This window comes from Sprattus sprattus (assembly GCF_963457725.1).
Source record: "Sprattus sprattus genome assembly, chromosome: 5".
Lineage (NCBI taxonomy): Eukaryota > Metazoa > Chordata > Actinopteri > Clupeiformes > Clupeidae > Sprattus > Sprattus sprattus.
In genome coordinates this window covers 36517570-36805927 of record NC_137924.1, presented here as the reverse complement: position 1 = coordinate 36805927, position 288358 = coordinate 36517570, and the positions used below count along the sequence as shown (strand labels likewise).

The 288358-nt window shown below is 41.8% G+C and overlaps 11 protein-coding genes across 12 annotated transcripts in view; 8 read left to right on the top strand and 3 right to left on the bottom strand.

Moving 5' to 3' along the window:
• The window catches only part of usp12b (ubiquitin specific peptidase 12b), a 17520-nt gene extending 9949 nt beyond the window's left edge, over positions 1-7571 (bottom strand). The window contains exons 1-6 of the mRNA XM_080838311.1: positions 7438-7571; positions 3120-3200; positions 1864-2077; positions 1369-1628; positions 1138-1214; positions 888-971 (exon numbers count right to left, since the gene is read on the bottom strand). Coding sequence (XP_080694437.1) covers positions 888-971; positions 1138-1214; positions 1369-1628; positions 1864-2077; positions 3120-3200; positions 7438-7485 — 764 coding nt within the window. The 5' untranslated portion in view covers positions 7486-7571. The remainder of the gene's footprint in view (positions 1-887; positions 972-1137; positions 1215-1368; positions 1629-1863; positions 2078-3119; positions 3201-7437) is intronic.
• Positions 7572-8264: 693 nt separating this feature from the next.
• Positions 8265-11086, top strand: rasl11a (RAS-like, family 11, member A; the record flags this gene model as incomplete). Its single annotated transcript, XM_080838312.1, has 4 exons — positions 8265-8635; positions 9390-9446; positions 9579-9661; positions 10616-11086. The coding sequence occupies exons 1-4, from the start codon at positions 8485-8487 to the stop codon at positions 11084-11086; spliced, it is 762 nt and encodes a 253-aa protein (XP_080694438.1). The 5' UTR covers positions 8265-8484.
• A 7089-nt stretch (positions 11087-18175) lies between these two features.
• gc2 (guanylyl cyclase 2) lies at positions 18176-30077 on the top strand (the record flags this gene model as incomplete). Its single annotated transcript, XM_080839806.1, has 18 exons — positions 18176-18944; positions 20638-20939; positions 21073-21427; positions 21560-21644; positions 22207-22303; positions 22714-22839; positions 22961-23041; positions 23181-23357; positions 24017-24173; positions 24336-24485; positions 24786-24934; positions 25055-25218; positions 25383-25575; positions 26100-26274; positions 26474-26572; positions 27121-27215; positions 27855-27934; positions 29951-30077. 18 exons carry the CDS (start codon positions 18176-18178, stop codon positions 30069-30071), a joined length of 3375 nt encoding a protein of 1124 aa, XP_080695932.1. The 3' UTR covers positions 30072-30077.
• Positions 30078-60727: 30650 nt separating this feature from the next.
• irs4b (insulin receptor substrate 4b) lies at positions 60728-85014 on the top strand. The gene is made up of 2 exons (XM_080839115.1): positions 60728-64490; positions 81941-85014. Exons 1-2 carry the CDS (start codon positions 60989-60991, stop codon positions 81943-81945), a joined length of 3507 nt encoding a protein of 1168 aa, XP_080695241.1. The 5' UTR covers positions 60728-60988; the 3' UTR covers positions 81946-85014.
• Positions 85015-87893: 2879 nt separating this feature from the next.
• On the bottom strand, positions 87894-127518 carry col4a5 (collagen, type IV, alpha 5 (Alport syndrome)). The gene is made up of 50 exons (XM_080838939.1): positions 127352-127518; positions 112371-112427; positions 110179-110268; positions 109992-110036; positions 109849-109893; positions 109638-109700; positions 108471-108524; positions 108352-108378; positions 107997-108077; positions 107734-107796; positions 107396-107431; positions 107233-107274; positions 107055-107147; positions 105604-105657; positions 105357-105413; positions 105211-105255; positions 105018-105071; positions 104289-104330; positions 103900-103993; positions 103712-103747; positions 103159-103410; positions 102978-103067; positions 102722-102792; positions 102372-102563; positions 102051-102219; positions 100965-101057; positions 100766-100870; positions 100539-100636; positions 100266-100416; positions 100017-100130; positions 99659-99826; positions 99466-99555; positions 99235-99381; positions 98996-99094; positions 98808-98897; positions 98567-98706; positions 97901-98027; positions 97071-97250; positions 96863-96913; positions 95690-95875; positions 92990-93123; positions 92733-92805; positions 92270-92341; positions 92054-92182; positions 91773-91871; positions 91326-91538; positions 90910-91087; positions 89989-90103; positions 89648-89820; positions 87894-89309 (listed from the first exon to the last, which is right to left on the bottom strand). Exons 1-50 carry the CDS (start codon positions 127436-127438, stop codon positions 89228-89230), a joined length of 5046 nt encoding a protein of 1681 aa, XP_080695065.1. The 5' UTR covers positions 127439-127518; the 3' UTR covers positions 87894-89227.
• Positions 127519-128631: 1113 nt separating this feature from the next.
• col4a6 (collagen, type IV, alpha 6) lies at positions 128632-218113 on the top strand. The gene is made up of 46 exons (XM_080839805.1): positions 128632-128666; positions 128830-128956; positions 129121-129166; positions 171943-172023; positions 184616-184750; positions 184846-184890; positions 185200-185316; positions 186669-186737; positions 187126-187158; positions 187253-187315; positions 187543-187578; positions 187822-187863; positions 190009-190092; positions 192588-192641; positions 192743-192805; positions 193589-193633; positions 194847-194900; positions 194989-195055; positions 195325-195435; positions 195534-195683; positions 198195-198290; positions 198412-198569; positions 198702-198884; positions 199054-199237; positions 201262-201333; positions 201438-201545; positions 201652-201870; positions 202042-202203; positions 204814-204984; positions 205123-205266; positions 205590-205712; positions 208075-208256; positions 210069-210132; positions 210334-210408; positions 210644-210751; positions 210921-211028; positions 211129-211200; positions 211291-211410; positions 211644-211760; positions 212556-212717; positions 212848-212946; positions 214842-214991; positions 215227-215343; positions 215456-215647; positions 215790-216076; positions 216196-218113. The coding sequence occupies exons 2-46, from the start codon at positions 128946-128948 to the stop codon at positions 216454-216456; spliced, it is 5040 nt and encodes a 1679-aa protein (XP_080695931.1). The 5' UTR covers positions 128632-128666; positions 128830-128945; the 3' UTR covers positions 216457-218113.
• A 3979-nt stretch (positions 218114-222092) lies between these two features.
• Positions 222093-225476, top strand: ankrd46b (ankyrin repeat domain 46b). 2 transcript variants are annotated; one of them, XM_080839929.1, is made up of 4 exons: positions 222093-222224; positions 223480-223822; positions 223943-224101; positions 224512-225476. In XM_080839929.1, the coding sequence occupies exons 2-4, from the start codon at positions 223512-223514 to the stop codon at positions 224726-224728; spliced, it is 687 nt and encodes a 228-aa protein (XP_080696055.1). In that variant the 5' UTR covers positions 222093-222224; positions 223480-223511; the 3' UTR covers positions 224729-225476. The 2 variants fall into 2 exon arrangements, with proteins under 2 accessions (XP_080696055.1, XP_080696056.1); XM_080839930.1 differs by having other exon boundaries at positions 222123-222141.
• A 4629-nt stretch (positions 225477-230105) lies between these two features.
• Positions 230106-234524, top strand: LOC308366169 (zinc-binding protein A33-like; the record flags this gene model as incomplete). The annotated part of the gene is made up of 5 exons (XM_080839804.1): positions 230106-230657; positions 230747-230842; positions 231152-231385; positions 231485-231632; positions 233965-234524. 5 exons carry the CDS (start codon positions 230106-230108, stop codon positions 234522-234524), a joined length of 1590 nt encoding a protein of 529 aa, XP_080695930.1.
• Positions 234525-240760: 6236 nt separating this feature from the next.
• Positions 240761-243464, top strand: LOC308365166 (uncharacterized protein). The gene is made up of 5 exons (XM_080838511.1): positions 240761-240859; positions 241550-241631; positions 242280-242426; positions 242574-242691; positions 243036-243464. The coding sequence occupies exons 2-5, from the start codon at positions 241563-241565 to the stop codon at positions 243134-243136; spliced, it is 435 nt and encodes a 144-aa protein (XP_080694637.1). The 5' UTR covers positions 240761-240859; positions 241550-241562; the 3' UTR covers positions 243137-243464.
• Positions 243465-247143: 3679 nt separating this feature from the next.
• On the top strand, positions 247144-248409 carry LOC308366168 (P2Y purinoceptor 3; the record flags this gene model as incomplete). Its single annotated transcript, XM_080839803.1, has 1 exon — positions 247144-248409. One exon carries the CDS (start codon positions 247144-247146, stop codon positions 248407-248409), a length of 1266 nt encoding a protein of 421 aa, XP_080695929.1.
• A 22718-nt stretch (positions 248410-271127) lies between these two features.
• On the bottom strand, positions 271128-275916 carry LOC308365252 (BPTF-associated chromatin complex component 1). The gene is made up of 5 exons (XM_080838629.1): positions 275603-275916; positions 275130-275224; positions 274563-274774; positions 272692-272793; positions 271128-271706 (listed from the first exon to the last, which is right to left on the bottom strand). The coding sequence occupies exons 1-5, from the start codon at positions 275621-275623 to the stop codon at positions 271642-271644; spliced, it is 495 nt and encodes a 164-aa protein (XP_080694755.1). The 5' UTR covers positions 275624-275916; the 3' UTR covers positions 271128-271641.
• Between the last annotated feature and the right edge of the window lie 12442 nt (positions 275917-288358).

The window sequence follows — 288358 nt, the reverse complement described above, 5'->3', positions numbered from 1 at the left end:
TGGGCCCAACATAACTTACAGCGAGATTTGCGCGTATTTCGTGGACTCCATAGCAACAGACGGGAAAGCCATGGACAATCTGAAAGCCTCCGAGGATTATCAAAATATTCATATTGTTTATAGTATAGCGTATTTTTACGGTACATTTCTGCACTTATTTGACTTACAACTTGGCAAACTCATTTCATAAGCATGGTTGAAATGTAACTGTGATTACAGCACTTATTCATGGCATATGCAAAACGCATGAATTTTAGTCTATACAACTCTCTCTCTGAATTCATAGTTGGCGAGATATTTCTATTTTATCGTTTGCGTTTGGATTACTATTCCCTGTCTGTTAGATGACTGTACAACTCTAGACATTACTTTGAAACTTAATATAAAGAAGCTTATATAAACAAATAGATAAAATCAATCACTGTCTTAAGATTACCTGAGCAAAAGTCTGTATCTGTTCACCAAGAAGAACTTGAATGCGGATCTCCTTATCGTATCCAACGCTATTCTGAATTTTGAGTGAAGGCAGGATAGTTTTAATACTGCTAATATTGCTTGTGACGTCATTTGTGACGTCATTTCGGTGCTACGGGAAACGTGTTGGAACCCAATGCATGGCAAACGGTAAAATACAAATATCTTGCGAACTATGATTTCAAAAATCTTCAAAATCACGGATGCACAGGTTCATGACATGCGTAAGCTACATGCGAAATCTCATAACTAACGTAACTACCGTCAGTGAGATACGCCCTAGACAGACTGACACCCACACTGGATTTATAGATAGATATAGAAGAATATAATACCAGCTAGATAACTAGCTATCATTTCATGCAAATGGAAAGCTCTCCAATAGAAAAAGCAAACGCTAAAGCTAAACGTACCTTTTCTGTGCCTCCTGTTTGCTCCGACACTGCTCACAGTAGTACTTATACTCACTACATAAGGTCTCTGTGTTGCTGAAGCCCCTGGACAAACACAAACACAATTTTGTATTTAATTGTAAATGTATGCAAGTCTGGCAAGCTGTTGGCTAGCGAGCAAAATTAGCTCACTCTCTGCTCCATGTATCAAGTGAGAACATTATCTAAAAAGCCTATAGGTTTGGGGAGTGAGTCTCATCTCCCATCTCACCTGAGACAATGGGTGATGGACGTATTCTGCTCAACATCCACCGACAAGTCGAGAAAGTCCTCATCTTTACTGCTCACCTGGGGAAAGAAGACAGAGGATCTCTAACAACCTCTTAGAAGAGTCTCCAGAAGTAGTTCCTGGGACTGACAAGCGCTACACAGTCGAACCTAAGAGTTCTTTAGTGTACTAACTGCTACACACTGGAACCTAAGAGATCTTCAGTGTACTTACTGCTTCACAGTTGAGGCAGCGAGTCTCATTGGTCAGTGTGCCCTGGAAGATCTCATGGACCCAGGTCTGCTGAGTCTTCTCCTCTGCATCGCCCTCTCCTGTGCTGCTGCTGCTTCCTCCACCTCCTCCTCCATTCTGCACCACTTTACCATTCTGCTGCCGCTCCTGGCTCTTCTCCTCCTGCAGGAGGTCAGCAATGGTATTGAGCAAGTAGTTGAGAAACTCATGAGCGTCCTGCTGCATGTAGTTGTCGAATAGTTCTAGAAGAATAAAGGAATTATAGACAGGAAAGGGTAAAGAGAGAGAGAGAAAGAACATTTGCCAAATGAACAACCGTGTATAATTATACTCTTAACTTCCACATTTTTTTTTTAAAACTGTGATTAATGGTTGGTATAAACTTCTGCAACAACCTGCAATGTGACAGATTAGCTGCTTCTGCCCCCTACACAAGTTCTCTCCTCCATCAAGTGCTGAAGGTCTGCTTCTACTCACCGTTTTCCTTCCTCAGTCTTGAGATGAACTTCTTAGGCGGGATGACTCCCACCTTTTTTTTCTGGGTGGCGATACTGTTGAAGAGGTCAGACAGGCACGTAAGCAAGCTTTCCTTCTTGCGCGGCTGGACCTTGTAGGCCAGGACTTTCTCCCGAAAAGGCCGGCAGAAGTACAAGGCCTGTAGTACTGAATTACAGTAGCAGGTGTTCCCAAACTGGTGGGAAAGGAAAGAAATCAATCATTCAAGTTCATGACTGATAAAAAGATCAGTATTCACTCCTGTTGGCCCTTCCACAAAACATCAAGAGCTAAAACATTAAACGGGTTAAATGTAAAGTTTGATATTCTAATTACTAGGCAGTGTGTAACCAGCATGTCACTGTAGATGCTAGAGGTGGGGTTAGTCAGAAATACTTTTTATACATTCTTATACAGGGACACCAGATAAATATGAGGGGTCGTCAGATGATTAATGGGAGATGATAGAAATACATTATTTTGGGGGTTCAGCAGCACACTCTTTATCTTGCTGTAAGTGATATCCTTTGGATTTTTGCCTTTACCATGCCTTACCACACAGACAGATAATGTTTCCAAAAGCTGAAAATGCAAAATACAATAATAATAATAATAATAATAATGATGATACCAATATCATTGGTTGTACAATGACTATTTTACTTCTCAACATCGGTCCAAACAATGTGAAGGCACCACACTTCCTAAAGATATTTATTTGTTATTAATTAGAATTAACTACAATAGTTTGTCTATCCGAGACTCAAAGACAAAATACAACAACACACAAGGACCCCAAGCCAATTTAGTATCAACAAAGAGCTTAAAGGCAAGTCCCACCACTTGGCAGCCATCTTGGCAATGCCTTTGGCAGCTTTTTCAGGCAAACAAGATCATCTCAATGGGGGGAGATTCATAACTCCTCATAGGATGGTCAAACAGACATTAAAAGTAAATCACATGAATCTGTGTTTCCCAAACTGATCAAATAAGAATGTAGCCTACTCTTCATGTTGACTGTCTCACTGTGCATGCAACAAATTTCAGCTATTACTACTGCAACAGTGGAAATAAACAGAACCTGAAGGGGAGGCGAAACGTCAGTTATGCCGTTTCCAAAAATGTGATTGGTTCTTCATAATACAGGGCAGACCAGTTATAAATTTGCCATGTTTAGCATCTTTAACTCAGATCAATGATGGCTCAGTACAAAAGGAGGAACAAATCTCCAGACTTACATTGACCAGCCCGAAGTAGTGTTCATTGACGGGAAACTGTTCCGGTCCAATCTCCTTCTCCAAAGCAGAGGCATTGGCGCCCTATGGAGGAAAAGACATACATTTCAAATCAGACAATCCCACTAAGGCCAGTGTTACACTACATGTACCTCCGCCAGTATGACACGGGTGTATACAGCCGCGGAAAAAATTAAGAGACCACTTCAAAATTATCAGTTTCTCTGGTTTTACTATTTATTGGTATGTGTTAAAGTAAAATGTACATTTTTGTTTTATTCTATAACCTACTGGCAACATTCCTACCAAATTTCAAATAAAAATATTGTCATTTAGATCATTTATTTGCAGAAAAATGACAATTGGTCAAAATAGCAAAAAAGATGCAGTGTCTTCAGATCTCGAATAATGCAAAGAAAACAAGCTCATATTCATTTTTAAACTACACAATACTAATGCTTTAACTTAGGAAGAGTTCAGAAATCAATATTTGGTGGAATAACCTTGATTTAAAATCACAACTTTCATGTGTCTTGGCATGCTCTCCACCAGTCTTTCACATTGCCGTTGGGTGACTTTATGCTACTCCTGGCGCAAGAATTCATGCAGCTCGGCTTCTTTTCATGGCTTGTGACCATCTATCTTCCTCTTGATCACATTTCAGAGGTTTTTTATGGGATTCAGGTCTCGAAATTGGGCTGGCCATGACAGGGTCCTGATCTGGTGGTACTCCATCCACACCTTTACTGGCCTGGCTGTGTGGCATGGAGCATTGCCCTGCTGGAAAAAACACTTCTCAGAGTTGGGGAACATTGTCAGAGCAAAAGGAAGCAAGTTTTTCTTCCGGGACAACGTTGTACTTTGCCTGGCTGAGGTTTGTAAAAGACCATAAGGATTGAAAAAAGCGGACTGGAGGGTCTTCTAGTTCGTCTTCTCTGATGAGTCCAATTTTCAGCTTTGCCCAACACATGGTCGTCTGATGGTTAGACGGAGACCTGGAGAGGCCTACAAGCCAGAGAGTCTTGCACCTACTGTGAAATCGGACTCATCAGAGAAGACGAACTTAGAAGAACCTCCAGTCCACTTTTTCAATCCTTATGGTCTTTTACAAACCTCAGCCAGGCAAAGTACAACGTTGTCCCGGAAGAAAAACTTGCTTCCTTTTGCTCTGACAATGTTCCCCAACTCTGAGAAGTGTTTTTTCCAGCAGGGCAATGCTCCATGTCACACAGCCAGGCCAGTAAAGGTGTGGATGGAGTATCACCAGATCAGGACCCTGTCATGGCCAGCCCAATTTCAAGACCTGAATCCCATAAAAAAAACTCTGAAATGTGATCAAGAGGAAGATGGATGGTCACAAGCCATGAAAAGAAGCCGAGCTGCTTGAATTCTTGCGCCAGGAGTAGCATAAAGTCACCCAACGGCAATGTGAAAGACTGGTGGAGAGCATGCCAAGACACATGAAAGTTGTGATTTTAAATCAAGGTTATTCCACCAAATATTGATTTCTGAACTCTTCCTAAGTTAAAGCATTAGTAGTATTGTGTAGTTTAAAAATGAATATGAGCTTGTTTTCTTTGCATTATTCGAGATCTGAAGACACTTCATCTTTTTTGCTATTTTGACCAATTGTCATTTTTCTGCAAATAAATGATCTAAATGACAATATTTTTATTTGAAATTTGGTAGGAATGTTGCCAGTAGGTTATAGAATAAAACAAAAATGTACATTTTACTTTAACACATACCAATAAATAGTAAAACCAGAGAAACTGATAATTTTGAAGTGGTCTCTTAATTTTTTCCGCGGCTGTATGTGTGGATGTCCAGGTACCGTCCAATTTCCTGCAACCGTGCACGTGGCCACTATGCTACAAGGGCACCTAGAAAGGAGACATTCTAAACATGGAAAGGCTGACCATGGCTTAATGTTCCCACACAGCAATCAATGATGACCACACATATTTTTTGCTCATGTCTTGTCATAAACACATACATTGAAATCCTATGGGTATGGATGTGATCCTCTCCATTGATGCCCATTATGGGAAAGGCTTCTATGGCTTAAGCCATGTTAAGCCTTTACACATTAAGCGTTTAAGAACGCCCCCTAGAAAGCAGACTCCAAGCAGACTATAGAAAGCATAAAAAGAACAACTATGGTGGTGACAGCTGTCTAATAGACTATAATAAAAGCCTAACCCATATCTCATTTTTCACTACAGTTTCTGTTCTTCTGATTATCCTGCAAGTTTAAATAACCTTTAAAAATATGAATGAGCAGTGACAATAAGTTGGTGTTGCACTGGCACCATGGTGCTACATAATATGACTGACAAGCACAAAGGGGGGGGGGGGGGGGGGGTCAGTCAATGTGATGCAGGGGGATTGTTTGTGAGGCCCACTGCCATGGGGAAAAAAACTTAAATGTAGTGGAGTAAAAAATTAAAATAGTAGTAAAATGGAAATACACAAGTACTTCAGTACAAGTAAATAAGTGTGTTACCCTTCACAATCAATATAACAGTAGCCCACATGTGAGAGCCAAACCCATTTTCGAAAGGCGACCTAAGGAGGTCGGTCGGTGTTGTTGATATGAGGAGTGCCCATGTAAAATTGGAAGCGTGATTCCTTCGGCTGTTAGATGGCACAGAAAATCATGTGAGGTGGGGCTGTGCATTCGTGGAGTTAACTTGCTTACAATCAAGCCAAAAAGTGTCTTCCTAAACAAAATAAACAAAAACGCGAGAGTGGTGGTTTCGAAATTTCAATAACTTGTTTACACGTTAATGTTACGTGTTAAAGACATCTCACAGTTCACGTGGTGACAACTGACAAAATATTTTGTTGTCTGAAAAATAGCCAACATTTTGTCTGTCCATTTCTGGTGCATAAACGTATGATTGGTATGGATGGCTGACTAGCTACGTAGCCAACTCACGCAATGGTTAACGCTGATTTAAAGCAATAACGTACTCACTGTTGCATGTATTGATGCATTGCATTATAATGTTATGTTAGGCGCATAGAAACAAGGCTGGTGTACACACACAACATTTGTAAACATTATGCGTTAGCAAGCTAGCTAGGTCACATGAGTGAAAAGCTTGTGTCTTCTAACAAGACGCTGAGGTCAGCGTAACTCGGATTTATCTTAAGGTTAAATGATGCCAAGGGTGAAGTAATTAAGTCATATTTTATAAACATGGTTGCTACGTGGGAAAGCACCACATCACATCTGGTCCTTGCACTTTAACTAATTTAAATCAAGCGAGACCGGAGCTAAAATCGCGCAGCGGCATCTCGCTAGCGTTTGGATGTCTGGCTAGCCGGCTACTAATATATGCTAGACTACGTGATGTTAGCTATGGTTAGCTGAGTGACTAGCCTTATGCTAAAAATATCAAAACATTTTTTTTTAACTTAACCTTTCAAAAAACAACTTTAACGTTACGGATGCGCGGTAACGTATACATAGGATGAACATAATTTCGCCGAAAGTTCGCTCACATGTTAACATTAATCTTAATGTCACATGATGGAAAGGTAGGAGTTAGCCAGCTAGGTAGCTAACAGTGAAGGTTGCTAGTAGGAGAAGGTAGTCACAATAATCGGGGCATTTTAGTAAGTAGCTAACTTCTCCTAATTAATAATGGTGGCAATAACGTTAGCTAGCTAAGTGTCAGTGTGTTCCAACTGGGGACAGCGTATTACTCCCTGTTGCAAAGTAATATATTGCTAGCTAGGACAGTTCTATCAGAATAATGTAGATGCTTAGGTAGCTAGCTAGCCAGCTCGCTTACTTTGATCCGCCTATAAAGTTAACATAAATATCACTGGTTGGTTGTCTTGTACTTTGCAAATAACTTTACTTAACGTTACATCTTTAAAGTCAGTACCCTAACTTATGTATGGCAAGTTACATTTAAAATCGAGCAACATCATATGGAACACGGGGAAAACATTCTTAAACTTTCTATACAACAATACCATGCATCTTTATGTTTAGATGTTAGGCAGTCCAGGTAGCTAACGTTAGCTGCAACTTTACCATGAGCGCAGTGGACCGGACGCCACCCCTTCAGCCGGGAAGTTTTGAACATTCTAATGAAATAATGCGTTCATGCACTACAATGTGAGATTGTATAAATGCCATGTTGTATTCGATGGACCCTGATATTCGTTAGAACTTTAGTTCTACAACATTTTAAACATACCGGTGGGATGGTACCTGCTGAAGGGTTAAACCAACATTACCCTGCCTAGCTTGCAAGCTAGCAATTGCAAAACAGCGCACATTAAAAATGAAACCACAACTTACCATCGTACAAATCGAGGCGATCTTTCGGACTGTCATCAGTATTTCCATCCGTCTTCCGCCATATTGGACCGAACCCCAATTTAAAACAGTGACAGCCGCTACGGCTGAAGTTCCTCGGAAACCTTACGCACGTCCAGACCGAAAACGAAATGAGGGAGTGTCGCTGCTGAGCTTGATTCCGAAGCAACATAGCTAGCTAGTTAGCTAGGTTTCCCATAGGCCGTTCTCTCGTCGCGCTCGGCCATTTCCGTTAAATCGAGTGGAGCATGCGCAACGTATCTAAACTTGACATATGCATAGACATGTATAGATGTCTACTTATACATGTCTATGGACATATGTGCCCTATAGCCTACTAGGTTTGTATTGGAACCAAAAGTCTCTATAAATTGTTGTCAGTGCATTAAGAAGATGTAGCGTAATCGCAGAAAACATAAAGGTATAAGCTAAAACTAAACCCACATCATTACTCACAGAACAAAAACAGTGGTATGCCCTGAAACGTTGCCTCTATCATATAAAAATGTTCTGTGGAAATGATGCAGACACCTAAAGATAGGCTATCCGACGTTTAGGTTACCATAAACAGGTCAACCCGATGGACCTACACTTGGGTGACTTGTCACTATGTAGCATCGTCTGGGACGGAGTCGTCAGCCGTATCTCCTGCTAAGTTCACGCCCCCATCCTATCTCGGGCGCTTCTCTCCCTGACTAAGTTTATAAGTAGCTACTGACTAAGTATTAGTTGTAAGATGCATAGTCTCCTTTATTCAGTAGGATTCATCAACAGCCGCAAATCTGCCGAGACATATTATGTAAAAGTAATGGAGGAAATACAGCCTAGTCTACGATCGAACTGAGGCGAGTTCCCAAGGAAGCGTATTTTTAGTGGTAAGTAGTTCTGAAGAAGGCTAGGCTGCAACGGAGAAGCCCGTTTTCGGAACACTGTGATGAGTGCGACAGAGAGGACCTCCGGAATTTCAACTTAACGGAATTTTTGGAAGAGAAATTCAGTTACGACAGTAAAAAGGTTTACATATGCTAAATGCGCCTTCCTGTAGACAATACTAGAACAATGAGCAGTGGTTCTAGCAACTTTCTGCTAGTTCCAATACCGGAGTATCCCGTTCTGGACTGTGATCCTAACAAAAACGTCAAGATTGTCGTGCTTGGCGCAAGTAATGTGGGAAAAACAGGTAAACCTATCATATTATTTGAAGAAACTTTTCGTGATCATTTCCAATTTGTAAATATATTTCTTATCTTTCCGCTGGTGCAAATATTTCTGAATTGGCATAGCTAATGTCAGTGTAACTCAGATCACATCAGTGTCTGTTTAAGGCCTGGTTATAGCTTTCTCACTTTAAAGCTGTTAGTTGAAAATGTAGGATATTTGAAAATAAAATAAATTAGGTAATTTTCGTATTCAATATTATATATAACATTAATATAATACATACAAGTCGTATGTTTATTCAGGTAAACAAATATTAATTCTTATCTTTCTTTTGCAAAAATAAATACATATGCTTAATATTTGTCCATTGTATAAATACATTAAAATTGTGGATCTGGATAAGCAATCTCACCAGAGGGCGATATTTGCACATTCCCAGAAACAAGCCGGTCCTCCTGCCTATTGGATAAGTCTGGAACCTCTCTCTAACTCTCTCTCTCTCTCTCTCTCTCTCTCTCTCTCTCTCTCTCTCTCTCACACACACACACACACACACACACACACCCACACACACACACACACACACACTCACACACACACACACACACACATCCACACTCTCTCTCTTTCTCTGTGTGTCTGGTGTGTATTTAAACACACCACAGACAGAGGATAGTTTTCATAAATTATCTTTGTAAGGCAGTTGCTACGCAAGAAAAAAAAATATGTTTTACAGGTTCTTACTGGCGTGCTTTCTTTTCTCTAAACTACAGCTTTAATTGTAAGATTTCTAACCAAACGGTTCATCGGAGATTATGAGGCAAACACAGGTAAGGTGCATTTCACTCTAAATGCATTTTAAAACTTTACTTCTTATTTCACTCTTTAATGTATTCACTATTATTCATTTCAAGGATTATTTTTAGTGTCTCAACTGATGTTAACTCCAAGTTTTATCCCAGGAGCCCTCTATTCACGAAAAATCACCTTGGATGGGGAGCAGGTGTCTCTACAAGTGCAAGACAATCCATGTGTATCTCTCCAGGTGAGAGCCTACATTATCCAGATGTTTTATGTCATTTATGGGTTTGCTCCTGGGTATTTTTTCTGTTGAAGTCTCTCATGTTAGACTGGGCCTATTGTTATTATGTTAGTTTAATCAATAGGCATGAACCTCAGGGATTTCACCATTTAAGTTTGGCTCATATCAATTCAGTGCTTTGACTAGCACAACAGAAACAGCAAAGTCTCCCTTATTTTCATAACCGTACAAAATAGTAGAGACAATAGAAACCTGGTCAACTTTATTTTCATTCCCACATTGCAGTAATTCCTGCAGCACAAGATAAAATCATAGACCACGAACTTGTAGCTTTAAAGCATTGTTTTGTTCATGAGAGAATCTCTCTCTCTCTCTCTCTCTCTCTCTGAAAGTATATCTTGTAAGAATATGAAGACTGTGTACAATTCCTAAGAATATGCTCAGCATTCTTGAAGAGGGTCAAGTTACAGCATGGGACAATGCCTAAATATATGAAACTCTCAACGGTTTTCGTGGCTTCGCCGTTGAGCATAACAGGTTGTGTCGAAAAGCCTGTAAAGAGAACAAAAATGCTTTGCGTTGTAGCATTAATCTCTAATTATGGTAACTGCTTTGACAACACGTTTGTAAAAAAAAACTGTTTATTTGAACCTCTTCAATTCTCTTAATAGTCAACATTTAGGGTAAAGCCATTTCATGAACATAATTTTACACAGTTAACAATGTTGCTCCTGAATCATAATGGCATTTGTGTACTGTGGAATTAAATGAGAGGAACAGCCTTGCACAACCCTCGTAACTGATCAGACATACATCGGGGCTGTAAGCTTTCTTTGGTTGGGGCTGTATAATCTCTAACTATAACATCAATTATCTCACTCTCTCTCTCCCTCTCTCTCTCTCTCTCTCCCTCTCTTTCTGGCGCTATCTCTCTCTTACACACCTGCTGTAAAAAAGGACGAGGCAGAAGGTCTGTACTGCCAGGAACAGATTAATCGCTCCATCTACTGGGCTGATGGCTATGTTCTAGCGTTCTCCATCACAGACCTTAGTAGCTACCGCACTATACAGCCACTCTACCAGCATGTCCGTCGCATCCACCCCAGTGGGAACATCCCTGTGATCCTGGTGGGCAATAAGAGTGACCTCCTGCGGGCCCGCCAGGTGCCCACTCATGAGGGGGAGGCACTCGCTGCTGAGCTGGGTGGGACATACTTTGAGACCTCAGCACGAGAGAACCACGAAGGCGTCCACTCTGCATTTCTGCACTTGTGCCAGGACGTCATCCGCGCCCTTGGAGGTAGTAATGGAGAGAAGAGAAGAGGGGGGCTTCACCTGGCCAGGCCCAAGTCTCCTAACATGCAAGAGCTTAAGAGGAGGTTCCGGCAAGTTCTGTCATCCAAGGTGAAGTCAGCCACTACACTATAAAAAAAATAGTGCACCTTAAAGACTTGGAAAATTTTCCATCATCAGAATATAGCTCAGCCGTTATTGTCATTGCAATACAAATAAGGACCTTTTTTTAGACATAACAAGTGGGATTGACTGGTCAAGAATTATTTTGGTTTCTCTAACATTTTGTTAATATTTTTGTATTCATTTTTGTAAGCATGATCTACGTATCATATCACATTCCAGTAATGTAATAATTCAATGAGGTCATTTCTGAGAGAGAGTGTGGCAGGGTGGGGTACTAGTTATTGGTGAAAACGTTTCCATCTTACCATTCATGACAAATCTGTTGCAATCTCCTGAACAATAAACAATCTAAATCTTTTAGAAATAATCAAAGCACATAGTAACAAAAAGTCACCCATCTTAGTGGATTCTGTTCCCATGTTGGCCACTGTGTCTAATGAATTTAGAGCAGACATCCGGAAGCTTTAGCCACCCCCCTCTTCCTCCCTTAATGACCCTCAGCATGTCCATGATGTTCTTGGTCCATGCTTTACAGACTTTTTTTTAAATGTGCTGGGGCAAAGGCTCTTGATGGCTGTTTCTCATGACCTCTGACCTTATCATGCGACCTCTGAGTTTTTAGGGAGCTCTGCATTCTCTCAGTTTCCCTCAGCCTTTCCTTCCCCATCTCAAGGAGTTGTGGCCAGAGTCCCTGATAAGGCCACATTCCACTGTGGCTCACCAGCATGCCTTCCTCGTTGACCATTTGCTTGTTCACTCTCCCACATTCTAGTGTGATCATCTCTCTAATAATATGAACACAATAACTCACAATTGATGTTGAAAGTTTTATAAAACCCTTACTAAGAAAAGATAAAAGCAGTTCAGCCCAGCACAAATTAAACAAAAATGGTGTCCGTTCCTGTCTAAATTCCACTTTCCACATTCTATTTGTCAACATCAATGTCAGAAGAAGAATTCTTGAATATTGTTCTGTGACCTTAGATGAAATGTAAAGCAACAGTTATGTTCTTTGAGAGTCGGAATCAGGCGGCTGTTGTAGAGTCGTGTCCCCCCCCCATTTTGTCCCTGTTCAGATATACAACAGCTGGGGTACAGAGACACGGCACCAGATGCATTCAGGCACATTTACACATACAAAACACTTCTGTGAACTGGGGCATAGTTATGATAGCTAAAGACAAATACACTCAGATGCAAACATACAAATACACATATGGCTGACCCGTGCCCCTAGTCAGGATCATGTTAAGCATTACCAAAAAGAATCCATTGGTCCTTCTAAGTCAGATTAACCTTGTCCGGCTGTCTTCCACTCTCTCTCTCTCTCTCTCTCTCTCTCTCTCTCTCTCTCTGGCTGTTTGTGTGTATTTGCTCATATCTGTGTAGTGTGTTGGCCATCCTTGTTCTTGATTTACTTATCACTAACATTAATCTGCTCTGCTAATGTAAGGGAATAACTGATTTCCTGTAGTGTCATATACCAGGGTGGGATTCATGAAAGACAACTGAAAAAAAAAAAAAAATTCTGTCAGAAGGGGCATATTAGTTCACTCTTGGGAAATATGGCAAAGCATCTCATCAGTTAATCATTTGTTGCAAAGGCTGTTCAAAATCAGAAGGAATGCATGAAGAACACAAATTTAGGAAGAAAGAAAACGGCTCCCTCTGTTCAGACCATGTCTGTTCTTCGTAGTGCTGGTCCATTATCAGGAGATGCAGGAAGTCCAGTCTAGTCCTCTGAGGGTCTGAGTGGAAGTAAAGGTCCCAAAGGAAAGAGGGAGAGGGAGAAATACAGAGGGAGGGGGAGAAAAGGAAGGAGGGAGAAGTACAGAGGGAGGGAGGGGGAGAAAAGGAAAGAAATGAAGTGGATGGCTAATGGCCTGAGGACCATCATTATCGTTTCAGACCATGTGCAAGGTCTGTTGGTGCCCAAACTCGCATAGCCACATCTGCAGAGGATCTGAAGTCTATCGTCATCTCCATAAAAGTCTCAGCACTGAGTTAAGAAGTTGTAGGATTTGAACAGTGACATTCGTGTCATCCTACATCAGACACACGTAAACAGAGACCAAAAAGTATTATACATTTTTTATAGCGAAGTTATACCCGAGTTATACAGTATATACTGTTAGGTCAGAATAATGACCACGTCTCTGGTCATTTCTTTTCTTGGTCTCTGACCTCATTGTATGTGTATTTCTGTGGGTTTTAACCCAGCATTCAAAATCATTTATCTTCCTTCATCTGCAACAAGTAAAATATCAGTTTTGGCTAAAGCCATCTCTATTTTAAGATAAGGTGAAACCACACAGTATTTGCAGTTCTTGATCCGTGGTAATCTTTTCTTTGGCCATAAATACAAATACTTGATTCCTGACTATTTTGATTATAGGTAATAGAGGAAAATAAAACCCTCAAATGTCAGTGATGTCAAATGCGTAATGTGTTTTTGTTGGAATAAAGTTTTGCAGTGCTGCCAAAATAATGTTTACTTTTTTGTCATGGCAATCTCCATCCTTTTACTCACCCCTTCTTTCTCTCCCACATGAAAGAATGTTTGGAAAAGAGAAAGTTTGGAAATGTCTATTTCGTACTGTTGTTGTAGCATGTTTAGAAAATAGTGGGTTCTGTCAGGAACATGTGATGGAAAAATATGTTCAATCTAAGAATATGAAATCTTTTTTTCATAATAAGTGTTGAGGCGTTTGAAATACAGTTTCCCAAGGCTCACCGTGAAGAATAGGTGTTTGTTTCTTTTTTATAACATAGGTTTACAGTGGTGCTTTTAATAGGCATAGTTTGGCTGTTATATGTATGGTCTTCATGACCACTCTATAGACTACCATGCTGGGAAATTTCAAGTGAGATGGTTCACAAGAACACTGTGCAGTATGACGTGTAAAGAATGAGTTAGTTTACTTTGCAGCTTTTAATGAGGCAAACCCTCAGCATTGCATCATGGTCCAGATATTACTGCAGCCAAATAAAAACGCTATCTTTCAAACAGCAATTGTTTTTGGTAGAAGAAAGGACATTTTCATTTCAGTGTTACAACAAGTAAAGGTTTGACACCAGTAGTTAGTTTTTCCAGTCACTTCCACTGTTACTTTGTCTATATAAGCCTAATGTAATTTACAGAAGAAGACAAGACCATCTTCAAACACTTTTTTTTAATATAAATGTAGCTAACAGACAATGATTAATGTTGGATGAGTTATATATTTTGTTATATATGTTCATAGGGCACAAAAACCATGACCATTAGACGTATTAGTCTTATTATCAGACCAGTAGTCTTATTATTACAACCCTATAAATATACTTTATAAATTTTCCCTCTATATTACAAATAATTCCTAATGGAACAAATGCCTAATCCCAACTAGACGAGCTGGTCTGAATTACACATAATGTGCATTGTATGTGATAACATAAACATTAATTATACAATAGTATAATAAAGGATACAGTAATAGTATTCAATAGAGTACAATTCTACAAAGTAAAACAGAGTAGTTCATCACAGATGGTCAAAAGATAGATTTTCAAAACAGACAGAAAACAACTTTAAACAAATGCTGAAATTAAATTATATTGTTACTTTAAATACAATGTTTCCAATGTTATTTTCCTTAAAGTCAAAGAAGCAGCAGATTACTTATTCTGCCTTGGAAACACAAACCTCTTTGGTTGTGTAACCAAGGTGAAGTAGTTTGGCTAAATAGGGAGGGGTTTGTCATTCGTAAACATCTTCAGAACACAGCTGAGAAATGCAGCTGTCTTCCAAGGAGATTTGAGAAGCCACATCTGGTATATCACAGTCTTAGTTTGCCCACAGCTCCTTTATCGGCTGCCCCCTTCCCTCCATCAAGGACCTTCACAGCTCCATATCCCGCAGGAAAGCAGTGAAGATCACAGCAGACCCCTCACATCCTGCCAACTGCCTCTCTAACCGTCTCCCCTCTGGACGGCGATATAAGGCCATCACGACAAAAACATCACGTCACCTCAACAGTTTTTCCCCCAAGCAATAGCCCTCATAAACAGCTCTTGCACATGAGCTTTATGGCACCTCACAGCACTTTATTTATTTAACTGTATTTAATATTTCTATTGTTGCACTACCTCCATTCCTATTTATGATCATACTGGTACTTTCTTAAATTGTTGTTTTGTCTTGTTCCTTTGTTCTGTCGGAGAAAACCAATCCAAATTCCTAGTACCTGTGTACATGGCGAAATAAAGACATTTTATTGAATTGAATTGAATTAACACGTTGCCTCGCTTTATTGAAAAATAGTGTACCTGTTCCTGTCTACCTGCCATCGCTAGCAATTTTCCCTGAACGTGTCATTCAATCCCTAAACAAAAAAACAATATGGCAGAATGGTTACAAGGAGCAGGTGATTGATACTTCTAATTCTTGATTGGAATGCATTGTCTGATTTACATATTGATAAGCTACAAAAAAGATATGATAATATCTAACTGTTTGGTCTATTTCTGGATAATGCTACCCTGTTTGGGCATAATTGTAGACTACTGGGTTCTCCCAGGTGGCTATTTTAGGATGGTTGGTAGCCTGTCATTGCCGGTAAATGTTGGTCTTCATCAGATGGTATTTGTGTTGCATCCTTAATGGGATTACTACTAAACCATTAGTCAGATAAACTGCAGCAATATGAGCCTCAGGCAAGTGTTTGGGACATTGGTCCACTTTGTTAAAAAACAGCTGGCAACAAGTCTCAATAAGTCTCTGAGTACATTTGTGTTGGCACAGGACGACCCCAAAAAACCAGGGGACAGTATCATCTCCGTCACAGACAATAAAAGTGTTGAGGCCAACTTTACCCCCCTCCTCTATTTCTCCCTTTCTCCCTCTCCTTCTCTCGCTCATATTTCCATTCACGGCTGTCATTGCTTTAGTGCCATGTCTCTAAATTTGGACCACATGTCCCCTTACTCAACTACACTGGCTCCTCTCCACATTAACAGAATATCACCACTTCTTGGCTAAATGCTTTCATGCACCGCTTGCTCAAAATAGACCAGCAGAGAAGGCATGTCAGCCTCAAAGTCTTTCTTCTTTCATGTCCAAGTGTTCTGTTTAGTGACTTGCTATAGCATCAGAAAACTATTCCCAAACCCTGCACTTGTGGACCCCAACAAGGCAAGAGAGAGTGACAAATCAAATGGGACAAATTAAGTAGACACTCAAGTTAATTCAAACTTGCCAAGAATGATGTCTTTATCTTTAATTGTGATATTTGTTTCCAAAGATTGTGCAAGTGTTACAGAGTGAAGTGACAGTGTTAGCTGAGAATGTGGAAAGAGGCTTTGGAATCAGAACTGGACGCGTTCCACACCTAATGGACACATTGCAACTTTCTCACTAACGGGGGGTGGGGGCTGGAAAAACTCAATGGATGTCAAATACTGCCCTCTAGCCTGATGAAGAGTTACTGCATATTCTCTATTTTGATGTTGCCTGACTCTGTGTTAGCTAATTATTAGTTGCATGTCTAGTACATCAATCAATCTATATGAAGGGTATGTGGGCATATGCAGGTTTGTTCTAAATGAACATGACTCAAACACACATTCAATTCTATTTAACGAAATTTAAGAGGAAAATATTTTAACAAAGAAAGCTATCCCCTAAATATTTTCCTTGATCCTTATATGTGGTAGCTTGCACTAATAAATTGTTAAGAGCTAGCCACTGGATTTAATCTAATCTGCAGGTCACTCAACCTAGGTCAGTAGTGCTGTCATGCACAGAGGATATGGCATGAAGAGGATTAGGAGCACAGTGCAATGCACAGTGCTATGAGGAGTCTCTGCCTGGGCCTGGGTCCACAGCACTCACCAGAATTACTAGAGCAGCCTGACCTGGGGTGGACTTTTTTCTTTTTTCTTAGCCAGAACATTCACCTGAGTTTGCCTGTGTCACCATTTGCGTGCCTGAAGTAAAGGATGTTGAAGTTGTGATGGCAGTGGACTTCTGAGATTGAAGTTGATTATTCTAGATGCATTCTGTAGGTAGTGGACTTCTGAGATTGAAGTTGATTGTTCTGTATGCATTCTGGCCAAAGGTGCTATATAAATACAATTAGTTAATATTATTTTTATTATCATTTTTATCATATAATTATTATTGTTATTATTTCGAGACTGAAGGGACAAACTATCATCACCTTTTCAAATGGCATCCTTGAACCGTAAGTACTTTTAAATTATGATTTCATAATTTATTATTAGTGTGTTGTATATTATATATAATAGATTGCATTGAATTAAATTGATTATTATCAATTGAAAGTATTGCATTGTCATGACCACATAATTAGTGCAAGACTACGGATTCATCTGAACTGTACTGTGTACTGTTAACTAAAGCTGCGACTCACTAAATATGAATTATCAAACATTTGTAGTAATACAATTGATTCAGCTCTAAAAATGCTCTCTTACTAACAGTGTACCAAATGAGGAGGACATATAGTGTAACTGCTTTGATAGATGCCAAAGTGTTTCTTGCATGTTTCTTTTGCAAGTATTTGTACTGGTTTCAAACCAACAAGTATTCAACAGATCAGGACTGTTGTGAGGTTAAAACAGGCGTCATGCTGATGTTTTAATAAACATTCCTCTTAAATGTTATCTCTTATACGCATGAGCCTAGCGAGGATTATATAAACTCTTCAAGCTGCAAAGACATATTTAGATAATCCTATTTCAGTTTTCTTTGTAGTTGCAGTTTGTCTTGGGTCCTCAACAAACACTTCACCTTGAGTTTATCTTTTTGCTAAATGTGTGGTGTGTTATTTGATACTGTATTGTCATATATTATGACACTGTGATGAGAGTCACAACAGCTATTTAGCCTAGCAACAGCTCCCTCTCAAATACATCCGTGCCTCACACTAACATGAAACATTCTTTATTCATACAGAATATTTGTCACCCAGATAAACTGCTGAAGCTTCTTAACTCACTATATTTTCCCCTTTGGTCTTTTTTAAGCAGAGCTTTCATCAATGGGACTTTGAGAAGGCGGTCCACGGCCTTGTGCTCTGAAGTTGTATCCTTGAGATGCCCCACCGGCTCTGTGCCTTCCACAGCATTCCACAGAAATGGCCTCAAAGACAACGCCTGACACCTGATCACCTGCTCCCACGCTCCCGTCCTCACCTTGAGTGTAAGCCTTGGCTAGCGTGGTTACTGTGGTTACCGTGGCTTCTGCTCATCCTGGTTAGTCTCCTCCCGTCTAAGTCTCACGCTGCCGTCTTCACAGTTGGAGTAGTGGGGCCTTGGAATTGTGACCCTATATATGCCAAGGCCATGCCCGCTGCTGCAGCCCAGCTCGCTGTCAATAGGATCAATAGAGACCCCTCGCTCTCCAAGATCGACACCTTTGACTATGTCATCCTGGAGGAGGACTGTGAGACATCCCAGGCCCTGGGGCGTTTCCTGCACTATAACACACGCGCCGCAGCCTTCATCGGCCCCACCAACCCAGGCTACTGGGATGCTGCCGCCCTGCTGGGCACGAGCTGGGGCAGGCCAGTGTTCTCTTGGGCTTGTGTGGGGAGTGAACTGGATGAGCTCGGCAGGCATCCCAACTTCGCCTGCACCATGCCACTGCCCACACTAGTGCTGTTGAGTGTCATGCGCCACTTTCGCTGGGCGCGGGTTGGCATCATCTCGTCTGCAGAGGATATCTGGGTAGAGACAGCCAGTAAATTAGCTAATGCCTTGCGCGGACATGGCTTGCCAGTGGGTATCGTTGCATCTGTGGGTAATGACCCTGCCAGCATGCGCAGGACCCTGGCAAAGGTCAAGAACATGGAGGATCTGCGGAGTAAGTCCTGAAGTGCAAACTGCACAATGAAGTTGGATATCTGGATGGTTGGATGGGATTGAAATGACAGTGCTTGCACGTCAAAGAACTGTTTTGTTATCATGTCACTTTGTATACTTCGTAAAAGTTTTTACCATAAAAACATTTTTTTTATAGATAATTTCAGTTACTTTTTCATGTATCTAACGTAGAACTATGCTGTGGCAATGCTATTTTTACTGCTTGGCAAGCTGGGGTATTTCCAAGATTCCACTGTATGCTAATCTAAATGACTTACTTGTCTTTTTCTCAGACATAGTGATGGTTGCATATTTAGCTGACTGAGGGCCTGATTTACTAACAGGATTGCGCCAATTTCTGGCGTAAAATAGCGGTCGTAAACATAAAACGGTATTTACTAAGGGGCCGCAGCGCATATTAACACCTGTGGGTCTGAACAGGGGAGGAAACGTGGAGGTGGGTGGTAACGTAGGCGTGAGGCGCAATTTACATGGGCGGAGACAAGGTAAGTGCGCCTAATGATGTCATGCGTGGTATTTACTAAACTGCCTATCGAGCGCACGTCTCCAATTTGTAGTTTAATTCTCCGCCTCATAAAAGCACGTCTTAACCAGGAAGCGCATTTCGACTGAGTCTGAATACGTTGATATGGCAGCAGTAATAAGAGCAAGGCGAAGACATAGACAGAGGCAGCGCACAGAAATATTTTTTTCAACTTGTATAACACTTTTTCAATTAAGCGAACCAGAAATCATTAGACGGTACAGGTTAACCAGCCACGCAATACTTCAATTACTGGACCAGATCAGAGACGACATCTAACCCTCCAACCGGAGATCACATTCCATTCAATCAGTTGGTAAACATTGCAAATATTGGCACCGGATCATTTCAAACAGTTATAGTATCAGCAGTTCATATATCTCAGCCTTCACAAATATTCACACAGGTACTCGAAGCATTGCTATGGCGCACTGGTCAATACATTTCTCCACTGCCACAGCTGAAATTATAGAGATCAAACAGGACTTTTTTTGAAATCGCAAACTTTCCGAACGTAATATGAACCATTGATTGCACCCACGTCCATATATATTGTAGTGAACCCATGTCCTTGTAGAAATAATGAATCTCGCCATGTACACATCTATATTGTTATAATAGACAATTTATGCATTAATGCCACCAATAGCATATTCTTTATAATCGTGTTCTTTTAAACATCTTGCTGTAGTCGATGGCGGGCAGAACAACAATATAGCAGCACATTGAATCAGGTTCAGTGATTGAGCGAACGTGAACCAATATATAACCAATTCGCTGAAGCTTCATTTTCTCTTCCTAAATACATACCACGGAAAATGCGGAAAAACACCGTGCGTTAATGTGCGAACGCAGTTTAAGCAGCGGTCGCAATGTTAGTAAATCAGGCCCTATATAGGGCGGAGTAAACACAGTTTGCCCAGCGCAGATCTGGTTTGATAAATACCAAGTAAAATGCAAAAAAAACACCGTGCGTTCATTTGCGAACGCAGATTAAGAAGCGCTCGCATATTAGTAAATCAGGCCCTGAGTGTCTGTCTGTGGTGTGATGTGTGTGTGTGTGTGTTCATGTCCCCTACAGTGGTGGTGCTCTGACTGAGTGTCTGTCTGTGGTGTGATGTGTGTGTGTGTATGTACATGTCCCCTACAGTGGTGGTGCTCTGCATGCATTCTGTGCTGATTGGTGGCCAGGTCCAGAAGCTGGTACTGGAGATGGCTCATGACATGCGTCTGACAGAAGGCTCCCTGATGTTTGTGCCCTATGACACGTTGCTCTACAGCCTACCCTACATGGACGTGCCTCATCCTGCGCTGCACAACAACAGTAAACTGCTGCTGGCCTATGATGCAGTTCTGACAATCACTGTGCAGACCCAGCAGCGCTCCTTTTATCAAGCCTATCAGCAGGCCATGGATTCTGGGGAGCTTCCCTACACCAACAAGCCTCAGCAGGTGACTGGTTAGGAGGAGGGAGGGCAAAGGCATGACAGTGTGTGAACTGTATGGATGGGTCTGCATGAGCGGTAATGTTTTGGGAGTGTATATGCAAATGCACTGAGCATGGTCTGTTGCTCTATCTCCTCAGGTCTCTCCACTCTTTGGTACCATCTACAACTCCATCCTGTACCTGGCCCATACCATGCAGCACATGAGGTCCTCACAAAAGTGGATGTACGGGGGGAACCTGGCCCACCATGCTCACAGCCTGTCTTTCCAAGGCTTCAGCCACCCGGTCCAGAGTAGTGCCTCAGGCTCGAGCCTGCTGCATTTTGTGATTTTGGACACAGATGGACTGTCCGGGGAGCTGCGGCCCACTCACAGGGTGGAGATGGAGTCAGACATGGTGAGGTATCTGGGCAACCCTATTCACTTCCCCAATGGAGTGGCCCCTAAGACAGACTCCACCTGCTGGTTTACCCATGGCATCATTTGCTCAGGAGGTTAGGCCAAAATTCAGGGTCCTGCATACAATCATAGAAAACCAGGAGTGTGTAGATAAGTAGAACAGGGATAATATTTGTTTTCCAGGGAATTTCAGTAACATTAAAATGATGATTTTTTTTTGTTGCAAGGTGTGGATCCTTTGTCTGCAGTCATCCTGGCAGTGTTACTTTCTCTGCTATTCTTTTGTTTTGTCGGGATCTTCTACTATATAAGGTATACTTTTGCATACATGTAGTGTATGGATCTACTACTGTATAAGGTATACTATTGCATACATGTAGTGTATAGATCTACTACTGTATGGTATACTATTTGTGTTATATATGGATCTTTCACTATAAAAGGTGTACAATTGCATACATGCACTGTATTGATCTACTATAAGGTATACTATTGCATACATGTAGTGTATAGATCTACTACTGTATGGTATACTATTTGTGTTATATATGGATCTTTTACTATATAAGGTGTACTATTGCATACATGCACTGTATTGATCTACTATAAGGTATACTATTTGTGTTATATATGGATCTTTTACTATATAAGGTGTACTGTTGCATGCATGCAGTGTATGGAATTCCAAAATGATCAATACGACAAAGAAGGCCTTCAATCTCCAATACAAATGAAATATGAATTAATTCAATTCTGTAGAAAGTTATATACTAATTCCTTTTTTTGTTGTTAAGATGAGCATCTTCAACAGCACAGATACTGTCATCATAAACTAATAAGTGTTCATTTGTGCACCTTGACGTTGGCTTCATAGGAGAAGGATTACTCAAATCAGTTTGGTCAGAGGACCCAATAAGCTCTTGCTGACCCTGGCTGATGTCACATTTATGAACCCATCTCTGAGCAGCAAGGTGAGGTTTTTGAAGCCAACAGAATAAGACAAATGAAAAAGTTTTTTTTTTTTCATGTGACCAAAAAGAGATCAAGACTTGTCTTGGGGGATCAACTCAGCACAACATTGAAGTCTAATAGTTTATTTATGAATACTAGCAGATGGTACAGTCTAACATTCCTGATCATTTGTTGCTTTTAGCTATGTTATTTGCCACCCTGGTTTTAATGCCCCCAGTTATTTAACTGTGTGAGCATTTGATAGAGCTGGATATTATGGCAAGTTAAATTTTTCCAGACTGAATACATCTAGAAGTTTTCCAAATACAAAGCGTCATAATATCACATCAGAATAAGCCTATAAAAAATCTGAGTAAATGTGACTATGAAATAGTCTTGTGACTAACTTGTATTTGTGACTTGATTTCAGAAACTCAGTCTGTTTGACAGTAGGATCAGTGTCATGAGGAAGAGCAGTTCATCCCGAAGCGTAAAGTCACCCATCTCCAGCCAATCACCTGCCACGTTAGAGAACTCCAATGTGGCCCTCCATGAGGTGAGACAGGGGTCATTATCCCTCACTCATCTGCAAGATCTTACTGCAATATCTGATCTAAAATGCAGTAACGGAGTATAGTGCCTATTCAATTAGTTATTTACGTCACCATAATTTACAGGGCGACATGGCATGGTTGAAAAGACTGCCACATGGACATTTTCAGACCATTAATCCCAGTACCAGCGATGTGTTTGAGATGGTAAGTTTGTTTTACAGCCTTACGTTTTACAGGAATGCTTTCCTTTGTATCGTTGGGTTAATTTGAAGTCCAAGGGCAACCATTGAGTTCTTGGCACCGATGTTTTACAAACTGCCTAATGTTCTTCTTTCTTCTCCAGATGAAGGACATGAGGCATGAAAATCTCAATTCTTTTCTGGGCTTCTTTCATGACTGTGGAGTCTTTGCCATCATGACAGAGTTCTGTTCCCGTGGCAGTCTTGAAGACCTGCTGATGAATGAGGATGTTTCACTTGACTGGATGTTCAAATCTTCTCTGATTCTAGACATCATAAAGGTGATCATTCATTAAAAGATGTGTTGGGGACAGAGTGGGCCTGAAACCCATCAGTAGGATGAACTGAATATCCATTCTGAGGGACCCACAACACCATCTTCTAATCCAGGGGTTTAAAGCAGCATAACGGATTAATTGCTAATCGCTAACGAGCTGCTAGCGGAGGAAACTATCGAAGCCTCTTGAAATGTGCTCACTCTGACACTATGACAAACTAGTTAGTCAACAACTGTCCTAACACAGTCAAACATCAAGCAAGTGCAACACAAGACAAAGCAAGATGGCAAATAAGCTACTTACTACTTCGTCATACAGTAGAAACTGGGCGGCTTCAGGCTAACCCACCTAACCCAGTATTATGCCTACTGGCCCTGGAAATGGCACGGAGGCGATTCTTCATATTACAAGTCATTGTAGCGGCACAATTTTTTTAAACTGTTATTTTAAGGTAAAACTGCTTATCCTAACCCTAATCCTGAAGTACAATTACTGCACAATGCCACTTTAACGTTTAAATGGTCATCGAAACAGTAGTAGTAGTAGTAGTCTGAGTCATTTCATGTGGATTTCATCCATGTGGATTTCATCCAACAGCTTGACATGCTCAGACAACTTCATTCAAAACCTATCAAATGCCGTTTCCTTTTGCTATGTAACAGGGCATGAAGTACCTACACCACAAGAAGGTTTGCCACGGTCGTCTGAAGTCCAGGAACTGTGTTGTCGATGGACGCTTTGTACTTAAAATCACAGACTACAGCTACAATGAGGTGCTGGAGGCCCAGAGGTTCCCATATGAAGAACCGCCTGCTGAGGGTAAGGATGTGTACATTATGTGTATGTCTGAGTGTGTAGGACAGGTTTAATGCATATGGTCAAGTTTAACCATGGCCGTGTGTAAGTTTCTGACAACTGTTGTGTGTGTGCATTTTTATCTGTACGTGCTGTATATGCTGTATGTTTTTAATTTGCATGCAGACCTTCTCTGGACGGCCCCTGAGATCCTAAGGGGCCCATTTCCAGGACTCTATGGCAGTTTCCCTGGTGATGTGTACAGCTTTGGCATCATAATGCAGGAACTAGTGATGTGTGGGCTGCCATTCTGCATGTTAGAGATATCTGCTGAAGGTATGTGTACGTGTGCGTGTGCGTATGCGTATGCGTGTGTGTATGCGTGTGTGTGTGTTCGTGTGTGTGTGCGTGTGTGTGTGTATGTGTATGTTTGTGTGTGTGTGTTTTGTATGTTTGTGTACAATGACAATGCAGTAGACTTTCAATAAACCCAATGTTTGTGAGCATGTGCGTGTGCAAACAACAACATAAACACTACTGCTAACTACGTTAACAACTTACAATCACGTTTAACCTGTGGTTAACCTGTGTGCTGATTTATCAAGTAATTATCTGTGGGTTGTCTGCCTTTTGCAGATATTATTCAGAGGATCCGGAAACCTCCGCCACTGTGTCGACCCGTGGTGCCACTTCGTCATGCCCCCGTGGAGTGCATCCAGTTAATGACACAGTGCTGGTCTGAGCAGCCTGATACACGGCCAACCTTCGAGCAGATTTTTGATCAGGTAAAAACTACTTACTTACTATTATTTTACTATTTTATTTACTATTTATTTACTGTTTGCTTTATCTATTAATAATGCCTTCACTCTCTCTTTATGTCTGTGTTGTCCATACATGTAAAGTTTAAGAAGATAAACAAAGGAACAAAGACAAATATAATCGACTCTATGTTGAGGATGTTGGAGCAGTATTCCTCTAACCTGGAAGATCTGATTAGAGAAAGGACAGGGGAGTTGGAGGTTGAAAGACAGAGGACAGAGAAGCTTCTCACACAGATGCTTCCTCCGTGAGTTTCAAACGTAAACATGTACACACTCAACCCTTAAGTACACCCCCGCCCCCACACACACACACACACAGATAATGACAAGTTGAAATATGACATGAAATGTTCAAATTCACCCCCCAAAATAACATGTGTCGTCTTACACTTAACATGTCTCTGTGCAGGTCAGTAGCAGAGGTCCTTAAGCTGGGTTGTACTGTGTCACCAGAGCACTTTGAGAGTGTGTCCCTGTACTTCAGTGACATTGTGGGGTTCACCTCCATCTCAGCCAACAGTGAGCCCATTGAGGTGGTGGACGTACTCAACGACCTCTACTCTCTGTTTGATGCTATCATTGGCGATCACGACGTCTATAAGGCAATACTTTCCTCTGGTTTCTGAAAAATATAATTGATCATTTCAAGCATATCATAAGGCCTATGACACCATCAATAACACAATTGAGTGGTAACACAATCCTGACATGTTAAAGCTTCTGAGAGTAGAGAATTTGTCCTTCATGGGCACTTTCAGGCCTTTGTTTCCCATGTGGAAATGGCAAGGCATGCTACACAGTAGGCAACATTCGAAACAAAGATGAACTATAAAAACATGTTCATTACTATCTTTTTCTGAGTGCAAGTAATTATGCCGTGGCATACATACTGTACAGGGTCTATATGTAAAGTGGGAGCAGAAATATTATGCATTCTATTCACAACACATAGAACAGTTTACAAAGTATACTGTATATATATAAAATACAATACATAAACAGAGCAACTTGTAGATCGTCTATGTATTTCTGAATACGGCTATGGTGGTAACTTTTAAGCTCCTCAATGTTATGTTAATTACTCAGTTCCTTGCTGCCAATCTCTCTGTCCATCTGCCTGGCTTAGGTGGAGACCATTGGAGATGCCTACATGGTGTCATCAGGTGTCCCAGTGCCAAATGGCAACCGACATGCCGCTGAGATTGCCAATATGGCACTGGACATCCTGAGTGCAATGGGCACCTTCAAGATGAGGCATATGCCAGATGTCCCTGTGAGGATGCGCATCGGCTTGCACACAGGTCCGCCTCATGAAACCATGCATACCACTACACTGACCACTAACCCAAGGAGGGACAGATAGAACTATGTGTACCAGTGCACTGACCACTAACCAATACTCTGTTACCACATGTATGTGTGTGTGTGTGTGTATATGTGTGTGTGTGTGTGTGTGTGTGTGTGCATGTGTGCGTGCATGTGTGTGTGCTCCCCCCATAGGTCCATGTGTGGCTGGGGTGGTGGGCTTGACGATGCCGAGGTACTGTCTGTTTGGAGACACGGTCACTACCGCCTCAAGAATGGAGGCAACTGGAATGCGTTAGTAGTACATCATAATACATCAGTTTCTGATTGGACAACATGAGTAGCACGTCATAATACATCAGTTTCTGATTGGACAACACGAGTCAGGAAAATGCAATCCATCAATTTTCCTAGTTCGAGTATATTAGTGTTTTGGGTATGATGTGGGGACTGGTAAAACACATGGAACCAAGTAGCTTAAGGGACAAGATATCATCCTGATCTATCATCCTGAAAGGATTTATTTTCCAGGAATGACCACAAGACTATACATGACCATGTTTATTACACAATTACTTGGCAAAAATCACACACAAGACATCATACAGAATATAATTTTTAGTAACGTTATTGGTTAAAAAAATTACCTTTAAAATATGTTTGTGTAAAAATACTGAAAACAACCCTTAAAAACATGATCCACTATCACACAGAATATTTTTAGTAACTTTATTGGTGATTGTTGAGTTCTTTAACTCCTATAGAACCAGGAAGGATTGAAGGCAGAGTGTCTGTATTGAATCAGAAGAATCGACAGGTGTACATGAAACTTATTTTTGCAGCCTACCGAATCCACGTGCACAGCAGTACAGTTGACATCCTCCTGGGTTTAAAGGAAGGCTACAGGGTGCAGCTGAGAGGAAGGACAGAACTAAAGGTGAGTTTGGGCTATTAGGGCAAGAGTTAATCTTTTGTAGAAATAAAAATGACGGATTCCTTCTAAAATATTCCAAAAGTAGGTGTATAATTGTCAGGTCCTGTTGGTGGCTTGATCGCATGGCCACATTAGACACATTGAATGGGTTATACTCTCAATAATACTGGCATAATCAAAACACAATGGCATAGTATTGGAAATTTTATGTGCTGCAGTGTTTGTTATCCTGTGTGTATGAAATGTGCAGTGTCTCACTTAACTTAACTTAATTTATACCACAGTGGAACATAACCCAAATTTAACGTATCTCAAACATTCTCACACATTTCCAAAATAATTTGAAACTTCAAAAATGATGTATAGATGGTTTACACAATTGCATTAACTGAATACACATTTCTTCATCTGAAAATGTGCTCTTTGTAAGCCACCAGTCCCGTTCTCAGAATGTTTTGAATGATTGAACAACCCTTAATCTTAATGAACTGAACACTTCTTATGAAGAGTAAAAAGAGGTCTGTGCAATCACAGCAGCAGAAGCAGGACACTTTCATTCTTCCACCTAGGCATTCTTCACCACGATATTTGATGAAGTCAGGCCTACCACACATCTCCCCTGAAACTGTTCCTTCTCTGCAGAGCAAGATTCTGGAAAAGACATACTGGTTGATTGGAAAGGATGGCTTCACCAAACCCCTCCCTGGAACAGCAGAACTGGGGTAAGTTCCCTACTAGCCTAAAAACTCTTTGGCTTGCTGACACATAAATCTTTCAATGTTCCACTTAATCAGAGTCCAAATCTATCCAGATTACGGGTACTTTCTAATGTTGCCACCTCTATGTTCCACTGGGTTTGTTCTCGTTTGGATCTTTGACTTTGATTTCATGACTTTATTGACTTTTTCATGTGAACTGGCCAAACTTTGAAGTAGTATTTGTAAATGGCCATATGTACATAGCAAACTAGATATTTATATGTACATTTATCTGCTTGTCATATGATGAGAAGATATTATTGTGCTTTTGTATCTGTTTTTATTAGGGCTGGGCAAGTTAACGCGTTAATCTCGCGTTTATTCATCAATTATTTAACGCCGACAATTTTTTTATCGCGCGTTAACACAGGTTTTATTATTTTGCTCAAAGGCTTTTATTTAGTAAAAGTCTGCCGCAAAACCGGAAACGGATAAACCATAGATATATATATATAAAGATGTCTTGTCGCGTTGCCGGCCAGCGGAGTTGAGCGCCCGCACTTTGCGGCCAGCTCGCTCACGTAACACTAGCCCTGTGTACATGTGTCTTTTTTGTAAGCCACTCTGACGTAATCGTCTTCGCGAGTAGGTGTGAAAATTTGGCAGCTTTTAAAAGCAAGATATCTGCTGTCGTTTTATGGCTGATATGATGAGCACTTGTCAGTATTAGGGTTGTCACAAACACTTAACAAATGGCATTCATATTAGTATTAGACCTCCAGCAAGATATTAATGAAAACTACATGGTGACATGGTGATTTACGAGCTATAAATGGCTTAAACTCGATATAGGTGGGTTAAATTGACACATGTATCCGTGCCTACTGTAGTGGTACATGTACTTTTTAAATGACGATAACTTGCTCAATTTTCAACCGATTTTTAAACGGTTTGGTTTGTTATAAACGAGATGTAGTTATGACACTGCTAACTTATGAACAATTATAATTATAACCATGGGTTTTCATATGAAAATAGAACAGATAGGTGCAATAAATACACACATGCACAAGGTATTTATGTAATTTATGTTTAATCAATATACTCAGCATACAGAATGGCACTGGCAACATGAGATATATGTATACTTTTAAAATAGGAATATTACATACATATTCAATAATTTGAATTATAACATGTTTGGTTTAAACAAGTAATAACTCTGTAATAGTAACTGCTACTAGATACAAATGTTGATGTTAAGTGTTTGCACAACAAATGCAATGGCACTTTAGTTCATATGGCAGTACATTTAAAATAACAGTGTCAAGTTCTAGGAATTGAAAAACTGCACTGAAAGTGTTTTCTGGTTTCTCACTCTAACAGGGACATTTGGTAGGCTACTGAATATAGACTGGTTATGCTGCTCCCTGATGAAAGTAAAATGTTTCTGCTGTTACCTCATAAATTGCCTGTTTCAGTGATATGATTGTGGCTCAGGGTTTTGTGGCCAGTTTTTTTTTCTTTTTCATAACGAACAGGATAACATTAATGTCCTAGCAGTGGCAATGAGCTTTAAATTTGTATTTGCTTTGATAACATTGTTTAAATTGAGATTTACACTGAATATTTTATTTACCTGCTGATGTTAAAAGTGCTTGCACAACAAATGTTATGGCACTTTCGTTCATATGGCTGAACATTTAAAATAAAAGTGCGCTGTACACTACTTTTGAATTCATTGTCGGATTTTACATATACAAATGCGATTAATCTTGATTAATCAGGGAAATCATGCGATTAATCGCGATTAAAATGTTTAATCGTTGCCCAGCCCTAGTTATTATGTATTTCTGTGTATGGGTTGTGCAGCACTAATAAGAGATTGTAGCATCCAAAAACCTGAAAGAACTGAGAACTGAACTCATATGCATTGGCGGGATGTTGTGGATTCTTGTGTGATGTATGAACTAACTACAGGCATGAAACTTGATGACTGTAACAGCTTTGCCCTATTTTTTATTTTTTTTCTCCCCACAGACCTGCGAATAAGGATTTGAAGATCCTTCTCCATAAAGCAGTAAGAAAGATCTCCACTGTGCGTCAGGTGGCTCAGCTTGGCATGGTGGATGAAGGCAATGTCATGATGCACCATCACTGACCCCAACCTCTGACCTTTCACCTCTACGAAGAGACAATGACTGGAATGTTAAGTTGGAACACAGGCCTGGCATTCCATGAAAACACTTAAGAACAAGTCCACACAGAATCTACGGTTGCTTGTTTCATTTGCGTGCTCTAGGAGAAATGGGAGGAAAAGCCATTTGGCATAGCATACAAATCTTTTGTGAGATATGCTGGGATACAATAAGAAGAACTCTTAAATGACATGGACAACGTGCATATCAATTATGATGAACTTCTCTCTTTAGGACAGCTGACTGTCCAGTGCAAGGAGATTAGTGGGTTTCAAATATGAGCTACCTTTGGAGGCGCAGTCACGTGGGCAACTATAATTACCCTGGGATTTCATTACTCAGCAGGGGATGGATCAGATGTATCAGGAGGACCAGAGAGAGAGAGAGAAAGAGAGAGTGAGTGAGTGAGTGAGTGAGTGAGTGAGTGAAAGAGAGCGAGAGAGAGAAAGAGTGAGTGAGAGAGAGAGAGAGAAAATGAGTGAGTGAAAGAAAGAGAGAGAGAGAGAATGAGTGAGCGAGAGAAAGAGAGAGAGAGAGAGAGAAAGAGAGAGAGACCAAAGTTTTATTGGTGTCCATAATGCAAGCAGAACTGCTGTGATCTTGATAACTGTTCTACATTTGACCTTTGTGTCATTATTACCTAAAACAGTGCCGTTTAACATAATTCCTGGTGTATGAAGATCCAGTAAGCATTGACTCAGTTCAAAGCCAATCCTCAAAGTGAGTGTCATTGTTAATGCTCTGAATCGTTCTCTCACACGCTACACAGAGTCTACACAGAGGAGTAGATGAAGACACTGGGAGTCCTCTTGTCTGATGAGGACTGAGGCACTACACCAGAAACTAGTGATTTGTGCAGTGCCTAAGTGATTCTGTTTGGGACTAGTTTGCAATCATGTTTGCATACTGGTTTTCAAAAACATTGTTTGACTGACTTACTGCCTTCAATGGCACCAAGTATGGTCACTGTTGATATTATTGTTACATTCCTCACATTTGTTTTTCAAATACTTAGGGTATGATTTTAATCCTTGATTTTCCCTGTAAATTGTATTAGTATTTTTATTTTGAGTGTTATTTTCAATGGTGCAGATTAAATGTACGCTTACCAACAAAATGGGTAAGGATGGCCAGGGTCAAATGTTAAAACAGAAACAAATTACTTTCATAGTCCAACAGAGCTTGGATGAGCAATATGGTGGTGCAACTTACCAAAATGTTTGCTGCAGTCCATTTCTTGACATATTAATATTAACAACATAATCACTTTACTTGATTAAATAGATTTTTTAAATGTAGAAAAATCTTGATACCCATTTTGGAAACCAAATATTGCTACCTATTTAACATAGTTAACATGTTTTTGTGTCAATAAACTGTAAATATCACTGTTTTTTGTTTTTACATTCATGTAAATAGCGAAAGCCAAATTAAGGATTTACAGTTTATATTTTACAACACCATTTCAGGCAATAAATACTGCCCTCTCGTGGTAGGTAAAAGATGATGCAGCAGATGGTGACCTCAATGTCCTGTGGATAATCTGCTACTGGGAGTCCATAAGAAGGACATGACAGCCCAAGGAGATCACTATTAACCTGATTACTGAATGGTCTAAAACCTACGTGCTAAAACAAAGAGGTTCATATTTTAACTCCTGTGAACATTTCAGTAGACCACCAGTCTATTATAACAGTTGGTCAGGCAAGGCCTCACAAATGAGTACCTCTACACAACACAAATTTCAAGCAAGGTTTGCATGTTGCTGCTTCTCATGGTCGGCCTAGCGTGAAAGAAGCACACAACCTCTGATAGTTGAAGTAAATACAGATTATTACAGAATAACTATTTTGAGAAACCACTACATACGTCCTTATGTTGGTGATATACACAGAATACATACACTCCAGTGGCCCTGAATATCAGTGCAACTCTTAAAGGCACCCAGTGCAACTTTCGAGACATTCAAGGAGCAAAGATGAGACGTCGTTGTGTGGTGAGAACTGATAGAAAATCGATAACAACAACAATCGCCGCCATTTTCTTTATTTATTGGTGCGCAATTCATAAAGCAGGATTCCAGTCAATAGAAAAATGGCCTCTCCCCACCGGCGATTGTTGTTGTTTACGATTTTCTATCAGTTCTCACCACACAACGACATCTCATCTTTGCTCTTTGAATGTCGATATGTAATGGTATGGAGTTATTGAAACTTACTACGTGTAAAAAAGACTAGAAATTTAATGTTTATTTTTCATTGAATGTTTATATAAAGTTGCACTGGGTGCCTTTAACCATACTCTTGGACATGAACTCTGACCCATCCAGCCATATGTTAGATTCTGGTGTATTTCTCATGTACAGATCTCTAGTGTAGGTGCCTCCATCACTTTCAGGCCCTCCTGAGGGACCATGTAGGCCCAGATCCCAGTAAGGTTAACAGGTCACCATATGATGCCCGTTGGAGACAGCTCCACTATGTCTGCTTAGGCCCCTCTGTGTGTGTGCTGGGTAGCATTCCTCAAAGGCGCCCATTCTATCAGACCCAAGGGCAAGGGCATCGATGAGCTCATGAGACTGTTTACGTGTTCATATGTGTGTGTATAATCCTTTGGTAGAGATGTTATACATTCTATTTGGCTTACGTAATTATGCTGGTTAAATTGGGCTGCGCGCTAGACTCAGGTCGATCAGAGCAAGAATCACGAGAGACGGACACCATCTCCTCTCCAGGACGGATCCACGCGGCTGCGTGTGCCCAAAAAGACTCTGTTCCATTTTGAACTTTGAATACTTAGGCACAGAAAAGTACTTAGTGATATTTCTTGTCTGCTACAATAAATATCACTGGCTCTGATCCGAACCGCTTCAGCTTCCTTGATTGAGACAACCTACAACCGACTAGACCATCTTTGTGATTAAGTGTAGTACCCTAAATATAGAAAAGAATCTTACAGTGGTGCCGAAACCAGGCTTCTACTGGACGCGACGTGACCTGTGAACCTGCCTGACCCGAGGACGGCATTCCTGAGTAGGCCCAGGCCAGACGGACGGACGATCGCTCCAACGCCGACACCACGGAGGACTCTGCCGTGCCCGACTGCTGACTGCCAAGGCGTGGCCCCTGGGAACAAGGTGACGTTCACTGACCTCACTTTGCTCCATTACGAAGTTAAAGAACTAGTTTAAATTCAGTCTGTTTGGCCTTTTCTTTTTTTAGACTGCTATTCAGTTAAAACAAAAAAAGAGTGGGAATGTTGTACCATCAAGGATCTGTTATTTTTTAAGTTAACCTGTATCAGTGATTCAAGTACTGGGGTCTCTAATACATGCTGTGTTTGTTATAAATGTTTGTTTGATTTAGCTATTTGGTTGTGTGCACACAGGGGCGGCCCTAGCACATTTGGCGCTCTAGGCGAGCTTCACTCCTGGCGCCCCCCCCCACGAAAACGGAAAACTTTCAAACGCTATTTTGCCTTGTAAGACTGCAATTATTTCACATAAACACAACAACGATCGCAGCAAATAGACTGTGTTACCGTCACGCACCTGTATAAACTACATGCAATAAGAACAGTAAGGAACAGGTACATCGTTAGTTCATCATCACACATAGAAAATGATGCGCCCGCCGCAAGGCATTATGGGGCGACTATGCCGGCACGTTACAGTATGTATTCTCATTATTTGTTAAATTTAGCTTTGTGGCGAAATTTACTTTTTCGCTTCAATGTCATTAAAAGAATAAGTTAATTTGCGCTTAGGCCTACGTGACATTGTTGGAGGAAGTTTGTTTTGTAATTAGTTGCAGCAGACGAGGCGCTGTTGAGCGGCTGTTCCCATAAATCCATGTTAATGTTCGTCATTCACAATAATGTTTGTTAACCCCCTGAAGAAGTTGTATTATTTTTTTCCCACGTGTTGTCTATCTGCTCATTATACACTGTTCTGATCTCTGAAATACTGTGTTCATTAGTGTTTTCATGATAACATATTGTAGCAACCCTTAATGTGTATTGTACATCATAAGTACATATGCCTGCACCTCGCGAGGTTACAACATCATTAATTTCACCTGTCTTTACAACGGTAGAGAGAGCAATTTGGTGTGTTCTGTAATCCGGCCCGTCTAATCATGCACGCCGTTCTGTCAATACCAATGAAGAACATACCCCTCCGTTTTTGATTTTTGGCTCATATACCCTACTGTTAGATTTAGTTCTTAATGTCAAAATATTGGTTTGAGATATAGAAGGGGCGCCAATGTATGCGAAAATTATTATTGTGTTTTTTTTTTCTTCTTTTGGGCGCATTATTTGGCGCTCCCCCTCTAGATGGCGCTCTAGGCGGCCGCCTAACCCGCCTGTCGGAAAGGCCGCCCCTGTGTGCACACTAACTCTATCAGTCTCGCCGTATTCTGTAGAGGGGTTGGACGTCAGGCTCAGAGTTTTACTTCGAAAACCGATATATGATTTGTTCTTGTGTTTAGACTACAGCGGTTGCTTACGTGTCCTGAACTAAACTAGGCCTGGTTGGGTGAAGGCTGTTTCTATGATTAGCTGGTTCTAAGACTGGAAACCGTTTGTGACAATTGTGTTCTGAAGGCTTGGATAAGATTCATGTAATCGAGGTACGGATTGGATCTGTACGGGGGTGTCAGGTAACTCTGCCCGGGGGGTTAAAGAAACATTATTGTTCACAGCTGCGCTACTCTGTCCTCTTCCAAGACGGGGAAGGAGGGCGAGGGTGGGGGCTGGTGAAGATAAGGGTAACGCCGCAGCGGAGAAATAAGCCTTTGTACTGAGACTGAAACAGGGAGCTTGGCTAATTTTGACCAGTCTAATCAGAGGTGGAGTATCACGCTTTGCGGACAATTGGTTTTATTGGTTAGGCAATAGCCGTGGAGAGTAGAAGGAAGTTCTGCTCTTTTGCTGATACAACAGCCGCGCTCTGGGTTAGCAAGAAGATCTTAATTAGTGCTGTGCGGTAGGTTACTGAGGATTGAATTCCTCACAGGCACACGACCCCTTTTTTTTCTCCTAAGACAGAGAGGGAGAAGTGGGAAAGGGCGGTGTGTGTGTGTGTGTGGGTGCGCGGGCTCAAGGCCCAACTGTCGAAAGACATAGATAAGGGTGGAATTTTTCACTCGCAGTGTGTGAGACACAGAGAACACACATTGGGGTTAAAATACTGCTACTGAACTTGGAAGGTTCATTTTGATTTGTTTTATAGTGTATGAAAGACACATTTTGGTAAAAATTACAGCTAAAACAAAGTTGAATTGAATTTGATTTGTAGGGTGTGGCTATAAGAACACTTTGAAAATGGTAACGGCTGCTGAACCCACGGAAGTGGATGAAAGCACTGAAACCTTAACAATGATTGAAGAAGGGGATTTTTTGTTTGAAGACATCTTGAGTGGTATGGATGGCTATCAGATTAATGAAGCACTCGTAGCATGGGCTGAAAAGAAGGATAAATTCTCTGACACCAGTCATGACTGTTGGCCAAAACGCAAACTTAAAAAGGTGTATAAGGCGGTTACAGGGAGAATTAGTGGAGCTACAAAAAAGACGTGCTTCTGGCTCAAACACCAAGCAGGCAATGCAGGTTCGAAGAGCTGCGGGGCAGGGTCCTTCAAGGGGGAGGAACCAACAGCAAGGGGCCAACCCACAAGGCAGTACCCAGATCTCCCAGCCCCTCCCGATTACGAAATAGGGACAGCGCCATCTGGTGGCCAGGGGTTGGAATGGTACTTCGACGCAACGAGAGCGACATGGTGCTCACACGCGGTGCTGATGGACCTTACGGTGCCGCCTCACGTAAGCATGTTTGAAACAGATGACGGCTATGCAGGAGCAATCCACGGGCCCTACCAAGCAATGCACCCGATGCAGTCACCTATGAATGTGGGTCCCCACCTGCCTCCACTGCCACTCACACCTCAACATTGCTACCTGTCACCCCAACCCCAATCAGCCCCTCCTCCGCTTCAGCCACAGGCCAATCACCAACCACTGCATTCAGGATATGCAGGGAAATTTGATTTGGACACACTCCCCTCATCCAAAGAGACACTTCTGAAGGCCTTGTACTTGCTACAAGACCACCCCGTCTGGGCCAAGGAAAAAACTGACTGCGGCCTATTGGAAATGGAACCTGTGATGTTGACTGGAGAAGTTTCTGTGGACTACTACCCTGCCAAATTGGACACAACTGCACTGGGCTTTGGCCCATGCCTGAGAGCGGTACAAGCCGTGTACCTCGCCAACCAACTTGTGACCAATCTTGTGCTTGATCAGAAGATCATCATCCGTTGCCCACACTCTGTGAATGCTCTGCTGGCTGGCAGGAAAGTACCATGCGTCTCAGATAGCCGCTGGGGAAACTGGCAAGCCATTCTGGAAGCACCCAACATCTCTCTACAAAAAGCCTCTGTCTCAAATCTCTCAACCATGATTGCCCCCACGGACGCCACGAACGAAGAAGATGACCATGTGTGTGAAGACTTGATCACTTTGATGGACCAGGAACATTTTGTGAAAGAAGATCCTCTCCACAACCCCATGCTTGTCTTGTACACTGACGGATCTTCACTGGTGGAGGATGGCATCCGTGGAGCAGGATGGGCTGTTACAACGGAACACAAAGTCTTGGAAACAGGATCTATGGATCCTGGAACATCAGCACAGCAAGCAGAATTGAAAGCATTAACCCAAGCACTCAAATTGGCTGAAGGAAAGTGTGCCACAGCAGTAGCAGATATCTTGGACGCAATGCTACTTCCCAAAGAACTGGCGGTGGTCAAGGTGAAAGCTCACACGAACTTGGACACCCCAGAAGCCCGTGGTAACACGCTAGCTGATGATGCATCCAGAAGAGCAGCAAGACAAAAAGAGAGGGGGAAAAATGGAAATGTTGAAATGAAAACTGACCTCGGAACGGAAAACGACTACGCAAAATGCCTACGATTGAAAAAGGAATCTGGAAACGAAGAATGGTGGAAGGAAAGACTGGCAAAGATGCATCAAGAAGGAACACCTTGGGTGGACACGCTCCCCATTGTGCTGAGTAGCATGAGAGCTACGCACAACAAAGATGTGGGCCTGTCCCCTTACGAGGTGGTGTTTGGCTGGTTCTTCAGCTTCCCAGGCTCAATTGACCTGCGCACAGCCGATGTGCACCTCACCTCAGACGCATTGATGAACTACTGCATCAAGCTCTCAGAGACCCTCCAGCTGACGTCCAACCAAGTCAAAGAGGCTTGGGTTGAGCCGCCAGAGGGAGGATACTCTCTGGTGCCTGGACAGTGGGTCATGATTCACAAACCACAAAGAGTTCCGCTAGAAGCCAAATACGAAGGGCCGTATCAGATACTGTTAGTTACTCCACCTGCCATTAGGGTTGCTAACAAAACAAAGTGGATACATGCAAGCCACTGTAAATGAGTTGACGCGCCAACTGACTGAGATTGACTTTCACTGGACTGGCAAAATTTCACGTCTGTGTTACAGAGTAGGTGAGAAGAGGGAGGTAAGAGTGCGGGAAGACTTTAATTTCTCCTGTGGATTTTTTATTTTAACAGAGGGCTTAGTTGGAAAGGTGACAAAAGGAAGATTAGGGAATTAAAGTGCAGGTTTCTCCTCTGTCCTCTCGAACCAGTCCAGGTGAGATGTTGGTATAGGTTTTTGGTGGTACAACTTCCTAGATTAGAATCACACTTGCTTATTGCTATAAATGTGTTTACTGTAATCAAGATGAATGTTTAGCTGCTAAGCATTAAAGCATGCCATAACTGTGTTAGATTAACAAATTGTTTGAAGGCTTGCAATTGCCTTCCCCCCAACTGATACTGCTCTTGTTCTTTAAATCCTATGTACCCCGTGGCTGGAAACCTGGAGATCGTCATCACGACCGAGATCCTGAGATAGCTTGGCTATCTGCACCATCTGAACTGTGTTGCCATCTTCTGAACTTTCCAGACCACAAACTGTTATCCTCTTCAACAGCCGTCCCAGGAGAAGACTCTTGAAACGACTGTTCCCCAAATGAAATGTCATGTGTCGTATACCCTGTTGATATGTTGTGTTGCCATTAAGGCAAAAGGTTTACGGGACTTTTAATTTGACAAGCTGTCCCGGGAGTTTTGGGATAATAAACGGTTTCCTGGAGAGTAAAAGAAAACAGACAATGAATGCACGTCAAACCCTTCGGTTTAGCACTTAGAGGCAATGTCGTGAGTACAATTATATTGTAATGTTAATGCATATGTTAAAGTTAAAATACTGTTTAGAAAGGAAATACTTCACCCTAGTTACGTTTTATTTACATATATTTACAGGATAATCCATTACGAAATGTATGCTTTAATAGTCCAACTTATTCCTTTGTTACAGTTTTCACTCTGTCATGCAAGATGATGTTCAGTGCACAGTAAACAGCAAGTAAACTCTCACTACGACTACGTCATTTTTGCATCAGAGTTTAGCTAGTTGTATAGCTATAGTTGCTACACTTTAGTGAGGACAACACAGTGAAAAGACAGAGAAGTTAGTGTTAAACTTCGTGGCAAGATGGACACAAAAAGTGCTAAGGCTTCTGTAGCGAGTGGAAGGAGTTCTCGTTTATCTGCATCATCAAACAGTGCACTTATCCATGCACGTGCAAAAGCAGCAGCTGCTAAAGTAAGAGCTACATATGCAGACAAAGAGGCTAAAGCTAAAATGGACAAAGCAGCTATAGAAGCTGAATCACAGTTGGAGAGAGTAAGAAGAGAGACTGAGCTTGAAACACTCGCCATGTGCCGTGAAGCAGCAGCTGCTGAAGCAGAAGTAGCCGTTTGGGAATAAGCGCACACAATGGAGAGATGTATTCTGTTGGATGAAACTGGCCCATCGGAAGAAGATAAATTAGAGCGGACAAGCGAATACATCCAAGCTCATTTTCCCCCAACTAGCTCCCCAGAGCAAGCAGCTACGAAGGCTAGCCCTCAGACATTTAAACCTGCTACAGCTGCCACTCTCTGTTTCAGTCCAAACAACCCATTTTCTTCATACCGGCAGGTTCCTGTTTCTTCACATGAGCCACCACAGGCTTATAACACTGGTAATGTGGACTTAGTAGTAGATGGCCCAGACTATGCTTATGTTCCACCAGTAGTCAAACTGTCAGACATATTTGACATAGAGGATGCTCAGGTAAATTCAAAAACATTTCACACTGACTTGAGTGTTTCTGCTCCGCACTTTTTCCCTCAGCTGAAAACTGACCAAAGTGTGCGCACAACTGAACATCTCGCGCAATATTTAGCTCGACGTGACCTGGTGAGTGCCAGCTTGTATGAGTTTGATGATCAACCTGCAAACTATCATGCCTGGCAGTCTTCATATAAAAATGTTATGCAGCACCAGAGGTAGTTGAAAAGGCCCTCTTCACTCGACTCGACAAATTCCCTAGGTTTTCGGCGAAAGAAAATCTGAAACTAAGGGAGCTAACAGATCTGCTGATGGAAGTGCAGTGTGCTAAGGAAGACGGCTACCTTCCCGGTTTGTCCTACCTGGATACTGCACGCGGCATTGAACCTATAGTAACCAAGCTGCCTTATGGTCTTCAGGAAAAATGGATCTCTGCGGGTTCAAGGCACAAAGAAGGAAATGGAGGACGGTTTCCACCATTTGAGTTCTTTACTAGGTTCATGTGCTATGAGGGAAAGAAAAGGAATGATCCCAGCTTTGCCTTTCTAAATGCTAGTGGGCCACCTTTGAAGGCTGAAAGTTCCCATTTTCAAAGCACCAAGAACCCCATTGCAGTTCATAAGACCAATGTCTCCCCAGAAGAGTCAAGCACTTCCACTGATCCAAATAAGAATTGCCCAATACACGCAAAGCCACACCCACTGAACAAATGCAAAGCCTTCAGAGCCAAAGATCTTCAAGACAGGAAAGACTTTCTGAAAGAGAGAGGATTCTGCTTTAAGTGCTGTGGCTCAAATAGTCATATGGCGAGGGACTGCACTGCATCAGTGAAATGTTCTGAGTGTGATAGCACAAAACATGTCTCAGCTATGCATCCGGGCCCTGCACCACAAAACACGGCTCCTGCACCCTCATCACAGAATGGTGGGGAGGGAGAAGAGGATGAAGACAGCACGGAAGTCGTCAACTCACATTGCACTGAAGTATGTGGTGCAGGACAAGTGGGCCGGTCATGTTCCAAGATATGCCTAGGAAAGGTGTATCACAAGAGCTGTCCAGATAAAGCCATCAAGGCATACATCGTTTTAGATGACCAAAGCAACCGGTCATTGGCGAGGTCCAGTTTCTTTGACCTGTTCAACGTTCAGTGTGAGTCATATCCTTACCTACTAAGAACATGTTCCGGCACAGTAGAAACGTTTGGCAGAAGGGCTGAAGATTTCATGGTCGAAGCACTCAATGGGAAGGTTACAATCCCTCTCCCCCCACTTATTGAATGTAACGACTTACCTGACAACCGGGCTGAAATCCCCACACCGATCGCTGCTCTTCATCAACCTCACCTCGTCAAAGTAGCAGAACACATCCCGGAGTTGGACCCCACTGCTGAGATCCTCCTGCTGCTTGGTAGAGACATAATTAGAGCGCACAAGGTAAGGGAGCAAATTAACGGCCCTCTCAACGCCCCCTTCGCTCAACGCCTTGACCTAGGATGGGTGTTGGTTGGAGAGGTCTGCCTAGGGAATGCACACAAACCAAATGTCAGCACTTACAGGACAACGGTGTTTGATTGTCGTCGGCCTTCGCTCCTCCAACCGTGCACAAGCTTTTTGCATGTCAGAGAAGAGCATCATGGCAAAGAGCCTAGGAACAGTGTCTTAGGGCCCAGCAGGGCTAAAGAAGATCAGCTGGGTCAAAATACATTTGATTGCACCGAACAAGACAACAAGCTGGCACCTTCAGTTGAAGATGAGACCTTCTTGAGAATAATGGACAAAGAAGTCTACAGAAATGATTCACACAGTTGGGTCGCTCCGTTACCGTTCAGGCAACCTAGACAACGGTTGCCTAACAACCGTGATCAAGCACTTAAACGGTTCAAATCACTGGAACGCAACCTGAGGAGGAGGCCAGAGATAGAACATCAATATGTGGCATTCATGGGTAAGCTGCTGGAAAATGACCATGCTGAGGTGGCGCCAGGACTAAGGGAAGCCGAAGAGTGCTGGTACTTACCAAGCTTTGCCGTATTTCACCCACAAAAACCTGGTCAAATCAGGGTGGTGTTTGATTCGAGTGCCCAACACTCCGGAATCTCCTTGAATGATGTGCTCTTGACTGGCCCTGATCTTAACAACTCCCTTCCGGGAGTACTCATGCGGTTCCGAAAGGAAAAGGTTGCTGTCATGGCAGATATACAGCAGATGTTTTACTGCTTCCTCGTAGAAGAAAAGCACCGGAATTATCTGAGATTTTTATGGTTTAAGGACAATGATGTGACGAAGGAAGTCATAAACTACAGGATGAAGGTCCATGTTTTTGGAAATAGCCCATCTCCAGCAGTGGCTATCTACGGGCTTAGAAGAGCCATCAGAGAGGGTGTGCAAAGACATGGAGCAGACACTGTCACCTTCGTCGAGCGCCACTTTTATGTTGATGATGGTCTTTGTTCTGTCCCAACTGATGCTGAAGCCATTGACTTGCTGCGTAGGACTCAGGCTTCACTTGCTGGGTCCAACCTCAGGCTCCACAAGTTTGCATCAAACAGCCAGGATGTCTTGACGGCCTTCCCAAGTGAGGACTGTGTGGCAGCTGGGAAGGAAGTAGACCTCATTGGAGATGAGTCTCCAACTCAACGCAGCTTAGGCCTCCTGTGGGAGATAGCGAGGGACACATTCACTTTCTCTGCGTCAACTGACATTAAGCCGTTCACCCGCCGTGGCGTTCTCTCCATGGTGAACAGTGTTTTTGACCCCTTGGGTTTTTTGGTTCCGGTCACGATCCAAGGAAGAGCCCTTCTCAGAGAGCTGAATTCTGAGACATCAGAGTGGGACACCCCATTACCTGAAGATAAGTTAGGCAAGTGGGAGGCTTGGCGAAACTCCCTTCAAGAGTTGAAGCATTTCCATATACTAAGGATGTACACAGGCATCTCTCTAATCAAGGCCGAACGAGTAGAACTCTGTGTGTTCTGTGATGCTTCTACTAAGGCCATTGGTGCTGTAGCCTATTTGAAGACCATCCAAGAAGACATTGTCGACATTGGATTTGTCATGGGGAAGTCTAAACTTGCTCCTCAATCTGAGCCAACCATACCGAGACTCGAGCTATGTGCAGCGGTTTTGGCTGTGGAAATGGCTGAACTGATTCAGGATGAACTGGACTTGAAGCTAGATTCCACTAAGTTCTACACGGATAGCAAAGTGGTCCTTGGATATATTAACAAACAATCCAGACGGTTTTATGTGTCCACAATCGAGGTAGTATCCGCCAGACCACTAATCCTGAACAATGGCACTACGTACGCACAGAGGAGAATCCGGCTGATCTTGCATCGAGGTCTGTTCCAGTATCACGCCTCACACAAACGATGTGGTTCAGCGGACCTACCTTTTTGCGTAAGCTCTCTATTCAACCTGAACCTATTCAGTCATTCAGCTTAGTCTCACCAGAAGTAGATGCGGAGATTCGTCCAGATGTGAAGTGCTATGTCACCCAGCTACATGGAAAAGGTCTCAGCATAGAGCGTTTTGAGAGGTTCTCCAATTTTGGCACACTCCAGCGAGCTGTGGCACTCTTAATTCATGTTGCGAGATCTTACAAGTCTTCTAACATCATGGAAAAGTGTAAGGGTTGGCATACATGTGAGATGCCTCTCTCTCCGGATGAGCTTTACCAAGCAAGAGAAGCCATCATCAGAGCTGTGCAGAGGAAAGCATTTGAGAAAGAGTTTGAAGCTCTAGAAAGGGACAAGCCAGCTCCTCTAAACAGCTGTTTACACCCCCTCAACCCTATCTTGCGGAACGACCTCATCTGCCTCGGAGGCCGCCTGAAAAACGCAGACGTGGAGATTGAGCAAAAGAACCCTGTGATTCTCCCAAAAGGAAACCATGTGTCCTTGCTGCTCATCAGACACCATCATGCCCAAGTAAAACACCAGGGCCGCCTTCTAACTGAGGGCGCTGTGAGAGCTGCAGGACTCTGGATCTTGGGAGGTAAAGGGCTCATCAACTCAACTCTTCACAAATGCGTGACTTGCCGCAGGCTCAGAGGACGGATGCAGGAGCAACAAATGGCAGATCTGCCACCAGAGCGTCTCAAGGCCTGCCCTCCCTTCACGTATGTGGGGCTAGATGTCTTCGGACCATGGCACATCACTACCAGACGAACAAGAGGGGCGCAGTCTGAGAGCAAGCGGTGGGCCATATTGTTCTGTTGTATGAGCTCTAGGGCAGTTCACATCGAGGTGATTGCCTCAATGGACACTTCAAGCTGCATCAACGCCTTGAGGCGCTTCTTTGCCATAAGAGGACCAGCCAAACAACTAAGGTCAGATTGTGGTACAAATTTCATTGGGGCCTGCAGAGAACTCAGGATGAGCGCAGACCAACCAGACACCACTGTGCAGAGGTACTTACACCAACAAGGATGTTCCTGGGTGTTTAACCCACCTCATGCTTCACATATGGGTGGTTCATGGGAGCGCCTCATTGGAGTAGCCCGAAGGATCCTGGATTCAATGCTTCTTGAACATGGCACTCACCTGACCCATGAAGTCTTGTGCACATTAATGGCAGAAGTGAAAGCAATTATGAATGCTAGACCACTAGTTCCAGTTTCAAATGACCCTGAGGATCCATTCATTCTCACAGCATCGATGCTATTAACTGAGTTGGCGTCCCGCCTCCTCCAGGAGACTTCACAGACAGAGACCTCCTCACCAAGCAGTGGAGACAAGTGCAAGCCTTGTCGAACATGTTCTGGACCCGTTGGAGACAAGTGTACTTGTCAACTTTGCACAGCCGGAAGAAATGGACTCAGTCCCACCAAAATCTACAGGAAGGAGACGTCGTCCTTCTCAAAGACAGCCAAGCTGTCCGCAACAACTGGCCTTTGGCGGTAATCACAAAAGCTATTCCTGGAGAAGATGGAAAAGTCCGTAAGGTTGAATTGAAGACCACAGATCAAGGACATCCAAAAAACTACCTTAGACCAGTGACAGAACTTGTTTTGCTTCTAAAGAAAGATTGATGTATAAGTTTAGCTTATTAATAATTTGTTTGTATAATGACCTCACAGAGGACAGGCGGGGAGTGTGTTGCCATTAAGGCAAAAGGTTTACGGGACTTTTAATTTGACGAGCTGTCCCGGGAGTTTTGGGATAATAAACGGTTTCCTGGAGAGTAAAAGAAAACAGACAATGAATGCACGTCAAACCCTTCGGTTTAGCACTTAGAGGCAATGTCGTGAGTACAATTATATTGTAATGTTAATGCATATGTTAAAGTTAAAATACTGTTTAGAAAGGAAATACTTCACCCTAGTTACGTTTTATTTACATATATTTACAGGATAATCCATTACGAAATGTATGCTTTAATAGTCCAACTTATTCCTTTGTTACAGTTTTCACTCTGTCATGCAAGATGATGTTCAGTGCACAGTAAACAGCAAGTAAACTCTCACTACGACTACGTCATTTTTGCATCAGAGTTTAGCTAGTTGTATAGCTATAGTTGCTACACTTTAGTGAGGACAACACATATGTTATTTGTGTACAGAAGGAAATTGTGACATTGACAGCCATTATGAGGTCCACAGAGATAACACCTTCTTGCAGGCTGCGCACGATTTGGCCAAAGCTTAAGGAGCGCAAGCTTGTTAGGTTTGTGGGTTAATGCAAACCTCCTAACAGGTACCACCTTACCTTGCTGTCCCCTTCACGATCCCTACATACACTCCCTTTTACTTTACCTTCCCTTCCCCTCTCTCACCAACTTTAATTAGGGTTTCTCCCGAGTGACCCACTGAACCTACCCTGGGTTTCCCAGTGTATGACAAAGTATCCTTGTTTTATTATTTTCTGTCCTTTATTTTCCGATCCCTCACCCTCCTTCCCCTTTTTGTTTTCTTCCATATCATAATAAAATACAGTCAGAGCAATGTAAGATGTTTATTGTTTAGGGTTTCCAGAAATACACTGTTGTTGTTGATGTTTTAAACTATGTTTAAGAATGATCAAGAGGGAGGAATGTTAGATTCTGGTGTATTTCTCATGTACAGATCTCTAGTGTAGGTGCCTCCATCACTTTCAGGCCCTCCTGAGGGACAATGTAGGCCCAGATCCCAGTAAGGTTAACAGGTCACCATATGATGCCCGTTGGAGACAGCTCCACTATGTCTGCTTAGGCCCCTCTGTGTGTGTGCTGGGTAGCATTCCTCAAAGGCGCCCATTCTGTCAGACCCAAGGGCAAGGGCATCGATGAGCTCATGAGACTGTTTACGTGTTCATATGTGTGTGTGTAATCCTTTGGTAGAGATGTTATACATTCTATTTGGCTTACGTAATTATGCTGGTTAAATTGGGCTGCGCGCTAGACTCAGGTCGATCAGAGCAAGAATCACGAGAGACGGACACCATCTCCTCTCCAGGACGGATCCACGCGGCTGCGTGTGCCCAAAAAGACTCTGTTCCATTTTGAACTTAGAAATACTTAGGCACAGAAAAGTACTTAGTGATATTTCTTGTCTGCTACAATAAATATCTCTGGCTCTGATCCGAACCGCTTCAGCTTCCTTGATTGAGACAACCTACAACCGACTAGACCATTTTGTGATTAAGTGTAGTACCCTAAATATAGAAAAGAATCTTACACTACTGGACTCTGAGATGCCTGTGGACCAGGCCACAGAGGGTCCAGATTAATTACCAAACCTCACCTTCCCTCCTACCCACAGAACAGAATCATCTCAGGGTTGCATTTTCTCCCCTTGGCGCTTCTCACTGTACACCACCCACTTCAATTCCGTGAAAATAATACAATTCCAATGAAACCCGGTGTAACAGGCCATAGTATACCCCCAGCCCGGACTATACCTGGGGTTAAAGGGGCCTAGGCTAGATTATACCCCGGGTCTTGGCCAATTCATACCCCCTCGGGCCAGATTATACCCCCATGATATCAGTAGTGTTGAGTGATATACACAAGAATTTCTTAATTTTTCAACATTTTATTGGGAGTTCAGCTTTGTCAGGTAAGTTAAGTGAGAAAGCTAACTGACTTAAATCTTAAAACTCTTAAACATAGACTTTTATAACTTCAACCAGAAAAACTGAAAAAAAAATTAGACTACCACAAAGATCAAAGATTACTACGTCCTGAAACTTCAACTTCTAAGACTAGCAAGTCCTCGCAACAATATAAATATTCAAAGTTAAACACTGAAAACAACATCAAAACATCCACATACAACTAAGATTACTTCAACACTTCACATAACGACATCACATAACATAATCATTGACAGTTACTAGCTTATTTGCCATAGCATAAATTACAGGGTTGTGCGCACATTTAATAGTCATGTATGGTGCGGCAGCACGGACAGTCAAACACAGAAAAAACTTAATTGAATCTTTATATACTCACCCAGTGTAAAGCGAGCAAAGAAAATCATCTCCGACCCCTCACATGCTAATCACCCCCTCCAGCTCCTTCCCTCAAGGAGGCGCTACAGGCTACTGGCCACTAAAAGCTTCACAAACAGCCTTTTCCCAAACGCTTCTAGGACTCTGAGCTCCTCCCTCTAGTCCCCTCCTCGCATACTACTGGCATGCATACCATTCCCTACAGTATGTCTGTCTATCCATCCATCCATCCATCCATCCATCCATCCATCCATCCATCCATCCATCTATCTCTCTCTCTCTCTCTCTCTCTCTCTCTCTCTCTCTCTATCTATTTATCTATCTCTCTATCTATTTATCTATCTCTCTCTCTCTCTCTCTCTCTCTCTATCTATCTATCTATCTATTGTCAGTATTTGTTTAATGAGAACTCTTTAAAGAAACATACTTTTAAATTGTGCAAGCAAGAGGCTTTGACATGGGCACTAAAATGGGGCTCTTCTATGTAAGGTGCAGTGTGTGGTGTGAAAGTCTTATGTATCTTATATCATCATTATCCTCATGTATCTTATAAAGTCATTTATTCTTATCATTCTAATAATATATATATATATTATTTACATTCATGTGTCTCATAATTAGAAGTAGGGTTAAACAGAATTCTCTGCTCGGTATGAGTCCCCCCATTCTGGAGCTCTGTGGATGGCATTGGAATGTGCCAGCCACCTGCAAGGTCAGAAACAGTCTCTCACAGCTAGAATAACTAACTAACTGCTCACTGCTAAATGACTATATGTAGAATTAGAGATAGAATATGAATAAGTCTAACATGTTCTCCAACATGTATGTGCTCTATTTTAAGACGGGTGGAAATGTGTCCTCTGATCTTGTGTCTGACGACTGTTTAGTGCTTGAGTGTCTGCCTACAGGGTCGAGCAGCGATTGTTTTCTTGTTTACGCCTTTCCAAATATATGTTTGTCATTCTTTTACATATTTGCGAAGATATGTTATGCTCTTACGTCTTTTGCAGTCTGTCTCCTGGTGTGAAATATTTACTCGCTTAAGATGCCTACTTAAGGATACTTAAACTCAGACTTTCTCTGATCTAATCAGAGAAGCTGGTGAATCTTTAAGTGAAGCCATGCTCTCTCTCTTGGTACGCACCGATGTAAAGAATCAAGCCTGGTTTCCTGATTGATCAACAATTGCTCAACTGAGTCTCTATCATCTGTGTTTTAACAGTTTAGGAATACACACATCATGTGTTCTTCTGCAGATACACTGATGATGTCTTTTGCCTTGCTACATTTTCACCAGAGGAACTGATGAAAGCGGATAATTTAGCTCTTGGTATTTCAGTGTTACACCCAGCCTTAGAGTATACCTGCGCTATGTTCCATTTTCCCTACCTACCGTACCTACCGTACCTATACTTATACGCAGTACACAGTACACACTCACTAGGTACGCAGATTCTCAGCAGGTGAGTGCTGTTCCAAATCTAATACTCCGTGGTGCACTTACCGGAAATTACGATCGAGCGTTCGTCTTTTTCGAGCTGAGCGGCTCTGCCTGGGTCCGCCTCTTCCGCTACGTTGACAAGATGGCGGCCGTTGAGTGTGGAAAGTGTACCCTGGTTCCACACTCAGCGTTTTGACCGTTATGAGTACAGATACGGGTCCTTTGGGTATACTTCTTTTCGACGCGGAAATGGGAAATCGGAAAACGGAACACCCTACATACTCACACTAAGGATGGTAGGTACGGAGGGTATGGACAACGGAACAGAGCGCTGGACTTTTGCATACTCTGATGGTACCATATGATTCTTAGATATCAAAACTGTGTATAAATATATAACTATGTAGTTCTGTGTTCCCGGTTGGAAAAAGCAAAAAAAGGTTTTCACAGCACCAAACAACACCAGTTAGCACACTGGTCAGTGTTTATTGGTGTGTTTTACATGCATTTTAGGTAGTTAACTTGCTAGTTTTAGACCAACAATCCTTACTGCTACTCCTGCAAAAAAATTGTAAAAAATATAAAATAGACAATATTTCCTCAAATTATTCAGGTATCAAGCTCCCTCCCCACATAGTCTATTTGATTGGTGATTATACAGTGCCTTGCATAAGTATTCACCCCCTTGGATGTTTTCCCTTTATTGCTTTTATAGATCAATCATGGTCAATATAAGTTGACTTTTTTGAAAAAATAAATGAAAAAAGCCCTATTTAATGTCAAAGTTAAAACAGAGTTCTACACAGTAATGTCAATTAAATAAAAAAATGTACCAGTAATGTAAAATAATTGATTGCATAAATATTCACCCCATTTAAAGTGACTGACCTCATTCAACAGAGGTCCAGCCAATTGGTGCTACTAGTCTCACAATTAGTGAAATGGGGATCAATGTGAAGTGAAAGTGTTTCAAGTGACTGTAGTATAACGACACCTGTGTCTGGAAGGTCCATTCACTGGTTAATCAGTATTCCTGGCTACCGTTACACCATGAAGACAAAAGAACACTCCAAGCAATTCAGAAAAAGGTTATTGAAAAGTATAAGTCAGGGGAAGGATACAAAAAAAATGTCCGAGGCACTAAAAATCCTCTGGAGTTCTGTTAAATTCATCATCAAGAAATGGAAGGAATATGGCACATGTGTAAATCTGCGTAGAACAGGTCGTCCTCACAAACTGAGTGACCGTGCAAGAAGGAGACTAGTGAGAGAGGCCACCAAGACACCTATGACTACTCTGAAGGAGTTATAAGCTTTAGCAGCTGAGATGGGAGAGACTCTGCATGTCACTTAATGTCACGCAATCACTTTTTTTTTTATTCAATTGACATTACTGTGTAGAAATCTGTTTCACTTTGACATTTAAGAGGTTTTTTTTTCTTTTTTGTTTGTCAAAAAAGCTAACTTATATTGACCATGATTGATTTATAAAAGCAAAAAGAGGGTAAAACATCCAAGGGGGTGAATACTTACACTGTAAATGCTCCCTGTCTGGCTATAGTGATGGAGCCACAGTGATGAAACAAGTGTCTACTGAGCCCTTACAGCAGTGGGGTTTGATCTAGAATCTTACAAACACCAAAAACAGCCCAGTTGGCAGTTGGAGATTGGACGTAATTCACAAAAGAAGACTGTTTTACAGCACTGCATAGCACCAAGAAAACATTTGATATGTAAACATGGAAAACAACCCTTGGGTATAGAACTCAACATGCAACAATGTGTGGGGTCCACATAGAACCAGTATAAAACATTTTGATCAACATGACTTAAGCAACTGATAATGTAAGAAACAATTGTAAATAATCACTTGCAGGAATGGACAAACAAGTAGTTGAACAAGTAGTTTCAAGAATTCCAATTTTGATCTGAGAAATGTACCAAAACAACTGAAAAAAAAACTGTTAGCTAAAGTTTTGACTACATTCTTTGGATCATTTGGAGATGTTAGATATGCTTATACTTTGCTACATTTGCTCAAATCTCTTAAAGTTCCATTACGCTTGCTTAACTAAATGGTTAACTTTGGCCAATCAAAATTCAGCAGCTAATACATTCTTGTGTGAATGGCCAATCTTACTTGAATTTCGTAGGCTCATTAATAATGGCATGTAGAAAACTATTCACGCAATTTCAAACAAATCATTCATGAGATGTCGCTACAACAGGTTACACCATGTTTTCCTCTGTTCCTCTGACATGATTTGGTCTCTCTTTAAAATTAATTTTGATTTTTAAATCCTTGTGGAAAATTTACTAAAATCTTTCAATCTTTCGGGGCAGTTTGCACATTGTGCTAGGATCCTGATGAATCTTTCCTATTTAGTGCTGTTTCAGTAAATTCCTGTGATGTGTTGATTGTAATGATTGGTAGGGTCTGAGATGTATGGGAGCCAAAATGTGGGAAACAGGGGCTAGCCAGAACATTATCTCTGGGGGGGCCGGCTCTGGCCATTCTTTTATTTGGGGTGGCACTTGATTGTCAAAAACTACTATTTTACAACTCACACGCTGCATCACTCAGAGCTGCAGTTTTCAAACGGCTCATCTAGCCATAAACAATGGATTGAACCTTCTTATGGACACTAATGATGTTTTATTGATAATCCCATGTTATTGGAGTGGGTGCTTTGATAATGTGCAAGTGCGATTTGTCATGATTATGGGAGTTGGTTCGGTACCTTAACATGAGACGGAGATGTTTTTAGTGATGTGACAGACACGATATGAATTGTCATTTTAGGCGATAATTTATTAAGGGTAAACTGTAGCATTTTAAGTGCAATATTCCATTAATTTGCAATAATATATAATATATAAAGAGAAAGAAAAGCAAAAACATAACATCACACACACACATGTCCCATAATACATAAAGAAAAATAAATATCAACAATATGTACAATGTACATTGAACAGTATCACTACAAACAGTGAAAAATATCACTAGCTTACTATATCAAACAGATTGTGGTGCTGAATGAAAACAGAGCACTGACAAACCAGGGGCCGTATTCACAAAGCCTTTTATCTTACCACTAGGAGTGCTCCTAACTCGCGCTAAAACCTTTTACGTAGGAGTAATTTCTTAAAAGTGATTCACAACGGCTCTGAGACCTACTCATACTAAGGATAATACCAACTCCTAAGCTTAAGATAAAACCACCGTTGCTATGGATGACGTCGACTCTCATGCACGAGTTTAGAAGGGGTGAGGACGGTGATTGGTTGTTGACAGGCTCTCTCATTAAAAACTCATTCGTGACGTCCCTCTAACAATCCCACTATATCAACTGAAAATAAGAGAATAACCTAGGCTTCACATTAAGTCATACTAAATAGTTATGGACAGTGCAGTTAGCAGAATGCACACGCATGATGACAAGTTTGTGCATCCAACGGGAATGACACTTTGCACGTTAAGAGAAATAAAAAACGATCAATATAAAATATGGCAATTGCATGTAATCAAGGCAGTAATAACTAAAGCACCCAGCAAACTGTAAGGCTATTATATTTCCAGCCCTTGACCACTTCAAATATCAGCACACACGGCCCTTCAAGCGAAACGAACGTGAAACGTATAGCGAAAGCCTACTGGTCCCAGGACCAATAGCCACCGTCACCCCAGCGGCATCCAGCTGGTAAGTTCTTAAAAAACTGCTGCAGACCGCTCTCCGTTGAAATGCACGAGTCGAAAACGTCCTCATATTTTGATGGGGCAATTATTGTAATGTGTGGACATTCCTGCGATCGCCATGGAATTTACTTTGATCTTGTGTAATTGGCCATTGTCCAAAGGGCAAAGGCAACTGGATAAACTGTTGGATGATGTGGGGTCTACAGTGCGTTGATAGTTTGATGAATTAAACGGCTGACTGATTCCCAGTGTCGTCATTTGCGTTTTCCGCGAAGCCAAATAGGCTATATTTATGTTTCCAAACATTTCACTTCGGGACACATCGTTGTTTAAAGGCGTCATTGCATCCCGCGCTAATTCTACGACAATATTAATACCTTCACGGTTTAAGCAATGTCTTTTATCAATTCCAAGTCGGCTGCAGCCATCTTACGATTTTTTGTGAATAGGTCTTAGTGACTTAGGAGTCCTCATGAGGAGTTTTAAGCTGTCCTAGACTTAGGTGCTACTTTTAGGGATAAAATATTTTGTGAATTGCTCTTAGTAAAAAAAATTAGGAGTCCTACATTTAAGACTGACACGCCCATTATTTTTAGGAGTTTCTCCTAAATTCGCCACTTATGACCTACTTTTAGCCCTAAGATTCTTTGTGAATACGGCCCCAGGTCTATAAGGGGCACTCTCTGTTTGCTTGTGTGTGTGTGATTGAGTGAGTGAGTGAGTGAATGAATGAGTGAGTGTAGATCCATGCCAATTATTTTGCAATTGTCTTTTGTGTTTGTTAGAGGTCGGGTCTTCACTTGTGAAGTATCCTAACCAGGGGTGGACTGCCTACCACTCACCCTTGAAGCTCCTGTTTCGTTCTCCCTGGAGTGTCTTGGGGAAATTTAGTTGAGGTTGTGCTGGAGCTTTACCCCTGGACTTGGAAATGTCTGTAAAACACCAAAGAATCCTATTAGTATAAGCTTTTAACATAAGTGCTATCCACTTCCAATTACATGTTGTTCTTTTACTGTTTTTTTTTAATTAAAAGACTAAACATGCAATCATTAACATTTACAGATTGAATAAATATATGTTTATTATATGGCTAGCCTTAAAATTATTTTAGTTTGCCATAACCCGACCAACCCTGTCCCATTCTTCAGCTACTGATAACCACTCACCTGGTGACCTCAGACTTGTTTATCATTCAGTTCTCCTGCTCTGTCTCTGACAACTAAAATTTAAATTTGACTTAATATTTATAAAGTCGCTGGCAACCGTGTTATAAAAGCAATAAGGTACTCGAGTCAGTACGGTATCGTCAATAATGTACTTGTTCGAGGGTTTGCCACAACTCCCTCGAACAAGTAGCCTGGATACCAGCCTGAACTCCGCCCACAAAATTTTTGGTCTGGGAGATTCAGTCTGGAGTCGAGCTAGTTGGGAAGGATTCAAGCCCACCGAAAAGTGATCTGACCAATAAAATTGTAAGGGCGGGCTTTATACGTTGATGGACAGATATAGATAGAATAGATACATCGGACAAAGATGGCGCCGTCTCGGGAGCTTAGTGGGACATATTTTATATGATTTAAGCTATCTACACAACTTTTTTTATGTCTACATCAGTCGTTCTCAAAGTGTGGTCCGCGGACCACTGGTGGTCCGCCAGTGCCCCGTAATGGTCCGCGACGTCCAAAAGCAAATTATTGTAACATTTCTAACATACAACTCAGAACGAAGAGAACACAGACAGTAGCCTAATCTAATAAAGAGTTGCCTAATCTATTAACAAGGTCATGGATTGGTGGCTTAAGACATCGACTATGATAAGAAAATGAATTGAGAAAGTCTGACACATACAAGGAGAAGGTGAAACGACGAGATGGTTCAGCCTTATTTGGCATTATCCCGCGGCGGAGCTGCATTCAAACAGCGTTTTTTTCTCCCACTGCAGAGACAACAAGATGATCACTATATTCTGTGTTGTGTGACGTTGGATAATAACAGCTCTTATTTCCGAAATGTTGTCTACTAGGATGCATGTATTAATTCCAGTGGGCTAGCCTGGTACTGAATTACTGCGGTCGGCCGCATCTTTGTATTTTGTGATACATTGGCCTGTCTGAGTGTGTGATTGAAGTATGAGGCTGTGAGCGAACTATAGTTTGTAACATAACCAAGTAACGCATGGAGCAGGGTTCCAGATGCTTTGCCTTGCGCATTGTCATAGTGGGACATATTTTATATGATTTAAGCTATCTACACAACTTTTTTTATGTCTACATTGACTCGGTTAGTTGTGTATACGCAAAACGAGTGTTGCCAAAGATTGTAGGTCTTAACTGAAGCACTCTAGACCATTATTGATCGGTTATGCTAACGCGTAGACAAAAAAAACATTGAAACAAATGGTAGCTTCTAGCCTTGAGTGCTAATTAAGTAACGTGAGCAGGCATATCTCAACAGATATTGACAGCGCATTCATTTTGAAAGAGGAACAGAGAAACGCGATCAAGGCATTTGTCGATTGAAAAGATGTTTTTGCCGTCCTTCCTACGGGATCAGGTAAAAGTTTAATCTATCAGATGGTAATAATACTACGTTGCTCTGATTGGTTCTAGGTATCCAATTCAGCAAAGAGGAATTTTCTTTCCTGGTTCGTTGAAACACGCCCCATAATCACAGCCCAATGGTTCGGTCTCAGACTCATATTCTGACTAGAATTATGAGTATGACATCGTCAGGCTATCGAACAAGTACATTATTGACGATACCGTACTGCCTCTCGAACCTTATTGCTTAAGTATTTAAGGTGAATGTATAAAGAATGACATATGATACAGTATTTTAGCATTTCATATGTTTTATCTGTAAATCCCTCCATTGTCTTTGTAATGCAATTCATTGTGCTGACAGAAAACACATCTCAGCATATCAGGTGATGCACAAATATTGCCTCATTTGACCACTGGGGAGCACTGTTATAAGGTTTTTTTGTTATATAAAAAAGTTATAAAAATGCTCCCGTTATAAAAAAAAGAACCAACCCATATGAAATATTCACTCCATTTTCTGAGAGAAAGATTATATCTCAGCACCTCTTGATGATATCAAAGTTGGGATATGGACTCAGGATTGACAACTGGTGTGCTGTGAAAGCTTTTATTACATTTGAATGGGGTGGACCATAGAACTACCCAGTGAATAGCCTGGATGACTATTAGGAGCGACAGGTGTGTCGTGAAATATGACTTTACATGATCATATGCCATCAAAATGAATTTGAAGATGATACCAAATGTGGAAAGGAAAATATTCCAAGCTCCCCCACAGGAAACGTGATAACTTGCCTTTGCTGTCATCAATGCGACTCCACCTGGAAACACTCCAATGACCAATGAAGTTAGTCAAGATTGTTCCATTTGACCTCATTAAAAAACAACTTTCACTGTTCCAGTAATCCTCAAAAATAACAATGGTTGTCCTTTTTTTTTTTTTTTTTTTCCATTTTTCCATTCACATACAAACACAAGGGTGAAAAAGCTATTGTTATAACATAATAACTTATTTGTATTGTCCATGTTAATCGAATAATTACTTTGGTTTTACAGTTTTGTAATTGAAACATTCTGTAATAGGCCTCATTTATCAATACTTCCATGTCAGAGTTATAAACTTGATAGGTGCCACAATTTACATTAAGCACAAAATATGAATGCCAAATGTTTCGTGACTCATTCTGATATATTCTTACATAGAAATGAGTTGGAATGTAGAGTTTAAAAAGCTCTCCATACAAATGTTTATGTATTTCACTTGATAAATTAGACTTATTGTTTTACAGTTTTTCTCCATTGCTTTGGATCATTTCACGAAACAGAAATTACATTCTCAAAACAACACGTGCAAACCTCCAAACCACTTGGCACTTGTTCACAACAGATTGGAATTTCTCATTCCTTTAATCAAATTGCGATTACAATAGTACATTCTTGTAAATGACAAGTACACTTGCCTAGAGTTTGCACATATTTCAAATGATTTAGCACATCTTTGAAATGGTTAGGTTCAGTTGCCTTCAGTTAGCCGAATTACCAATTGAATATATCTTGCTGGTCAAAACTGACTGTTGCTTCTCAGTCAAGTCGTCGTTCTCTGCAAAACATGTTGGCGTAATTTCCTTGTGTACATCATCACCTGCACAATAGAAATTCTTCAGGCACATAATACCATGAAAAACATCATGGTACTGTAATATGGATCTTTTGGATCATCAGCTTAATTTTCAGGTGCAACTACAACTTTACAAGGGGGAGATTCACACATCCGATCACCGATCACACAGTAAGTTTAGTAAGCTGACTGGTTCTATCCAGGAGTATAAATGCTTCCATCAAATATCTAGAGCTTGACCACGTTCAGTACAATTTATGAACATGGAAGCACCTGACCAGGGAAACAACCAATGACAACTGCCTGCTCGAGGAAGAGGAGGAAGAAGAAGAGGAAGAGGAGCAAGAGTGGATGTCCCAGGCCAGTGCGGGGGCAACATCACCATGTGTGCTACCATTTCAGAGAATGGTGTAGTCACTCACATTCCCAGTCTTGGCCCATACAACACCCAGAAGCTCCTGGTGTTATTGGACCGCCTGCACTCTGATCTTATCCCTCTACATGAGGGATGTTTGGTAGGGCCTCACTTGCCTACATTTGTCATTGTGTGGGACAATGTTAGCTTCCACTGAGGCCCGCACATCAGGGCGTGGTTCGCTGCCCATCCAAGGATGCTGATGGTGCTCTAATCACCTTACTCCCCATACTTCAATCTTATCGAGGAGTTTTTTTCTGCATGGAGGTCGAGGGTCTACGAGCATCGGGCTCTAAACCAGAGGTCCCTTCTCAGTGTAAGGGATGGTTGCGTCATGCACGCCAATTCTTCCCCCGTTGCATAGCAAGGGAGAACATCAGATGTGATGTTGATAAAAATATGTGGCCAGACAGACATGAGCGCGAGGATGAGTAGGAGAGTGAGGACGAAAACTCAACTCCAGCTTTGCTTTACTTTCCTACTGTATGTGTTGTTATAAGGGTGTAGGCTATACATAATTTTAGTTTTGATGTGCTTATTGTTTGACAGTATATTGTGCTGTACACATTTTCTGTTTCTGTTTGGCAATTACTGTAACAATTTCCATGGCAGTATGAGTGCAATACAGTATGTGATGTGAAACCTTGGCTTCTATTGAACTCATCGTTTTTCTGTTTGATACACATAGTCTGGAAAGAAAACATCTACAGTAACCATTCAGTGCCAAAGGACTAAGCCCAGATTGAAAAATGCACATGAGGGATATTTCTATGGTCCACTGCCATACTGACAAAACATCTAAATGTTTTGACCTGCAGTGTTACAGTTTTTATCCATTGCTTTGGGCAACTTCACGAAACAGAAATTACATTCTCAAAACAACACGTGCAAGCCTCCAAACCACTGGGCACTGGTTCACGACAGATTGGTATTTCTCATTCCTTTAATCAAATTGCAATTGTTTTAGAAACTCCTTGCAAATGACAAGTACAATTGCCTACAGTTTGCACACATTTCAAATGATTTAGCACATCTGTGCAAATAATTAGGTACAATTGCCTTCAGTTAGCCCAATTACCAATTGAATACATCTTGTTGGTCTAAACTGACTGTTGCTTCTCAGTCAAGTGGTTGTTCTCTGCAAAACATGTTGGCATAATTTCATTGAGTACATCATCACCTGCAAAATAGTTCACTCTACTGTCAAAATCTTTCAGGCACATAATACCATAAAAACATCATAGTATATCCTGTAATATGGATCTCTTGGATCATCAGCTTCATTTTCAGGTGCAACTAGAACTTTACTACTGTAATCAAGGGGGAGATTCACACATCCGATCACTAATCACACAGTAAGTTTAGTTAGCTTGACCAAGTTCAGTACAATTTATGAACATGGAAGCTCCTGGCCAGGGAAACAACCAAGGGCAACTGCCTGTTAGAGGAAGAGGAGGAAGAAAAAGAGGAGCAACGGCGGTTGTCCCAGGCCAGCGCGGGGGCAACATCACCATGTGTGATGCCATTTTAGAGAATAGTGTAGTCACCCACATTCCCAGTCTTGGCACATACAAATACCCATAAGCTCCAGGTTGTGTTGTTATTGTAGGCTTATTTGCTTATTGTATGACACTTATTGTTGGGCAATTTCACGAAACCGAAATTACATTCTCAAAGCTCTTAGTGCATTTGGCAAAATAGCCTATATGGTTCAGCACAACTACATAGATCACCTTCAAAAGGTCATATCTGACCCAAAACAGTTAAGTCAAGCTTCAAAACCAAATCATTTTCTCATAAAAATAGTCAGTGCCCCCAAAATGAAAAGTTCCTTCCCGAAAAGAAAAGGACATTCTCCAAGCTTTAAATATATTTGCCAAAATAACCTAGATGGTTTATCAAAACACTATGGCACACCTGCAAAAGGTCATATCTCTCCCAAAACAGACAACTCATCAATTAAAACTCATTCCTTTTCTCATACTAATAGTCAGTGCCCCCAAAATGAAAAGTCCCTTTGGCATTGTTTAAGCACTGCAGGTCAAAACGTTTAGATGTTTTGTCAGTATGCAGTGGACCATAGAAATATCCCTCATGTTCACATTTCAATCTTGGCTCAGTCCTTTGACACTGAATGGTTACTGCAGTAGATGTTTTCTTTTCAGAATACTTTGTGTATCAAACAGAAAAAAGAATAATTCAAGCATAGCCTACAAGGTAGCACTCACTGCACTCATACTGCCATGGAAATTGTTACAGTTATTGCCATACATCGTAGTTACAGTAACAGAAAATGCATACAGCACAATATACTGTCATACAATAAGCACATCAAAACTAAAATTATGAATAGCCTAAACTAACATCAGAACCTGGAGCTTCTGGGTATTGTATGGGCCAAGACTGGGAATGTGGGAGACTACACTATTCTCTAAAATGGCATCACACATGGTGATGTTGCCCCCGCGCTGGCCTGGGACATCCGCCGTTGCTCCTCTTTTTCTTCCTCCTCTTCCTCTAACAGGCAGTTGCCCTTGGTTGTTTCCCTGGCCAGGTGCTTCCATGTTCATGAATACTGAACTTGGTCAAGCTCTAGATATTTGATGGAAGCATGTATACTCCTGGATAGGACCTGTCAGCTAACTAAACTTACTGTGTGATTGGTGATCGGATGAGTGAATCACCCCCTTGATTAGTTACTGTAAGTTCTATTTGCACCTGAAAATTACTGTAAACTGATGATCCAAGAGATCCATATTTACCGGATATACCATGATGTTTTTCATGGTATTATGTGCCTGAAAGATTTTGACAGTAGAGTGAACTATTTTGCAGGTGATGATGAACTCAAGGAAATGATGCCAACATGTTTTGCAGAGAACAACCACTTGACTGAGAAGCAACAGTCAGTTTAGACCAGCAAGATGTATTCAATTGGTAATTGGGCTAACTGAAGGCAATTGTACCTAACCATTTGCACAGATGTGCTAAATCATTTGAAATGTGTGCAAACTGTAGGCAATTGTACGTGTCATTTGCAAGGAGTTTCTAAAACAATTGCAATTTGATTAAAGGAATGAGAAATGCCAATCTGTTGTGAACCTGTGCCCAGTGGTTTGGAGGTTTGCACGTGCTGTTTTGAGAATGTAATTTCTGTTTCGTGAAATTGCCTAAAGCAATGGATAAAAACTGTAAGTTAACTGTTTTGGGTGAGACATGACCTTTTGAATCTGTGAAATCCTGTGATCTATGTAGTTGTGCTGAACCATAGGCTATTTTGCCAAATGCACTAAGATTTTTGAGAATGACATTTCTGTTTCGCAGAAAGCAATGGAGAAAAACTGTAAATAATTTCAAATAATCTCAAGGCCCCCCCATGTCGCTCTCTGGGGCCTCCTTCTGACCCCCACCCCCCCTGTTGAGAACCAGTGACCTATAAATAGCAAAGGCCTACCTGAAAAGCTTATGCTCTGGTGGGGGATAAGTGATTAAACCCAGATAACTTTTTTTCAGAAGAAAGTCGTACAAACCTGTCCACACTCAGGTTACCACAGTCACCCCAGTTTCGTTTTTATCTCTTAATTACATACGAATCTCTCGTCCTCCGTGATTTCCACATGCAAATCTTCTTTTGGGACGCACAACTCAAACTGTCAGTTTGATGCGTTTAGAGCAATGGCTTGTTGTCACCTATCAGTACTGCGTACTGCAAGGCCTCCCAAGGGGATTAGCAGGGAGACCCACTGGTTAATGTGGGTTGCCAAAAAGTGCGTAGCAATTAATTGCCAGACAGAAAAATCAATAATTATTGTACGACCAAGGCAGAACCAGCAAACGAACTGGAACTGCAATGCTGCAAACTCTGAAATAGAATTCCTCTCTTGGCAGAAATACGCTCTACATTCATGGAAGCGTCTCTTCCAAACGCATGATTGGCCAATACTATTGTCAGTTAAAACAACAGTTGTCCACTGAATGGTACGTAGCTCAATAACGCCTACTTCATGCCGTCTCTTCATTGGGGAAAATACTGTCAATCAGTACTTACACGCTGTTGCCCTCGTCTCAGTGAAACTCCTTGCATTATAATTGGTGGTTTAAATTGACGTAAATGAAAATGTTCTATGTCCATTGGCTCATGATCGCAGAAACGCCTACGAATATCAAACACTGACAAATCGAAACATTCGGTTATCACATCATCCCGCCTACTGATCGATGACGCACAAGTCACGTGTTGTTTGTGCTCTCGTACGTAGAGATGTGTACAGACTGGAGCGAGAAACATACTGATAGCCAGCCTGAAGGATCTAGCTACCGATAATAGAAACGGGTAAATGTGGTCATGTTGCAGTTGCTGGGCTTGAATTCGTGGATTATTGGCAGCACACCTATTTTTCCTGAAGCGGCCTAAAGGAGCCTATTATTGGAAAGACCGAAACGCGCCACGCCGCTTGAGACATGGTGTCCCCAGACAAGAATGGGGTCTAACGTTAGATCCTTAAGGCTAAGGTAAAGTGACCTTTAATTGTGGTACCTAATGGCAAATTTCACAAATTACCATGACAGCAAAGCCGCTATGTTGATGCTGGAGACACAGCAGAGGGTTTTGGGGACTAAATCTTCAGCCACAGCGGCGAACGGCGACACCTCTGCCGGGGAACCCTCATCTCCCTTAATTAATATCGGCGGCGCTCGGTTCCAACACTTACCACCCTCCAACCATCAGAACATTCAGCCGAAGGATCACCAACTGTACCACTCTTCGCCGCAGCAGCACTTTTCTATTGAAAAATACCACCACGAATCCCCCGTCAGAAACTCCTCATCCTCCTGTGTTAACCCAGTAATGTTAGATGAGGACTCCCCTGCTTCTGTTAGCAACGCACAAATTGTAGCCGCCGGGGCTGCGAATGCTAACGTTAGTGCCATTACCTCTTCAGACGGGGTGGATGATATAAGAAAGTGTGGGTACTTGAGGAAACAAAAACACGGCCATAAAAGGTTTTTTGTGTTAAGGGCTTCAAGTCATCTTGGGTCGAGCAGACTGGAATATTATGACAGCGAAAAGAAGTTCAGAAATAGCCTTCGTTCTGCCGCTGCTGCTTGTGCCACTGCTGCCTCTTCGGCTGGAACCGCGACCACCTCCTCTCCAAAAAGGGTTATTTATTTGTATCAGTGTTTTACTGTAAACAAAAGGGCCGACTCAAAGAACAAACACCTCATAGCGCTGTACACTAAAGATGAATACTTTGCTATAGTGGCTGAAAATGAACAAGAGCAGGAGGAATGGTTCCTAGCTCTGAGTGAGCTGATGAGCGAAGGGAAAAGGGGGCATGTAGATGCAGATGATTTTGATGATGGATATGGCACAGTATTACCAGGCACTGTGTTCAAAGAGGTGTGGCAGGTAAATGTGAAGCCTAAGGGTCTGGGGCACAGTAAAAACCTGACTGGAGTCTACCGCCTCTGTCTCTCATCCAAGAGTATCCACTTGATGAAGCTGAACTCGGAGACACCGTGCGTCAACTTGCAGCTGATGAACATCCGCCGCTGTGGCCACTCTGAGAGCTTCTTTTTCATTGAGGTGGGCCGCTCGTCCTCTATAGGCCCTGGAGAGATCTGGATGCAGGTGGATGACTCCGTGGTGGCTCAGAGCATGCATGAAACCATCCTGGAGACCATGAAGGCGCTGAAAGCCTATGCTGAGTTCCGGCCGCGCAGTAAGAGCCAGTCTTCGGGATCGAATCCCATTGCGTTTATCACGACGCGCCGTCATCTGGGAAATTTGCCACCCAGCCAGACAGGGCTGCAACGGCGCTCTCGGACAGAGTCTGGGGTCGGCACTCCACCCAGCAGCAAGAGCAGTGCTGCCAGTGGCTATCGCTTTCGAACGTCCAGTGAGGGTGAGGGGACTATGAGCAGGCCTTTCCGCTCAGTGACAGGCAGTCTGCTCCACCTGAACACAGCCCGCCTTAGCCTCGGGCGACAGGAGGGATCCGGCGCCACCAGTGTTGGGGGCAGTGCCGGGCGCTATGTGCGGGCCATGGCTGGGTCCACCTACCACACACGCTCGGCCTCACTGCCCGTCTCTCACTTCCCCTCCACCAGCAGCCCAGTCAGCGTGTCCAGCAGCAGTGGCCATGGTTCGGTGTCTGACACCCTTACACGGCCTTCCAGTGCCTCACTTTGTGGCTCACCTAGTGATGGTGGTTTCAACTCCTCTGATGAATATGGTTCCAGCCCTGGCGACGTGCGCTATTTCCGCGTGCGCAGCAACACACCTGACTCACTGGGCAATACACCCCCGATCCGCGAGGAGCATGGCCTGAGTGACTACATGGCTATGGGCTGGCAACGTGATCCATGTGGGGCGGCCGGAGAAGGTTCTCTACGTGATGACGCGACGGAAGAGGAGAGACCTGCAAATTCAGTGCGTAGGAGGACTCCCTCCCTTTCACAGCAGATGGGGAGCACTGGAGGAGTGGCCATGTACCAGAAAATGACCCAGACTGCTCTCTCGCTGGATGAAGTCGTGGGAGAGGGCAGCCTGTCTTCCTCTCTGCGCTCCGACTACAGTTCCACTTCAGAGCACAGTCAGACACGAGCCCATCAAGCTCACAGCCCTAGCGCAGACGATGGCTATATGCCCATGATGCATGGTGTGGGCTCCGCTGTCACGCCTGTGAGTGACTCTGATTATATGCCTATGCAACCCAGTGCTGTGCTCTCCCCTACCCTGTCCCCACAGGCGCATGGCTTCAGTCAGCACTCACAGCAGGAGGAGGACACCCGGGGCTACATGATGATGCTACCGCGTGGGGGAAGACCCGCAGTGCCGGCTGCTCATCTCAGCAGTGGCATCACTGAGCGGCCTGAGAATGGAGAATACATGGACATGACTTCTGCGAGGACCCATCACCCTCCCAGCGATGCCCACTGTGCCCTTAGAATGCCCGAGGTGCCCGGCGCATCCACCCCTTACTTCTCGCTCCCACGTTCCTACAAAGCCCCTGCTAGAGACGGTCGTCAGCATGATGACTACATGCCCATGAGCCCACCAGCAAAGCCCTCGGTTGACCCTTCTCCCCTCGCCAGCTGTGGTGCCGACCCCCGAGCTCACAGTCGCGCCGTCCGACCCACACGCCTGCCGCTCGGCCGTCGGAGTTTCCACGGCGCTCTGAGGGAGGCGCCCCCTAGCCCTGGGGAGTACATCAACATCCAGGTTGCAGAGCACCCACCTGCATACACCTCCTCTAGCAGCCTGGAGAGGCAGCAGTCTCCGGCCCCACCTCCTCCCCCTCCCCACCACCAGGACGACTACATGAGCTTGGACACCTCAGAAAGTCGCGGCCCCCTGCAAGTTCCACGCCCTTCACTCGTGGCCCCCTGGAACCCCCCGACCTACATCCGCCCAGTGACCTCAGCAGCCAGTAACCCAGCAGATGACTACACAGAGATGACCTTTGGCCTGGGCAGGGCTGAGGCTAGTAGTCCCACAGCCATGCTTCAGCACCTGTGCGTCCTGGACCCGCACTACGCACCGCCCACACCCCCACTGGCGGAGCCAAAGGTCATCCGCGCAGACCCGCAGGGCCGACGTAGACACAGCTCGGAGACATTCGCCTCCGCATCGCCAGGGCCAACCAGCTCAGGGGGTGGCACCAGCACCAGCTCCACCTCCACCTATTCCTCTCGCCAAGCAGAGGGCAACCGCTGGCAGAGCTCCACCTCATTTGACAATGTATGGATGTGTGTTGAGGGATCCACGGCCACACAGGGCAGTGTGGTCGCTGAAGCAGCTGCCCCTACAGAGGCAGCTGAGGGTTCAAATCCAGTGTCTGGATATATGTGTCGCACTGCCTCCCCAGGATATCAGAATGGCCTCAACTACATTGCCTTGGACTTGCGGGAAGATGCCCGCCCCAGCACCACACTCGACGTGCCCTCATCACCTACTGCAGGTGTGCCCCTCCTGGAGAACGGGGCCTATGCTAGCATAGACTTCACAAAATCTGAAGGGCTCACAAGCACAACTACAGGTTAGTTCACTATTTCTTTCATCTGATCCCTAAAACTCACTCTCCCTAAATGAGCTGGGTGCAAAAAACCTTGCATCTTCCTGTCTCCATCCTCTTTCTTCCGATGAGCAATTGCAGAGCTCATTTTGAGTTAGCTTTTGGTGGTTCCGCAGAGAGAAGCTTCTTGTTAACTGTATGAAGTTAAGAAAGGAACAGAGCAGATGGTTTCCACTGTATCCATCCCTTATTTTAGACCAGAACTGGCTGATACTCGGCTGTTTTGAGGCGCCTTTGAGAAACTTTTTCACTTCCATGCTGAGCACATGAGGTAAACTTTTGAGTGTTATGGATACAAAAAGTAGAATAGTGTGTCCCGCTAGTTTGGTGCTAGAAACACACACAATCTTGTGTCTCTCATTTGCAATGTGTGTGGAGGTTATGACTGATGCTGCACCAGTATTTGTGTGTACTAAAAGTGACATGTTGGCCATGGAAGCTAGCAGCAAGTCAGAAAGAAGTTGTGGGTGGACTGCAATATTTGATTTTATTGCAGCTGGCCTTGCGTTATTGTTATTTTATTAACTGATAGACTGTCAGCTATATCATAGTGACTCATCATATAGGCCTAGTGTTTTATCTTATTTAGTCACATATGAGAATTCTTTTGTAAAAGAGAACTAGCTGACAACACTGTATTTTCATTGAACATTGAGACCACTGGGTTAAAAGTGTGTTGTGTATAAAACTGCATTGTGTGAAGACCTTTGATGGTCGAGGCTGACTGGTTTCACAAAAATCAGATTATAGAAATAGTGTAGAATAGGGGTGGGCAAACTTTTTGACTCACAGGCCACAATGTGTTCTAAAATTTGACAGAGGGGCCGGGCCCGGAACAGATGGATGGAGTGTTTGTGTGAACTAATATAAATGACATGTAAAAATCATCACATGAAAGGATTTGGCCTTTAACAGGCAGCAAAGCATTTATTTGCAAGGTGATTTAACAAATTGCACGAACATGAACAATACAAGAACATGTCGTAACGTGACTGATCAAACATCATAAAAACATCTGAGGTTTGCGCCCAAACCAATTACCTCACTTGAACTTCTTTATTATGTACATTAACAGGTTAGAGCAGCCACGCAGGCTCTGTGCGGCATAGAGCTGCAACGATAAGTCGATACGTTTTTTTTTGGGCCAGACGCTAGGGCCTGATTAAAAAGCCCAACGGGCCGTATACGGCCCGCGGGCTGTACTTTGCCCATGTCTGGTGTAGAACATTGATGCATTGGTGGAGATGGTGTGGTTATGTGGGAGAGAATGACTTGCTTCTCCGCGCCGGTCATGTTGCTTGGTTACCCATTCATTCAGTGGTTCTTTGGTACAAAGTCTTGTCTAAAGTCGCAGAAATGCACCTTTAAATCGAAAACTGTCTAACTATGTGTGCATGTTAGTTTCTGAAGTCACGTTGATGCTGAAGTTATACCGTCATAAATTATTAAGTCATCGGTATAAATTCAACTATATTTAGAAGAACTGTCTACACTTATGATAGACATAAGAGTTGCAGGGGCAATTTTTTTTTTGCTTTGCTTTGACACAGTATTGCATTTAGGAAGGGCAGCTGTTTTTAGTTTCATCTTTCCTGAGTTGCTCCAGTTATCTTTTGAGCCTATGAGTTGTTTTGGACTCTTCCTTTCTTACAGGCTGTTCAATGATCCCTAATGATTGTCAGTGCTTATCAGAGTCAGTTGGCCGATGTGTTTCTGGTGTCTGTGTGGAGCCAGAGCGAAGCAGTCTTTGGATGTTTCTGTGAGGGGCTGTTCTGGTGTAGAGAATGCAGTGTCAGGTGTTTCTGGGGGAGCTGTTCTGGAGTCCGTGTGTACTAGTCAGTTAAGTATGTGTCTATTTCCGCCCTGCTATTTAGGCAGATGTTAGTGCTGTTTTTCCCTAAGGTGTGTGTTTGTGTGTGTGTGTCTGTGTCTGTGTCTGTGTCTGTGTCTGTGTCTGTGTGTCTCTCTCGAGAAGGTCTGCCGGGACAGATCTGTCAAATATCACACCCAACCCAAGATGAGCCCTACAATATCAGAGCTTTACTGATATTTCCAAATGGACCCAACCAGAGAGGTTCAATCCTCAGTTAGAAAATGACACTTCGAAATGTGCAGGAATTATGACCTTATCATTGATTGGAGGATCAGCCTGTTCTGATCCATTGATTGGAGTATCAGGCTGTTCTGATTTATTGATGTTTAAATGACATCATCCTGTAGTACAATTCCCATGAAGGAAAAAACATTTTTGTTGCAATAACCCAAGACCTGGGGGGAGTTCAAGTATGGCCTTTAGTGACAAACCTGGGTAAGTTAATTTGCAGTAAGTAGTAAGCCTCCTTATAGAGGAGCTCTATGGTCACTAATCCACGTACTTGGAGTACCCCCCTGAGTGTGTTAACTATACCCAACCTGTGACGGTGACTCTTCTCACGCTTTGAGCCCAAACCCGAGTAGGTCTCTGTTATTTTCGGGTTTCGGAGGGCTTTTGAAGACCTTTCCTATGAGGGTCTTTTTTGTTCCCAAATTTGATGGCCAACCATGTGTTCTTTTTTTCATTTCAGAACCAGTATTGAGATGCTCGAATGCCCACTGCAACAACAGTTTAGGTTTGCAAGGTTGTTGTTCTCCATCTCTGTCGTCTGTTAGATATTTATCCAGTCCATGGTTGACTGTGTGTGAGAGAGGATGAGGCAAGATGGCGTCTGACATTAGAGAATAGGTGAGAGTAAGTCAGTGCTCTCAGCAGAGTCTGGCTGACTCATGTGTTTGTCATCAAGTCAAGGCAAAGCTTGACTGGCGTGGTGTTTTGGAGATGCAGAGGCACTAGGTGTTTGCTTTGGTGGCTTTAGTGTGATAACATGGAGTCTTCTAGAAGAGGGGGTATTAGGTTTGTTGAGTTTTGAATTTGTTCTGTGGTAGTTTTTTGGGATAAGCAAGTTTGTTTTGATGTTCGGAAGCTGTTGTTGTGCCCGGTGCCTTGGTAGTGTCTCGGTGAGAGAGGAGCTGTTAGGGGAAGAATGTTGATGAGGCCCGACATGGCCACACACAGGAATGTGCTTTAATGACGACACGTGGGCCCCTCTCAATCTCCTCTTTCAGTTCACACACAAGCCAGCCTGACAGGTATGAGCCCATACAGACCCTATCTGTTCTCTCAGTGCGTGCTCCTCATTGTGGTGGTACTATGAGCAACTCTAATTCTACGTTAAGGAAAAAGCCTATTTTTGGAATCCCATCCTTATCAGTAGCAGTGTCATGTGCCCATTTCATAATATAGGAGCTATTTGTCCACTGAACGTAGTATGTTACATCCTTTTGAGATTATCGGCATGGATATTGCAGCCTACAACACAAGAAATGTAAAACAGCCAAACTAAAATATTGTGTTCGGGGGAGGAGGAAAAGAGGGAGTGGATCAGAGAGGTGGAGAGTCCGTAGTCCATGTGAGTGGGTGGGTGGCTGGCAGTGACCTGCTGAGGATGTGCAGAGCTGAAGTCTTGTGCTGCTGTGGAGCTACGTGCCCTTTCAGTACATCGGCATACGTCTATATTTGCTGCTTTATTTATGTCTGCTGAATGCAGCCAACAGTGCTGCTGTGCCCTCATACGCAGGAAATGAGCAGGGGAGGTAATAGGATCCCTTCCCTGTGTCAAGTGCACCGCTTGCACACACACACAGACCTATACACACTTTAGCTGGGTGCGCACACACACACAGACCTATACACACTCTAGCCGCTTGCGCGACACACACAGACCTTTACACACTCTAGCCGCTTGCGCGACACACACAGACCTATACACACTTTAGCTGCATGCGCACACACACACATACCTATGCACACTCTATCCTACATTCCCCGTTCACTCATCGCTGGCCCAGCTCTTAAAGGGATATTCCTGTGCAAAATGTTGGGGCTGTTATTTGACTTGCATCAGCTGCAGTTGATCATGTAATTCATTGCTGGTGTCTGAAGCTTGTGCTTCGTTTTGCTTTAGGTGTGAAAGGCTAATGAGGCTTATAATCTCTACCTGTTTAAAGAAGCATGGTGGAGTTCTTGTCTAAAACTAGGAACGTTGCTGAAAGCCAATAGACTTGCCATGCTTGAGCACATGCAGCACTGATAAAAGCTCACCTGCTTGTTAACATGCGTGTGGGTGACGTGGCGTGCTGTAGAAGAGGCTCCATGTTCATGGGATCTCTGGCCCAGAGCGAGGGCAGATAGTGGGGGAACACGTGTGTTTATTGCTCCTCCTCATGATTATTAACCACAGCAACGAATTTGTTGAAAAACCGGCTATTTACAAAAGCATACCATAAAAACAGTAAAAACCTGGGTAATGATGCTTTAATGCAGGTGTCTTCAACAGGGGGTCCGCGGAGGTACTGCAGGGGGGTCGCAAAATCTTTGGTTGATAAGATTCAACCAATTTTTTTTCCCACAAATTTAAATGTCTTCCAAATCAGAATTGTATTTATTCCCTTTAAATTTACATTAACATAAATCCAACATATTGTAGCGAACGTATAAATTCATCGAGAAGACGTTATCTTTCAGTCCAATCGACACATTCAGCTACCCACAGGAGCTCTCTCAAGCTGGGCACCGGTTCACTCACAGCACCTTTCATGCACAGGCACTAGCCAATCAGGTCGCGTTTCTGCTCAAGTCTAAGGCTGAATTTATACAGAGCCTAGTTTCACTGAATCTGGTTCATTTTTCACACCTATGGAATCTTTTCATTTCGTAAAGACAGAGCCTGGTAACGAGAGATTTGCGTAAAAACAGAGCCACCAAATTGTGTTGAACGGGCTGTAGTACATACCCCACGCCTGTGGGTGGCGCTTTAGCGCTGCTACATACAACTGAAAAAACGTGAAAACGTACAGGAAGGATTACACAGCACACGGTAAAGGAGCACAGCACACGGATAAACACATTTAAGCTCCAATTAGCAACATTACATTATGGTGGTTAATAAAATCAGTGGTCAGACTAAAGGTTATGCAAAAATGAATTGTATTTTCTACTGATAATAAAGAGTTTGGAACAGTACAACATGACATGTCTGTCATCCCATTTCCCATGAGCCTTTGCTCCGACCATTTTACATACATTTATGAATAAAAAAGCTAATTAAATCACTGGCCAATTTATATTTGTGGTCATGAAAGTTGTTACGTCTGAATAAGAAGAATTAGATCAAGATAGGAGGCTAATCAAAAATCAGAAGGCTGTGTTAATGAGAGTGAATTCGAGGCCCACCACGAGTGAGATTTTGAGGTAGAACAAGTTATACATATAGTGGTTGGAGATTGCAAAACGATCACGTGGGGCAATGACGTCATTAGGTTGCGTGAAACCGTGCAGACGAACACCAGCCCCTGTACCGATTCAAATCTACTCACTTTCTACCCCAGACTTCGATCGTTGCGGATAGAGAGTGCTCGTATAAATGATAGGGCTATCTGTATCAGATTGACAATCTAGGGTCTAAAGAGCGCGAAGGTCAAAAATAAAAGATGGCGGACCAAACTCCATAGCTGGTCTTGTTTGTACCTATAAATTGTTAGTTTGACATTTTTTTGCTTAGATTTAAAAAAAAAAAAAAAAAAAAGAGAAATAGACACTGTACAAGGTCAAAAAACGTTAATTGTAACTGAAAAATAAGTGAGGATTTGCGAGGTGTGTGAGCCTCCTAGCTAATGTTAGCATGCTACTACCTACAATCTTAACAACTTGCTAGCGGTGAGATTGGTTTGTTGACCTGTCAATCTCACTATAACATCTATGTTTATGGAGCTTTATTCCTATCTTTATTCGTAAGCGTGTTCTTTCAGTTTGCAAGCATGAAACCCTGCCCTCGCACTCAAAAACCCAGTCTTTGCATGCAAAATGTGCTCTGCTTACGCTCAAACTGTGTGCTCGCACTCAAAAACCTAGTCTTTGCGAGCAAAATGTGCTGTGCTTACGCTCAAACTGTGTGCTCGCACTCAGATACACCGTTGCGCGCACACATTTCCTGCTCGCACTCATATTTTCCCCGGGCTTGCGAAAAGTCTCCTTGCAGATTTTTCCTGCTTGCGGATTTTTTCGTGGGCAACCAATAGAATGCCAGATGTAGTGTTGACCAATGAAACGCTCGCTCGCCTGGTTGATGGTGCGTTCGCTTTAGTTCAGGACTTACTCTGTAACCCATAGACATGCATTGAGATCGCCAATGTGACGTATAGTCGTGTATAGGGATGATAAAAAATGTTGTGCTTCTGGTTGTCATGGGCTGTAGTTTTGTGGTTCTAGCCTACATGTTGCTCAGTACAGGGCAGGGAGGTTTGTCCCTATACACCCACTATTGAGTAATCGGTGTTTGAATATTTTTGCTTTTGCGTTTGCAGGCAAACCCGCCTATGAAATGCTGGTAGCCATGCCATCCGTCGCCTCTTTGTAACATCTGTGCCATCTTCCTTATCCACCCATCTTAATGCGATCGTCAAAATTCAAAACTACGTTGCTAAGCCCATGGCTAAGCCTCTGCCCTGCTCTGTCCAATTTACCCATGATGCTTTGCTTCGGAACACGACTATACGTCACATTGGCGATCTCAATGCATGTCTATGGGTTACAGAGTAAATATGTTGTCAACACAACGCCATGCGCCAGACTCCTCCTCCGTCATCCGTTGGATCGTGTCAGTCAGGAGTAATTGAAAAGAAGATACATCTCACTAATGTGGGAGGATGTGTGCCATCGACACAATAACAGGGTAGCTATGTTTATTTGGCACTAGGCCCAGTATATTATAAACTACATTTTATGCAATTTATATTGTAGGGGGTCCCTGCTCATCTCGCCATCAGTTTGGGGGTCCCTGGCCTGAAAAACGTTGAAGACCCCTGCTTTAATGTATTATAATTGTGGTCAAGTAGAATGCTGATACAGAATTACTTGAGCTTGTAAGGGATTTAATTGAGCTTGTAAGGGACTTATTGAGCTTGTAAGGGATAGGTAACGTCACCAACCAATCAAAACAACCCATTCATTACCAAAAATGACTTGAAATTCAGGTTTTATTTATCATACAGATGCATTTTGAAAAGTGTGCGTAGATACTCAGTCTTTGAGTAGCCTAATTACAGTGCATGAAATGCCCTGTATTGTTATTCCTAGGCTTCTTCTTCTTCTTCTTCTTATTCTTGTTACCTTTTTCTGCGATTAATTCAGCCCGAACCGCTTAACGTAGAAACTTCATTCAAACTTTGTCGCGTAGGTCTTGTAAACGACACTTATGCTATGTATTTTTCACTTTTCTAAACTTTATACTTTTTAAGATATTAAAGAAAAACGAATATAAATTTCTCCCATTGACTTACATTGGGCCATTATGACATCATAATAGGGTCTTTAAACTGGCTTGCACCTGTGCTTTACTGACACCTGTGCCAAATCAAAGGAACCTCTTCTCTCTCTGTCCCTCTCAATTTAACTGTAACTAGGAACATTAAGACACCATCCATTCTCTATTTTTTTTCTCCATCTCTCCATCTTTCTCTCTCAGTCAACTTTCTCTCACACTCAATCTCTCTTCTTCACTCCATTTTTATCTCCTTTTTTCAATATTTTCACTCTCTCTTTATCTCTTCATCCAGAGCCACTCTTGTTCACTCTTCTTTCCTTCTTCCACTCTTCTTGCCTTTCTTTTTTCCTTCATCCACTCTTCTTTCCCTCTTCCACTTTTATTTCCTTTCTTCACTCTTCTTTCCTTCTTACACTCTTCTTTCCTTTATTCTTTCCTTCTTTCACTCTTCTTTCTTTTCTCATTTCCTTCTTCCACTCTTCTTTCCTTCCTTCACTCTTCTTTCCTTTCTTCTTTCATTATTTCACTCTTCTTTCTTTTCTTCTTTCCTTCTTCCCCTCTTCTTTCCTTTCTTCACTCTTCTTTCTTTTCTTCTTTCCTTCTTTCACTCTTCTTTCCTTTCTTCTTTCCTTCTTCCACTCTTCTCTCCTTTCTTCACTCTTCTTTCCTTTTGTCTTTCCTTCTTCCACTCTTCTTTCCTTTCTTCTTTCCTTCTTTCACTCCTCTTTCTTTTCTTCTTCCTTTCTTAACCTTTGCATTTCATGCACTGGTATTTCCTTCAGGAAATGCATTTTCTAGTTTAATATGTAATTTATTCATTACAGTGCATGAAATGCCCTGTATTGTTATTCCTAGGCTTCTTCTTCTTCTTCTTATTCTTTGTACCGACTTCTGCAATTAATTCAGCTCGAACCGCTTAACGTAGAAATTTCATTCAAACGTTGTTGCATAGGTCTTTTAAACGACACTTATGCTATGTATTTTTCATTTTTCTGAACTTTATACTTTTTAAGATGTTAAAGAAAAACTAATACAAATTTTCCCATTGACTTACATTGGGCCATTATGACATCCTAATAGGGTCATTAAACTGGCTTGCACCTGTGCTTCACTGGCACCTGCGCCAAGGTTCCAAGGCTCCTCTTCTCTCTGTCCCTCTCCATTCAACTGTATAACTAGGAATATTAACAGACACCTTCCATACTCTACTTCTTTTTTTTCTCCATCTTTCTCTGTACTAGTGCAGTGCCCGTAGGAACGTAGGTGTAGCTGTTGGGTAGTGTAATAGCAAGACATATTTGCACTCCGCATAGGTACAGGTTACACTGAAGTATTATTGTGATGCATGTTTCCTTTTCATTAAGAAATGTTTTAATGTTGTATAGCCTTTTTGGAGATATACCAACAAATAAAGTTTAAGATGATGTAGTGGATGCAGTTGAATATAGATGTCAAAGTTGCTGTCTAAACTATAAACTAAATGTCATAAAGAAAGAAATTATTTAAAATGAAGTTATGGTTGAAATAGGATCACTTCTTTATTGTAAGGGTAAGTGTAGGGTAAGAATGGTCATGCAGTTGGACTCAAATGTAGGTTCATTTTAGTGAATGTATGTAGCCTACTGTACTGTAGGCTACTGTAGGACTTCGATGATTTGGACTTTGACAGCCCATTCTCAGACAGATCGTAATCTAATTATGTCCTTACAATGGGAACACAGTTTAAATACTCTGACTGGAGATGGCGTTACTATCCCCCACCCGAATTCAGTGCAGGATTGGGAGGATAACATGACGACGTGGGCCCAATGAGTTTGCCAAGTTGTAAGTCGAATAAGTGCAGAAAAGAAGCTTAAAAATAAACTAATAGATAAAATCAATCACTGTTTTAAGATTACCTGAGCAAAAGTCTGTATCTGTTCACCAAGAAGAATTTGAATGCGGACCTCCTTATCGTATCCAACGCTCATCTGAACTTTGAGTGAAGGCAGGATAGTTTACGTCTGTATCTGTTCACCAAGAAGAATTTGAATGCGGACCTCCTTATCGTATCCAACGCTCGTCTGAACTTTGAGTGAAGGCAGGATAGTTTAATACCGCTAAGCGTATATTGTTTGATTGTGACGTAATTTCAGTGCACAATCGGTAGCGGGACTTGCTATGGGAAACGATAACCCATAGTGCCTTTCGCTCTTCTTTCTTTTCTTCTTCCTTTCTTAACTTTTGCATTTCATGCACTGGTATTTCCTTCAGGAAATGCATTTTATAGTTCTTATTCCGCGTACCTTTTTTTGCGATTAATTCAGCTCGAACCGCTTAACTTAGAAACTTCGTTCAAACTTTGCTGCGTAGGTCTTGTAAAGGACACTTATGCTATGTATTCTTCACTTTTCTAAACTTTATACTTTTTAAGATATTAAATAAAAACGAATGTAAATTTCTCCCATTGACTTACATTGGGCCATTATGACATCATAATAGGGTCTTAAAACTGGCTTGCACCTGTGCTTCACTGACACCTGCGCCAAATCCAAGGGAACCTCTTCTCTCTGTCCCTCTCAATTTAACTGTAACTAGGAACCTTAAGGTGCTATGTACACGAAGTCTAGGGCCTCCGAATCGGATTTACTTTTCACACCAATCGAATATTTTAATTTCGTAAATACGGAGGCTGGCACGAGAGATTTGCGTAAACACGGAGGCAGCAGATTGTGGTGAACCGACTGTAGTACATACCCCACACCTGTGGGTGGCGCTTTAGCGCTTTATTTCCACAACTGAAAAAAACGTGAAAAACCTAGAAGAAGAGACTCAAAAGCACAAGGTAAAGGAAGCAGCAAACGTATAAACACATTACACAAGACATTCAAGCTCCAATTAGCAACATTACATTATGGTGGTTAATAAAATCAGTGGTCAGACTAAAGGATATGCGAAAATGAATTATATTTTCTATTGATAATAAAGAGTTTGGAACAGTACAACATGACATGTCTGTCATTCCATTTCCCATGATGCATTGCTCCGAGCATTTTACATACATTTATGAATAAAAAAGCAATTAAATCGCTGGCCAATTTATATTAGTGGTCATGAAAGTTATGTTACGTCTGAATAAGAAGAATTAGATCAAGATAGGAGGCTAATCAAAAATCAGTAGGCTGGGTTAATGAGAGTGAATTCGAGGCCCACCACGAGTGAGATTTTGAGGGAGAACAAGGGATATAAATATTGGTTGGAGATCGCGATAGAATCACGTGGGGCAACGACGTCATCAGGTTGCGTGAAGCCGTGCAGACGAACACCAGCCCCCGTACCGATTCAAATCTACTCACTTTCTACCCCGGACTGCGATCGTTGCGGAAACAAGGTGCGGATAGAGAGTGTTCGTATGTATGATAGGGCTATCTGTATTAGCTATCCGTATCAGATTGACAAACTAGGCTCCATGTAAACGACCTCTAAGACACCTTCCATTCTCCACTTTCTTTCTCTCCATCTCTCCATCTTTCTCTCTATCCCTCTCAGTCTTCTTTCTCTCACACTCAATCTCTCTTCTTCACTCCATTTTTATCTCCTTTTTCAATATTTTCACTCTCTCTTTATCTCTTTATCCATAGCCACTCTTGTTCACTCTTATTTCCTTCTTCCACTCTTCTTTCCTTCTTCCACTTTTCTTTCCTTCTTCCACTCTTCTTTCCTTCTTCCACTTTTCTTTCCTTTCTTCACTCTGCTTTCCTTTCTTCACTCTTCTTTCCTTCTTCCACTCTTCTTTCCTTCTTTCACTCTTCTTTCTTTTCTTTGTTCCTTCTTCCACTCTTCTTTCCTTCTTCCACTCTTCTTTCCTTCTTTCACTCTTCTTTCTTTTCTTTGTTCCTTCTTCCACTCTTCTTTCCTTCTATCACTCTTCTTTCCTTTCTTCTTTCATTATTTCACTCTTCTTTCTTTTCTTTTTTCCTTCTTCCACTCTTCTTTCCTTTTTTTCACTCTTCTTCCACTCTTCTTTCCTTCTTTCAGTCTTCTTTCCTTTCTTCTTTATTTCTTTCACTCTTTCTTTTCTTCTTTCCTTCGTCCACTCTTCTCCTTTCTTCACTCTTCTTTCCATTCTTCTTTCCTTCTTCCACACTTCTTTCCTTTCTTATTTCCTTCTTTCACTCTTCTTTCTTTTCTTCTTCCTTTCTTTACTTTTGCATTTCATGCACTGGTATTTCCTTCAGGAAATGCACTTTATAGTTATTATTCCGTTTACCGACTTCTGCGCTTAATTCAGCTTGAACCGCTTAACTTAGAAACTTTGTTCAAACTTTGGCGCGTAGGTCTTGTAAAGGACACTTATGCTTTGCATTTTTCACTTTTCTAAACTTTATACTTTTTAAGATATTAAAGAAAAACGAATATAAATTTCTCCCATTGACTTACATTGGGCCATTATGACATCATAATAGGGTCTTTAAACTGGCTTGCACCTGTGCTTCACGGACACCTGCGCCAAATCCAAGGAACCTCTTCTCTCTGTCCCTCTCAATTTAACTGTAACTAGGAACATTAAGACACCTTCCATTCTCTACTTTTTTTTCTCTCCATCTCTCCATCTTTCTCTCTATCCCTCTCAGTCTACTTTCTCTCAGACTCAATCTCTCTTAATCACTCCATTCTTATCTCTTTTTTTCAGTATTTTCACTCTCTCTTTATCCAGAGCCACTCTTGACTCTTCTTTCCTTCTTCCACTCTTCTTTGTTTTCTTCGTTCCGTCTTCAACTCTTCTTTCCTTCTTTCACTCTGCTTTCTTTTCTTCTTTCCTTCTTCAACTCTTCTTTCCTTTCTTCACTCTTCTTTCTTTTCTTCTTTCCTTCTTTCACTCTTCTTTACTTTCTTTTTCCACTCTTATCTTCACTCTTCTATCCTTTCCTCTTCCTTCTTCCATTCTTCTTTCCTGCCTTCTTTCACTCTTCTTTCTTTTCTTCTTTCCTTCTTCCACTCTTCTTTCCTTCTTCTTTCCTTCTTGCACTCTTCTTTCTTTTCTTATTTACTTATAACACTCTTCTTTCCTTTCTTCTTTACTTCTTTCACTTTTCTTTCATTTCTTCTTTCCTTCTTCCACTCTTCTTTCCTTCTTCCACTCTTCTCTCCTTTCACTCTTCTTTCTTTTCTTTTTCCATTCTTTCTTTTCTTCACTCCTTCTTCCACTCTTCTTTCCTTCTTTCACTTTTTTTCTTCCACCCTTCTTTCCTTCTTTCACTCTTCTTTCCTTCTTCAACTCTTCTTTCCTTTCTTCACTCTTCTTTCTTTTCTTCTTTCACTCTTCTTTACTTTCTTTTTCCACTCTTATCTTCACTCTTCTATCCTTTCCTCTTTCCTTCTTCCATTCTTCTTTCCTTCCTTCTTTCACTCTTCTTTCTTTTCTTCTTTCCTTCTTCCATTCTTCTTTCCTTTCTTCTTTCCTTCTTGCACTCTTCTTTCTTTTCTTCTTTACTTCTAACACTCTTCTTTCCTTTCTTCTTTACTTTTCTTTCATTTCTTCTTTCCTTCTTCCACTCTTCTTTCCTTTCTTCACTCTTCTTTCTTTTCTTCTTTCCTTCTTCCACTCTTCTCTCCTTTCACTCTTTCACTCTTCTTTCTTTTCTTTTTCCATTCTTCTTTCTTTTCTTCACTCCTTCTTCCACTCTTCTTTCCTTCTTTCACTTTTCTTCTTCCACCCTTCTTTCCTTCTTTCACTTTTCTTCTTCCTTTCTTAACTTTTGCATTTCATGCACTGGTATTTCCTTCAGGAAATGCATTTTCTAGTTCTTCTTATTCTTTTTACCGACTTCTGCGCTTAATTCAGCTCGAACCGCTTAACTTAGAAACTTCATTCAAACGTTGGCGCGTAGGTCTTGTAAAGGCACTTATGCTATGTATTTTTCACTTTTCTTAACTTTATACTTTTTAAGATATTAAAGAAAAACGAATACAAATTTTCCCATTGACTTACATTGGGCCATTACGACATCATAATAGGGTCATTAAACGGGCTCGCACATGTGCTTCACTGACACCTGCGCCAAGGTTCCAAGGCTCCTCTTCTCTCTGTCCCTCTCCATTCAACTGTATAAATATTAAGAGACACCTTCCATTCTCTCTATCAATCTCACTTTACTTTCTCTTACACTCCATCTCTGTGCTTTACTCCATTTTCTCTCAGTCTTTCAATTTTTTCCCTTTTTACTCTCTCTTTACTGTCTTTATCCAAAGTCACTTTTGTTTACTCTTCTTTCATTTCTTCTTTTTTTCTTCCACTCTTCTTTCTTTTCTTCTTCCACTCTTCTTTCCTTTCTTCTTTCTTTCTTTCACTCTTCTTTTCATCTTTCCTTCTTCCACTCTCCTTCCCTTCTTCTTTCCTTTCTATACTATTCTTTCCTTCTTTTACTCTCCTTTCCTTTCTTCTTTCCTTCTTTAAGTTTTTTATTCTTCCTTTCTTAACTTTTGCATTTCAAGCAATTTATTGCTCTTTGTGATATGAAGCGGTTTGTAGGGACTCTAGACTCTTAACTCACACCCCACAGTTTCTTATGAAACTTTACATTTTAACGTTACAGTTGTAGAGCCTAAAACATCTGATTCATCATATTGTGGCTATCAAATCCTTATAATCAAATCCTTATAATCAAATCCTTGATAATCAATATTATATGTGTTTACTTAAGATTACTGGTGGTTGTTGTGAGAGCCCTTGCGATCCCTGAACTGTAGATCTGTATCTGTATGGTTAGCTTCTGCTCACCTTGTGAAACTGGTACGCATTAAGCTTAGTGACTTGCCCTTTAGTTTGTTATTTTGTGCTAGTAGCAGAGGGATAGCAGCAGACATATTCAAGAGATATAATGGGTCTACGGTCTATACAGAGACAACATACACGCACATTTTAATAAACAAAATTGATTGAAGATGTATTTGTTGTTCAGTTGCATCGAAGATAAAAGGTAGATTTGTGTGAAGTGTAAATTCTCGTTGGTCACTTTTAAAAAGCAACACGGTGTTGCTTTACAAAACGTTATGGGCACTCAAACTTCTTCTTCCACAGTATACTCGTCTCCTTTTACTTTTGTCTTTCTCTTTCTCTCTCCATCTAGCTCTGAAAGTACTGCTTTTCCCTCCTGCTGAACAGCACACTAGTCTAGTTTACCCACACTTGTTTCTGTGGTGTTTCTCCCAACAGCCCTCCTCTCATAACATGTTTGTGTGACTACATGTTGAGTAATCCACTACCTCCTGGCCAGTAGCCGTAGACCTCCACACTTCAGGGCCCACTCCCAGCTCTCAAACTACGTCCCCCACAGTGACACACTGCTAAGGAGTGTTTGTACATTCAAGAGACACATCTCTTCCAGTGGTCCTATCATCTGATACCGTCTCCTGCATTCACATTTATCCCTATATGTCTACTACTCACGTTTATTCTGCTCCACTTTTTCTCTCTCGTTCTTCGCCCTTCCCTTCTGCCATTCTATCACTTTCCTGAACCACCCCAGACAGGTGGTGCTACCTCTCTTAGCTGACATGCTAAGGACATTTACTCTATAGAAGTAACTAAATAGTATAGAACTATAATTATAATTTGAACTTGTCCATGTTCATTGTGTGTCCAGTAGAGTATATTAATACAATACAAACCACTGATTATTTTGTTTCATAAATACATATCATTTGAAAATGTTACATGCAAGAATTGTAGTTTAAAATGAACCAAATATATCAACAGAATGTGAAGAAATTATGGTTTTGATGTTGTGTCCAAACGGTGGTCTTGGCCAAACTGTTCGGTTACGTCTGCAACAGAGAGGAGGTAGGGGTTGAGAAACCTAGTGATGCATTACCCCCTTACATGCTTCCCTTCTCTTTCTGGAGTAATGGGGACATTTTGTTCCTGGAACATGGTATGACATACATATGTATGAAAACGGTAAAAAGTATATTGTTGCTTTACTAAAAGGTAAAGGTGATCAGAACAACCTTAAACCTGATCAGAATTCCTGAAAACTACTTAAAGAACACTCAAAATTTAGCATGACTGCATTCAAAATGCAGTAGTAGTGTGTGACCTACCAAGCACAAAGTTAGTTGGTGTATATCAGTTACATGACCTGCAGCATATAAGTTACATGACCATCTTCTCTATTACTTTCAGTGAATGGACCTTCTAGTAGTTATTATCTTAATCTACTTTGAAATAGGGGAAAAATTAGAAAAGATTACTTGTCCACATTTATACATCATTAAGAATCTCAGAGAACCTTCTGGACTTTAACTTCGGGGGATAGGGTATGGAGAACAGAACGTGAGTCTCTTCTCAGAGCTTTTCATCTGTGAGAGTGCTGAGAGAGCAAGTGTTCTGATTGAGTTGGTTCAGTTCAGTACACACTACGCTGAATCCACTCCCTCACACCTAGTCCTAATTCTAACTGATCAGTCATGACATGTGTTTTCCCATGACAACAGGGTAAATGAGGTAGTGAACCTCTCTAGACGTTAGATGTTAGGATCATCCTTTTCCACGAACCAACCTATCACACTGTCCTCTGATGTCCCTGACCACATCCAGGCCTTTTGACAGGGTCAGTTTCTCCAAATCGTTTTTGTCCTTCTCTTCCCTAAGACTTTCCTTTGCCCTTCTCTTGAGTTTCACAGTCTTCAGTCTCTTGTTTGCTGTCATTTATTTGCAGTCAGTCACTTCACATGAGTGGAACAGCTTTTTTAAAACGGATTTTAATACTTTAAGTTGATATGCAATTCATTTCGATGAATTAATAAAGCATGCAGTTAATAAGAATGTTTTTTTAATTACTTGCCAGCCCTAGCATGTATACTTGCATACATAACTTGCATATTGGTTGGAGGTGCCTAGGATGTGGTCAGTTGGAGTGTGGAAGGGGGCCATGGAGGACTGGGCCATGGTAAGTATGGGTCAGAGAGGGGTCACTGATGTTGATATGTTTCCTACTCAGGACTGTGTGGGTCAGTCAGGCAGAAGAACTGTGGTACCTATAGGCCCAGCACTGGAGGGAGAGAGAGGGAGAGCGAGGGAGAGAGAGGGAGAGAGAGGGAGAGAGAGAAGAGCGAGAAAGAGTGAGAAAGAGAGCGAGAAAGAGAGGGAGATAGAGAGGGAGATAGAGAAGAGAGGGAGAGAGAGAGAGAGAGAGAAGGAAAATGGGACACAAAGGGGACACTGCATTCCAGCCCCTCAGACCTCTGTCAAAGCATTGTTGCCCCCGGCGGCATTGTTTGATGGGACAAAACCTCTCCATCAAAGGGGCTGCTTGTCCCAGCGGGGTCACCTTAGGCCAGTGGTCTGGCCAGAGACCTACCAGAACCATCAGTTCAACAGACCGGCCTATGGAGATAATTACCATCACTGTTAATGACTTAAGAATATAAATATCAAGTGCCCTGTATTAGTAATTACCTTTTAGGAATCATGTGCTTATGTTAACAGGGACACAGCTTTTTTGTGTTTCTGTGTGTGTGTAACTTAGATTATTAGGCACCACTTTGTCTGCATATGTGCAACAACATGTTTGGGTGAGCTCATTGGTGACAGGGTTGAAATGTGCTCTCGACCATGGGAAGAACAGACATCCTTGGAAGACAAGAAGCTCAGTCGAGGACTTGACTGAGATGTTAAATATTTATGGCGTCAGCATTAGATAAATATTAAGTACATAAACCCTGTGCGATGTTAGTGAAATTGCTTCACTTTTCATTCGTGTGCTGTGAGTGAGCCCAATGCAATTGTTATTGAATAAATACAACTCCGGAGCTCTGGAGTCTTAAGATAACTTGAGAGTGAATGTTCACCTAAAACTGGCTCTGAGGGGGACCGACTGAACGGGAATGAGACCCAGACCTCTACTCAACCTTTCTGCTGATAGGAATGAAGTAGTTTGGGTTCCATGTGCTAATTGGACGCTCGGTTTGCTTGTTTATACACTCTCTGCCATAATATTTTGAGGATGTTTAATCTGTCATCTTTATCTTTGGACTTGTACTTAATGCTCTCTTTCCATGCACTCTCTCTTGCAGATTGAGGATTGGACATATTCCCTGGATGATGTCTTCTCAATGGCCCAAGTCACACCTCCCCCTCCCTTGAAGACTGGCCAGAGTGGCCCTCCATGGACCCATCCACTGTCCACCCATCCACTGTAATTTGGTTTCACTCTGTGTGCCTCAGCCAGCGGCTGCTTTGGCCTGATGTTGATATGCATTGATCATTTATAAATGAGTTCTAGATTTCATCAAACAGCACAAAAAGGGAGATTGACCCTGAAGCCCAGACTGGTTGGGACAGATCTGGGGGGGTTTGTACGCACTTCTCCTGTCTTACATGCCCCTGTTTACTGCCACAGATTGAAGGTTTCATTTTACACTGATCATTAAAGGTACTGCTTTGTTACCTCTTGGATTGGCATCAGGTACTTTTTGTTTATATTAATGCGTTTTCTCTTGAAGATTTTTGTTGCAATTTTTCTCATCCTCTCTGAGGTGTTCTCTGCTCCAGTGTTGAATCAGTGCAGACTCCCAGACCTGAATCAGCCCTATACCACAGTCTCAGCTCTTTGTGTAGAAGTGAGAGAAAGTGTCTGTGTGAGGGAGAGAGAGTGAGGTAGGTGGTAGGTGGTAGGTGGTGACGCACAGGGGTTCCAGTAACCCTGTGCCTAGCCCCGGGTGTGACGTGCTGTGCATTCCAGCAGTGAGATGCTGCACCCACCCCACCCCACTCCTCCATACGCAAGCCCACTCCTCAGCCTGTGCTGCCCTCATATATGCACACACAAACTCTCCTTGGCATTGCCAAGAATGCATGACAGTCAGAGGGAGGGGTGGAAGAAAAGGAGGAGAGCAAAAGGGAAAGAATGAAGGGTCTAGTCTGGAACTGTTCAAAAAGCAGCTCAAATCTAAGCCAGAGGGAGCTATGAAAGCCCAGTCACAAGGCTAGCACTGGCCAGTAGAACACAATGTCCAGAGAAAAGGTACTATGATCTGTGTTAATAATAATGAACTGAACATTTACACATAAGGTACGTTCAGAGAACCAGCAATCAACACCTCAGAGAATAAGGACCTGCTTTACATTGCAGATGTTCCATGTGACATGGCAAGTACACACTGGGTGCATTACTGTCAGGTGTTTAAGGTTGCATGTTGAAGATGCTATACTGGCGGGATCTGGGTTGAAACGTTCAGTCCTCTTAATATGTGCCTCACATTTAGCCCCTGGATACCACCAATGGGGAAAGAAGGAAAAAGGCACAACAAATCATTAAAAAATGCTGTTTTTTGCAAAGTTGTGAAAAAGGTGTCAATAAAGCGGATTCCAGTGGTGATGTTTTGACATTTTGTTTCCTCCTGAAATTTGAATCTTTAAATGTGCCATGGTTTATTTTCCTCGCTCTATGCCTCATGCAATGTCATCATTGTACTGTTGTGTGTGTGTGTGTTTCTTTTTTAATGTTTTTTATTTTGTTTGTTTATTTAATTGAGGGAAATATCAGTGGCTACACAGAAGTGAAAGGGAGTGTTTGAACAGCAAAGGAAGAATGAACTTGTTTTTTGGTACTGCTTCCAACACTAGAGTAGAGAACTGGCTTTGCTAAATTGAAATGCGGCTAAAAAGATAATTTTAACTTACTACCTGAACGTTGTGTCCACCTCCAACCCTTCAAGGCACAGACTCCTAATTCACTTGATAGGACTGAACCAAATATGCATAACTGCAATTCAATTTGGTTTCTTTGGAGGAAATCAAGACGAGAGGGAAAGGTGCAGGACATTATTTGTATGGTACAACTTGATTATTGTACCCACTGATAAAAACAGAACATGTCCAAAAGTGTGAAAACATGAATTCACTTTGACAAAGCTCTTCATGATTTGGACCCTGCTAGATTAGGGTGACTGGTCTTGTGGGGGTGTTCAGCACATATAGAATGGTGATACCACATGACTAAAACCAGTTGATTCTGGCCCCCTGGTTAGCAGTTGAAACAGCGTTTGAACCCATGAATATGTGCTGTAAGGAATTTTGAAATACAAGTATTAGAGATATATTTCTAATAGATTGAGAACTTTTTATTTTGTTTTCCTGGAACAACCAGTAGACTATCCACTAAGAAAGCTTTAAAGAACTGCTGTTCTGAACATTTCAATCTCATTGGAAAGTGACCAGGAATTGAAGAATTTTAGACCCACACATTTACTTTCAGTTCTATTTTTAAAAGAATTGATCATATTCTATATTCCTAACCCCATTTCCATGAGTCATTTGAAATAAATAATAAAAAATATATACAATATTAGATTGTAATAAGAATATACACACCACTCCAGTATGTATGTTCTGCATAAAATACTATATCTATTTTCTTCTCAGTAGTTCATAATGATATAATAATAGATCTGAGAGGAGCAAGAAATACAATGAGTGAAACAATTGTCTTTGCTATTGTGTGAAAATGGTTTCAACATTCAATGGTGTGTCGTAATGGAAAATATCGGACTGGAGGAAAAGAAAAAAAAACAGGTGTGAAGGAATGTGTGGGTTCTTTTCCTTTGTGAAGACATTTTGCATATTTTGTAAAAGCCTGCCCAATGTTTTGTATCTTATTCTATTTCATTTGCTGCTGTGTAGTACAAAACAAAACAGAAGTAATGAATGTGATGATGGTGGCAGTCTGAAGGAGAAGAAGGATGCTGATGAGTGGTGTTATGGCCATGCTACCAGTGTTTTTGATTTTGAGAGGAAATTGTATTTTTGAGCTTGACAGAGTGGGGTTGATTCTCAGCTATTGGTGGGAAACTGTTCTTTCCAGTTTATACATCTCCTTCTGAGATTTATTTCCGCAAGGAAAGAGATGTTAACAACAATGTATGGCTGCATCCTCAACTGTAAATACTGTTGCTTTTTTCTTTTATATGTTAATTGCGCCCCAAAGTGTTATTTTCCCTCCCTGTCTCCCTCTCTTTTCTGTAGAGAGAGCAAGGGAGACCTAGTTGAAACATTTTGAGCATTGCATAGTGCTTATATTTATCTGAATTTTTTATTTTTTTGCTTTCAACAGAGCTATTGCAATAAAATGTGTTAACGTAACCAGTGACACCGTTTGGCTCTCTTCTTATTTGGAGCAACAAGAATTCAACTCTTGTGAATAAATCCCATGTAATGTGTGGCTGCAACTCAGAGACACTCATACCAGTGTGCTCTCTGTTAGGACTTTGTTTCTCAATGCTGTCACCAATAGCCCTACAAAAGTATAGGCGATGTTGTTATATGAAAGAAGTAACTACCCCACCTCCAACAAACACACTGATTGCACAGTCATGTGCCAACAAGACAAAGTCCCTTTGAGGGATAAACCGGATTTTATTAACAGAGCAGGCTAAAGTACAGTTTTAACCAATCCGCTGTAAAATAATGCTTTGACATTCTACCAAGTGAGACTGACTTGGCACCTGATGGCTATGAGCAATTCATACGGCCCTGCTCTAAGCCATGGTGCAGAAGGTAAATAGGACACAAATAGACACCTGATGACTATGAGCAATACTACGGACCTGCTCTAAGCCACGGTGCAGAAGGTAAATAGGACACAAATAGACACCTGATGACTATGAGCAATACTACGGACCTGCTCTAAGCCACGGTGCAGAAGGTAAATAGGACACAAATTTGTTTTCCCGAAGTTCATGGGTGAGTCTTAATGACAAGCCTGTGCTGAGTCTTGTATCACACTGAACACAGAACATACAAAAACCCTCTCTTAGGAATGACTCATGACTATGATCTTAATTCCTGTTTTAAAATGTAAAGACAATATCATGTTAACTACCGGATAAATTAAGGGCCTTTTGTTACTCAGGAACCAGTCTCCCACATACACACACCTTCAAGGAAGCCTAATTAAAGAGTTTGTAGAGTTTAAGACTGTTGAAAGGTTGAAGAGAAGAGAAGCTGATAAAGGTTGAAGAGGAGAGAAGCTGTTAAAGGTTGAAGAGGAGAGAAGCTGTTAAAGGTTGAAGAGAAGAGAAGCTGTTAAAGGTTGAAGAGAAGAGAAGCTGTTAAAGGTTGAAGAGAAGAGAAGCTGTTAAAGGTTGAAGAGAAGAGAAGCTGTTAATGGTTGAAGAGAAGAGAAGCTGTGGAACGGTTGAAGAGAAGAGAAGCTGTTGAACGGTTGAAGAGAAGAGTTTTCTGTTTTTACGGTTTCTGCAGGTGAGCTTCTGCGTGGAGCTGCAACATTCCTAGAAGCAGCTGAGCCCCTCGTGCCCCCTCTCTGACCTGAGCATTTAGCACCAAATCCCAGTGGCGTGATCCAGAAATTCCCAAGACAGAAGGACAACTTTCTTGGACTTGGACTCTGTCTCTCTCTCTCTCTCTCTCTCTCTCTCTCTCTCTCTCTCTTTCTCTCTCTGAGCGTCTCAGTTCTCAATTAGCATTGTTAACATGGCAAAACACACTTGTTATGCCAGAGCAAAAACAGACTTTAACACAGAACCAAACCTTTACACAAACAACTGATTTCAAAAGTCTAGCTAAGTATCGAACTATCAGTATTAATCATGATTACGTGTCTCTAAGCTCAGTAACAGTCTCTGGGCTGCTGAAGGTGTCTTAGGCAGGACCGACACTCAAATCATTTGGCATCATTTCACATATTTGAGTGACATGCTCCACACACAGAGGGAGCACATGTCCATAAGGTGCTTTGATGCAAATTTTTTGTAAAATAGTACACTTATGAATGATAATTCCTATTTATGTATGCGGGTTAAGTGTTTCTAAATATTAGTTGCAACTAGGGCTTTTGACTGTGTTAAACTGAATCATAAGGAATCTTTAATGATATCTCTTATCAAAACAAACGTTATGTGACATCTGCAGATAACCATAGGCTTCTTCAAATGATGTTCTACAAGCCACGGAGGCCTATATTTGTAAAATCATCCACAATGGTGTGATAGGCTTGACAGCCAACCCACAAGTTCCCACGGGGTGTGTATCAGGACAGCTCTCACTCACAGCTTGAGTGAATACCATCCGGAAGTAAGATTTAAAACTTGCACATGATGTACTGTACCTTCTGACAATGATCCTATTGAGTGCTTACCCTCAAGCAGAGAGTGTCATGCCCAAAGTGATTACAGCAAATGTTATTTTTTTATTTGGTGAGTACTGGGTCCTGCGTACCTCTACTAAGCTCTATGGCTTAGCCCCCTTGGCTGACTGACAATCATCTGGAGAAAAACAAAGGCTGAATGGCACAGAGGGTTGAAGGGGCTGTCATGCCAATCAGAAGCTGTGTTTGATGTGCACAGCCAATCAGAAGCTGTTTTTGATGTACACAGCCAATCAGAATCTGTGTTTGATGTACACGGCCAATCAGAAGTTGTTTTTGATGTACACAGCCAATCAGAATCTGTGTTTGATGTACACAGCCAATCGGAAGCTGTGTTTGGTGTACACAGAAACCCAGTAAGTAGTGATGGTTATCTGAATAAAACCTCTCACACTTGAAAGTCTTCTGATAAGATGATGTAATGAGATATTACAAATCCTTGCCGGTTTACACACATAAATTACTCCAGCTCATTTAGGTTTCTTCTAAAAATCACTAACTATTTTCTCATCAATATTTTATAGATCTGAGATTCCATCTAAGAACAGCCTAAGAGATGTTCACTTTTGGACAGGGAGATGGCATTATTTATCAGGACTGAAACCTAATGACACAATCTAGTGGTTAATAGAGACTTACAAGAATTCTTATTTTCAATTTAAGGTTGATAGCAAATTCAATTCCTATAGCACTCTTATTAACTTGCTCAATTACTCCCTCTAGTGCTTAAAACCAAATCTACATCTCCTCTGTAAATGAAAGAAAGAACCCAATTGCACCATCAGTACACTGAGATTTTGAAATAGACTTTTCAGTCATTGGTGAATTTCAAATGTCTTTGTTTTGTATGACACTGAGAGTAGTAGAGTTTTGTATTTCTTTATTTCAGTCTTACAATTGTATAACAACTTCTGGATAATAAACATGAATAAAACAGATCTTGAAATTAATACATATTCTTGCACCCCAAATTGACTAAAATTCAAGAGAAAATAGTCATAGGAATTATTGGCCCTCTTTCCTTTTAATCTCACCACGTATGTACAATAACGCACTGAACGAAACTAAGACCAGGGAAAGAAACTATTCATATCTCTAATATTTTATTGTATTCAAGAGATTAAGATCAGCTGAAGTAGGATCTAAGTCCTCAGAGAAAATGTTTGTTAAAGTAACATAAAAAAATTTGAACATACAGCATAATCGTTTTGTAAATCTTATTGGACCTTTGACAGGGAAAGCTTTCTTGGATATAGCCACTCAAATATCAGTAGTTTGTGAAATGTTATTTGACGTAAGGAAATAGTTACGTTATTAAAGAACTTCCCACTGCTGTTTAGCTGAAAGGTTTGTATATATATATAGTCTGTATTTTCTTTTCTTATATATATATATTTATATATATAAAAATACTGTTTCATTTATAGCACACATAATTTGTACAATGCTTGTGTAAGTGTAAATGTGTAAGTAAGTGAGTGAGCGTGTGAATGAATAAGTGAGTGAATGAATGACTGAGTCACCCAGAAATTCATGACAGAATCTACCATTTTTTAGGTGTTACACTAAAAAGGCGTTTTACACAATATACACATTTCATTACTTACAAAAGGAGGAAAAATGTCTATAGGGAGTTAAAGAGTCTTGGACACAGCAGGATTAGTACCACCAACAAAGGAAAAGCAACAAATGATGGAAAGAAATGTATTGAAGCATAAAAAACAGTCTCACTAATGTAGCTCTTCAGTGCATTTCTTCTCTTTGATGTTCAAAAGTGCCGATTTGGTAACATGGAGACAACTCCACTCCATTATAAAAAAAGGTAAGAAAAGAAAAAGGAGCACTTCTGTCTCAAAAATGTACCATCTCTGTACCAACATCAAAAATCTTTAAAGAAAATTACTTTCATGTGAAGGAAAAAATGCCCCAGAAACAGGAAAAGAAAAACTAAATGCACTTTTGCCGCCTTGGCACCATTCTGGGATTGTTGGCGTTTCTTAATGAGGTACTTCTTTCAAAAACAAAAAAAAGGATAATAAATTCATTTTATAACAGTTTGTTTGCTGTGTTGCACAGTAGCACCATAGAGTTTGACTTGAAGACAATGCACCCCTGGAATTCCACCTGTCGCTGACGTCATTGCTACAGCTATCATGATGGCCCATGACGCTGTTTGTCCCCCACTGGGTCAGCTCTGTTACGTCCTCTTCATACACACCACGCAGCGGCTCACACGCGTCTGCAGGTTTCCTGCTTTCAGTGTTTCTGACTGTGGCTTCCTGTTGACAAGAAAGATGGAATGCATTGTTTAACCTCTTGTTATATTTTTTTATGTGTTGTATTATATTATACTGTAAATAAACAACACTGATCTTCCCTGCTGAAGGAATAAGTCAGGGCAATGAATTTAAATTGCTCAATGGTATGTTGCATTATGGCAAATAAATACAAAATATTTTGAAATATTTCATATTGTCAAGATGTCAAGACTGCCTGCAGCCTTGTCACCTGTAAGCTCCATTATCAAGTATTGTGCTTCTTTATTTACAGTATAATATAATATTACCTCTTGTTATCTTAGTGTTTTCACTTCATGGTTAACTTGACCATTTCTTACCTGAACATGTCATTGATATCCACTGTGGCCAACCAGAAGCTGTAGGAGTTGCCGTAGTAGTTGCAGGTGCCTCGCCCGTGACACTCAATGAAGGGTGAAGAGCGGAACTCTTCCAGACAAGACCCAGGAGAGGCCAGGGCCTGACCTGAACCCTCTGCTCCCGCACTGGTGTGCTGTGGAAACAGAAGATCTTATGTTCACTATGTCTTTCCCCATCTCAAATATGATGCATTTGGAATATCTAGTTATACTGATGTAAACATTTTAAGATATTCTGATCTAATAAGCGTAAAGGCTGACTGATGCCTTAAATAAGCATAAGATGGGAGGGGGTTTTGTACCATCATGAAAGAGTAGCCAATCCACAAGGGCTCCCATGTCTGGGGGCAGGAAGGAATCTGGATGGTCTGGCTATGCACAGCAATCACCATAGCTGGGGCTTCACAGACAGAACACCTGCAAACACACATCAGTAGGAAGTCATATTCAGTTCAACTACGTCAATACAAATCCTTATAGCAAATCCACATATTACCTAAAATGTACAAAAGTATCAACATTTTACATAATGTTTAAGATTTAGACATTTTATATTTATTTTTCACCGTCAGAAAATATAGCTGCGTCTGTCTGAGTCATGTCTAGCATGTCTTACTGTAATTAATTTATACATGTGCTGTTGTGGTTCGTAGCACTCAGAGCAAGTTGTCCAGTCACAATTGGTAGCATCTGTTTAGTTAATGCATGCAAAAATAATCAAGCTTCACTTCCAAAAGTAAACATGGAGATTCTAAATCACAGAGTCCTAACATTCACTGAGCTAATAACCTTAGCAGAGCTTGAACTGTAGTTCAGAATGTGCTTAGTCACCGTATACAGAGCGTGAACTCTAATTCAGAATGTGCTTAATCACAGTATACAGAGCTTGACCTGTAGTTCTAAATGTGCTGAGTCACTGTATACAGAGCTTGACCCTGTAGTTCAGAATGTGCTGAATCACTGTATACAGAGCTTCAATATCACAATGAGAAAAGGAGAGCCTTTAGAGCCTTGTGAATCCTTGCAAGGAATGGAAAGATGCGTTCCTGTCAAACTGAAAAACTTAATAAGCGGTCCTTTTGGAAAGACCATATGGCGTATGGCTAAGACAAAAAAAGCAATCTCTGAATTGATCACTTCTCTCACACATGTACACAAAGTGTACGTGCACACACACACACACACACAAACACACACACACACACACTTTGGTCCCTCCTCACCTGCTGATAAAAGGCTGAATGCTCTGTCCAGTGATGGGAGCCATGCTCATGGGCATGGGCTCCGGAGTGGACAGCCAGTAGGAGTAGTCGTTACGAGAGGCAAAGTTGCACACGTTATTGATGTTGCAGAACATGAAGGGCATGGTGCTGAAACGCCTCAGACAGCTTCCAGCCGTACCTGAGACGGGATGAGAGAAAACAAGAGAAGAGAAAGAAAGTTGAGGGATGACGAGGAAAGAGAAGAGTGGGGACAGCAGCATTGAACATTGAAGGATTTAAAGAATAATGAAGCACAGTGAAAGTGTGTGTTGTTTAATGAAAACATGGGTTATTTGTGTTTGAAGTGTACGGGTGTACAGTATGTGAACAAGCCATCTGTGCCTATGTTTGGGTAATCTACTGTTGTTGTCACCTACCTAGATCTTGTCCGTGAGCCCGCTCATTGCCCTGTACATACAGTAGGGAGTAGCCATCATAGATGAGGCTGGTGCCCCCGGGGCAAGAAGGCACGTCTGTAGACTGACTGTGGCGAGTGATCAGGAAGCCATGTGCTACTGATCCTGGACCTGGCTGACCAGGTTGTCCTTGTAAGCCATCAGAGCCTGGGGGACCAGGGTAACCACGGGAACCTGGAAACAGTGAATGAGTGAGTGAGACATTAAATAGATGATGCCCTTTTAAGGCTTGGTTGGAAGAAGACCCATTTCTAAAGTTGGTCCACAGCATTCTCGTGTAAAACTATATCTATCTTTATGTTTGTGTGGCCAGAAGAACCGATATTCATAGTAGAGGATGAACCTTGTCTTTGTGAAGAAAGACAAAGAGAGATGGATATATAGAAAGATGTTTTCCCTTTAACCCACCTGGCTGTCCTGCTGGTCCAATAGCTCCTTTCCTTCCAGAAGGGCCACTGAATCCTGGGGGTCCCTCTGGACCAGGCCCTCCAGCTTCTCCAGGTGGACCTGGATAGAGATGAGCTTGTCAGTCTCATGAAGGAAGTCATTTAACTACATCACCACAAAGTGTACAACATGTAACAGCAGAAGAACCACCATTTTCTGTACGTCCCATCAGAAGACCAAGCTGAGGAGCATGGAGTATATTATTGGTTTCAACCAGGGAGAGTCTCTTGCCATGCACTCACCTGACAAGCCTTCCAATCCTGAGGGACCAGGGGGCCCTATGTTGCCAGGCAGACCGGGGTTGCCAGGGGGACCAGGCTCTCCCTTCAATACGATAGGGACTGGAGCCACACCTGGGTCACCTGGGGGTCCTAAGGTCAATGCACAGGATGGGTAAGTGAAGCATCATTAAACAACACAAAACAGTTCCTTGAAAAGTAAGGTGGTTAGGTACTTACCAGTAAGACCTGCGCTACCAGGGTCACCAGGTGGACCAGGGATACCACCAGAACCGAGCTGGCCTTTAGGTCCTGTAAGACAAAAACAAATTGAAGACACTTACTACTGTGAATCTATATTAGCTATACTCATAACTCTGTATATTACTACTGTGAATCTATATTAGCAATACTCATAACTGTATATTACTACTGTGAATCTATATTAGCTATACTCATAACTCTGTATATTACAACAGTGAAGCTATACTCATAACTCTGTATATTACTACTGTGAATCTATATTAGCTATACTCATAACTCTGTATATTACTACTGTGAATCTACATTAGCTATACTCATAACTCTGTATATTGTAATAGTCCACCAGGCCTCAGTCTGTAGTATTGTATTGCTTTGAAATGACTAAATTCAATGGCAATACTGGCAGCTGCTCAATGACGATGACAGGATGCACTCTGACCTGGGAATCCTGGGACGCCAGGAAGTCCGACGTCTCCTTTCGGTCCAGGGTATCCTGGGCCACCCGGACCTCCCTATTTGAGGAATTTAAGACCGTTTATCCACAAATGCCACCTTGAGATGACAACCTAGCCTCTGAATAAAGCATCTCCACGGCTTAATGCATCAAGAATGATTCTGTTTGCTGGCACAAATGTGGGGTAACTGGCGTTTCCATTGGTTGACCTCGTAGTTATCCTTAGGAAAGGTGCTACTTACCGGCAATCCAGCAGGGCCATACTCGCCCTTCTGCCCAGGGAAGCCTGGGTTACCAGGGGTTCCAGGAAAGCCGATATCTCCCTTAACACCTCCACTGCCAGGGGGACCACGTGGGCCTTCAGGACCAGGGGCACCTATACACAGTCAAATATTTCATTGCATTGTTTAAATCTCTGCCATGGTACCATGGTTCTTTTACGAATCATGTACTTTATCAAGACTCAGCTCCTGGCAGTCAGGAGAGCACACTGTGTGTCAACATACTATGTGTGAAGATGAATCTGTGAAAATTTGAATGTTTTGTCTGTTTGTATTTGTGTACATAATTATGTTAGGGATATTTTGTAACAGAGGGATAATGAGCGCTTTCCATCCCGCTTGCTTTTCTGTAAACAAATATATATATATATATTTAGAAACACATGAATACAGTTTAGATTCCTGAATCCCCTTGCCCCGAGATCCCAAAAAGTTTGGGGCACAGTCCAAATAGTTTGGGGCACACCCCATCACATCAAACCCTTAGCGTCTAACCTGGTAGACCTAGAAAAGGTCCATAGATCAACAGGTTCCCAAGTTCACCAGATGAGGAAGCCAGAATGCCCAAAGCACCCAAAGCAGGTTAAAAACAAGAACAACGGTTAGCACAGTGACACAGTTACCAAATAGACCAGAATCATCCCCCCCCCCTCTCTCTCTCTCACACACACACACACACACACACACACACACACACACACACACACACACACACACACACACACACACACACACACACACACACACACACACACACACACACACACACACACACAGATATGCCAAATGGAGTTGACAAAAAAACAAGCATGAGTTGACACATGTATCAGGTTACAAAGAGATATTTGAGCTATAGTATATCTAAAAAATATCTACACAAATAGTTCGACTCCAGCGAGCTAAAACACTTTCATAAACAAATATATTCTACAGAATGAGACAGCTAAAACACTGTCTACAGAATGAGACAGCCAAACTCCAAATAGACTCAACCATCACAGAGTAAAGCTTTGTGGTTTGGCTGTACATATGTCACACTGTATAAGAAAGACACGTCCTATAAAAGTAAAACTGCAGAACATGAATGCTGGTTTTTGCAATACATATATCAAATTTTAACTGAACACATTCGAATTCTCTAACTGAATTTACTCCTCTAATCTCACCCTCACTACACTAAAGTAAAATTAAAACATAAAATGTTGTGGGTCCTATTACTAAAGGCAATTCTGTTTGATTCTGATTATAGGAGGAGTCTGACCTTCAGGACCTGGATCAGTCCAGGGTCATCCAGATGAGACGGTCCCAAGCCACGGGAAATGGTGCAAATAACATAAAACTCCTCAGAGTTGAACTTTAACTTGTCTAGATAACCCTTGTACAGAATCAACCCAACACATGGCTCATAGCACAATTTTGTTTTTGAGTAATCATCATCGATTTATTTACCTATTTTAAAATCAATACAATGTTTTCTGATATCAAATTTAAAAATCACTAATTTTTTTGTTTGGTTTTGTTTGGTTTCAGGTTGATTGTATCACCAATATGTGACTCTAATCTCTGTCCTTAACAAGGATGTATGGTTGTAAATAGTTTATAAATGGTGGCTAAAAGCTGTTAACACTTAATTTGGGAGCTGCATGTGAGCCTGAGTGGTTCTGTGAGGGCGTATCCTTTCTGCCGTAGGTGACACCTGGCCCATGCAAGACAGACACTCTGGGCCGTGACACAGCCGAGCTGCCATTCATTGAATACGCAGCTCTACTGTCTCAATCCAGTTTCAAAATGGACACAAATAAAACATTGCTTTGTGACAACACAAGACATAGACACTAACCCTGTGACCAAAACAATAGTTGCAACATTGATTGCCCAGGACTAGGGAGTGGGAAAGGGAGTGAAGAAACAAAAGGATGGATGAAAAGAGTGGCACACAGATGGACAAACACGTGGATGAACAACTGATGGACACAGACACTGTGTGGACCAATCCATGCTTTCAGGTCCTGATCAAACCCTGTGCAGTACTTTGATCTGTGCCACCCCATCCCCCCCCCCCCCTGCCCAGCAGACTGGCACACAGAAGTGGGATTGGAGGTGGTGATTAAGGGTTCAGTCCCAGTGCACTGTGAGTGCTAATTTGACCTGGCTCAGTGCTCAGTGATTCGGAGTGTGTTGTTCTCGGTGATTGGGAGTGTGTGTTGTTCTCAGTGACCAAACTCAACTTGTGTGATATGACAAACTCATGCAAATCAGTTGATATATTTTGTGCAAGTTTGCTGTCTGGTAATCAGTTGCCTTAGTGTCTACACCAGTGGTGTAGTCAGAATTTCAATTAAGAACATGTATGAAAATGTATCAACCTGGGTCGTGCTATTAATAACAAAAGCAATCCGTGTACAACTATTGTCTGACCCAGGTTGAGAAGTTGAGTTAAATAACCCAGGTTGACCCTTTCATACTAAAACTCACCACAAGTTTAACTTTACTGTGTTTAGGGAGTGTGTTTGACTATATTCTTGTCTTTTTGTTTAGTCTACCAAGAGGGACTTGATAAGCAATTGACACTGAGTCATGAAGTCCTGTCCTTATCAGGCTACTGGAAACAAGACAGCAGAATTGCTTAGGGCATTTATGATAAGGAATAACAGAGCTTACCGAGTCGTCCAGGAGCACCAGGGAGACCTGGGTTACCTTTAGGTCCTTGCACAGTAACACCTGGGGGGCCAGGGGCCCCACTACTGCCAGGACCTCCAGGCAACCCTGGGAATCCTGAATCACCCTTTGGTCCAGGGTAACCAGGACTTCCTGAAGAACCAGGAAGGCCAATATCTCCTTTTGGACCTGGGCAGGAACAAAGGGATAATTCCATGAAGAGATAGATTTGGGTAAGGAAAAACTCAACAATCATTCGGCAGCTGGGGGTGAAGTGCCTTGCTCAAGGGCACTTAAGCAGTGGATGTTGAGGGCACCCCCATTTTGTCCTGTCAGTCCAGGGGATCGAAACGGCATAGGACGGGGATCGAACCAGCTAAAGTCTCTCACCTTTAGGCTACGGTTGCCGTAATTATGCCCTTTTTAAGGAACTGTTTGAATTTGCATGTTATTATATGGGAGTTTTTTATTGCTGTGGGGTACTCTAGCCCAAAACAATTTTCTATCATAATTTTTTTCCATTTTGAATCTTAAATCTAAAACTCGTCATGTTAAAAGAAATGAAAATTGGGGAGAGTGAGTGATTCTGAGTAGCTGACCATCGTCACACTGAGGATTGACAACTGTATACAACCAGTAAAACAAAGTCATCATCCACACCATAGCATTAACTATTGTTTATCAGTGCTGAAGTTAAAGGTTGTTCATGTGAGTTATAGTTTAGTTTGGAGAGCCCGGACAGCTTGCTTTGATCTACTTAAAGCACTTGTAGTACCGGAAAGTAATGCGTTTAATCATTATGTGTAGAGTATGCATTTGTTTGGTGAGTACCTTGTTGTAAAAGTTGAGCTACAAGAACATTATTTATAGTGTGGTAAAGATGCATTCTGCGATTCTGGAAAAAGATTGTTGATATTTAAGCTCAACAGCGATTTACACCCCTCCCTTCTGTGCTCCTGAAGCAATGTATTAATTGGCTGCAATGGTTAAGGGCAAAGCCACTACTTTTTTTTAAAGCTCACAGACGGAATGGACATCTAGATTACCGTGAGGCATAGAAAAGTGTATTGGATTAGGTTCAGAATTAGAAGACTGCCCCTTCAATTCAGACTATAGTTGAGAGAGCCTTGGTGTAAAATATTCCCTGACTAACCAGTCAGAAAATGCAAAATGTACCTGGGAATCCTGGAAGACCAGGGGAACCAGGGGTTCCAAATCCAGGAGGACCTAATAGAAAGAAATACATTTAATACACTGGTATTCTTCTGTTTCAATATCTGATCATTACATTGGGTTGTATATTAGCATAACTGCTGAAATCAAATCAAAGTCCTTCCTTCAGGTTTAAGGTTTAATGATGCATTATTGTAATGCAGTTATTCACCTGGATCTCCTTTCAATCCATCTGGTCCTGGGATTCCATCACGGCCAGCTTGACCCTTTTCTCCAGGATAACCTGATGATCCTGGGCGGCCTGCTTCTCCAGGCCTACCAGGAGGTCCATTGATACCCGGAGCACCAGGGCCTCCATCTAGACCCTTTGGACCAGGAATACCAGGTGTTCCTAAATAAAGAACAGACAAGGTTTTAACACATATTTATGAGTGGATTAGGTAATGAGCACCATTATTAAAGCACCTGCTTCGAGGTTGGCAGAACACACATTTTACCTGAAATACAAGCCAATCTCAACACACCTTGTAAATTGTGCCTACTTTCCCACAGATATTTTAAACACTAACTGACTATGAATATGGGCATTTAGTATAGACTAGAGTTGACTTTAGGCTGACTGAAAAAACATCCTTATCCTATCCTACGCAATGATGCAATTACCAGCAATTCATTATTGTCTGACAAAATCGAGATAGTTGATGGACCTGCACCAGGGACGTCAAAAGGTACGAGTATGTGCATTTGCCCCTGACTTTTTAGTTTTTCTATTTCAAAATGTTTCTGAAAGTTACTGGTACCTACTTCAGACCAGGTACCTTTTTTAGATCAAGGACTCTGCACACTGAATGTTGTTCAACGCTCAACAGAAGTTACAGAATGATTGACAATGACTTGTCATAATGTTTAATATATGTTAAAAGGGAGAATCAATCACAAAACATATCTAGATTTGTGAGAAGTTATCTGCAGCCACAGACTCATACAATACCTTTATTCTGGATTGTGTTTTTTTATATTTGAATGCCAAGATCATGTCACCTTGAAATCCTGGCAGCCCTGGGTCCCCCTTAGCTCCTGGGCCACCAGAGAATCCTGGAGAGCCTGGAGAACCTGCTTGACCTTTGGGTCCTGGGCTTCCAGGATAGCCGGGTCCTCCAGCGTCACCCTAGAAGAGACATATGTGTATTAGATTAGAGTAGATTCAACTTTATTGTCATTGCACCGATGTCAAGTAAGACAACAAAGTGCAGTTTAGCATCTAACCAGAAGTGCAAAAGAGCAGAAAAGTGCAGAGTATGTACATATGTGTAGTGGTAATATGTAAATAAATAAGATACAGTAATAGATACATGCAGTATGAACAGAATTGAAAGTTTAACCATGGCAATGAGTATGTTAAGATATATGCACTAGAAGACTATGAACATGAGCAGCAATAGCAGATATGTGCAGATATGAAGTTATAAAATGCAGGTGTAAGTTCATGTGATGGTAGTAGTAGAAGTTATATACAGAATAAGGTAAGAGGCATGATATGATATAATTGCAATGAATACACTATGGACAGGATATGTATATACTATTATAAATAGATAGACCTTGGGTCCTGAATATACAGGGAAATGTACCTTGGGTCCTGAAGAACTTATTATACAGGGAAATGTACCTTGGGTCCTGAAGAACAAATTTTACAGGGAAATGTACCTTGGGTCCTGAACTTCCTGGTGCCCCAAATCCTGGAGTACCGGGCTCCCCCTTAGCTCCTGGATATCCTGATGATCCAGGTGATCCAGGTCTTCCTGAGCCTCCTGGTGAACCGGGACCTCCTTTAATTCCAGAGGGTCCTATGCGGAAAAAAATACATCTCTCATACTTTGGTAGAAATAGGGAGAACACAATTGGGTTAACTGAGCAAAATGCAACAAAGACCTCTCTTAACACTCACCAGGGAATCCCATTTCACCCATGGCTCCCTTTGCACCTGAAGCGCCGGGGCCACCAGGGCCTCCAGGAAATCCTGGATCTCCTTTGGGACCTTGAAAGGTTTAAATAGTAAAATGTTCAAATTCTATCAGGAAAAGTACAGTACAGTGTAGTACAATGCTTGCATACAAGTGTTGAAGTGACTGATACCTTGAGGTCCAGGAACTCCTGGTCGTCCATCCTGCCCTGGAATTCCAGCATCCCCTGGAATTCCAGAGATACCCTTCTGACCTGGAATACCTCCCGAACCTATGAAGAGAGAAAAGGGCACCATGGATTAGACTATTCACAAGAAATATCAGTTCCAATGACTCTCATCATTTTTTAAGACTGCAACAAAAGGTAAGCCATATTGATACACAAAGTTGGGTGTTCATATTGATACTCACCTGGGAAACCTGGTTCTCCTTTTCCTCCTTTTAGAAGAGCTGGAGGTATGGCGGGACCAGGGGCACCAGGGATACCAGCGTCACCCTTATCTCCTTTGAATCCAGGTCCACCAGGACCGCCTGGTCTCCCAGAATAACCATCTTCACCTGACCACAGAAAAAACAATACCTACAATCAGCCTTTGACCACATCTAAATTCTTTCAGTAACTGATGAAGGATGACCAGCTACCTTTTGGACCGTTGTATCCTGGTCCACCTGGATTACCAGGGGTACCCAAAGGTCCTGGCGGGCCCATCACACCCATGTCTCCTTTCTGACCTATAAAAAAAGACAATGCGAAACAAAGCCAAACCAATTAATGAATTAAAGAAAAGAGAACAGAGAGGGAGAAGGCATATCCTGATTTGCAAAATACACATACCAGGAAGTCCGGGAAGTCCATCTCTGCCAGGTCCACCAGGTGGGCCTGATGTGCCAACAGGTCCAGAAGATCCAGGGAGGCCAGGACTACCTCTGTCTCCTGGCAACCCTGGAATATCCAGTCCTGGGCGGCCAGGAGCACCTGCTTCGCCTTTTGCACCTGGGTATCCTGAAAAGGTAGGGGGAATATACCTAGGGATTAATGTCATGTGACACCAAAGAAAAGGGGGATGTGGAGTGAATTATATTCAACCATTCCGATGTGTTATGTTAACCATACTTTACTTATACAAATCTTACAACTTTGGGGTAGATGGTGCTTCTGGCCAGCCTAGGGTCAGCTTTAAATTGTGGCTCACCTGGGGTACCCATTGGTCCAGAAGATCCAGGAGGTCCTGGTGGCCCTTGGACACCAAAAGCAGGGCTGCCTGCAGGGCCACGGGCTCCAGGTAAACCAGGAATGCCAGAATCACCTAAAGAATGAAATATGTTAACCATTGGTTGTGAGATGGATTAAAAATGTTAACCATGTTTCTCTGGATATTTTGTTCAAATTTAATTTAGATTTAATTTAGAAGTTACATGCTGAAAGCAGCCTTTGTTCTTACCTTTAGAGCCAGGGCCTCCATTTAACCCTGGACGCCCAGGACCTCCTGGGTTTCCTGGAAAACCAGGGTCTCCCTTAGATCCGGGGAATCCTTTTCCACCCGGGAAACCAGGAGGTCCCTGAGGGCCTGGTGAACCATATCCTGGCTCTCCCTGAGTTTAGATACACCATGAAGACAGACACACAATAAAAACACAATATTATAAAGTTTGTCTTCGATGATGAAGTCAGACAATTAGTTATACTATGTTAGATTATCCAGTCTGATTTATACCTTTGATCCAGATGATCCTGGGGTACCAGGTAGCCCATCCAAACCAGGTCGCCCTGGAGAACCAGATGTCCCTGGAGATCCAGGACCACCAGGGAAACCTGAATAGGAGGGGAATGTCTATGGTCAGGTGTGCTTTCTGTATAACTCCAATTTATTTCATGATAATTTGACGTTTCTGTGGATTGTTTAATGCTATCTGTACAAATATATTAATCTGAAATTGTTACCTTTAGGTCCAGGAGGTCCAGGTAAGCCAATACCAGGAAGACCTGGATCTCCTTTGGCACCAGCTAAACCTGGGAAACCTGGTTGCCCTGGTGCACCTGATGTACCTATATAAAAACAAAAACCTCTGGTCAATATTTGAAAAACTTCATGGTATACAACACCAGATTTTGGCAGTGTGCATACACTCTTGTTAATTACCTGGACCTCCTGGTAGACCAGGTTCTCCGTCTCTGCCTGGTGCCCCTTGAGTGCCTTTCTCTGCAATGGTTTGGCCAGGTTCGCCTTTTGGCCCTGCAGATAGAGGTAGATATTAAGATTAGAATGAGCCGTTTCAGACATGTACTGCAGCCCTAAATGTATCTAGACACTACTCGTTTGTGAGATCGCAAATGTCCAATTGAGTTGGTCCAGACATTAAACAGACTTCACCCTGCCACCTCCCTCGTACAAAGTCTGTGTAATGTCCAATTTTGCCCATGAGTGAAAACAGCTGGTAATTGTCTGGCGAATTCACAACGAGCAAGTGGGTGTGTTAATGACACTTCTCGCCTTTTATGCCACGTTCACTCACACATTGCATTGCTGAAACAAATTTTTCATATGTGCGTTCAATTCATATAGCTTAAACTTTAATACCGAGCACAACTACCAAGCTACCTTGTGATAACTAGCTATTAATTAAACTAAACAACAACACCTTCTCATGAATTTGTGTTCCACACAATTCAAGAGAAACATAGTTGCTTATGTTCGTTAGCTAGCAAGAAAATGTTCACGATTGCAAACTTGAGACTGGTTGTCAGCTATGTTTTGTCAGTCATTGTGGCTAGCTGGCAAGCTTTACCTGAAGTAACTAATGTTTAGCCCTTGGCCTAGCCTACTTGTTTAGCTCTGTAGCCTGGTAACCACAACCCAGAAATGCCCAAAAGCCACTAGCTACAAGGGTTTGTCTCTCCCCTGTGTCGTCCAAGAGACCGTACGGCAAACCCACAGTATTTCCCGTAACGGAGAACGCGTCTGACACGGACAATCTCCTGTTGTGTGCTACACGTGTGAAAGGGCAACTCAAGGTTCAAAACAAAGTTCATAGTTGAAAACGTCTTTAGTAAGTATAGTGTTTGAGTATATCAAGTATGACTGAATATGGGGTTTAGAACACTACGATGCATATCAAACTGAAGTTGACCATTGTCATGAAAGATGAAAGATAAAGATAAAATACATGTAAGTTGAAAGAAGAAAGCCCTTTGTTGTAAGATGAAAGGACTGTCCTCTCAATCTAACCTGGTACACCAGGGGATCCTGATCTTCCTGACACTCCCTGGATACCCTTCTGTCCTACAGGTCCTTGTGGTCCAAATCCTGGCGATCCAGGTGAACCCCTGTCACCCGGGAGACCTGGCGTGCCTGGCTCTCCAGGGGCACCAACTTGTCCCTGCACCTGTAGGGAGCCCTGTAGGTGCCAAATACAGAAAGATTCAACTCTGCAGTAATCAAGGTGGGAGGAAAGAAATGGATAGACAATTCCCCCAAGATGCATGGTTGATAGGGCACATTTCAATGTGATAATGGTCCAATATTTGGGTATTGTACACACTAACTTACAGGAGCTCCTTTGGGACCAGGTGCACCAGGGCCTCCGTCACGTCCAGGTCTGCCATCCAAACCAGGTAAGCCAGCAGGACCAGGGAAACCTGTGTCTCCTTTCTCGCCCGTTACACCAGATACAGATATAGCCTCACCAGGATCCCCCTTCTCCCCAGGATATCCAGGTGCACCCTGGAGCCCAGGTGTACCCTGTAAAATACAGACATATGTGCATAAGTCACATGACGAAAACTCTATATCAGCAGACTTAAGGAGCAAGAACCATAAGGGCTGTGCTCTTTCTGATACAAAGGCATGTGCCGTGAAAACAATGAGTGTATGATTGGTAAGAGAGCTGGGAAACTTACAGCAGATCCTGGTCCTCCAGGTCCTCCAGGGTATCCTCTTTCACCTTTAGACCCTGGTAATCCAGGAGCACCTGAATAACACAGACCCGAAATATTTTCATACGATCCGATTCCTTTGTTTTGCAAGGTCACAGTAAATCGAACAACTTTGTATGTTATAAAGAGGTCAGCTCCAAAGAGAAACAACACAATTATGAGGATTTCTGTGGATTCAATGGACAGAGTTTCAGAGTCAGGTATGGTGACTGTGACTTACCTGAGAGTCCTGGGGCACCAGGTGGTCCTGCAGGGCCTGGGAGGTCTCTTCCATTAGAGAAACAATTGACACATGTGTCACCCTTTTCACCTAGGGGAGAAGACAGAGAAAAATGTCTCAGGAATACATATTACATATAGATCAGAAAGAAAGACATCATAATTCAATTATCGAGGCTTACCTTTCTGCCCAGTCTCTCCCGGGTATCCACGATCTCCCTGTAAGCCAGGTAGACCCGGACCACCATTGACACAGCCTTCACTAGTAGAGGATGTTCCTGGGGGACCTGGTGGTCCAGGAGGACCTGATAAGCCTGGTTGTCCACTTCTGCCAGGTGGCCCTGGCAAACCAATTCCTACTTGTCCCTCCTCACCTTTCTGACCTCTCTCACCAGGAAAGCCTGGTCTACCAGAGGGACCTGGCTCCCCAATACCTGTAACATGGAATTAAATAACATATTATGTAGAAGGGATGCACTATGATGTACTTGTTGGTACTAAGCACCGATACAAGAACCTAGTAATTTGCCTTTTTTCTTTCAAATTCTCCTACCCAACTGTTTCAAGCAAGTCTAATAGGGCAGTAAAAAATAAAATCATGCTACCAGCTGTTTCCGATTGGCAAATCTGATAGGGCAAAAAATTGCAGACACCTCCTGAATGCAGCCTTGAGTGTAATTTAATGTTGTGATTCAGTGGTATTGGTGCGTGGTGTCAGAGATTTCTTTTACTTGCCTGGTGCGCCTGGTTGCCCGGGAGGTCCAGATAAACCTATGCAACAAATAAAAAGAAAAAATGGCTCAATAAATCCCATATTCATTATTTACAGTACATTAATGAGTTGGTTATATAACCCTTATTTTGTGGATAAAAGACAAATAAATATGTGTTACAGTTTACTAAGCATCAGTAAAGGATTCTACCTGCTGGCCCTCTGTCTCCTTTTCTTCCAGGATTTCCAGGGAATCCACGGTCTCCTTTCTGGCCTTGTGCATTTGACGAGGGTCCTGTCACCACCTGGAAAGTGTGTGGTTTTCAATTAGGGTTCAAGTATTGTAAATCATCTCATAGATCATATCCGAAAAAGTGTACAAGGTTTTTTGGACACCGGTTCCACTGAAAAGTTGAATAGAGTTAATTTGCCAACTAGTCCTTCTCTGAACTATCATCCTCTTAATAAAGCCATCCTTGGTTGACAGAGGGAGCACTGAATCTACTTAAATGGAAAATGTCAATGAAACCCTAAATCAGGCTGATCTGTTATGCACTCTGTGTAAAACTGTGATGGTGGAAAGCTTCCAGTAACACATACCTGCCCTGGAGGCCCAGGGTAACCACGGTCTCCTTTCTCCCCCTGGTGGACAAAATATGAAATATGTTGATTAATGAAACTTAAAAAAATTAGATTGTATAATTTAAGTTATTTGGGGACAAGCAACGGAGCAGAAAAATGTTGTACTCTGATTGGGGTGAGTCCCATGTGTTTTTCCACCTAGTTTCATGTCTGCACACTCGAACGCTCTAGCCCCACCAATGGGACAGAGTTGGTGTTGCATTTACACTCAAAAATGGATTCTTTGGGTCGAGCCGATACATTTCTGCCATATGGACTTTTCTGCCAGACTGGACTTTATGATAAAGTTTTACAATTTTTCTCAGGCCACATATTTTATCCAATCTTTTCCAAATGTTGTATGTGAAAACACTACACGAAACAGGAGAGCCACATAAGTTCAGCCGTTTACTCAAACTTATTCCAACACACCGACCGGAACCACATCATCGGTTACATCAAAATACAGGCATGGTATCAAAATACGGGCATGCTGTAAACACTGTCATGGATACATAACGGATGGATTCTTCATTTTTAGAATTGTTAATCCACTATAGCAAATTGCAAACAATATCTCACTAAGTTATGTTTTGACTTGGACCCAATTGGGGGCGCTGCAACAAGGAAACTAACTGTAATAACTGGTGATGTGAGCATTTTAATTTGAGGGAACATGTGTGTAAAACAGTATGGAGACACACTCACACTTTCGCCATCACGACCAGGCAGTCCGGGGGCACCAGGGTCTCCTTTTCCACCCTGATAAAGACAGAGAGAGCAGATATAGAAAATTATTTCTTGAGGTCAGTGCGGTGATGCAGCACAATAGAGATACATTTGGTAGTATTATACATGCAAATCTATATTTTTTGATTAACAAATTGTAACGTCCACTCACAGGATATCCAGCTGGACCCGGGTCACCATCTTTTCCAGGTTTCCCCTGTTCAGAGAGACAAAAATTATATTGTTGTGTTAGTAGTGGTAGTAGTTGGAGAAGGAGTAATCATCTGTCAGGTGTGCTCATCATGTACCAGTACTCACCCTTTTGCCAGCTTCACCAGATTCTCCTTTGTCCCCCTTTTGTCCTCCAGAGACGCCCTGCAAAATCCAGTATATTGTTTAATCCCAACCTTGGCCTTGATATGACCAGGAAACCCTGACGGTGTACAATACTTAATCTTACATACAGTACATCACCCTTAAAGAGAGAATTTACATGTAGGGAATCAGAAATTAGCATTTATCATGCATTAAATAAAAGTGACATGGAAAAAAGGTATTATCTTACAGGTGGTCCAGGCAGTCCAGAAACTCCAGGAGGGCCAGGGTTGCCACGTTCACCCTAGAAGAAATAAAGTAATTAAATAAATAGATTAATATTTAAATATACTGATGCTGTTTTCTTATGGTACTAAGGTAGCTTTTGGTAACAGAGAGATGATGACTAAAGTATCTGTGATAACTTTGGAATAACAGTTGAAGATTTGCTCTTATGGCAACCGAGCAACTTTGGCAATATCATGAGATTGGAAGAAAAGACGCCTTGACATTAAATTGACTGTGACACTAGCATAATGAGAGTATGCTAGCCACTATAGTTAAAGTAGCCTTGACATCAAGATGACTGTGGCACTAGCATAATGAGAGTATGCTAGCCACTATAGTTAAAGTAGCCTTGACATTAAATTGACTGTGGCACTAGCATAATGACAGTATGCTAGCCACTATAGTTAAAGTAGCCTTGACATCAAGATGACTGTGGCACTAGCATAATGAGAGTATGCTAGCCACTATAGTTAAAGTAGCCTTGACATCAAGATGACTGTGGCACTAGCATAATGAGAGTATGCTAGCCACTATAGTTAAAGTAGCCTTGACATCAAAATGACTATAGCACTAGCATAATGAGAGTATGCTAGCCACTATAGTTAAAGTAGCCTCAACATCAAGATGACTGTGACACTAGCCTAATGAGGGTATATTACGTAACCACTTGGTGTATAGTTAAAGTAGCCTTGACATCAAGATGACTGTGGCACTAGCATAATGAGAGTATGCTAGCCACTATAGTTAAAGTAGCCTTGACATCAAGATGACTGTGGCACTAGCGTAATGAGAGTATGCTAGCCACTATAGTTAAAGTAGCCTTTACATCAAGATGACTGTGGCACTAGCATAATGAGAGTATGCTAGCCACTATAGTTAAAGTAGCCTTGACATCAAGATGACTGTGGCACTAGCATAATGAGAGTATGCTAGCCACTATAGTTAAAGTAGCCTTGACATCAAGATGACTGTGGCACTAGCATAATGAGAGTATGCTAGCCACTATAGTTAAAGTAGCCTCGACATCAAGATGACTGTGACAATAGCCTAATGAGGGTATATTACGTAACCACTTGGCGTATAGTTAAAGTAGCCTTGACATCAAGATGACTGTGGCACTAGCATAATGAGAGTATGCTAACCATAGTGTTAGGCTCCCGGGTTGGAAACAGCTTTTACAGCAAGACAAAACCAAATATGCCATCACCAAACATCAGTTAGCAAGCTAGCAAGTGTACAGCATGTTGTACTGTAGTCGGTCTTTGCAAGGCAAGTCTGTTAGCTTGCTAGTTTAAGACAAAACTCCTTACATCTGCTTTAATGTGACACTTCTGTAACTTTCTATAGGTGCTACTAAGGTAACTTTAGCATTACAATTAGACTAGAACAAAGTTCTTTTCTTTCAAACACTACCTTCTCTCCTTGTTGGAATGTAGTTTGCCCGGGGCTCTGCAGCTCTCCAACTTGTCCAGGCGGTCCAGGTGGCCCTTTGGGGCCTTGCTCACCCTTCACACACAAATATAGATGACTGATCAGCATATTAACTTGTGTTAGAAACTTCATGTTTCCATTTTCTGAACCATGCACCAACCTTGTCTCCCTTCGGCCCTTGGAAGTTCAGTCCCATGTTTCCCTGTGTGGCAAAGACCCCAAATACATAGTTAGGCACTATATGCAACATTCCTATATTCATCTACTTTCTAGGTATAATAAAATAAGTCTAACATATGTTGGTGCTTTTGAGATGACATTACCTTTGGTCCCTGTAGACCTGGAGGCCCGGGACGACCCTAGATCAACAGATCAAAGAAGAGACCAAAAAAGACAATGTGTGAATAACATAACTGTGTCACTGCACCTACTCACTTAGCAAGGGGCTACAAACCATGTAGAGGATTACACACTGGATGTGAGACTGATAGAATTTTCAACAACATTTCACTTGAGGCGAATTCCACTGTTGAAATTTTGATTGCAACCATACCATGGATTCATTCGAAATAGAAATTCTTTATCCACGTGGCTTAATTTTGTAGATCAATCAATGAGGTTAATTTAATATTTAATACGTGTGTTGTTTTGTAAATCGTACCTCATAACCTCTAGGCCCAGTGGGACCAACAGGTCCTGGCAGTCCTGTAGGTCCTGAAATCCCCTAGAAGAAAATGACAGTCAGAAATAACTTCAGTAGGTTTCGCAGGAGCTGTGTAGGACCTTGTGAGACTTCAGCTAATACTGTTCTTAACAAAAACTAATTTCAGAAATCAGATTGAAGAAATTAGTTTATAGCTTTATTACAAACGTTTATCATCAAAAGTATGCATAATAATACATTAAAAAAAAAGAGCGACTTACTCGAGGACCTGGCAGGCCAGGTGCACCAATGTCACCTTTTGTTCCAAAACGGTCAAGAGGAATCAATTCACCAGGTTCACCCTACAATGGCAAAAAGGTGATGGTGAGGTAAACACAGCCATACCAAAGGTATGAAGAAGACATTAGGAAGAAGACATCTTTGTCAGACACCCAATTGCACTAGACTTAGTCCAGGTCTGGACTTGATTGATGTTCACTGCCTTACTTAGATAAAAACATTTGACTTTAATGCTTTCAGGGACACTTTGATAATGTTTAACACTTTCAAAATCTTAGTAAACGAAACGTTTCTTATCTTTTATATGGCTGTTATTATATTTTGTATTAGTCTTACCTTTTGGCCTGGGAATCCTGGGGGACCCTGTGAAGAAGTGAAAAGTCCAAGTCAGTCCATGTGTGTACACATCAGCATTTTTATCACTGCTGAACAATAAAGAGCTGTGTTGCACTTACTGGTTGGCCTTCTATGCCTGGAAGGCCTGAAGTTCCTGAAAATCCTCTGTCACCCTGTGCAAAAATAAAAATCCATCCTCATTGAAATGCTGGTGTTAAAGCACCATCATTTTAGGTAAATGTACAAGCAATTTCCATCCCATACTCAGTTTCCAATCATTGATCATTTCGATCTTGTGTAGAGCAAGTGTGAAATCTGATGACCACAGCTCACAAAAAAAACTAAAACAAATAAGGGATTATGTATAGTCCGCCAGGTCATTATCTAACTAACAGGGCCCCGCTGTGCAGTGGACCAGCCAAAACGATAAAAGACTTTCTTCAAAATACCTTCTTTCTAACGTTTTTTAAAAAAAAAAAAAATTCAGGTGTTGGGATGGCCCATTCAAGTAAATGAAACTTTTTGCAACATTCTCTATAGCCATATAATAACACATATATAATAAACATGCATTCGTTTTCATGCAGCAGGTCCTCATAGCTACTAAAAAACTGAATGGACTGGACACATAAGTCCATCAACAAACATAAGCAGTAAATGCTAATTTAATGACCTTACTTGCCTTGACGATACTGTGGGAATGTTTTAAGAGCTTTACGGCCAGGACCAAGGCCCAATTATATTTAACCCAAAATGTTAAAGAAAAAGAAAAGAAATAGCCTGCATTGTAACACAGGTGTCTAAAAAATATGTTGTCAGTTAAATCTTGAGATGTTCACTTCCAACTTTTATTAGTGGGATTGGGCAGTGTCCACTGCCCACTGCCATAGGTCATAGTGTCTACCGTCCATTGCCATAGGTCATAGTGTCCACTGCCCACTGCCATAGATCATAGTGTCTACTGTCCATTGCCATAGGTCATAGTGTCCATTGTCCATTGCCTTAGGTCATAGTGTCCATTGTTCATTGCCATAGGTCATAGTGTCCATTGTCCATTGCCATAGGTCATAGTGTCTTTGGCTACAGAATGACATCCAGACATACTATTCTTTTAGCGCAACCTGTTAGAATTAGCAAATTCCATGCATTACTAATGTCTGACCAGGAGATGACACTGCTATCACTTGAAGTCACTCACTGTGACTCACCTGCCCATCACTGTAAAAGTCCTCTGTAAACGCATGTGGCTTCTCACATTAGTAATAGTACGTAGTATTAACACCTACCTTTGTTCCATTGCAGCCTGCAGTTCCTCTAGGTCCAGGGGGACCATCCTGCCCTGGCAGGCCCTAGAAAAGATGCAACCTCCTTTTAGTGGCATTCTCAGAGATTCATCTTACACTCAGAGATGTATAACCTTCACAGCTTTGTCAGACGTGGTGTAATATTCCTGTTCTAGCAGATATCTATGTTCCCTGAAATGATGCAGATACTCACAGGAATTCCTGGTGTCCCAGGGAATCCTGGTAGTCCGGGAGGGCCCTGTGAAAATTATGTCAAATTTACCATAAAGAAATGACACCCAGAGATGCAGAAATGCATAAAATCAGTTTTTTGTGCTGTGAAGTCTAGATACCCACTCGTATTCCTTTGGGACCGCTTGATCCTGTAGGTCCATCATCTCCCTGTGTTCGAGAGAGTGTGGAGTGGAGTGGAGAATAGTCATCACACAATTATGTCACTTTCAGACCTTCGCCAGATAAACAGACATTCAAAATCAACTGGCTCAATCATCAATATGAGCCACAGCAGTGGCTTCTACCCTACCTTCTCTCCACGAGGTCCAATTGGCCCCTCCGGTCCTGGGAATCCAGGTACCCCTGGCTGGCCCTGTAGACCTGGAAGCCCCCTGTCACCCTGGAAGAGAGACATATAGCATTTGCCAGAGATCCATTTATGTGATACCTGCCTTCTGACGCTGCCATGTGCCATTATAGATCCGTACATACAGAACAGATCTCATGTGTCATTATAGATTCGTACATACAGAGAAGATGTCATGTGTCATTATACATCCCTACATTCAGAGAAGAGCTCATGTGTCATTATACATCCATAAATACAGAGAAGAGCTAATGTGTCATTATAGCTCCGTACATGCAAAGAAGTTCTCATCAGGATTATAGTCTGGAGAAGGTTGGTCCAGTAGGTCAACAAGATGGAGGGGTTTAGTTGATGACAAACAGCGAACACTTAAATTCAGATACAACAATATGGCTGCTGTATGTGAATCCATTTTGTGGCTATTAGAAACTAAATCAGATGATTATGGCCCATCCTTCTTCTGGAATTAGTTACATTCATTTACTATCTGCCCTCACCCACTTATTTAAAACTCACAAAATCACTTTTCCATGTAAGACCTATTTCAATCTTACAAAATCACTTTTACATTCAAGAGCTACCAGCTGATCCAGTCACTTTCAATATGATTTGGCTATGTTTCCAGTACATACCTATTGTAGCAGTACTAGGAGGAGACACACAAATAACCTATTTGAAATGTAGACAGTAACCTTCATAAGACAGAAACATGTCACCCCTAAAGATAGCCATATTTTGTTATTGGGTGTTTACATGTTCAAACCTTGGAGGTATATAGACCTGGAGAGGAAAAAGACTGTCAAAATATTGTTTCATGGTGCTAAGTTTGAAGACCCAGTGGCCAGAGCTCTAAATGCCACTGTAATGACCTCAGCAAACCAATCTAGGCAAGCTTAATTAGGAATAATGCTATAGGATAGAGTGAAGTTAGATGAGCAGTGGGTAGGTTCATCCACCACCTCTTGGCACCACCTCTTTTGTCATGTGACCCTAAATTAAGTTTGCATTCTGCATTTTCATCTAGCTGACTAATACTAAGCATATTTTTTCACTGTTTTTTGTTATATCAGGTATAATCAGCCTTACATCAAAAATTATTTATCTCAGTTTAAAAAGGTATATCTAATATGTTGATGAACTTGCAGGGCGTAAAAACATGTGAGTAAATGATCAAAAGTGTAGCTCTGGGTTGGTAGACTAGGCACTTTCCCCTTAAATGGAGGCTGAGCCTGAGCCTTGGGGGTTTAGTTCAGCTGTGGTTCAGCTTACATGAAGTTAAGTCAAATATTTGGTGATTAAATAACAGATGCATCCCAACAATAGTCATGTGTCAAGTCATGTGCTTGTAGCCTTAGTTCTTGTTAACCTCCTGGTAGATGAGGTAGAAGCATCACTCTTGTTTTGCTATTTTGAATAACATGTTCTGTACATATGTGACATGTCAGTGTTTTTGTTATTGCCGAAAAAGTTTGCCATCGTACAGAACATTATGTGACATGTGTGTGCTTATGTTATGTTATGTTTTAAGGATAAAAGGTTTGCTATTATGTTAAACATACAGTTAAGAGTCTATACTGAAAGTGAAAAACAAATAATCTGAGGATATTCGTCAAAAGAAAAAAAGGTTCAGTTTATTTAAGACTTCCATGCCTTCCATGTTTATTTCTTACCCCTATTTCTATAACCCTAGAGACTTGGCAAACCTGAAGACAAATAAGTTGTAATATTTCACATCAATAAAATCAGTAGAATGGGGTATTTAAGTTTATATAATCATACTTTAAAATCCGGTACATTTAACTTTTAGTAAATGAGTAACTTTGTTCTACTTTGTAGATGGTTCGACTTGCGTCTAGCATGGGACCACAAGAGCACTTTTTGGGGGACACAATATGATGTCTGTTTGAGTTAGGCACACTGCTAAGGTTTCAGCTGATGGCACACATTCTGAACTTGTGTTGCATTAATTGCATGTTAATCCTGTCTCATATTCCCTTACTATAGGTTGACTTGGCTCATCTTATCCCACTCTTCCCTATTAGTATTATAAGTCAATTATAAGTGCCCTCTTTATATTTGTTGCATAAATGACACCAGGAGTAAGCAGTAAGTATTTGCCTGAGTAATAATCTTACCTTATCTCCTTTCACGTTACTACAGTCACACTTTGATCCAGTGCAGCCATGGCATGCCTGAGAAAAAGAGAAGGAGAGAAATAAAGTAAATAAACAGTGGTAATAAACAGTGTGGCTGAATTGGTTTGTTACGTTTGTCTGTTAATACAGCAAAGTAAAAAATGAACAGGGTATTTTGAATTTCAGCAATGCTGTTACATCTAGCCCTATCACTAATCCCTTTGTTATCCTCAAAAGGGGGCTGTTAACCTCGTAATGCATTTAAGGTTATTGTCACTTGAGAATGTAAAGTGTAGTGATGTCTTTTTGAGCTTTATGTGACAGGGTTTTTGTAATTCATTCAAAATACGAGAGCTGTGAAGAATTGGTTCAGGGGAAGGCAACATCCTTTGTCCTGATTTCACCTGATAATAATAACAATAATATTAATAATAATGATAATAATAATAATAATAATAGTAGAAGTAGCAGTAATAGTAGGCTAGTATTTAGTCAGTCTACACAAATACTTATAATAATACGCTTTTATTGCATGTGTTTCCAATAACTGTACACACTTCTGCCCCCCAAAATTTCACACACTGCCATTTGAGCTTGTAGTGCTCTTCACAGCCACTAGATGTTAGCAAATAGTCAGTACGAGGTGGATTGAGCATAATTGTATGCCAAGGGAATGCTAAGAATGTCACCTAAAAGATAGGGAGTAAGAGAAAGGAAAAGTGACAGGAAAAGCTACTATGGAGGCACAACTGCAAGGTTGCCAACAGCTGCAAACAGTGCAAAGCTACAGGAGAGACTTCCTGTGATGTGGTCTCCTGCCATGACATGTACTTGTAGGTCACAATATGTATTTATAGTATGTGGTTGAAAAGGATGATCAAAAAAGAGTTCCCCAATCAGTGATGCCCCAGTTCTGTCATCTCCTGTAGAAACTCTAAATCTGTCAGTTTCTCTTGTTTTCACCCTATTCTGTGTATGCGTATCTTTTAACATTGGATTCGGCTTCATTGTATTTCTTTTAGTCAGGGCAGAACTGTATGACATAATGGTCAATTCACTACTTAAAAAGCCTTAGTTTTTCACTTGATATTAATGAAAAGTTACCACTTTCCACTGTTGTGCAGTTTGAATCAAAGACACAATATGACACAACTACACTTATTCACTCATATTGACACAATATGACACAACTACACTTACTCACTTATATAGACACAATATGACACAACTACACTTATTCACTTATACAAACACAATATGACATAACTACACTTATTCACTTATATCTACACTTATTCACTTATATCTACACCATGGTTCAAAACTATTTCTGAGCATAGCCTTGAGTTTTCTTTTGGCTTTTAATGTGTACTGCAACATACTCCATACTCCAAACTAAAAGAAGCAGTCAGAAGTAACACCCTTCTCTCATTCTTCATCTATCCATCTATCTTTCTCTTCCTTTGTCTTTTCCATCTTGTTGTATTTGGTCAGGCAGAATGCGCTGCCGCTTATCGTCTCAAGTGCAGCAGGTGAGTATGATGTCAAGGACGCCTGAGGTTGGGAAAGAAGCTGGAATGTTTACCTAGCACTGACCATTGTTTATGTTTCATTGCAAACCCAATAAAGAAAAAAGGCCACAGCATTCTCATCGTAATGAAAGAATGTGCGTGAGGGAGAGCAATGCAGACAGTGGATAAGAGTGGGGAGCGTGAGGGAGACAGCAATGCAGACATACTGTGTGCATCAAATTCACTATAAGAGAACAAACATGGTGGGACTGAGAAGGTATGACTCACAGGGAGAAACAAAACAAAAGCACAAGTGGAGGAGAAGGATGACAAATGTTGAGGGAAACATTAGTGAAAACAATAAAGGCAACCAAGCCAGACAGGCCAGAATGTCAATATCTGAAACTAAAGCCAGCGTGTTGTCATGGTCCTGACCCCTCCGGTGACCCCTTACGAGAACACTTCCTCTCTCTGAGTGCCCTGACTGGCCTAAGCACCATCCCAGAATACCAGAGGTGTCAAATTTACACCACAAGGATAGAAGTGGTTTGTTACTTCACACTGACACACAGTGCAATCTACTGGTCTGTGCATGGCTGATCACTAATACCTAGTATTCTTTATTGACAATATAAACTGCACCTGCTGGAGTGACTGTTTCATCTCATTCAATAATACTACAATCAGGATTCAGTTTATTTTATGTATGGTAGCTCCACACTGTATGGCTACATTTAACAGTACATTTTATAAAAAAAAAATACACAACAAAGTAACTCCCAATTGCTAGACTCCCTCTCTCTCTCTCGTTCTCGCTCTCTCTTTCACACACACACACACACACACACACACACACACACACACACACACACACACACACACACACACACACACACACACACACACATATGCTGGCATGGTTCACCATAGGGTCAAAGGTCTGGTAGTTGCCCTGTCGTCTTGTTCCTAAGGACTGGTGCACATTGAAGGTTAAGCCCAGTGACAAGTGTGAGATGTGACATGGGATAAAACTGACATCTGTTTCCGCTCACATCTCTGTTAGATGATTGGCAGCGTGGCAAATAATTTGAGGCTGTATATTAATTCTGTAGTCACTGAGAACAGCTAAAAGAGATTAGCATTTACTGTCCATAGACTGAGACATCTCTAAACTAAACAGATGAAGATCTGTAAAGGGTTCAAAACTACTCCACTTATGTCACCTTCAGTTTCAGAGAGAGCTTCCACTCTGTAGATAAACAATAGTCATCAGATGGGCATGTATGACAGGGCAGATCCTCAAAGTCTAACGAGCTGTCAAATTCTGTAAAACTGATTAGTTCATCGATACACTCAGACTGCAAAACACTTTGTAATTACAAATAACAGATAGAGATTGAATAATTGATTTTGACAGCCTTCTTCATTCTTCTTTACACAAGATTAAATCCCTTATAAACAAAGCCATGGATGTTGTTCCTGCAGTTTATTCACAGAGGCATAAGCATTTAGGTCTCATTCCTCCCTGTTTTTGTACGAGGGAGCAGGAGTGCCAACAGCTGCATGACATACTACCCAACCCGTTCATTCTACCAGGGAAAGCTGTGACATCAAGTGCCAGCAGTCTGAGAAGTAACACATGATGTGGTTATGAATGTTTTGAGGGACATTCATAACTAGCCATGTGGAGTAGGCTTCTATGGAAACCATTTTGAAACTAGAGATGAATTTCCGCAAGCAAATGAGAATGTGATCCACCACCTAAGGGAGGAGCAATAAGTATCATCTAACAAGCTGCAGGGCAGTGATTCTCTAACACCAATGACTCAACGATCTATAATGCAAAGGCGCTAACAAGTTAGCTGTTGACTTTCAGCTTGAATAGTTGAATGGACACAAGCACAACATCAGCTAAAATATAAGTGCTGATATATTGATAACTGACAAATGATTGTTATCAAGTTTAGGCGAAAATTCAACTGTCAACTTCAGCTTGGGTTTCACTTACTGGTCTAGCATGGAGCTAAACTGCACTTCTGGGCAAACACTTCTTCACCAGGCAGGTGGCAGAGCAGAACCACTGGGCAAACAACATTTCTTAACCACTCCACTAGAGACATACAACATCCCTCCATTCATTTTCAGGGGGAAAATAAGATATTCAAAATGGCAACTGTCGAAGGGAAGCAGCACAAAAAATGTAAAAAAAAAAAATATTAATAATAATAATAAAACTTAAGAAGAACAATATGTGATGGATTATGCAATCACATAACAAGCAAACAAAATGCAGTTAGTACTTCATGGGAATATGACTCAGCCTCGTGGGAAGCTCCCCGTTACAAAGAGCCACCTTTGACCAAGCAAATGGAACTGGAGTTTTAATAGAATGATGCAAAATGAATCAGAAGAGTATTCATATGGGCTTTCTCTCCAAGAAAAAAACAAGTCACAGTAACGTGACCCCCATCTGGTGCTCGTTAGTGCTCTCTAGTGGTGCAGGTGAGCAGTGCATTGTCTGTGCTCAGTGAACTGGAAGAAGGTAGTGGGACATTGGAACTTCGGCTCCCAGGCTGTGTGTGCACACCCCTGGGCTGCTGATTAATGTGGTCTGCTGCAGTTGGCTCCCACCACCAGACACAGGCTACGCCACAGCGCCACTGGTGCAGCTAATCGAGTGAGGGAGGGGTCAGTGAGCTCAAGATATGTGCCTTCTACCACCAACACACACACACACACACACACACACACAATCTCTACCTACTTCTCTCTCCCACACCCACACACACTGAAATCTTGACAGCATTCTAACAGCACATATAAAATCTTCAAATCGTATTAATTTCTGTGATCCATATATGCCTTAGTCTTCCTGCAAAAGCAATTGGAAAGTCCTTCAAACCCCAGACAAGAAACTTTTAGGGATCTCTCGTCTTTATTGTCCCTATTTCTGCCCTGTGTATGGTGCAAAAGTCTGGACTGTGGCAGGTGGGTTGTGTTTGCGTGTGAAGTGACTCAAGTGAGGCTGATTTAACAGAAGTAAGAGGAGAAGGGGGGGGGAGCAAACGGAAAGCATTTGTGTTGAGGATTAGCTGGGCCAGACAGGAATTCCCCCAGTGCCATCAAAGATGGGGAAATTACAAAACACACCTTCAACTGGTAGCAGTCATTTTTGCTGAGTGGGCTTTCCACGCCACTCTTTAAATTTGTATGTCATGAAGTGGGCAAAGGAGCAAACTTTTTTTGTTGTTTCTAATTGATAAGTGCCTTGAGATTGAGTTGAGGAGTGCTTCTTTCAGAAATAGATTTTTGAAGATATGCTGTGCATTTTACAAAACTCCTTCTGATTGGTGCAGGCCACTATTCTAGCAATCTTCAAGAATCTCTTCGGAGCTGTCCCTATATACAAAACAGGGGTCCCAAAATATAGGTGTGCTTATTTATTATCCTTCAGACCATGTTAAGTGCCTGTTTTTATCAACTTGGAAACATTCCTAGACTGTGCGGAACATTTCAAACCTTATCCACACCTGTATGTTCTCATGTTTTGATTGCATTAATTGCCCTATTTTCCATATTCAATCAGTGCAAAATGCTGCTGCTAGGTGAAGTAAGGACAAATTCAGATCAGATTCAGTTCAATTCTTATTAAAAATCCTTTCCAAAAACACTCACCAAATTCACCAACAAGCGTGTTTGCCAAACAGTGGTGCCAAGTGCACCCACTTGCTCTCAGTGAGAATGAGTTTATTTGGGACACATGTACTATTCCTGATCCAAGTCCAAGGTGAATGGCTATGTTCAAATGGCCCCCAAGTCAATTAAGTTCTGACTGAGCTGCTCAAGCTGCCAGATGAGGGTGATGGTGCCAACTGGGCTCATGGAACAGCCACTACAAGCAAACTTGTGTGAACTTACCAGCAACAAACACAGCGGAACAATTATTTTTTTAATACCTATAAAGTAGGCCAAACAAAATATAAATAAAAATGCCAATGAAACAGCACAGTATAATTTATTTACAATTTCCATTGAACAGATCTTTAAGATTCAGGTTTGATTTAAACTTACTATGAGAAAAATCTAATGATATCTGTACTGCTTTAAATGCTTCAAATGTTTCAAATAATTCATACGATATTCCCGTGAAGTACTACGTTTAGTTTTTTAAGCTCACCGGTGAGTGAATTGAACAGAAAAACAGCAAATCTCTGTTTTTCCAAATATGAGCAGATGTATAGCAAAAGCATGCATGTGTGTGTGGGATGGACTAACAGGCCGTTCTATACTCCTCTGTGGGAAGGAAGATCCTTCTGGGAAACAAGGTACTTCAGTGGTATTCTCCCAATGCTCTGTACAGGGACAGACACATTCACAGCCCTATTTCAATCATGTACTGCAGCTTGCTTGTGTATGTGTGTGTGTGTGTGTGTGTGTGTGTGTGTGTGTGTGTGCAAAAGAGATTTCACACTATAAGGGAGTCTCACCCTTTGAGATAACACTTGTTATGTGGTGGTCAGGCCCTGTACCTCTCTCCCATGGTCCAAACAGCTGTGGAGACCTTGGCCGAGGAAAACATTCGCCTTCACCGACGGCACTCTTTCTCAGAGTGGAACAAACAGGAGAGGAAACTCTTCTGAATTTCTCTCCTTCCCTCATCCCTCATCCAACTCACACAGACACTTACTCAGACTCACTCTCACACACACACACACACACACACACACGCACGCATGCACGCACGCACACGCACACACAGCCTCACCTCCTTTTCCTGTCATGATCTTCAAGCAAATTGGCAGAATGACCTCGCTTCTGTTCACTGGCACTGCTCACTGCTCAATAAACCACTGTTAATTGTTTATAAAGTGTCCCTAATCAGACGCTAATATATAAGCAATGTCAAACAATCCAAACTGCATCAGCACAGTGTGTCCATTTATGGAAGCGTAGAGGGAGACGTCTGTTTACTATCACAAAAAAAACAAATACATTTTTCATGATTCACCTGGACCAAACATATATCTGCGTGACCTGTGGTAGGTTTACTAAAAGACACACACGTAGTGTACTTCAAGTATTTATCCTAAACATCGATGCAAAAAGCGTCAGCTGAAATTCTCTGTTTATGCTCTTAAAGCATTTTTGATGGTGATCAAAAGAATGTCACTCGGGACGTACTCAGCCTTTGCAGGCCCAGCCCTGTTTCTACCACTAGAGGGCGCAGCACTGTCAGAGGAGTGCAGCAACAGGCTGCAACTTGTTGCTGGCAGAGGTGAGGCAAAAGGAATGAATGAATCCTGGGTGAAGAAATTACATTCAGGAGATTCCTGGAAACCAAACGTGTCCAGTTTTAGCATATTCTTTCAGTGACATACCAGTAATAAGTGGATAAACAATATGTCTGTTCAAGTTCCTCTCCTTATTTTCTTTGATATAAAAGTCTTATTTGGAATATTGTCCAGAGGACCCCAACTGAGACCTCCATGCTTCACAAACACACACCCACACACACACACACACACACACACACACACCCAGACAAACACATCGAATGAAGCTCTCCCCACGGCTGTGATTTGGCCGTAGGCATGAGGCAGAATGCCACCCTTCCACCTGCTCCATTCGCTGCCTTCCCTGAAAACTGTCAAATGTGACATTATAAAACCACTGCCTGCCATTCAGCCCTCTTGCTTTGAGTGAATTGACTGACGTACAATTGAATGGTTGAAATAAATCAAATGCGGAGTGATGACTAGCGGTGAAGAGTGGGGTTGAGCCAAGTTATCTACACTCATGAGAATGCTTCTTGTCCAATCAGAAGTTGTTTGACAGAACCTAACTGTTGTATAACATAAAATAACACACAAAGCAGACCTCAATGTACCTCTAATCCGGGTGGTTTCTGAGGCAGGTATGTGGCTAAGCTGCTGAGAGTACCATACACAGCATGGAGCCTTCAGAGCTTTGCCTTTGAAAAAAGACTCTACCCTGAATTATAAAAATCTTGCAGATCCAACATGGAATAATCCCTATCAGTGCACATTCCTGGAAATATGACCTCTATAACAGAGCCAGTAAAACAGTATCTGGGTCATCCTTCCACACAACACAAGGACATGAGAGCTAATCAAATCTACCATCCAAAGATATACAGATGCACACACCTACACACACCGATCCAGTCTGGAGCGGCCTATGACAGCTGACATTTCTTGCTGAGTAGAAAATGTCTGGCTTGTGTTTAGAGGCACGCTCTTGATCTAATCCCCCTCAGGCATTACCATGGCGACCCACCTCAATATATTTTGACTGATGCCACACACAGTTTTAATGGGGCCACAGGAGAGTCACTGTTTGCTTTAAACTGCTTATCTGACATCAGATGCAGATGGGGAGCAATATATACTATAGACCCATACTGTCCTTTAAGTGGGAGTGAGAGACAAACAGAGACATAGAAAGGGAAAGATGGTAGAGAGACTCTGAGAGAGGAAGAAAGAAGGAGAGTAACAAAAATCAGAGAGGACAGATTCACTTGACCAGTATGGTGGATGAGAAAAACACATTACAGTAAAAGAAAAAGAAAATAACTTATAGTTAAATGGCATTAGGATGAAGAGCATTTTGAATTTTACATCCCGTAAATTAATGGACACATTCAAAATGCCATCATGGTACCCCAACACCTTTGGTAAAGGGGATAGTTTTCATCCTCTTTACATCTCAAGAAGATAGAAGTGGTTCTCTCTATCTAGTTCAATCCACTAAAAGGGCGCATGACTATTGTCAAATGTAGACTCATAGAGGACGTTCCATACGACAGATTCATTTCTCTATGAAATGTCATCTAAATGCCTCATGAATCCATCCCTGTTTTGAACACAGAGACAAAGGAAGTGGAAAGCTGTGAGACAGACCTGAGATCAGCCTTATCTGAAGGATCTGTGTGCTGGTGTGCAGTTTGCCCACGTGAGGTAGCAGATAGGAAAAGCTACAGACATCTAGATCAAGGTCACCCTCTGTTCAACCCACCCACAGTCCTGCAGTCCTTCTATCTATGTCTCCCCCTCTTTCCAAATAAAGAATCCAAAACAATAAATGCCCTGTTTCCAGACCAGTGGATCTGGCCCTTCTCTGTTGCTCGCTGAGAATGAATGTAAATTCACAACATAGTCTACAGAGAAAGAAAAGGATAATGGAGGTAAGATGGACTGAAACTATGAGGATATTGCAAATTATAGAGATGAAATGAAAATGAACAGATGAAATGAACTGTGAAACGAATAACTGATATAACCACTTTAACACTTGAAATTTACTTTACCATTGTTTACAATATCTCAAAACATCTCAACAGTTTCATCTCAACTAATTCCTGATAATGATGTTGATTTATTCTGACTTTCCATGTCTGCTTTCTTTTCTATTCGTTATCATACTCAGCTGATGTCTGTCCCCAGGGTTAGTTTTTCCCTAAAGCATTGCTATTACATTCCACTCAGGTGTTCCACATGAAAATGAGTTACAATTTTACATCTTGACATAAATTGCAGATAAAGACCAGTGTAGACTGTCTGAAAAATACATTTCCAATCAAATGCATCCTACTTTAATTGAGAGCGGTTCTTTACCATTGAACTGAACTGTATGGAAACTACAGTTAAGTGCAGAGCTGTGACTAAATTATGAACATGAGCCTTAACAAATAAACCAAACACATGTGTGATAATGCCACACATTTAAATGAGCGATGGACATAGCTAAAATACTTTAAAAGTAGAATGTAAAAATTAAGAGGTCTTGAAATAAACTTCTGCAAGTGAACCACTTCCCTTCTGAGCCCTGATCACATAAACGTACAGGTGTTAACGCCCCCAAGGCTCAGGAAGATGTGACATGAGCTGGACACAATGATCGGATCTCAATCGGGGACACAGGAGACACATTAATACCAGGTGTAAATGTAATCAGGTTAAAATCATATCTAGAATCTGGAAACTGAACGCATTTTATGCCAGGGTTAAATAGCCTATGTGCTTCCAGACATCTTCACCTCTATGCTGATACTAAAAGAGCCAGCATCGTACAGGGGCCTAGGGCCTTGGATCTGCAGGCATGGGCATCCAGCAGAAGCCAAACACAGACACAGCACACTACAAAGAAGGTGGTGTGTGTGTGTTCGGGGGGGGGGGGGCAGGTAATAACACATAGCTCTTGTCTGCCCTAAGATCAAACGACAACCCCTCCCTTCCTTCTTTCTTGTGCACTTCGAGGGTCTCTCTTTCTGTCTGCCTCTTTCAGCTTCCCTCTCTTCTAGACGGTACAATGCAATCACATACCTCTGACTGCAGTGGGTTGATAAGACCAGACCTAAGACCAGACCTCAGTTTAATGAACTTCTTTTCTTACCACTTTTGATTGCATCTAAGCTTTCGCGCCAGGTAACACTGCATGCATGTTGCATCAGTAACACAACATAAAGACATGCAAAAAATTGTTTAAAGGTTTAAAGGTGACACATTTGGTGACATAAAGGTATAATGTGCCCATGTGTTTTGGACCATTTCACTATTGAACTATTTTCAGAATCTGTGCTTTGTGTTGATTGGTCGAGGCCAATGATAGATGAGTGCAAAAACAATTTACAATAATGCCAAATGTACAATTCAGTTTTTCAAGCTCTAGATTGAGAGTCAGTTCACCAGATCAAATTCCTTGTTTGTTCAAACTTAATTGGCCAATAAAATCTGATTCTGATTCTAGATTTCCACTGTCACATCACGATTTCATGAGCCACTACCTAGCACATGCAAATGAGAAAAATAGGCAGCCATTTTAAGACTTGTGTTGTAGCAAATGAGGGCAAAGTGTTTTTGAATATGTTTGTGTAATATCATCACACTACCAATACAAAATCAATACAGATTTATACTATTCATATATGACCTTCCCTGTTCTCAACAGCTAAACCAGATATGATGTACCACCTTCCCTGTTCCCAACAGCTATACCAGATATATAATTGATGTATCACCTTCCCTATTCCAAATAACTACAACCAGATATATAATTGATGTGTCGCCTTTCCGGCACTCAATAGCACTTGTCATTTTAACCAATGGTAAATACACCAACTGACACATGAAGAGTTTACCACAGTAATGGTGGAATGGGAGGTTCAGTTGAGACTGATTGGTAAAAAGGCTGGGAAATGAGTAATTTCCTAACTAAACAAAGGATTAGGAAACTAATGGAAAGACTATGCTCCTGTTAACCCTAAATGACATTTCTACCCTATTTACACCTCCGTGTGAGGTTGAAGGCATCCAACTGTTTGTAAACCTCACTTCACATCCCAAACATCGCATCCCAGACTTGTGCACACTGGTGGCCCCACTTCTACTTGTATCTCTCAATGCACTGAACTTCTAGGAATGGCCATGTTCAGTTAGGATGTAATTAGTCATTGGGTCTTGAACTTATTTATTCTGAGATATCTATCTCGAGGGAACACTGTGTGTGGTTGAGGGGTCAGCTAGGGGCTTGTTTACAGCAGAACTAAAAGTGATGACACAAGCCACTCAAATGTAAACTATGCACAGGTGACCCACAAGACTCCTGTTTCGCTACGAAAGACCAGTAGATAAACAGAAAGAGCAGGATTATGAGTGTTTATCCTTCAAAGAATACTTCAGGAAGAACTAATACACACTCTCTCCTTAGAAGTTGTACTTCTATGGTACATCAGAACTACAGTTTTAAAGGTTGTACAGAGCAACCCAATAACTGGGGCAAGGGCAGAGGCATGGTGGGCGAAAGGGATTGATCCGTGGAAAGTGGTCCGAAGTAAAAGCAGTTGTTTGTATCAAACACACAATTGTGCTGGGTTTGAGTTGGGTAACATGATTTAATTTTACCATATTCTGTCACCCATGGCTTTTAAAATAACATGTTCAATATTTTATACCAGTTTTGTCACTTTGGATAAATAAATATAAATAAATGTAAACACACTTACAATCTACAGCTGGTCAAACTGGTTGTGAAGATTGAGATTGAACCGATCTCCAATCAGGTCTAATGGTGCACTGGTCAAAATTCATCATTTAAGTTTGTTCTAAATCTGAAGAAATCGAAAGAAGTCTACATTTTCACCAAAAGACATTGTGAAAATAGTCATGTCCCCTAGATTCTGAGACAGTTTGTAGCCCCGCCCATCTTAATTTCAGATGACCTGCTGAGGAAAAGCCATTCAGAACTTCTCTGGTTCCTGTATCATCTTTTTATTTTGATTGAATAATCTGTTTGATACAAACTAATTATAGGGCAAATTTCACATTGCACTAATAAGTCATGACTCATTGCTTGTTCTTTTATCAAGAACTAACCGTGTCAAGATCCCCGGAAACATTGCATGCATGTTATGGAAACAAAGCAGAGAGTGTTATTACACTGGAACCATCCGGAAAAAAAAAACCCTAGAAAAAAGTGTCCCATGGCAATATCACTAAGAGCCTGGAGAGCTGTTTGGAGAAATGCTTGTCGCTCGGCTGCTCATGAAAAGGCACGTGATGCCTCACCGCCGGCAGGTGAGATAACATTGGAATGTGTGGTGTCCCCGCAGGAGCAAACTGCAGCTGGGTGTTTCTGGATGGTTCTCCCAGCATGTTATGGCTATGCTCACAGATGTTTGATACTCTGACTGACGCATGACTGACAGGGGTGAATGGGGGCAGATGAGACAGGTACCCGCCCCACTTTAACTCTGGGTTCAGGCCCATTAGGAATGTTTGTGCATAGCTGAACATTTGACCGTATACAAAGGAGAATAAACACACACGTACACACATGCATACTCAAACACACACACACATACACACACACACACACACACACACACACACACACACACACACACACACACACACACACACACACACATCCCACATGGGACCAGAGAGGGGTATCAGATAAGTTCAAAGGACATCATGATGATATGTATTACAGGTAAACTTTCTCATGCACCAAAACCTAGATTTTTTATCAACAACCATGTTGCAATGCAAGTTGTAATGCAAGAAAGTGACTGTAATGGAAAAAAAAACATTTACTATCAAATATCATCCTACAAAATGTTAATCATCATAAGAAGTACCAAAAGAATATAAATGAAAGAACATCCTAACATCCAAAAAGCCATTTTCTTTCTGAATCTCAGTCAGACATTCTTTCACGTCACCTCATGTGTGGATACCACTAGAGGGAGACATTCTTGGGAAATGGGAATAGTCAACTGCGCAGTCCTCAAGTTGAGTTTTGCGGAATCTGGTTTTCTTTAAAAGGAACAGAGCAGTGGCCACAGCCCACAACTGCCTGAAGACATTGCAGTTTGAACACATATACAATCACAATGCACATCAAAGCTAATATATGTGATTCTATTCATATTAAACAGTCCTTTAAGTAACTCAACTCAACCACAATAAGTGCTTCTGAAATAGGCTCTTAACGCCATCATATGCCATTTCCAGAGCTTACACAGGCCATGAAGGTCCAGAATAGAAGGGGAGCCAGGGCTAAGATATTAAAAGCACACGGATGGGGTTTCTAATGGAGCTTAATTATCAACTGCCTACAGAGTCTCCACTGAGGGGGTGAGACGGAGTACATGAAGTTGAGGAAAGATCAAGCATTCTATTGAACTCTTCAACCTCCACAAATGTAAAGTTATTTATAATGATCTGAATACATCTCCCCATTTTTTTTAACCATGCTGGAAATTGATGGATTTGAGTCTTTTATTAGAGAGAGAGTCGAGAAGCAATGAAAGCCGCTTTTCTAACTGTTCTGGACAGACAGTTACATGGTGGCGATTACAGTGATTTTGTTACTTACAACAACAGCATAATAGACCCTTTAACTGTTCACTCCATATCAAGGTCATGCTGAGCCACGCTGTACTATACATCTATGAGTGAGCTACCATTCACATCAGCTGGACATGGCGCTATATGGGTGGGAATGTATGTGTTCACTGCAGGATAACACTGGGAGGGAATAGAGACCACGCAACCCAGTCTTCTGGGTCTGGCACTGGACACTCAAGAGAATGGACCTGCAGAATTCAAATACATTCCTGAGACTAATCAATAGAGCTGAAATGCACTTCCCAGACAGTGTTGTAACTGGGCAAATAAAGAGGAGAATTCTGTGAAACATGGACAAATCATACAGTATACCTCTTTAGAGAAGCGAGAAATGGGTTATGTTTTATAATGTCAGTATAGAATGAAATCAAACTGGCATATATGATTGTCTGGTCCTCAACTCTTCATTTCTGTCACTCTCACTTTTGAACACAGAGTATGTTAGGCAGGTAGGTGTGTGGCTATGCATGTGTGAGGGTATGGGAAGGTATGAGATAAGGTATCTAGGAGTTTGTTAGTGGTGTTTGTCACTGAATTGTGTATGTTCACTACACACATACCCAGTGTTTCAATTAAAATTAGGAAGAGTTGTGCTTAAATATAAATCCTCAGGGGATTTAACCATGTGTCTTGATATCACTTATTTTTAATTACAAATGAGGCGTGCATTTTACAGAGTCATTGTAGGCATACCAGCAGCAAACACTTGACCATTAAAAGCCCATCAAGAGCAGAAATAGGCTATTACTGACGAGGACTAACTGCATTATCTGGTGAAAACTCCTTTTATTTTCCACTACTGCCACCTTCTTTTCTTATCTTTTCTTTTACTTTTTCTTTCCTTTTCTTTTACACCTGCAGTCACGCTTCACACTTCAGCCGCCTTTGCTTTAAAAATATGTATTGTTGCCCTGTAATCAATCAATCAATTATTGAATATAAGCTTGTATGTGTATAACTTCTACGCTGGTCTATCAACAAAAGAGTGTTATGTCAACGGGCAGTGCAAAGCATTACACTGGATGGTCCTCAATGCATTATGTCCTTTAAAACAACAGAAAACTTAACCAATGTTTGGTGACAAATGTAAAGTTTTAAAAAGAGTACTGTTGACATGTTACTACAAGTCGTCCCATTAGTTCAGACTTTGAAAAAATGTGATGCGCGCTGGCTTGAGGCTTCCCAACTTCTGTTTTACCAGCTAGCGCGCATACTCACAAATGCATGTAGACCAATCGCATGCATTTCATTTTGAAATTATATTTCAGCATCCTGTTTAACATGAGCATTGTTAACTTGCTTTCGGAAATTCTAAAATAAATGCATAAATCTCATTTCAGGTATTAATTCACTGAACAACCTGCAGACTAATTTGTAGCCCTGTTCAAAACCGCCTATAGCCTACCCTTTTTCTTAACTTAATCCAACAAAAACAGTGAGCATTCGCTCGTCGTCTACGAGCAGAAAATATTTGTTGAACAGACTGTAAAAGAATAATCGCAATAATAGATTTGGAACATATTGAGTTTGTTGTACTCACCGCTGATTCTGAATCCTGAACCCATAAGCAAAGGGTTATGAACAGCAGACCTACAGCGAGGTTTTGCAGATTGAAGTTTTTACTCATTTTCACTGAAGAATCAGCCTTCTTATTATTAATAAGTATAACCTGTCATATTCTTCAACGATCTTAAGAATGAACCGAAATTTTTCAAATTGTATTCTAATAGACGGATTCTCCAAGCTGTCCAACGCTGGGACCGCTCACTTCTGCAACCTTAACCTAACTTTTTCTGTCTCGATTTAACCTGCTGCCTGAACTACTTTGTATTCATCCGCCACTGGGTGGGATAGTCCCACAAATAAACGACCTCATGCATTCTTTCGAACGGCGTTTGCTTATGCATTGAATATGAATAGTGTTTCTTGAGTATTAGGAAGGTCCAGCATTCTGATTAAGTTCATTCTATACATTTACTTTAGAAGTTGTTGTCACAGGTGTATGCCACATTCAATTAAAAATGACCTACCCCAAAGGCAACCACTCCCTTTGCAGTAGTGAAAGTCTTTAGATTACTTACATTCAAATGTTGAAAGACCTAAGTAGATATTTGAACACTATTATAGAAACTGATAACACTTAATAGGCTTGCCTCGTTTTATGTTCCAACTCAACCAAAACCAAATGGATGATAGCTGAAATGTAGGAAGGCTGTCATATTTATCAGTTATAACCTATAACTTAGCAATTAGTTATAGGCCTATATCAAGTTGTATAGCATGCAAAGACTTTAAACATATTGTGTAGGCCTATATCAATGTTATTGGTGATAAAGCCATGACAAATAGCTATATAACTGTTGCACTTTGTTTATTGTAAACCTCTGATGGTATTATTATTAGCTTATTATTATTATTATTATTATTATTATTATCATTGTTGTTATTATGATTATTATTATTGTTTTTCTCGTTAATGATTGCGTCAAATAATGCTTCACATTATACCCTTTAGATGAAGACAGACTTATTTAAGCCTAATACAAACACAAAGTATATGAAACGGATTTGGAATGGCCATGTAAACGTATTATTCAGCTACTGCTAACACGAGCTTTAACCCCATTGCATGCAGGAGTGTATTTAGACTTGCTTCGAAAAGAACTTATTCGGAATGATCTCCGATTGATGTAGCTCAAGTCGTGTATCTAGTCTACCTTTTTGTTGTGGAGGTTTCAGAGTCATATGATTGACATGCAATAGTCCCACCCCTTGGCCACTCAAGCACTGCAAACTTGTTGCGGTGCGTGGAATTGAGTCGGGCAGGGGAAGAAAGATTTCTGCACTGAAGTTTCGTGAGTTCAACTTTTTCCTGTTATTTTGGGGTAAATAAGCCTATATCAATTAGCCGTCAACAGTTTAGGCGACAGAAAGGTGATATCCAATGCAATGATAATCTTTGTAATTTATGCTTTTTCCTCTCCTGTCTTGTGTATGTTCTTGTTTTTGGTGCCGAAGTGGATGAACCGCTTTTTGAATTCTTCGATGAGTAAGGTTGAGGTGCCTTGCAGAATCTGAAGACGGGCAAACGCAACAGATAAATCTACCTGTGTTTCCCTCAAAGTCGTTGAAAAATGAAGCTCTGGTACGTCTCAAATTGTCTATCATGTGTCCTGATAACTATTGCGGAGGGTTTCTAATTGCATTGCTTTAATATCTACTTGTTCGTAGTGTTGCTTTCGCCGTGAACGCAGTCTCTGATAGTTGAAATGGAAGTGGATGTTAACGGAGTTGTTTGTTTTATTGCAGGATTGGTGTGTTCACGCTAATCTTGGCAGTGAAGTCCATACACGGGGTAAGTGCGATATGTTTACTTATATAAACGGTAGCCCACGAATCCTAAAATCGCACGGCGCGATGCGCTCTTCTGGCTGGCTCGCCCGTTTGTTAAACCTGGTAATAAAATCAAAATTATGTTTTATTGTGTAGTATGCTAATATTGATAGGTTAGTAAATGTCCGTCTGGGTTGGCATGGTTTTTAATTAATTCAAGTCCACATCGTTGATGTAGCCAGTGGAAAGTTTCAGGCAAGCTCACCTCGTCTCTTTTTACCAGTTAAAAGGCACAGGTGCTAGCAGTAGCCTAGTAGCGCTGACATAAAAGTATGTTAAGAGGATTGTAGGACAGAACGCGTGTTCATCCTTGTGTTTACTGATATACCAACCCATTTGCGAGATCTGGGATTTCATCATTTTTGTAATTTGCACTGTTTTGTAGACTACCAAACCAATGGGTTTGGGCAGTCTCATTAGCGTTAGTTAAAAAGACAAAACATTTAAATCAATGACAACCCTGAAAATGTTCCTAGCTCTCAACTGATATCTGTTGAACAAATGCTTACTTTAGAGAGGCCGTAAATCATAGTGGAAATGACATAAAAGTGCCAATCACTCATGAAAAGGCTTACTGAAGACTGATACTTAATTATTTGATAGACTTGAATATTTGTTCATTATCTGCTGAACTTGGTTATACCACAATTATATGGCTGACAATACTGCCAGATGTACATGGTACTAGATTATACAGAGAGCATGCATACATAGAGAGTTGACCAATTACATTGTGGGTGTGTATGTGTGTGTGTGTGTGTGTGTGTGTGTGTGTGTGTGTGTGTGTGTGTGTGTGTGTTTGTTTGTGTGTGTGTGTTTGTGTGTGCACGCATGCCTGTGCAAGCTTGCATGCATGTGTGTGTGTGTGTGGACTCTCAGTTGAACAGAGTTTGGCTGCTCCGTCATCTGATCAGGTGGTGATAGATTTGCATAATTTAGGTTTGACACTATGAGGAAATATGAAATCCTTCATAGCAGTGGTATTTGTACCTTGAATGATATTTGTTAATTTTTACATGTATTTGGGGTTTTACAAAATCCTCAGCTAAAAAATGTAACTTATTTAGATTTGTACCGAAGATAGATCATACCTACATATAGGTCAAAGTCAGCAAGAGGACAAAGCAAGCAAAGACCTCGGAACAACCGCTATAAAGAATCATATTTCTTAAAATATTGATATCGTCAATGCTGTTAGTTGGGATGCATGATTCATTTCTCAAGGTGTTCTACAGATAAGGAAGGCAGAAATGGAAATAGGATCTGAGGGGAAGATTATATTGTACAATCTGGGTGAAATCATGTCAACATTTTGATCCACTTCAAATTCATGGTATTTCAGTTTGATTACCATCAGGTGTTCTTTTGAAGTTTTGAAAGAATTAATGAATGTATCTCAGTGATTTCTTGGAATCTGATGGCAACCATGCCCAAGGAAACAACAGAGGCAATAACCAAATGCAATCTAATATTTAGCCTAAGCATTGCACTGTACAATGTGTGGACCTGGTTTTAATGGGATAGTTCTTTACAATAGATGAAAAAGAACCTAGACTTTTGTCATAACAATTTGGCTTCAAGTTTTCCCCCCATATCCATACTGGGGGCAAAAAAAAAAACAGTACTGAAACTATACGAAATGGACTACATTTCAAGGCCACCGTATAAATCTATTTTCATATTTCCTAAACAAGATATACATTGAGTTATCAGGGTGTATTCCACACTTACTTCCTGTAAAACAAACAAAGAATTTATAGATTATGATTTGTCTCATTTAAAAATATCACCAACATTTGTCCCTCCACCTTTTCTTGCTTCATCATAAAATGTTTTAAGCCAACATGCTGTCTTAAAATAGCTCAATACATAGGTGACTGAATTAGCACAATTCAAGAGTACCACCATCATTTCCCACATGAGAGCAAGGTTTTTAGCAGCTAATGAAGATAATGGGCTATTCACCAAAAAATTGGCCTGGGATACACCTGCCTAAAACGAGAAGACATGACTCCAATGTCAGTCTTATGTAGTCTCTTTCTGCTGTCAACATATTGAATATGTTTTAAACTGTCTCATTGTGTCTTAGAGGAAAAGTATACACACTTTTTTCTGATTGTTAACAAAGATGAGGTTGCAGACGATATACACGCATTTGAATATATATAGATGCACAACATCTAACATTAATAGAGAAGTTGTAAAACACAGCAAGTCTGTTTTGGACAGTTTCTGGATGAAGGATCTGCGGTGATATGAACCAGTTAATCATATCAAGGTTGAATGCCTTTTCCTTTTGTCTTGACGTAACCCAGAATTTCTTAACTTGAAAAGGGACACTGAAAATGATGTGCCCATTAACGAAGCATGTGTGTATCCTTCTTTGTTTTCAGATGTTTTAATATATCCCAGAACATTCTGGCATATATTTGTATGACCTATAATATGCATCTCTGTTTTACATTTCAACTTTGCTTGAAACACCCACCTAGGATGACAGAAACAGATTACTGGTGTTTGCTTGTTATGAATCACAATTGATAACAGTCTATCCAGTATGCCCTGTGAGTGCAACTATTTAGCAGGTATGTAAGTGTGCATATTTCATTCTCTTACACGCACTCTCTCCACGAATATGGGCGTGTTTGCACATATGTGTCTTAGTATACATGAGTGAATTATAGTACAACAGAGAAAAGGAAGAGCGTATTTAAGTCTTAAACATCATTTAACAATGAGAACTGATAGGCTGGTAAGTGTCTCAGGCATGGCCTTCTCCACGCTTTGCTAGATGCTAGTTCACCACAGCTCCCAGTGTAAACCCAGAGGGGAGTTTTTTTCCCCATCTTATTGTAGCTGTATTGTCTTTGAAATCCTGCCCCCCCCGTCCCCCACCCGCCTTTCCGTCCGCCCGGGCTCCCCTGGCATTCCTTGACTGCTTGGCAGAACATGTTGGGAGTTTCTACCTTGCTGCAGGTGTCACTTTCTGGAACATTCCTTCAGTTAAAGTGAGGCAACTAATGGGAGTTTGATTTGTGGCCCTGCCTTCCCTGCCTGAATCTGCATAGCTCCAGGCAGTGAAATACAATAAGAATCCGTTATACGCCTCTCTCTGTTCAGGGCAGTTACAGCCAGTTTAACTTTCCACTTTCAAGACTTCAACCCCAAATTAGTCCCAGATACGATAAGTGTAGCACATAAAAGAAAGGATTTATCATGTTCTTGTTAATGGTATATTACACAATACATAAACATATCAAAAACTACCAAGGGGTAACAAATGCTAATTAAGTGAGTTTCAGTTCATCTCTCATGTTGACATTGACAATTTAGATTTAGTTAGGTTTGTTGTTGGTGTATTACAATGACTGGTCAGGTCTTTGTTAAGCAAAGGCATCATTTTTTCTCTCCTCTTGTCAATTTGCTCCTATCCTTTCATCTTGAAGTAGGAAGCCAAGAGGATGTATATGCTTTCTCTCTCAATTTTTCATTATGGAATAATTACTCACAACTTAAGTGTCTTCTTACAAGTCTGATCTTCAGTCAGCTAGCCAGTCGAGCCAGATCCACGATTGCTTCAACACCCTTTATATTTCCAGTCTTCCCATGAAATCAAACATGCTGAAGCCTATTGCTAGACGGCTGCTGCTTTTTTTCTACTGTGAAAGAGCCAACTGGCATCCAAGTGATTGAAGCTTGAGGGGAGGAAAAGCAGATGAAGGAAGACGTTAATAATAGGTAAACAACAGTCAGACAGATCACAGCTATGGCAGTGATCATGGAGCAGCAGTTCATTCTCAATCCATTGTGGTATGGACCACTCCACACCTAAGGGAGTTCCACGTTCACATATAATCTCACAGTCTGTGTGGGTGTGCAGAGGCCTCTGACTAAACAGAGTTTTAAATGTGTTCTCTGGCCTTGACTATCCATCATAATCGTAGGAAATATGCATGAGAAAAATAACTTTCACAATTATTTTAAAATGCCAGTTTAAGTTTATTTTAAGTAGCCAGTTAAAGGTTTGCGTGAGTTTCTAGGAGTTGGCCATTTAATGAGTCCCTATGATCTCATAGGTTGATGATGAAGTTGCTTTGTAAAGAACAGGCTTGCCTCAATCTGCCTCCATAAAAGATAGTTTTGGATAGATTTAGTAGAGATTGGTAAGATAAATGCATTTTCTTTATTCTTTAACTGGTCATGCTTTATGTTTTCTTTACTCTATATAAATGACAGCTGAACTTACCGAAGAATTTACCAAATAACTAGAGGTTCTTATAAATGTTGTAAACAAGTAATATTCATTTAGGGGGCTGAAACCTATTTCCCCCCTATAAACACCCTTTCCATTTAAGTGTGTGTGTGTGTGTGTGTGTGTGTGTGTGTGTGTGTGTGTGTGTGTGTGTGTGTGTGTGTGTGTTTGTGTGTGTGTGTGTGTGTGTGTGTGTGTGTCTGTGTGTGTGTGTGTGTGCGTATCCCATTACCTTAATGAGGTTTTAAGAACTATGCAGGCAATGAAGTCTAAAGAGTCTCACTCATTCCCACTGCATCTAATGTGTGAAAAATGTCAGTGCATAGCTGTCCAAGCAGTGTGGACACATGTGTCCGATTTCAGTCCGATTTAAATTGGATATTGGACACATGTGTCTCCCCAGAACTAGATTAATTGTGTCCGACTTGAGTCCCACTGGACTCCGATGTAAACCCCTGGACACACGATTCGATTCCGCTGGTAATTGGACTGGGCGCGCATGTGTCTCTCGTATCTGATTCAAATTGGACAACAACAACTTTTGCACGTGCTTGAGACCGTGCCCACAGACATATAAATGCATCATATATAATGTATATGATATGATAAACGCTGCTAGACGCTCAGTTCTTGTGCTCCCTCTCATTCACGTTGAAATACTGAAAGCGAAACTGAAACTTTGAAACTGGAACACAACTGTTTGGGACAGAACGCTAATTCAGTGAACAAATATTTTCATATTACTTTCCACCAGTTGTTAGTCATGTAATCCATTCATATCGATGTGAATCAATCAATACTAATACAACTTTAACTGTGGTGTGTTTTTGTTTAATTTCACAACGTATTTACTGTATAATCAACGGTAGCAGATGTAAACATTCCGCATTTGATTTGAACTGACGCGGCCCAGATCTAGATTGGTCACTGCCATGTGCTTTGAGATAGAGCAGTTAACCCCCCATGGAGACCCCATGGAGAGAATTGGATGGGATCGGAGTGCTGCCATCATGTGCCCGCACTGCTTTTTAGCTGTTGTCAATGGCAGAGTCCACCTGACTGACAGGGTAGAAGTGAGGTGTGTTTTTCTATTTCCCCCATCCGATCTATGCAGAAGCATGTTTGACATTTAACATATGATTTGTTGTAACAGTAAAATATTTTTCCCTCGTCGTGCTATGCTAGCCTGGCATGCTGTCATACACCGAAGAGTTTCGAGAAGCCTGCACGATAGAGGTAAACCTCAGGTCATAAGCCATTCTGTACAAAAGGACAGCAAGAATGAAAAGGACACAGAGGCCTAACATTCCTTCCCTTTGTGGGTTTGTTTATCACACTTTGTCTTCTTTGAAGAAGATAGAATACAGAGGTGTGGTGAAGAGTGGAGTGGAGAGAAGAGAGGTTAAAGTTTAAGAAAGGAGAGAGGGAAAATGTGATCAGCGAGAAGGAGAAGGATATGTGAAGGGGAATAAGGGAAGACAAGAGATTGAGGAGAGAGGGAAAATGAGATCAGCAAAAAGGAGAAGGATAGGTGAAGGGGAATAAGGGAAGACAAGAGATTGAGGAGAGAGGGAAAATGTTCAATTTAAGTTGAGAGGTAGAGAGGAAAAATAGATAACAGATTTCAGAGTTTGCTTGAGGCAAAGTAAAGTGGGCCCCAGACCTTTGGATAATGCACAACCGATCCCTCTTTTTGTCTGTCAAGGCATGCCTGCTCTTTCTGAGTCTTCATGTCATCTGCCTCTCAAGCCGTTAGCACTTTCCCCTCTCAGCAGCATCAGTGTTCTAACCCTGGCTATTCTTTACATCGTGTTAGCCCTTGTCATGCCTCTTGAACTGACTCGGTTTCAGTATTTAGTCGCATGAGTAAAGCACTCATGCAACAGTAATTCTGCTTATTACCACAGCAAACTGTATGATTTAAGAGAGCTAAACAGAGTTTTCCAAGCCCACGTTTTAAAGGCGTTGTCATAATAACAGTGGTTTTACACTGACAACCCTTGGTTAAACTGTGCTTTTGACAGACTTTTGTCAAGTCAGTCAAGTCAAGGTTAGCAAGTGAATTACATCATATAGTATATATAGCATATGTTGAGCAATTGATATAAGATTCTACACTATTGATCTGAAAAAATAGAACAGCAAAGACACAGACATATAAACATATATCAGTAGAATATCAGGCAGCTTTAAAGGGGCACAGAGGTTAGCAGATCACTAACCTTTATCTGTACCTTTATGTGTACGTGTGTGTGAATCCAACTTCTTCCTCTTGTGTCAGTCAGCACAATGTGTTGTATCACAAGGCATCACATTTTCCTTCATGGCGCAATAAGAGTTAGTAAGCCAGGACACAACACATCCTCTACAGGTGTTTAAGCCCACACAGAATGTTTTGCTCTTACACTGTTAGATTAATTGGTTTAATGCCCAAACTCATCTTTCTTTATTCCATTAGTGTGTGCGTGTGTGTGTGCGCCTCCCTACAAAAGATAACCTCTCTGTTTTTCCATGCATACCTCACACCTCTGGCACCATCTTTTGTCCATTCTGTTGGGCCATTCTCTCATGGTTACATCATCTCATGGCTTTTCACTTTGATATATTATATCCAATATCATGTTGAGTGGTGTCTTCACAGTACTACATCATGTTGAGTGGTGTCTTCACCGTACTACATCAGGTTGAGTGGTGTCTTCACAGTTCTACATCAGGTTTAGTGGTGTCTTCACAGTACTACATCATGTTGAGTGGTGTCTTCACCGTACTACCTCATGTTGAGTGGTGTCTTCACCGTACTACCTCATGTTGAGTGGTGTCTTCACCGTACTACATCAGGTCGAGTGGTGTCTTCACAGCAGAGCATGTGAGCGGAGCGGAGCGCCGCGCAATTCCCACTCCCCGCTCAGGAGGATGTCCGCTCATTCGCTCTGCCGCTCAACGTTGTGCCAGGGCACTCCGCTCAAAACCGCTCCACGCTCATCTTAAATGTCCTGCCGCTCCGGCGAAATCGCTCCACGCTCCGCTCAAATTTTTAGGACAAATTATTTTCTGACATTTTCCCTTCATGTAATTATGCCAGGGCCCTGGGACATATGGTGTTTGATTTAATGATGTCACCGATACATGTGTCAAGTCTCATTCAGTTACTCGAAATGATGCAGACAAAGGGACGGTCATATCACCTAACCTGCTGATAATAATGGGCCTAAACCAGTATGACTGTCATGTTTTTGACCGAAAAGTGTCACGTTTATCTTGCTGTACCAATAAAAGTGTAAACAAATCTGAGTTATCGTCAGACCCATCGCTTTGCAGGAACGTTTTGTGTGCTAATCGCCTACAACTGCAGGATTACCCAAAGCTACAACTGACAAAGTTTACACTTAGATAAATACCCGTAAACTCATTCCAATATCGTAAAAAGGTACTAGAAGATGTGATAACAGTACAAGGACAGTTAACAAGTCATCTTTGAGTCAACAATTACGACCAGGTATGATAAACAGCTATCTAGCCCACTCCATACAGCACTGCCTGAAACGTAGCTACGTTATAAAGATAGACTAGCACAAATAGCTATGTTTTGTATAATGTTTTTATGATATTGTATCCCACCTTTTATCATACAATGTGCAATCCTCGTCTCGGCGATTTATCCAATCAGGTTGCTTGGATGCTCCCATTGAAACCCATTCTATTCTACGTGAACCACCTACATGTAAGCCGCTAGAAGCAGTTAAAATCGGAGCGGACTGGAGCGGAGTGAAATCCCCGCTCCGGCCTTTGAATTTAAAACCGCTCTGCGCTCCAACCCGCTCCAACCTATTTCTTCCGCTCCGCTCCACCACCCGCTCCACGCTCCGCTCCGCTCACATGCTCTGCTTCACAGTACTACATCAGGTTGAGCGGTGTCCCACCGTACTCCTGTGATGAATCAAGCGTTTAATTGGGAGCATTAGCCCTCCCATTGTTAGTGCCTACAATTTTTGAATGAAAAAAAAAACAGAGGTAGACCCAATGACAAAGAAAGTGGAGGGAATGAAATAGCCAGAGAAGCATATTTGCCGACATAAGGCACGTTTCCACTGCATGAATCGTTACGTTCTTAGTAATCGTGCTCAGAATTGATCGAATCAAGCGGTCGAAGAGCAAAATGTTAGGCTACGTCACTGGACGGTGCAGTGAGTTCCTGCTGTGGAAAAGCACCATATTAGCCTCATTGCTTCTCTTTTTTCCTGAAAACCAAAAACCCAAATTGACAAACATCCTAGCTGGTGGTCCAATCCCAATGCCCCAGGTAAAGGTCAGTAACACAGTGTAGATTACATGAAGTCCACACACGAGTGGCTACAGGTGTGTGTGGATGTATGTGTGTATGGACCTTCAGGTATGTGCCCTTTCATATGAGCATGTATGTTCAAGAATCTAATTTGCATACATCCAGTTCACCCCCATCATGTCAGAGGGTCTTTGCCATGACAAATGAGGTAATAGCATGTGTGTGTGAATGATGAAATGTTAGAGTCCTGGAGATTGACAAGAGCATGGCTCCAGGCTTTGTCCTGCTGGGCTGCAAAAAGAGAGGTGTTGTAAATTTTCCCTCGAAAATTGCAAACCCTACAGTAACATGTGCTAGTGGCCCCATTTGTTCATTTTTTCCTCTCTGTTGTAGTATGACAAGATGTGTAATGGCAGTTACTTATTGCTAGTTAGTTAGTGTCGGGACAAAAACCCCTGACAGAAACAGCAGGTACACTGTGCGTATATCATTTGAATAGCATGTTTTACACTGTTGGGTGAGTTGGTTTAAAACAGAATGATGGAGTTTGTGGTTTAAAACTAGCTAGTTAAGTGCCTTAAATAATGCAATAGCACCAGTACTAATAAAAACTTGCTAAAATGCCAACTGGCATCTTTTTCAGATACAGTTGGTGATTTTCTTAAGTTTGCGTAGGGGGTTCCATCCTGGACCACAAAACTACGCTGTGCATAGCCTGGATGGCTATTAGGAAGAACTGTGCTATTTATCACTCTTTCACATGACCACATAACACCCAAGTAAAATTGAAGTTGATACCAAGTAGTTGCCTATAAAAACATTTCTCAAAAAGTGGCAAATTACAGCACAGTGTTGCTTTATTGCCCAAACTGTTCTTTCTTCCCTCAGTTTGTGAACCTCTGTAACATTGATAACCACTCCGTGTCTCCAGGAGTAGCTTACACATCTGATTTTTTTTATCTTTTTCCCCTCTACATTCTTATCGGTTGTTTTTTGTAGCTGCAGCATCTCTTGGATTCAGTTCTGTCTTTTACACTGTTGTTTGTCATATTATGTTCAGTATTGCGTTATGTATTGAGTTATATATTGAGTTATGTCCCTCAGTATCTCTGTGGCAATCAACCAGTTCAATAAAATGATGTCAGTGGCTTACATCAGCTTTGTTTTAGGAAATACTCAAGGTTTCCAGGTGGTTTTGTTTGGATGTGAACGATAGGCACACATAGAGGTGGGGCACATTCTCTTGGCTTATCTATTATTTCCATCACATCCATTATAATTACAATCAATATATCAATGATCACATTGGGCAACCACCTGCTTCTACAGGCTGTAGTCAAGGATAGGAGTGTAGCAAAATAGTGTAAAGTTATTGTTTCTCTATTTAATGTTGCATGGTAATCCTGCTCTCTCCCTCTTGTTTCTTCATCTGAACACACTGTTTGTTCAGCTTTGGTACTATATGTATGTTCTGTATGTCTCTTTATCTTCTGAGTGCTTTAAGTGGTTAGTTGCTTCTTCAGTAGCATTGACATAGAATTAATGAATGTTGCATACATAGAGTGCAGCCCCATCATGTCAGAGAGCTTTGCCATACATCATGTATTATGTGTGGATGATGATGAAATAAGGCTGAAAGAATTCTGGAGGTATGCAGGACTGCAGAGCATGGCTCCTGGCTCTTGGCTCATGCCTGTCGGAATGCAGAAAGAAAGGTGTTGTGCACTTTCCCTCTCAGTCGCAATCCCTACAGGCACTTATTAGCCCTTTACTTTCTCCATCTGTGACACAGACAGGTCTGAGCTCAACCTCAACTTCCCTGCGGCATGCCAGCTGAACCTCTTTTAACAACCCCCCTAGCCTTAAATTCCTGCCCCACTCTCCTTGAGGTCGTTCAGGTCATCCCTGTCCTAGTCCCATGTTCTTATCAGGTCGTGGATGCCTGGCCATCTGCACATACCTGCCCAAGCCATCTCCTTAGCCCATTTCTGCGTCTGCCATGACATTCTCTGTCTGACATGACATTCTCTGTCTGAACTGCACCCAATTCTGCTGTCATTCACAGGGCCCCACACACATACCTGCCCTGTCGATTACCTTCTTTACCTGTCCTCTCATGCTGTCTTGTGTCTCTGGGCCAATAGCTGGATTCTGCTGAATATCTCAGCACTGCTGCAGGGGTCATATACATCACAGTTCTCAGACTTGCTATACAGTGGGCTGACCATGAGGAGGGAAACGGATGTGAATAAGTCAGTACTGTGCAAAGAGGTGCTCAGTTTGATTTAAACACCATCTGAGGGAGTTCCCTGACATTCTTCTCCTCTGGGGGGGCTGCTGACCTTGGCTGAGTTAAGGTGTTCCTCACCACCTGCACTGTGGGGGAAGATCTGGCACAGATAACAATTATTTTACTAGGGGTAGACACCTAGGGCTTCCTTTTTTTCTGCATCATATATTACAGGCAGTGTTGAGGCATTTTCCACCTTCACTCTCCTGCTGAAGGGCTTGTCAGTTGGTTTGTCTGCGAGGTCAGTCAAAGTGCCCTGGCTATAGGTTCAAATGAGGGTGACCTCAAAGGAAGACATTAAGACACAGCAGCGCACAGATGTTCTGCAAAAGGGATGAGTCACATCTGTTACTGAAGGAGAGGATGAGAAAAAAAAAATTGGTGGAGGAAGAAAGGGAAAGAGAGCTTTTCTTGCCTCTCATTGTCCTTGCCAGTTGATAATAGGTAAAGAAGAGAGAGGTATTAGTGTCCTGTTCATGCATCTGTGTGGTCTCTTTCCCATTGTTCTGTGTGCTACATTCAGAAGATTTGCTGGATGAAGTTTTCATCAAGAAAGCACTAGAGCACCAACTGCAGTCAATCCTTGCGCACATATCCATTCAAAGTGTGAGGTGGACAGGATGTGATGGTGGCCCTCCATCTGCTTGTGTGTTTATGTCTGTGAACTGTCATGTCTGTCGGGCAGCCACCCCATTGTCCTATAAATCAGATCTTCTCTTACAGTTTGTTTGGACAATTAGTCAGATGTTTGGAGAAATCTGTTTAGTGCCAAGTTTCAGGCGCAACACTGGTTTATAAACATAGCTCCTTTTATGATGTATTATAGCAAGCAGTAGATTTGGGAAACTGCATTCCCTACGATTAGCCTTGTCAGGTTGTGACAGCCATCTGCATCATATGATAATTTAGTGGCTGGAAAGCAGTCACTTAATATGAGCACAACTATCAAACCATCACTTAGACAGCAGCCCCTAAATCCAACGCCATTGGATGCCATCAGCATTCCAACTTCATTCTCTAAGTCACAGATGTGAGACACCAGGGTCAGGTCATGTGGTTAAATGCATGAACATGGTTGGTTCATCATCAGTGTTGGAGTCTTGACCCGGCTCAACAGTGAGGTCAGATTCTTCTCATGAGCCACTGCACCTGTTTGGTCATGTGTGTTGGTTAGCGGTATACACTGGAGCTGAGAGAGACGTGATAGAACTCGTCAACTGTTGCTTTCCCAAAGTAAATCTTTCTTTCTCAGTTATTTTTCTCGTCTCTTGGACCATGTTTGTTTTCCTCCAAAGTTTTCTCTTGCCTTAACTTGCTGAAATTCATGGGTAATAGAGTGGACCCGGGGGGAAGCCTCTCAGTTAAGAGACACAAATGAAGGCCCTGGGGGTAACTGGTTAACTGTGTTAAATGGTCCATTGAGTTGCCACAGGAATGCGTGTTATCTGCCCTCTCGTCTAAGGCCTGTGGCAGGGTGCATCCATTGCTCAATTCCAGTGGTCCTGACCCCACTCTGGGCCTGTACCTGCAGCACCTTTGGTGCGTAAGTGCTGTTCTCATATGGTGATAGAACGATAGGGAAGGGCTTTAACAGCACCCTGCCCATAAACTGTAGACCCAGTTGAAGCTCTTGCCTTTCGGCTGGCCAGTCATGACTTCCCAAATGAGGCAGGGTTAGGGGGGTCACACGTCATACTTAACCGGGTGTTGAGGTCTAGTTTCTTGATGACCAAACAGGACTGGTGTGGTGTACAACCTGCTAACAGTCATTTCTGTGGTTTACGTGTGTGTTAGTCTCCCCACTTGTCACCACAAAAAGCATCCCTCCACAGCTTTAAGAGATGATGAAACACACAAGCACTCACCAATGAAAGTGCCATGATTAACATGACTCAAACCTGGGGTCTGTTTTTCCTCAAAAGAGAAAGTAAAGCACATTTTAAAGTAATGTCATGGTTAACCGCAGTGGTATAAAGTCATTCTACGTGTCCCATTTTCTATGCTGAAGGTTCTAGATAAAACTAGCAGTTGCTCACACAGTTAAGGCTTATCTGCACCCCAGTGCTGTTATTGTATTGTATTGTGTTAACTTGAAAAGCTCAAAAACATTTTAGAGAAAAGAAAATAATATTTATTGTGAGACATGTCATTGCAGTTAGTCCACTCATTTATTAGACTATGTAGACTGTGTGTCTGCAATGCTTTACAATACAGGCCAATAGCATTTTCTCCTGGACAGAACATGTGGTTCCATCTGTCTTCTGTCTTCTTTCGCCTGGTGTGTGTAAACTTGACATTTACATAGCTGTTCTCAATATTTGGATATAGGTACAGACATAGGTATACACAATAATCTGTGTGTGTACATTAATGCATGTGAGTTCATAAACACAATCACATGTAACGTATGGCAGCTCCTACTTAAGCAAAGTAATCTTGTAAAAGCTAATCTTTAAACTCTATCCTCTCAAATGCAAGGTTCTGAAAGCTTACATTAATAAACCAGAATGAGTCGTCAGATTGAGAATACTACATCGCCATCCAGTGTGCATGCATTTGTTTCTTCCACTGACACAAACATAGAGATGTACTCAGTAGTGTGTATTTAAAGATAACTTTGTCCAAGATTCAGCCTATCATTTGTATAAAATGCCCCTTGGACTCTTACATGGATATACATTCATAGCTTGTTGTGTCTTGAAAGATTTTAGTGTTGATTTTATACCACAGAATTGCCTCTAGCATTAAATGAATAGTGTTTACGCTGATCTGGAAAAGGGTATGCTTGCAATAAATGACACTTTCCTTGGCAGATCAAATATGATGCCGTAAATCTATAATAAAACAGATGTGTCAAGCTTTAAGGCAAACTAGGCTTTTTATCCACCCTCCCCCGCATCCTCTACTCTTAAATGTCCCTCATCAGTCACTCTCTTCTTTGCACAGCCTTGTGAGATTGGCACAGCTTTCAAGTCTTCCCTTCACACTTCCAGACCAAGTTTTTTCTGTGCATAGTTAGAGCAGCCAAGGGAGCCACTGAGCGGGAACAGGGTGCTGAACGTGACCCACTCTGACCCCCGCCCTGCCAGAAGTCTGTCGTGGGGGCCACGGCCCTCATACATGCATACAACTCTCTCTCTCTCTCTCTCTCTCACACTCTCTCTCTCTCTCTCTCTCTCTCTCTCTCTCTCACGCACACACACACAGTCCAACATGGAGGCCATGGAGACGCCGTGTGGATGTGTATTAATAGAAGTGCAACTTTGCTTACTATGCTGTCTGGCAAAGAGACTTCATCAGTGTGCTTTCTGATGTCAGGGAGTGAGACAGATAGACAGATAGAGCTTTCAGCTGGCCTATTTTAAACGCAGAGACATCATATTCTCATCATCACAAAGACCAAGTTACTAAATGGGGGCAGGTATTATTTATCCATTGGGAATTTCCCACCCATGTTGGTCACTCTTCTGAAATTGTCCTTGATTTAGAAGCAGGTTAACACCTACATATAGATGTTTGTTTCCTCCCTATTTGAGGTAGAGATGATGCCATTTTTATTGTCAAGAGATGCTAATTGTGCTGCTTGGCTTCTCAGTACACTGACAGCTGCATTCTTCTGCTATTGGTCTTGGACCTAAGGCTCACCAATCATTGAACCGCTACATGTGCATTATGTTTACTATAAAAGGGTATTTAAAATGTGTGTATGTGATTTTTTTCTGCTTTAATTGGTGTGCACATATATTGAATATTCTTTCCCTGACTTGTCCTCTGGAAATTCATGGTGGCCACATGTTCCCGTTTTGTGTGCACAAATCCATAATTTGGATGGTCTGTTTGTGGATTGCTCCCATCATGTTTATATGGTTCTTGCAAACCATCCCATGTAGACAAAATCTATATACTGTAATCTTGAAATATATCATGGCCTATGGGCTTCTAGTTGTCTCCATTCTTGCAGTGGGCTACAGTGCAAGGGGGAGTAAGGAGTGAAGTGTGTGGTCTTGATTGTGGCCACATGTGAGATTTATCAAGGTTTGGGAAGGCTAGCCGCCCAGGGCCTTGTATGAGCACAGTAGCCTCAGAAGGAATGAGACTTGTGACAGGACCCAGCAGTGTGGACTCAGGGTGGGGGGTTACTTACCTGAGCGCAAGGCAATGGGGTAACAGTCAGCCATGGAGTCAGTAGCCTCAGAAGGAATGAGACTTGTGACAGGACCCAGCAGTGTGGGCTCAGGGTGGGGGGGTCATTCACCCCAGCTCAAGGCAATGGGGTGATAGACAGCCGTGGAGTCAGTGGAACGAGGGAGGAATGCAGGAAAGACAAAAGAGAGAGTGAAAGTCGGAACTAGTGGAGGGGTTGTGCCTCTCCTGTAAGGAGGGCTGTAGGAATTGCAGGGTGAGGCATGTCAGCAAATACCCAAATGTTTGCCTTTCTTAATTCACCCTGTCTTTCTCCTCCTTGCCTTTCCTCCGAGGGAGATCTGTTGATTGACACGCCTGACACACATGGAACGCATTCTTCGCTAGCTCATGTAAGAGTTTGTCAATTTAAAGAGGTTCAAGCTGGGACGCATACTGCCTTTATTTTTCGGTGAATATGACACAAGATGACTTTTAAAGGTGAAACAGCCTACGGCAGAGTTTACTGGATGGGAGGGTACAGCGCCCTGAAACCCCCCGATAACACCCTCAATCCCTTCAAAGGGATTTTAAAGATTTAAGAAGCTAGTATTTGAAATGTATACGCCAATTAATGTGTTATCCAGACTACACTGTAGTGAATAGATCTACTTGTGATCATTACAACTTTTGTTAATCACATTTTATAACAAACATACACAGACATTTGGACAAATCACATTCTTCCATTTTGTTCTTGTATAACAAAAGAAACATTTCATTTTCAAAAGTACATAAGATTCATGGTGCAAAATACAATTGCAGACATATTTGCCAGTTTCTTTTGAATAGTTGTTGGCCTGCCCAACAAGCTTAATGCACTCCGAGGGAAAGTTGAAGGGTGACCCTCTCAACCCCCCATGCCCCCTTTTCTGCCTATTTAAATCCTAGCCAAGCCTCCACTTAGCATTAAACCTATCTTTCCTTCTCCCCCTCTCTATTTCTCTTTCTCTATTGCTACCCTCTCCCCCTCTCTATTTCTCTTTCTCTATTGCTCCCAGATCACTCTCCCTCTACATATTCCAGACTGAAATAGAATAACGTAAAGGGATATATCTCATTTACACACACTGGCTCACAGAACAAGCTTTTTCATTTTGCTCGTTACATTTTCCATAATCGCCAGGTTAGTAATTGTTAAAGCTTTGGAGTTGAAAGACTTGAAGTGCTGTAGGTTTGGTCATCAATCAGAGGCGAGAAAGTTGGTTGTTGACACGGATATGTAACTAGAGTTGAGACTGCTGGCCTTAGTGTTGGGGACTTACTGGCTGGTGCTGTTCTATTTCAGCAATGTTACTCTGCAGTGAGCAATGCTGACATTGAGATAAATATACACATATACTTCGTTTCAGAAGTGCTTTCCCTCATCGATGACTCATACTCTCAACCTGACAAGCATCCACTGTGCCAGACGTCTTATCAGATCATAAAGATTTCCCTTAAGCTTTCACAATGGCAACATGAAAACAATGCACAAAATGTGTTTGAGATAGTGATAGGAATTGTATTGCTGTGAGGTATAATAAATAATCATAAGTTATGTCACATAATAAGGATTAGTGTTCAACGTGCCTGGGCAGTGCAAAAAATGGTCTGTTATTGATTTTGACACAGAGACATTCTGTATTGTAGACATAGAGTGTCCCTCTCTAGGAGAGAAGAGATGGATGATTGTTCTAAATGTCAGCCAGAGGAAAGAGCAAAGATAAGTACACAAACAGGCAGAAAGAAGAAACGGGGGAATTAAATCTCCATTTCTCCCCTTCTGCACATACATCCACATGCCCGCTCAGGTTGACAGAGAGCTGAGTGATGAGGAATGATTTGACAGTGGTCTGCCATGCAGAGACTTGCACACCTGAGGGGGCCTCATCATGCAGTCATTATCTCTGCGTGCCTAAAAGTCAGTGGGGCAAGGCAAGACCCCTTCCCCAACGGCCATTTTCATCAAAACCATCAAAACTCACACCATTCCACACCACTATCTACACAACCAGAGCCTAAACACTCAACAACACCATAGACCGAACTCAAAACCTTTATACTTTGAAGACTTTCAGTAACCCATTATATCCATTTAGCGATGTATGATTATCATACGACATATTGTCATGACATATTGAACCAGGAGTACCTTTGCAAACATGTCATGGAGTTTGCTTCTCAACTCAAGGAACAAACTGTCATTGCCTTATTACAATTCACAATTAACATATCATCAGGTTGGTATATAGAATAGTATTCTATAATATTAGTCACTTTCTTCCTCCTTAGAGCTAGTGATCTGGCTTGTCAATATCCTAATACTCTAATACATTCTTTTTTTTTTTTTAAAGTCAGTTTTATTGTCACACAGCAGGACCCACAACACCACACACATGCATTTTGGCAGTGACACAGGACACACACACACACACACACACGCATGCTGATGAGGTCGCCGGTGAAATTGTCCATTCAGGACCCTATCATCAAGATCACACAATATCCTCCTTCCCTCATTTCTGTTTCATTGAATTTGTATGCTCACATGTTGGCCTTGTTATAACAGTTTGGCTTCCAAGTGCAACCCCTCTCTCAGAGTTAAATCCCCTTTAAGGACATGCAATCTCGAAAAAGCAATGCACATTTTGAGATGTTTTTAAAAACAGAGGGGTTCCTTTAGTCAGGTCTTCAGAGGAGTTAGTAATAGTCTAATGCCTAATGTCTAATGGCAGCTGAGGGAGCTCTGTCTGATACAGACTCTATGGGCTGAATCAAAGGGGGCTGAGAGATGCGAGGGAGTATTCTGATGAATGATGTTTTGGTATTTGGATTCCTGTGTTACCCCCTCAGTGGCATTCATGTGTGTTATATGCCCAGCTGAGGAGACCAGCGTGGACTTAAAACAACAAGCACACACAGCTGTGACCACAGCCTGTCTCAACATCTCCTCTGCTAATTTTTTTGTTCTCAAAGCTAGCTTATTTTGCACTGCATTTATGTTTACCTTTCTTCAGTGAAAGGCAGCTTACTCTTAATTGGTGTGGGACAAAGACTGGCACATGAGCTATTTGGACCTTTCAAAATAAAGCCCATCAGAATCCCTGTAGGAACATGTTGAGATGGTTCTTGCATACCTCTTCATGCAGGCAAGGAAAGATAGGAAGAGAGAATGTTCTTATGGATAGAGGTTTTAGGGCATATTTAGGGAATTTCAGGAACGGAGTAATTTGTAATGACTTGTGAGGAATTACGAAATCAGCTATGTCATAGTAATATGCTGTTGAAGTAAAGTCTTAGTGCCAATTACAACATGACTGACATGGAAAAGCATATAGAGTGTTCCTCTAGCAGCACTGTTTAAATGTCATGCAAGTTTCAGCAAGTGCATGCAACCTACAGTATATACAATACACAGCAGATCCAGGCTGAACTTATCCCCCGTACATCAGTGCAGAAAGCCACCGGTTTCCTGACAGAAAAAAAATATATCTATGACAGATACTTAATCCTTGGTGTTCACCCATAGGTTAAATCAAGTTAAAACAAGTTTTATGCCCTGATTAACAAAAAAACTGTGCTTTTGACATAAATAACATAAATTCCAATCAGACATTTACTTCAGGCTTATTTTATCACACACAAAAGAGTGACTGCAATGTCGTCTGGGTGAAAGTCTGTGTGTGTGTGTGTGTGTGTGTGTGTGTGTGTGTGTGTGTGTGTGTGTGTGTGTGTGTGTGTGTGTGTGTGTGTGTGTGTTGTATGTGTGTGTGGTGCATTCCCTGTCGTCAGGGGAACAGAGAGGAAGGCGGCAGACCAGTGAGTGCCGCAGTGGGTGGCTATATTTCAACAGCATTTCTCACCCGACTGTGAGGACGGGCCATCTTATTAGCCCTTCTGTTAGCACATATGCGCTCCACCCATCTGGCTCCAGGACTCAAGTCTGTTTGCGCTCATGGTCAACCAATATGGCTGCTCTGGAGGAAACGTTAGTCCTATTTCATATCAGATTGAGGAAGAGGAGGTATTCTCGCACATGTTTTAGTCCCTGTACTATCTCTCACCTCTTGTCTATAATTGGCTGTGTAAACCGTTGGAGTGACAATTCCAATAATTCTCTAGAGGTCATCTGGGGGCAAGTGGGTGACACTTCTCACGGAATTCTGAGGAAAGCTAGAGGAAGACGTAGGGATTTAAACGAGGGGAAGATAGCCTGAACAAAACTGCTATATGGCATCATTGTGACAATAATAATGCATTTTATTTGTAACGCACTCAAAATAATTCAAAAGAATCTCAGAGTACCAACAGAGTAGAAACAAACTATAATAGATTAAATTGGCTTCTTTAAAAATGGTGTTAAAGAAGCCAAAGTGTTCTCTGCAGCAGAGAACACACCGTACCAATAGGCCAGTAGGTATGAAGTTACACTTAGAGTGCATCTCTCAATCTGATAACAGCAAAGACATATGAATGCTTTCAATGAAGTGTTGAATAACAGTTGAAATTGGTTGATTGATAAACTGTGTTTGCAGTGGAATGTCTTGGCTCAGCTCAGTTATACAGTACATAAGACATTTTATCTTTGAGATTCATCTCTCTCACCCACTGCTACCTCTTCACTTCGTTGCAAATGTGTGAAGACATGTATCGCCTCAGATACACAACGTTTTTGCAAGTATTGGCATCCCAAAATTCTTTCAGAGAAAACAACCTCTATGGTAAGATATCAGGTCAGCGCTAGGTCAGTTTCTCTGTATCTAGTGGTAACAGCTAGCACCGTGTCAAACAATGGAACTGTGGGTTGAGACCTGCTCAGGTGCAGCAGAAAGGACACGTTAATCAACAACCTACTTGTTGTTGAAAGAATGTTCAAGGTTTTCTTTTTACTTAGCAGTTTTGACAGGACATAGCTAACCTACTTCCACGTGCAGAATGAATTCCAGGCCATTGCTTGTGACTGCTACATGTAACCCATGAAGGTAATTTACATATAAGCTCTTGTCTCCAAAAACTGACAGTGTGCTTAGAAAGTGAGGCACATGTAAAACTTAACACAGTTGTCTCAAATCCTTTGTAAGTCCTTTAAAGTAAGCAGCCTTACCAAAATCCGTAATACTGGGAAAGTATTCAGCAGTCACACAAAGTGGTCACCCACGTACATGAAAGAAATGTACTACACATATACTACATACAACCACTGAAAAGACACACATACACACAATTCTCCAGTGGCTTATATTTACCCACAATGTGTGTTCTTTAAGCGTTTAGGATTGAGCCCCTTTGGTTAACCGACTCGTGGCCCACTTCAGGAAGGGGCCACTTGTACTGAAAGGGGCCCAAGTGCACCTGATTGCCCAGCTAGAACCTCTCCTCCTAGGCTCAAATTCCTCTAGATTTTGGCTGACTGTTTGGACTGGCCATGGCTGGTGCGTGGGCAGTGTTTGATGGTGTTAAATGGAGCATGACTTTATTGCTCCATGTGAGTGTCCATGCTGAGGAGAGCGATAGAGGGTCTGCCTTGGCCAGGCTGTTCCACTTCCCAGTTTTCACTAGGGACCATTCCAACACTTGTGTCTACATGATTCCATGAAAAGTCAGTCCTGAGAAACATGGATAGTTTTTCCTTGTTGAGTTTGTTTCCCCAATGACCATAATTGTGGACAAGAGGTGTGCAGGATGTTGTTTCGTAACCTAAAATGTATCCAGTGATATTTACAAACCTCCTTTTTTTCTGCCCCTATGATCCACACCTGGCACTAGGGAGCTGTCTAGGAACTGTTCCTTTTAGCGCACACAGGTTTTCCAGTGTCTTTCTTTTTTTCTCTCTTTTCTCTCTCTCTTTCTCTCTCCCTCCCTCCATCTCTTCTGGGTGGCATCCGTTTTCACCTTCAGAGGAGAAACACAGTCATAAATCTTTTCACAGCTAATTTGTCTTTATTGTCTTCTGAAATGTGTTTTACAACCTCAGAACTCTCTGGGGATATGATTTAACAACCAGGGACATGTCCACTGCATTAGAATGTAAATGCTGACATTTCGGGGAGATTTTGTTTTTTTTAGAAGATAGACCTGCCTAACAATACCTACATCACTAATGTAGGATTAAAAAGAAATTCAGACAATAGCCTGTTATTTGCATGTTTCTGGGAAACTATCAACCGAACAAAATGTGCAATCAGACAGAGTTTGCCTTACATTTTACATGCTAGGTTGTGTTGAATTGCATGACAAAATTCTAATGTTTGTGTAGCCTAGTTCAAATCACAAAAACACAAAAGTAATTTTAATTTTAATTTAATTATTCACTCACAGCTGTTAATATCCAAAAACTATATAATTATGTCAAGACCCTGTCATTGTTTTGTGTATTTTATCTGCTGTTCACCACCAACTCCCACTAATATAATAATAACCCGGGGGTGGAATGCATCCAAAAGTGTGAGAGGGGTTTGTATTTTCATTTTCAAGTACCGATTTAGTCACTAGTGAAATATGGCATGAGAAGTACAGATTGACAGAGAGAGCAATAGCCTAGTGGCCTTCAGAGACACTTGAATAAAGAGCATCTACCTTTCAGACTTTGACTACTGACTGTAAAATGACACCTTTTTGCTGAGGTAGAAAGACATTGTGCTAGCCACTGCCTTGTTGTTCCAAAGCCTATTCTCTTCATAAGCCTGTCACCTGAGGCCTTATACCCTTGTTATTGTATTTCATGGCTATGGCGCCGAAATGAAAGAAAGAATTTGAGTTGCTCCTGAGGCCTCATCTCCATGGAGTAAGGGATTATAGAGAGTTGGGAGTAACTCATTAAAGCACCTTGGCCTTTCCAGTCTCCCTGCAATTCCGATTTAATCGTAAGGATACTTATGTGGAATTCTGGCAGTGAGAGGCATACAGGGATTGGGAATCTGGTCCCACTTCACTGATGTGTCGGAGAAGTGGGTTAATAGAAAAAGAATATCCCTGTTGTCAATGTATCAGAAGATCATTGATCAATTCATATCCCAGTCATGGGCGTTCCTGTTCTCATAGCCTAACCTACATGCCTCCTGAATGTGCCTGGGGCGTGTGGCAGTCTCCCCATGTCCGACGGCTTCCCTAATGAGAAAGTCAGCACCTGTATGCCCACCAGCAGTGCTTTCACAGTTGGATTTGCTGACATGTATCTGATCTGAGTAATTCATATCGTCAGTGAATACATTTCAGAAATACTGATGTCACCCTTCAGCCTCTGTGCACCCTGCGGCAGTGATCTTACCTTCAGCATGTACTGCCCAGCTGCTGAGAGGAATGCTGTCTGACATTCACACTCACTTTTTATGCATCTTTGTTTTTTGGTATTATATTTGCAGCTGTACACACACTATGTGTGGGTGTATTGTTGGTGTACAGTATATATTCACCTCTAGGTGTCGAGAGAGATGATAGATAGACAGAGAGAGAGATGGAGAGAGAGATAGATGGATATGTATATGTGTGCATGTGTGTGAGAGAGGGATAGATGGATATGTATATGTGTGCATGTGTGTGAGAGAGAGAGAGAGAGGGTGTTAGGTGCAGGATCAGAGCTCTCTCTGGTTAACCATGCAGCGGTTTCTCCAGGCAGGAGGGCATTGTAATGTAATGTTTTTCTGTAGTCAAGGCAAGGATCCAATTATCATTCTAAAGGGGACCATAGGGGCCACAGTAGGGGACCAGTTGCAAGCCACTCTCAGCTGGCCACCGTCGGGGTCTCATTCCTTTCTCACACACACACACACACACACACACACACACACATACACACACACACACACACACACACACACACACACACACACACACACACACACACACACACACACCTCACTGGGCCGCATGCAGCTGCCCACGGAGGTCAAAGGGCAATGTGGCTGCAACTGGGCTTTATAGAGGCCAGCAGGCTCCGCCCCTTCTGCTCTTCCCCATCAACTTCTGCTCTGCAAATGAGTCCTAGATCCAATCGCCGCTGGTCATCCTATCATCATCCTCTCAACTGTTCCTTTTTCATTTTTCTATTTTTGGGTTTTCAACATACTACAGGTGAATTGTTAGTAGTTAGTATAGTTAGTGGTTAGTATATAAATGCAAAAAGATAGAGAGGGGGTGGGGGGGTGGGGGTTATTTACATCCATTTTAAAGAGCCTGCTTTGTTGTCACCCTTTAAATGGAATGACAGGGATACAAAGACAGGATTCCATTAGAGATGCGGAGTAAACTGCAGAAACACAAATCACAACTTTATGGTTCAGCCTCTCTGTGAACCCTCACCAATGAAAAGAACTCTCTCTCTCTCCCGCTCTCACTCTCTGTCTCTTCATCTCTCTCTCTCTCTCTCCCGCTCTCACTCTCTGTCTCTCCATCTCTCTCTCTCTCTCTCTCTCTCTCTCCCTCCCTCTCACACTCACTCTCTCTCTCTCTCTCCACACCACTCCTTCTCTGTCAGTCTCCTCTGTGCCTCACACCTTCATTATGAGGCGGGCAGTTATAGCTAATTCAGATAATGATATATGTGAGACAGGGATGGGCAGTAGTGTTGCCATAGGGATGTTATATCTGATCTCTCTGGAATGTGTGTGTGTGTGTGTGTGTGTGTGTGTGTTTGCGTGCGGTTTGGTGGTTGGGTCGCTGGGTGTCAGGCATTGTGGGTGCCTGTGTGTGTGTGTGTGTGTGTGTGTGTGGTTGAACTTAGGGAGTGATGAATGACTGTTCAAATGATGGAAGCTAAACTTTAAAACAAGATTGACAAAAAGGTGAAGCTATCCACGCCATCCAGAGAGACCAAGAGATTTATGGCCTCTGCTGTCCCCCGGGTGAAATATGCTACCTGAGTGCCTCCTCTTCCTTCTAATTTATGAAGTCCATGTTCGCAGCCCCTCTAGCGGTGACTCCCCTTCTAATTTCTCCGTCTGATTGTGGCTAGGCAGGTCCTAACTGAGCTTTGGGAAAACTTGACATTTCCCATTGGCAGCCACATTCCCAAACCTGTGGGGAATAACCTGGAAGTCCTAGGGGCTCAGCAGTCTCTCCAGCACTCTATCCATCGCTCACAAAGATGTCTGTGTTGTAGAAGGGCCTGAGGAATGTTGGGGGGGATAGTCTCTCCTATAACATATCCTTTCACGAAGACATAACCAAAGCCTGTTGTGATCCTTTAATCTATAGTTTCTCTTTGTGTGTCCCATCTCCTGCTGATATCACAGACCCCCATCTCCCTTACCCTACCTGACAAATACACACACACACACACACACATGCACACGTGCACACGTGCCCTACCCACTTTAAAGGTCATTCCAACAAACAAAAATCAAATATAAATCAAAAGGTTATCCTCCTTGTGAATCATAAATCTGGGAGCTTTGACAGCTTCATTATTCAGAGTTATTAATCAGCCATTTATCTCTCTCTCTCTCTCTCTCTCTCTCTCTCTCTCTCTATCTCATAATCAATGAGATCATATCTCCAGGCGAGTTTGTCCAAAAGTTCTGAGAGAGACACAAATGTTGCTGCTTTTAATGAGTTTCCATGGTTTACTAAGGAACAATTAAAAGCATTTCATAATTTTTAAAGGCTTTTATTGGCAATACATCACATGTATGCAAAGAGTTAATATTTACAATGTTGACCCTTTTTCCTCATAACTTCTGCAATTCCCTCTGGTATGCTTGATATCAGCTCCTGGGCAAAATCCTGACCGATGGCCATCCCTTCTTGCCTTATTAATGCTCAGAGTGGATCACAATTTTTGGGCTTCAGCTTTTTGAGGATTGACCACAGGTTCTCGATGGGATTAAGATCTGCTGAGTTTCCTGGCCACGGATCCAAAATGTCCATTTACATGTGAGCTCAGATACAAGAGAGAAACAGGTGAGACAGGCACATATAGAGAGGAAAGAGTGAGTGCATCCCTTCGCTCATTCACATAGAATGGAGCAAGTTGTTGTGGAGAAGCCATTCTAACCTCAAAGGGCAGACTGACATGTCGGTTGCCAGTGCTTACCTGTGCAGCCCTTTTTTTCACGCTGTGAGAAAAGTCTACCCCTGACCTCGACTGATGAATTTTGGGAGGGAATTCTCTACCCCCTGAAGAGTGGCCACAGCCCATGCAGCTGTGTTTCTGCCTTGCACAGCTGTTTCCCGCTCAGCCTCTCACTCTCTGGCTTTCTTCCTCTTCTACATCTGTGCCTTCACCTACAGCAGGTCCTATCATGGAACTCAACAAGTCTTTTTTCGGTGGGTGTTGGTGTTGACACACAATACGTTGTTCTTACTCATTCCTTATACCCATTCCTACCGGGTGCTGTGCCTGCAGGGCTCCCCTCACAGCTTGGCTCTCCACACATCAAAAAGGGCCCGTGTTTGTTCAGTATCATGTGATCGGCATGTTTGACCTTGCGGATGAAAGCAATGAAAACACATCCGCCGTAAAAGCCAATGTGTGCTGAGATCCCCAGGAAACTGAACAGTGGCAGCTCTCCTTGGGTTGGGCGCTCCTTGTCTTTTGGCCTGGAGAAGGCTGATGGGCTGTGTGTGTGTGAGGCAGACCACTCTCATAAGCAGGGTAGGGGAAAGGCATGAATCATTGCCAGGATACACCGTAGAAGACCTGCATGTAACACCTGCTATGCCCTGACACAAAGTGTACCAGAGTTAGGAAAAGCAAGAGCTTTCAAACCCCCTAATCAATGTTTTGGATGTCCTTCCCTCTGTTCTCCTTGTCTTCCTGTCTTCTCTAATCAGTCTGTTCACCCATCTGTCTCTGTCAGGGTGGGAGGCAGGATGACCCCTCATTAGGGGAAACTGTTCTCTTTCTCTGCACCTGAATAGGAGACAGCAGCGAAAGGGAAAAGACACACAAACTCCATTCTCATGCTCAGCCCAGAGCTAACTGCCGGGGGTGGAGATTGGAAGCAAGCTCACGTGCAGCATCCCTCATAGCCCAGTTGTGTCCTGCAGGACACACACACACACAAACACACACACACACACACACACACACACACACACAAACACACACACACACACACACACACACACACACACACACACACACACACACACACACACACACACACACACACACACACACACACACACACACACACACACACACACACACACACACACACACACACACACACACACACACACACACACACACACCAGTAGGAACTGGCCCTGGAGTCTTCTTCTCTTTTTTCCTCTCTTTCTCCTTCCCTCACCTCTCCTCTTCTACAATCCTATTGTTTTATTTCTAACTGTTCTCTTTTCTTTGCATGTCCCGTTTCCACAAGTAGTAGATGTCAGTATCTGAGTGTTCACCACAGTACAGCCCTAATACCATGTAAACAGTACAAACTGGTTCCAAGCCCAAAATGGACCCTGCCTGTGTCCAACATGCACTTGGCAGGTACAATGTGTCTCCCCTATTTCTTTATCTCTGGCATTTGTGTGGCATGTTTCTATTTCTTTATCTGACATTTGGAGTAAATTGAGGTGTTGAAGAGGATGGATGAGAGAGCTAGAGGTCAGCTCAGGGTTTGTCCTGTAATGGCATCAGTTGTAGGGGCCAGGTTCAACCTTCAACTTTGCATTTCTTTTTTTGAGTGAAAACAAAAGACTCAATATGCTACACAAAATACACGGACACACTCTTTTAATTCTAGGGAAATGGTAAACAGTGCTAGCAGGTTTAGCCCTTGACACACTGTGTGACAGACATGAAGTAAATATATTTTTTTTAAAGTGCACCACCTGACAGTCTTTTGAGAACACTTCAATCTGTGTGAGTAGTCACAGGTTGTTAGTTTGAGGAGGTCATTCACAGTTAAAATGCTGAGGTCAGCCTACCTTGAAGAAACCTTTGGGAAATGTGATTTACTCTGACAGCTCATTTCTACCTTTTCCACAATGCATATGTGAGATATTGTGGTGCTGACAGATGCTGTTTTCCTCTTAGCACTAATAACTCCGGGGAGAGCAAATATGTGTCACAACAGCAACACAGAGGCTTACAGTTGCACCTGATTAGCTGCAGGGCTAGGGTAACCCAGGTGATTGGCATGTGGTGGTGTTGTAAAAGATGCCATAGATGCACCTCTGGAGAGGTGTTTTCTCCAGGCCATGTTCTTAGAGCTCTGGATGACACCTGGTTTCTGTAAACTTCCTGCACTCCTTCCACCATCCATCTCTTGTCCTCAGCCAGACTGACCTAACCCAGTGCCACTTATATGACTGGTTCAATGAGGGACACACCTGGTCAGGTGTGGGATTGAGAGGGAGAACATTGAGATAGAATTGAAAGGTTACAGCAAAGGGCTTAACCAAAATGAAAAATTTAAATTATAAATGAGATTTCTGCTTTAAGAGTCTGAACTGGTTCTCTGCAAGGTTTGATAACATCTCATTTTCTGTAATATAGTCGTCACACCTGGTGTAGAATGGTTCATAGGGTTAAGTCAAAATCACAAAACAACTGCATATGGAAAAATATGTTACTATTAAAATTACAAATTTAAGTTGTTCTCTTCATAAATGATGTAGCTAAATTGAGTAGCACACTTGATATTACATGTAAAACCAAAATAATTATTACTAATAGGTTTAGGCATGAGTAGGGTGGAGGCCCTGATTGCTTCCTCCATCATGTTACATACCCATAACACTGTGTGGTTTGCCACAGCGGTGTAATCCTTGATGGTAAATGATAAAAGCATAAATCTTAAGGGCACTGCTTCTGCATTTACTGATAGTGCAGGCCAACTCTGAGTATGCTCTTGTCATTCACACATGGTTCATGTACTGATAGTGCAGGCCAACTTTGAGTATGCTCTTGTCATTCGCACATGGTGGGGCTCAGGCATCTGAGATCAAGTCAGCTAATCAGACATTGTGTCTGTTTGCCTTTTTTATGAAAGCTGTGTTTGTAAATGTGTCTGTAATGTAAGAATATGTGTATGTTAGAGGGAGACTTGTGATTGTGTTTATAAATGTCTGAGTGTTTAGACTGCGATAGTTTAGAGTGAAGAGCATTTGGGCAGTTTGTATTGAGTCTGGTGTGTTATTGCCTCCTTTCTCTTGCATTGCAGGGATTTGAGGATTGTAGTTCAGAGGTGCACGTATGTCATAATGGGCAGAAAATCAAGCAATTTCCAGACTTTTCCCTCTTTTCTTTCTATTTGGTTGAAGCAGACAGTGGCTTCCATATACCTCATGCAGAGGATGCCATGTTAGTTAGGTAGGAGAAAGTGATCCATAGACAATGATAGAACATGAGATGGAGGTGTAATGAATCTATTTCATGCTATTTTCAAGCAGAAACCTTTTATTTGGAATGAGACTTTTGCAATAATAACTAAGAGGTACAGCTCTACTCCTAACCCATGAGACATGAGAGTTGCAGACTTCAGAACACTGGTGCTGGGTGGATCCTGTTTGATCTGTGGAAACTTGTCTTCCAAAAGACAAGACTTTTTTCTCTCTGAAAGCAATATCAGAAAGAATGATGCCTCTGAGCTCTTGTGATCCAGATTGACATTTGTGTAATAAGCAAAGCTATTCCCCTGCCGCCGGGCAGTCACTTCACCTTCTAGAGCCTTTGTTCTTCTAAGCGTGCCCACTGGTCTCCACTTCTCCGACTGTTCACTTGGATTTGCAGTGCAGTCATATAACGGCCATCTTTGACCAGCAACCAAACATACTTGTTGTCCATGTTATTCCGTTCTGTTATCTTGAGCCTCTTTTTAAGATAGGTATCACCATGTCACCACTGACTGTGAAGAACTCACCACGCTCATAGTAATTTGTACTCCTTATAACTTATAACTGAACTCGTTTAGTTAGTTCTTATCTTTCGTCTATGACATTAATCATAATTACCCAGATAATAATCCTGATTCTCAGCCAAGATCTTTTTTTTTCACTTACTGAGCCTGTATCTTCCCATCTACCTACTTTATTAAAGTGCTTCAAGCATGAAAGTGTCAGCAGCCATTGCTGAACCCAACATAGATGACTTCAAAAGCCCGAAAGCAAAAGGTTTTGAAGAGATGATTCCCCCCTCCCCCATTCTGTTTTGTCTTTTATGAGATTCCTTCCTTTTATTCCTCCTCCTCCTCTTTCTTCTCTTTCTCTACCCCCACCGCACCCATCTCCATTCAGTGCTCTGGGCATTTTTCATTGGCTGCCATCAAAGTCACTATGGCTTAATGGTGTGTAGGTAACTCTGTTGTTACCCATTCACACTGGCGCCTATGACAAAAAGAAGAGAAGTTGGTCTCTGAACAAAGACCCTGTCCCATGGCTGATATTTAACACACACACGCGCGCACACACGCACACACACACACACACACACACACACACACACACACACACACAGCAGAGCCATCTCCTTGCCTCTAGTGAAAGCAGACATTGTTTGGAAGGGAAGAAAGTGACTTGAGGAAAAAGTAATTCGTTTCTTTCTAGTTCAGTGGTCATAGTTAATTACAAAACGTTTACCTTAATGAACAGCACAAGTTTGAATTACTTTTAAGGTAAAACAACGGTTCTTACAAATTGTCTGTGTGCATTGTCTTTAGATGAATACACTGGTGTACTTGTGTAAATTTGCACGCTTTGTTTACAGATATCAGTGATATTAACAGCTACACTGCCCCTAGAGGTGAGATAATGAACTGCACAGTCAATGTGATCAAGACAAAAATATCTACCCACAACCACATATTCATGATAACAGAAGTTTCACTTTGTGACAGTATCTTACAAAACCACAGAAGGCCCTAGCAACCCTCTTCATCTAGTTAGTCATTGTGTGTTCATTAATCAGAATATTTGCATCCAGACAGTCAAGCAAACAAGCCAGAGACTAAATCCTTGCTGAGTCATCGCCAGCCATAGTCAGCTCACCTGTTGTGACTGAGCTGGGTGGTGAGGGCATTGGAGGAGTGAGTGAACGTGTGCCTCTTGTACCAGCTGGATGTTTGCTTTTGACTTAGAGATGAGGAATTCATCAGACTGTCCACATGCAAGGCCAGGCCAGACTTCTGCTACCACATTAGCAAAACACACACAAACAAATGCTACACAGTCATACCTATACATTATACATGCATCGCCATGCAATGAAACTTGAACATATGTAATGTGAACTTACACACTTTGACATACATGGCAAAATTATCAGGTACGTCTTTCTTTTATTATCCAGCTCATTCTTCCATGCTCACTCACATACGCACACCACACACACACACACACACACACACACACACACACACACACACATTCACACACACACACACACACACACACACACACACACACACATTCAAACACACACACACACACACACACACACACACACACACACACACACACACACACACACACACACACACACACACACACACACAGACACGCATGCTTCTCTAGACCACCTCAGACTATGGCACCACTCCCCGACTCTGTTCACTTCCTAAAAAAAGATCCTTCTCACTCTGAAACATCCGCTTGCTATTTATAGCAGGTGGTTGGCAACAAGCAGGACTGAGCAGTGTGTGTGTGTGTGTGTCAGTGTGTGTGTGAGTGAGTGAGTGAGTGAGTGAGTGAGTTAGTGAGTGTCTATGTGTGTGTGTGTGTGTGTGTGTGAGTGAGTGAGTGAGTGAGTGAGTGAGTGAGTGAGTGTTTGTGTGTGTGTGTGTGTGTGTGTGTGTGTGTGTGTGTGTGTGTATGTGTGTGTGTGTGTGTGTGTGTGTGTGTGTGTGTGTGTGTGTGTGTGTGTGTGTGTGTGTGGACACAGTGGATGAGGAAGGTGTGTCCTGGCACAACAGTGAGATTCCAACTCAATGTAGCTCAATGCCAGCTGGTGACCTAGAAACACCCAGCAACCAGCTCCGCCCGCCGACACTCAGACAGTTAAGTATACTCATGCTACAAGAGCTCCAGCTATCACCTATCAACACTCTTGTACACATACTGTATACTTATGTGGCAGTGCCATCATTCAACCTACGCGCATACTTATTTATCGTATTTAGCATATTTATATAGCCACAACATCCACAGCCTTGAATGGAACCTTTATATTTGGAAGGGTATAGAGGGACAATACATTGTAAATGTAGAGACAGTTACATTGAATGAGTGTCAACTCTGACTAGACGAGTTTCTTGTGTATGTGTGTGGAGAGTGAGACCATTACCTCAAGTTAGGTTCTGCTCCTATAGAGTGGGCATGCTTCTTTGTTGATGGTTAATCTGACCTAGGGTCTGAAAGCATAATATGAACCCTGTGTGACACGTATGTTCCCATTGAGGGGCGAGCTGTAATTCATCATGTGAGCCACCCAAAGGGTATCACAGCACGAACTGCGTCAGCTCAGCTTTCTCCCGCTGCCGTCTCTGAGGGTAACCTTAAACTTCAGGTAGGGCTGAAAGACCCTACAAAAGGCCACAATTATGCCTGCTTTATGGGAGCTGTCAAAGAGAAAAGATCATAGAAAGTTAATGCAGCACGGAACATGTCTGAGATCTCTCTGGTTACATGCTTGTTTTATGCCCAAGACTCAAAAACAGATTTGGTTCTTTTGGAAAGGCCTTCCACGGTAGACTCAAAACAACTTCTCTTTACCCATTCTGTGCTCTCCTCTCTCACCACCTCCTCTCTCACACACCTCTCCCCTCTATGAACTTGCCTCCTTTCCCGCCCCCACCCCCACACACACACACACACTCATAGTCTCTGCATGGCGTTTACCACTTCAAACATCATTATTAACACAGCAGCACTTAATAGCTATAATTGTAGCCTAGAGAGGAAGGGGTCCCCTCTGCCTTTCATCAGTGAGATTGAGCTTAAGTAGATAACGCTCCCACCGAGAGCAACAGGCACATTCCCCCGCCGGCAGTAGCTCTGGGATGCCTCTGGCCTGGAAACTGTCAACCATGTTGGCTTGACAGTGTGTGCAAATGTTAGCCTGTCAACCAAGTGAACTTATAAATTGCCCAGTCGCAGAGGTGCTGCGTGAAGCTTAAATATCTGCAAATTGTGTTGCAAATAGCATGTCCTATCGAGGCCGGTGATTAAATGCAGCACAATCATATTGCTTGTCTACATGTTGAGTCACTAGACTACCAAATCACCGTGGCGATACAATGCCTCTTTCCTGGGTTGCTTGTAAGCTCTGATGTAGTCTGAAGATTAAGGAGTCAAGCATCTACGCCACACAAAGGCTTTGTTGGCACAGTAATGAGTTACAGTCTGTGGGTAAACACCTTCACTCTGCAATCAGAGTAGGCCCATTTGAATGCAGCCTCCGAAAGGACTCAGGAGGATTGTGAACTGGGTTTACATTATGTGTACCCGCACATGACCTGAGCGAAGGTGGCAGCCTGCCAGCTCCACTGCTGCGCCAACACAAGAGTGACACAGGACTTTCCGGTGTGTGTACATGTGGTTGTGCTGTGGGACGGACTCAAGGTGAAACAGGTCTGACGCTGCACAGAAAAGAGAAGAGAGTCTGACTGATTGAAAACAAGTATCACTCAGTATTCATTTTTTAGAATGATCCTGATGAAGGGAGATCACGCTACATGAAAGACATAGGTTTGGCTCCTAGTGGGTCGAAATGACAATTTAAATAACGGTGTTTATTTATTTATTTTTCTTGCAGCACATTTGACATATCTCTGTTTTGTAAATGGCATGATGGAAGAGGAAGGAAGTGAAAGGTTGTATTCCGACACTCGGGAGTAATAGATGATCAGGCTGGGGCAGGGACAGCCATTCTAAACATAGAACATCAACAGACTGGAGCCAAACCCTATGATCTTCATCCTGGTGCCAATGAGCTCACTGCCATCCTGCCCACTCGGTTTTTAAAGAATGGATGTTGTAGTGCTGAGGGTTTTCAGTTTGACAGTATTGGACAAGCCTGTTTATCCACAGTATCCTCATGAATCAGGTCAAAACCTTTAATAGTCATTAAATTATATCCCATTAGACTTATATCGGACAGAGACTAAACTAGTTAAATACGAAGAGGAAGTCACTAGCCCCTTATACATGCGTCAATGTAAAGCTGTTACATCGCGTCTGCACCGATAGAAACTCGCGAACGTGTTACAATTGCCTCATGTATAAGGGGTCTAGATGTGAACTGTTCGTTTTTCCGCCGATCGTCTGAGCCTTTCGAGAGAGGTGGTTTACCACGATCGTTCGGCTCAGAAAAGGGCGTGTCAAATCAGGCCGATGTGTCATGGGGGAGTCGGTACGTGACTGGGGCGAGACGGTGACAGGAGGCTAGAAAGTTAGAGGCTAGAAAGTTCTTGCCTGTTCTTGAAAGGAGACTAATCCAATAGGCTAGTAGGCCTACAATTTTGTATCAGTAATAAAACGCAATTTGGTACACCATTTTAATATGGTAATATAGCCTACTGTTTTTTGCAAAATGAAAGAAAGCATATTTAGGAAACGCCACTCGAGCCTATTAATTCCGAAATTTCACCACATTGTAGGCTATATAGCCTACTGTAACAACCCCAACACTTGCCTGCTTCCCTTGCAAATCAAAGTTTTCCGACTATTTTTCTTACCTTCTTTCATAGCTGTTGATGTTACTGAGCTAGAAGTTTAACTTGTTCTGATTCTGAACATCTCGCGCTGCCAATGGCCAATGTCACTTCTGAGTCAAATCACTCCATCATCTCTTTGAAATTCCTTATTCCACGAGTGGTAGGCTACAATGACTGGCTGTTTTAAAATATAACTAATAGCCTAACGAAACAAAATAACCCAGGCAGTTTCATCTTCGAGACGTTAAGGCTTCTTCCAATACTGACAGCTGACTCATAGCTTGCAGGTTTGTCACCGTTGTCCCTCCCTGTATCTGCTCCAGCCGCACCATTTTACTTGCAATGTGAATCATTTAATTTAAATATGCTTATTGCCATTTGTTGCACCTTAATCATTTTCTACAAACATGATATGCTATGTATGGTGTAGTAGACTGAGACTCTATTCACTACTGCACAAAAACTAGACACGTTTGCAAAACTAGACGTTTGCAATGAAGTAGGTAAAACAACTTTCGCCAATATCTCCGTAAGGGAGATGGGTTGTGTGCTCAAATTTCCTGGGATCAAAGAAGACGTTAGTATTCATGTGCAAACTAAAAATCACATCTCAGGATTGCTGCGCATGCAAGTTATTTCGGGTGTCTCAACTGTAACTAATACCACTGTCAAATAATTATGAGTTCAGTAAAAGTCGGAGCAAACACAGTTTTCTACAGTTGTTGAAACACATCCACGCTTAGACTCGTTTTCTTTCCATCTGGGAGTGGTTATTCAAAGAAAATATTAAGAACTATATGCTGATAGAAAGAAGGGAACTTTAAGCCACTACACTGCCTGTGCACGATGCGTATCCACGTTGATGTTGTTAGTAAACAAACCAGGTGGGAGCAAATCTCCGTGGTCTTTGCGCATGCCCGAGGCAATGTAAACGCTTCACATTTGGCACATGTAAACACGTAACGACAAGAGCCGTTTCCCTTGAAAATTTTCACACCTACACGCGAATACGATACGATAAACTGTTCTGATCGCAGTGGCACATGTATAAGGCCCTATTGTTTTTCTCATGCCCCAATGAACTAGGGAATAAGATACAAACACACGTTTTCCTTTGGCCTACCACACAAACCACCAGTCATGGACCAATTTCAGCAGATCCAAGGGGGAACATGTTGGAGCAGGGGCCTGTAGAATACCTGGGCAGGGTGAGGATTAGGTGCCGGGGATTAGAGAAGCTGTTCCCCTCCGACGTGCCCAGACTCCTATCAAGCAGGCCAGTCCGAACACCTCCATGTCAGCCATGTCCTGTCATGCATCTTAATGATGAGCGGTGGCTTCATTTTAAATGATGTGTAGATGATGGGGCACTGGCATAGCTTGGAGGCAGTGGTTAACATATCAAAAGTCTGACACTGGATTGATCACAGCCCTCTGACATGTGAAATCTACATACATTTGCATGATTCCAGTAATGCAATCATAGCCAATGTGTTTAAGTTATTGCTTGTCATCGTAAGGGGAAAAGTTTGAGGATGAGCAGAAGGAATGAGGACGTGAAAGAATAGAGAGAAAAACGTCAAAGATGCTGTTTAAGGATGAGCAATGGAATGTAGTTTTGTAAAGAAGAGCCCAGGAAGTTGTTTGTAATTATGAAGAATCTCACAGAAAACTTTTCTATGCAAGAAATGTCATCTGCTGTTGTAATATGGTGTGCATGTTTACAGGAAGTTCCTCTCTGAATTGAAAAGCATGTTTACAAGATAAGCATCCAAACAAGTCACGTAACTGCCTCCATATGTCGATAGATCAAATCAGTGGAATATTTATGGTGAACACTTGGCTGTTGTTGTTCACTTTAGAGCTCATCTAGTCACAGTGTTGTGTTGCTCAGGAGAGTTTACTGTGGTTGGGTGGTCTAGTTTACATTAAGCAGGAAGTAATGTAAAATGGTGGGGAGTTCCAGCGTTGAAGGGGTGGTGTTGAGGAGGGCAGGATCAGGAACGAGATGTTGTGTCCGCGGGTAAACTGTTGGAGGATGCATTAAACAAACACAGCTGCGGATGGAACACGTGTCACACACTGGGCTCAGCAGATATGGAATGCCATCAATCTCCAGTTAACAGCTTAGATTTGAGCCCTCTGGACACGTTTTCCAGGTTGTCTCAACCGCCAGCTGATCCTTATGGACATCAACCTCTGCCTTGAGTCAAGATGGTGTCATGGAATTTAAACTTTGGGCCTCAGTGTCTCTGTGCACTGCTTTGCATATTAGTAGATGCTTTTGTGAACAGGAGAACACAAAGGGTCTCCTCATTCCCTCTTTTGGGATGAGATCAGATTTCCAAAAATACTAAAGGTCACATATCTACCTGAGCAGGGCGTAGCCCCTCTTTTCCTTTCTTTCCCTTCCCTCCCTCTCTCCACTTTTCCTCTGTGTCCCTGTCCTTTCCAGGACCTGTCTCTAACAACAGCACAGTCTCACTGACAGAAGGAGAGATACCCCATGGACAGGTGGCTTATGATGTGTTTGCTTTGCTGCGGTCCTACAGGATAGACACCTAAAGCAAGCTTTCAGAGCTTTGTTTGTCTGACACAATGTTAATCTCCTGGTCATCATGTGCAAAAGACGTATCTGGATCTGTTCAACTTACACAATGATCTGTCTCTGTATCTGTATTCCAATAGAAGTGAGCGTGGTTAATGCGGAAAGTCACGTTAAATCAGGCTAATGTATTGTCCAACCCTGATATTCATTGGCAATGCGATTGTTGTGTCTTGAACATTACTGCAGTTTGCTAGGGAAACTTGATTTACTATTTTACAACGGTAGAGTCTGTTGCTAGTATCACAAATGACTTGATGCTGTCACTCGAACTTGTTGCTGTCTGTTTAGATAATCATGGAATACTAGGTAGGGTGTTAGTGGTTGCCAAGTCAAAATTCCTTGAAACCGTATGGCTGATACATACAGCATGCGAAATCTTAAATGTATAAATATTGAGTGAAATACAAGGTAAATCGCAGTTTCTTTCAGTATTTCAACAGGGTTTTTTAGATGAAGGAAATTAACATATACAATTTAAAATGATATGTTCTAAGCTTAGTTTTGATAGCTTCAAGTTCAAAGATTGAGGGGGTTTGAAAGACTTGTGTCTCGCTAGCTCCGGTTCATGATGCCCCGATTTGCAAGTTTCCCTGAGTGATAGGCGCTCAGCTCTCAGCCCTCAGCCCTCAGCTCTCAGTGGGCCGCCTGCTGTGCCACACTCAGCGGGGGCATATACAGAATATATCGATCACGTTTCAATAATGTGTAGTCCTTTAATAAAACTGTATCTATCTATCTATCTATCTATCTAAATGAAACAACTCGTTAGTGAAATCAAAGTCCTATGTTGCAGAATGGGCATTTTTGATCCCGTCCCACAATGATATGAATCATTCAGAAGAAACATGTCACACGACATGTCAATCATATATATATATATATACAGTCGTATGCGAAAGTTTAGGCACCCCTCTAAGGCTGCATGATAATTTACTCTGTCTTCACCAAAAAAGATCACAGTGGTCAAATATTTATTTTGTAGTTATCACTGAGTGCTAGGGTGTTTTCCAGACAAAGATATTTAGTGTAGCAGTATTTATTGGTGTGAAATTAAATCAAATGTGAAAAATAGGCTGTGCAAAAGTTTGGGCACCCTCATAATTTTGTTGATTTGAATACCTGTACCTACTCAATGCTGATAAAATGCAACATAGAATTAGTCTGGTTAGCTCGTCAAGCCTTCAATTCCATACAAAGGTGCATCCAACCATTAGAAAAGGTATTTAAGGTAGCCAATTGCAAGTTGTGCTTCTCTTTGATTCTCCTCTGAACAGTGGCAACATGGGGGCATCAAAACAGCTATCAAATGATCTGAAAACAAAGATTGTTCATCAGTTTTATTTAGGGGAAGGCTACAAAAAGTTATCCTGGAGGTTTCAGCTATCAGTTTCCACTGTGATGAATTTTATTATGAAGTGGAAGGCAACAGGCACAGTTCTTGCTAAGGCTAGAAGTGGCAGGCCAAGACAAATAACAAAGAGGCAAAGGCGAATAATGGTCAGAATGGTCAAGAATAACCCTCAGACCACCTCCAAAGACCTGCAAGGTCATCTTGCTGCAGATGGTGTCACTGTGCATTGCTTAACCATTCAGCGCACATTGCACAGAAAACAGCTGTATGGGAGAGTGATGCAGAAGAAGCCTTTTCCGCACACACGCCACAAACAAGCCTCTTGAGGTTTGCCAAACTACATTTGAACAAGCCAGGCTCATTTTGGATCAGAGATAGAGATATTTGGTCACAACAAGAGGCGTTACGCATGGAGGCAAATTAATACAGCATTCCTAGAAAAACACTTGCTGCCCACAGTAAAATTAGGTGGGGGGTCCATCATGCTGTGGGACTGTGTGGCTAGTACAGGAACTGGAAATCTATTTAAAGTTGATGGTCGCATGGATTCAACTCAGTACCAGCAAATTCTTGACAATAATGTTCAAGAATCTGTAACCAAGCTGAAGTTACGGCGGAGTTGGGTGTTCTAGCAGGACAATAACACGAAACATCGCTCCAAATCCACTAAGCCATTTATGCAGAGGGACAACTACAATGTTCTAGAATGGCCATCCCAGTCCCCAGACTTGAATATAATTGAAAATACATGGGATGTCTTGAAGCAGGCTGTCCACGCTAGGCACCCATCAAACCTTACAGAGCTGGAGCTGTATTGTAAGAAAGAATGGTCCAAAATACCTTCATTCAGTATCCAAACACTCATCAGAGGCTATAAGAAGCGTCTAGAGGCTGTTATTTTGGCAAAAGGAGGCTCTAGTAATTATTATTGTGATTTTTCTGTTTGGGTGCCCAAATTTATGCACCTGTCTAATTCTGTTATTATACATTTGGCATATTCTCTGTTTATCTAATTTACCTTATTTCACTTCTAAAATATCACTGTGTCCATGTAGTATTATATATGTGACAAAGAAGTTCCTGATCCAAACGCCCAACAATTTATAAATGAAAGTAATAAAGATTATCAGGGGTGCCTAAACTTTTGCATACGACTGTATATATATATATATATATATATATAATAACAAGCAACTTCGGGTAGAAGACATATCTGTTTCCCATCGCCCAGTTTGTGCTTCCCCAAGTAACGTATGGGATTCAGGTACATCCTCATTGTGCAACTCTCAAACACAAGCACTGAACCTGTCAGCAGAGGATACAGAATCTCTATGTGATCGCCCTTTCCTTCCTCGCTGATGAGTAGCATTCATTTGAAGTTTCCCAGAAAGCAATTCTCAAGTTTTGATAAGTGTGTGTGTTTTGTGTGTGTGTGTGTGTATGTGTCTGGGGGGGTTCTGTGTGTAAGAATATTTGTGTGCATTTGATGAAACCCTTCAGGGAGTCCATCTTCTTAACCCTCTGGAGGGATATTTAGTTTTTTAGTTGTTGTTGTAAATATGCCTTTAAAGGTCCACAAAATTTTGTCCAAGAGTCATAAAAAAAAACACACCCAGAAACCTTTAATCTTCTACACATATACCACTTGTGGCCTCATGTGCATTTCAAGTCCATAATGGTAGTATTGTTTCAGTGTTTGCTGTTGTTCACTTGTAAGAGTGGAAGTTGGCAAAGTTTCCAAAACACAAATGCACACACACAACCACACACTCTCACACACACACACACACACACACACACACACACACACACACACACACACACACAAACACACACACAGATGCAGACAACTATATGTTGTTCAATTCCGAAGAGAACCTTCACATTTCTGCTTTGCAGAATGCCTTTGTGCAACCATTCACATTGCCATTGTCTACATGTGCTTGTACGTGTATTTGAGGGTACATGTGCTTGTGCGTGTGTATGAGTGTGTATGTGTGTACATGTGTTCTTGCATGTATATGAGTGTGTATGTGTGTATAGGGTCCTCCTTAAGTTCCTGTATTGTCCCTCTCTCAATAGTCATCCTTTTTCTTTTTTCCCTACACCTCTGAAAAGCTGTGTGGAATGCCAAGGTGTGGTGCTGGTAATTGTAAGGCATCTTCTCATCTTTCAGCCTGAGGTTTTAACAGGACAATCTCTAAATGTTCTATATGAGCCAGGCTTATGTTCCTAGCCATCTGCCAACTGGGGTAAAGGCTTCTTTCTAACAGTGCGATGAGGAGGGGAGGAATCTACATGCCTCAACTTCTGCCTGCCGCTCATTTTCTCTTGTTTTCTCCCTTTCACTCCCTCCCTCCAACAATACCCATCCTCCCCCTCTTCGTCCCTTAAGAGTCACTCATGCTCTTTGCCAAATGTATGCCAGTGTGCCAGTCAGGGCCCCAATGTTGTGCTCTGCTCTGCGCTTTGAGCCCCCTCTCCACACCATCTCGTTATCGCCCTCCCCCACAACTCTCTCTCTCTCTCTCTCTCTCTCTCTCTCTCTCTCTCTCTCTCTCTCTCTCTCTCTCTCTCTGTATGGGGCAGGCTAGTAGGGTAACCTTGGCCTGCTTGTGTCAAGCTGATTAGCGGCACAGAGGAGATCAGAGAGAGCTGGACCAGGCTCAGCCCCAATCCTTCTCTTTGTCTCTCTTTTTCTTCCTGTCCCCTTTTCCTTTCTTTCTCCACTTCTATCCCGCTCCCTCTGTTTCTACATCTCTCTTTGTTCTGGAGAAATAACCTCCTTCCTCTCTCATAGAGGGTCAAGAGTTTGGAAGCTAGTGACTTCATGTGGGGTTCATGTGACATGCCAGACACAGAACCTGTGACTACATGGGAGCTTAAAAGACACACTTGTGTTTAAGTGCACATACACACACGCATGGACATACACGCACACACATAACACACACACACACACACACACACACACACACACACACACACACACATACACGCACATGCACACACAGATACCAAGGACTCCCAGATAGACAAACCAAATGACCATTAGGGTTAAAGCAAGTATTGCCCACATCATATTTACCCTCTTAGGCCCCTCAGGACTAACCGTTTGGTCCTCATCCATCCCCCTTCTCCTCTCTGGTTCTCTCTCGGCCACCTGGGGCTTTCACCAGCCTGCCTGACACCCTTTCATTCCCTAATCGTATTGAAACTGTATCCGTGACCTTTAACCTCCAGACCTCTGACAGACTCACTCCAAACACACTGAAATGAGAATGTGTGAGTGTGAGAGAAATGGTGTGCTAAGGGTTGGTTTGGTTTGTGTGTGTGTGTGTGTGTGTGTGTGTGTGTGTGTGTGTGTGTGTGTGTGTGTGTGTGTGTGTGTGTGTGTGTGTGTGTGTGTGTGTGTGTGTGTGTGTGTGTGTGTGTGTGTGTGTGCGTGTGTGTGTGTGTGTGTGTGTGCGTGTGTGTGTGTGTGTGTGTGGCATAGTACTCTTTGTCTGTGAATGGACACCATTATATTGGCCTGTTGATCTGGTCCAGGATTAGAATTGTCCATTTGCACTGGCCATTTCCCATTTTTAGATCTGGTGATATATTTGTGTTCCTTTATTGATATAATGGTGTTTTCACTCACTTTTTTGTTTTATTCTTTGAGTCTAAAGATAAACAAATGTCCTCAGACACTTTAGTTCATTTCCTAAAGCCTTAGCAGATCTGCTGTATAAGAGTTTATGTAGACAAACTGGATTTGGAAAGTAATCCTTCGTCAAGCTTTGGACAACAGGGCTCACTATTCTCTTTGTTTTACTGTGGTTTGTGTATGTGTGTGTGTGTGTGTGTGTGTGTGTGTGTGTGTGTGTGTGTGTGTGTGCGTGTTAGATAGAGAGAGAGAGAGCATTTTTGTAGCACGACTTCTCATCATTTCCATATAGGGTAAGGTGCCATTGTGGTGTGGTGTGTGTTTGTGTTTTGTAGAGCAATGTGGCATATTTAGGCTGTCTGTAACCTGAGTGCTGCTGTTGGTGGCTGTTGCTAGGGGGTTGGTTCTTGTGTGTTGTGTTCAAGCCACATAAGGGCAGGTTTGAGTCCCAGTGCCTTTGTTCACCTGTGGAATCTGATGCGGTCCTGTGATCTTCACTGCAACACACAGACCCACAGGCCAGGGCATACAGTTGCACTTTATTATATATCAACTTATGATCACTGGCCGTGGATGTATGTGTGTGGATGTATGTGATGTTCTGGGTGATATGGCTTAGAAAGAATGCTCATTTAGATGTGTTTCTGTACTGAACAGTTCTGAATTACTTCAGGTAAGGGCACCATACACTAGTAGCATGCCCTGGTGCTCTGCCTGGTTAACTGTTAGGATTATAGAGATGTGTATATATGGACACATGCATGACACTTTGAGCCGTTGCATCTTTCACACTTTATACAGCATCGTGTGCTGTTTTTTAAAGACAGTTTCTCTCATGTCTGTCTTATAAAACGTTAATGCCGTATCTGCACCCTATTTCTACAAACCAAGGGTGCCTCAATTGGTACCTTTGACAAGGCCTGCTAATCCACCAGAACATTTTAGCTCTCGAAGATGGAGCTTTAATAGCTCAGGAGACCTAGATGTGATCTAAATTGGTGTTTAAATTATTAATCAATTAAATCACGGATATGAATCCTAAAATTCCTTAGGAGGAACAGTTCGAGACAGAAATGAGATAAGGCACTTTCTCTTTACAAAAAGCTACCCCTTTCCACAACAGCTTTGAACAGGCTTCTTCTTATAGTCCTCATAGGCCACCAAGGTTGTCTTTAGAGATAAACAGAAGAGGTGATATTGAGATGTCTAAATATTTAGTCAAAACTGAGCATGATTTGTGACCCTGCTGAGATCTTTCCTTTAACACCATAGGATACATTTGGTCCATATAGAAATCAGAGGAGAAGCTGGAGATTAAAATACTTAATCTCACTTTTAATCTCATTGTTGTTTAGGAGAAACTAGTAAGAAGATAATAAGGAGATCTCCTTTTAGATTTTCACCCTGTGAAATCCTGTCAAAGGCTGGCCAGTGCATAGGATGACAACTGACTATGTTTAGAGAAACTTTTAACTCTCTTTTACAGTTTTTTGCTGCTTTGCTGATGTTTGAATGTGCTTCTCTCTCATCTTCACAGGGGACGAATAGCAATGAGCCATGTGCTGGACGAGACTGCAGTTCAGGAGGATGTGCGTGTCTACCAATTAAAGGCAGTCGGGTAAGCACAAGAGCTTAACTTTCCTCTGGCACTCCAACAATGCAACTTTTTCAAGGAAAAGGTGTCATGTTCCATTTTTAGGTAGCAGAACTCGGCTTTTCTAATGTGGAAAGCACTACTTTAGCATTCAGACTGTTTGATTGGATGCAGTCTTATTGTGTATTCGGGTGTCACATGAAAGGAGAACTAACGCAAGGCAAGCCAATCAATACACACTCATATCACCAATTATGAGTCCATGTCATTTCCAAATATACACATAATCAGACACAATTGGTGTGAACAGGTTGTTGGTAACACCTGATAGGCTCTAGGCCTGCTGCACCTTCCAAATATACAGGCACACATATGGAGACACACAAGTATAGCCAGATCAAATCTATTATCTGCGTCAACATAACTCTAATAAGTGACGTGCAAAAGCACTCTTCAGTAAGGAATGTCAGGTAAATCTCAGGTGTATCAGCAGGTATATCACGCCTTGTTTTCAAACCATAGAAGGCTAGAACAAGAATTTGGTTGGCAGTAAGAATGCCTTTTGACAAATTGCGTAGTTTATCTCTCACTTTTAGTCCCTGCAGGAAGGAGTAATATGCAATGCTCTTCACTGAAAAATAAGTAAAGGATATTAAAGAAAACAAATGCGTCCCTGTAATTCCTCTAAGGGACACACTGCCTCTTTCCCACACTTGTACACACACAACCATCAAAACAAAAAGTATATTTTGATAGACTCAAGCTGCCTGACTGAGCAGTTTGTAACAGTGCCTGTTTGCAGAGCTGGGTGACATACTGCTGATATCCTTGCCTGCCGGACAAGGAATTTTAGCCCAATTATAGGTCCAACCAATGGCGTGCCTCAAGCACAGATCCTGCTGTGGATGCGAGCCAACACAATGTTTCCCCAGGTTACTCTGATCTGATGGCAGGCAGGACACCCCCCACTGCACCCCACACCGCACAGAGATGGCCCCAGGCCAAAAGCACTGTTCAGTCCTGCCATGCCACACCCAGTAAATTAGTCTGTAGAGAGAGCTATACACACCTTCTTGCACACAGGTAGACACTCACTTACACACTAACACACACATTAGTATACAGCACGGTACGGTACAAGCCTTTTAGGAACACAAACGTCCATAAACATGCACAGAACCACAAACATTTGTACACAGACCCACCTATTCATATACTCTAACAATTTGCACAAATCCACGCTTAAACAACAGACACACACACACCCGCTTAAACGGCACTGGGGTGTTGTTATAACGCACATGCACACACACACACACACACACACACACACACGCACACACACACACACATACACACACACACACAGTTGCACTCGTCTCCTCTTGTTTTGGGTTTGTTATGTTTATTTGAACGTCTCGGCGATAACCCTGGCAGATCTATTGGGGGTAATTTGTCTCTCAACCACTGAGATCTATTTATTTTTTAATAGAGTAAACATCCCTTCATCTCTGCCCTCAGGAAGGAACAATGGGAGTGTACTCTTGTTGTCTCATCCTTCTCCTCATGTCCCCGGGCTGCATTTCTTGAACATTATGAACAACTGTTCCTTGAGATCCTTGCAAATAGAGTTCCGTTCGATCTGCTTTTTGACGGAAGAGTTTAAAAAGACTTATGAAGAGAAGACCAGACCAGAACTGAACAACCTTTTAACATATGAGGTGACAACAGATTCAACAAGAAAAGAGCAGAGCATAAAGAAGGAACGTAGTCTGGGTCAGGGTCAGGGTAGTGAGTGGGGTAGGACAGAGCAGAGGACTGGCAGAAGGACCAGGCATGACATACAGAACAAAAGGTTGGGTGAAATGCACATCTTTATAATCAGATATTGTGTAAGACAGAGAAGAAGCACACTTTCAAACAGGGTAGAATTCTATAAGAGGGTTTTGGAATTAGAGATGAATGGTGACATCAAAAACAAAAGAAAAAATGAGCACACTAAGACCACAGCACGACCATCTTGAGAAAGATCTACCTGTAAGAGAGCACAGCCATCTTGAGAAAGATCAACCTTTAAGAGAGCACACTGAGACCAGAGCACAGCCATCTTGAGGAGGATCAACCTGTAAGAGAGCACACTAAAACCAGAGCACGGCCATCTTGAGAAAGATCAACCTGTAAGAGAGCTCACTAAGACCAGAGCACGGCCATCTTGAGAAAGATCAACCAGTTTGGAACTAAATGCACCACAACAAATCCCAACATGACAAGGGGTGCGTAATCCCAACATGGCAAGGGGTGGCTTAACCCTAAAGCGTCATTCCCATTTGGCAACTGATTTTATTGCCATGAATGTATTTTTTATCAGCCCTGGATGAATATGATCAGTTGCCTCCAACTATAGGCTATTGTAACATTAAGGTACAAAGGATCTGCTTAAAAATTGAAAGACTTACTGTTGGTGTAACACCTTCAAGTCTTATATGGGTTATTTAACCTGTCAAAGAGAAGTTAGCATATCAGACTAGCTGCCGTCCTACAAAGCCTAATAATATCACTACCAATATGGAAGGTGTGTGACAGCAGAAGATTTAGAGTTTGAGTCATGTTTGAAATTGACATTCTTAACAACTGGATCACCTCTTATCAGTACTGTGAGAAGCACATGTAACCATTGGGCTCAACGAGGGTTACTGTAATCTATCATACTGTCTTTTTGTCATACTTTCTTTAAAATGTTTCCCTCAGTATCTTACTATTTCTAACTATGCTCATACGTAGGAAGTCTTTCCCAAATGTATTTGGCCAATCTCAAGCCCTCTGTAAACCTACCTTCACACCTGTACTCACACACACACACACACACACACACACACACACACACACACACACACACACACACACACACACACCACGCCAATTCCTAGCTGTCTCTGTGACGACATATATCTCACTGTTCTTCCCTAAGAGTTATTTTTGTGTACTTATGTGTGTGTGTGTATGCTTGAGATGTGCATTCATATATTTCCCAGGACACACAGTAAGCAAGGGTTTTCTTTAAACTATAGTAATGGCGACAGGTGACTAAACACTAGTTACTAGGGATGCAACGGTACAGTGTGGCCACGGTTCGGTTTGTATCACGGTTTTTGGGCCACGGTAACGGTTCGGTTTCGATATATCAATATTATCCTGCCGCTAACACGCATTAGGTTATATTTGTCTTTTCTATTTTAAGTCAACAAGGTGCTTCTACTCACACTTGCAGAGACAATGCAAGATGCAATTAAATGTAAAAAGGGCACATATTAAGTCAAATCACAAAATGTATTTTAAACAAGGAACACTATTCTGGCCTTCTGTCAAAAACAGGCAATATTAAAAATAGTAAAGTGCAGTATACTGTAAAGTAATGTGAAATGTAAACATTGACATTATTCAATAAACTCAAACAACAAACATTGTCATTCACACACTTAAACCCTAGAAAATACTTAACTGTTATAAATACACCCTTAAAGAACAACAGAACAAACCTCCTCTCTCCTAGTCACTTCATACAGTTCTGGAATTATTTTGCTGCTGAAATGCGTGCGGGAGAGGATATTAAAACGAGGATCAATGGTCTTTATCATTTGACGGAATCCCGTGCCTAAAACTACTGAATAGGGCTGCATGTCTTTCCCTATGAAGACGCCCATTGAGTTGGATATTGCCTTGTGTTTTTCGGAATTATAAGCATATTGTTGCTGAAATGCTGCAGCAATGGATGGTTGTGTTTTCGGCGACAAACCGTGCTGCTCCACTTAGAGTTACAGCCGGGTGATGACGGGTCAAGTGGCAACATGTTGGATGTATTACCTGTGGAGTAGGCGATCGTAGTAAAGCAATGCTTGCACGCCGTGCCTCGCTTGCTGACGATCTTTTTCCCTTTGTCATCATACTCCACACTGAACCCAAAATGTTCCCATACAGCTGATTTGTAAGATGACGATGCCTTCAAATTTTCTTTTCTCCGTTTCTTGATGACTCGCCATGATCGTGCTGCAACAGGGAAAGTTTCGTTTCTCCTCATATCGATCTCCAGCGTCTGCATTCAAAGCGCTGATTGGCTCTTGGGAAAGTCAGTACAATTCTGATTGGTTGTTGCATGGTTGTGGAGCGCAGAACTCAGTCCCCTGGGTCCCAAGCAGTCATGGCTATCGCCCAATACATGCGTGCATTCATTATAACCACATATTAAATTAAAAGTTTAATGTCACCCATACCGTAATATCGCGGTTCACCTGGGTCAACCGAACCGAACAGGGCGAACCGAACGGTTCGATAAAATACCGAAAACCGTTGCATCCCTACTAGTTACCAGCACTGTCTGAACCCACAGCCCACACTTAGCACCAGTTTAACCCATACTGCCGTATTCCATCCCCACTCTGGATATTACACAGGGCTATAGAGCCACATATTACACACCAGAGCCCCAACACAACATGCGAGCCAGCTCTGTCTGAAGGGTTTGTTATTCGGCTCTTTTCTCCTGAGCGGGAAGCCAGTGTCTGATCCTGCCTCAGCTTAGCTTAGCTTTCTGGAAATGGCCTGATATGGGCCAACTGTGTGTGTGTGTGTGTGTGTGTGTGTGTGTGTGTGTGTGTGTGTGTGTGTGTGTGTGTGTGTGTGTGTGTGTGTGTGTGTGTGTGTGTGTGTGTGTGTGAGGTGTGAGGTGTGTGTGTGTGTGTGTGTGTGTGTGTGTGTGTGTGTGTGTGTGTGTGTGTGTGTGTGTGTGTTGTGTGTGTATGGTGTGTGTGTGAGTGAACATGGAAGAATGAGCTGGATAATAAAAGAAAGATGTACAGGTGTGAAGGTAGGTTTACAGAGGGTTATAAATTTAGTTGTCCTGTGTGTTTTTGTTGTGTATGTATACTCTCAGATTTTCCACAGTTTGATTGCCAAGAGTTGTAAATCTAATATGATGGTTCAGCTACAGTAGGTGTTCAGGTATGGGGACTGGGGGCAATGAAAAGCCATCTCACATCTGGGTGTCAGGGTTGTAAATCTTCCCCGGAGACTCGGACCCAAACAAGGGTTTATATAAAGTAGATTATCTAGAGTTTCATTTGTAACATTCTTATCTGACACTCTCAACATAGCAAGTCTGAACAGTGGTCTGTGAAGGGGAACTGAGAAAGAGCCAGGCAGGTGGTAGGAATGTGAAAAAGAGAAGAGAGATGAGAAATGAACAAGAGATTAAGTTATTATCATCGGTATAGGTAGATTTTGTAGTTATACTGATAAAGTTGACCATAACTTTGGGTTGGTAAAATATAAAGCAATATCTTCAAACAGGATAGGCTGTCAGGACCAATGCGAAAGTGTTCCCACCTCCACTGACTGAAAGACAGGGGCCTCTCTAGGGCCGCCACAGTGGTGTGGTGCTCCCCTGGGCTCTGCTCAACATTAACCAAGTACAAAGATGTCAAGCTCCCAGCCCATATTGGAGTCATTTGGACCAATAACATCCGTTTCCAGTGAGGTCGAGGGTCACAGAAAGCTGACAGAATGGTTTGCGTTAAGTGCCATCAGGGGGAAAAAGAGCTAGCTTTCATGTGTAGGAGGGGGGCTTTTAGGAGGGAAAACACACACATGCTCACACACACACAGTGGGTGACATATGTCTCCACTTTGTGCTGGTTTGCTTGCTCTTAGATCAGGGTCCCCTCCGAACAGGGCAAAGATTTAGAGCCGTCTCAAACCAGGTGGACTGGGGCTCTCAGCCTGCCGCTCAAGAGCAGGAAGTGCTTTTGTTTTAGCGGTCAGTGTCCTAAGTGCAGAGGGAGTGGATGAGGTGAAGAGTTTGAGTGGACTTGACTGCTGACATGACAGGCAGAGGTGGGCTTCACATGTGGCTGATAGGGTTTCTCTGGATCACCCTTATTTCTCTGTTTCTCCCTAGCATGTTTCCTTTGTCAGGGGGAATTTGTTTTAGTTTCTCAAAATGATGAAGTCAGAAATGTAATCTCCAAATGAAACTTCTTTGAACAGTACATTAGGTGTTTTCTGAAGTTGCCTTTTCAATTAAATAAATATGGTTAATAGGATTTAGAGTTTGCATCCCCTAATTTGGCAAGACCTTCAAGTCCTATTATTTTCAGTTCAGTTTAATTGTAATCATTCAACAAGGCACCCAGCATAGAATGCATATTGATAACAGTGTAGTACAGCGAGCCTTATGACTGAAATGATAGCTATAGGCGGATGAACAAGTATATACTTGAATGTGTGGAGTTCTGTGTGTGTGTGTAGGTGTTCATGTACATCAGAGGGAAGAGGGCTGAAGGTTTTGTTGCGATGGGGGTCTCAGTACCCCCCCACCCCCACCCCTCTGTCTTCTGATCCCATACTGAGATAATGAGAGCTGGCGCTGACATCCCAGTGAGAAGATATTCCCACCCTCCTCTGTCCCTCTCACATTCTCTCCATAACTCCCTAAATTCTATCCATCCAACCATCAAACAGCCCCTTGCTGTCTCTCCCTTCCTCTTTGTGTATATTTTCCCCCCCTTTATAAATTTTACGGTGTTGATTTTTACCTTAAAGGGCTGCCTACCTCTCTAGCTGTAGGGCCTCCTCACCCTGATCTAAACCCCCGCCTCATTGGGGGGGGGGGGCCCCCCCATCTTCTTGGGCATCACACAGAGGGACTAGAGAAAACACGGGATGTGTGTTGACTACTTCAGTTTGACTTTGATCCTAACCTAAAGAAAAAAGCTGGAGAAGGACTAGTGGAACAAAAGTCCAGTGTCACGCTAGTGCTGTTCTGTTTGTAAAACACATATGTGTCTCACCTATGGCCCCATTCAACAGACATCTAGTGCTGTTCTGTTTGTAAAACACATGTGTGTCTCTCCTCACGTCTCCCCCACGGCCCTATTCAACAGACTTTTCACACATAAACATATACAAAGGCATAAACACACAGTTTACACTCTGCCTTATAAACAAACAGTTTTTCTTCTCTTGTGGTATTTTTTTCCACGAACATAAACCCAACTTCAGCCCAGTCTAAACAGGCCAAAGGTATTTGTGTAGGTTCATGTAGATTTACCCAAACACAAAGAAGGAATTCAGACAAAGACTTATGTATGCGGCCCCCCACATTGCAGGCTGTGCAACACCTTTCTAATGAGCATACATAGCGCTGGTTGACTGACACTGTGTCACCAGAAGTTCACTGGAGAGCTGCTTCAGTTGTTAAGAATTTCCTTTCATTCCAGAAGTTATTTATTAATGACAGAAGTGGGTAATGACAGCAAGCTGATAAATGTGGTAAGGTTGGAGCCCCTGAAGGAGAAGAGACATGGTCATATTTGGGCTCATTCTCATCATGACTATTGACCTTTCTTTTGTGGGTACCTCTGACAGCTGACCTTGTTGGCAGTGACTTGGTCTGGCGGGAAGAAACACACACACACACATAGGCACATGTTAACTCTCTCTTTCTCGCTCTCGCCCCCTCTCTCTCTCTCTGTTCATTACCCTATTTTTCTCCCATTATTCATCCATTATTCTTCATCAATTATATACTTGTGAAATATTGATAATTGATCAAAAGTACATGATATGCCAAACGAGCAAAGTATTATATTGTAGCAGTAAAGCAGTGAGAGTTCCTTAAACTAAACAAGAGAAATCTCACTGTGTTTGATTGAGCTGTTGTAGAATGGGACACTGCCTCCCTCTGGACAAGGAGGGTAATGTCATACCTGCTGGGAAACCACCACCGACAGAATAAGCCTGTGAATAAGCCCACATTGGCCATGTTAAATTTAGATATCTATGAGGATTGGGAAAAACCTTTAAGCTGTCTAATTCCCTTCCTTTTGTTGACACTGTTTGCCTTCCTGCCTACATGTTTACCTGCTTACAGCATGAGAAAATAATGCACATGTAACATTCATGATCTCTCTTGGCTAAGCTTCAAACTCAGTACAGCTTTCACAGACACATGAAATGTCTGCATCTTTAATCTGTGTATACCGCTTCCATCGATTACCATAGATGAATGTGTCAATGTATTTTGTACATACATTCTATGATAAAAATCATTGAATACAAAACCGTGTTTATGCAAAAATAGTTTTCGGGGGATATTGGATCATTCAGTGTCCTAGGCTCCATAACAAACACCAATGCACAAACACACACACACACACACACACACACACACACACACACACACACACACACACACACACACACACACACACACACACACATACACAGCAAACACCCACACACACACAGCAAATTCACAGAGCCAGACAGACTCCAACCTAAACACAGCTGGGTGAATATTACCACTCCCACAAGCCCTCCACACACACACACACACACACATACGCACATATTTACGCACAATACTGTGTATGTGTACATGCACATAGCATTTTGTGTGGGTGTCTGTATGTATGTGGATGGATGTATGGATGTATTTATGTATTTATATGTACAACTATAGCAGACCAGTTTTTGTTTAGATAGTAGTTCTAAAGGTAGATAGCTTAGGAGAGTGTATTTTCAAATTTCCTGAGCATGTACTGTATTTGTGAAACGTGCAATGAAAATGATCAGGTGCAAAGCTCTTTCATGTGGTTACCTCTCGTTCGCATCTCAGGAATGTCTGATTCTTCCAAGGAGACAGCAGCCTAGACACCACCTGCACAGGCCTAGGAATGAGGGCAGACCAGGAGCATCTTAACCTGCCCTGCTGCCTCACACACACAGATGCATACATGAACAAAAATACACTCACGCACACTTGCACACACACACACACACACACACACACACACACACACACACACACACACACACACACACACACACACACACACACACACACACACACACACACACACATGGGTCTGTATGGGATGGGAGAGTTGTTCCTAGTTGGGTTTAGAGGACAGTGTCTGTATGGGATGGAGAGTTTGTTTCTAGTGGGGTTTAGAGGACAGTGTCTGTATGGGATGGGAGAGTTGTCCCTAATGGGGTTTAAAGGACAGTGTCTGTATGGGATGGGAGAGTTGTCCCTAGTGGGGTTTTGAGGACAGTATTTTGTGTCTTTTCTGGGGTGGGTGTTAGGTGGTTGTATTAAGTGTATGAAGAGATTGAGAGGCAGTGTATTCCCATTTTTTTTTTTTATCGTGCAATTATTGTACTGCCTTGCAGAACAATCCAGAGGACACACAATAAACATGCATACACACTTGGTGGTCAGAAGCTATGGAGGTGTTAGCTATGTGTGTGTGGTGCTTGTGTATGCCTGTGTATGTGTGTTTCTGTCTATATATAGGTGAGAGGTCTGGGCCTTGTTGTGGCTGGTTGTTTCTAGCCTCTGAGGTGATTGGGGTAGAGGAATTAGGTTATCAAGCTCAAATCGATCAGTACCCTGTGCCCCACCCCTGACCAGCCTCTGATGTGGGGCCGAATGTTTCCTTGTGCCGCGCCCATCAGACGTGCCAGTGAGCATGCAGTGTGACAGCTAAAATCACCCCCGGGCTTCACTGCCCACGAACAATAGGTTCCTCTAAATCCCTGTGGTCGGACAGGCGGAGAGGAGCTTAACCGCGGGAATCTGTCTGCTCATGGATTCTCTGGGTAGTGCCGACAGGAAGTAAGGTGCATGCTGGGTAGCCAGGCTGGTAAGGCCAGAAAGCTTAAAGGGGCAGAATGGGCTCTTTTGTGTGCATTGTGAGTGAGGGGATTTGTGCCACAAACGATGCAGTCTACTGCAGATTAATGTGGCTGGAAGTCGTTTTTATGGCAGCATAGAGAAAGACAGGATCTTTTTTCCCCAGTATCTGTGGATATAAGGTGGAATCAGGATGGATCATTTTGGTAAGGATTGATGCGAGTGTGCCAACATCTCATGCCAACCTTAGAGTCACCCATCCTGACTAATGCCAGTCCAAACTTGACAGTGTTGGCGATGCATCTCGTCGAAATGGTTGTGTCAGACCTCCAGTCCTCCACCACAATCAGAGAGTGCTTTCAGGTAGCACAAGAGACCAATCAGAGCACGCTGTGTCAAAAGTGGGTTTGAAGCCTTGCCTTTTGATAAGGTCTCACAGTAAATCCCTGTTCAGTGTCATCTTCATGGCTCTGATAGGTCAACCCTGGGGCGGGGTTTTCATGATGACATAGTTCTCTGTTGTCAAGTATTTATGTGTATGCCTGTGTGATCATTTTATATGTTGTGTGTGTGTGTGTGTGTGTGTGTGTGTGTGTGTGTGTGTGTGTGTGTGTGTGTGTGTGTGTGTGTGTGTATTTTAGTGTTGTGTTTGTGGGTGTATAACACAGCTGAAACAAGCTAAAATGTGTTCAGATTATCAGATGGACACATTAAGACATGTTAGTGCCTTTCTCTGTGAAGAACGTCTCAGAACAAGTTCAGTCCTGTTCAGTGTCAACACACCACTCATTCCCCCTCTCTATTAAAGTCTTATCATGGCAAATACTTTAGCTCACTTCGGACATGGGCAAAACATTACTTTTTCAGACATTGATATACACGCTTAATTTAATCATAGACTGATAAAACAAAGATATATTACCATTTTTACCTACTCATCCACACATTTGATTTGGATTTGATTGAAAACCAAGCCCATATGTGCATAGGCATTTGCTTATTTTTTTTTGTGCAGTTGCAGTGTAGTTCTTGTTTGGTCAAATCCCGATTAGTTTCCCGGTCAGTCACTACACAAGCAGTAATGTCAGAAATGCAGGTCAGATATGTGACATGTATGTGGTTTAATCAGTCTCACATGCATATGCTAAACAACAGTATTTGCAAAATTCGACAAAGACTGCATTGTTTGGTGAAAGTAACACTGTTCTCTGTGTACTACCCTCTTGTAGTAAACACTTCCAGCACGCAGAGCCACACAAACACAGCAGCAGTGAGAATCTAATGGACTTGTCTGTGGAAGAAGCACTGCACATTCCACCTACCTCACACCAGAGAGCACTGTGGAGTAGAGCTTCACAGGTCAGGGAGAGGCTACTGTTGTTAACATTATGAGCGTCATGCAAATTAAAACCCTCTGTGGTTTTCATAAAAGCATAGATTATGTGCATTGACGCGTGTCATGTATGTACGTGTGTCCCAGAGTCTCCTGGACCCAGAGACGGTAACCAGAGAAAGTGCTTCAGTTAGAGCCTGCAAACATCCAGCAGCCACCCACCTAAACCAGGTGTCAGGAGTCCCTAGGGAATGAAAGAGAAAGAAAGAAAGAAACAGGTCCCCTGTTATTATCAGCAGTGAGGGTTTTTGGCTATTGCTGGAGGTTATTGGCTATAACAGGATGAGTATCGGTCTTTGTCAGAACAGGGAGTGGCTGCAGGAATGACCTCATCCTCACCTGGAACCAAGACATCCCTAAAATTAGACTGAACCTCCCTGTTTCCACCAGCATGTATTGTGGCCCTGGATCTCTCTCCCTCTCTCTCTCTCTCTCTCTCTCTCTCTCTCTCTCTCTCTCTCTCTCTCTCTCGCTCTATCTATCTCACTGTGTGTGTGTGTGTGTGTGTGGGGGTGTGTGTGCGTGTCTGGGTGTGTGTGTATGTGTGTGTGTGATTGTGTTTAATGTACTTGAGTAAGTAAGAGAGATTCCTCTGGAGCTTGGTCTTGTAGAGGCAAGTCTATTGTGCAAATCCCCTGCCTCTCATGTCACATGTTTTATACAGCAGAGGCTGAAATCTCTTTAAGGCTTGCTTGTCACGTGTCAGACAAAGAGCCGAAAGGGCCTGCATAATTTGACCCTTTTAACAGGCATTCCAGAAGCTCATTACATTTCTGACATGAGTATAATTCACACTGCTGCATTAAAAATATTTTCCTTTTCCTCCCAGTACTTGTCATCGTCTCCACCCTCTGGGCCAGGACTTTACTGCAGGACTTGTCTGAACTGTTTCTGTGAATGTTTAGAACGTTTAGAAATCACTGATCTGTGTATGAGATGCATAAAATCAGACAAAGGAACAATTGAATCTCATTTGAGTTGTGCTCGGCAGTGTATTTGTATCTAGGATGATGCTCATATTTCCATGAACGTATTATCACACTGTTCTTAACTCTGTTGTGTATGGCTATGGGTACAGTTTCCATTGGTGTGTAGGAGTCAGTGTCTTTGATACCATGGTATGATACCTTTCACACAAAGATACTGTGCCAGTGCACCCCAGCCCCCACTCTGCTGCCCCCCACCCCCACCCACCCACACACACACACACACACACACTTTTCATTTTCTGGTATTTCCTGGGTTAAGCTGAGAGATAAAGGGGTTCTGCCCAAACCTGCCCACGCTACTGGCACAAAAGCAAAATTAAACTCCCCTGCAAATTGCCAAAATAAGAAAATCGTCCTTACCCATAAATTAGTGGATGCTTGTATTGGAAGATCTTAAATCGCCTTTTTCCTTGTTTATACTGTGAGATGACAAAGACATGTCTGAACTGAAGTTTAAATTGTCATTTTGAAAACTAATTTGCTGGTTAGTAAACCAGATACCCTGCCATTCAGATTTCTCTGACTGTAAGTGTCTCCCCTCAGGGTCGCCCGGGCACTCATGGGCCCTTAGGAACCAGTGGCCCCGAGGGCTACCTAGGCGGCACAGGGCCTCTGGGCCCCAAAGGGGAGAAGGGCAACGTCGGAAGGAGAGGACTATCAGGCATCAAAGGAGACAAGGTGGGTTCCACTTCCTAAAAGCGTTAAAATATTCTAGCTTTTTTATTGATTGATATGGGGTTAACATTTTTCTTGTTCTGATGTTTCCACCTCAGGGACCAATGGGTGTTCCTGGATTCTCTGGCACAGACGGCGTCCCAGTGAGTAGAAGCATTAAACCATCTGACCTACATTTACTTACTGTTGTATTATTTCCTCTCCCTCCATTTCACCTGTTTCCATTACAACTGCTGGATGGCTAAATACCACTTTACATCTCTGTTAGGGGTACAATGGTACACTGACTTGTAGTTGCTCTCTTGTAGTGTCTTCATCAGACAATGAAAGTGTACTCATTTCTAACTATCTATAGTTTGTTGCTGTACAGTTATCGTACTCTGAATGTTTTATACCGCTGCCCTCCTCGTCCCCATTCTGTGATCCTGAGATTGTCCTGTTTGTGTCCACAGGGCCACCCTGGTCAAGAGGGACCCAGGGGACCTCTAGGAGGGGACGGCTGTAATGGCACCGCCGGTGACCCAGGGTACAGAGGACAGGATGGCTATTCTGGTGATCCAGGTTCATATGTGAGTATGAAAAAGAAAAGAAAAACTCTGGTTGCTGTCAGCTCTTTTGACAGAAAACTGTAATAAAACATAGCATTAACACCGCATAGATGGCTGCACGTTGCATTACTGGGAATTATATCATATGGTTACCATCTTAGCCATCTCGAACAACTTGCATCACTTTCTTTTAAGGTATCACATTGCAGGCAGGATTGAAACGGACATAGATTAGTATTTACCTTTTAATGAATTAATACTTTTGAATAAAAGAAATACATTTTTTTAAAGGCTTAGTAAGTTTTAAGTTGAATGTGGTTGAATTATTAGAATTTGGTGTTATTATTTTGCCAAAAGATAGATATAGATAGATATTTAGACAGGTATTCACCAGGTGCCAACTGTGAGTAGCATAATAGATATGAAGATTTTGAAGAGTAGACCTAAAACAAAATATGTTTTCCAGTCAAATAAGGCCCGTTTAATGTTCCAAAAACACATTGTTCACATACTGTACATCTCTATTCACCCTCTGTCAGAAACACTCTGTTAGAGCTGTTGTGTCTCTAAGCCTCCCCTCCTCCCAATGAGCCCATTGTGCTCTGATTGGTCAGCTAGGTGGGCAATAAGGATTGTGTTACGAGATTGCATCATCTTGTAACATAGGGAAAGGGCTGAAATTGTAACGAGACATTTCAGGCAGCTCTGAAAAGTGGTTTCTGTTGGGAGAGAGTAACTCCTTTTGGAAAAACAGAAAAGCATAGCAGGTCCTCTTTAAAAATGAGAGAAAGCTGCAATATAACTGAGATGACACAGGAGGGCGCTGCTGAAAACTATTTACAACTGCTGTCCCCCTGCATATAGTGCACTTACTGTATATCTGTCTACACACACACACACACACACACACACACACATACACACACACACACACACACACACACACACACACACACACACACACTGCATTATTAAAGAGCGATGGTTTGTGTTACAAATTAAACTAAATTGCACCTAAAAAACATGATACAGACAAACATTACGTATAAATGTAGTTTCTCAGGAAATCTGATCAAGGAGATGAAATGGCTTTGTGTGACATATCGTCTGTTTTTTGTGTGATATATTGGCTGTTCTTTGTGTGATATATTGTCTGTTCTTTGTGTGATATATTGTCTGTTCTATGTGTGATATATTTTCTGTTGTTTGTGTGATATATTGTCTGTTCTTTGTGTGATATATTGTCTGTTCTTTGTGTGATATATTGTCTGTTCTTTGTATGATATATTTTCTGTTGTTTGTGTGATATATTGTCTGTTCTTTGTGTGATATATTGTCTGTTCTTTGTGTGATATATTGTCTGTTCTTTGCAGGGAGCACCTGGTCTTAAAGGACAGAAGGGAGAGCCAAACTTTGTGGATTTCGGAGGAAATGACATCACGGTAGAATGAAAATATGTGCAACTGCTCACATACATTCGTACCCCCAGCCAACACACATACATAAACATTTATCATTTAATTTTGACTGTGCTACACCTTACACATATTAATATTTTTACATGACTGTGTAATTATCACAATTGTTGCATTATCATTGTATTTAATTTTACATTATTAAAGAAATATTCAGTCTTTTTGCCCTGAGAGTTTGGGCCAGGTTCCTTGAGTTTACATATTTTGGTAGGAAACAAAATATGTGAATTAATTATTATTATTATTAGTATTATTATTATTAGTATTATTATTAAGAGGGCAAACACCTACAGAATTAGCTGGTAACTGTATTTAAACATGTAAATCAACTCTTTTGTGGTCTGGCTGGTTTTAGGGTCCTGGTCGGCATGGAGCGACTGGTGAACCTGTAAGAAATCAATTTGCTTCTATTGCTTCTATTAAATACTGCAAATCCCCAAGAGGTCAGAGATGATGGTTCTCATGGTTAATTGTTGTTTCAGGGTCCCATCGGTCCAGACGGCCCACCAGGTGGAATGGGAGGAAGAGGCCCTGATGGATATCCAGTACGTGTCTACATGCCAGTAACACCTATAGCCATGACTCTCATAAGTCTCTATTACCATTACTTTAGTGACAGCTATAAATGTCCGTGGTCACAGCAACAGTAGTAGAAACATTTACATTTACATTTAGTCATTTAGCAGACGCTTTTGTCCAAAGCGACGTACAAGGGAAACAAAACTACAATGGCAAACCCTGAACTTGATTCTTATCTTTGTGTTCTTCACAGGGTGTCGCTGGCCAACCTGGGCCCCCAGGCCCCACAGTAAGTATCAGCACAGGGACACAGGCAGCATGCTGTGGCAGTGTCTGTCTTTGGTCCTCAGACCTCTAGATGTGCAACGTCGTAACATAATGAGGAATGCGTTTTATCAGATTATTCTTGTCTGTGACCAAGTCTTGTCTTACACTGTGGGAATCAGTAAGGACAGTGACCTAACTATTCTTCTCTTCTATTCTCTTTACTTCTCTTCTCCTCTTCTCTTCTCTCCTCTTCTCCACTCCATAGGGGAGCCCAGGCCTAGGTTCTCAAGGAGAACGAGGAGACAAGGTATGAATGTGAATTATAATGGATTGAATATCCTGCACCATTACATGCATTATTTTAAGATTCAGACAGCGTTCAGCTATGTCATTATAAGTAGAGGTGGTCTATGTCATTTATCTACCACTCTTTGTTCTGTAGAGGAAGATGCTATGAATCCTATGTGGTGTGTGTGTGTGTGTGTGGGCATGCATGTTTGAACAGAGGCTGTGGTGTATACTCACAAGTGAGCTTTATGGTGGTGGTTTGAAGAATGTTTCCTTGTATGGTTTGCATCCTACCTTTGAATGCTTGTGGATGAAGTGAACACAGGGGTGTCAAAGACTGCAGTGGAGTGGCTGCAGTGTGCCAACCTAGAGTCCGTTAATATAAATGTGTTCTGACATGTAATAATCATGGCACTCCTCTGAGTCATTGACCCCCTGTGAGAGAGAACCCCACTGCTTATCACAATGTCATGAACTGACCATTTCCTGCATTTCCAAAATAGCACCTTTCCTTTCTCACTCTCCTCTCTCACTCTTCTGTCTCACTCTTCTGTCTCACCTCCACATTCACCTTCTCTGTCTGTCCTTAGTTTTCTCTCAGTCTTGCCGTCCCCCCGGTCCACCATCTCTTGCTGTGTCCTACCAAATCCTACCAAACATGTTTACATCTTTGTTAACTCTCCATCATCCACACACCACCTCTCTGTCCTCTCTGATTGGTTTCTCTGATATTCTCATGTCCATTTCAACATTTGATGAATTGCATCTATTTATAACAGAATGCATTTTGTTTGATATTGATAGTAGTGCCACTTAGATTATTCTCTGAACTATTCAATCAAATCAGATCATTCCATCACTTCTTTTGATGATGAAATATCCCTTATATTTTAAAATATTTTTGCCACAACAAATTGCTAATGCAGAATTTGATCTTCAAAAGTTACAATGAATATCTGGTAGCACTACTTTTTTTATGGCAGTTCAGAGAGAACTCGGGCAATAAGCTGCTCTGTTTTTAAGAGTCAGAGTCAAAGTATTTATTCCTTCAGCTAATTGTCTAGCAAAAACCCGAGAGGCATTTGTCAGTAACTCTGAAGAGCGGCACTGAGCTGATCTGTGAGCTGCCATGTTGACTGACCTTTTTGAGTGGTTTGTGACTGGTGCTGAGATCACCTGCTCCCACTTCCTCCGTGACCTTATTTCCCCTTTGACGTCATGGCCTCACACTCATTGGGAAACTGTTTGGTTCTGGGATGCTATATGAGTTGTAGTTTTTAATGGGAAACTGTCTGGTTCTGGGAGCCGTAGTTTTTTTTGGTTGGTTGGTTTGTTTTCCACCTCCTTTCAATGCCCGTCAGAATGAACACTAACAGCCATCATCAGATAAAACATCATCTACTCCATGCATGCATTTGTCACTCAAACGATTCATACTAATTGGAAGGCATGTGGGTAAAAAGAAATACATACTTTAACATTCAAGTCTGTTGAAATATAATGCACAAATTTCATCTTATGTTTGTCTTTCATAAAGCGATGTGAGCCAATTGCAACATGTTTACAGGAGTTAGGATATTGTATAATGATAATCATTATATCTGATCTGTTCAGGCACGTCGAATTGTTGAAATACAGTGAATAGATTTTTGGCGCTTGATTTATACACTGAAGAAAACTCTCCATGTAGAGGATATTTCAAAGTCAGCCAGAGCTCTTTCTTTCTCTCTTTCCACCCTGCTGTTCCTTATGGGATCACCGTACTGCCAACACCGGTGCTTTCTCTTTTCATTCTTGCATTAAACGGTGTCATATTTTTTCATAATCTCTTCTCTTCTTCTTTTTCATTCTTTCCTTCTCTCTTTCTGTTTTCTGTTTATCATTCATTCACTCATTATTTTTCATCCCCCCCTTATTATTTTCTCCTTTATTTTTCTTTCTCTCTGTACCTCTGTCTCCCTTTCTCCCTCTCTGTCTGTCTATCTGTCTTTCTCTCCTTGTCTTTCTCTCTCTCTCTCTTTCTCTCTCTCTCTGTCTCACCCTCTCTCTCTCTCTCTCTGTCTCACCCTCTCTCTCTCTCTCTCTCTCTCTCTCTCTCTCTCACTCTGGCTGCTGACATCTCGCCTCACATGTGGGCTAACGTGTGTGTTCCTCTGGATCTCAGGGGGATGCAGGGCTTCCCGGACACAGGGGCGCCCCAGCTGCTCTGTCAGGCCTGCCTATAGGCCATGTCTACAAAGGAGAGAAGGTAACAGGGACGGGAGCAGTGATGCCAGCCCAGAGAGGGGCAAGGGGCATGGGCAAGGGGAACGGGCAGAGCAAGGCACAGGGCACATGACATGGGGGCAGGTTGGGCTTCATACAGCTCATTCAGATGAAGTAAGAGATGTCAAGCACCGCAATGGTCTTCCACTGGTATACCAGACTTCCATACAAAACACAAACCATTACCATTTGGCATTTTGACCATTAGAAGTCATAACTTCTAAAATGATTTGACATAGACTAGGAACACCTGCACTGGATTGCTATCAAACAGTGTGGGTTTAATTCCATAAATATAATAATAATAATATGCCCTCTTTCATGGCCCAGGTTAGTGCTCTCAACTCCCCCTTGCCCTGCTTAACCCCTCACCCCAAATGGGGTCACAGTCCTCTGACTTAACCCTCTCCCCAAATGGGGTCAAAGTCTTCTGACAAAACGTTCCCTCCCCACAACCCCCCTATAATACTCCCTGAAGTACTGACCAAACCTCAACTCATCCGTCGCTTCCGTCGCCGCGAGCAGTGCCCATCCTCTGCCATGTAAAAACTCTCTCTTCCCTGGTTGCCATGTTCAGGGAGATGTTGGGCAGCCTGGCGTCCCCGGCCGCCCTCTGGTCAATGGAGTGGTGGAGTTTGTGGGCTTTCCTAAAGGAGACAAAGGAATGAAGGTTTGTGCGAAACGTGGTCCAGAGTGTTCCGGAATATGGAGGTTACCTGGGGGAACCTGGATCCCTTCCCTGCTCTGGTCGAATCCACCTGTTTCTTGTCCCTAAATGGGGATGGTCAGCTTGATAGTCCTATTCCATCTTCCTACCGACCCTAATCCTTAGCCACACCATCTACCTCAACCCCTCCCATTCCTCATCCCTTACCAGCATCCCTCACAGCAGGTCCAGCTGCACATGTGTCTTGAGGTGTTTCTATTGTTTCATCATCTCTGGTACTTAATCATGCTCTCTGCTCAGGAAGACGGAGGATTTTTTGCAATTTTGTAATGTGAGCCACAAAAGAAATATTGTTTGTGTAAGCACATCGCATGTTTTCGAATAACACATTGTGGATGGTTGCCAGTTGAAATGATTATGAAAATACATAATTATAACGAAGAAACGTAATACACATACAAACTGTATTGATTATGAAGATACATAATTATAATGAAGATCGAAATACACAAAAAAAACTGTATTGATTATGAAGACACATAATTATTATGAAGATCGAAATACACATACAAACTGTATTGCCATACCCCAGAGGACCATGGAATTAATTCAGCTATTTTCTGAACTATACATCCAGTACATGTTCTAAACAATTACACTCATACAATACAATACACTTTCTTGTATAAAATGATGGTTATCCAATTATTAAGTTGTGGGATCTAAGATTTGTTGACTCATATGAAGAGACCTCTATGTGAAGAAACAAGGTCATCACGTTCCGTCCACTCCTTAGTAAGGCATCTAAATAAGATCAACCCACAGATGCAGACAGGGCCAATTCTTAGAAATATGTAACTTACATTAATTATTCTGTAGGATATTAGGGTTGTCAAAACATATAGTTGGTAGGTTACCAAAACGTTTTTTTTATGTTTAGATATTTCTTACTGGTTGGGCACTTCAAAAACACATATCATTAGTATTTTACATCTCCAAAACCGTCTAAATTTGAAAATTAAGTTGTAAAAACCTCAACCTAGAAAATGTGACCACATTAAAGTACCTGACCTCATGCACAGGGTTGGTGGCAGGTGCCATTGCAGCCATTGCAGCCATTGCAGCCATTGCAGCCATTGGCCATACAGCAATGCATCCCGTCAATATCTTTCTGAACATCTTTAACTTAAATAACACATTTTAAGTAAATATTTCCAAACATGTGTCAAGGTTCAAACTAGTTCTTTCTTCAAAGAAACTGGGCACATAACTAAAAGCCTAAGCTATCCTTGCGGTTGTGTTTGCTGAATCAAGGTTTTATGAGGACTCAGAATGGACATTTATATCATACTCTTTCTACCTTGCTTCTGTATCAAATAATGATACAAAAAAAAAGTATAGACATGGATGTTAACTATTTTCAGATGCAAGAAAAACATCCAAGGTAGACATATCAAGGCATTGCTGATTAGAATCTGCAAATGTAATACTGCAGATACAATACAATACAATACAATGGAATGGAATAAATCTTTCTCCATTACCCAAAGCCATGTTACTGAAGATGTTCTGGTTTGAGCCCTGTCCCTATGCCAAACCAACCCGCTGTAGACATTTTGGTCCAGTGCTTTTCCAGCATTTTCTAGGTTGTTGCTTTTATTGAGTATGCATACTCATTTTAGTTCAGTTATGCGATATCAGTATAAACCAATCTTTTTGAATTAATCCTGTGGCTCAACTGTTGTCATCAATTCTCACTCAGTGCCTCTCTTGTCTTCCCTTGTCCTTTTCTCCTGCCTACTCATTCTCAGGGTGACTATGGTTTCAGAGGCCAACCAGGACTTCAAGGAAGATCTGGACCTCCTGTGAGTTTAGTCTGCTTTCTGACTTAGAACTGAATACATCTGAGTGGCAGTATTGTTCACATACATACATATTATCTGATTTTGTATTATCTGATTATCAGGGTGCTTTTGGATATGGAGGTGAATTGGGTGAAAAGGGAATTCCGGGATATCCAGGTGGACGGGTAAGTTTGCCATAATCGTGATGTCCACGTGTCCACTCATTCACAGGGTCAAGGGGAATCCTGGACATACTGGGCCCTCATTTCATTCATGGGCAACATGCAAAGTCTGCCACACATGACCTTAAAGCTAATTTGATAACTCGGCAAAATCATTTTGCTAATTTGATAACATGAGCAAGATTCTAAGAGCAGACATGGGTGGGCCAGCGTAACACTGAGGTGTGACCGATAAGAGAGTTCCATGGAGAAATTAGTTAATTTGTTTTGCCGTGAAGCTTTAACTAAATGAGTTCATGTCTGCCAGACCTCCCGCACAAGAACCTCCGTCTCCTCTGGTGCACACCGCTCCCTTGGCGACCAGCAATCTGTTTGCTCTTTTGCAGTCCAAATACTGAGCTCCAAGTGAATGTATGGTCCAATCAGTGATTGGCTGATAAAGAATGACTTCATTACCACATCCACTAATTACTCAACCCATTTATGCTCGATTGCACCCTGCTTTGTGCCGATGAGATGAGCAAATATAGGTATTCCGTCCAATTCTCGCTACATGGTTGCTGATGCGCGAAGTCCGTTCACGGTGCTCGTTGCTCTATGAAATGGGGGCCCCCATATTAAACAGACATGCCATACTGGCACAGCATACTTGTTCTTGTGGAACTCTTGGTGGAGCAACAGGATAGTGTAGGGTCCAAAAATAAGCCAGTTTAACAGTTTTGACAGTTTTTATGATTTGATAAACAAAGACAAATAACTCACTTTCTTTTCTGTCCTCATTTTCAGGGAGCTCCTGGTCTGGACGGACCTTCTGGCCCTCCCGGACGACAGGTGAGTCATTTGGGAATACTTTTAGTAGTCCAATTTAAGCATTTTTTTGAATAATATATTAATGTTTCACAGTACTATCAGGATAACATCAGGTTGTCCACTTAACTGTGAATATAAACATAATAGTGGAAGTGCAATATTGAGCAGAAAAGTGACTGCTTTTAAGCCAACAAAAGATTTTCCAGTGAAATTGAATGTGTTTGGAAAGCAGCAACATATTTGTTTAATGGAGTCTCATAAGTTTAAGAAAATATTGCCTTATTTGCAAAATAGATTCAAAGCAGCTCTAAGGAGTTTTTGTTTAACCAGAGTGAGGAACCTACCCAAAAGAACACCAATACCAAGCCTTTAGGAAGTGTGTTTTAGTCTAACCTGAGTGAGGTACCTACCCAAAAGAACACTAATACCAAGCCTTTAGGAAGTGTGCTCTTATTCTTATGCACTCTGTTGCATGTGTGTCTGGTTGACCAGAGCCAATGTTCAGGCCTATTCATAAAACCTGTATCCTGTATCATGACTCACTCATTCCACCAGAGGGGGACATACTTCATTGTGCCTGACAACATTATGCTTTAGTATGTCTTCTGTTGATGTGCATGACCATATTTGGCATAATAGCATAATTGGCAAATCCATTGCTTCACTACCCTCAGTCTGAATCGCAAACAGTATTGAATCACATACTCACATACTTTGTATCTGAGGAAGACTGTCTCTTGGACTCTCCTGTACTGTATAAACACCAGAAAATTGTATAAGCCTATCAGGAAACCTCTGAAGAGACTGACATCCCTGCCTGCTAATTGTTTTTGAATATGTAGTGTACATTTATGGGGCTAGCTCCTATTGAGGCTAAGCCTGCTTAGGAACCATACATGTCTCATACATGTGGAGTAGCTTATTGAGTTCCTTTAGGCAAAGTAATTGTACCTTAGCGTCAGAAGACAATTTAATATGACGGTTCAGTTGAACAGACATGATTGTCTTTGTAAACAGTATAAATAGAATTGACTTGAGGAAGCACAGCCCATGGAAACACTGGTGGGAGTGGTCAGAAAGGCTGACCAATCATAGCACTGACTGAATGTAATCCAATAAGTTTCAAATGTGAACTAATTGGTGTCCATAATAAATGTTTAGTAATAATTATATGTAAAATTGCTTGTGTCATATTTTTTTTTTCTCTGATGATTGCTGAATTTCTCTCCCACAGGGATTCCCTGGGAATAGCGGTTATCCAGGCCAACCAGGGTTTGCTGGCCCTAAGGTACAATACATGGACAAACTCTAATTACAGTGTTGGACTCCTCATGTCCACTATGTTGTATTGACCAGTCACCTTTTTTTGTCATCAGGGCGGACGGGGAGACCAGGGTCTACCTGGACCTATCACATATGGGTCATATGGGGTTTCAGGCAAAGGTACAACTTTGAACAAATTATCTTATATGTAGAATTCAAAGGCATTGCAGGGTAGAAATACTTGTGATCATCATATAATCTAAATTGCCTTTTTTCATGGATGCATAAGTCACATTCCCCTACAGCCATTCAAGGAGACTTAAGGGACAGGTACCTTTAGGCTAGAATGATATCAATTGAAAGATGGAGTCTGACACACAAACTTTCACTGTAATCTTAGACTATTTGGGTTCTGGTTTGTGATTTGTGGGACTGTTTTCTCACTCCAGGTCCAATGGGAGATCCAGGCACTCCCGGCCTCTCAGGTGAACCAGGAGATCAGGGTCCTTCAGGTTACCCAGGAGCCCCAGGTGCTCCAGGCTCACGCTCTTTTGCAACAGGTACTGTACCTTACCACCCCTACACCAGCACACACCTCAGAGACATCCTCCTGAAGCTTGCATTTACAGATTCATTGGTCTTAACGTCCCTCCTGCAGGTGGCCCCGGCAGTAACGGGTTTCCTGGCTTACTTGGAGCCAAGGGAGAAAGAGGGAACCCAGGTCGTCAAGTGCAGGGGCCAGAGGGTCAGCCTGGAGGTCCTGGCTTTCCTGGTGCCCCTGGTCCACCAGGACCACAGGGGAGATCTGGTGAGTTATGTCCCCAGATGGCTCATTCCAATATCCGCTAATGTGTGTTTTTTGTAAATAATCTAGGGTAGTTTTGAAAAACAACTTTGCAGTATCAGTTTTGAATTAATGTTAATTTCATAATCTTCATGATCTTCATTATTGACATACAGGCAACATTCATTCTTGTGAAGTTTGTTATTGTTCGTAGTGTCGGATCACTCTCCCTGTGGCAATCAGTTCCACAATTCATTCACATGTTTTTCTTTGATTATTTAAAAATGTAACAGATCAGATAAAACAGGTAAACACTGTTGGAAACCCATCCGAATTATTCCAAAGCTTTCTAGAACTGGCTTTAAAAATCAACTGGCTATTCAGAGTTGGCTTAACAAAGCTGTAAGTGTGTGTGTGTGCGTGTCATTTTAGAGGTTTGTTATGTGGGGGTGGTCTGTATAGGGTTGAGTACATGGATTGGGAATATCAGGGTGCAAACGGGTGCTAGAGATTTAACTGACAATTCTTACTGTTGTTACTTCCTGTGGGTGAAGATCAGGTCTTTGCACCTTGCCAGAAGGTGACAGTGGGCCCCAAGGCTCAGACGTTGGAAGGTAGCCCGGTCATGGGGGAAATATTCCTGCCTGACAGGCAATATTCTGTGTGCATTATTCAATATAAGAAATAACCCCTCTCTTCAGCTGAACAAAAAACTCATGTGCTAGACTGTTTAGACTAACAGTTAAGTATGCTTTAGAGAAGGTCTTAAGTCTCTCTCTAAAAGTCTGAGAGAATTGATAAGTTGAAGGGTGAGTGTATAGCACATTCATAAAACCGTCAGTAACTGCTTCATAATACATTCAAGAATGCACAAATCAACATTCATGCAATATGTTATATTATATTATAAAACAATTGGGTTCTAGCACGTAATTTAGCTGTTTCTGATTGGACGAGAGACGTTCCATGCTATAGGTTATTCTTCAACATACCTACAGTTACGGGACTTTTCACAGCTAAAAATAAATCACTCCGCGATGAAACATTCGCATTGATGATAACCGTTAATTCAAAGTTTTTAAAATTCCAAACCAAGACGTTGACAATGGAACTATTTTTTGTTGCGGAGAAACAATGTTCCATATAATAGAATATATTTAAGCAATATAGCACTCGTGGGAGTGGGGTGTGAGTGGGGTAGGTAAGGGATAATCCCACGGGTGTTGTTGCCTACGCCACTCGGCCTGGCGGCCTCGGTGGCTACGGCCGAACACCACCCGTGGGATTATCCCTTACCTACCCCACTCCCACTCGTGCTATATTGCTTAAATATATTATATTATATGGATTTTTTTCTACAAAATAAACGCCCACTTTTGCAATCATATTTTCCAACTATTTTCCAAATATTGTCTGTGTCAAAATATTTTGACCTGCCCCTTTCTCTGTAACACAAACTTCTGTAATCATCTATTTCTATGCCAAAGTAAAATAGTTGAGCAACATAGTCAAGATCAAGCTACACTCAAGGGACAGTTCCCTTCATTACAACATTTCAAATTAAAAGCCTGTAGTTCTACTTTTGATCGTTGTGTTGTTAGAAGGCATTTGCATTATCTTCTCTTTACAAAAGTACTGTAAATCTTTACAATGCTGTGGAATACAATTACATAGATTGCAAAGAAAAAACAGAAACATAAAATTAAGTCTTAAACGCTGTCACATAATTGATCACAATGAAATGTTAGCCAGATAAGACAGGACAATATTGTGTAACCTAGAGTGTTTAAGATTTTTTGTGCACACATTTAATAAGTCATGGGTACATTTAAGTAGACCTAGCTCACTTTGTACCACAATGTGCACACAATTGACTTGAACTTCTTCCACTGAAGCAGTACTGATATCCTGTGGTTTAGAATGTTGTCCAACCTTTGGAAATCATTTATGAAAAACTTATGAATGCTGCTTTGCATATCACTTAAGGCAGTGAAGAATTTGTAAATATATTAAAAGCATTTTGTTTGAAATATGGGATTAAAAGGCAGTGTTGCTCACTAGCTGACTAGATAGCTAATTACTTGGAGGGCCTAGCCCTTTCATGTTTACAAAAATAATATGTTCAGTTGTGTGTAAAATACAATAGCGAAAGGGAGACTTTTGTTTTGAAAAAAAGATCATAACTTAGTAACTACCTGCATGAGTGCTGATTGATGGTTTATGAAACAGTGATGGATGTATTATGAAGCATTTATGTGGGGATTAATAATGTTCCATGAACTGACCGTTCAAATTAAGGGTTACCAATGACTCTAACTCCTAAAGCATATGGCTTTGGCATGTGGCCGTCACTAATAAAATGGAAAAATAATTTACCACCAAGAACTAATCTTTCATTGGCAAAAAAATAAATTGGTGGAGCGAAATTCTTTCTGAAATTCAAAAACAGTGACGCATCACACATTTCTGTAATTAGACTAGACTTTTTTCACCAGGGATTTTGTATTTAAAGCACTGTATTTGTTCCTCCTATAGTACCCTATACTCAGTACCCAAGGCAGGTACCTGGTCAACCTGGCCTACCTGGTCAGACGGGCTCACCTGGGGGTCCTGGATATGCAGGCTCCAAAGGTTAGTCAAGTAGACATACCCACACAGGCCTTTAAAACCAGTTCTGAAAATATCTGCACAGTACACGTGCAAATGTGTCTGGTTGTAGCCAGTCTTCATGTGGATTTGTCCTCCTACTCAGGGGAGATTGGAGATTGCCAGTGTCTGGGTGGAGGATCCTCAGGTCAATCAGGCCCTCAAGGGGCTTCTGGCTCTCCTGGTTATCCTGGTGTGAATGGTGCTAAAGGAGAGACTGGAGATCCAGGAGTACCTGGCGGTGTGGGTGGACCTGGATCCAGTGTAAGTGAATTCATTATTACCTATCTATCTATCTATCTATCTTTACTGTATTACTTCTTAGTAATGGTTACAAACCTGCTTGAAGTTACTAAGCTTGTGACATCTTAATGAGGGTGTGGCCTCTTGTTCCAGGGACGCCCGGGAGAGCGAGGTTACTTTGGTCGGAAGGGAGAGAAGGGCAGCGCATTCTTCCCATATGGCGTCAGTGGACGGAAAGGAGAACTTGGGAATACTGGGCCTGGTGGACCTCCAGGAGCGATGGGAAAACCTGGAGGAGATGGACGCCCAGGATACCCTGGAGCACCAGGACCACCTGTGAGTTCTCAAGCCAACAGCTGAAATGTGCTAAATATATTGAACTATGCATCTTGACCTGGTCTCAAGAGCTTATGAAGCTGAGAAACATTATAGCATGGCATTCAACATTTTATTGAAAAGCTCAGTTCCTCCCTTTGCATCACTACTAACCACCTTCTCCCTGAAGGGTGATGCTGGCTATGGGGTGGTTGGAGAAAAGGGCTTTCCTGGATTTCCTGGGGGGAAAGGACGTCCTGGCTTGCAAGGAGAACCCGGAACTGGCTACCAGGGAACTGCTGGTGCTCCAGGGGAGGCCGGTGAGCCTGGTCTCAATGGTTACCCTGGCCAACCCGGCCTACCAGGGCCTCCAGGTAAGTACTACAAAAAACTGAAATTAGGAAGTGAAAAAAAATGTGTAGTTGTGTTTTTATTCTTAAACTTCTTTTTTTGTATATGTGTGTAGCTCCTCTTCTTTTGATATTGAAGTCAACACAGAGGTTACTATGCATTCATTTGAATGCCGTTAAATAGCGTAACTTTCATCATTGTAGTGATAACAGTACTATGAAAAGGGTAGGGTACTCATTTGATAATCTTTTAAGACCTTTGCTTGCCACATTTCTCCTTCACTCTATATTTTTGCCTACCATCACTTGCTTGTCTATTGCAGCAAATATTCATCAATTAATTGATTAATGCAGATGAAAAAAAAGTTGTGATGACTGCTAAACTGCTGCTGTGCTTTTCAAACTGAGAAGGCCATGACTGCAAAGGAGTTTGACAGCTTAATTATGAAATAGCATTGTCTACAAATTTTTTTTGATATACCAAATCAAATTCGATACATCTAGATGATAGATTTATAAATACTTTATCAATACCTCCTCATGCTGCTCTTTCTAGGGTATTTTCTATGAGGTTCATCTGTATTCTTCTTTGTAGTCAGCTCCTTCCTCATGCTGCACCACAAACACATCAGCAATTTAAGCTCATTGAAAGAGAGGGTGGTGGTGTTGGCACTTCAAGGCAGTGTGCACATATTATTGATGTGTGCATGTCTGTGTGTTTGCATTTAAAGTGTGTTCTTTTATATTGATGCCTGAGCCCTTATTTATAACATGTTTATAAAAGTAAAATGTATCCTTGTTTGATATTAGGCATATCATGTAAATATTTCGAACGATTTTAGTTTCCTCTCTCTCCTTTTTGTGAGGGCCTAACCTTGACCTAGCTACTTAGGCATACTGAATTGCTTTTGCCATAACTGAATGTGCCTGATTTAATGAACAAGCTGACATTATCTGAAGTTGTAATTGCTGACTACATCACAGTCAACTGTCAACAGTCATACTTTCAACATTACTTTCTTTAAGCTTATGCAAAAGCTAATTGCTGTTGATTGCTGGGTCCACCAAGGACAGTTTTCACAAATGATTGTATGAGTGGCTGACTAAATGAATGGTTGACAGATAGATGACCCGCTAGCCTTGCAATCTCTCTCACCTTCCTTTGCATGTTGTCTGACTAGGTGACAGCTGTGGGCAGGCGGGGCTTAATGATGCCTCTTTCCAGGAGGGAGGTGAGAAGCCCAGAGCTGCAGCCAATAGAGAAACAGAAAAACCACAGGCTTTGCTTGGATCAGATACCTCATGAAATGCACCATCCTTCACCCTCTTTGATTCAATCCCCATCTTGGCATTCTTGAGGTGTCTTATCCAACGGGTCAGTGGTCATTCCACTGTGGGCCTGGCTCTGTTAGTGCCGCATGGAATTTGCATAAAAAAGGTGCCACATCATCTTTTTGGCCAGGCAGAGCTTGTGCATGTGATCAGCCCTTCTATGCTGGCTGCTGCAACAGGGAGGGGTGGGGATGTGTGGGCATTAGATCTGCCTTAAACTAAATTCAAATAATTGAAAACATAACTAAATTAAATTAACTGTTTGTCTCAGTGTGTCACAAAGTAAGTCATTAGGAAAACTAATACCACACTGATAAATACTGACTAAACTCATGAAGTGACTGATGAGTTCCATTACTGGTTAAGAAGTACTTAACTCTTCTGAGCCATTACACATCAAGGTAAAACAATCAACTATATGCACCAAACATTTACCAAAAAATGTACTAACGTATGCAGCAGGAACAGAGTATGTGTTATAAGCCTCTTTGAGGCACAGAGTTTGGATTAGTACATTTTAGTAAATGGAAAGATTTTTAAAAATTGCTTATTTATTTGTAAGAAGATTTAACCAGTTTAGGCCAAATTAATGAAAATAGCCTTAATAGTTTAGATTAACTAGTAGGTTTAGAGTCAGTTTACACCATTTTGATCTTTTAGGTTTTGGGCCATGAACAATGTTTTTGGGAAGCTAATTGTTTTACGGATTATGGTAGGAGTGACAATACCCTGCAGAATCCCTGGAGAAAGTGGACCACCTGGTTATTCTGGTCGACCTGGTGTGCCAGGTCTGTTTTACTTTTTTGTTATATATATATCGTTCATTTCAAGGATTGAGTAGTTTCATGTTTATGTCAAACTCTTTCCACTGAGTGTGTGTCTGTGTCCAAAGGAGCCAAAGGCAAGCCAGGCACCCCAGGACCCAGTGGACGACCTGGTTTTGACGGGGCCAAGGGTGAGCGAGGTGTCCCAGGTTATGGAGGTGGAACAGGGCCCCAAGGTATATCCACATCTGTTCTCTACGCTCTACATCTCTATACCTCTGTTGCATGTCACCACTGGTGAATGAAAATAACCACTCATCAAAATGTATTCATGTCTATCAGGCTTTGCTGGCCCTAGGGGAGACCCAGGGACCCCAGGTGCCCCAGGTGTAGGCTACCCAGGAGCACAGGGGAAGAATGGTCTTCCTGGTCTGCCGGGAGCCAAAGGAGAGCCTGGTGTTGTGTACGGAGCCTCTGCTGGAAGTCCTGGCCAGAATGGTCTTCCTGGATTACCTGGGGACAAGGGTTCGCCTGGAAATAATGGACTGAGTGGAGCACCAGGTCGGTTCACTGCTACAGTACTACCAAGTGCTATCTTAAATCCGAGTCAATATCACAAATATTTCTTTCTATTCCAAAATGTCACTAACCACTAGTCATTTGCTGCTGAATTTACCTTTAAAGTTTGACAGTAGTTGAGGTACAGTGCTTATTCATGTGTTTCTGCCACAGGTGGGGATGGAGTTCCCGGAATACCAGGACCAAAGGGGGAGCGTGGTTTGGATGGCTACCCAGGCTCTGATGGCCTTGCTGGCCCACCAGGTGAGATCCCAGCGGAGGGGTTACGTGGAGCAGCAGGACCTTCAGGAGGCAAAGGATATCCTGGAGCCACAGGTGAGGGCACTATTTGTTTATTTATCCATCTGTATTGATAAGTACAAAGGAATCCATTTATCAGCCTCCTAGTTGCCTACGTATCAATCATGGAGTCAGTTTACAGTTGTAAATGACTTTGTCAACCCACCTCTGTCATCCCTTTGTGTTACTCCCTACACACCCGTTTGTCTATGGAACATGCATAATGTGATGTCTCTTAGCATTCTCATGCTAATCTTCAACAATTGTGTGAAAAGGTATGTACTCTGACAAAGGTAGTGAAGGTTTGTAGTGCAGAACTTATGGTAGGTGTCTTGAACAGAACAAAATATTTAATGTTACTGTAATTAAGTCATATTTATTCATACAATTAACAGCAAGACCTATTTAAGGACTGTGAATATCTCTCCATTAGTGGTCTGATAATCATGCTTGTTGGTGTCCACATACTGTCCACTGTCATTAGGCACTTTTCCACTGCAGGACCTCGGGGCACTTCCCAGGTGGAGCGAACGTTTACAGGAAAGGCCCGTTAATCAGCCCTTTCAGCCTTACTATTTCCATAACGACGCAGGAACTCCAGGCCTACCAGTGACATAGCCTTTTGCTCTTCGTTCACAATGTCAATTCTGAACACGTCAAAAAAAGATATATTTCTCCAGTGGCAACACCAACATAAGACTATTCAACCAGAGATTTCTAAATAATGTTAAGATTACTTCAAGTCAACAGTTGAATTTAGTTCGTTTTGAATTTTCACGTTTAACCAATAAGCATCAACCATCACTGCAAGCGCCACCCAGCAGTTTCAGAAAGTAACTACCCTGGAGTAGGTACTTAACTTGTTCTTGCAGTGGAAAAGCGCCTTTTGGCCCAATCTCCTTGAGTGGCTAGCTATTGCTGATCATCACCAAATGAATTTCTTTTCATCCATCTCCTCCCCTACTCTTTCACCTCCTTTCTTTCATTCCTCCTCCTCATTCTCCTCCACCATCACCATCTTCACCCTTCCATCCCTCCATTCATGGTGTCATTCTCCTCTGTTCTTGGTGTTGGGTCACTTCCTAGGCTGTCAAGGTGAGAAAGTGTTACAAAACATCCCTTTGATGTCTCTCTCCACCAGCTCATAACTATCCCCCAAATCTGTCCAGCTGTCCTAGAGCCAATGCAATTCTTCTAACCTTCCGTACAACCTTCATCATCCTTCTGGAAGTCTACAAATGTAGCCATAACCTCTTACAGTGGCAAGCTCTAACATCCATATTGACCAAACAAGGGCATTAGTATTTGCACAAAGGGACTAGATGACCAGTGTTCTACTCTCTCTTCTGAAACATTGTAATGTAAGGTTTTGGAGTATGGGATTCGCTACATCTGTTGAGTAAAAGAAAACTTTTAAGAGTTCATCCAGATTAGTTCATCACTATGTCTATACGGCCATCTGGTCCCTGAGTGAACATTGGTACTCACAGTATTGATGTTAAAGTTGAAGATGCTGATGCCTATAAGCACATTACTGAGTTTGTTTTGTATGCTTGTATTTACTATTGTAACCTGAGTGACAGATAAACAGATTGACAGGTGAACAGATCTGTTGGGCATTTTACATCAATGTTAGTACGAATAACATTGCTAGAGTTGGAGCCATACTAACCTGACCAGTGAGAGCTGCTTTAACAACTTTGTGCTTGTGTGATACCCTCTTAACTTGACCAGTGACTGACCCTTCAAACAGGCTACAATTGAGCATCCCCATATGCAATACAGCCTGGTGCATCAGTCTGCCTGGTTGAGCAACTGCACTTTGAAATTTGCACAATGACTTTCTGTTTCTAAATGTATGCCAACCCACCCTTCAACTGGTGTCATACGCAGTAGACGTTGCATTGAACATAGAATTCAACCTAGTGCTAACTAGAGCCAATTCTATCCTTCTAACTCTAGGCACATGGAATACTGATGCACTGATGCTCCTTCTTTTACCCCAGGGCTTTTGGGTGTTTTTTAGACCGTTGAATGGTTTCAGTGCAAATTCAGTTCATCAGACATACGAATTAAGCATTGGAACTGTATTTGGATCATTAACTTGATGAAAGCATAGGAATCGTTTACATTATTAAATACATCCCAGAAAAAAGAAATCAGGGTTGGGTTTCCAAAAAAGAGTTGGAGTGTAATAGTGTTATTTCTAGTTTGTCTAGTTTGACAAATTCATCCTCAAAAATGTCTTCTGTCAGGAGTTGAAGACCTCTAGGAGGTTTTTCATCCACTGACAGCTTGAACACAAGTGAACACGATTAGTAGAGGACCTACTCGTACAAAGGACTACATGAATGTATTGCCTATTAACTATCTTCATTAATTATTTAGTTGAGGGCCATTATTTGGAAACCCACCCCAGATCATATAGTAATATAATTTTTATTATTTCACATATCAAATATTTCTGTCGTCAAACCACCTTCCTACGTATTGCTTATGTTGTTGTTATCTTCTATAGTTCCTGTGTGGGTAGAAACATATCGTTGCTGTGTGGTGAGAAATAGACCAGCCAGTATGGCATGGACTATACCACTAAATAAGTGTTAATTCAAACTTCAACCTAAAACAATATGTCGGTGTGCACAGGGTTCCCTGGACAAAAAGGTGACCCTGGACTTCCTGGAGCTCAAGGACCTGGCGGCAAGAAAGGTACACCAGGGTTTCCAGGTAGTAATGGATCACCTGGTTCAAGAGGCCCTCCTGGACCCCCTGGACCAGGAACACGTGACGGCATCCCTGGAATACCAGGAGGAAAGGGTATGCATATAGTTTTGAAATTGCTTTGACAGTTTACAATAGGGTTGAAACTCCATAGCTTGTTATCACTTTAGTGCAACTCCAGTTTTGATGTGACTGGCATTCAAAATAAGCATAAGGATTTGTTGTCTCTGTAAGGTGAAAAAGGCTCTCTTGGATTGATTGGTTTCCCTGGAAGACCCGGTACCCCGGGTACGCCAGGACGTTCTGGTGAAAAAGGATTGCCTGGCTACTCTGGAACTGATGGGCTACCCGGAGGACCTGGAAGTCCTGGATCAAAGGGTAAAATGCACACAGTGTTTAGGGTGCAGTAAAGGTGCACCAACATCAAACTGCTGAAGATTGGAATTCAATTCATAGATAGTAATGATGTATTCCTTAAAGATAATGAGGGCTTACTTTTTTGTTAAATCATGAGTAAATTGTGAGAACAGCAAATTAAGATTTCATTGTGCAGTGTAACCTATTGCTCTGTACATGTGACATTTAAGAATCTTTGAATTTAAGAGGGACTTTAACTGACAATTAATGTATATGCAAGTCTGAGCTCTCTGAAGCACACATCATGTTGGTCACATATTTTTGGTCATACATGTTGATTTCAGGAGACAGAGGCGAGCCTGGATATCCTGGACTTCCCTCTCCACCAATGAGAGCTGAACGTTTAGAGAGCGGTGATCGGGGTGACCCTGGAGCCAATGGACTCCCAGGATTCCCTGGGCCTAGAGGTGATTACAGTTTAGACACACAGACAGACAGACATACACACTTTTTAGGTTTCCTCCGGTAGGAGGTAACCTATTGTTATCGTAGGTATTATTATTAGGTTTCCTCCGGTAGGCCTACTCCTCCTACAATTTTTAGCAAATCTTCTTCAAAATCACCAGAGATGATCTTCAGACCTAGCCTCACAAAAGTTACGATTTAGAATTTTGATCCTCACAACCGTTTGTCCGGTACAGCCACTCAAATTCAGCAGAAAAGCTGCCAAACAGGAAGTGAGGTCATATGTCAGCAAATATTTCAGTGAAATTGACGCCATAGGGTGTATTTAATTGGACTTGATCCAGGGAATCCAATGGTACCTACATTTTGAAAATCGGTCATGCGGTTCAAAAGTTGCGTGTGTTAACACAAGTCCAACTTTGACCCGTTGGTGGCGCTGGAGTGGTATAATGAGAGACATGAAACTTTGTATGAATAAAGAAGGGACTATCCTTAATGAGTGTGACAAATTTCACAAAGAGTTACCATATGGTTTGTCCAGTACAGCCACTCAAATTTAGCAGAAAAGGCGTCAAACAGGAAGTGAAGTCATATCTTGGCAAATCTTTGAGAAATCAACAACAAACAAAAATGATTGATATAAAGCAAATGGGATACATTGTTAACGCTGAAATAATGCTTTACACATCAACAGGTCAAAAAGTTATACTCTGATTTAATCACAAGTTCATGTGAAGACACTTCAGAATGTTTAGTACACAAATCTGAAAAAAAGTTGACTGTAAGATGAAAAGTAGATTTTTGGTGAATATTTGAAACATGCATGCTTGGCTAATTTCTAGGGTGATTTTCAGTAGAAGGTCTCTCTCTCTGCTACTTTGCTACTTTGCTCCTCCACGCGTGTCTCACACACTCAGTCTCTGTCTTCACACACGCGCAGGCTTGATTTTACGCACACACATTCTCACAGACACACAGCTTGGTGTCACACACATACATTCTCACAGACATACAGGGTAAGCGCACACACACAACCTCCACTCAGTCTAAACTTCAAGGCAAAAGCATTGTAAATGTTGGATATGAAATTTAATATCCCATTGGCAAGTCTGCAGCATGGATTTTTCTATACAGTGACAAATTGTCACAAAATTACATTTTTCCCTGGTTCGCAATGTTTGGAGGAGGAAACCGCCATCACTGCTTGCAGCTATATTTTTTAAACATAACTGCCTGTGAAGAAACAAGTGAAATAAAAAATTGTAAATACCAGTCTGGAAAAAAACATTTGATGTGAAATATTAAAAGACTGTCCTGTAGCAATGAAAGAGATTAGTAATGACATTCAATCCAAAAGATTACATGTGGATTAACTGATTAAACTGTACTCATAAAGGCCCCCCATCCAGAAAGTTCAATTGTGGTGCCTGATGTCTCAGACCCACTCCTCTCCACACTCACGTTGGGTTAGGAAACATGTCAATACCAAGGACAACAACAGATACACCTCAAGATACACCTCAAAAAGATTTCCCATGCATATCTCTGTGTCTGAACGATGCCCTGCCTTATTATCTAAACATCCTACTCAGTATGCCATGGCATGCCACGAGCTATCCAGGGAGGGAAAGGGTGACCACCATAGAAACCTGGGTTAGAGTAAGGGTAGAAGATGTTGAAGATGTTGCTTCCACAATAAGGGGTTGGGGAGCCCCCTGGGATGACGAACCCAGATCAAGGTAGGGGAATCAAATGGGACACAAACTCTGGTCGCCTTCTTGTGACAACAGGCTTGAGAGACAGGGCCACAGGGCCAAACAACCAAAACAGTCCACAATTATACAGATGGGTCCACCCTGCTCTCGCTGACTCTAGGGATGTTCTGTCAGTTCTTCTTAAGCTTAGTTGGGTGTCAGCTGCCCTCTTCTCAGCAGTCACTACTAGGTGCTCTAGAGTCTAGACTGGTCATTTCAGGAAAAGATTGGTTGGGGATTTCTAGCAGTGGCCAAAACCTCTCACTGTCACATGCAAGTTCTCATACCCAACAACCTAGCCTAAGTATAAAAAGTGCACTACAACCTTCATACAGATACTTACGAATACTTAGCAACAACAACAGTTAAATGAAAGACTGCTGTTTAAAAATACCTTAACAGAATCTGAGGACAGATTTGTGGATTCCTCTATCCAAACAACATGTTGTGGCAAAGTCAACATATGACAAATTAAAATTAACTATTCATTTCTCTCATCAAATCCACATAGAAGACGTCAATGGCTGGATTTGGAATCTTTTCTTTTCTGTTATATTTTTATGTTTTTTTAAAAAAAAAAAGAATTATAACTAATGTTAACTACCAACAGGTGATAAAGGTTTCCCGGGGCAGCCTGGTCGTCAAGGACTGCCTGGTTTACCTGGTTTTGCTGATCAAGCTAAAGGGGAACCTGGAGTGCCTGGTCTCCCTGGTCGCTCTGGAGGTTCCGGTTATCCAGGACCTAAAGGCTCTCCTGGTATCATGGGTTTCCCAGGTACAACCGGTCCCAGGGTAAGCCCAGCGCTAAAGCGTATTTTCCGGATGGCTCATTAAACTACTTTGAGAGAAATGTTTAGACATGGGTTTTTGTTTGTGATTGATATATACAGCCGCGGAAAAAATTAAGAGACCACTTCAAAATTATCAGTTTCTCTGGTTTTACTATTTATTGGTATGTGTTAAAGTAAAATGTACATTTTTGTTTTATTCTATAACCTACTGGCAACATTCCTACCAAATTTCAAATAAAAATATTGTCATTTAGATCATTTATTTGCAGAAAAATGACAATTGGTCAAAATAGCAAAAAAGATGCAGTGTCTTCAGATCTCGAATAATGCAAAGAAAACAAGCTCATATTAATTTTTAAACTACACAATACTAATGCTTTAACTTAGGAAGAGTTCAGAAATCAATATTTGGTGGAATAACCTTGATTTAAAATCACAACTTTCATGTGTCTTGGCATGCTCTCCACCAGTCTTTCACATTGCCGTTGGGTGACTTTATGCTACTCCTGGCGCAAGAATTCAAGCAGCTCGGCTTCTTTTCATGGCTTGTGACCATCCATCTTCCTCTTGATCACATTTCAGAGGTTTTTTTATGGGATTCAGGTCTCGAAATTGGGCTGGCCATGACAGGGCCCTGATCTGGTGATACTCCATCCACACCTTTACTGGCCTGGCTGTGTGGCATGGAGCATTGCCCTGCTGGAAAAAACACTTCTCAGAGTTGGGGAACATTGTCAGAGCAAAAGGAAGCAAGTTTTTCTTCCGGGACAACGTTGTACTTTGCCTGGCTGAGGTTTGTAAAAGACCATAAGGATTGAACCAAAGCGGACTGGAGGGTCTCCTAGTTCGTCTTCTCTGATGAGTCCAATTTCACAGTAGGTGCAAGACTCTGTGGCTTGTAGGCCTCTCCAGGTCTCCGTCTAACCATCAGACGACCATGTGTTGGGCAAAGCTGAAAATTGGACTCATCAGAGAAGACGAACTAGGAGACCCTCCAGTCTGCTTTGGTTCAATCCTTATGGTCTTTTACAAACCTCAGCCAGGCAAAGTACAACGTTGTCCCGGAAGAAAAACTTGCTTCCTTTTGCTCTGACAATGTTCCCCAACTCTGAGAAGTGTTTTTTCCAGCAGGGCAATGCTCCATGCCACACAGCCAGGCCAGTAAAGGTGTGGATGGAGTATCACCAGATCAGGGCCCTGTCATGGCCAGCCCAATTTCGAGACCTGAATCCCATAAAAAAACCTCTGAAATGTGATCAAGAGGAAGATGGATGGTCACAAGCCATGAAAAGAAGCCGAGCTGCTTGAATTCTTGCGCCAGGAGTAGCATAAAGTCACCCAACGGCAATGTGAAAGACTGGTGGAGAGCATGCCAAGACACATGAAAGTTGTGATTTTAAATCAAGGTTATTCCACCAAATATTGATTTCTGAACTCTTCCTAAGTTAAAGCATTAGTATTGTGTAGTTTAAAAATGAATATGAGCTTGTTTTCTTTGCATTATTCGAGATCTGAAGACACTGCATCTTTTTTGCTATTTTGACCAATTGTCATTTTTCTGCAAATAAATGATCTAAATGACAATATTTTTATTTGAAATATGGTAGGAATGTTGCCAGTAGGTTATAGAATAAAACAAAAATGTACATTTTACTTTAACACATACCAATAAATAGTAAAACCAGAGAAACTGATAATTTTGAAGTGGTCTCTTAATTTTTTCCGCGGCTGTATATATATATAAATATTTTATCAAAAATATCAACTGGATTCTTACTAAATAAACCATGTAATGAAATGTCCGTCTGTGAAGGGTGAAGATGGACAGCCTGGTTTGCCTGGTAATGATGGGGGTCCTGGGACGCCTGGTACTAAAGGTGAACATGCTAACAACTGTATGGTGTTGTGTTTACAGATTTATAGTCTAGTTACAGTTACAGATAAAGCATTCTGTGTTAATTTTCTCTTAACAACTTGAATTGCCAGCATATGTTACATATTATTGGAGTCAGTGTACAAGCTTTGAGCTTGTAAGTCATAGTTGTTTAGTTGCTCATCGTTGCTTTGAAATTCTGCAGGTGAAAGAGGGGAATCCTTTGGCTACCCTGGAGCTCCTGGTGCAAAGGGTGCTGCTGGAACACCTGGAACTCCAGGTAAGCTCCTTCTAACATCATTTCTGTGGAGTTTCTGTTCTTGCCATAAGTGCTATATAAATGCAGTTATTTTTACCCTATACATCACTAAGAATGTTAAGGCACACTTTTAACTTGAACATGACTATTATTGACAGCTGAGAGGAATTCATGATTACCCACTTCAGCATTTATGACTATCACTGCCCCTTACAGCTTGCTCTAAATTACTTTTACTACGTCTCTCGCAATCCAGGTGGACCAGGGGGCCCTGGTGCTTTAGGTGACCCTGGTGCCCCAGGGGGATCTGGGTATCCTGGGCAGAAAGGTGGTCCAGGAGAGGCAGGACGACCGGGCCTAATGGGTAAGTGACACTGGAGATCAAATGTTCCGTGAATACTTCAAACTTCCTCTTTGTGACCAGAGGTCACTGCCAAACAAAAAGTAATATAATCTACGCACTATATATATGATTCACGCTTACTAGAACTTTGCCTGTTTATTGGTGCTTATGGTGTCATTTGTTGTATTAGGCACCCCAGGATTTCCAGGCACCCAAGGTCTGCCAGGGTACCCTGGACAGAAGGGATTGTCTGGTGAACCAGGCAGGCCAGGGACACCAGGAACATCATCAGATAAAGGTATAGAGTTATAATCCATTTTATCTCCATCTTGGAGATCTATCTATCTATCCATCCATCCATCCATCCATCCATTCATCCATCTGCTTTCTTTTTACAGGTTTACCAGGTGCACCAGGTCTGGACGGACTTAATGGACTCCCAGGAGCTAAGGGAATACCAGGAGTTCCAGGTAAGAGAGTATCTGTCCTGCTGTAATGTTTTGAATATGAATAAAGGCATTTCTTTATCTAACCAATGCACTTGTCTACTACGATTCTAGGTGGAGGGGGTGCTGGTAGACCTGGGTCTCCTGGTGCTAATGGTCTGAAAGGAGAGAGGGGGTCATCTGCTCCTGGGGGACCAGGCCGTCCAGGTGATAAGGGAGAGAGAGGAGCTTCAGGTAAGGAACCAGAGGTTTTTAGCATACAACTGTCAGTTAATGGTAATGATTCGGTTGCATAATTTTTCAGAGGCTAATTTTGGCGAGCAATTCAGCATTTTGTTCAGTTTACTTTCTCTTTCGCATAAACAAAATAACTATTAGCTCAGGATTTCATCATATATATTAATAATTCACACTATGTTCCGATGAAGTCTAGCTAGAGAGTGATGCTTTCTCATCATATTCTTCAGGTGGCTCTGGACTGCCAGGCCTCCCTGGTGCCCCTGGACCTCGTGGCTCAAGTGACATCTCAAACGTCCCAGGACCACTTGGAGACACTGGTCTGCCAGGACTGGATGGAGAAAGAGGTATATAATTTATCTTTATAGCCACATTAACACGGACCATCATTTTCCAATTTTGTATTTTCCAATGTGATGGCCCTTATTAATGAAATAAACGAAAGAAAAACTGCTTTTCAAAAGAACTATGGCACAAAATGATATTTTGAATGACACAGAACAGTAGTTGTTCTTCTGTGCCAATTTGGCATGTTCCACTCAATTCAATTCAGTTTTTAATAGTTTCATTTTACTTGGCTCTAGGGGGTTCAGGCGTCTTGAAATAAAGGGGGTAGGGGTTGCACAGGAAGGAAGAGAAGCATAGAAAGTCAGAAGCAAGTTGATACATATGTCAGTCAAGGAGTAAACATATAAGCATACATGCAGAGTACATTGCAGCAGACATGCAGAACTATCACTGGGTATAGATGGGGGCAGGTGAGTAGCAAGCATTCATAATATATTTGTCATACAACAACATAGTGGAAGTATATTGCACTGACAAGGTTACAATTATAAGGGAACTCTAAAACTGAGGACCGTGCCAGGGATGGAATTCTTTAGCATATTTACAGGTAGATAATCAGGAACTCAATGAAGAATCACAGGCAGAGTGGAAATTACATCATAAGCAACATGAAATAGCAGAGTGCTGGACTGGAGTTCCATGTAACTGACTTCCTGATGTTAGAGCCTGCTGGTTATTTTCGTTTACCCAAAAAAGAAACAGCAAACAGCAAACAGCAAACCCCATCAAATGGCTGTATCTGTAGTGGTGTGAATTGTAACCAATTCTCCAACCCTCAACTTTCTGTCTTTCAGGTTCTCCTGGTCGTGTTGGTGCCCCTGGTCCCTCAGGCCCAGCCACAGCGCAAGGAGACAGAGGAGCACCTGGAATCCCTGGAATACCTGGCACTCCTGGGCAAAAGGGGGAGTCTGGTGTCAACGGAAGACCGGGAGGACCTGGTAGCTCCGGTTTCCCAGGTGCTCAAATTTGCATTTGCTGTTAAATTATTTTCAATTACACTTTCAATTAAACTGATAAACTGTAAATTAGAGCAGTGTATATTGTCCAATATGTCTAATGTTATTCTCTTCACTACCTTTTTCATAGGAGAGAAAGGTGAATCTGGCTACAGAGGACTGTCTGGACCACCTGGTTTTCCAGGAGATCCAGGATATAATGGAGGGAAAGGACAACGAGGACCACCTGGTAAGGAAGAATCACAATTCATCCAAGTATTTTAAGAGAAACTGTTTAATTTGAGATACACAGGTTAAGATTAATACAGATAAATACAAGCACACATAATAATACAACCATACTTCATGCTCTGACGTCACTAGGGCACTTTTCGTACAGATCCTGCTTGACCTTTGCTTTTTCTTGTTTTAAAATAAGACAATTTTGGGGGAGCCAGATAACTTAATGGCAAGTCACCTTGAAGCTGGCACAAAACATAATACGTTACTTCACCCAAAGATCCAGACGCTGTGGAAAAAGCATTGAGCTACTACATAGGACTACAATTTTGGAATTGAAGATTGATTCATTTCATCGAACAGAGATTAGCTGTGAGATTGAATACAGCAAAAGTTCTCTCAGAGAACCCTGGAGTGGTTGAATGCATTGGCTTAACAAAGCCCAATGTGAGGACTAACCGTTAGCACAGGCAACGTGCCAGAACCTAATTCTTATTGACACATTGTCAGATAGAGAAGGATAGTTACAGTACATGCTGCTTTCCTAATGCAGCCATTTCTGACACAAGAAAGATTGATACCTCTAAGACGATTTATGAAACTTTGTGCCCTAAATGAGCCTTGACATGTTAATGAGTGTGGTCCACTCTCAGCCCAGGAAAGTTTTGTGCTTTCCCAGCGGCTTGGCTTAACAGCTGGCTTGGGAAAACGTGTTTGTCAACTGGGATTTCAGCCGATTCTGGAATATTTCAGACAAAATAACACAGAACTCAGCTGGGAAGGGGCCAAAGTTTAAAGCAACAATCATCTTTTCTTACCACATCACCCAGTGGCCTTGGGGCCCTTTGATAAGCAATCCACAACCATACAGAGTGAATAAGAGGAAAACAACAAGAACTTTGTGGAACTATTACATCTAGCCCCACCAGCTGAAACAGAGGTGGAGTGCCCAGCCTTCTTCACTGGAATGATGTACGAGCGAGACAACAACAAGAACACTGGAAGGACGCAAAGCCAGTCACCTGCTCCAAACTCCCTGGGATCTCATTGGTCAAATGAAGAGAACGCAGACCCAATCCCAAAGGCCCAGCATCCAAAACACCTGCTCCACCCCCACTCCCCATTTTCCCCCACCCACAGCCACTACCCCCAGTAGCTGGCCCACCTATGACAGAGACTAAGAAACTCATTAAAGTTCTAAATGACATACGCATTAATACCGACACAAGCAAAACGTCAGTCCTAGTCTTATTGGAGCTAAGTGTTTGACACTGTCTATGATAATATATTACTACAAAGTAAAGTGAAATGCCTGTTGCTCAATTTCAATATAAAAACTACCAACACGTCTGATGTCTGAATATCTAAAAACTGGTTATATTCAGGGTTTTGCTGACCTAAAGCAGACACAACAAAATTCAGTGTTTTATTAAATGTAGTCAAAATTAAAGTTTCCATAAGAGGCTACAGGTTAGACAGACCACCAATGAATGAATGCCTTAAGAGAGCGCAAATTGGTGTTGGAAGAGATCAAACTGGGACTGGGAAAATGTAAAAGTATTAAAAGGCAACAGTTGCAAAGAGAGTTTCAGATGAATTTTTTTATAGCCTAACTGATCGAAAACACTCTTTTTTCTCTCTCTGTTCTTTTAGTTTCCTTTTTAATTTAATGTTAATGTTAATGTTCAATTCTATAATTTTTTAGTTCTGCTTAAATGCACTTTATGTTTTGAAATCTCTTATTTTTCTGTTCTGTTCTGTTCTGTTCTGTTCTTTTATGTGCTCATTTGTTAAACACTTTGAGTTACCAAGGTGTATGAATTGTGCTTTATAAATAAACTAGCCCGGTCTTGCCTTGCAAACTTTAGAACCCATTTTCATCAATATTTTCACTCACTCTTTCAGGTGCTACTGGTCGTAAGGGTCTTCCTGGTGTTACCTTGCCCCCATCCAGAGACTATAGACGTGTCTTTGGAGAGCCTGGTTATCATGGTTCTAATGGTCTGGGTGGTCGGGTCGGAAGTCCAGGACAGCCTGGTCTGCCAGGGGCACAAGGTTGGTGCTCCTATTCTTTAAACTATTCTTAAACTATTTCAACTGCTATTATTTGTTGAATATTCAAACAAGGCGCTGGATTACCCAGACAAGTGTTCATGATCTAGACTAGAGTATGGCAAAGAAAAACTATTATGACTTTGTTTTGTCATTTACAATTGTGTTTGCTCCTTGCACAAAGACTTCTGCCCTAAATATTTCAAATGAAACTGTTTTTCATATTTTGCACCTTCAGGACCCAAAGGTAAAGTTGGAGGTATTGGGAGAATAGGTCCTAGTGGTCTCGAAGGCAGCCCAGGTCCATCAGGAGACCCGGGATCACCAGGATTTCAAGGACCCACTGGAGAGTCTGGTAGGTCACAACGTGGATCACTCAAAATAAAAGCCCAGATCTGTATCTACACAGAGATCATACATCCCACAGAATGAATGTCAACATCTTCCTGTCTTCCTTACCTGTGTAGGGCCTCCTGGTAAACAGGGACTGCCAGGACCCCCTGGCTACGCAGCCCGCAGCAGCAGCGTTGGCTATACACTGGTGAAGCACAGTCAATCCAGCCAGGTGCCTATGTGCCCCCAGGGCATGGACAAGCTGTGGGAAGGCTACAGTCTGCTGTATGTAGAGGGACAGGAAAAGGCTCACAACCAAGACCTTGGTGAGATACATCTGTGAATTTCAACTGAAAGATAAACTATTTTAAAGGAACATTGGACATTCAAAGGAAATGTCTTGACTTCCCTGTCCTGACTCACTTTTTGACATTGTTTATTTTTTTCTTCTCCTTCCCTTGCCTTCAGGTCTGCCCGGCTCCTGTCTCCCCCGTTTCAGTACCATCCCCTTCCTGTACTGCACCTCCAACGAGCTCTGCTACTATGCCAGCCGAAATGACAAGTCCTATTGGCTGTCAACCACCGCACCCATCCCTATGATGCCAGTGGGCCAGGAACAGATTCCACAGTATATCAGCCGTTGTTCAGTATGTGAAGCTCCCTCTCAGGGTGTAGCTGTCCACAGCCAGGATCTCACCATCCCTGAATGTCCCTTCGGATGGAGGAGCCTATGGATAGGTTATTCATTCCTCATGGTGAGACACACATAGACACATCTCAATTACTTACTGTTTTTCAGTTGAAGTAAAAATAGTTTCAAGTATTCACCTGCTATTCTTTGTCTCTCTGTGTGTGTGTGTGTGTGTATCTCCAGCACACTGCTGCAGGCGCTGAGGGTGGTGGCCAGTCTCTGGTGTCACCAGGTTCCTGCCTGGAAGACTTCCGTGCTACACCTTTCATCGAGTGCAATGGAGCACGTGGCACCTGCCACTACTTTGCCAACAAGTACAGCTTCTGGCTAACCACTGTGGAGCAGAACAGGCAGTTTACCAGTGGCCCCGCACAGGACACACTCAAGGGGGAACAGATGCGCACCCGTGTTAGCCGATGTCAAGTGTGCACCAAGAATTTGTAGCCATGTTGCTCGGAAAAATGAGTGAAACATATAAGCAAACCCGTAGAAGAAATGGTGAACCAGAGGTGCAAGAAAATACTGAAAAGCAAACCTATTGACTGATAACATCCCCATCCCTCAGCCCTTCATTCTGATCCTTATGGGGTTGGAGGTTGAATTTGAGGGGTGATGGGAACAATTAATGCTCTTATATGGAGTGTTGTGGGGTGGGGAAAAGATTTCGTGTGACTGCTCTACACTAGTTTATTATCAACAGTGGTGCTACTTGTATAATTGTCTTCTTTGTTTTCATTTTCTAGTTGTTTGTCTAAGATATTCGCGGCTACCTCGGAGAGTGCACCAAAAGCCCTTGGATAGCACTGAATTGCCAATACACCTCTTAATGATTACACTACAGCCATAAAGCAGAGGAACCATATACACTTGTGAAGTGGATTTTTTTTTTTACACGTTTTAGATAATTATGTAAGCTTCAATAATTGAAAGTGGTGCTACTCGAAACTTAATTCTTAAAACAAATTCTCTCTGTTATCACAAAGATAAATCAAAGCACTTTGTAGTTCACACAGATGAAAATTGTGCCCTGTGATAACCCGGAAAATCGGTCACAAATACATATATATCTGTCTCTTTAACGTATTGCACTGATGAGAATGTTTTGAATGAGTTGACATTAACCTGGCCTTAGGGCACTGTTTAATGTGTCAGAATCAGGAATGGGCTCAGCCTCATGACACCATTATACTGTAACAGATCACAGTTATATTCCCATACTACATAAATTCTACCATGTAGTTTGCCAAATTTCATCAAAATTCTGTTACGCTGAAATGAGCCTCCTTCGCTAACTAGAAAGAGAGACAGGGTTTGTGGAATAGTATACCTCTTTAGAAACACTAAATTCAACAAATGCCACTATCAGGTGATTTTCTCTGTTTTCTTACTTCAGATGACCAAATGTATTATTTTATTTTATTCAAACTCGATGATATTAAAAAAAGAAAAACAGCCACATTAACTCAGAGACTAAAGATCTGACTGAAAATAATTAATATATTGACACGCTTACTGTTACTTGCTAGAAACGCTAAGCTACATTTGAAATAATTATCATTGCTTTACATTTGTGGTCTCTTTATGGACTGGCCTTCACTGTGTCACGCTTACTGTCCTGTGTCTCCTCTGTGGCGTCAGTAAGAAGTGTCCCATATGGGTGATGTGTAACCACTATGCCACTCAGTCTCTCACTGGTAGCCATGAGTACATCTTTTCCATTTATTTTCATGTGTACGTACACACTTATACTGTAAACTTGTTTACTTCATTGACACCTCTGCCTGAGATTTGAAAACATAAAAAAGACATATAGTGATTCTGTACATTTTTAAGGTGGAACAAGCTTTTAGTTTTTGTTTTATAAAATTACAATCTATGTTTATTCTTTGTTAATAAAATTAATTGTAAAAGTACATATGTGCAAATATTTTAATAACACGGATGGCTCATTTACTTTTGCTCTTTTGGCATTATTGCTATGCATAATGTGTCAGATTTGGCTTTGATAGAGATTAATCTGTGAATATGTTTTGCATACATACAGGTTACGCTGGGGATGTTAATATTCCTATTATTATCATGTGGTCATGAGAATGTTTTGTTGGGTGACACTGAGAATGGATCTAGTTAGAATTGTAATTTCTGTGCTCACTATGAAATAAAGTATTAAAAACAATGTCAACTCTACTGTAGGTTGGGAGAGTTTTTTCTGGGTGCAAAGGTTTGGTGAGTTATATAGAATATAGCCATCAGCTTAAAAAAACATTTTGTAAAGCATACTCAGTCATCATTAAGAGATTAATATCCACACATGTATATGGAACAAATCTATGCATCTGTTGCAAACATAGTGTATAGAACATTTTGCAGTTACTTGGCAGGTCATTTAAAAAAAACAATAATAATAATTCAACAGTGATCATTACTGAGGATCAGTTCAATTAAATGAATTACAGGCACAGTCCGCAATTCTTATCCAGTAAACCCTTTGGGGTGTAATGAGCGTAATTTGATTGGACTCTACATTTAAAGCCCTTATAAAGTAATTTGTACACATATGTGAACTCAACAAACATAATAGATTTTTTTTCTATAACCACTACAAGTCAACCAGAACTATGCAGTTTTAAGAGTTAGGCCCAATCTCAATTCTTCCCCTTGCCCCTTATCTTCCCCCTTACCCTTGAAGTTGCGCGTTCATGTGAGAGCTAGTGGTGTCTCAATACCCAATTTGATCAAGATTAAGGGATAAGATTGAGGGCCAGGTACCCCTTGGAGTTAAGATTATCGGACACCTTACTTGCTCCTCCAAGGGCTATCCCAGAGCACACAGCGAAACCAGCTCGGGAATTTTCAAAAAAACATGGCTGCTTGAAGTGAGGAATATTTTACATGAATAAAGCTATCTACACAACTTTTTATATGTTTATAATGACTCGGTTTGATCTGAAATGTGCTACACGAACGATGCATAGTATTGTAGGTCTTAACTGAAGCTTTCAAACAGTAGTTTTAGGTTACAATTAGCGCTTATACCACCACTCCATTGGCTTATATGGTAGCTTGCCAGCTAGATGCTACATACACTACATGTAAGTATTTTTGGCTCATAATTAATTTAAAAATGACGACAGTCTTGTTTCGTGCTCTACACAGTTGTATACATATATTTGCAACCATGTTCTTCATTGAAACTTTTTTTAAATCGCTAGTTTCATAGCTCATACAGTCACGCATGACGTACCCGAAACCGAGTAACGTCTCATTTCATAGGGGGAAGTTTCCAGCCCTTGGCCCTTACACTTGCAAGTGCTAGGGTTAAGACAAAGACAAAGACAAAGCAAAAGGGGCAAGGGGAAGAATCGAGATTCGGCCTTAGCATTTACACACTTCTAGGTTACAAACAACAAATCCCTATGAACAAATGGGGCTAATCAGCCAATCAAATCGTGTTTATGCAAATATGCCAGCGCAGACGCCAATCAAATTGCTTTCATTCATTCATGCTAATATCCAAAGACAGGAGACTAGAAAAGAAAAGATGGCGGACCAAACTCCCTAGGATGGTCTTATTTGTACATAAAAGTATTCTGTTTGACTTTTTTTAATTAGATTTTTTCCATAGAAGCTAAAAACAAATACACACTACAATGTAATAACCCTGTTGTAACTGAAGAATACGTCTGAGGTGATTTGTGAGTCTTAGCAGATTTACGAGGCGTCTGAGGCAGCTATCTGATGTTAGCATGTTAGCAAGGTAACTAGCCACAAGGTTAACAGCTCGCTAGGCAGAGTGATTGGTTGTTGACCTGTCGATTTCACTAAACGTTTCTGTTATCAACACAACCAAGGGGGTGCAACGGCGGACTCTTGAATGTCCGCACAGGAGGCCATTTTAAGGACGGTATAGCTTCCGGGAGGGATCAGTGGTACGTTAGGTAACGTCAGTGATCTTCATAATCGTTTACACTCTTATCTCGCGGAAATCTTGACGGATTTACAAATTACTTGATTTACAAACGTCATTACCTTGGTAATAATTCTCGACGCTTGAACATGTTGAAATGTGCAGCTTTATTGTGTATCACGGCTATTGTGTTTCAATCATTTTACATCAATTGGCGAGGCATAATTGTTCTTTCTTTTCAATACAACTTAAGTTGCACATAATAAAACTGTTAAGTTGCACATGATTTCCAATCGGGTTGGTTTGTTAAACATCTACATTATGATTTCCACAGGAAATTGCTGACTTTATTGCCAATGAAGATGCCAGAATTTTGTGCAGTCTGCTCTATTGAACGTTCCCTTGAAACGAGATCCCGTCTGTATTTTATTATATCAGTAATATTGCTTTTATAATGTTGCCATTCTGTATGCTGAGTTTTAGTAGCCTATTGATTTTACATAAATAGCTTGTGCATGTGTATTTATGGCACCTATCTGAGCGAGCTATTCCGTCTAAAAATGGCCGCATTGTGCAGACATTTGACTCCGTCGGCCAGCAACGCAGGCAACTTATCTAGCCTTTATCTGAGGCTATGTGCACACGGAGCCTAGATTCACTGAATGTGGTTCATAAGATATCTATGAACACAACCCTATGCGCCAGATACGAGTACTGTCAACGCATGCGTGTGAATCCACTGTCACTCCCACACTCTATGCAACAATCACAGTCAATCATTTGCAGGCAATTACAAAGTGAAGCTCACCTGTATTGTGTGAATAAAACAGAACTAGACCAATGACGTAAGAAAAATTTAATTTGTAAGATAAGCCACCATCTTTCTGATGTGATCATGCTGACTTCCGTGCTTGGATGAAATGTTACATTTTGAATGGGGAAAGATCCGATTCAGTGCGGAACGCGGTTCCATCTGGGATACCAAATTGTTATAGTAAACTTATGACTCCTAAGAGTTTTCTTAAAGCTGAATAATACCACAGCCAAGTTCAATACAGTTTTAGTTTTAACAGCTCTGCAGATGCTGGATCAATGTAAGGGAAGCAGTGATATAAATGAAACAGCCCCACATCATCTTTTAAACCAAAAACCAAAAGAAGAAAACACAGATATATCTCATTAACATATCCTTTAACATCACATGTGTTATTGTTTATAACTTTACATAACTGTGCCTCTGACCAGATTGGTTAAAGGCACCCAGTGCAACTTTCGAGGCTTAAAAATAAACATTCAATTTCTAGTCTTTTTTACACGTAGTAAGTTTCAATAACTCCATACCATTACATACCGACATTCAAGCAGCAAAGATGAGACGTCGTTGTGTGGTGAGAACTGATAGAAAATTCAACAAACAACAACAACAACAACTGATAGAAACAACAACAACAACTGATAGAAAACAACAATCGCCGCCATTTTCTTTATTTTTTTTAACCTGCAATAAATAAAGCAGGCTGCCAGTCAATGGAAAAATGGCTTCTCCCCACCAGCGATTGTTGTTGTTTACGATTTTCTATCAGTTCTCACCACACAACGACGTCTCATCTTTGCTCCTTGAATGTCGATATGTAATGGTATGGAGTTATTGAAACTTAGGCTACTACGAGTAAAAAAGACTAGAAATTGAATGTTTATTTTTCATTGAATGTTTACATAAAGTTGCACTGGGTGCCTTTAACGCCTCTTGCAATTATTATGACATTAAAGTCATAATAATGAGACACTAAGTCATAATTATGAAATTAAAAGTAATAGGTTTATTATGTGACATCATTTGTTTTCCCAAGTTGCGGAAACGGGCTTTCATACATCGGGGTAACTGTCGTGTAGCCTACTGCAATGTTTTTTGTTTGTTTGTGTGTGTGTTTGTTTTCATGTACTCATGTACTATTTCGAGCAAGTTCAACGTGTTTAAGTGACAACATAGTTGTGTTTTAATTTTAAAGCTTTTCAGGACAGTGTTCCCAAATCTTAAACTTGAAGAATTTACTTCATTAGTTTTAGTCATTGTAGGCTCGGCACCTGGTTGGACGTCTAGCAGAGGCTTCCTTTTACAATAACAGAGTTGATGCCTTTTATTTTGGTACATAGGCATTTACACTGGCCGGAAGTTTGGTGACCTGTATTGACTATCGCTGCAGAAATGTCTTGTTGCTAATGTGAGTAACGTTAAAGTCGTTAGTGACACCAGCATCACACTGCGGATTTAATATTTCTCTGTGGATAGGACACTTATAAGCAGGTAAATATTTTTGTTTTACTCGATACTAGGCGTTCAAACAGCTGGCTCAGTTTGTCCGCTTATATCTACATAATTTCCACGGACGTTTAGTTGCAAATATTTTAACGTTAGCTACTTGCAGCTAATTTGTACGGGTGGTAAGCTTATGCCTTTGTAGATCAATTAGTGGCAGCTGCATCATAAACGGCATGTAACGTTACGTTATCTTATGGACAGCATTTACTTACTTGCGAGGCTGTGTAAACATACCCCACTACTGTTCAAAGTGCACCATCTGCTTCTAAGATTGTGGCGTTACTGTGGGTCTATAACGTTACAGAAAAACGAGGCTTTTTCGACAGCTAAAGTTAATGTCAGTCAGTGACAGGGAATGGCCATGTTCATCGTAGAAACCTGTCCCATCCTCGAAAAAGGGGGGGATGGGAGGAGTCGTACGCAAAGCTCGAATGATATCGGGTATGGTCATGTTTGGTCACTGCAGGTAATGTAACTTTGCCCCCAGAGTTGCACACTGCAGACTACAACCAGGGTTTAACCTACAGGCACTAACGAGCGTGCGATATGTTATCAAAAATAGGCAAGCACAGGAATAATATTCATTTCATTCCAGATGGAAACAGATGTTCTGAGTCCATTCGAATTGATTTTACTGTCAGTGATGATGCACCTGTCTTAAAACGCTAGCATGGCTTGAGTTGATGCCCCCCCTCAATAAGCACAGCCTGGCATGGCTTGAGTTGTTGCCCCCTCTCAATGATCACATCTTCCCTGAAAACTCAGTTCTTTGCAAAAGGGGCTGTGAAAGTATTTAAACTAGGTAGTTGTTATTGTATCAATTCAGAACATCATTTTTATGTTACAAAACACTCTAGACAATATGACAAACTGTCCAGGCCATTCACTATGTAGTTTGATGGTCGATGTATGAAACAGAGTTTACAGCATGAGGTTGCCGTATCCATGACCACTCCAATCAGTTAACAGAATAGCTAGCCTTCATCAGTGCCAGCTATGCTGTTGGTGTTTGCAATGCTTTTCGAATATAGCGTATTTACTACAGTGAACTAGCTGATGTACAAGGATACAAGTAGCCAATTTAGAAAACTAAAGTAACAAGGTAGTATTGGGTAATACATTTGTATTCATGTATTCTGATATATATATATATAAGATACATGTATATATTTGATTCAGTTTTGCTTCCCCCTATTTGCAAACACAAAAGTGCCATGATTTGATCGTTTGGATCTTGCAGGTACACTGGAGTTTTCGGACACCCACTCTGACATGTCATATGTCTTCATCAATGATTCATCACAAAGTAGTGTGCCACTGCTGCAAGCATGCATTGATGGAGATCTGGCCTTCGCTAAACGCCTCCTGGAGACCGGCTGTGACCCCAACATTCGGGATATCCGTGGCCGCACTGGCTTGCACCTAGCTGCTGCACGAGGGAACGTAGAGATATGCCGCTTCCTGCACAAGTTCGGTGCTGACCTCTTGGCCACTGATTACCAGGGTAACACTGCGCTACATCTCTGCGGCCATGTGGACACCATCCAGTTCCTGGTGTCCAACGGCCTGAAGATTGACATTTGGTAAGTTTACGCATCTTGGCATGTAATAAAGTGTATTTTTCGATAAGCACTAGCATTTTGTATAAGCACTATATTGGCTGTCATCTCTTTGTAATCAGCTGGTTTCTTATATTCCTACAGCAATCACAATGGGTCCACACCTTTGGTTCTGGCTAAAAGACGGGGTGTGAATAAAGATGCCATCCGTCTCCTGGAGGGTCTGGAAGAACAAGAGATGAAAGGGTTCAACAGAGGAGCCCACTCAAAACTCGAGACCATGCAAATGGCTGAGAATGAGAGGTCAGTGATTCTGAGTGTCAATGGTGTTGCATAAAGGTATTCTAAGCAGAATTCGGTACTTTCAAAAAACACTTTTATTGAATTATCTACAGATATAATTAAATAATAATAACAGTAATGATAAAAATATAATAATGATGATAACAATAACACCCATACTTAGAGCAGTAATAATAATGACTGTAGATTTTTCTAATTCATTGGGTGCGTAATGTTACATGAAAGGTGACCTCAGAAAAGATGTGGGATTCTTGAATTTATTTCTCCAAACTACAATTATGTTTACAACTAGAACTACAAAAAATTATATGAGTGGTGATGGTTATGTAGCCATTTGGTCCTTTGTGTTGTTGAAGACTGGTGACACACCTGTCGGTGTCATTTGATGCCCTCTCTTCCCATATGTACAGTGCTATGGAAAGCCATTCTCTCCTCAACCCTAACCTTCAGAACAGCGAGGGGGTGCTCTCCAGCTTCCGCACCACATGGCAGGAGTTTGTGGAGGACCTTGGCTTCTGGAGGGTCTTTGCGCTGCTGGTGGTGATTGCTCTGCTATCCCTGGGTATTGCCTATTATGTAAGTGGGGTGCTGCCCTTTTCTGCCGGTCAGCTGGAGCTGGTACACTGAGAGGTGATCAAACCACATCAACCGAGGGACACAAGTCAGAGGAGGCTGCTGGAGTTACCAGGGAAACTGATTTGCAACACGCATAGGTACTAGAAGAGGGAACTTGTGCTTAAGGGTACCTTGAGAATGTGCTTGAGTTTATTCATAGGTACACACATACACACCAATCAACAAGGCACCCGTCCAGATAGATGAATCATAATGTCATACAAATATGACTATACTGTACTGGTGAAGAATCCAATATCCAAAGCTACTTATTATAGCACCGAATGATTATGATTTCCTTGCTGGCACATCTTCACTCCTCACTATATACCAGTATAGAAGAAAATGTTCATTCCCAATTGGCATAGACACCAGTTGTATGAATTGTAATGTCTTTTTTTTATCCCTAGGGATAGCTCTCTATGTGTGCAAAATGTTTCTGTATACAATGTGTTTGAAAGTAGTTTTTTATGTTACATAATTAGATTATCATTATGATTTGCCTTTATATTATAATATGTCCACCATAACACTTGTGCTATGCTTTCCACAGAAAATTCTTAAAAATGATATTCCACTCATGGTTTGCCATGTAACCATAGGGAGTTACTAAGACAGCTAGGTCACTGAAACTTGTATAGTTAATCAAACTGAAATATAAGCTGGTAATATGTGTACTCTAACCAGTGAACACTGGTGACGCTTGTCTCAGGTAGGTTCACGTGTAGTTCATTGTGGCATAAATGTGTCCGTTATTATAGGTAGGTCAATGCTTTTTTTGCACAGAAATCATGTTTGTCCTTTCCATGAAATTAAATTGTGGCTTTTTAAAACAAATTATTCTGTTTATTTGTCAAGTTAGGATGGAAAATAATAATTACAAAAAAAATGACATATTGTTCTATCCACCTTTAATTTGTTTTCTGTGGCGACATGAGTGTGGGACACAGTGCTGATTCCAGTGTTCACTCACTGGATTCTCACTACTTCCACACCAGAGCCCCATTCTTCATATGCAGATTAGTGGTTTAGCTGGATTACATGATCTCGGATTTTCCTGCTCCTGTTATTGGAGTAGTTGTCAAGCCCATTAGCTCCAACCTTACATCACCAGCACCAGTCAACCAAGGACAGCATCTGCATAACAGTTCTTACAGTCCAGACATAGGCCTACTTTTATTAGAGATGAAAGTATCATTATTAACAGTCCAGACATAGGCCTACAATTATTTGAGATGAAAGTAGAATTTACTAACAGTCCAGACATAGGCCTACAATTATTTGAGATAAAAGTAGAATTTACTAACAGTCTTAGACATAGGCCTACAATTATTTGAGATGAAAGTAGAATTTACTAACAGTCCAGACAGAGGCCTACAATTATTTGAGATGAAAGTAGAATTTACTAACAGTCCGAACGTAGGCCTACAATTATTTAAAATGAAAGTAGAATTAACCCGATGAGGATATGGTATGATTGATTTTTTTTAGAATGACAGGGTTGCACAAGAAGAAGAATTCAGTCTTAAATTCAAGATTAAAATACAATTTAAAGCATGTATCAGTTTGTTCGGGGTAAATTTCCTGAAGATTTATTCAACACTGAACACTTATAAATATGGGCAAATATCAGGGTAAAGATGGGATAGTTTGTATTGGACATTATTGAGTTAGATACTGAAAACTTATAATGGTGATAGTCATTTTTCATTTTCGCCCAAACAAATATCAAAATGACAGAAAGGTTGATTCAAAGAATATTACTGTTAGTAAATACATCCAGGAATGGATGAATTAACATTAATGCACTATGTTACATTTCTATGGAATACTAGGCTAGGTTTGTTTGTTTGTTTGTTTTTTTCAAAATAAAAGTCCCCTTTCCTAATCATATGTCAACTACAAATGTTGGCTCTGTTGAAATGACTTGGCCTAGGCCTTTCTCTGTAATATAATCTCATGTTATTTGTATAACCAGCTATTTCCATACCAAAGAAAAATAGTTGAGCAACACAGTGAAGTTCAAGTGGACTCAAGGGGCAGTACCCTTCATTGCAATGTTTAAAAAGCGAAATGCCTTTTATTATACTTTCGATTATTGTAGAGTCAGAGGGCTGCTCTTTATTTTAAAAGATAATATAGAACTTTACAATGTCTTGAAATTCATTAAAATGTATATGAAATTGAAGTACCACCCACTAGCGTACTAGCTTAAAGCCTACTAGCTTAAAGCCTTCTAGCTAAACTGAAATGCATGCTGTCACATAATTGCTCACAGTAAGATGGCCTAAATTATTTTCGTGGCCACATTTAAGTAGATATAGCTCACAATGTACCATTATGTGAGCGCGATTCACTTGAACGTGCCCACTCAGTACAGTATTTGGCCGCCCTCTGTCTTCATAGACACAAGAGAGCATGCCTGTGAGGTGTGCTCACCGGGATCAAGCCATCCTTCATGTTTTTCTGGGGGGGACTTGGCTATTCTTGGGTTTATAGTGTCCATTGACTTCATTACACTTCATTTGAAGTTATTTGCGCAAATGTTCTTTTCCACATATTATACACCATTTCAGTTTTATAATACACTACCACACCTGAAAGAGATAAATCTAGATAGATAAATCTTTGTTGAAAAGTCTATCCCAGACGGTGACATTTTGTGCCCTCTCTCTAGGCCTATACTAATGCATAGGCCTGTCTTCCAATGCATTATATTTATATAGTTTGAAATTGATGGTAGGCCGAATTACTCAGATAAACACTCCCCTCCATACACAGCTTGATGCCGGTAGTATGTTCAAACATCAGACCCCCACAGCACAAAGAAGAAGAGGAAGAAGTATTGTGTGTCATGGTAATGTATACTCAGAGATGGGCAGTATTTCAATTACTTGTATTTGAAATACCAGTTAATTTGCTTTTGAGTATTTTGTAATTTGTATTTGATAGGGCCGATAAAAAAATCGAATGTAATTTGTAACAAAATACTTTAGAGTGGAGTCATTTTGTATTTAAAATACTCAAATTACTTTCTCCAGTGTTTAGGCAGAAGGAGATTTTTTTTCTGTCGGATTCTACCACGAGACCATCTGATCTGCCTCTGAATGTCAATGTCGAATCAGTCAATTTGCCAAAGTGTTGCTTCTTATGGCCTGCCCCTTTTTGGGGCGAAAAGGAAATCACCCCAGATCTCTCTCATTGACTCTCATGTTAAATCAATTTTTTTCACAAAACAATTCTCACAGAAACAAAACAAATAGCTACACGGTCATTTATCTGTGTGATGTCACATGTGTGCGCCAGTGTTGTCAATCACATGTGGGCACCAATGTTGTCAAAGATAATCTGTAACTTGTGGAAGTTGTATTGTTAAACGGTGAGTACTTTGGTAGATTAAAGTATAAACTTTGAATACTAATGCTAGTACAACTTCTATACGTTATCTGTAAGGTTGTGAGTGTGCAGTGGTAATGTAAGTTGGATTCGTAAAATGTTTTTTAGGAAATAAATTACATTGCTTGACGTGTAGCTATTTGTCTCTGTTTTGTTACCGACTTTCAACTTAATAAAAATCTCAACAACGTTTATAGTAGGCTACGTGTATTGTTTTGTCTCTGTGAGAATGAGTAAGATCTTTAGTAAGAGTCTCAACAACGTTAATAGTAGGGTAAGATCTTTAAAAAGAGTCTCATCGGCCCGGAGTGCCAGATCGCGTCCTAGTCCTTACCTTGCAATTACGTATGACGAAAGCACGGTGGGGATAGCCCTCCCGGAAGCCAAAGAGATTGCAATGAGAGCCCTGTGGCGGCGGTTACAAACATGAAAAAAAGGATACGGAACCACTGACATGGGCCAGTCATAATAGCCTGCACCTGGCCCCGTGGTTACTTCGTTACGCCGCTGAATAGTGTTCTGCTATACCAATTGTGAGAAAACTGAAAATTCAGAAAAAGTATTTCCTGTATTTTAAAAATACAAAATACATGTATTGTATTTTGTTACATTTTCTGGCAACAGTATTTTGTATTTTATTTTGATACATTTATTTGAGGGGTATTTTGTATTTTGTATCAAAATACATTTTGATGTATTTTTGCCCATCTCTGTGTATACTGTACATTTCTAAAAAGTAAGGAGTAGATGCTCTAGAACATTTTAGTTATAGATTGGATGCATGGATATTAAGCAATACTTCAGAAAACATGCGCAAATATGGACGAACTGAACGCAAAGAACAGACAGTTGACTCCGCCCACATATGTAAGTTGAGCATAAAATAACCTTAGGGGGAGTGGCAATGACATCACACATAATAATCGGAGACTTCAAACTTGAAATACCAGACTGAAGCTCTGAGAGTTACAGCTATCCATTACCACCACCGTCAACAAGAGCAAGCACTTGGACAAGAGTTAAGGTAAATAAATCATGACTCATCACACATTATGATTCTGATTGGCATGGAAAATAGGCTTTGCTTAAAATGTTATCGGAACATTTATTTTGATATGACACCATTTGCTTGATTTGTCATTGCTCACTTTGTCATTACTTCAGCTTTAAAAAACTGTACTAAGACTTCTGAATGAATTAGTGTTTATTAATTAATCTAATTAGTAATATTAATCGATCTGTTCATTATGAAATAATACTTCAAATAAAGGTGCCATTTTCATTCTACTAAGATGCATTTTGTGCTACACGGAAGTATTTCCTCCTTTATCGTTTTATATCAGGTTGAAAAGTAGGTTGACACGAATAACCAGATAGGCCACTTGTTTGTGTGACACATCTATCTTACCATCGTTTGTATAATAATGGTGGACTAGCATTGGTGGAATTCTGTGTAATGTTTTTATCAAGCTTTATTTTCATTTGAATACTTTCCTGGAAACAACAGTCAGCTTTTTATAATGTCGATATACTGCAAAAAATAGGATAGCTTTTCACTAACAGTCAGTGCGGGCACATGATGGCAGCACTCCTATCCTATCCGATTCTCTCCATGGGGTCTCCATGGGGGGTTAACTGCTCACATTGATAGTCTATCTTCTGATCACAAGTAACATTGTTCATTATGTCTATTGTTTTAGCTATGTCAAGGTTATATGCAATTGGGTGACCAGACTGCTTCTGGTAAAGCAGAGCACTTATTAAAAATGTTCAAATGATTTATATGATCCTGCTGTAAGCCATGTTATCCATTCTTACTTAAGTGGGCCAAATTGATGTCCACTGATGAACCTGGCTGCTTCTTGATTGGCTACTACAACCATTTACAGCTGTTTAGTTAGTATGCTCATATTCAGCAAATACTACTTGGGACCTGCTAGTTTTTTAGACTGACTGTATTTTATCTATTATCTATGTATCTATGTTTCCAGACATGTCATCAGGCACACACCTGTCTGAAGAGCAGCTCCAGTGCTCCATATGCCTCTCAGTTTTCACGGACCCGGTCTCTACTCCATGTGGGCACAACTTTTGCATGTGGTGTATTAAAGAGTACTGGGATACCATACAAAACTACCAGTGCCCTATGTGTAAAACAAAATTCAGTGTGAGACCTGAACTTAAAGTCAATACAACCTTCAGAGAGGTGGTTGATGACTTCAAGAAGAGAAGCGGTCTAGCTAAACCTGAAGTGCTCTGTGACATCTGTACTCGGTCACGGCCCAAAGCGGTGAAATCCTGTCTTGTGTGCTTGGTCTCCTACTGTGAGGCTCACCTGGAACCTCATCAAAGAGTGGCAGTCTTAAAGAAGCACACCCTGATAGACCCTGTGAGGAACATGGAAGAGAGAATGTGCAAGAAGCATGAGCGACTCTTAGAGTTATTCTGCAGAGATGATCAGATGTGTCTCTGTCAGCTCTGCCATGAGACAGACCACCAGAACCACAGCACCAGTCCATTGGACGTGGAGTGCGCCCACAGTAAGGTCGGGAGATTGTGTTTTTTGCTTATGTTTAATATCACTACTGGATTTAAAATGCGTCCTTTAATTACAAACATGTTCTCTATCCATAGATTCAGCTTGAGAAGACCTACACAGACATACAGCTAGTGATTAAAGAGAGGTTAAATCAGATCAAGAGGATCAGACACACAGTTCAGATTAGCAAGGTGAGCTCACTTAAATATGCAAATGTTTAAAGAGTTAATGGCATGAGCTGCAAAAGCCACATAACTACAGTAATCAAAACCCTACATTCAGTGAGAGGCCACATTTCTTGCGAAACCAGCTGATACAGGAAACAAACGTTGGCATAATTTAAGAACTGAAATTGTTTGGCTTGTTCTGGATAATTCACCCTACTGCGTATACTCAGTTGCAAACTGTGCAATGTAAAATGGTATGTACTGTAAGTATTATTGTTTGTATGCTGTATGAGTGTTATACACTTTTAACTAATTTCTCTATGGCCTTGTTAGAAAACCACTAAAAGGGAAATAGCAACTGGTTCTGAAGTCTTTGACACCCTGATACATTCAGTTGAGCAAAGCCAGGCCAATCTGGCCAGGGCAATGGAAAAGAAGCACACTGAAGTAGAGAGACATGCAGAGGAACTCATCAAAGAACTGGAGCAAGATATTATACAGCTAAAGGACCGTAACACTAAACTGGAACAGCTCTCACACACCGAGGACTACGTCCATCTCCTTCAGGTTGCTCTCACCTCTTTCTTACAGTGAGTTCACAGAATAAGTGAGCGACACTTCACTGCTACTTTTCAGTCCATAATATCTCATTTCCCCCTCTATCAGGTCTATCCATCAATGTGCAACATTCCAGAGCACAAGGTCTTCAGTGAATTTAGCATTAATACTGACCTATGCATGGATGCCCTGTGGAAAGCTATGTCTGAGCTGAAACAATCATTTCAGAAAGAAATTGACAGCCTCTCTGGCATACGTGAGTCCACAGTGATCATCAGTGAAATTAGTACACTGTGCATTTATTGTGTCAGATTTCAGTGAAAAATAAAACATGAAATTGGTGAGGGAAATATATCTTGTCAAGTAACACAAGCTCTTTTATTTTCTTAGAACTGAAGAGGATTCAGAAATATAAAGGTAGTTATTTCTTTATGCATGGATAGATGCATTAATCTATGTGCACTTCCGAAGTGTTAGCAAAAGATACTTGGTTTTAGCCTCCTTTACCACCACCTCTGCCTCCCATGAAGGAGATGATCAGTTTTGATCCCAGTCAGGACTGTGCGTCTGAAAACGCAGGTTACAATAGCATAGTGACAAGAAAACATACTGAATAATTTAGAAGTTCAGAAGTTCAAGTTGTGCTAAAACCAGCCAGGAGGTTACACACAGTGTAAGGATCCAAGTACGCTGCTCAAACGGTAAAAATAGGAAAGAAGTTGAATACATGAGAAGCTCATGCACAGGGTGCATTACAGTATAGGGATATGATTGTACAGATACAGAGTGCATTAGAGCATAGGGATATGATTGGGCAGATACAGAGTGCATTAGAGCATAGGGATATGATTGGGCAGATACAGAGTGCATTACAGTATAATAATAATAATAATAATAACGATTCATTTTATTTGTAACGCACTCTTCACTCAGAAGAATCTCAGGGATATGATTGGGCAGGTACAGAGTGCATTAGAGTAGAGGGATATGATTTGGCAGACACAGAGTGCATTAGAGTATAGGGATATGATTGGGCAGATACAGAGTGAGAATAGGGATATGATTGGGCAGATACAGAGTGCATTAGAGTATAGGGATATGATTGGGCAGACACAGAGTGCATTAGAGTATAGGGATATGATTGGGCAGGTACAGAGTGAGAATAGGGATATGATTGGGCAGATACAGAGTGCATTAGAGTATAGGGATATGATTTGGCAGGCACAAAGTGCATTAGAGTATAGGGATATGATTGGGCAGATACAGAGTGAGAATAGGGATATGATTGGGCAGATACAGAGTGCATTAGAGTAGAGGGATATGATTGGGCAGGCACAAAGTGCATTAGAGTATAGGGATATGATTGGGCAGACACAGAGTGCATTAGAGCAGGGGTTTTCAACTGGTTTTGTCCCAGGGACCACCATTCTGACTAGAAAGTTATTTGCGGCCCACTGATGTGCCTGCATGCGCGTGTGTTTGTAACCGCCGCTGCCACGCCCCTTCCCCCTGCACAGATATTCTGCCTACAACACTTAAATATGTGAAATGATCAGGGTACATTGGTAGCCGCTGCCACGCCCCCTGCCCCTGCACAGATATTCTGCCTTAAACACTTAAATTTGTGCTGTTATAAGGTTAAATCACCAACACCCGTCACCACGCCCTCACCCCACCGCGCAAAAATCGAAGCGAATTTATAAAAAAAAAAAAAATTCAATGGTGAACTGATCAACATGTTGCGGACCCCCTGCAATGCTGTCACGGACCACCATGGGGCCACGGACCCCCTGTTGAAAACCCCTGCATTAGAGTATAGGGATATGATTGGGCAGATACAGAGTGCATTAGAGTATAGGGATATGATTGAGCAGACACAGAGTGCATTAGAGTAGAGGGATATGATTGGGCAGATACAGAGTACATTAGAGTATAGGGATATGATTGGGCAGACACAGAGTGGGCAGGTACATATTGAGATATGATCGGGCAGGTACATAGTGCAAGAGCAGGGTTTGGATTAGGTGACTCTGGGAAAAGCATGGGGTAAGGTTACATTGTTGGAGAGAGAGGAAGCTGATTGGAACCGGCTATGTTCGTAAGCAAGAAGGGGAAACTAGATGAGCAGCAGTGGCTGGGCAATGTTGAGATGAGGAAGATCAGCTGGAGAGAGTTGTGGGCTATGGATGCTAAACTCGTTAAATGTTTTGCTAGAGACACTTGGTGCCCTAGTTTGGCGGTGGACAGAGGGGATTCATCATACGGAGCCTGTCATGAATGATTTTGCTCAGTTTGTTTTGTAAATACTGTCCAAACCCGAACACAAAAAATACACTTGTTAAAAAAGCGTTTCAATGGAGTGAAGTGGTCCATTTTTCTGAAGCAACAACAGTGGTGCTGCTTAGCCTATATGTTATAAATAGCCAGATATTGCAGTGTGTATGTGTAACAGTGTATATGTTGAGGAGGAATAGGGCCAGTCTAAGACAAATTGCCGGGGCCATAGTGGGCTCCCAGTCATACATATATTCTACGTATGTATTTACCTCTATATCCAACTTTTATTTCTGTCTTTCTTTTTCCCTCAGTGGACGTGACCTTGGATCCGTACACAGCCCACCCGGAGCTTGTGCTGTCTGCTGATATGAAACAGGTTGCATTCGGAAGTAAGCGACAGAGACTCTTTGACAACCCACAGAGATTTGATTCTGCTGTTTCTGTCTTAGCAAAGGAAGGGTATCGGTCAGGGAGATTTTACTATGAGGTGCAGGTGAAGGGGAAAACTGAATGGGATTTGGGAGTGGCTAGCGAGTCAGTTAACAGAAAAGGAGTGATTAAACTGAGCCCTGACCATGGCTTCTTTACGCTAGTCTTAAGGAATGGGACTGAGTATACTGCTGCCGCCAGTTCCTCTGTCCCCCTCACCCTCAGCGAGAACCCTGAAAAGGTTGGAGTGTTTGTGGATTATGAGGAAGGCACTGTCTCTTTTTATAATATAGAAGCCATGACACAAATGTACTCTTTTACCGGTTTTTCGTTTACTGAGAAGCTCTATCCATACTTCAGCCCTTTTCTTAGTGATGGAGGTCGTAATGCAGCACCCCTCATTATCACTACTGTCAATGAGTCTGACTGGTTTCGGGTTTAATACCACCACTGTCTTGTGAATATAGGAAACATAGGATACATCCATCCTCCACAAAATCTAGATACATCCTTCTGCTCCTGACTTAAATAAGGATAACCCATCCCAGCCAATCTTTCCCAAGTGCCCATTTAGAATATCTGTGAGAAGCTAATTAGTGCAGGTGATCTGATAATACCTTTTCCCACAAGTTGACACGGTTCCTTGGGGTCTTAATTCATTTTCTGTGACGACCTTTGGTCGAAATGCCACAAGGATCAAGCACCACAGCACCTGTTCAGAGCGGCTGGTTTGAGTGCCTGTTCATTTAAATGATCATTTAAACTTTGAAATTCACTGATGCCCAGAGGACTTTTGTTTGTTTAATAAAAAAAAAAAAACTCATTTAGTTGTGTTAACTTGGTGATGGAGTCAGGGATAATGGTTGATGAGCTGTCCTTGTATGAAAATATTGGAGGAGATGTAGATAAACTCAGTAACAGTACCAAACCGAATAGCCTTTTAAAACAGCAGATATCATATTTTGTTACCTTGGCTATTTGTGATGTTGTGTTAATTTGGTGGTTGTCAGGGATGAAGTTTGACGAAAGCTCTCCTGATAAAAAAAATACTGGACAATGCACAGAAACTCAATCTTTTCAATCTGCATTTTAAATTGCAGATGAAAATGTTGCCTGATCCTGATCATGTCAAGATAATTTGTTGTCAACATATCTCAATTAAAAAAAAAAAAACTGGTCAAAATAAACACAATGTGTATGGATGTTTATTTACCATCATATTCAACTTGGATGATTATTAAAGATCATGTATTGCAAGGAACTATTAGCATGTTATGCAACGAACATTTCCTGCACTTACCTCACTTCAATAATGCAATGGGTCAGGCGAACATTCCCAAAGGTTAATTCTCAAGCTGAATGACATGAATCACATGTTTTATGAGCTAGGCATCCCAAAACAAACTGACCAGGTAGTCTTATTTTACAGGAGTTTTTGGGGTGGTAGGAACTCTTGATACCCAAATGTAACACTGAAAAAGTGAGTTCTTGATAATATGTCTCCTTTAACATCATCTTAGAGCTAAACACAGCATCACATTTTTGTTGTTGCCCACACACACAATTCAAATGCCCACCCAAAGATGACATCCTAGTAACACATCTGGGTATGACTATGACTATGGGTTATTTTAAATTCAAAGAGATACTGATATAAGGATTATTACATTTAAAATGCAGGTAGATGTTGCAAATAAATACAAATCTGTGCCTACAGGTGAGAGTAACAGCAACCATAATTCTTCCATGAGTCACCACTGTTGTAGTCTATGCTCAAGACATCTTTCCCATAAATCACAGCTGTAGATCTCCACGTTTCCAGACTGACAATACAAGGCTACATTGTCGAAAGTTTCAAGTGCAATTTGATCAGTTCATGCATCTTTTTTTCCCTATTTGCTGTCTATGCAGTGAAATCGGACACCTTTTTTCAATTTAATCTCCACCCCTCTCCTCTCTAACGAAACGCCGTCAAATTCTTTAAGTCTTCAGTGTGTCTTTGTTCATGGCGAAGTGTTACATTTGAATAGCCTAGATTACATAGGCTTCCCGCTGTTTATCGAGTTTAATCATCTTGACCAAATATTTTTCAAAAAACTTTTAGAAATCATGCCACGTAGGCTAGGTCTACTCAGCTTTTCGGACTAACTTGAAGAACTGAAACGTCGAGAGCTGAGAATACGTTAAGGAGTTGTGTAGCTATGTAGCGGAGGCGAGGAAAAAGTTGAAACCCGCTGTAACGGAAATAGGCTAATGAATAAAATCTAATCTATTATATACACCTGGGAAAAACAGGGTGGAAAATCCGAGTCATAAGGGGATCACTGGCGACTAACGGTAAGAGTTTGCCCTGTCAGTTAACAGAGATTTATTTTGCCGCTTTGAAACATACTTTGCGAGGCTACTGCCTCTGGCTACAGCGTTACACATAGCATACAGGCCTAATGTTTGTATTTCTGTAATTCCTTCTTATCAAACATCAAGACTGTTCTGTTGGATACGAAGAACTTGTCCTGCCGTTTTATATGAACATATTTTAGTCATGCCCAAAACTGAAAGGGGTCAACTTTGAAAAAACATCAGGGGAGGTGTTGCAACCACTGGGTATGCCTTTATATCCAGTACCGATTTGCACAAAGGTTATAAGAATACACCTCAACACCTTAGAGGGACAGGGACGTATTCCCTGAGGTCTTGAACTGTTCTGCTGTTTGGTTTAAGTAAATATCAGCTAAATTAAACTCCATGGACATGAGGAAGTGTTGCCGATTGTGCTGGGAAAAGGATGTTTTGTCGGCATACATTCAGTCATTCTGTAAATTATTTCTAGGGATGACATCTCAGTCTATTTCTCATGTTTTGAAGTTGACCTGGGCTTCACTGGTCATTTAAAGGAAGGCCTACACTAGACAGCAATGCATCGTATTCGTTAAATATTTTGTGTAAAAGTGGCAAATAGCCTACACCAACATATTACATATCCTGAGCAAAATATGTCATATTTTGTATTGCCAGACCTCTCGTGTTCATTGTGGTGTGTAGAACCACAGTATTCAGATTGACCATTAGTATCAATCAATCATCAAGATGGCCTAGCTCATGTTTAAAATACTTCAGATCAGCATATAAAGCAGTCACAGCAGTCTAGCTTATAACTAAGTGAATCCAGGAGGTATGTTTCTGACCATACTCTACCTAATCAGAAACCAAACTTTCTGCTCAGTTGATGTTAGGGTTTGATCTATGGTTGTGGTATCTGGTAGGCCTTTTGTCAAAATATGATATATCATTTTATTTACTTATATCAAGACAAAACAGATCCAAGGACGGCATCTTTTTAAACCCCTTACATAGCCGTGTAATTGTGATCACATGTCAAGGCTTTACTGTCACAATACCATACCTTGCTGATTGGCAATTCAAAAGAGCACTTGGGTGCTTTGCAGAGGGGCAGTATGTGTACATAAATCACCATGGATCATATTCATGCATTGTTGCCTTCCACCAAAATCTCCCCTCTTCACAAAGGTGCTGTCCATCCTCAGAGTGTTTTATTATTATTATCGTTTCTCAACAGCCTTGACACAGATAAAACACATGACCTGGTTGGTGTAGCCACTACCATCTGAAAAACCACCTTGCTTTGAATAATCAACTAAATATCATAGGGGAGAGCTCTCATGTTGATCAAACACACCTGTGGCCCTGAGGCCTTCAGGGGTTAGTGCTTCTCCCAGACCACTGTGGGTCAGAACAGATGGATGGAACTGCAGAGGTGCTAGATGGAAGGTGGAGTAGCAGAGGTGCTGGATGGGACTTGGAGTAGCTGCTCTGTTCGGCATGGTTAGCAGACACACGGCTATTTATTTTGTTGCTCGGTCAAGGCTGTTTATAAAGAAGTCAAGGCTGTTTATAAAGAAGGTTCATGCTAGTTTCAAGTAGTTCATGCTAGTTTTAAGTAGTTCATGCTGGTTCAGATGTTCAGAAAGGGCGTACTGGACACAAAGCTCTGAGCTACTGCTGTTTACAGATGGAGGTAGAAGTTATTTCAGTTCTGTACACAAGATTTCCATTAAATCCAGTCAAATCACCTTCCTCTGTGCAAGGTGCTTCTGCTCCAAACTTTAAACTTTAATTTGATTTTCCAGCAAATGAAAATTAGTTTTTTTTTACATTATATAAACTAGATGGCACTCAAATGTGTGTTATCACACATATGTTTTTATGCTTTTTATAGAAATGTATCATTTTATTCACCAAAGTAGCATTACAAAGACCCACTTTTAGCATCAATTACTACATTGATTCTAAACTCTATAAGCTCATACTTAATACATCCCAAAAGGATACAGTTAGATCATCAGACTAAGCCAGGTGCTTTCTTAAACTGTACTAGCAATAGCCAATTGTCATCTGCATCAGTTAAATAGTGACTGCAGGATGCTGGCTTTACGTGTAAACTGTCAAAAGGAAACCCCATATCTGAAACTTCTTGTGTCTGCTATACTTTGTCTGTAACACAAGCATCACTCTCAATCCCTGTTCTTGAGCCACTGGTTTTCAGCTTCAGGCAGCAAAGTTAGTGTCAGAACAACTTTAATAAGAGGACCAGCTCACCCTGTTCTCTCTGGGAGTTTGGCACCTATGCAGAAGACATGCAGTATATCACAGGCTCAGACATGATGTGCTCCACTCCTTCTAGGGCTAGAGCTTTAGTTGACATCCATTTAGTCTTTCTCTTGTTGTCGCCCTATGGTCACATAGCTACTCTCACAAACAGCTAGACGCTTTTGGTGTAATGATCTCAGTGACCTGAAGTCACATTGGGAATCTCTTTGAACTTTATTTCTTGTCCTTATAGCTATTTCAGAGATTTGGACCATAAGCTACTGGAGGCGGAGTATAATCAATAATCAAGGCAAGAGCATATAGAAGCATTGAGAATTTCCTATGTATCACCTCATCATAAAATAAGTATATATTTTTTTCAAATGTTTCTTCAAATAATTGATTCATCAGTTCATTTAAATCAAAAAGGACTGTAACACCTATTGCTGTGGATTTGACATACAGAGAAATTGGTTGCAATTCACAGGGCCAAAAATGGCATTAGTGACCAAAATCCAATTGAGAACTTTGACAGTTGTGTCACCTCAAGTTCAGATCAACCATATTGTCTGATTCTTCTGAAATTTTGTGTGAAGCGTCTATAGAGGACATTACCTGCACTGAGAAGATGAGCTTTGCATGTGTCCTCATAAAATCAGTAGGAGGAACACTGCACAATTTCATAAACTTCCAGTGGTATTTCAGCAAATGCCTTAATTTCATTATGAAATGTTTGCATTGTTTGGAGGCTTGACAATTCAACAGTTTGAGTGATTGAGTTTGGCAGATGAAAGGATGCTCTACACAGCGGGTTAGGTCCACATCATGATATGCTGGATGTCCCCAGCTTGAACCCCGACATAAGCTCTACCTTCTGAACAACATAACATATAACATACACTGCAGCATCAGTGAGATTACAAAAAGCAATGATTTTCTCAAATGTTTGTAATCACACACATTTTTACTTTGTTTTAGTTTGTTTAATGTTTTGACCCTGGAATGTTTAGGGACTTCAAGTTTCGAGTTTCAAGTTTCAAGTTTGAGTTTGTCTTTCAGTCTGAAGGTTCAGTGTTCAAGGCCTGATCCTACCATGGTATGCCCTGTCTCAATCTTTGAATCTCAATCTCAATTGTCATCGTTTTAGTCTGGGACCTGCTGTTGCCACTGGGCCTTACAGTTCCCAGCCCCCTTAAATTCACAGATGAGCAACATGAAGCACAACTGCTTGGAACCCATTTATTGACTCTTGTGGCTACCTTGTGGTACCTATCCCAATGATGGTCTGTCCATATCCTGTCAAAAAAATTCTCCACTCTTTTAGCCCCTTGCTCCTTTTTTGTCATTCGTCAAAAGTATGCAGTTGAGTTGGTTCAGAGCTGGGCTATAACTTACACTTTAAATAATAGAGGGCTTATTACTTCATAATAATAATAGATAGTTCATAATATATTTAGCAAAAGAGATAGACAGACAGACACTGTATTAATCACAAGGGAAATGCACTAACATTTACACTGTCTGCATCTCTTTCACAGAAAGTCCTTCACTTTGTAAACCTCCATACCTCTACACAGCTGTGGAAAACCGATGGAGGGAGAGAAGGAGCGAGAGAGGGAGAGAGGAGAAGAAAAAGAGAGTGATGACATGGAGGACGGCACAGAGGGGGCAGCACTACTGTGGGAGAAGAGCTACTCTGAGGATGAGCTGGGCTTACCCATCATGCATTGGGAGGCTCTTGGCCTGCGAATTGAAGAACTGGAGAAACAAGAGGAGGAGAAGAGAGAAAAGGAGGTTGGGTTTAAGCAGATGTTTAAAATCTTTAAACTCTTATGTTTGAGCATAAGAAATTATATTATAGAGTTATTAACACACATTTTGTTTCACAAACATCTCTATTGTACACACCAGACTGAACTAATTAATGCTTCTTGATTAGATGATGACCCTTAATTAGAACATGTCAAATGGCCATGGGACCTATAATACATTGACTTCACTGGCACTGAATCTGTCATGGCAACATGTGTGTCTCTGAGGCATGTCTGACCTTTTTCAGGGTGTTGGAAGACTTCCAGACTGGATAAAGCGTCAGGATCTGGGAATTCACAGGGACACTTGGGAAGATGGAGAAGCCCTCAATAGCCGCGTGACGGCGCTCACGTCACGGTAGTACACATGCATCACTGCTACTATCTAATCCAGATGTGTCTTTAACTCCTAATGGAGATTTGCTCTTGGTCTTATTGTTATGGTATTCTTTCTGTATGTGTTGGAGTAGTGGAATCATAACATGTTTAACATAGAGGAGAGATGGCTATATTTAAGCCAGAATAGCAAAAAATATTTAAGCAGTGTATACAATTCAGGATTGATCCCATATTTGCCATGAGGTATGTGTTATTGATGTCCTACCCCTAAGCAATATAGCACGAGTGGGAGTGGGGTAGGTAAGGGATAATCCCACGGGTGGTGTTCGGCCATAGCCATCGTGCTATATTGCTCTTATAAACAATTCTGCTGTCAACAAATTAACATTTCACAAAGTTATTGATTAAAAATGGTTTATTTCGCCATTGTTTCTCCGCAACAAAGAAATAGTTCCATTGTCAACGTCTTGGTTTGGAATTTTAAAAACTTTGAATTAACGGTTATCATCAATGCGAATGTTTCATCGCGGAGTGATTTATTTTTAGCTGTGAAAAGTCCCGTAACTGTAGGTATGTTGACGAATAACCTATAGCATGGAACGTCTCTCGTCCAATCAGAAACAGCTAAATTACGCGGTAGAACCCAATTGTTTTATAATTTGAATTATAAAACAAATGTAGAAGGAATACTCACTTTGCATCTCCACAGTTTTCAGAGTCATATGAATCTGCAGCTGTGCTTCATCAATGATAGTGAAAGTGAGGAGGAGGAGGAAGATGTCAAGGAAGAAGTAAGAGAATCAGCTTTCACATATTTCTTCTGAGCTAATATGCTAATAATATTTGAAACAAAGCATTTGTGGTATGTTGCTGTATATATATACGTACATATACACTTTTTGTAGACAAGGGAAGAGGTTGGTATTACTTGCGTTGTTTATCCAAACATTTGAGTCCATTTAATGAGTTATTTAATGGCCACATAGCCGGATGTCCTTCAGTTAGAGTTTGATGTAAGTAGTTCATTACTATAACTAGCTAAACTGTTTTGCATTGCTGCTTAATATCCATTCTGCTGCCAGTGTAATTGGAATACTTGTCGTCTTTGGAGAGCTCCAACACCTAAAACATTAAACAGCAGAAGAATCCTTGTCTTAAACTGCTGCTAATATCAGTGCACCACATGTCCAAATCTCAAAGGAATAAAAGGACTCACTCTAGCCACCCAAACACACAAAACCTTTCAATGCATTCTTTAAATAGTTTACATAGTTTTTAAAGAACAGTTAAAAATCAGTTCAATAGCCTGTTTATTATTATTATTATTATTGTTGTTATTATTATTATTATTATTATTACTTTGCTCAAGAAAGTGTCTACGCTACTTTGTGTTATTTTTGATCTGCGTTGTCATGTTCTTCTGATATGTTCCTCTGAAGGCTACCAAGAGAGCAGGAAAGAGGTTGGGACAGCCGGCTTCTCCAAACGCCTCTATAAATAAAAGCAAACCAACAGGTTTCAAGATGGAAGTCAGAGCTGCTCTGAATGCCCTCAGAGATAAACTGTGGACAGAACAGAAACAGGAGGTACTGTATGTGATTGTGTTTTAGATTCATGTGCTGTGCCATCCCCAGTATGTAGTATTTCTTTTCCAATGCATATGTTTTAACCAAAAAGAATCTCTGACACTGGTACAATGTATAAACCTGGTCTCTGCTTTTTTTTTTTGCTAGAACTCTTCACTTCATAAGAAACTGAATAAGAAGAAGCGACTTGGCTGTAGTGAGTTACAGAAGCTCAGCCTAAAGGAGCTCACTGCAATACGGACCTCTCTCAGCAAAGATATTCAAGGTGAGAGGCTATCAAGTCTCTTCAAAATACTGACCACTGGGTTAATGGCATTACTGTCCTGCAGGATTAAGTTGGTTTGCAGCAGTGATATCAATTAAAACATTCAGAAGATGACAGTTAGTGTGTATATTACAGTTTTCTGCTGTGTGGTTGTTAGAGGCCTTCATAGGGAGGAAGACTGGAATACATTTCCACATTGTGAGACATTCTGGTTCATCAAGTACATTTTCATGTTTTATTTTGCAATATTCTTAATTGCATGGTTGATTTATAAACCACTTAAAGATCACCAGGTGTTGACAACTCTGAACTTGAATGTGATGTTTTTATTTGTGTGTTCGCAGACCTTAGCTCAGAGCTAGTTGGTCGCCTTCTTTCACGGGACCAGCTGAAGACAGAGCAGGATGCCATGCTTCTGGAAGTGCAAGACATGACAGCACTCTGATGCTGGCAACTTGAGACTGCTGCTAGAACAAAACAATCTTACTGTGAAAAGCTTAATCAGTCTTAAAGACTTGGAATTGCACAGCGGTTTTTTTAAACATTTCTTCTGAAGGGAACTTTTTCAGAATGTTGACTGCATGATGTTATTTTTTCTATAAAACCCTTTTTTGAGAAATGACATGCTCACAAACATACCTCATATCACCTGGTTTTACTGGCCACCTTCAGTTCCTTTGGGACTAAAATAATTACACAAAAATAACTTCAAACCTGCCAAACATTTTGGTTCTTTTGATCCTGCATTAAAAAACATCGAAAATAGGCCATGAAGTGAAGGGATTAACAATATTGTTCTTTATTTTGCTTGAGCATTCGTGTCAAGCATTGCCTGATTGTTTTTTTTTATTGTTATTTTATATTTCATGTAACTGAGCTGATAATACTGTCAAGATGGTTTTACATTATTGTATTATCTCAACAAATATATTTTTGAATGACACAAAACTCTGGAGATAAAGGGATAAACATAGATAGCAGCTTTCTAATTGTAATGAATTCTTATAAGCACTGTGTCTGCCATTGCCAACAAGAGATTTTGCTAGGCTCACATGACATGAAATGTGGGCCAACACTATTTAGGGCCAACACAGCAGTGTATGTGGGTATATACATTGTCAAGCAGGTCATGGCTGAATTTATGTGTTATTGTCAATGATTTGTACAGTCTTGTTTTGTATTCTTTTAATAAATAAGAGGTTTTGACCGTGTATCCATGAGTACTGTAGTATGGTCATTAACTTTAATCCTTGTATCACAAATACCAGTGTTGTGGAGTAGTGAACTACATGTAATTAACTAATAGTTTAACTACATTTTGCAGTAGCTTGCTGGGTCAACTACATTCACATCTGCATATCTGCCTGGTGATTCAAGTAGTTAAATTACTTTTTGCCATTTGTTGTGTAGTTAATTACTGAACCTACAAACAATTTTGGACCATGAAAGGAAAGGAGGTTTTTCTTGTTTTAGTTGTAGGCAGATAATACAAAACCCAGATTTGTTTACAACAAAAATATAACATTCCTTGCAGTTTGGTTCTTGTGAAAAGCCCAGATGGGGAGGTTTAGGTCTATTTATGAGTATTCCATAGAGCTGGATTGTCAACTCACCTGTGCAAAATATTTGGCTGTAGGTTGTAATGGTTTTAATCTAAATTTGTAAAGCTGAACTTGAATGTATTAGGTGCCAATTTGGTCATACGTATTGATTATTGCTATTTGTTACCAAATGGTCTGAGAAGGTGTTTTAAGCTATTTTAGAAGTTACCTGGCTAACTGAGTAATCCTGCTTGGTGCAATACCCTACCCCCACATGGACTGTAGTTTCTGGAAGACAGGTGTCTTTTTCATGAATAGTGGGGTATTTAACTTATTTTTGTTTTGTTTTGTTTATGTTAGACATGTAAACAAATCTGTACTTAACCTTTAACTACTTAACTGTACTTGCAATAAACTCAATTGAGAGGTATTTTTTGCAGCCATGCAACCTTTTTGTATTATATTTTATGTTACATTTTATCCATTGTCAATCATTTTTAGACTTAACTACTTTTTAAAGATTTCTCCCAAAGCAACTGTGACTTTTTACATGAAGCATGTTTAATTTTAAACATCCAGGAAATACATCTTTATGCAATGTGACAATACAAAGTACTACTCAACTTCATCAGTAGTTGGTAGCTTGCAAAGCTATGATTTCAAAGTAGCTTCCCTAACACCAACAAATACTAAAAATATTGTTAAAATTAATTATTGAATTGCAAGTATGCATAATGAGCAGGATATTATACAGCATTGAGTAACTGTTCTAGATTTTGCAATATGACTATATGATATGATAATTAACCACTGTAGTACAAGTCATTTTCAATTCCCAGCATAGTCCTTCTCTGTATCTTTCACCCGAAATTTGCATTGTGGTTATAAAAACTCACTTTAAAAACATTTAAACTTCTGTGTTAGGGAACATAGCATTCATTCTGGTGGAAAGAGAACTGATGCAACTGTCCTCTCACCTTCTCTCTTACACATACACAAACACTCATGCTATGTTTTACCATCACAGTGTCTTTCGTGTTCTACAATACATTTATTGTCATTGTGGCCCCAAACAGTAACAGGACAGTTGGTTTTCTCAAAAAGCTAAATTTCTAATAGGAAAATACACTTCCTTCTTTTGTATTAGGTTTCTCTAAAGAAACTGGTGATGTTTCACCAGAGGGAGTATTTAGACATGGTCATGAAACACACTTGACTTTGGTCATTAAAACCATGCCACATATGCTCTACAACTGAACTGCAATATCTGTTATAAATAAATCATTACTCAAACTGATGTTTTTGTGGGTAGAGATAAATGAATGAACTTTTATGCATGTTTGTGTGTGTTTTGCCTAAGCTACCTTGGCAAGTATTTATGGTTTCAAATGGACAACTCAGCACAAATAGAGGAAAGGAAGGAGACAGTGGGAGGGACACGAGTGAAAGCGGAGGGGGGGAGGGATTGGTGTGATGTGCCAAGATAGGTAAGGCAGCCTGTACAAGTGAGGTGGTGGCACAATTGTGATCTTGAGTGAAAGGGCAAGACTAAAAGGACACCATTTCTGTGCCCCAAACATTCTGCGTTTACCTCTGCCATTTGCTTTGCTTCAATCAGCCATCATCCAGCCTGAGGGCATTGTTGGCTTTGATCAGACTGTGACAAGTGCGTAGCGGAACAGAGGACACAGGTAGGATTACAGACACACCGTCACCATGTCAAGTGATACAGGTATTTATATGCCTTCTAATTGTGGTCAGGAAAGAATTTATTGCAGTATTAGATACATTGCAAATGTAAATAATTCTCTGATGACCGCAATCTATGAATAACAAAAAGGCTATTGTAGGCATTTGTAAATGTTCTCCATATTTATGTTTAGTAAGTCTATGTTTGAAAGCTCAACAAGAGAACAGAAGCTCTTTTCCTGTACCGTAGGCAGTATGACCTGATAATTTAGCCACATGCGTACCACCGTGTCCTACTTGTCTAGGGATCTTTGGGAGTTTTGTGTGTTCAGCCATTTAACGAATAGAAAATAATATATGTAAACGGTAAAGGTAAAGGTCAAGTATTTAGCAGACACTTTTGTCCAAAGTGACTTATAAATGTGGTAAAACAGAAATGTCAAAATAAAGTTAAAAAGTTACTTTATATTTTGAAAGACTGTGAGAGAGGTAAGTTTAGTCATGCAACAGTTTTGTTTGGAAGCAGGGCATAGGGCAAAATGAAGAGTAAGTGCGTGCGTATGTGTCCGTGCCTGTGTGTGCGTGTGTGTGTGCGAGTGTGTGTGTGTGTGCGTGCCTGTGTGTGCGTGTGTGTGTGCGAGTGTGTGTGTGTGTGTGTGTGTGTGTGTGTGTGTGTGTGTGTGTGTGTGTGTGTGTGTGTGTGCATGTGCGCATATGAGGGTTTAGGCAATGGAGGAACAGAAGAGAGGATGCATAGAGGGATGGACACATCCAGGGGAAGTGTGGTTACTGATTGAAGAGTTAATGGAGTGAAAAGAGACTGAATCAGCAGCATATACTCACAGGGTATTGCAAACAAAACCAGAGATTGTGAAAGAAAGTGATAAAGGGGAATATGGGAAGGAGAGCGAAGGGAGAGCAAATAAACAAGATATAAATAAACATTGCACACTCATAAAGGAATATCATACACTTGATAATAACTGCCATTGTTTATTTAAACACTACATACACATAATGGAATATTATACACTTGATAATAACTGCCATTGTTTATTTTACAGTGAGAAACCTCAGGTTCACCCATCTTGGACCTACAAGGACCGACCGATGGCGGACAAGAGCGCAAATTGAAAACAGATGAGGAATTCAATTCAAATTCAAGGAATGGAAAGATGAGACATAGATATTCTTCCATCAGTTGTGAGAGAACAAGTTGACAATGGCATCAGGCATGAGCGTGGACCTATTCAATGGGGAGGGAAATACTAACCTCTCATCTTTCAACCAGTCCTCACCTCCCTCCTGCAACATTGATGAGTCATACAAGTACATATTCCTCCCCATCTGCTACTCGTTCACATTTATTTTCAGTATATCCCTTAACTCCATTGTCTTGTACCGCTCCTTTCGCCACACCAAGCGCTGGAATGCGTCCCTGATCTACATGGTGAACTTGGCCTCCACTGACTTTATGTACGGCCTCTCACTACCTTTTCTGGTGGCCAGCTACATAATGCGAGACAACTGGGTGTTTGGGGACTTCATGTGTCGCCTGGTGCGGTTCCTGTTCTACTTCAATCTCTACTGCAGCATTTTCTTCTTGACGTGCATCTCTGTGCACCGCTATCTGGGCATCTGCCACCCCATGAAGACCATCACCCTGGAGACCAAGCGGGCAGTGAAGGGCACCTGTGTTCTGGTGTGGGCACTAGTGTTTGCACTTACTTGCCCCATCTTCCGCTTTGCACAGACTGAGTATCTGCCCAGGGGAGGGGAGGCGGAGGGCATAGGGGTATCCACCAATGGGCAGAGCACCCATGGAGGAGCGGATGGGTTCACCAACTGCTGGGATGATGCCATTGACAAAGAGTTCCAAGACTATGTGCCTTATGGAATCACACTGCACTTGGTAGGGTTTTTTCTGCCGTTCAGCATCATCGCTTGGTGCTACTCACACGTAGTCCTGACCATCATCAGGACCCTGCGCTCCCGGCCCTGTCCAGAAGATGGTGGAGGAACGCTGGGGCGCAGTGGCGGAATGTCTGGAGCAGAGGGGATGTCAATCATCCTGGGGGCACATTCCCCATATGTGCATAGACGCCGGAAATCAATCAAAACCATCATCACCATCACACTCCTCTTCGCTCTGTGTTTTTTCCCCTTCCATGTGACCCGCACCATTTTTTTGATTCTGAAAGTGACCAACCGCGTGGAGTGCCACACCATGCGAATGGTTTCAATCTGTTACAAAATCACAAGACCATTAGCATCATTCAATGCCTGGCTAAATGCCTTGCTCTACTTCCTCACGAAGGAAAAGAGTTCTCCTTGCTGCCCGAAGCCAGAACCTGTCCAACATGGTCTTCTCTGGCCCTTGAGAATGATGGGAAGAGCAGGAGAGGAAGAGGATGGTGGTGATGAAGCAATGAATAACAAGGGAAATGAACCAAAAGCAGAAGCTGATATCCTTAGGGGACTGCCATAAGGCAAAGAGCCCTGTGAACAGGACGGATATCAGGGGCGGGAGGTGAAGCTTGATGAGGTTTTTAAAAAGTGATAGGGGGTCACTGGGGGAAAAACTGGCACTGACCTGACAAATTCAGAAAAACAGTCACTGTACATTTTGAAATATACTCTTGACTCGTTACACAAATAGTCTTTGTAGTTATCAAAAGTATGTAATGCATTGTAATTGTTTTGAATTCTTCTGTCATAACCTATTTAATAATACTGGACACACTGTGTCCATGTCATGGGAATAGTTTTTGAATATCAGAGCCGCCAGCTTTAATGGAGTTGGAAGGTATTTTTTCTTGTTTAAAGTGCATATCATGTTGAAAATTAAACATTTTCATACTTGAACTGTCTGGAAATATTGTTGATGTCCAAATATGTGTTTGAGAACAAGAAATGAGTCAAATGTGTTATACCATATGTCTACCAACTCTTCAACGAGGGTTCAACCCACATTGATTTTATGTCTGAAGGGTTATTGTGACCCACGTTATTCGTCTCCCCTTCTTGACCCACTTCTCAACCTGGCTCGGATGCAGGTTGGCAGGGGTAGATTTTAGTATGAATGGGCACAAACCAGGTTGACAACCAGGGCCGGGTTTCCCTAAAGCATTGTAAGTAGTACAAGTAGTTCTAGAATCGTTCTTACGATTTACCAATTACAAGTTCTCAAAAGTATCTTTTTGCTTGAAAACGCTCCTAGATTTACGTGTGCTCAGCCAGAGTGACCATCGAGCTCTTGGTCACTTCTCTGACAAGGCCCTTCTCCCCCGATGGCTCAGTTTGGCCACGTGGCCAGATCTAGGAAGATAACTATGGAAAGAATAAGGACTCAAAATTATTTGTAAATGCATGTACCATGATCCACAAATATTCAATGATGCACAAATGTATGTTTTCATCCGCAATTTGAATTCTGCATGTGAGGTTGTGTATTTGTTTGAGTTGAGGTGAAATCTTTGCCAGTAATGTATAATACTTCAATGGTGTTCTGTAATACCTCTATAAAACTCTTCTCATAGTGTTTCTATAGTTCATTCTTCTAGTACCATTGATTGATCTATAATATTTGTGAAGTACTCTTATGGATTTCACTTGTAGTCTCAATAATTTGATGATGTTTTGTATAGTTTTACTATAATAATTAGGGTTGTCAAAATGCATTAATATCAATTTCAATTGATTAAAAATCAATGAACGCAGATGAATAACCTCTATGTTACCCCTTGAGCCCATATGTCACTGTTCACTGCTCAGCAGCGACCATATAAGATGGACATAGTTTATATTTCTCGAACTGCACGCTTTTAATATGGCCCCGGAATCAGTGTCGTTGGTAGTTGTTAGGTCTACTGTCTCATTGCATTTCACCAAGGCTCAGCAAAGTGATAAGGAGGTGTTTTTTTGGTGACATCATTCGTCAGATAGCAATATTTTATCAGTACTTTAGAAGACCTGTGTCATGATATCCAACAGTTTTATTGGACTCGGCTGCTGTCATAGGCTTAGGGGAATGTATTAGCTCAAGCATATCATCAATTAGATACCATGGCACATCCTCACAAGCAGGCCACAATAACCTGTTTGATCTGGACTGGATTGGCAGGTTAAGTTCTCAGAAAATTCATGAATTAATGTGAATTAAGCATTAATCAGTTGCCATGTTTGTTATCCTCTCCAGTCTAATATTGAATAATGCTCAGGTGGGTGTGGGTTTGTTTTCTTCCTGTAGTTATCCTGCTGAAATCATCTCTTGTAAAGAAGGTCTTAACGTTGCTCTCAAGAGATGTATCTGCATACCCGTTGACAGTGTTCCTGTTAAAGCTGCTCAGGCTTTTACTCTTGAAAAAGGTTCCTGTGTTTCTTTGAACATCCCAATGCCAGTTCTGACCATCCCTGCAGTCAACTTTTTTGACAATCTTTCCCATAGTAACCTAAATAAGCTAAGATTTGCTTATTTGGTATTCAGATACCAGATTTGGTATTCTGGTATTTTCTGTTGATGTCAGTCATAATGGCTTTGTGGAGTAGGAATGGTTTTTTCCGATTCTGCTGTTCACAGGACAATTCTTAACCAGTTGACGGACTTTGGATCTTGGAGATTCATTATGATTTGCTGATCACTGGAGCCTCTTCTTGCACTGTTTCCTCCCCTTTTTGAGTGCGTGTTTGAGTACTGTTTCTTTGTGCAGTTTGTATCTTGCTCTTCCATACTGTTTCTTGCCCTGCAAATGCTGCTTTAAACAAAACCAGGCAATACATAATTACCAAAGCTGTAGCCAACATAAAATATCACATAGACAAACACCTATACTTACATATACAGTGTACACTTGCACAAAGACACGCACACATAAAATAGCATTTTATATTTCCCTAATTTAAAATAACCCCTTACAACTAACCTCGAGGACCCAGATCTGGGTTAAACTGCGTATGTATTATCAGGACTGTGGAGGGGTGTCAATATTGCTCAAAGCTTCCCTCTTCTTCTGTCTTTTTTAGCATCCCACCACATCTAATGTCATTTAGCTCAGTCTCTCACATTGCTTCTTTTTTCCTTTTCCCTCCTCAGTGTCCCTTCTCCACCTTTCACTCCTAAGATATGTTTCCATTCTTGGGCTTAAAGTTTTTGGCTTATAGTAGCCATACTCCATATTTATAGTATGACAGTAACATCACATGGCATTCAGGACATCATAAAATCGTAATATTTTGCAACGCCATTGTTTATTTTTTCTTAAACGATTGTTTACTATAATGAATTCACACGCAGAGTTGAAATGTTGAGCCTGACAATCTTAATCTGACAACAAAAAACATGAAATATAGGTAAGAAAAGATCCTTCCCCTTACCTTTCTTTGCAGCAAGAGTGGGATGTCACTTTGTGTGATGTCACTTCCTCACTACTGATGTCAAAGGAACTGATCTATTTTTTATGGGTCAAAATTGCAATTTCATAGATGTGTTTCATAGAATTTCATATGTGTTAGGTGTGGTATAAGTGGCATGAAACTTTGAGGTATGAGCTATAGCCTTGAGAAGAGAACAATAGCTCCGTGTACATGTGTCTTTTTGGTAAGCCACTCTGACGGAATCGTCTTCGCAAGTAGGTGTGACATTTTTTAAGGGAAACGGCTCTTGTTGGTAAGTGCATACATGGACCAAAATATAAGCCTCTTGCCTTGCTTTGGGCATGCGCAAAGACGACGGAGATGTGCTCCCACCTTGTTTGTTTACTAACAACATCAACGTGGATCCGCATCGTGCACAGGCAGTGTAGTGGCTAAAAGTTCCCTTCTTTCTATCAGTAGATAGTTCTTAACATTTTCTTTGAATAACCACTCTCAGACAGAAAGAAAACGAGTGTATGTGTTTCAACAACGGTAGAAAAACTGTGTTTGCTCCGTCTTTTACTGAATTCTGACCAGTGCAACAAATGTGACAGTTGTTACATTAATGCGCGAGCTTCCAAGCAATGCACGTATTTTAAACTTAAATGTGAACTATAAATACAAATATGCTATTACTATAATTAACAATCACTAAATATGAATCTAAATGATATAATGTCTATATCTGAACAATAATATGAAAATGGCACGAAGCTGTTCGCTGCGTCGAAATCATTCATATTCCACACGCTCAGATGTGCCAAGACGTTTTGCAATCTGCAGCTCGTTTACTGTAAGTTGACGAGCCTACCGACGACACGAGTTCAGAGTTCACCTCTCATGTTAACAAAGACATAAACAAACATAATGTTATCAAAAACTTGCATTTCCGACTGACACTCCGTACAAATCTCTGTACACCAAATATGATTAACTCTTTTCAGTGGTCTTGTTGTCACTGAACGATGGCAGCTTTTAAAAGCAAGATATCTGCTGTTGTTTTATGGCTGATATGATGAGCACTTGTCAGTATTAGGGTTGTCACAAACACTTAACAAATGGCATTCATATTAGTATTAGCATCCAGCACGATATTAATGAAAACTACATGGTGACATCATAGCATTGATTATACACGTATAGCGTTTTCTTTCTGGAGTTTAATTTTGACAATGAACTGGGCTACGTTTTGGCAACAAGAAAACACGACCCGTAGCCTACTGATGGATTGCCTGATACTGATTGCCCCCGCTCGTCAACCGAAAAGTGTCCGGTAAAAAGTGCTCCTCCGTCGTCATGCTGGCAAGAGGCCCGCCTGGGTGTAGCCAGCTAGCTTAGCATAACTGCCATTCAGATCCAATGGTAATGCTACCTAGCTGGTATGCTAACTGTCGGTATTCATTGTTAACTCCACCAAAATACTCATGTCACTGGCTTTAATTTGAGAATGGCATGTTAGTAGTACATTTAATATCAGTACAGTTGATTAATTATTAATTATTAATTGCATAGCAACAGCCACACAAAGGGGGACTATTTTCTCTTGGCTACTGAAATGCGATACACAACGTTTGGTGTCTACAACTTTTTTTGTGCTGAAAGGCAGCTTACTGTTTACTTTTATTGTACTTAATATTTATAAAGTCGCTGGCAACCGTGTTATAAAAGCAATAAGGTACTCGAGTCAGTACGCTATCGTCAATAATGTACTTGTTCGAGGGTTTGCCGGCCCTCCGCTGCGCGTCGGGCCTAACAACTCCCTCGAACAAGTACATTATTGACGATACCGTACTGCCTCTCGAACCTTATTGCTTAATTATTCAGTCTTGAGGATATTCAGTTGTGTAAGTTAGTAACGACAACACATCCTGGCAGCATTTGGAGAATGGTATCATGGCTGGATGTACCATTTCACCACTGACTTTCACCATGGCATTGGAGGTAATAATAAGGGCATCTAAATGGACTGTTGGTGGTAAAAGGCTGCAGCCCAACGCCCAGTTACGTCTCATCTCATGACATTCTGAAATCGGCAAGGATGGAAGTGAAACCTAGCAAATGTAGGACATGACAAAAGTGTGACATCAACGTGTTTACTTACGTAAATAGTTTATTTCATGTGAGTTTTGGTCTTAAATTTGATTGAAAGTGGTATTAAAAAGGTCTTAAATTGAATTGTTTATACTTGTAGACAACCTGTATACTCAAACATAATTACCATCATCACTTTTAAGGTATGTTTTTGTCATATTTTAATGGTACAAAGTCACCTGAAGGTGAGATAAACACATCTACCATTCACACTTTTAGTCTTTTAATACGTCCTAGCAACATTTGTACTTGATGAAATACTTCCTAAGTACTCTAGTGAAGGAATAGGTGATTTATGTTAACTATTTTGAAGTCATTGCAACAAAAGCAGTGCAGCAGTGAGCGTGAGTGAAGCACAGCTGCCTGTTTCCTTTTCCTGTTAGAGCCTTCAAATCTTACCCACAAAAGCCACAAGTGTCTGTAAGTGACTGTTCTTATAAGTGGTTTATCTCTGACCTACTGTGTAGATATACAGCAATGACACAAATGCCAAGACAAAAGGCTCTTTTTATGGGTGTTTTTCGGTATAGCTGTTTTGTGTATAACAGGACAGCTACAGTACCTTGCATAAGTATTCACCCCCTTGGATGTTTTACCCTTTTATGGCTTTTATAAATCAGTCATGGTCAATATAAGTTGGCTTTTTGGACAAAAAAAATTCACAAAATAGCTCTCTTGAATGTCAAAGTGAAAACATATTTCTACACAGTTATGTAAATAAAATAAAAATATGTAATGTGAGGTCCAGCCAATTGGTGCTAAAAGTCTTACAATTAGTGAAATGGGGATCAGTGTGCAGTGAATGTGTCTCAAGTGATTGTAGTATAACGACACCTGTGTCTGGAAGGTCCATTCACTTGTCAGTATTCAGTAATCAGTATTCCTGGCTACTGTTACACCATGAAGACCACAGATCACCCTAAGAAACTCAGAGAATAGGTTATTGAAAAGTATAGGTCAGGGGAAGGATACAAATGTCCAAGGCACTTAACATCCCCTGAAATTCTGTTCAATTCATCATCAAGAAATGGAAGGAATATGGCACATGTGTAAAGAAGTTTCCAGCTTCAGCTGCTGGTATGGGAGAGACTCTGCATACCACCACTGTTGCCTTGGTTCTTCACCAATCAAAGCTTCATGGAAGAGAGCCACTGTTGAAAAAATTTGACCATGGAGACTCCCGCATGCCTTTTGGCGAACTGAAGTCGATCCTTTTTTTCAACAGTAGCTCTCTTCCATAAAGCTTTGATTGGTGAAGAACCAAGGCAACAGTGGTGGTACAGTGCCACTTGAAAGAATGTGAACCCCTTGAGGACTTAAGCGTTTTCTGTTGTTTTACCATGATTTTTCATTTTTTTATCACCAATTTTCCATAGATGAAATGTCAGGTTTATGTTTATCATTTGCATGTACTTGTTTAGAGGAAATTGTTTGAGAAGCTGAAAAACTACATGAAACATGGAATTAGTCCATTTCAAAAGTAAGTGAACCCCCAGCTGAATTGATAAAGTCAAGCAGGTAACAGATTCAGTGAAACTTATTTGGGTGAATAATTAGTCAATTGAGCAAACCGATCATCTGAGACATCCTTAGGGAAAGGTTTGGGCCATACAGATTAAAAGAGAGAGGAAACCAACCAAACCACTGTAGTGCCAAGGTGTACCCACACAGATCAACAATGCCGAGAGGAAACGAGATATCCGAGAACATCAGGAAGAAGGTACTGACAGCCCATCAGTCTTGGGAAAGCTATAAGACCATCTCCAAAAGATTCCAGCTCCATCCATCCATCCAAGACAAATAATTTTGAAATGGAGGGTATTCAACATGACCGCATCTCTGCCTAGAAGTGGACGCCCATCAAGACCATCACCAAGAAGCACCAGAAGAAGAATAAATCAGGTAAAAGTCAACCCACACATCACCTCTAAAGAGTTTCGGACCTCTCTGGCAGCATCTGGGGTAAATGTACATGGGTCTACAATCAGACGAAAATTGTTGGTTTTGATCGTGACAAAATAATTCTATCTCGGACTCATCTGTTTAAAGAAGGGACTTCCAGAAGTTCTTTGGTTTATCCAAGTGCTCTCGGGCAAAGTTGCAACGGGCAGTTTTGTTCTTTCTTGAGAGCAGAGGCTTCCTTCTAGCAACCCGATCATGAATGTCATGTCTATTCAATTTTCGTCTGATTGTAGACCCATGTACATTTACCCCAGATGCTGCCAGAAGCCAGCCAATCAGAGCAGCATCATTTATTAGTGAGCCCACCAAAAAAGGGGGAAAAAAGCTTAATTTAATGGGTAGGCTAAAGAAATAATGTTGATGACACGGTGCACATCATTAGCTAACAATTCATACTTTTGATATGCTGCGTTTATAACTCATATCAGTAAAATATCAAAGTCAAAATATCACCTGGTGTTATATCGGCACACCATATTCCACCATGTATGCGTCAATGACAAAAAATGATTATATACCACAGATCTGGTCATATTCCAGCCAAATACTGAGTCAACATATTTCAATACATGGCACAAGATCATATTCTGATATTTGATTTAATGTGTATGCAACACTGAATGGATGAGGCAGATGCTGGCTCAGTATTTGGCTTGTTATATAAAGAAAAACAACGTAAAACATCTCGGTTACTTACGTAACCTCGGTTCCTTAAGCACGGAACAAGATATAATAAACGGGACTTGACCTAGTGTCATGGACTTGTTCGAAGAACTTATTCATTCACGCCGCTAGGCAGGGAGAAGTGCACCGGGCTCTGGCCCCGCCCCCACCGAAGCCTATAAAACCCCCGGCGCGCTTCTCCATCTTCCTTGGATCAAAATCTGAGCGTTGAAACACCCACCCAAAAGAAGAAGAAAACACTGTATCACGCAACTATTATTATATCTTGTTCCGTGCTTAAGGAACCGAGGTTACGTAAGTAACCGAGACGTTCCTTATCGCAGAAACTGCGATATAATAAACGGGACAGTTTCCATTAGCGCGTGTAAATACAGTGATTGCTGATTATGCTTTGCCCTCACGGAGGCTCATACAGCAGCTGGTGGTGAACGTTCATAGGGCCTTACCCGTGCTTGTGAACGCTAGGTTCTCACTGTGCACATATGCCAAGGGGATCACCGATCTCCCTGATCATAGGATTACCCATTAATTAGTTCATTGCGTTAGCCAAGCCGAGGCTGATGAACACATATCCTACTAAACCTTCTCACGTTTAGTATCTTGTTCATGGCACTCCTTCAATAGGGCCCGATGAACACAAAAACACTCTCCTCAGGTTCTGGAGATTCGGAGATCGTCAGCCTACAGAGTTATTTTTTATAGCCTACACCACTAAACTGTCAACGTTTAGGGCTTTGTTCACTGTATTCTACCTCGTAGAATCTGGCAAACACATACAACTCGTAACTCTCTTCAGGCTCTGGAGATTCGGAGATCGTAAGCCTAGAGTTATTTTTAATACACCACTAAATGGTGACCGTTTAGGTCTTTGTTCACTGCATTCTACCACGTAGAAGCTGACGAACAGATAAAGCTCGTAACTCTCCTCCGGGTCTGGGGATTCGGAGATCGCCATCCTGTAGAGCACTTTCTAACACCAACTAAACTGTCAATGTTTAGGGCTCTGTTCACTGCCTTTTACAACATAAGCGCTGATGAACACCTGTACTATTTAGTTATTCCTAGGCTCTGGCGATTCGGAGATCGCTTGGCTGCAGAACGCATTGTAACTAAAAAATTAGTCTCAGCCTCATCTAACATATAGAATCTAATGAAAGTGTTGGCGAGAACTCCAGCTTGCTGCCTAATATATCTCTTCCACTGAGACGCCTTTTAACAAGGCTCAGGAAGAAGACAACCCGACGCGTCGAGTGTGCACGAAGTGCGCACGCCGCCTTGCCGGGGGTCCAGAGACAAACCTTTATAAGACTTGTATACTATCCAACGATAGAGGCTCGGTTTAGACAGAGGTTTGCCTTTTTCCCGTGCCCCGAAGCACAAAAACAGCTGATCTGATCGTCGGAACGTCTTGGTGCGCTCCAACAACGGAGAGCGCGCACCGGACACAGCGTATTCAAACGCTCCTCCTCTGCCGAAGCAAACGGAGGAGGCGAGAACACTGCCAACTCAATCACCTGATTACGAAACGGTGCTGCTACCGCCTTAGGTGTGTATGCAGCCTTAGGTAGGCTATCATCCCTGTCTTGTCCCCAGTGATCGAGAACTGAAGGCACGATGGACTGACGGACAGGGCGTGCATGTCACCAACGCGCTTTGCTGACACAAGTGCCAGCAACAGCGCCGTATTCAACGAAACACATTTTATGTCCGCTGTCTATAGGGGCACAATGGAGGCCCTGTCAGAGCACGTAACACCATCAGTAAATCCCATGACGGTGCTGCTACCACCTTACGTGTGTATGCAGCATTAGGTAGGCTATCATCCCTGTCTTGTCCCCAGCGATCGAGAACTGAAGGCACGATGGACTGACGGACAGGGCGTGCATGTTACCAGCAACAGCGCCGTATTCAACGAAACACATTTTATGTCCGCTGTCTATAGGGGCACAATGGAGGCCCTGTCAGAGCACGTAACACCATCAGTAAATCCCCTGACGGCACCGGGTGCCTGCCCGGCACTCTGATACGTCTCACATAAGCCGCGCTGGTGGATGATAGCCCGGGGGTTTATTATAAGTACCTGCGTGGCCGGCGGAGATGGCTGCTAGGTAAACCTTGGGAGTGGAAGCAGCCTTCCCCTCCTCAAATAACTGCTGGCGAAATTCCAGAATGACGCCCAGCGCGCAGTTGATAGGATCATGTTGACGCGCAACACACCACCTCTCGAAACTGCGTCATTTTAACGTATAGAGACCGGGTCGAAGCGGTCCGTGTGCTCTGTATCGTTGCCACCACTGAGTCAGATGAACCTGGGGCTAGGAGCCTATGCCTTTCAGGTGACAACTCTGAGCTGCCACAGCTCTGGGGGAAAAACGCCTATAGACGTAAGCTCAGCCATTGCTTAGCGCGTCTATGCTTAATCGGGGGCTGTCGCCCCCAGCTAGAACCACAGTGGGCAACAAGTGTTCTCCCTGTTGGTAAACAGGTCCACCTCTGCTTTGTAAAAGCGTTGCCATATCAGTTCTACCACCTGAGGGTGCAGGCACCCGTCTGCCGCCCGGGGGTTGCCTCTTGATAACAGGTCTGCTCCGTAGTTGAGCAGGCCTGGCATGTGTAGCCTACTGCTCTGATCAGGGGGAAATACGCCGCTGTCCACGGAGTAGGCGGTTCGCCCATTGAAACAGTAATTGAGAACGAACCCTCTTTGGCAGTTTATATATATGCCATAGCGGAGGTGTTGTCCGTTCTTATACGCGCATGATGACCCTCTATCATGCATCTGGCGTTCACCACCAGCTTACCGTACCTGTCCTCAGTGGAGCTGAGCTTCAGGGAGAGGTACCATATTTGACATGGCCTCATGCGTAATAGCCCTCAAGGCAGCGCTACCGCGGTTGATGCCATCATCCACAGTAGCCTTTGAAGGCAGAGGGACGTTATCGCCTGTGTTCGCTTGAACCGGCGTGTGCATGATTGGATGGCTTTTATTCCCGCTGGGGACAGACTGACCTTCATTGAGGTAGAGTCTAGTACAATGCCTAGGAATGGAGCGCAATGTCGAGGTACGGAGCGCTTTCGCCTCTGTTTTTTCTAACGAGCCGAGTTGATGCAAGTGTGCTACCACTAGATGGCAGTCTTGCACCACCGCTGACTTTGAGTGGGCACATGTTAACCAGCCATAGAGACAAGTGAGAATGCGTATTCCTCCCTCTCTCGTAGCGATGGCTGCCTCTGCGCATTTCGTGAATACGCAGCCAAGACAGGCCGAACGGGGGAACACGAAATTGGCATGCAGTTCCTCCGAATGCAACCCTCAGAATCTCTGATGTCTGTGGCGAGTCGGTATATGAAAATATGCCTTCTTTGGATCTTAGCGACACAAACCAATCGTTTGGTTGTATGAACTGAACAAGCGTGCGTGGGGTCAGTATCCTGAACTTCAATTTATTAAGTGCTCTGTTCATTTTACGTCGATCTAGTACTGGACAACTTCTATCCGTCTTGGGGATGATGAAGTCTCCGTTCATAGCTCAGAGGCACCCAGCGCCCTTGCCTCTGTATTAACAAGTCGGGTCGATGCAAGTGTACTACAACTAGATGGCAGGCTTGCACCACCGCTGACTGAGTGGAGCATATGCAAACCTCTGAACTGACCGGGTCACACCGCCGAACCTCGGAGGGGGCGAGTGAACTGCTGTACGTAACCCACTGTTATTGTATTAAACACCCACAGTGACGCTGTTAATGTGAGCCAACTGTCCGCGCAGCTTCCAAGCTGGGCTTCAAGTAGAATTGGTCGGGACCCCGCTCATTATTCAATAGTTCTAGACCTGCCACCGCTCTGCCTAGGGAGAGCTCTGGGGTGGCTAGATCTGGGGTGTCCCCCCCATAGTGTACGAATACAATTGGGTACGAACACCGTGAGGGAAGTTACACAAGCATGCCTTATGTCTGGCCCAAAGGGGCAGTGGTTATGACACTCATGTGGGAATGTGGTGCTTGGTGGAATACTTTTACGGTGCTTGACATGAGCTCTGCCTGTGAGCAACGTGTAGTTTTCCTTGGTGGCCATGGATCCACCTCACCCCGCTTCGTGGTCAACGACCGAATTTCAGGTGGCGGGGTGTTTGTTGTGGCCCTTGCCACGACCAGCAGTGCGCTGTCGTCCCGTGTGGGTAGCGCCCTGCGTGGAGCGAGCTGGCTGCTGCGCTTGCGGCTGCTTAGCGGGCAAGAACTGATTTCGATTCCCGCCTTCACCTTTGCCGAGGTGTGGGTGAGCAGAACTCACTTCTCATGCCCCGCACTCGGGGTTCGCTGTCCCGATGACTGCGGGGGCTCGGAGCTGCTTGAGCGAGGCATCCAAACCTGCAATGCCTCCTCGTTCTTTTGCTCTTTCTCAATTTGGCTTGCCACGCTCGCTCCCATGACTCTCCCCAGAGTCTGGGAGTTGCAGCGCGTGAGACGCAGTGAGAAATCCGTCCGGGACGGATCTCCTGACTGCTACCCAGCGATGCTGCCAGCTCTGTCAGGAGCTTCGCCTGCTAGCGCTGTAGCAGCGCAGCCGTGCTCGTAGAACACGTTGCCTGCCCAGCCGCTAATAGGCTATCTCCACCAGAGCCAGCCTATGCCTGACCACCCGCGTGGCCGAGCGAGGGAGACCGAGGTATGCTTAGTGGATGTAACCGGGGAAGCCCGCGGCACCGGTCCAGCTCCATACTCGCCTCCTCTCCTGAGGCATGTTCGTCGGAGTAGTCGAGCAGACTTTCCGACTTAAGTGACTTATAAGCTCCGGAGAGATCGGGAAAAACCGGAGGGTAGCGCCACTATCTCAGGGTCTTGGGCGACCAAGAGGGCAGTCGCGACGGCTGTCACCCCAGGGTGGCTACCGGACGCTGAACTGCCTGGGGCCGGAGGGACCGGGGAACGCTCCCCGGTCGGCGCTTGACTCGCCCCCTCCTACGTCGGTGCGTTCTCATAACGCGAGACGCCTCTGGGCCCTGGCTATAGACATAGCCACACAAATGTCACACCGGGGCGTCACCGCTCAAGCTGCCTCCAGCAGCGGTCGCCCTTCTCCCAAGCATGACCACCGTCAGGGTATGCTTGGCGCGACATATCTGAAACACAAGAAAGATTAAACGAGCACACTATCACCGTAAAACAGAGGTTAGCAACCCCAGCTAGCAGGCTAGCCCCATGCTAGTAGGCTAGCCAAACAAGCTAGTAGGCTAGCAAAGCAAGCTAGTAGGCTAGCAAAGCAAGCTAGTAGGCTATCAAACCACGCTAGCAGGCTGGTCAGAGACCGGCCAGCCTTACAAGTTAGACAGTGAAACTCGACTTTCTGTACGACGAGTCGAATTTGTAGCACTCTTGAGGTAGTGAAGGTTAGATAACCTTTAACTCACCAGCTCATATCGAGCTAAGTTTAAAATAGAAACAAGTAATACGACCGTCTGGAATGGAGCGTCGAATAGTCCTTGGAACGTCCTAATCTTACGCGAAGATTTTGAAAAGGAAGATGGAGAAGCGCGCCGGGGGTTTTATAGGCTCCGGTGGGGGCGGGGCCAGAGCCCGGCGCACTTCTCCCTGCCTAGCGGCGTGAATGAATAAGTTCTTCGAACAAGTCCATGACACTAGGTCAAGTCCCGTTTATTATATCGCAGTTTCTGCGATAAGGAACATTTTTTTCAAGATATCTCTGGATTTTTGGGGTTTTGACACAGTTCAAATTAATTTATAAATCAGGCACACAACACAATAATCTCTTGCTCATTTACACCAAATTTACCAACTACATGATATTATACATTTATGTTAATACCTGGATATGTTGTGAACATAGCAGTTTAAGTACTCTAAAAATCCCTTTTGTTGTATGGGTTCATGTTTCGGTAGGACCCGTCGTCCTTGACATGCATCTTCTAGTCTTTAGCTTGGTCCTGTGTCAGTCTCACTAGTACAGCTTCAGAAAAGTTGAAAAATTGTGCAAGTCTTTTGACTTGCTTTGCTTCCCTACTCAATTTCATAATTTGCAAGTCAATGCTATGCTCTTCTTGAGGGCCCCCAGCATACACTGAAGGTGGTCATTGTTTTATCGGTCAGAGGGCACATGACCATAGGTATTAGGGGTGGGGGAAAAAATCGATTATTCGATTTTTCTCGATTCTCTCTAAAACGATTCTGTCTCGATTCAGAAAAATCATAATCGATTTTGTAATAATAATTTAAAAAGAATGATATACAGTATATGGGCCATTCTACTGAATTCGTGTAATATGCAGTCCCTCAACAATAAAAACTATTTACAAAACAATTAGGTATTTAGGCATAGATATTTATTAAGAAAATGTTATGGTCTATATAAACCCAATGCATTAAATGAGATAGTGATAAGCTACATATAAACAAAATCATCATTTACTGTATAGGGTGCTTTCTATTGGGAAGTAGCTGTCCCCAACCCTGACATCTAAATTTCAATGCCTGTAAATAACACTTTTCAATTTTTTTAGATTTTTTTCAATGATTTAACCCTCTAGATCCCATAGCGGCCGTGGACGGCCTTCTTGTAGAATCCCATAGCGGCCGTCGACGGCCGTAACTTTAAAAGACACGGTGTTAATACTACAACATTAATATATGAAAAAATACACCGCTAATGGATAGATTAACTTCTTACTTTTATTTTGAAACCGGAAACGGGATATGCTGTCATTGGCTTTTTTAAGTATTTGCTATTTTAACCTTGCTAGTTGCTACTGACAGATCGCCTGAAGATTACAGTGTCTGTTGGAGTAAAGGCTAGAAATCAGAGACGTCTACATCTGTTCTCACTGGATGATACCGTATTTTTGTGCACCAATGACGACGACTAATCACGTTTGTATGACAGTAACGATCTTGTTTGAGAAGTCAGAAATAAAAAACCGTATTCAAATAGAAATATAAGTATCCTCCTGTTTATTTCTGACTAGCTAACTCGCCAGTAACGTCTTCGTATGGCAGTAATTGAGAAGTGTTGGTTTACAAATAGCACCAGCCTCATCGTATACATAGACAAAAGTCATAGCTAGATCAGTGATGTTTGAATAGATTGTAAAGCCATGACACTTTTATTAGCAGAGATATGTAACATTTAATAATTGGTCTTTGAGGGACGTTCAGTAAAGCTAATTTTCACGTTACCTCACTTGTGGAAATGGCGGTCAATTCGTGACTTTAGTTTAGCAACCTACGAAGGAAGCACCCGCGTCTGTGGGTGAGAGCTATTATTTGCACAAATAAACGACGTGGGTAATCGGCTGTGTTTTCTGGTTTTCAGAAGAAATGTCTTACAATTTGTATCGTCATCTCAATTTCCATGACCAGTTTGCCAGCTTACTTGCTAGCTATCTACATTGACTGAGGTAACGTTAGTCTGAGGAGTTCGTTTGGAGTTGGTTGATAGCCAGCTATTGACTCAGCCTCATCACTTACTAAACTGATCAGTTTAAGATAAATAACATGTATAGTAAAAAAAACTTCATCTCTACTAGTATTTCAAATCCCTCATTTGTTTTGAGCTGTAAGCTTATGGTAACAACAGTAGCTACAATCAATAGCAAGGTCATCATTGAATATTGAAAACCTCATATTGAAATGGTATTCAGCAGATTATTCGACAGCCAACTAGTAATATGTTATGATGTTAAATTTTAAGCTTGTACAGCTTTTATGCTGTGGAAAAGCTAATCACAATGAAATCAGGACCAAGGTATAGGACATCACTACTACAAAAATCTATAGTAGATGTGATATAGCTTGTCTGTATGTAGTACACACTGGGATATTGAGCTGATGTTGTGGCATAAAACAATTGACATAAAAATGGATGAAACAATAATGACTTCCACTGTGATGGCTTACAATAATAGGATAGTTTTTTCTTTTTCTTTTATGTGTCAGGATGTCAGTTGTTCCACCTCATCTGAGGGTAGAGAAGTGAGTGAGGGTGCTGTGGCAGCAAAGAGAAGTGAGGACATGGGGGGAGAGGAACAGCGAGAGGCCTGATGAGCATAAGGAAGCTTCAGTAGGACATAGTAGGTTTCTCACTGACGGAATTGAAGATGGAAAGTTGTCAGCTTACAAGTGGTGGTGTTTGTATAGGTAGTCTGACATTACAGTCTGTAGTCTATAGTAGTCTGACATTAGATCTATTACTACCCTCACATAGTGTACTGGTATGCTCGATGGGTTAAGTGTTCTGGGAATGTGTACATGGTATTTGAGACGAGTGAAAATAATTGGAAAAAACTGTAAAAACAAACTTTTCCGTTGGTTTGTACATACAAGTTTTGTGTGGCAAGAATGCCAGGTGTGATAAGTGGTACAGTGGTTAGTGCTGTTGGCTAACAAGTAGGCTATCTGACCTGGGTTAAATTCCTGGCCAATGAAAGATGATAGTGTAAATCACTTTGGATAGACATGTTTGTTTTAGTTCCCTTTTTGGGTCACTTTGTCTCATTGATGGCCCATGACTTTCATAAGCAGCAGTAATAGTGGGAAAATGTCTTCATTGACACCTACAGTACATCTATATTTTACATGTATGTACATTTCAACGCAAATGCTGTACAGCGGTAGTTGGTAGCAAGGCTGCAAAACAAACAAAACAAAGATGTAAACTAAATTCCAATCAAGATGTAAACTATATACATTTATGTAGGCTAAAAACTAAATCTGTCTTATGTCAAGTGTATAATTTAATTTGTCTGAAAATACAGCATCTTTCCATCTACAGTGATCTAAATTGTGTCTGGTTAAAAAACTAAAGTTAACTGTTTTGAACAGAGTATCTAAATATCTTGAAAAAAAAAATGCTGTAGTTGCACAGCATTTTGCTGGTGGTGAACATTGACTGCATTTTTGATCTAAGCAATGGAAAAGTATCCCATTTAGTTGGTCTACTGCTGGATGTGTTAAGTGTTTTGAGAAAGAGTACATGGTATTGAACCAAGTGTGAAAATGATTGGAAAAAACTGTAATGGTCTCACTTTCGGAAGCTTGTTACCAGAGTCTGCTATCCCTGGGTTTGAACAGGGTAGGTATCTGAATAACTCCTCATACTTATTTCATGGCATTGGTGTCTGCCACATAGGACACTTGTAAGGCTGGATCAGATGAACAGTAGTCAAGAAAAGAGGGTATATGATGGATACCCAGGTGGATGTTTATCCTCACAAACACCTTCACCTTCTCCACAAATGTATTGCACCAGGATGCTTTTGAAGAGGCATAGAGTTAGGTGTTTTCCACCAAATTAGCAAAAATGTTGGTAATCTGTATGGTTAAGTAGTGTTAATATTTTAATATTTATTTTAATATTTATTCATTTATTTACAAAATATATAACAAATACTAATAAAAAACATTAAGAATATATTAAATATAATAACTACATCTGCTGTACGGTTCAAAACTTATGAATTTGAACTTTAGGGTGTGTGTAATGATTTGTATTTTAATATTTGTAGAAGTCACTAATACATATTTGATATCATATTGACAAAGAGTTTATGCCCTTTCAAACAAAACAAACTTGTAATTGTAATTTTTCTTTTGTTTTCTAACTGTAACTGTTTGTTTACAGAATAACAAAAAATGAAGGAATTCTCTGTTTTTCGTGGGATTTTGCTGCAGTGTTCTAGAATTCCGTTGGGGTATAGAGGGTTAATTTCAAAGATCTTTATGATTGGGTTGAAACAGAACTTGAAATATTTAGATTTATTATGGGTTTAATTTTGAAATCAATTAACTATACTCAAAAAATCAGGTCCCTAGTTTTCATGTCACTACCGAAACACAAGAGTTTTAGTCCATTGGCTGAGCCTGTGTTTTAGCCACGACCCTGCATTTTTGACCATGCAGTGACACTGCATCCCTGTCCCTCATAGTTGAATGGTAAGTAGCTAAATCCCATAGTTTTTATATAAATGTGTTCCAAAGTCTGAAAATCGACCTGTAACCTTAAGAATTGTCACTACCGAAACCCATGTTTTCTTCAATTAAGTAAACCTTTTGGGGTTTCATGCAAAATCTTATGTTTGTATGTGTGTACACCTCTTCAAATATTTGTTTGCAAGCCGTGTGCTTGCTAGAATTCTTTGTTTATGCTTAAAGTTAGCTAGAATTGTCACTACCGAAACAGTCACTACCGAAACATATGGTAGTGACCTGATGATTTCGGTAGTGACAAAATGAAATGGTAAGTAGTTCAATCCCATCATTTTTAAATGAATGTGTTGTGTGGGCTAAAGGGCGGCCCAGAGCACCTTTTGGAAGATTTTGGGAGGGAAATGAACATCCATCCAACAGTGCAGTCACTACCGAAACACTGGATGTCACTACCGAAACAGTGCAGCACTACCGAAACACAGGATGTTTTGTAAAAAATTAAGTATATTGAGTAATCAACTAAAATGTTATGATACTGATTGGATTAATGTATGTTCAATTTCATCAATCAACAACTCTGGAATCATTATGATCAGTATTTTGCATTTTACAAAGAAATATTGCACTTAGATTTTGATGAATTGTATAAATTGAACTTGAAAATTTGGTAAAAAATTCATTTTTATGGATTTCATTGTGAAAACCTTCAAGAAATATTTGTAAAAATACTCTTCAGAGAAGGGAAGGAAACACAATCTGAACAGGTCAATAATAATACTTTTTTACCAGTGGCGGTCCGTGCATTTCACAACTAGGCCTTCAGCGATGTCCTACCTACGATGTTAAACTGAGTGAATCCACCTCCTAATACCATCATTATGACGCCATGGCTCTCGAACTATATATTTATACAGAAAGGCAGTATAAGTGAGCATTGCATCACCTTAACATAGTCGAGTACAACAGACTTTATTAATATTTCCGGAGCATTTAAAATCAATACACCCGTATTAACAATACATTAAGAGTAGTAAACTCTCAGTTATATGATCGCTTGGATATTACTGTCACAACTTAAAAATAAAAGGCGATTTTCAGGGATTAGTCTACAAAGTTTTATTAAGTCCACCGAAAGTAGCCTATGTGAGCTTTAACAAGTTTGTCCACTAAACATCGCATTGTCCCACCTGCAAAGCAGTTTCATTAAACTTCCCATCCTCACGATATCCAGTTTTTCTTGAAAGTTCCGTCTTGAAAATGGCGTTGTAATTGTATCAAAAACTGGAATTATCAAGTTGGTGTAAACTAGTTTATTTGAGTTGGTTAATGTAATTATATTTAGTCTTACCAATTGAAACAACTAGCATAATAAGCATCGAAACTGATGTACGTCGTTTTCGCATTAGCCAGCTTAAGTGAGCACTGAAGCACTGCACCGGTCTGCCTCAGTATCCAATCAAAGGACGTTTACGTGTCACGTTCAACGCGAGGAAAGAAATCTTCCGGGCCTTCTAGAAGGCCCAGTGTCGCCAACTCGAAATCTGATTGGTTGTCACAACTGTCTGTTTCAGTTCATTCAACTTAAATGAACTGAAACAGCCAGTTGTGATAACCAATCAGATGTACACGGGCCTTCAATGTGAATTCTGAAGGCCTCAGGGAAGATTTCTGTTCTCGGGGAAGGTTTCTCGGAGCGTGGCAACACATTATAGCTGAAATATGATTGGATGAAAGCTCTAACGTAAATTAACAACGCTGGAAGCTATGAAATGAAGATAATGGACTATGGGGAATAATTTAATACATATTTATGAAAAGAAAATATTATTTATTTTATTACATTTATTTTCTGATGATGTTTAGGCCAGCAGAGAAGGCCTTGAAGGCCCTGACGGACCACCACTGTTTTTTACTATAGTAAATGTGATGTTTCGGTAGTGACAATTTTTGGAAGAGGAAAAACATTCCAACGCATTCTGAAAATACAATATAAAAATTGACTGTTCTTTTACTAGATATGTTTACTTTAGATATGGTACAATATACATACGGACAAAGTTTTGGGAATAAAACAAAAAAAATCAAAATATTTTCGACCTGACTTTGCACCAATTCGGTAGAATGGCCCATATACCCAGTACTGTGCAAAAGTTTTAGGCAGGTGTGAAAAAATGCTGTAAACTAAGAATGCTTTGAAAAATATAAACAATAAATGTTTACTGTTATCAATTTACAAAATGCAAAGTGAGTGAACAAAAGAAAAATCTAAATCAAATCAATATTTGGTGTTTCTACCCTTTGCCTTCAAACTAGCCTCAATTCTTGTTGGTACACTTGCACAAAGACAGGGATTTTGTATGATTATAGTGCGGTATAAGATAAACCAATTATACCAAACAGGTGCTAATGATCATCAATTTCAATTGTATGTTGAAACACAGTCAGTTACTGAGACAGAAACAGCTGTGTAGGAGGCTTAAAACTGGGTGAGGAACAGCCCAACTCTGCTACCAAGGTGAGGTTGTGGAAGACCGTTTCTTGTCACAGGTCACACAAGGCAAGACTGAGCACGGCAACAAGACCCAACGTAGTAATACTGCATCAGCAAGGTCTCTCCCAGACAAAGATTTCAAAGCAGACAAAGTTTCCAGATGTGCTGTTCAAGCTCTTTTTGAAGAAACACAAAGAAACGGGCAACGTTGAGGATCGTAGACACAGTGGTCGGCCAAGGAATCTTAATGCAGCTGATTAAAAACACACCAAGCTTATTTCCCTCCGAAATCGTAAGATGTCCAGCAGTGCTCAGCTCAGAACTGGCAGAAAACAGTGTTACCCAGGTACATCCATCTACTGTCCGGAGAAGTCTGGCCAGAAGTGGTCTTCATGGAAGAGTTGCAGCCAAAAAGCCCTACCCCAACATGGAAACAAGGCCAAGTGACTCAATTAAGCACAAAAACATAGAAACTGGGGTGCAGAAACATGACAGCAGGTGCTCTGGACTGATGAGTCAAAATGAGAAATATTTTGCTGTAGAAGAAGGCAGTTTGTCTGCGAAGGGATGGAGAGCAGTACAATAATGAGTGTCTGCAGGTAACAGTGAAGCATGGAGGTTCCTTGCAAGTTTGGGGCTGCATTTATACAAGTGGAGTTGGAGATCAGAAACAATGGTGTCCTCAATGCTGAGAAATACAGGCAGATACTTATCCATCATACAATACCATCAGGGAGTGTATGATTGGCACCAAATGTATTCTGCAGCAGGACAACAACCCCAAACATACAGCCAATGTCATTATCTTCAGTGTAAAGAAGAACAAAAAATCCTGGAAGTGATGGTATGGCCCCCACAGAGCCCTGATCTCAACATCATCGAGTCTGTCTGGGATTACATGAAGAGACAGAAGGATTTCAGGAAGTCTACATCCACAGAAGATCTGTGGTTAGTTCTCCAAGATGTTTGGAACAACCTACCAGCCATGTTCCTTCAAAAAACTGTGTGCAAGTCTATCTGGAAGTATTTATGCTATTTTGAAGGCAAAGGGTGTTCACACCAAATATTGATTTCATTTCGATTTTTTCTTCTATTTCTTCAATGCATTTTGTTTATTGATGAAGAATTGGTGAAAATAAACTGTAATCACTCCCATTTTTGAAAGCATTCTTAGTTTACAGCATTTTTTCACACCTGCCTAAAACTTTTGCACAGTACTGTATATATTTTTTTCTTTACACATTCACTTTATGTTGAAATGCAAGCTGCATCGATTATAGAAAGTCAAAATTGTGACAAGGAAAAGCTTTTTCTCTGATAAAAAAATAGAGAAGGTAATTCATCTGTTGATTTTCTTTTATCATCAAACACAAAGTAGGAAGTGATTTTAGACTCTGAGTAGCGAACTGAAATGTTTTAAAAGTCGAAATGCATCGATAATCATTTTATCGGTTTAGAATTGATAATCGATAATCAGTTTAGAATCGATAATCGGTTTAGAATCGTTTATCGGAAGAATCGTTGACCTCTGAATCGGAATCGAATCGAAATCGAATCGAATCGTGAGGTGCCAAGAGATTCCCACCCCTAATAGATATATATATATATATATATGTCTATGCACATGACACCCCGCTGCTCATTAATCTCCACTGCTGACCCTTGACCCCATATAGGGCATCATTCAGCCTTACGCTTCTTCTTGCCCTTTGCATTCTTTAAGGCAGAAAACACTGTTGCTCTTCCTGTAGATCCTCTGCCTCTTGTACCACCAGGACCTACACGCTCTTCTCCTCCTCCCTCCTCCTCTCTCTTTCTCATCCTCTCTGCCCCTCGCTCCAGCGGCACCTGATCAGTTCTGACTGGCTTCACTTGACACTGGTGAGGGCACTTCATAAATGAGATCTGCATCAGACTGCAACAAGGAAGAGCAGTAGGCTACTACTCAGAAATAGATGTGAAATTATTTATGTTTTCTGTTAAATTGAGCAATAAGTCATCATTGTCTGGACTTTACTCTAACTCCAGTGTACAAAGCCAGCTATGCATCTAGCCAACACTGACAGTATAAAAAATTCATACAAGCTGGTTTATAATTTGCAAAGAATAGAAACACTGCACTGCACAACATTAGCTGATCTACTTATAGTGTAGGACTCAAAAATGTTTAATGCTGAGCTCGTCTTTTGTTTGTTTGTGGAGGTTAGTGTCCCTCGTGAGCTTCTTAGAAGCTTAACCTTTTATTTTTTTATTTGAAAAGCTTTGTACCTGTTTCAATGTGTATTTATTTCTCTTTACATTATGTGACCTTCGCTGTATTTGGTCTTAGCAGTACATCTATATTGGTAACTGCCCTTTATCTAGGCTGCCAGTATGATATGCTCCTGTCAGACACATGCAGAGTTTTCAATGCTGAAGTCATTCATGAACAAATGTCATGCTTTATAGAAAGGCAAAATGCCCATGGTTTTAATTTGATGCGTTATGTTAAACTTATGGTAGAACATCTCAGTTGTATTCTTTTGTTTAGAGGAACAGCACTTTTAGAAGCAAACAGTTAAAATCTTGCAGTAAAAAAAAGTATAAACACTTGCACTACAGTGGTAAATTAACATTTATTTCAATGCCCCCTTTTCACTGCCCTTTAAGAACAGTGGTAATTAAAAATACCAGTGTCCTTAAGGCTGAATACAAATATTAACACAGCTTTACAAACATTTTGTGTGGGTGGTACCAATGATTATAGCAACTGTCACGATTACAAATATATTTAACATCCATAGCGCTCACTGATGACAAATAGTAGTTTACCTAACCCCTTCACAGACAGCTAGATATCTCAAATGACCCATGACTTCAAAACAGGCCAAGCTAAAGTCCAAAAGCTAATCTTGCTGTCTGATCCCTAAAAGGGAAATATACATATAGACCACAAAGATGTTCTCCAGTTTATAATTAAACACCTTTTTTTGGTCCATTCTATTTCATTTTACAAAAATAATTTCTTTGCAAATGTGGCAACATGCCAACCAACAGTTTTGGTATGATGGTTGCCCACAATGAAGTAGGCCCAGATAATGCTGAAATAAGACAGAGGCCCAGTGTGTTGAGACAGGACAACCATCTGGACTGGTACAGTGAGAGGGTTCAACGAGACAGCAGGGGAAGATCAGGAGAATTCATGATCAGGTTGGAGTCAAGATTGAGGCTATCTGCAACATAACACAACAGGACATAGGTGTGTGAAAAAGGTTGTATAGGACATACAGTGTCTCCAAGGTAACACTCTCCTGTAAGACATTCATGGGCATTTTAACAGCAAAAGGCTTCTAGGCATTATAGAGGGAGGGGGAGGGGGGGTGGTATCTGGCAAATGCAAATAAAAAGGGCTTGCATACTGTAACTTCACATGATGTGACTTATATAGTTTACTTGTTACATGTACATGCGGTGAAACAGTACTAGGCAACACTTAGTGTTGCAGAGCCAGATTACAATATGTCTGGAGACGACAACATTGGAATTTGGTTGTGGGTTGAAGGATACATTGGAAATATTCCAAACAAATCTCTCAAAATAGCATTGTACATTCAAAATAAAATTAGCAATGATGAGTTCAGCTTTTGTCAAGGTGTAAGCAAGTTATAGGAAAGAATCCAGCTTTCGACTTTAACAACGATCCAATACCAAGATCTGGATGACTCATTAAGCCCTGTGAGACGTGGCTACTCCCAACACTCTGAATATATACAATATTTGAATGGTTTTATAGTGCAGGTTGTTCTGTTAGAAACATTCATATCACTTTAACTTTCAAAAAAGCTGGATCCCCTGCTAGGTGCACCTCACAATGTGAATACTGATAATGGACATACTTTGGACTGAAAAGAAATTCCATTTCAAGTCCTTACTGCTCTGGCCTGAAGCAAACATGTTTAAGCACTAAATATGTGCAATGATGCGTCAGATTATGACTGTAAACAGTTGTAGATCAGCCATAAATTACACATTGTGTACATATTCACCACATGAGAACTCACTACATTATCTGAAAGACAGCCTTCTGGTGCTCTGGAGCGCACTAATGAAAACTATGAAATGTACTGATCAAACAGGCTTTCACCCCACCATTGGACAGAGATGTATCCAGAGTCAAACTAGTTATTTTGCCCACATATGAAATGGAAAAAATCTTACCCTGATCAAAATTAAGTTTCTTGGAAGAGCCTTCCCCAAGGCCTTCTATGTCTACCAGGTCACTGTTGACATCCAAGTCATTCAACGCGCTTAGAGTGACCTCTATCACAGAATGGAAAAAAAAAACACAAATAATGATGAAACACTGTAAATGGTAGAGAATATTGTAATAGTATATGCTACTTCAACAAATACATTGTACAATTTTACATTAAGCCATAGTGCCACAGTAGTGAGGACTAATGTCAATCATTTTTTGGTAAGCTGACTTATAGCGTGGGGAAAAAAAAGATTACTCATTAGAAGACGGAACAGATCCATGAAAAATGTAGGTTTTAAGATGGCAGACTTCTGATTGAGTTTGGATGTGGTAGTGCTAGCTAGCTAACACAGCTGAAGCTATATCTTGTAAACCACATTAAAAGTTGGAATAAGGTGAACAAATATCCTCCAGGATGACGACATTTGCCTCAAGTTGGCTGGCTTAGGGTGGTACCCAACTTGCACCTAAACACTTACAGTTGTGTTAGCCAGCTAGCACTGCCAACACCAAACTTAACCAGAAGTCAGCTAGCCTGTCAGGTAGGTAGCGCTACATCTCCTTAAAGGCTCACTAGATAGTGCATCCTGTCACACAGCAACTTATAGACATGTTTCAGTTTGTTGTTATCAGACAAATTTGACAAGGAGACATCTTAACGCAATACAAGTCAATGGAGAGTGATTAAATGTGTTCCCCTCCGGTAAGCATGGCTTTCAGAGTGACACATTGCGCTATGTCTCTATGGTTATAGGTTTTCTTTAATTACTGTTGCTAAAAAAGGAGGAACAAGTGATTTAACATCACTCAGAATATTGCAAATAATGACTCCTGATATATGTTTTGTAGCAAATTAATTGTATTCAAAAACCATTACATAAAATGACTATTGAATCAAACCTTTCTAAAGTCAGTTCAGTATGTGTGTTCAGTGCCAGTGTTGCTTACACCCATGGGCGTAACAATGCGTATGGACGCTATGGACGTGTCCATACCAATATTTGGATACGTTTAAAATGTCCATACCAATTTTGAATGGGTAATTGCACGGCATTCGGGAAATAAATGGTTCATTTTACCCTCATGCGTATGCGTAGTGTACCTTCTATCAAAGACGGCGTGTCATTGGTGGGGACAGCCTTGCTATCTGTGATTGGCTCATCTTCCTGCACTAGTTAGCGTTAGTTATCGTTGCTAGGTTGGTAGTTAAGCGCGCGGTGACAGCAGGATAATGTCTGCTTCGGGCAGGATAATGTCTGCTTCGGGCAGGAAAAGGAAACTGACGGACATAGGAGGCTATTTCACCAAATCAACAGTACGTTTATCACAGAACAGTCTTTTAAAAACCTGTTCGGTCACGTCCCCCTTCAGTGAAATGTCGCTTCACCCACTGTGGAGGCGACCGTCCGAAATGACATCTAAGTTTTGTTTAATTTATGCTGTCTAAGTGGCTGTAAATGTCGTGGCTTCCACGGATTTATGTAGAAATGCACAACGAACTGATTGCACTCGTTTAAACCGTATTACTCTGATCTGTATGCCTTTGCATGTGATAATGGTAAAGTCACCAGACACTTTAATGATTTGCTTACCAAAAAAAAACAATTCTCAATCTTGCCAATCTTGTCCCCTGTGAATCAAAAGGGATTTGTCACTATCCACCCCAGAATTGGTTAAAATGCTGGAAATTGCATCTAAAAAATGCAAAATTTTCTGGGGGAGGACCCCTAGACCCCCCGTCTAAACGCCATCAACCTACGAGCTCATTATGTCCCCACCAATGTCAACACCATTGTTACGCCCTTGCTTACACCCTTCTATGGATGCTTACCTGCAGTCTTCTGTTTCTTTATGGAGGGAGGCGCAAGGGAGGATCTCCGAACTCCCGTTGTCAGGACAACTTGAGAAGTTGGCACAGTTATGACAGCGGGTGGAACCTGAGCAGCCGAAACAGGCTTCTTTGCACTCTTCTTCTGGGAGTCGGAGTGCATAGGTACACCACTGTTTTCATACAGCTTCCTCTTGACTGTCTTGACCTGAGCCCTGTTTTTGCATATAGTCAATCACTACTAGTTTCACACAAAAACACACTTTACACACACCCAGAGAGAGTTCAAATACATGTGTATGTAAAAACTATTTCAGGATACTTAATACAAAACCTCTCAAAGCCATCTATACACTGCTAAATCTGGGTGGTACAATACCCTTAACACATATTCAGCAGAAACTTTAACAAAAACATACATTACTTAATGGCAATGTTTCTTTGTGACAACCAATAAGAGAAGAGAGAATTATGCATGATTCACATGTATTAACACCCTCAACCCTGAATAAAATCTGTGTATGGCAGATGAAACTTTCAACATGTCTTTCAGTATAAAGAACAACTCACCCTGTCGAACTGGTATCAGCCACTGGATGTAACTGCATAGTCAGTTCACCCAGTTTGGTAAAGGCAGCACCTGCTGCTGAGAAGATCTCTCCCACCTTAGATGGCAGAAACAAGCATGTACATACACGTATGTAAATATATTTTGTGGATGTATTTTATAGGATAGTGAATGGCTAACTTAAATCTCCAGTGACGTGAAAGTGCATTTTCAACACACGTTCAAAAATGTAACTTTTTGCATTCATGGTCTACGATAAGTGTAAAGATAAAGCAAGTGTACTCATTAACCCACACATTCTCAAGGATCTTTAAATTTCGTTTGAAAACTTAGTTTTGCTCTATAGATGACATATATAAATGTATCGTCTCTTTTTAAAGTTAGCTACAAACAGTGACAGTGAATGTATCCCACTAATAATCCTAACATTAGGACATTTTAAGGATTTTTCTCGGCCGAATTTAGTATGGCTTACCTTCGTGGAGGCGGAGGTCATTTCTCCTAAAAAAAGGATGCTTTTGCAGCACTAGTAAACGCCTACTGCCAAGCTAACAGGTCTAAGCACAAGCAGCAGATAAGCACCTAGCCAGGTGCTAAATTCGACTACCTAAAGATGATGTTCCTACAACTTATATTCACTAAAATTCCTAAATGCACGACTGTATTAAAAATAGATACTTCATTGGAATACGTGTGTCATATTAAGGTGCGGTTGTTGTAACAGACAGACTGACATTAATATATATATATATATAACTATGCACAACAATAGCTAAGCGCGCGAGCACCGTGTAGTCCCGCGACAACAACGACAATTTCAATATGGCCGCCATTCGTGATTCTTTTTAAAATAAAAGTCGAAATGTACTTACCGGTATAAGATTAAAATTATTCAAGGATGAAAAATGAAGGGGAAACAGTTGTCTTTTAACAAACTGTACGCGCTGCAAAAGGTACAATAAATTCCTTGAATGTGGAAACCAACTAAGCAATTATCCTATTTTTGATTCAGATTCTGAAACACCTTTGTATGAAGGTCTACTGGGGCATATGCAGTGCCCTCCCCTATGTCTTCCTATCTGATATGGGGCCAAAGGTTTCAACGTCAGAGAGTATTTGCTTCTCTTTAATACCACCTGTGGAGCTGTATCCTGAAAAAAAAAAATGTTTTTAAAGAATAAATGCTAACTTTATTTTGACGCTTTTCGCCGCCATCCACGGAACTATGCATGCGTTGCTTCTTGTTATCTTGTGTTTTTCATAGTTGGTATACGAATGAACTAGTGCTTCACGGACACCTATTGGCCTGGAGTGTAAAATCCTCTAAACTGAAACAGCGATTACAATATTACTAATAGGCCTATTTACTAATCCCGCGTAGGTCTTGTAAAGGACACTTATGCTATGTATTTTTCACTTTTCAAAACTTTATACTTTTTAAGATATTAAATAAAAACGAATCTAAATTTTCCCATTGACTTACATTGGGCCATTATGACATCATAATAGGGTCATTAAACTGGCTTGCACCTGTGCTTCACTGACACCTGCGCCAAATCCAAGGAACCTCTTCTCTGTCCCTCTCAATTTACCTGTAACTAGGAACATTAAGACCCCTTCTATTCTCTACTCTTTTTTCTCTCCATCTCTCCATCTTTCTCTCTATCCCTCTCAGTCTACTTTCTCTCACACTCAATCTCTCTTCTTCATTCCATTTTTATCTCCTTTTTTCAATATTTTCACTCTCTTTTTGTCTTTATCCAGAGCCACTCTTGTTCACTCCTCACTCTTCTTTTTTCCTTCATCCACTCTTCTTTCCTTCTTGCACTTTTCTTTCCTTTCTTCACTCTTCTTTCCTTTCTTCTTCCCAGAGCCACTCTTGTTCACTCTTCACTTTTCTTTTTTCCTTCTTCCACTCTTCTTTCCTTTCATCTTTCCTTCTTCCACTCTTCTTTCCTTCTTTCAATTTTCTTTCCTTTCTTCACTCTCCTTTCTTCTTTCCTTCTTTCACTCTTCTTTCCTTTCTTCTTTCCTTCTTCAACTATTCTTTCCTTCTTTCACTCTTCTTTCCTTTCTTCACTCTTCTTTCTTTTCTTCTTCCACTCTTCTTTCCTTTCTTCACTTTCTTTCCTTCTTTCCTTCTTTCACTCTTATTTCCTTCTTCCTCTCTTCTCTCCTTTCTTCACTCTTCTTTCCTTCTGCCACTCTTCTTTCCTTTCTTCTTTCCTTCTTTCACTCTTCTTTCTTTTCTTCTTCCTTTCTTAACTTTTGCATTTCATGCACTGGTATTTCCTTCAGGAAATGCATTTTCTAGTTCTTTTTACCTTTTTCTGCGATTAATTCAGCTTGAACCGCTTAACGTAGAAACTTCATTCGAACTTTGTCGCGTAGGTCTTGTAAAGGACACTTATGCTATGTATTTTTAACTTTTCTAAACTTTATACTTTTTAAGATATTAAAGAAAAACTAATATGAATTTTCCCATTGACTTACATTGGGCCATGATTGGCTTGCACCTGTGCTTCACTGACACCTGCGCAAAATCTTCTCTCTGTCCCTCTCAATTTAACTGTAACTAGGAACATTAAGACACCTTCCATTCTCTACTTTTTTTCACTCAATTTCTCCATCTTCCTCTCTATCCCTCTCAGTCTACTTTCCTTTTATTTTCACTCTCTCTTTATCTCTTTATCCAGAGCCACTCTTGTTCACTCTTCTTTCCTTCTTCCACTCTTCTTGCCTTTCTTTTTTCCTTCTTCCACTTTTCTTTCCTTTCTTCACTCTTCTTTCCTTTCTTCTTTCCTTCTTCCACTCTTCTTCCCTTCTTCACTCTTCTTTCCTTTCTTCAATCTTCTTTCCTTTCTTTTTTCCTTCTTCCACTCTTTCCTTTCTTCTTTCCTTCTTCCACTCTTCTTTCCTTTCTTCTTTCCTTCTTTCACTCTTCTTTCTTTTCTTCTTCCTTTCTTCACTTTTGCATTTCATGCACTGGTATTTCCTTCAGGAAATGCATTTTCTAGTTATTATATACTGTTGAGTTTGGAAATCCGTGAGATTTTGTGAGATCCGTGAGATGAGAAATGTTGAAAATCCGCGATTCTCACGGACAAAACATGAGTCTTGACGGTTATGTTACCTCGAGGTAACAACTTGCATGGTTCAGAATCAGAAAATGGAAGAATGCATCAGGGCCTCACTCAGGTGGAGACATCCCTTTGTCTCTCGGTAATTGATAACAAGGACATTTGTGTTAGAAGGGCTTTAGCACAAAAACATAAAGCGTGCCACACCAGTCAAATGTATCGTCTTTCACTTGTGAAGCAAAGAGGATGTAGGCTACAGTTATTTGCGTGATACTTTTAGTTACCTGCGGCAACCAGTAGGTGGCGTCCTAGCATCACAAACAACTTTGATTGAAAACTGTACAAACGTTGAATTCATGGTCTAGCTTTGACAATTATTTTGACTTGTTTCAAAAATATGAATATGAATAATAACAAAATGTATCATTTTAATCATAAATGTCAGTTTTCCTGGAGGAAACTCGTGTTTTTCTTTTAAAAATGATAATGTATGTCTTCTCTCAGTTTGTCGTCTGAGAAATAAAACTGACATACTTTTACAAACCTCAAATAATGTATCTGTTTGTCAGATTAAGTCAAACTCAAAGACATCCCAAGATTATTTAACCCATCAGGCTTTTTATAAGCTGTGCCTAGACTGCTGAGCCCAGCACTGGAGATCTGGAGGAAGCAAATATAATAACCTTTACTTTTATTTTCATATTAAAGGAGGGTATCATCACAATAGCAATTATAAATGACAAAGGTTTTTTTCCCTGAGTATACGTTTGTACAACCAACCATAGACATTAGTCCTTGGTAGATGGTAACAACAGGCAATTTGTAAAGGTTTTAAAAAAAAGCAGGCAGAGTCCACCTTTTGTTTTAGTTTCACGAAAAGTTGGTGATATTTGAGCTCAACAGCCAGTTGAATTACATCCCTTGCTTACCGTGCTCCAGAATGACCATGTTGATTGGCTGGGTTTACTTATAGCTTGTTCCGAGCCACTATGTTTCCCATTTACAAAGTCAGGACTGTGTAAACAAAACACCAGAGACAGCTAGAGGACCATGAGAAGCTATATTTCCGAGAGTATATGGGGAATCACAGACTGCACCTTTAACTAGAAATAACAGGGGCTCTGTGCTCTCAAGGGTGGGGGGTGTTAGGGTGAGGGGCGCTGCACCCAGCTTCATCCCTCAAGGGTGGGGGGTGTTAGGGTCAGGGGGCTGCACCCAGCTTCATCCCTCAAGGGTGGGGGGTGTTGGGGTGAGGGGCGCTAAGAACAAACACGTCATGGTCATTAAGTATGACTTCCAGATGCAAACATCTTCCTCAAGAATCAGGTAACCTCTTGCATTCTGAATGTCTGGTCTGGTGTCCATGAAGAAGGGTTGCCCATGGTGCAGCTGATGGCCGATGCTCTGTCTTATTCGTCGATTGTTCAACGTGTTGGCAATTGTGCGTAATTAAGTCTACAAAATAAAACAAGCATCAGTAATGCAAATATAATTAAGTTAGATACTATCTAGTAGGGGTGGGAATCTCTTGGCACCTCACGATTCGATTCGATTCCCATTCAGAGGTCAACGATTCTTCCGATTAACGATTCTAAACCGATTATTGATTATCAATTCTAAACCGATAAAATGATTATCGATGCATTGCGACTTTTAAAACATTTCAGTTCCTTATCGCAGGAAGCTGCGATATAACAACGGGACTTGACCTAGTGTCATGGACTGGTTCGAAGAACTTATTCATTCACGCCGCTTAGGCAGGGAGAAGCGCGCCGTGCTCTGGCCCCGCCACCACCGGAGCCTATAAAAACCACAGCGCGCTGCTCTATCATTATTTTCAAAATCTTCGCGTAAGATTTGGACTCCGAGATTATTCTCTACGCTATAACTGGTCGTATAAATACTTGTTTCTATTTTCTACAACTGATTAATACTCATTACGAGCTGGTGAGTTTCGGGTTATTTTAACCTTCACTACCTCAAGAGTGCTACAAGTACGACTTGCTTTTAGAAAGTCAAGTTCACTGTCAGCAACGTGTTAGACTAGCTAGTCTCTTCTACGAACACGGCCGCGCTGCTACAGCGCTATCAGGGTAAGCTCCTGGCAGAGCTCGCAGCATCGATGGGGGAGGGCAACGAGACCGTAGTGGAGCTCCGGCGAGCTACGGATCTCACGCTGCGTCTGACGCGGTGCACTTCCCAGGCTCTGGGGAGAGTCATGGGAGCGAGCGTGGCAACCAACCGGTCGTTGTGGCTGTCTCTGTCTAAGATGACAGACAGGGAGAAGGCGCCCCTTCTCGACGCACCAGTCTGCGTCCAGGGCATGTTTGGTGAGGCGGTAGAGTGCATGTCTGCTAAGTTCGTGGAACAGCAGAAGAGCAAGGAGGCGTTCCAGGCGTGGATGCCTCGCTCAGGGAGCTCCGACGCCCAGTTTTCATCGGGACAGCAAACCCGATGAAAAAGTCCCCCGTTCCTCCGGCAAAGATGCAAGCCGGAGCTTTAGGGTGGAACAGGCATCAGTTCCGCCCCGCGGCACAGCCGCAAGCACAACCGCAGCCAGCGCGCGCTGCACAGGGCGCTACCCACCAGGGCCGACGTGGCCGTGGCCGTGGCCTTGGCCGTGGCAGAGGCTACAATAAGAATCCGTCGTCCTGAGAGAGGGTTCTTGTCCATGGAGGGGAGAGTGGTGGATCCCTGGCCACCGAGGAAAGCTTTGAGTCGCTCTCATGCACAGATCATAACAAGCACGGTAAAAGTATCCCAACAAGCACAACATTCAAAGGTTCATGTCATTCACCCTGCACCTTCGGGGCCAGTCATAAGGCATGCTTGTGTAACTCCCCCCACAACGCAGCCCCAGCGTTTGCAAAACAATTTTTTTATTCAAACCATGTGGGGGCAGCCCCCAACCTCCCCCCCCTCCTTATGCGGAGCGGGGACAGGTTTAGGTTTAGAAAGATTGACAATGAGCGGTTTAGAAACCGACAGATTCAACCTGAAGCCCAGCCTAGCGGACTGTGCGGACGGTTGGCGCGCATGCGCAGCACCACCATGGGTGCTAAAGACTATTACAGACGGCTATGCACTGCAATTCGCCCGCCCCCCTCCGAGGTTCAGCGGTGTGATCCAATCAGTCGTGCCTCTGGAGCAGACGAGTTTCCTATTGGAAGAGATAAGCTCACTGCTCAAGAAAGGTGCTATAACAGTGGTCCCTCCCGAGGAGACGAACGCTGGGGTATACAGCCGATATTTTCGACCCATACTAGATCTACGCACGTTGAACAAAGCATTAAAAAGGTTCAGAATGCTGACTCCACGAAAGCTCATTCAGTGCATACAGCCAAATGATTGGTTTGTCTCCATAGATCTAAAGGATGCATATTTCCATATACCGATTTGCCGCAGACACCAGAGGTTTCTGAGGTTCGCGTTCAAAGGAACAGCATACCAATTTCGTGCCCTCCCGTTCAGCCTGTCATTAGCCCCGAGGGTGTTCACGAAATGCGTGGACTCAGCAGTCGCCCCGTTAAGGCAGCGAGGAATACGAATCCTCACTTACCTGAACGATTGGCTGATATGTGCACGATCAAAGTCAGCGGTGGAGCAGGACTGCCATCTAGTGGTGGCACACCTGCATCGACTAGGATTTGTTATAAACAGGGAGAAAAGTGCGTTGGTCCCCCAACAGCGCGCCCCGTTTCTAGGCATGGTACTGGATTCCACCTCAATGAAGGTGTCTCTGTCCCCAGCAAGGATAAGGGCCATTCAATCATGCGCTCGCCAGTTCAGGCAGGGGCGGACGGTAGGGGTGCAACGGATCAAAAAACTCACGGTTCGGATCGTTCCTCGGATCAGAGTCACGGATCGGATCATTTTTCGGATCAGCAAAAAAAAAATAAAAAAAATAGACAAGACGAATACACATGTGGAGGAAGGGGCTGCTTAAATGCCGCGGTGATGAGCTGTTGTTGAGCCGCTTTCGGTTTCACTCCTGTCAGTGAAACACCGAGGTGATGTCGCTGTAAATGCGTGGCCATGCTCGATGTGTTTCCACTGTTGTATGGCTTTCTTGTGCCACAGTCAGTGGCGGTTCTAGACCATTTTTACTAGGGGGGCCAAGGAGGGGCCAGGGTTTAACCAGGGGGGCACATAAAAAACCAGCAACAAATGATATTTAAAGATTATAAACTTATATTACTTTAAAAACATATACCGTAAATCCTCCAATTGTGGCCGGGATTCAATTAGAAGCCGGGCTTCAGATAGTAGCCGGGGTCGTGGTCCATACGAACAAATAAAGGCCGGGCCCCGAATACAAGCCGGGGGTAAAATAAAGTAGCCTATTACTGTAGCCTACCAACATCAGTCCTTCGGCTCAAAGTAGGCATCACAATTTAATTGAATGCATTTCACAAATAGATGTTCTCCTCATGTTTAATATTATAATATGTAATATTGTTGGCTAATTTCATGGGCTGAAATTTCCCCACGTAGGACTACTAGGCGAATGTTTAGCCTAAATCCACGTATCGTATAGCCTACTGTTGTTTATCTGTAACGTTTTAGTTGGCTAGGTTACTTTTTCCAGTAGGTATCATAAAACAGTTGTAGACTTACGTAACTTTGATATTAAATTCAAAGAGATGGTGTATGCTGATTGATTGCTGAAGAACATTCGGGAGAAAAAGCAGCAAAGAAGTTTGACATTGACCCGAGACGAATGCGATAGGCTACGACTAGCAGGTGGAGGTAGAAAGAAAGTTAGGCTGGATATCAAACCAGGTCGTTGAATACATTTTTTCAGTCCGTGATAAGCATAATAGAGTGTCTAGAAAAATGATTAAAATCAAGGCTTTGGGAATCTTTTTCTCCGTGACTGACAGTGGAGACCATAACTCCGATGTTTATTTTTTACGTTGACACATCGCACCTAAAGCGCTACGCGATGTGCAGGAAGTGTTGAACGCATATGCAATGAATTAGATTAGCCTACTGCAATTATGCCCATTATTTAAATAATACAATTCTATAACAGAAGATAAGTAAGAAATAAAGGCCTGCCCCTAATACAAGCCTGCCTCAAATAAAGGCCGGAGCGCTGTGCAGCCTAAGTAAATAAAAGCCCCGGCCACAATTGGAGGATTTACGGTAAACATGTATAACTTAACATTATAAGAATAAGTGCAAGAGAGGTAGGGCCATACAAAATGAACAACAAGTCTTTTACAGTCATTTAACCCACCATGGGCAATGCTGAAATCACTGTTACAGATAGTACAGTGTGCAAGACTGTAATTGTGGTTTACTTTTATAAGACAGGGGTACGTACACCTTTGTATAGTCTGTTGTAAAATGTCTTACATTTTCTTTTTGGGGGGCACTCTCCCTGTGCCCTGTTCCTAGATACACTGAACTGATTAATTTCATTATTGATTAATTCGGTCGGGAGAAGAGATAAAAGCCCGCCCACACTGAAAATTAATTTGTTGACTTACCGAAACAGGTAAATCAGGATGCTCCTGAGGCACACACGCACAGTCTCTAGGTCCCTCTCCCTCTCTGTCGTGAGCGCGCTACACAGATGCTAACGCAGTTTGGATCACGTCTGTCTCGTGTGCGCGGTCTGGCTCGCTCGCTCTAGATTCCGGGAGATTTTAAGTAATTTGCGGGCATCAAGGAGTCGTTATCAATATGCGGGAGACTCCCGGAACTTCAGGGAGACTTGGGATGTCTGTGTATTCACATAACATCTGGGAAAGTCAACAGGCATAGGATATTTCCATCTTTTGGTTCTTGAAAAAAATCTTCTCTGCCTTTATGTGGCAGAAAAATCACCAGCTCAGCCGGTAGACAGTTGTATATCATCACTATGGTTACCACTACAGGCACAGGCAGACTACCAGCTTAAGTTTAAAACCCAGCGATCTATTAATGATAGGGAGCGAGCTAAACATTTAAATCGTAGCTCCTCTCTCCAACAAGCACCACACATGGCAAACTACAGTGCGCTGTTTTAATTTACCCGTGTGGAACGTTGCGTCGCATTAGTACCGCTTTTGGCGCTTGGTGTAAAATCATAATAAATTCATATTTTGTTTTATTTGGTCAGCATGGTCATTTATTTTTTTCATAAATCAATCCGCGGATCATGCGTGTGCCGAACCGAAATAGATGATCCGAACGGATCACGGATCAATGATGATCCGTTGCACCCCTAGCGGACGGTGACGTCTCTCTGCTGCCAAAGGCTGCTAGGGATGATGGCGTCAGCCGCGGTTGCGTTACCCCAAGGGCTATTACGCATGCGGCCGTTTCAAATATGGTACCTCTCCATGAAGCTCAGCTCCACCAGAGACAGGTACCGCAAGCTGACAGTGAACGCCAGATGCATGAAGGCACTGGCGATCTGGAAATCACCCATCACAGCGGGCTTGATGGGCGTGGTGACGCACTGCGTTGTAGTGACCACAGACGCCTCCACAACAGGGTGGGGGGCGGTCTGCGAAGGGAGATCAGTGAACGGCCTCTGGACTGCAGAGCAGGCCAAGTCACACATCAATGTGTTAGAGCTACAAACAGTGTTTTTAGCCCTGCAGCATTTTCTACCCAGATTAGATGGTCATCACATACTGGTGAGAACAGACAACACCTCTGCTATGGCATATATCAATCGCCAGGGAGGCGTGCGTTCTCAGTCACTGTATCAATGGGCGAATCGCCTGCTCTTATGGGCAGCAGCGCATTTTCCCTCAGTCAGAGCGGTACACATACCAGGCAAGCTGAACTACGGAGCAGACCTACTATCGAAAGAGGCAACCCTCGGGCGACGGACTGGGCTCTGCACCCTCAGGTAGTAGAACAGATATGGCAACGCTTTTACAAAGCGGAGGTGGATCTGTTTGCCAACAGAGAGAACACCTGTTGCCCCCTATGGTTCTCACTGGGGGGCGACAGTCCCCCGTTGGGCGTGGACGTGCTGAGCCACCAGTGGCTGAACTTGCGTCTGTATGCTTTTCCCCCGATTCCGCTTCTCCCACCGCTGTTAAGCAGAATATCGGTCGAGGGCAAGGAATTATTATTAGTGGCCCCCCACTGGCCCAGTCACCCGTGGTTGGCGGACCTAATCAGAATGTCTGTGCAGCCATCCTGGGAACTACCTCTGAGGAGGGATCTCCTAACGCAGGCGCAGAGGTCGATCTGGCATCCTCAGCCAGAGCTGTGGCGACTCAGGGTTTGGCACCTGAAAGGCACAAGCTCCTAGCCTCAGGTTTGTCTGACTCGGTGGTGGCAATGATACAGAGTGCGCGGGCAGCTTCGACCCGATCGCTGTATACGTTAAAGTGGCGCAGGTTCGAGAAGTGGTGTGTTGAGCGTCAACAGGACCCCATCAACTGCGCACTGGGCGTCATTCTAGAATTTCTCCAGCAGTTATTTGATGAGGGGAAGGCGGCTTCCACTCTCAAGGTCTACCTGGCAGCCATCTCCGCCTGCCACGCAGGAATTAATTGTCAAGATTCAAACGAGGACCCAAACGCAGATCGATTAAAGCAGGATTTATTCCACAAAAAACACAGAGGATCAAAAGGCAACACAAAAACAGGGCACACGACCACTGTAAGCTTCCACGCCAAAAAACACAAAAAGCTTCTGTAAGTAACAATTCAAAAAGTATTCCTTCAAGGAGACTAAGGCAGGCAGGCAAAGTTACTTTCCAAAAAACACGATAACTCACGGTACAGGGTGGCACAACAGAAGCGACAATCCGACAGGGAACAAGATTCAAGACAGGTTTAAATAGGCAGGGTAATCAGGCAGGGTAATCATTGGGCACAGGTGAGGAGCAGCACAGGTGGAACAGATCAAGGACAGACAAGGGGCAGAGCACATGGTAGCACATGGCATGTCAAAACAGAAACAGAGTCCAAAATACTGACAGTACCACCCCCTCAACGTGCGCCTCTTGGCGCCAGAGCGGGATGGTTGGGGTGCTGATGTCGGAAATCCTGGATGAGTTTATTGTCCAGGAGCAGACGAGTAGGTACCCAGGCGCGCTCCTCTGGACCGTAGCCCTCCCAGTCGACCAAGAACTGGAGCCCTCTTCCCCGGCGCCGGACATCCAGCAACTTCCTGACCGTAAAGGCAAGGGCACCGTCGATGATACGGGGGGGAGGGGGGGCCACAGCAGGTGGAGAAAGGGGGCTGCAGCGGACAGGCTTAATCTTAGAGACATGGAAGGTTGGATGTATCCGGCGAAGGGATGAAGGTAGTCTCAGCCGGACTGCGGAAGGACCGAGAACCCGTTCGATCAGGTAAGGTCCAATGAATCGAGGGGCCAGCTTCCGGGAGTCTACCTTCAGTGGCAGGTCTTTGGTGGAGAGCCAGACTCTCTGCCCCCTCCGGTAGTGAGGTGCCTTGACTCTTCGCCGATCTGCCCCCCGCTTGACTTGGGAACTAGAGTGCAGCAACGCAGCCCGGGCTCGTCTCCAGGTGGCTTTGCAGCGCTTGATGAACGCCTGGACAGAGGGAACAGAGGCCTCTAACTCCTGGGAAGAAAACAGAGGAGGTTGGTAACCCAAAGAACATTGAAATGGCGATAACCCAGTGGCAGCAACAGGTAAAGAGTTATGGGCATACTCAGCCCAAGCCAAATGTCGACACCAGGAGGTTGGATTCTGGGAGGACAGACACCTCAGGACCCGCTCCAAGTCTTGGTTAGCCCGCTCTGTCTGGCCATTGGTTTGTGGATGGAAACCAGATGAGAGGCTAGTGGTGGCTCCAAGGCATCTGCAAAACTCTCTCCAGAAGACAGTGACAAACTGAGGGCCCCGATCTGACACAACATCACATGGCAGGCCATGAATCTTAAAAACGTGATTCATTACCAGAACAGCTGTCTCTTTGGCCGAGGGGAGCTTTGGCAGAGGGACAAAGTGCACCGACTTGGAGAACCGGTCAACTATGGTAAGCACAGTTGTGTTACCATCAGATGGGGGAAGTCCACTCACAAAGTCCAGGGCGATATGGGACCATGGTCGTTTGGGAACCGGAAGAGGTTGAAGGAGACCCACAGGTGGTTGGTTGGAGGTCTTATTACATGCGCAGGTTGAGCAGGCCGCAATGAAGGAGCGGTCATCCACCATCTTGGGCCACCAGAAGCGTTGGCGGAGGCACGCCATCGTCCTCCTGATCCCAGCATGACACGCCAAGCTGGAAGAGTGACCCCACTGCAGGACTTCAGAGCGAACAGACCTCGGAACAAACAAACAGTTAGCAGGACAGTTCTCCGGACTGGACTCATTCTGCAGTGCTTTCTGGACCCTCCTCTCAATCCCCCAAGACACAGCCCCTACCAGACACCTAGTGGGCAGAATGGTTTCAGCCGCACAAGACACCTCAGGAGCACAGAACTGGCGGGAGAGAGCATCTGGCTTTCCGTTTTTGGAACCTGGGCGAAAAGACAGAGTGAAGTTAAAACGGTTAAAAAACAAGGACCACCTGGCCTGACGGGCATTAAGCCGTTTTGCAGACTTCATGTATTCCAAGTTCCTATGGTCTGTCCAGATGAGGAATGGGAGTTCTGCACCCTCCAGCCAGTGTCGCCACTCCTGTACAGCCATCTTCACAGCAAGGAGTTCTCTGTCTCCGACATCATAATGCCGTTCAGACGGAGACAGTCTATAGGAGTAGAAGGCACAGGGGTGTACTTTACCATCCTTAGCTGACCTTTGAGAAAGGACCGCTCCAATCCCACTATCTGAGGCATCCACCTCAACAATGAATTGGCGGGATGGGTCAGGCGTGGTCAGAATAGGAGCAGAGGTAAAACGTGACTTCAGCTCCTGAAAGGCCTTCTCCGCTGACTCACCCCAGAGGAACCTTACCAATGAAGAGGTCAGAGAGGTCAGAGGAGCTGCTACTACACTGTAGTTGCGAATGAACCTCCTATAAAAATTGGCAAACCCCAAAAACCTCTGCAAGTCCTTTCGTGATTGTGGGGTGGGCCATTCCACTACAGCCTTAACCTTTTCTGGATCCATGTCCAATCCACCCTCATTGATGACGAACCCAAGGAAGGATGTAGAGTGTTGGTGGAAGGCACACTTCTCAGCCTTAACAAATAGCTGATTCTCAAGCAGCCTTTGAAGAACTGA

Coding starts and splice junctions, on each gene's coding strand:
- col4a5 (XM_080838939.1), bottom strand. CDS start 127,438: ATGAGTAAAAACTTCAATCTGCAAAACCTCGCTGTAGGTCTGCTGTTC. Junction 108,525..109,637: donor CAGGCTGCAATGGAACAAAG/GTAGGTGTTAAT, acceptor ATTTTTGCACAG/GGTGACAGAGGATTTTCAGG. Junction 91,088..91,325: donor GGCTCACGGACAAGATCTAG/GTAGGTGACAAC, acceptor ATCCCGTCTCAG/GTACGGCTGGAAGCTGTCTG.
- col4a6 (XM_080839805.1), top strand. Junction 129,167..171,942: donor CAGTGAAGTCCATACACGGG/GTAAGTGCGATA, acceptor TCATCTTCACAG/GGGACGAATAGCAATGAGCC. Junction 212,718..212,847: donor TGGTAGCTCCGGTTTCCCAG/GTGCTCAAATTT, acceptor CCTTTTTCATAG/GAGAGAAAGGTGAATCTGGC.
- LOC308365252 (XM_080838629.1), bottom strand. CDS start 275,623: ATGACCTCCGCCTCCACGAAG. Junction 275,225..275,602: donor TGACCTCCGCCTCCACGAAG/GTAAGCCATACT, acceptor CTGCCATCTAAG/GTGGGAGAGATCTTCTCAGC. Junction 271,707..272,691: donor GAAACTTAATTTTGATCAGG/GTAAGATTTTTT, acceptor GTTATGTTGCAG/ATAGCCTCAATCTTGACTCC.
- irs4b (XM_080839115.1), top strand. CDS start 60,989: ATGGCAAATTTCACAAATTACCATGACAGCAAAGCCGCTATGTTGATG.
- LOC308365166 (XM_080838511.1), top strand. CDS start 241,563: ATGAATCTGCAGCTGTGCTTCATCAATGATAGTGAAAGTGAGGAGGAG. Junction 242,427..242,573: donor GGACAGAACAGAAACAGGAG/GTACTGTATGTG, acceptor TTTTTTTGCTAG/AACTCTTCACTTCATAAGAA. Junction 242,692..243,035: donor TCTCAGCAAAGATATTCAAG/GTGAGAGGCTAT, acceptor GTGTGTTCGCAG/ACCTTAGCTCAGAGCTAGTT.
- ankrd46b (XM_080839929.1), top strand. CDS start 223,512: ATGTCATATGTCTTCATCAATGATTCATCACAAAGTAGTGTGCCACTG. Junction 223,823..223,942: donor GGCCTGAAGATTGACATTTG/GTAAGTTTACGC, acceptor ATATTCCTACAG/CAATCACAATGGGTCCACAC. Junction 224,102..224,511: donor CAAATGGCTGAGAATGAGAG/GTCAGTGATTCT, acceptor CCATATGTACAG/TGCTATGGAAAGCCATTCTC.